This window comes from Corvus hawaiiensis, chromosome 10 (genome assembly GCF_020740725.1).
Source record: "Corvus hawaiiensis isolate bCorHaw1 chromosome 10, bCorHaw1.pri.cur, whole genome shotgun sequence".
NCBI lineage: Eukaryota > Metazoa > Chordata > Aves > Passeriformes > Corvidae > Corvus > Corvus hawaiiensis.
In genome coordinates, this window is record NC_063222.1 from 8,778,807 (window position 1) to 9,067,164 (window position 288,358).

Consider the following 288,358-nt stretch of genomic DNA (forward strand, 5'->3'; position numbering starts at 1 on the left):
ATGCTTCACTTCAGAAACAGCTGTAACTCCAGCACAATGCTGTGATCATAGTTTACATGTGCCACTGTTTAATGGGGACCAGCAAATCTTACGGTAGGAATGTGGGTGATCACTTGTTACTGATGTGTCACATCTGATCAGAGAGCTCCAGCTTGCACACAAGAGCGTAACCAGAATTAAGGGGGATTGCTTGGTGATGAAGCTGTGTGTTCAGTTATGGATACTGAAGTTCATCTTCCTGCTCAGGCAGTCTGCAGCACCTTGCTGGGATGGATTGGTCATGGCAGAGAAACAGGGACTGCCTGGGTAAAAAAGTAAAAATAGCTGTCAGGGCTTATTTACCTTCTCTCTTCCTCTGCTACCCTTCGATTAGTTTATAAATCAATTTACTATGCATTTAACTCAATAAGTAAGAAGCTTTAGGAGGAAAGTGGATGCTCTGAGATGGTTGTGTTTGCTTTTGTAGAGTTCTTAATTTTTTATTAAGGACAAGTGGAGATCATATATATATACACACACATACATGTTTTTTTCTGTGCTGGATTGTTCCCTTGGCATTTAAATGTCCGCTACAGTCATAGGAGACACACAACCCTTTGAAGTAGAGAGAAACAATTATACAGAGTTTGTGTCAGATTATACAGAAGCATGGAAAAGGGAGAAAACACACTGAAAAATTAAAGGTGTGTTGCAACCAAAGGCTGTGTATGTCTTGTCAAAATCACCTGTCCACCAGCAAGAAACTCCCGTGATCCAGCTTAAAGACACCTGTTCATTAGCTAATCACTTATCTGTTGTATCAGATGCTTGAGCTATTCTGTTTTGTTGTTTGCAATTAAATTTATGGTGGCCACTTCCTTTTTATTTCCTACAAATAAAAACACAGCCATCTTTCCTACTGAAAGCCTGAAGACTCCTCATTTAAACAGAAAGTACTGTTAAGTTTTGTTTTTCTGTCTCAGTCCACGAAGTTACCCAGTGCAGGATTTTCAGGCAACCAGGTGCAGTCTTGGCTCACTGGCACATTGTGACCTTGATTGCTTTCTTCTCTGAGCTCTGTGGTTCTGTCCATTAGGGCTGTTTCCCAGCTTTTTTCCTGTTTCAGGAGAAGCAGGAGCAGGAGCTGTGTGGAAGCTCAGTAGTACAAGATGCTGTAATGTCACTTGTTTCTACCCACATGGATTTCATTGTAGTAACTGGTAATTTGATCACTGTAGATATCAAATACTGCTTAGTAATATAGGCATATCAAATTTGAAAAAAAAAGAGAACTTTTGAAAAGCTTTTATATTTAATTAGTTTTCTGTCTCTTTAAAGCCATATGAAAGTAAAGATTCAATGGAAGGTTCCTCAAAATGTGATTTGCTCCTATAATAATATGGAGCTACAAAAAACCCAGACGTGTTCGTTCATTAGGTGTGAGTTAGCTCTGTGTCCAGTCCCGTGACCTCCCTGATGAATTATCCTGGAGTGTTTGTTAAATAATAGGTTCCAAAAGACCTTTGCAAGGGCACCCTGACAGGTGAAGTCTAATTTCATGCATCACCAACTGATTAGTTCAATAGGAGTGGATATTTAGGGTATAGAAAAATCTCGCTCTCCTCCCCAAAAGAAGAGATTACAGCCTTTTTTGGAGGTAAGGCAATTTCCACAATTAGAAACTCCTTATCAGCTTTCATGAAATATGCATTTCTCTTTGCAAATTAAGCTTTCCTCGCAATCAAGCTTTGTCTTAATTGCTCTACAGAAAATAACTGCCAATAAACAAAAAAAAGAATCATATTTAAATACTTCTGTCAATAATGCTTGTTGATCCTTAGAAAAGAGTAAACAGTTCCTTACCAAGAGCTTGGTTTTGCCAGCAGCTGCTCTGTGAGAAGACTAATTGTCGGTTTGGGTTTTTTTTCAAGATACATGATAAAAGTTTCATCTAATTCCATGTACTTTTAGTTGCTTGTTTAATATATAATAAATCAGTTTATTTTTTAACCTTGATTTGGATATGGCCCAGCACATCCATGCCTGCCATAGTGCACTGCTGGCTACAGAAACTTAATGAAGTTAAAAAGGATTGTTCCCAAAAGTGCCTTTTCAAGTCATGAATTATTTCTTTTTTGGGGGGGAAGGAAGGAAAAGGGATTAAATTAGTCTTGATATGACCCAACAAGAAAGTAATACACGGTATTCCTGATGTGTATGCTGCTTAGTTCTGCTGTTTGGAATACCCATGCTGGGTGGCAGCTGGGGGATTGTGGAACTGAGCATGGGAAAGGTTCAGAACTCAAAGAGCCACTGAAATAATTGATGTGTGTGTGAGTTGCAGTCTGAAGTGCCTCTTCTTCGGGCACCTCTGGTAAGCAAATGTGTTCTTGATACGTGGACTGTCTTTCCCTCGAGACACTTCAAAGGAAAAGTGTCCCTCAAGTCACTAATTCAGCCTTTTTTTTGGTACTGATGTGCATTGTTCCTGAAGGTAGGAAAATCCATCAGGATTATTTCCTGGAAGGTGAAGTGCAGCTCAGCTACCAAGGTAAGGATTGCTGCAGGATGTGTGGCTCCAAGTGCTGTTCTGCTTTGTTACAGACAACTCTCCAGAGGCGTGACCTTTGTAGAGGCTTGTGACAGATTTCTGCTGGGAGTCTGTGGCTTTGTGCTCTGAAGGTGGTGGTGACATCCCCCAGGGCACCTGCCTGAGCAGGGACAGGGATGCAGGGGCATTCCAGGGCCTGGCTGGAGGCTGCTCTGCAGCACCTCCTGCCTTGAACTGGGCTGGGAGCTGTATCCTCTGGGAAAAAGGACATTTTTAAGATACAAAATTACTGTGTTCTGCCTTTTCTTAACAGTTTATTCAAAAAGGCAAAATGGAGGTAAGGCAGGGATGAGGAATATGTTCTAGATAGCTGAGTAAAAGGCTTGGCTCAGCTGAGCTGTCCAGATAAACCGTTGTCATGTAATAGTCCTTTCAGTCAGGAGGAAGGTTGTAGGAAAAGTCCTTTGTACTGAGACTTACAATCATCTCAATCTGTTCTTGCATTCTACGGTATAGAAAAATAAGGGGTCACTTGGTTATATAACTGCCAATATAGGGGACAGAGAGAGAGAGATTCATGATAGTTAGCAGCTCTCTAATCTACCAAGAACCCCAGAAGCAGTAATGGGATCCAATTATTCCAATTTGAAGTTGAATTAGAAATTGAAATGAGGGCATATTAGAACCAGTTAATAGAATTAAGTAGGCTCTTTCTACTGCAGTGCTTTTCAGTGGGAGATGCCAAGCCAGCATCCTGTCAGGGTTTATTCATACAAAAATGGGTTTCCTCCCTGGCTGACAGAGCTAGGCAGTCAAGGATTTTAGGTTCCTTTCTACTTTCAGTTTGAAACTCTGAAATTGAAATACTGAAAACAAGTGCAGATTTCAGTTCGATATTGAACAGGCCAAGCTGAACTTTTAATTTTATGGCATTCAGAGCTTTTTGTACTCTCAAAAAAAAGGATATTTCAGTTGTATCTTTGATTGTTCCAGGATGGTAATTGTGAAAATGATGAGTTTTTAACATGAAAAAAGCACAATGAAATTTAGAGGAAGTAGCTAATTCTTCTCTTCTTCTTACACAGTTTATCATTTCAATAGATCAGAAGTCATAGGATAAAAGGGTATATCAGAAAAAGACAAAAGAAAATAGTAATTCTGGCAGCTGGGTAGGAAAATATTGCAAAAGGTCACGGAGTTAAGTGCTTATTTCTTGCAAAAGGTTGAAAAATCCCCTCAGAAAACGCCTTTCCTTCTAAGTGAACAGCTGGATTTTAGCATTGAGTTACCAGTGGTAAATACTGTGTTTGCTGTAAGTACTGTGTTTGCAAGCACATTTTGCTGTTGACTAACAACAGCTGGGCTATGTTATGTTAGACATGAGGTTTTTCATAAATTATGTTTGAAAGTGAAGGTTTCTGGTCTGCGTGGGATGACTACTACATGAATTGAAGCATTTTGTGTGCCTAGATTTAAACGTGCTTGAAAACCCCATATTTTCAAATCTACCTGCCTTGCGAGGCATTAATGCTCTTTCCTTAGCCCTGTAAATCTGTGGAAGGTGCCAATAGTCTATAGGGGAAGATTTCAAATTCATAATGCTAGTTTGTAATTAATACAGGGCATAGTTTAGCACAGGCACCTGGTCTTTAGGATCTGAAAGCAAAACATATTTTATGATCAGCCATCTTATAAATCATCTTCAGTGTTACAAAACATTGCAGTTTTGGAAAGCTCTCTTCCCCTTTTAAGCATCCTCTCCTGTTTTAACAGCAGCAGCAAAAAGCCCCTAAAAAAATCTGAGCAGTATCCCAAGCAATTTTTACTTTTAATGTCTCATTTCTGGTTTTCAGGACTTGCAAACCTGTTAAGGATTTCACAAGTAGAATCTTTCTGTCCCAGCCAGGCTGAAAGGTCTGCCCATCTCTTGTTGCCATTTACATAATACGAGTCAGAATGAGCAACTTCTTGTGTTCCCTGCTATCAAAGCTACTAAACGGCTTTTCATCAACACCTTGCTCCATAGAAGATGGAAGCTGTTGAATAGGTTACTGTGTTTTGTACCTGACTATATTTAGCAAGTAAAATGTGTGCCAAAATGACTCATGTTATTTTCCTATTATTTGTTTTAAGAATCAGGAGAAAATTAGGAATCCTACATCACTTAACAACATTGTTTAGATAATACCAAAGCTATACAAATCAAAATAAGAAATTAAAAGGTGATCTTGGCATAAAAGGGACAACGGAGCAAGGGGCAATGCAGGGTGAGAGACTTTGGCCATTGTGTTCTGGGGTAGATGGATGCCCCTTCGCCCTCTCCTTGTCCTCTCCCAGTTTATCTGGCTCTGCTGAGGAGGGGCTGCCTTGGTCGTGGGTGAGTTTTCTCTGCTGGAGCCATGGCAAAGTGGGCAGGTAGGACAAGCAGGAGTGCAGTGCTGGGAGAGCCTCCTGAATGGAACACTGCCCAAATATTCATCTGTCACTCATGGCTTAATTACCTTCAGTATCTGCCCTTTTCAGCAGTGGGTACTGAGAGAAGAAGCAGCAATTCCTGATATGAAATTAAAACTAAATTTAATATTGAAAAAGAAAATCCAGGAGAATTAAATTAATAAAATGCTATTTCTACCTTGCTGAAATAATTAATCTCTGTTTTGGTTTTATTCTCCACAAAGCTGGTTGTAGGCAATAGCTTGGGGACCATTTGCATGACATGGGCAATCAAAGTTCATATAATCAAACAAGTTTCCTGGTTCCAGCAGTCCTCACTTTGCCACAGAAACATATATAGGGCCAAATTTTATTCTTGATAATTTATGTTGTATGGATTCGCAGCAGGAAAAGTCTTACAATTGATTAATTTGGCTGGTATTTTATGCCTAACATATTCATAACTGAAGGGGCTTGAATGAACTAATGTAGGTTCTTGATAGTAATTTGCATGTAAAAACCTAGGAGTTAAAACAGCTGATACAGAGTGTGCCTTTGACAAAGGCCCCCCCTTTGTTTTGTAACACTTTTATCTCAGGGTTTCTGCGGTGACTTTGCTTATAAAGGTTCCTTTTCTGTCCGCAGCTGATTTCTCACACAGTTAATCCTGGGAAGATCATAATCCTCTGGTGCCTTTGTTAGAGCTGAAGTTCCCCCTCATAGCATTAGGCCAAATGGTTTTTCTTTCTTCTCCCTTGAAGCCTGCTCCCACTCCAAGCCTGGAGCTCAGGAGTGCGTATGAAGGACAACAGCCGGAGCTTCCCTGTTCACCTGAAGCTTCATCTCATTCCTTAGGGGAAATTTCTCGATCTGTTCTGGAATGAGACTTCACAGGGTCACTCCAAAGGCCTGGTGAGGTGGGGGCATGCTTTGGGAAAAAATTTAAATTAAAAAAATGTGATTGTAGACCAATCACTTCCTCTGCTACATCCTTCCAGTTTCCCCTGTCCTGAGAATTGTTATAATGTGTCAGTAAGAAATGAATGCAGTGCAATGAGCAGGAGAAAACCCCCTCCAAATGTTAGGAAAGAGGATTATTGAAAGCACATAATTATTTTTACCCAAATTGATATTGTACATATTGTTTTTGATAGGACAAAAGTTAAAGACATCACATTTTATTCTTAAATAAATCTACTGCACAAACATCTCAGTTCATCTCAGATCTAACTTCACAGATGATTTATTAGAACTTTCCTCCTTTCGGGCAGTGCATTTGTTATCCGTTCATCTGACTGTACATTGAAGTGATGATAAATGTTGGGAAGTTTCATAGGCATTAATTATTCCATGAAAATAGAAATAATTTGCATAGTTTCTAACTAATTCTTGGTGGATTTTTTTGGTTGAACTCAGAATAAATGTAATTATTGTCTACTTGCTGTGTGAAAATAACTTACTTTTTAGGGCTCCATAACCTTTCAGATTCTTTATCATGCTGAGACCTTCATAACTAGTATATTATCAAAGAATATTTGCTTGGCCCCTTGCAAAGATGAACTAAGCAACTTACCTTAGTGCTGAGAGTCTAAAGAGATTGCCAAACACAGACTAAATTGATATTGAGCAAAATTGACTTATTTTTCCACTGATCCAAACTGTAAAGTCTTTATCAAAGAAAAGAACTCCATGATATCTTTCTGACAACCTCTTAATCTCCCTGAGATTCTGGGAGAACTACAATAAACCAGTCTGTCAGTAGCATGGCTTTTATCTAAATATCCTGGAGGTATATTACACATTATCCCTTAAAGGAAATGAAGCTTTCACACCTCTGTGCTTTCCTTGTGCAGGCCAGGATGCTCCTGTAAACTGGAATTCTTGCCAGCTCTCTGCCTTTGTCACTTGGGTTGTTTCAAATTGCCAACAGCCGCAAAGGACAAATGGCTGCAAACTGTACCTGGTTTACAAACCTCAAAGGTTGGTCTTTCCAAAAAGATAATATTCAAAACCAGAACCATGTTAGGTTTCATTCCATGTTTTACTGAAGGAAAGTAGCCCGAGGCAGCTGCTGAGACCTGAGCTGGTTACCTGAGAATCCAGGTGGAAAAAAATCTTTTAAAAGGAGTGCAGGTTTTCAGTTAAATCGTAATGTTCATTTTCCTACACAAGTGGACTTCCCTCTCCAGAAAGTTTAGCAATGTGATGCTCAGACAGTAGGTGCATATCCAATATTTCCAGCTAGTAAACATTATCCTCCTGTGCAGGTAAAAACAAAGCTCTGCGGGACAAAGGACTGGACTGTAAGAGGCCCATTTCCAATGCTTGGTATTTGGGACCGTATGCAATCAATTGATAGAAGTGTTGCTTTAAGGCTACTTGCCTGAGCTGTGAGTATGAAAATGAGCAGCATTTCTCTGGGAGTCTTCAAAATTCAAAGTAATCTTGCATATTTTCCTCGTTAATTAGGTATAGTTTTAAATCTTGAGAAAGGAATGCTTGAGGAGGTTCAGGGCAGGGTTCCTTGCTTGTCCTGAGAGAGGCATATAGAGGGAAAATGCGATTGTTTTATTTAAGTACATAATAATAGCAAACCTTCAGTTTAATATTTTTATTTCCTTGAAATTTGTGTTCTTACTTTCCATAAAATACTATTCTACCATTAGCAGTAATTACAACTTCCAGATGATACCTTGTCATGTGGTGACTCTTACCTGAGAAAGTGGATGTTTATCATTTTGGAATATTATTAAAATTTTCACAGTACAAGTGCATTTTATTACCAACTAAATCATAACACTTTTAAAAAGAATTTTACTATCACAGACAACTTCATATTTTACACTCTAGTAATTCAGGTCAATAAATCCAATTATATAACTGCAGATAGGCAAGATCACACCAGAGAAAGGAAAAGCAAAGATTTGAATCTCTAGTTTGATGTTAAATGCTGAATCTGGTTATGTGCCCTTCATCTCTGTTGTGTAGAAGAGCACTTCAGTTTTTAAATTAAAAACCTAATTTTGGAATTGACTTTTTGGTTCTGTAAAGGAATAATTGTTTTATTAGCTGTATACCTCAAATCAGTGAGACTGTTCACTTACACTGAAAAGGTGTTACATCTTTACAGCCTCTACATTGGAGGTCTTAAAAATAGAAATGGGTCATATAGGTTGTTTTGAAGCACAGTTTGGTTAAGGCATTCTGAGTTAGGTCCTGATGAACTGAATAACAAGACCTCCATGGCATCTGTTCCAAAATGGAGCAGAAGCGACTTCACTTAAATTATTGGGAGCAATGTTACTCATCCACTGGTTCTGCAACTCCTTGTCCTTCGACAGACAACACAAGAGCAGGTTTGAGAGCCCAGCTCAGAACATCTTGCTCCAGGTTCCACTTCACTGTATCACTCTGGCTTGGCCTCGTGATTGCTGCTGGAGTCCTGAGGGCTTGTGGCTTTAATGTGCCCAGTGACTTTAATCAGCTTAATTTGCAAGAAGATGCTTTTGCAGGACTTCTGAGGGCTGCTTGGTGACATGTTTTTATTAATTAATACTAAATCAGTTTTAATTTATATCTGCTTCATGGCTTAACGAGTGTGTTGCTGAACACTCTTGCTGATCACAGCAGTGAGTTCCAGCCAAGGGACTCAGGTTAGGAATTGTGGAGGTGTCTCCTGGGAGTGACCTGCTCTCACCCGATGCTGGCAGCTGCTCTTGTCTGGCTTCAAGGAGCTGTGAGGAGCAGCCAGGCAGCAATGCCTGCACTGGTGCTTTTATTTCTCTAACTACAGCAGAGATAATCCATTGGAAAACTCTGCCTATCCTGGAGGGTCACAGCCCGGTTCCTCCCCAGTCAGAGGGGATGTGACAGGTCACTGTGCACCCTGACAGCTTTTACTCTGTGACCACTTACTCGTTAGAGACTGGCAGTTGGTTGTAATTTCTCTAATTGCTGCAGTAATTGAGGATGAGGCTTCTGTTTTATTAGAAGTTCCTCTCTGCTTCTGCTGGTTTTCCAGCAGCTTGTAAGCAGGTAGAGTAAATCCACTGAAGAAGGAGTAGCAATTTTAAGCTGTAATGTCCACATAAACCCTTCTTTGTTCACATGATTAAAGAGCAGGAAAACTTAATTATTGCTGCATCATAAGCAAAAGTAGCTCAGAAAACATTTTATCCCCTTTTCTACTGCATTGTTCTTTTCCACATTTGGAAATACATGCAAAATCTGTGTGCTTTTTTGGTGAACCTGACAGTATTTGCTTCTCATTCTCTACTGCTAGTCTCAAAATCAGTCTTTTTGCTGCATTTGGTGTCTGAGTCTCTCGAGGCTGTGGGTGTGCTCTCGCTCTTGTTCTCTTCCAATACTTGGCAGCTTCAGTTCTGGAAAACCAGATGACAGATCATAGACAGAGTAAAGTGGTTTGGTGAGGTTTCATGGATGTCTTGTGAGGTGCTAAATGAGGTGATTTCTCACTTCATAAGTTTATTAAGCATCTGGAAGAAGGAATGTGTGTTCACAGTACAAATCTTTAACTGAATGTAAACCAGAAGCTGTATCTGCATTATAGGAGGAGAGATCAAAGTCATTTGCTTCTTGGAAAAATATGAGGGGCGGAAGATTATTATTGGGTAAGAACAAGGACTGAAGGGATACTTGTGTGACCAGGTAAAACAGAAGAAAGGGAAAGGTGGGGATTTCTAAAAAAAACAGACAAGAAACCAGTAGATTCCACCAGTAGAAACCACCATGAGTTTAGTTTACAGGTGAGAATATAGACCGTTCTGATTCCACACAGGGAATGCTACATTCAATTTCAGCAAAAATAAGTGAAACACTACAGAAAATTGAATAAAGGAAGGGATAAATTTTGAGGACTATAAGGAAAGGAACTATGAAAAGCAGAACACGTATAATATCATTAATCATCAACATATTATTTCTATGCAAGCACATACAAAGAACTCAGTTGTTGTTTCATGTTCAGCAGCGAGGAGGGCAGTAAAGGGGTATCGTTTATACAAACACCAAGGGGAAAAAAAAAGTTGTAAATAGATGCTTTTAGTTCTGCTGAGGAGTTTCTCAGGGGAAGTGTTATCACCTGAAACATTCAAACTGAAGTTGGGAAATATGCTGGAAGAAAGGAACCTTTGTTAGTGAGGGGGCAGTAGATGTAGCTGGGACTTTTGAGTCCCACACTGTAATGTGGGATGTCATCTAGACAGAATGGGGAAAGGGGGAAAGGCAATGGGGGACCAAACTGCATTATTTTAGTCTCTGAACAAGCTGTGTCTATTTCAAAGGCTTGCATTAGCCTAAGGCAGAACAGCCTGTCCCAACTGGTGCTCATGGATGTGTCACTGAGTAGCTGCTTCCATGCTTTGCACACTGGAAGTGCAGGATGGCCACTGAAGTGATCTGTTTTTAACTTTGGAAGAACAGAGTGCTTATCGTGAGTGTCCAATACCTGTGGAAACTGAAGGCAGCCTTCCAGGTGACAAAAAGGCATTGAGCTTTCCCACATCTGCTTAGAAGAACAGGCAATACTGTGCTTTTTTTCTATTTCTCTTTCAACATTGAAAAGAGTCTGCTCAGTCTGCATGATATGAATATTTAAAGTTTTCTGTGGGATTAAGTATTTAAAGAAGAAATATGATGGCTGCAGCATGAAGTAACCAGATTATGGTAGAATTGTGTGGGAAGAAACAGGATCAGTACTGGTCTAATTGAAGTCAATGAAGAGCCTGTAATTGAATGAGGGCTTCACTATGAGTTTGGGAATGATGAATTTCAAATTGAAAATCAAATTGGCGGAACGTTCATGTGACATTTCTGCTGTGGACTCTGAATTTAGGGAAGTTACATCCTGCTGTATGATGACAAAAATACTCGCTTCTGTACAGAATATGAAAACAGGAATAGCAGCTCAAAACCAAGACATCACCTTTGGGGTGTGAGGGAGAATATAGACACAGAAGAGCTGACAGGTGGGGGTGTTTGGGGGCTTTGTTTTGGTGTTGGGTTTATGGAGGCTGGATTTTTTTGTGGTTTTTTTTCTTGATCGTTTTTAGGATTGGAAGCGGGGAATTTTTAAAAAAGCCAAACCCAAACCAAAATTAAAAAGACATCAAGCTATAACCTAACTTTTGAAGCAGGAAGAAAGGAAGGTGGTTGAGATGGATGTGAGGGTAGAAATCCATCAGTCACAAACATCCCAAGTTGGAAGAGTGTTGAGTGATCCAATCTCTGTGGGAGCTCAGGGCAGCATCACCCCAAAATGGGATGTAGGAGAACGTGACCCTCATTCCAGAGCAGCCCTTGATGGTGGTGAAGTGATGAATGAAGTGAGAGTGTCTTCAGCATTCCCTGAAAGTACAAGTCCTGTGACCTCCCATGATCTCTGTGGGGGCAGCTAGAGGGTTGTTTTGTACTGTGAGTTTTTAATGTATCATGAGCATTTCCTTAAGACAAATGTAATGAATTGTCAGGTTTTTAGACCTTGAAGGACCATTATTTTTATAATTACAGGTTTTTACTTAAAGATATGAAGATCTGTGCAACACAGATCACTAAAGGGCATCCTTTCTGAGAAAAATATACTGGTTCTGTGGAACCTGGTTACCTAGGCTAAGTACCCTTCATTAATGCTAATAAACCAAGCATCACTTAGAAAAGCAGCAGAGGCCATCATCCTGTTCCTTCCCTAACCGAGTCTGTAATTTGAATGAGAGGAGTTTTTAAGGTCCCTTCTATATTCAGTGGTCTCAGAAAACTTCAAACTTGTTTTACTCAAATCTGTGTAATTGCAGCCAGTCCTGAGACTTTGACTGGAGATGACCAGTGTAGGTAATGTAAGGAAAGTACTGAATGTGCTCAGCCAATACTGCTCCGACCAAGCTTTCAAAATTGCACCAAATCCCATCAAGAAGCTTCACAGCTACAAGTCTGTCAAAACTGTTGTGATTTGGGGCACATCCACAGCAGACCTGAAATTTAAATTGACATGTCTGTGGAATGTAGTAGGTATCCTGTATTAAGTAAAATCTATTCAGGGAGAGATATCTTTGCCCCAGATTCTGAAGGCCGTTGGTTCTCTGGTATATTGAACACTTTCTATGGGAGTGTGACAGTCTCCCACAAAGCTGGCACGATGCCCACAGCAATCAGACCATTGAATAGCTTTGCATACCTTCAGTTGCGTTGCAGGTTCTTATTGTCACAATAAGGAATAAAGCCAGGCTTACACCAGACTCTGAAGCATTCCTGGGAAGGAAAATAAGCCAGTAATTAAATTGTATTTTACTTGTTAGAGCACTCACTCCTTTCCTCCTACTTGTAATTATTGCAAGAATACTGGTCTGTGCACGTGGCACTGATTTCTATAAATTGTTTTTTCCTGTTAATTATTTGCAATTTTTGCCACAAAGGAAAGAAAAAGAATAATATGCTAAGGAAGCTGAGGAACCTCAGACATAGGATAGGAAGTTCAGGAGAAAGTGTAGCACCCACTGTTACTTTCTTCTTCTTTTAAATAGATATTAACCTCTCCATGACCCTTATTAAATTATCTGAAGTTTAGAACTAATTTTCCACCTCAAATTTAGATAACCAATTTGTTGATATTTGGAAATTTGATGTAATACCTAGTTATAAAATAAACTAGAAACACTGTTAATTTGACCTTGATTTTAATTAACCTAAGTGTGTTTTGACATCCAAGCCTCCCAGGGCATCACACAATCTAAAGGACACTGCATAAAAGCTGCTTGCCTTGCATTGCAACTCAGTGCAGATTCTGGAGCTGATCAGTTATTTTTTACCTTAAGGCAACATTGATCTGCTTTGCACAAAGTTAGGAGCAATTGCTTGGTGTGCTGAAATCGTAATGATATGTAAAAGCTAATTAATGATAGAACTTGTACAGGCATGTGCTTCTGTTTACTGTGCTTTTGTGAGAATAGCTGTCCTAAAACAATTTCAGAAACATAAGATTAAAGATAAAGAAATGGAAATGACCTAATTATTCCATAGAGAGGAATCCGGTATTGAGGTGGGTAAACTTCCCCATTCCTGTGAATACCCATATTCCATAAATCCTCCTTCCTTCTGTACTTGGGAGTTACATGCTTGAGATCCCTCATGACATCAGAATGCATTTTCTAATGATAACTCATTAGTGGTGATTGCCCTGTACTAATAACTCTACACAGGCTTCTTTATTCTTGTTATCCTTTTAAACTCTAATCAATATAAAAGGTTCTCTGATCTTATGGTAGCTTTCCTTTCTGCCCACCTCCTCTTTAAATGGAGTAATCATTGCACATGCTGCTTTTTTTTTTTCTATTTTTGAGCTGAGCCTCCTTTGCAAATCACAGACTAATTTTGTGACTGGCACACTCTGCATGTATTGTAACAGATTAGAGATTCCGAAGTGTATTGGACTCCTTGGGAGTGAAAAACACAAAAAGAGAATGGGAGAAGAAACTTTAGTAACTGAGACTTTGAAAAAACTAAAATTTGTGTATTTCAAGTAAACATTAAACTCTAAACATATATTGTAGACCTGTAAATATTAGTGTCTGAAATGAAACCCAGGCAATTTCAAGATAATAGGACATGTGACCTGTTCCCCAGAGGAGCAGGGGACTAAAACTCCTTGGAGGCAGGGGAATATATTTGCAGTTTAACTTCCCAGTTTGGCTCAGCTTGGTTTTATTCCATCTGGGACTGAATTTGGCAGATTTAGGCCAGCACTTTGAGACTTGAGTGCTTTGAAATCATAACCATCTCCTTTTGGTGGATTATCATTACCTGGGGAAGTCAAGGCTTTAGAAGGTGAGTGTGGTCCCTCTGCAGGATTAACTAAAAAAACGCTTGAGGAACAGAAAGAGGCTTTTGAACAAGGACTTGCTGCTGCTCAGCAGTAAACTCGTGCCAACTGCTGAAGAAGGAATAACAGCTTTGCAGAGTGTTTCTGAGGTGATTGCCATTGCCAGGCAAAATTTACAGGAGGCAGAATCTTAGAGTGGCTACTTTTTCCCTAGATGGTTGCAGGGCATGCAAAGGCCAACATCCTTCATTTGATGAGGGTGGGATACATCCCACCTGCCTGGTGTCTTGGGGGAAAAGGCTCCTGAAGTCACATGGCTGGGTAGGGATTTCCCCACTTGTTTTTCCTTCTTATCTTCCCTTCAATGACACTAAAAAGTGAGAGGTGATTGAGAATTGGTTGTTAGTGATTTACATTTGCATTTGTTCTACCTGTTTACTCCTGTACCACATGATTCAAGTTTTTCTGTATTTCTTAGCTTCCTTTGCTGGTTTGGGATTACAGTTGGGGATGAGGTTAATTAATATGGAGAGCTGATGATGCTCTTTTGGAAAACAAAGGTATTTGACAGCCTTAATGTCTTAGTACTTCATTGGTCAGGGCACACAGAATGATGAAATTGATTTTCTTCTCAGCGTAGAATGACTGGGGGTAGTGCAGAAGAAAGAGGAGGACTGGCAAGTACAAATCCACTGTTCTGCATGTATATACTCCTATTTTCAGGGAAAACAAGAATTTTCCCTGAAATACTTGGGTTTTTAACTTATTTTGGCATAGATTTATATACCCATCTTCTCTGAGTAGAAGACTGCAGTACCACCCTGTAAACAGGTAACGCATTCTGGAGTTTTTACAGTTACCATCTGGATCCTTCTCTGATTTTTTGCCTTGTTGCTGGTATTTTGATTAATATGATGTTCCTGCACTGATCAGTGGAGAGACAGCTCATGTATCTTGTGTTCCATGTGACTGCTGCTCCCCCATCCCTGCCTGTGAGCAGTGGGATGTGATTCCTGCATTCTGTTGCCAGAGGAAGCTGTGCTGAGTTTGGAGAAAGCAGTAATGAGGGAGCTCAGCAAGTGCAGTGGTGGTAAAGACTGTTGGAAGTTATCGTCCAAACAGAACTGATTAAAAATGAAAGCTCTTCCTGTTGTTGTACCAGTCATGTTTTCACGGAAACTATGTGGTTTTGAAATGTTTGAACATGCCGGTTTGGATCAAAAGCTCAAGCTTTATACTACTAAAAGCTTTTAGTTGGGCTTTGTAGGCATCCTTGTAGCACACCACAGGATAAAAATCTACTAATGTAGTTCTGTGTTGTTCTCTGTGAACTTCCTGCATGGATTAACTGTAGCAAACAATAAATTATTTACAGATAATTGTGAACGTGATGAAATATTAAAAATTATTTGAATATGCTATTTTATACTGGTAGAGTACAATCTGCTGAGAAATGATGTGCAGAGAGATGATGAACACTTGCTCGTGGTATAAGTTCGTTCAGTGGTGCAGTTGACTCATCTGTACAGTTCTGAAATGGCAAGTGCTGCTCCTTGTGCCTCAGACAAAGCACATCAAGTTACTTTTCCTGACAAATTCAGGCTCATACGCTGGTAAAACCAATATAGGGATGGAAAGAAGTGCATTTTTTTGCATTACCAAAAGTTGACTTATCCAATGTAAAGACAATCCTTGCTTTACTTCATTAAATGCTTAATTTCTTGTTGAACCAATTGTTATTTCTGCTGTTAAAATTTTTCTTTGGAGAAGGCTAAGGAGAAGACTTGAAGGAGTATGAAGGGTTTGTTCTTTTGGCATAGGGAAAATGGGAAGAGTGGTGATGTGGAATCTGCTGGTCCATAGGCTCTCATTCTCTATTGCATTTGCAGAAATAGCAGGCTTAGATTTTTGTATTCCTCTGTGATATCACTTATTGCAAGCTGAAATACAACACACTTTAGAAAGATGATTTAATATAGCAAATAATACATGCAATTCTTTCCTTTCCCAGTTATTAATCATTTATGTATCTATAAAAGTGGCAGGATTGCCCTTGGGTTTTGGTCATAGGTCATTATGATTTGCAATCCAGTAAAGATTCTGTTGTGGCTTGATACAGGGCAGAAAACGAGAGCCTGAGGTATGAATAAATCATTCAGTCCACTGTGGTAATGCACAGCAGTTTGTATGGCCACGGTGCTCTGAAAGGCTCATAGTCTGACTTGTCAGGAGCAGAAGGTTTTAACCCAGCATCCCTGCATTATCTTCTGCAAAATGTAGCAATGATGATTAAATGTCTGAAAGTTCTTTTTACAGATAACAAGAAATTTGAAGTTTGGGGAGCCTTTCAGTAGGGGTTCAGCACATACAAGTCATCAGCCTTTCAGACCATCAGTGAAAACCAGGAACTAAACAACAAACTGGGCATTTTCTCTGATCAGAACAGAGAACCCTTGACAGGCTATATCTAAAATGTCAAGAGTGCTATTTTGTCTACTTTAAAGAAACAAGGGTATGCTTGAAAAAACCCACTATCTTATTTATCAGATAATGAGGAGATACCAGAAAGTTTTGAGTGGCATTTACCCCTCTATGCTGTCTGTTGATACTGCTGAAACTAAGGTGCTCATTGGACTTGCTGACTGGAATTATTTTTGGAAAAAACACTGGGTTGTAAACTACATTTCTCATTTTTTCTAGCAAACTTACATAGTCTATTTTACTTAAATTTTTAACAGTAGAACTGCTGTTACAATATACCCTACTGAAAAATGCTGTTTCATGCCTTGCAAGATTTTAATCTCAAGTTGTCTACTTGTTTAATAGACTGCAACCCCATTAAATTTCCTAACTAGTAAGCCCTTTGGAAAATGGAAGAATGTCAAAATCTGCAAATCTTTTGTTTTAGACTTTTCAGTTTGATCAGGAATGCTAATTGCCTGCTGAGGCTTTCCAAAATGGGAATAAGCCATGCTTGTGCAGCCATGCTGCATCTCTTTGGGTGTGTTGGTGTTGGGCACCTGAAGTGGAGGCAGAGACTTGGGGCTGGTGCTGCTGGGGACTACTGGAGCCAGGAATGGAAAGCCAAGAGTGGGAGCAGAGCTGCTGAGAGGAGCAGGATGCCCGAGGCTGGCAGGGCTGTGCTGCCTTCATGGTGATTGCAATAATGGTATTTACAAAGCGTTTTCCACTCTCCTATGGCTGCTGGGCTTTGCTTAGGCCAGGTTTTGTGTTAATTAACCTATGGAGATTTTTAAAACTCAAGCTATCAAAGCCTCCAAAGCAGAAACTTAGTGTTTCAGACTTGGAGGTGGAGCTTTCAAGGTTGTTTGAAGCAGTGTGGAAGCATCTTTTCTGGTATTTTTCCATTCTCTCCAATATTCAGTTCCTGATCTTATTATTCTGTAAAATGCATGGGAAATATGATTAGTTTTAGTTCAAATACAAAGAAGTAGGTCATGAGCAGACTGTGAAATATGGATAAAATCCTTTAAATTAAATTGTTTTATTGAAGAAAATTATCTCAGTGCCTCTAAGATGGAAAGGCTCAACATGAAAGAGATGTTTACTGAAAAAATGTATTGATAGCAGCTTAGTGTTGTGCTAATGAAAATTATTTCAGTATATTCTTCACTGGCTATTGAAATCACAGCATTACTTTTATTTACACAGAAAAACTGATATAAGACTTAGACCTGTATCCTGAAATCTTTGAAATTATGTCTGCTTTAAAATTAGGTAATTTTTTTGTTAATCAGCATCCTATCATTTTATTCCAATTAATCTCTTTTGTTCTAGATCTTGTCCTTAAAAGGAGGAAAACAAATCATATAAGAAAAATTATCCATTTACTACATCTCAAAGTCTTATCTTGATAACATCAGAGGTAAACCCTTTATCCTCTTTGGTCAGGTCTTTTGGAGTGTGCTCACTTGGTTGTTCAGTGTGCTGTGGGGAAGGCTGATACCCACTGCACATTAGGCAGTTTAGTTTAGCAGAAGAGGACATTGCTGCTGTTTGATAAATGGGGATCAAAACACATTTACATGAGGGACTGAAATGGTGGTTTTCAAAGGATGATAAAGGAAATAGCAATATATCACTGCGTACAGCTAGTCTTGCATGATAGATTTAGTATCCTGTTGAGTTAGGCTGCAGACTTCTTCCAGCGTGTGCACACGAAGCCTTGGCTTATCTGTAACTTTTATTTAGGCTTCAAAGACCGTACAAAGTAAGAAAAGAAATTCAAACTAAGGCTGGAGCACAAAGTCTCTGGAACAGATGCCGCATCCCAAAGCCTGCTGTGCTGATCTGCTGCTTGCCCAGGCCTGTTCGTCTCTGAGTGTCATCTTGGGCATGAAGCCAGGAAGCCCTAAATTCACCCCCAGCATAGTCCTGACCACCCCACTCAAACAGTCAGGTGCACCAGAACTAATTTGTGTCACCAGAGTCGGCTCCTAATTCACATGGCTCTTGAATATGTAATTAGCAGTGTTGACCTTTAATGGGTACACTTGTCACATTTTTTCCGTGTTTAAAATAGCACAGTAAAGCTTACTTAATTTTTTTAATATAATAGGAAGATTAAAAGGTCTGGCCTTGTTATCATTGCCGTGATTCTGTGCAAAAATGTTTTTTTCAGTGGGCAGTAGCAGGACTATGAGATAGAATTTAGTTTTTATTATTTTTCCTGTATCTGGTTCAACAGTGACCTGATTACTGGGCAACCCCCTATTGCACCTATGTGAGATACTGAGATTCTGTTGTCTCTTAAAATGATGTTTCGGGTTACCATTAATATTGTTTTTCAGGGAATTTTAGTTTTTTTAGTTACAAAATTACAATCAAGTAGTTTTCATACACGATGATGAAATTCTTGCGCAGTTGATTCTGAGAAACATAGTATTATTTCTAAGTTATGTTTTTTATTCTGATGAACGATGAAAGCCATTGCAATGTCCTTTTGACTATGTTGAGTTAAACATACAGAAAAAATCATGCTTAAAAACAAAAAGTGGGAGAGTGAAATAATTAGGTGTATCTTTATTGGAAATTACAGTTATACCTGAGTATTTGCTGCCTGTGCTAGTCTTGGTATTAAAATGATGACTTCTTCTGCAGTCTTGATTGAATCAGAACTGGCAAATCCCTGAAACATCCCAGTGCTGTATTCTGCAACAACTGAGTAAAGGGGCTGTTTGAGAGAACCGTGTCTGTCTGTCTGCAAACCGTTCTTGTGCTGTGATGCAATATCCTGATGTATCAAATATGCTATTTGTACTAGGATAGAGTGGTGTGACCCTCATAATTTAAGCTATACTTCTGAATCCAGAGAGGAAAAGGCATGGAACATGAAGTTGGGTGGGATACAGGGGTGGGCTGGCAGAAGGCTATGCTGCTGTTGCTGAGGAGGATGGGGGTGGATTGGGAGCTGCTGAATGGGTTCCTGGGCAGCAGTAAATGTCTCTGGGGCAGTGTCTGGAGTGGAGGGTGATGTGCCTAATTTGGAATGACAATCAGTGCACATTTAAAGTGATTTTTTTTCTCCTTATCCCAAGTCCTGCTTGATGTCGTTTCTATTTTCTCTAGACAAGGAGGCAAGGTATAGCTGATCTAAACGGCTTTGTTCTCCTTCTCCCTCAGTGTGTTACCTTAAACCTGCCCACTGCCTCTGGTAGTGGCCTGGACTTCTCAGCTGTTTGATTCGTCTTTTGCTTCTGGGCTCTTGAGAGGTGCTCTAGGTGTGAGAGTGTGCTGCCAAAATTGATGGTGAATGAATCTGTGTGATTATTGTAACTTTTGTGTATGAATTTTTTTCTTCAGATTGAGTTGACTGCCTAGAGGGCATGAAAATAGCCATTAAGTGAATAAATACTGTAGCATTCCTAATGAAAATTATGCTGAATTTCCCTGTCCTATGAAAAATCACTAATACAGTAGTTAGTGAATAGTATGCAGAGTAGTGGTCTCTAAACAGTTAAGGGATTTTCATTATGAATATCATTACTACTGTTCATTTCTAAATTCAGCACTATTGAGGGAACAAGCAATTACCCACCACTCAAGGTATTCCCTCTTGAACTTTCGTAAGTACATTTTGTAAAGTGATTCACCTTAGTGTTGTGAATCTCGTGTCTCTGTCACCAGCAGTCTCTTTAGATGCGTATGTAAGATATGTGTATATAGAGAGACATTGTATAGAGTTACATTTTTAATCGATTACTATAAATATTTTATTTAAGCGTGAGGGGAATTTACTATTCATAAACTATGATATTGCTTACTGGCATTAGGCCTACTGCAGACAAATGCTTCGCAAGGTCTTTGTGTATTTCCAACAGTTCTTGATGATCTTACCTGCGTCATTTCTTGCTCTATCTATTTCATCTCATCTTTATAAAAGTGATTTTCACTCTGCATCACAAGATGCTTTGTATCATGTGGCTTAGTGATAAAAAGTTGGGGGAAAGCACAGCTGCTGAGTTCTGCCAATTCTTTGGAGTTAACAGAATGATTACCCAAGCTATTGGATTCCTGTGATTGATCTTGTCACACTGAAGTGTTACTGGCATTGGCTTGATTATAGTCTAATATCTGTCTGTATAAAATGTTCTACATATAAAATAGCTTTAAAATGCCAACAGAAGTGCCATTATTGGTAGCAATTCTCTGCATTAATGCAGAGCATTTGGAATTGCTTTTTGTGAGGATATTGTTCCACTGAGGGTTCTTACGTATTTTCCATCGTGTTCTCTTCAGAATGCAACTTTCTTATGGCCTTGGAGTTTCAGCATGGTACAAATGCTGAATTTATATTTGCATCATCCCTCTGATATGAAGAAACACACATTTTCTGATGTGTAGATTCAAATCTGAGGGGGTGATTAGGGTGCCAGTCTAGAGGGTCAAGGAAAAAGAATATCAGAGACTGGTGTCAAAATGTGGTTTGAACCTGAGTATGGCTCTTTTCTGAGAAAAAAAGATGCTTTGGCATAAATTGAGAGACATGAATGCTGTCTGGAATTTTTTGGCTCATGCAAGGAAGAGTAAACTGTAATGTACTGTGTCCCAGCAGTCCCTAATCGGTAGGAGAAAGCTCCTTGCTGTGGTTAGCACCCAGCGGGGCACGTTCCTTCCTTCACCTGGGGATGGGAGCAGGGCTCCTTTAGGGCCAGCTCCCTTCAAAAGTGTGTGCCTGGACTTCCTAACTGTTAATACATTTACAAATCTTGCAGAATTGCCATGCCACTTATCAGACAACAGATGCTATCTTAAGTTCATAATGACACAAAGGCTGGTCAGGTACTTGGTTGGATTTTGTCTGGCAACTCACAGATTTATTGTTAAATTAATTACATGTTTCTGAAAAGCACGACTTTTTGAACAGGTTCCAGTGTTTCGTGTTTTTAAGGTGTTTTTGAAAAACACAGCTGTTTGTTCTAGTCAAATGAAATCTACTCTTTATTTCATTACACTAATACAATACACTGTGATCCAGAGACTGTCCTGCCTTACCGGAAAACTTGTATTATCCTTCCCTACTGCTGCATTTGATAACTGTCTCCACTGATATTGACAAAACTCTCAGGAGAAAAAAGAAAATAAAGGAAAAGGAAAAAATAGTCTATACTAGGTGCAAGGATATTGAATTGCCTGTGAAAGAGGAGAACTCTGTGGGAGACATGAGCAGCAAGTGCCCCTTTCTGAAAAGGTGGAGGTTTGTCCTCTGGAGCTGTGTGCACCATCTGTATTATTCACCTTCTTCACTGGAAATTGAATGTCTGCATTTGACTGGATATGCTTGAAATGACGGCATTTTAATAGACCCAGGTACTTTACATTTAAAATGGAACTGCTGTGCTGCCAAGTGTGGGGTGGATTCCATTCCTCCAGACAGGCTAATTATGGGTGGCAGTAGTTTGAAACCATCTTCTGTCTCGCAAGACTCTGATCAGCTCTTTTTTCCTCCTCCTGCTTTATTTTATTGTTAGCCAGCAAAAGCTTTAATCATCCCTTTCTATCCTTATCTGCCCTGCAAGAGAACAGTTGTGAAAATGACTCTGTGCTTCTAAACTGGTTTGTCATTCAAAGGGACCTAATAGTGGACAGATGGCCAAACCCTGGAAAATAGGAAATGACAGGAAGGAGAAAATTCCCTTTGCCAAATACTACCTCTGCAGCTCATTGGGTGAAGGGAGCAGGGGGGAATATTCTATTCCCATCTCTTAACTTGAACGAATCTGGCAGAATTTAATTTTCTTTGGGTCAGACTCTCTGCTCAGCGTAAGATTTGGAGCATTATCTTCTTTATCTCTTTCATCTCTTGGATTGCTTAGCCAGGCATTTTGATGAAAATATGCCCTAGGTGTTCTTTGAGTTCAAGCTGCAGCCACACGAATGAGAAATGACAGATGGGGCCATTTGAGTGAAATCCATCTGCTATGAGAAGATTCCTAAGGGCAGTCTTTGAAGGCTTGTTGGAAGCTCCCAAGCAGTTCAGAATTCCAGGGGGTTAATGCCTGCACCATTTTCCTGTTAATTCATTTGAGATTTAGAAAACTTCTGAAAGGAAATACCCTCAGCTGAAACTCTTGCAACTCCATGGGGGTGAGACAGCCCTGCTATTTTGTGACTTGAAACACCCAGCAGCATTTATTGGGAGGACTTTTTCTCATTTTTCAAGAGAAGCATTTCAAAAATGTACTGTTTTAAAACAGCCCAAAGCTTCACATTTGTAGAAATTTACCAAAAATATTGGTTGAAATTTTCGTTCATAAACAACTTTGATATCATGTGAGATCATTATGCATGCAGTTGATTTGGATGTCATTTTGAGATACTCTTATGAGATCAGCTGAGATTTTTTTTTTTCCCTCCAGTCTGTCTATAATAATTGAAAGAGAGGGAGGGATTGTGAAACCAAACTTCCAGACTGGTTATAGGTGAGGATGGACTACTGCATGGTTATTGAAGTGTTTAATACCTTGCACCTCTGCAGTACCGAATGCCTTAGCTCAAGTGAAACATTCAGTTGCTGCTGCTTCTTCCATATCCCTTTCTTGGTTTTGCTTGAAGTTCAAATGGGAAGAAATTTCCAGAACTTAATCATTTGAATATTGATGTGTCATTGTCTAGGTTCAAGCATTTCTGTCTTCATTTTGATCCTAGATGATTGATACCTACAAGTAGAACAATTTGTTTCTTAGTGTGATGATGAATAAAGTCTTGGAGTCCAATGAACTTTCTTGTTCTGGTTTGTCTAATGTTTTGATAGTTTATATATACATGTGTGGATGAAACTGGTGGAAAAATGGGTGACAGATCATTGTGGCAATGATGGTAAGAATTTATTTGGGACTTGTGCAGATCCACAGCATGAGTTTACCTGCACCTGCCTTATGGAAGGAGAGCAACACAATTCTTGCATAAGAAATTCTCCTCAAAGTATTTAGCACTGAAATTAACATAAAGTGAGCTGGCTAAAGAGCTATAATTTTGCTTGCAGTTACTCATTAGTCTGTGGTAAATCTTAATTTGATTCTATAAGAAATATTTTTTTTCATTTTAGTGTATTCATTTAGGAAAATCAAGGAGTTACTTAATATGCAGTTTCCATATATTGAAACATTCTTTACATTCCTCTTTGTTCCTTCAACATTTGGTGAAGTGTGTTTCAGCATAATCAGCTTCCCAGTGGATTTTAGCATGAAAACAAATCTCACTTTAATTTCACAAACTTCAGTTTACAAAGCAGTGCAAGGAAATTAAATTACCTGTTTGAAAACACAGCCTCCTTTCTTAGGAAACATTTTTACTATCACTTGAAATTTTCATGTAGCTCTTTCCATTGTTGGTTTTTAACTGTTGTGGTTGGGCCATTAATCAAGAGTGTGGGCAGGCTGGCAATAACTCAGACAGGTTTTACTGCTTTGGGACTTCGTGGTGGCTGTGGTGGATTGTGGGCTTAAGGAAAGGTAGGGATGATGTCAAACCAGAGCTCAGTCACTGTAGGGTACATCTGCCAGAGTGTAGTGGTGACAATGGGGGAGCTATCAGGTTGATTTATACGTTGTTGTGGGCCTGGAAAACCATATTATCTCTATCTGTCATGTGCTTAAATAATTTCATATGTATTTTGAGTTTGACTAGTCAGACCTTTGAGTACATTGTTTCTCAGTTCATGACTGTGCTGGTTATGAAAGCTTAAGCTGCTTTTGTGTTATGGCAGTGGTAGGCACAATACCTTACAGCTTTCTAGCACCTTTCAGCACTGATGAAAACAAAGTTTTTATTAAACTACTCACCCTTTCAGAGCTATCCCATTACTGTAGAAACAAGTTATCCTTTAGAAGGATATAAGAGAAGACGATAATTTTTTCAGCACAGTATGCTTTATCAGAAACACTGATTTATTGACTGTGAAATTTTACAGGGAAATATGACAGCCTTGATGAGCCTTTTGTCGAGTATTTCCTCAGGTCTCTGATGAAAGTGAGAACTTGAAAGAGAAATCCCCAAGAGAAAGCTATAGACTAGAGATTAATATATTAGCCTCATATGTGGGATCTGGAGTCTCTTGTGACTTGTTCATATCCCAACTGATTATTTTGGAGCTGCCTTCATGCTAAAGCTGTCTTGCTGATGTCATCTGCACTGTTGTCTTGCTATCTGGTTTTGTTTGGTTTTGTTGTTTTGGTTTTTTTTAACAAATCTTGAAATGCTTTCATTTTCTAGTGATATAAAATAAAAGATTTTTTTTTTAATATTTTCCTTAATCTGTTAACTATTTATTTGCCATCTTTATATGGCTCTTGTATCATTTGCTGCCTGGATTGTCCTCCTGCCACCAAAGGGAAGGGTCTTGTCTGACTCGCCCATCTCCACACAGGAAACAATCAAACAAGGATGCAAATGAGTCTTCATGGTAAACATGGGAAGCAGTGTCTCAAATACGAAGAGAATAAATCTCTATCCCCTGAGATTAAGTGCTTCTCTGAATGACAGTTCCTCATGGATTTTTCATTGGGATGATGTACAGCATCCATTATTTTGAAGGACTGCTCTTAGATACAGGTAATCCCACAGCACAGACGTTTGTGGCTTTGGCATGTAGGCATTAAGTCTTAGTAATACCAACACAGGCACAGAATTTTTTGGGCTGTAGAGGTGTCTGGGATGGCAAATTACATCTCAGCCAGGCTGAGCCAAGAGAAAGCATCATAGTTGATATTTTATAGAAAATTATTCACTTACAATAAAGGAGTGGGGATTTGAGAGGGAGGTGTTTCCCCTCAGACTGATCAACTGAAGGCATTTTCATTAAGGGCAATTCTTGGAGATAGGTGCATGTACAAGGTACATGTGGTGTGGGAGTCTCCATTTACAGACTTGCATCTCTGGCTCCTTTGAGTAAAAACATCTATGGCATTAGGTTAGTTACGAAATTGTAACTGATCAAGTTTATTATTGCCTCAAACTAATGCATGGGGTGTGTGTTGAAATTAGTAATAGCTGTAATCTCTTTTGGTTCTCTATTCTGAAGCTTATTTGTAACTCTAAATTAGATCTGTATTTGCATTCTTTCTTTTTGAAGGAAGAAGTGAATCATGTCAGCAGCTTTCACCGGGGTGCTGCAATAGGGCTGAAAGAAGGTGAAGACTTCCCTGCTTGTGTTAGTGCAGTGGCTGTGGTCTGGGCTGGGCTGTGAGAGGATGACCTGAGGACTGAGGCCCCTGTGGCACAGAGTCTCTGCAGGTGGTGTGAGGTTAAAAAGCTTCAGGCTGTAGCAATCTGTTACTGTCAGACTGAATATACATGGAGACTTAGGGTGGGGGAAAGGGCACAACAGACACTCTCAAGAAATGATTCTGTAACATGTTTTTATCAGTAGGAAAGCTTAAGAAAGTGTTGTGCATTTCATTCCTGTACTGTCCTTATTTTGCTGTGGGGTTATTGTAACAATGCTGGACTGATTTTGAACTTTTTTCTGCCCACCCAGCTTTGTTTAGTATCCATTTTTCTTGAACTATCTAGTCTGTGTTTCACAAATTCCTTGCATAAAACTGTGCTATGTGATTCCAAAATCCTGTGGGTAAAAAAATAACACTTTTTCTCTCAGTCATCTATCTTTTCCTTTTTTTTTTTTTAATGAAGAATTATTTTGGTCCTGAAGATATTTAAATGATCCTATTACAGTGTGACCTCACAGCATGATGCAATGATGGTTCCCTGTAGGGGTAAGCAAGCAGTGAGTGCCATATGTACCCAGTTATGTCCCTGTGGAAAATATGTATGAATGTGGGGTAGATTTAGTCAAAGTTAACATCCCTCTGCTTGAGGAAAAATAGGAAAGTGTGACTGTGACTAACTGAATAATTGAATGGATAATTGAATTCATTTCTAAAGGTGACTGCTATGAGAGGGGTAGCTTGTTAGTGAAGAGAAAATAACTTCCTTCTTAAAATTAAGTCTTTTCTGTAAACCTACTCAGATAATAGTGCATGGAAATGGATTTTAATGTGGCTGTGGTCATTTTTTGTATTGGTACATCATTAAAATCACATCTAGTATGTTGAGATTAGAGCAGTTACTCTAATGCATTAGAGAGTACTGAAGTAACCAATGCATAGATTGTATTGTGAGTATTAATATCTGGCTATTTTTTTTTGTTTTTATATGCTGTTTGGCCAGCTGCAGGTGTGTGGTGTGACTCTCCATAACTTAGCAGTTAAAGAGGAATTACTGAATTATTTTGATTTTTACAGCATCCTGCCTGCAGCTTAATACGTACTCAGTACCTCTGGATTTTTGTGCATCTCTCTTATCCATTTGAGAAGTTATGCCAGTGTACTCTGTGCAGAGTTTTGGATAAAAACAAACCAAGACACGCTCTAGCACAAAGGGTAGCCACTATGAAGGACTCATTACGAATGACACCTCTGTATCTATTCTTGATGCAAAAAGAGCTGCTTCTGGCAGGCTTCTCTTCTGCATTTGGCACTCGACATGGCAGATAATCTATGCAGATACTGATCCAGCAAATTCATCTGTCTCAATATGCTGAAAATATACAGGTGTATACCCGTAAGTCAATTAACTCATCTTAAAGACTTCAGACTGGAACTTTCACTGCTGAGTGTGTTCTACCCTCTTTGGCCAGCACTATTTAAACATGCATTCCTTTTATTAACTGTATGTAGTCCATATTGGATGAAATCTAGATAAGATCCGATATTCTCTTTATTTTAACTCTGTTGCTGTTTCGTTCATTCAGTTGGGAATGTGTACCAGAGATGGGACTTGTCCTGTTGGCTTACTATTAGTCCGCTTGGCATGGATCTAATTTCCAAAATACTAGTTTTAAGCTAAAAAACACCCCTAAATACTTAACATATCATTGCTTTTAATAATTCGGAATGACTGGGACTGTTACATTTGTTACATTAGTTTCAGTATACAAGGTACATGTGGTGTGGGAGTCTCCATTTACAGACTTGCATCTCTGGCTCCTTTGAGTAAAAACATCTATGGCATTAGGTTAGTTATGAAATTGTAACTGATCAAGTTTATTATTGCCTCAAACTAATGCATGGGGTGTGTGTTGAAATTAGTAATTGCTGTAATCTCTTTTGGTTCTCTATTCTGAAGCTTATTTGTAACTCTAAAGTAGATCGATCGATCGATCTATCTCTCTCTCTCTCTCTCTCTATATATATATATATATGATCCTGTGGTCATCTTTTCCTCTGGCTGAATTGTTTCCTCTGTTATAAAAGGGATGTCAGATCTTTTTGTCAGTTCAACATTTCATTTTACTTCAGTTATACGTCCTAAAGAAAGATGGAGTTTAGAGGCTGATAAGACCTAACACTTACAGACTGCTATCCTTGCCCCTTAATGTCAATTAAAAAGTTCCTGCAAGTGCAAGTTACTGCTTTTATTTGTCATTCACACATTTCAAGAATGTTATTATAACGAGACTAATAGAGATAATAGTACTTGTACACTTGTGGGTTGCATAATCTTGTTAGTTTTGAAAGCAGATTCTTACTGTGAGTACTTTCATGTGACTGTCACTTTGCATATGCAAAACAGTTTAATTCCTCCACCTGAAAACCAGGTGGAAAGAAAGGACTTGCGCTGTCAGCCAGAAATTATTATACCTGAGTCTTTGGTGTGTGGTGCTACCTGCACACATTCTCTTCTTCCAGGGGGAATGTGTCTGGACTTCTCCAGGAGCAAACGTCCGGTGTCTGTCTAGTTCCTCTGTGTTCCCCTGCTACAGAAGAAGTGAAAATAACCCCATCTTTGGTAGTAAATGGCCTGAGAAGCCCAAGGGCAGGTCCTTATCCATAGCAAAATATAAGCAGGTAGGTTCTTTATCTGTTGGCAAAGCAGGGACAGAATGGCCTGATCCTTTCTTGGTTTTGTCTGTTACACATCTCTAGTCTCTGTCTGCCTATGTATGAGATTTTATCCCTCTTCTCCTTTTCATCTCCATGTTCTTTCATTCCATGCTAATTGCTATTCTGTATTTCACTTCTGTGACATGTCTGTGCATTATCTGTCACTTTTTGAGCTTGCACTTGTTCCACATTATTAAGGCAAATTATATCATAACTGACAACTTAATAGATATTTTCCTCACTAGTGACACAACTCTGCTCTTTCATGTTGGTAAAAAAACATACGAGTGGACAAGTCACTATACTTTTAATCTTCCAGATCTCAGAAAAAAAAAATCCATGCCACTGTTACAACAAGTAGTAATAGAATTAGTTTTTCCTACTGCTTAACGTAACAAAGCAGTCAGTTAAAAGAATAATTTATAAACACCATGTATTTCCATAGAATTTAGACTTAAGGGCCTTATGAAACTCACTGGTATTGTACTCCTAATTTTTAAAAACCTCAGTTGTTAACACCTGCAGGCAAATCAAGGAGATGATACTACTTAAAGGAACAGAATTATGGCTACAAATAAAAGCTGTAAAATATATGCCATCTGAATAAAATAATTTTAAAGGAATATTTGAGGGCTACTGAGTGCACGCTTCACCATGTTGCTCAGAATTCTTTTTTCGTTGTTATAAGAGGTGTAAAGAGTGATATTTAAACTACAGGGGGGAGAGGAGATCTGCAAATTTCCGAGGAGAATGGCAGGAACTACAAACAGCCACAAAGCTGTTTGTGCTGTCTTCAAACAGAAGAATAAGGACAATGTGTTTGTATTGAAATAGGATGGCTATACAGAGAAAGAATAATAATAAAAAAATGGATTTATACTCTCAATATGCTTATTTTGAACTGTTTTAAAAAGACAAAACAAAGCTGTTATTATGTCCAGCCCGGGGCAGCCCCACAGCCAAACACTCCTGAAGCCTACCTGTCTTTTTATTGTTAATAGAAAAGGAACATTCAGCTTCTTCAGGCACTAGAATGGATGCACCTGCAAGTCATGTTTGGGAAAACAGAAGTCTACACTGGGAGAGAGAAAAGGAGGAACAGCCTTTCCTCTGGGGACTGTTCAATGCTCTGGGGAAAGAGGAGAGGTTCACTTTATGAAGGAAACAATGAATGAATTGCGATGGATTAATTTTGATTCAATCTTTTTCTTATTATACATTAAAGTGCTGCTGTGGAGGGTATTTCTTTAGAGGTTAAACATCAGCTGAAGACTTGAAAGTGGAGCACGTGGGGCAAGCAAAGAGATTGTAAGGAATGGGTCAGTTCTTGATGTTTGCTTTGTAAATGGAAATTCCAAAGTTTAAGCTCCAGTCACTGTTCAGCCAAAATATTTGTGTCATGCCACTGAAATACAGTTCATACATTTTTCATGCTGCTTTGGAATTTGGAGAGGCGTGGTCTAGGTCTTTGAGAACACCTGTGAGTGATTAAATAGTTTTAAAAACAAGACCGACTCACAAGCAGGCAGTTGGGCACCTGTATGGGTTGTGATGGCCACCTTGGGCTTCTCTCATCTGAGGGCTCTGAGTCTGAGTTTGCTGTTCTTGCAAACTTTTTTGCAAGATTTTACCCATTTGCAAGATTTTACCCATTTGATAACAGAAATAGGTAAAATCTGAGGCCACATTAAGAATTACACTCATGTTTCAGGGCTAGGGTTGGGCTGCCAGATTGTATTCTGTGGTCAGATCCCCACATCAGGCAGTCATTTGATGTGGTCACATTATGCTTGTGTCTGCTGAGTGTAGAGATACTGCCTTGTTCTGCTGGGTTTGAGTCTGTGCTAGTTCTGTCAGCTGCTAGAAGTGGGTCTCTGAAAGCTGGGTTGTGGCTCAGAGACTTCTGCCTTTCACTTGTGGTTGCAGCTTCCCTGCTCAGGCATAAGTGACCCCATGAGTACTCGTGTTTTCATAAAGCTTTGGCTTTGCACTGGAATGGCTTGGAGCATTCACAAATTCACATTCATAAATCATAGCTCAAGTGATTTCTTTAAAACTTTGAGGATTGTGTATTGTACTCCGAAGATTGCAATATATGCTTAATTTTCATAATTTACAAGCTTTTTTATTCATAAATACTTTGTTCACTTCAGCATTGCCATGAGACTGCTTGGAGTGTTAGATCTGCAGTGCAAGCTTGGTGTAATACAGTTGTGGTATTAATCCTGCATTCTGAGAGATGTCCTGAAGGAAATGATGAAGGAAAGACCTGGAAAAAGGTCTGTTCTGTCTGCATGTGGCCCCTTGCAGTAACTGCTGTCTCAGATGAAGATTCATGAAAGATATTTTAAAAGCTTAAAATTGTACTCGTAACTGTTGCCTGTCCATTTTCTTTTTCAGTGGAGCCCTGAATATGCTTTAGCCTCTGAATGTGAACCATTCCTTGGGAAGGAGAAATTTGTATTGATATATTTTGGCCATTATATAAAAGGATGCTAAAACTGAAATAAAAAAAGAAATAACTGAAGCTATTGATGTAAAAAGTAAGAAAGATAAAAGTAAATACACTGTGATCGATACCAGAAACAGCCAAGGATAAGTGAATACAAACACTAACAGATGTACAGGAATAAAGTTCACTGTCTTTACCATCTAAAAGTTTAAGGCAACAGAAAAAAAAATAAACTGAGCAAAAAAGCCCCAACCTGTGAACCTTACTAGATTTTTAACTTGCTGCGGAATTGTTTTGTATAAACACTGGTGAGTAGCAAAGGTGATTGTGGCTGTGCACTGCACACTCAGTCCTGCGAGGCTCATTGTGGCGATGATATTTTCCTGTGTCCTGATCTCTGTGCTGGCAAAGTGTTCTGCTGTAAATGACACTGTGAACACTGGTGATGTTCTTTGGAGCTGAACCCTGTCTCAGCTATGTGCCATCACTCATAATCTCTTGTGTAAAAAGAACTTTCATTTTAACCTTGTTTGGTTCAGAAAGAAACCCAGTTAAACATTTTGGCTAATGTTAATGCTGAGGTTGTCACAGAGGGAGTTTCAAACCACTGCATTTGAAACTGATGATTAGAACTTTTATTTTTCATAATGATCTTTCTATTGCAAACAGTGTAAGATAACTATAGAATAAACCCAGAAGTAGTATCAGAAGCTGGAATAATACACATTGAAAAGTTAATTTATTTTTAGTCTTTGGGTCTTACTGGGATTAATTCAGCAAAAATTCTTCAATCTTATCTCCTAGCTGTGTGCAAACATGACCAAGGCAGGTTATTGGCCTAAAACTGGAATAATCTTGTTGAGGTCTGTGATACTATTTCAGATTTCTAATTCAGATCGCTAACCTATGACACTCTGCTACAGTTGTGATGTGGAATTTTGTGACACTGTTTCTTGCACAGTTTTCTGAATCTACACAATTCACCAGATATTTGTTACATCCTCCAAAAGAAATTGACTTCCCAACAGATGCCTTTGCAAGAGGAGAGTGTGGGGTTGTGGGAGGGTTTCATTGCTGTACATTGTTCTGGGTATCTTTGTCAGGAGGGTGATGCTGGTACGAGATAGTGGCTACAAAAATGCAGGATCCAGTGCAGCTTTTGGAATAGAGCTGACTTACGTTGATTTCAAATGTCCATCAAATTATGACTTGCATAGGTTTAGTCTTCCTGCTTCAGATAAAAAAAAGCTTAGTAATGAACCTGCCCACAGCATTTCCCTATAGAATATGACTGATTTAAAAACACCCAAAACAAATGAAACAACTGCCATGAGTAATTTTTACAGACAAATCCTTCTTCCCCTTCTTAATCCAATGGTTATAATATAATTGATGTGACATTCGTTTTCTTTCTTTAAACTCATTTTTTTGACAGCGTCCTTCATTCAGTGGCAAACACTAGAAGCTAGTGCGGAGATGACCTGCCTTTTCCCTCAGCCCTTTGTTCTCAGATTTTTCAGGTAACTGGCAGAGCTGTGCCCCCAAAAAGGCAGGACCTCTGCACTGTGCTGCCTGCATGATAGAAATGCTGGCATTGCATTATACTGTTACAAAAGGAGAAAACTTTCCTCTGGCAGTGCTTTCCCTGCACAGACTGGAGGCTGCTCAAAGTGCTTCTGCTCTGTTAAGCTCTCTGAACAGGCTCTATTCCTAAATGCAGTGCTTTACAAAATCAACCACTACAGCTTTGATCCATGGAGAAGGAAAAGGAGAAAAAAAAAATCACCATCTCCCTCCACCTTCACTTCAGTCCTAGACTGTAAAATGTTGGTGGGCTCTCGATTGTAGTGATGGGTCGTGGTCCAGGGGAGGAAATGTGTTAAGCAGCTGAGCTGTGACTTTGTAGGGAGATCTCATTGAAATGGATGCACTAAGCTGAAGGTCTGGAGTAGTTCAGGAGCTGATTCCCAGTGGGATGCCAAGTCCCAGCTTTGGGGGAGCAAAGTTATTTGTCAAATCATGGGGCAAAAGGCAGTGCAGAGGGCTTTCAGCCATGCAATTCTACTCTAGCCTTACAGGTATGGCAAACCTTGGAGCTCGTAGTGGCTATATATTTGTTACCTTTAAATCAGTTGCTTAAATTCTTGTTTGACTTATTGCACCAGTGAGAATGTGATCAGCATGATAATCTTAACATTTTCTTTTTTGTTCAGTTTTAATTTTAGGAAGGAACAGTGAAAGGAAGACTTGTTGCTGGTGTGAGATAGGAGAGAGCAGATAAATTATTTGGTTAGCATGGCTCTTATTTGTGGTATTGTTTAACTAACAAGGGCCGTACCAAGAGAATTCAGTGCCTTTTTTCCTGTGTTCCCCCTCACAACGATATAAGCACGAGGCCTGTGTGTTTTCACACTTTGTTATGCAAATGTGCAGTGTAGTATCAATGATAAGACTGATGAAAATATGTGCAGTATTTGTTAGGGCAGCTTGCTTGTCATCATTTCCCTTTGTCATCTGCATCTCGTTAAAATGTATGAACACATTAAATACATGGGGATAATCATGTGTGATGTGTATCTGGGAGAGGCAGTGGCTCCCAGGGCTGTGGTCTGCAGAGCCTTTCAGCTCTCGCACGTGTGGGCCCTGCTGTTTGCCCTCTGTGATCCGAGCGTGCCGCGATCTGGGCTTGGATCAAACCCGGGAGGGACCGGGGACACACAGAACGGCTGCTGCTGGGGGGAGATCCAAGTTGGCATCCTTGATGTAAAGGCACTCAAAGTACTGCTTTGAAAGGGAAGGTACTTTTGAAGGGTTGCCAAGCCCTGCTCGATAACATGCCCCTTCTGACAGCAGGGTTTTTCCTCCTCTGTGTTTGGGGACTACCCACATGTGTGAGTAGTCAAACAGAAGTGGCCCCTTTGGCCTGTGCTTGCTGGACCAGAGCAGTCCTCTGACCCTTGCCAGGCAGGTGACTTTATTTAATTGAGCTTGTAGATTCTATTACTGACACAAATAACATAAAATACATTTTTTTTTCTAAAGGCAAGTTACTCTGGATTTTTAGGTGGTTTTCTTTCCTCCCCTGCCTCTTTAATCTCTGCTGTAACAGTAAAGGTTGATGAGCGGTGTTGAAGATGTGCTGATATAAACATAGCCAATTGCCAAATCCCTGCGTCAGCCTTGTTAAATTCACGGTTACATGATTATGGGGTGTCATTTCTGCATTTGTGTAGCTGCAGGCACTTCCCTGGGCTCCCAAGCGTGATCCAAACATTGAAGGAACTCTGCTGTTTCTTGTTGCATTTTAATATATAACAATTTTAGTGTTTTTAAGTGTGACTGTCAAGTTACTGTGTGAGGATCTTGAATGAATGAAGTTTCAAAGTCACAAAAAAGTTGGAGCTGTGTGGGTTTTTGTTTGGGGTTATTTTGGGTTTTATCCAGGACAGGCTCTGGGCAGTTACAGGTTACAAGCTTTCAGATCAGATAAAACTTGTGAATGTTGTACAGTTCAGCTGAGGACATGGCATGGTCAGACCCTTCTTCTATTGCACGGGGGTAATACATGCAGGGTGAGGTCTTCAGAACTTTTATTTATTTGAAAAATGCAAATAAATAAATAAAGCCTATAACTGTGATTTAATTCATTCCTTCTTTTGTCCTTTCAAGCATTGGTCTCTCCAAATCAGGTTATAAACAACTGTCAGTGTTGACCCCTGAAAAATACATATCTTTTGCCTTACCACTTATGATATGATGTCATTTCTGCATTTAAATAGCTGCAGGCAGTTTCTTCTGCATCCTGGCTGACTTGTTCTGTAGAGATCTTGGCTCCTAACAGGGAAATCTGAGTCGTCTGATGTGCATCCACTATTTTGATTTTGCCACACCCTGCCTGTGCTGCACAAACTGACAGAGAAGGTTCTCACCAGGCTGGGGAGTGAACAGATTGTCTTGTCTTGGTCCCATTTGGTGTTGCCCAGTGTAAATGCTCGGTCATTGATGTGGTTCAGCTGTGGTTATCACAAAGCTTCATTTTGCCCTCTGTTGGCTTGTACTGAGGCATATCTGGTTTGGCATTTCATGTGTGTTTGCTTTCCAGCTGTACTTATTCCTCCCATATATTTTCTATTTAACATGCTATATTTCTTATATTATAACCTCCTCTTTTGGAGTCAGAACCTCTACTTGGGGACGTTAAAAGGAAAAGCAGAACAATTTTCTATTAGCAACCCAGATTTTGTGTAGCTTTGAATGTCCTTTGAATATACCATTGAACATGCAATCAATGGATGAAGAGATTCTGATTATCAGCAATTATTTCTGATGAAAGGAGCCTCAAAAAAAGTGTCCAGAGAGCTCTTACTTAAAATTGGAACATAGAAATTGGCTGGAGTAGTTGCTTTAGGAAGCACAGAAAAAAAGTTCTCCTTTATGTTACACACATTTTCAAGTAATCATTGGCTATCACCAGGGTGACTTTTTCAAATACAAAAAATAATGATTTTTTTGTGAGATCTGAAATACTAGGAAAAATTGAAGTCCAGGTTCATTTCTTGAAAATATATCCAGGAGCTTTAAATTTTCTTCAGATTTCATAGGAATGATTTATATGCTTGTGTATTTTTGTGCCCAAACCTAGTTTTTTTAACTAGATTGTAAAAAATATCAGAAATGTGATTTCAGTCAGCATTTTCTTTGACAGCAGGCCCTAAAGTTAATGTAACAAGATAAGCTGGTAGAGCTCTTTTGAATTTTGGTTTTTAAAATGGAATCTTGGTTGCAATCTCCTTTCAAAATTCTGTTACTTGCTCAAATGCAGATATTATGTGCATAATGAGGGGTAAAACTGACAGGACATGTCTGTCACTGGAGTAATGAATATGAAATGATCAGTTTGAAATGAATGAACTGTGAAATATATAATTATCGTTCAGTGTTCCATACCTTTCACAATAAAAAGCATGAAATGAAATTTGTGATAAAATGTGTCTCATCTGCAATACTGTAGGATAAAAGCCGAGATGTCACGGGTCAAAATCATTCATATTAGCAATTCATAGAGATGGTTGGTAATTAGGGACCAAGTGATGAAGATGGGAAAAATAGTGTTTAATATTTAGCCATGAGATTTAGCCAATTAATTAAAAACAACCCCAAATGGGTAGAAAATGAAATTTCATTTTTATTCCATCCGTCTGTCTTTTGTTTGACAAACTAAGTTTTTGTGCACTGGCTGGAGCCCTGGAAACTCTTTTTACAGCAGACAGCAGTAATTAGGAAATGATCTGTTTAATTATCAGGGAATACTAATAAGGAATGAATGGAAACTTAACTGTTTTTAAGATTAGACAGACAGAAATGAATTAATTTATAGACATAAAGAATCTATCTTATGCAAGTACACATATCAAGCTCATGTTAGCAATTAATTATTCTAGTATTATATAGTACCTGCTTTGGAGGAAAAAGTATTGATTCCATATAGTGTTTCTCAAAATCAGATGTTTTCTCCAAATGTGTATTTTCATTTTTGGAGAAGAAATGCAGCTAAGTTGTTACCTCCCAACCAGTGAGCATTCCTTGGGATTGTGCTGCCCGAGAGTGGGAGCTCCTGTCTGTCTGACCACTGATTATTTCACTGTCGTTTGTGTGCTTGCTAGCCTGTAACACAATAGAATGTTTTACATCAAGTTTTAAACCAGCAGTTTTCCATCATCATTTGATTTTTTTCTTTCATTTGCCTTAGTGCTTTCAGCAGCCCCAGTGGCTGCCCATAACTCATGAGCCACATGTGACTTTTGTGGGGCTCATGGGCCCCCGTTCCCAGGCTGGGAGTGTCACCTGACAGGCAGCAGGGCTGTGCTGGGAAGGGAGGAGGTGGTGGCTCTCTGTGCCTGCTGTTGGAAGAACTGCCAAGTAGGCATCACTGTAGCAGATGTCACTTGCCATGCAAGCGAGTGAAATATCCCATCCCACAGCGGAGCAGAGGAACCTGCTGCCTTGTCATCTCCCACGTGTAACCCAGTTGTAGACTTGGTGTGGTTTTTAATGAGGAGGAGGAGGTTTTAATCATGTGGTTTTATATGGTCAGGAAGATTGGTCAGTCTTGCCACAGTTTTTTGTTTCCTGTGGGATCTCCTGTACAGTGTGCCCCAAGTCTAAAAGCATTTTGGCATTGCCCAAGTAGGGCAGAAACACAGGCAGGAACTAAAAATTTCTGAAGAAACCCCAAAAGAAACCTTGCAGTGATATTTATATCGGCATCTGATGAAAGGCTGTGCAGATCTCAGAACGCTGGCTTCTGTTTTGTGTAATAACAGGGAGGAGAAAAGGTAACCCACACAGGTGATCTCTATGTTTATTTTCCTGTACTTGGATGTCTCCTTCCTCACCTGCTTGTATGATCAGGCTAAAATGAGGGGGGCAGTTATACAGGGAGGTTACTTGGAGTCAAGATTTAAGAGAGCTGGAAAGCTGTCTTAAGTTGTGGAATTTGATAGTTTGTTCTCATTCCTAAAGAGGCTGAAATACAAAAAGCATCTTGGTGCGGTCATTGGAACCATATGGGGACAAGAACCTTGTTGGGGCAATGTCATGGTCCAGCTCTGACTAGAACTGTGGGAACTCTGACTCCTAATGCAGGCAAATTCTGCCACACTTTCACCCCGAGCACCACCTGTATCCAACATTTGTTATTTAAATACATAAATGTGGATATGAGGAAGGAGTACTTGCTAATATAAGAATTGCATTTTAAAACTTGGCTGTTGGCAGTATAATTTCTATGTAAATAGACTGGTATGTTTTGAAACACTCAGCAATTAGGAGACACTTGAGGATGTTGAGGGAAGAAAGAAAAATAAGAGCCTGTTTCCAGGTTGAAATGCCAAAGAAGGAGGTGAGGGAGCTTTGAGGGAAGAATAAACAATTCAGATAGGATCAGTGATAATTTTAGGTTTAAATCTGTAGAAAATGTACTGAGAGAAAAGATTGCCTTGGAAAAAATAAACACTGCATTGATAATGAGGAGGTGCATAAAAATCAATTAAATTAAGCATTGTGTTATAAAGTCAGAGCTGTTTATAATCAGAAACAGCATCAAAACTTAAAAACATATTTCTTTCAGGCAGTTCCTATGTCTAGACTAAGCTGTTAAAAGAAAACAAATGAAGTAGAAAAAACTACATTGTAGCTAGAATATGTCTGAAGAATGCAGTATAGTTATGGAAAGCAGGCTGTCAGTGTGTTCACCATATGGATTACACAGCCCATGTAATTACATGCATTCTCTGTCTTGGAGAGCTGAAACACAGAGGTCTTGACTCTTAAAATGTCTGGAACACCTACATTGCTATTGATTTTTGGGGGGTAGAGAGATCTTTATTTGTTTTGGAGTGTATAGAAGCTTCAGTCAGGACCACAGACTAATAAGAGGCATTGTATTAAAGTGAAAAGAAGCTGGACTCTGTCCCATAAACCTGTTGTTCTTCAGGAGACAATAGAGAGTCTGTAAGAAATGACCAACATGGGTAGAACTGCACTGAATTGTACCAATGCAGAAGACACTCCAGTGTTATCTTTATCCTGCCTGTGTGTTACTCACTGCATTCTTGCTTTCTGCTGTGGCTGAGAAGGGCAGCACCATCAACTGGCATCTGCCTTGTGCATTGATGGTAGTAAAACTTAGGTAATCATTGTTTTATTGATATATGGGACCATGTAATAAATGCCATTTAAAGGCATATTCTGAGAGGTTTGGTGTGAAGATGGAAGGTCAGTTAATGTATTTATTTTGAGGTACGTTTTGACTTAAGAGACATCGGAACACAAAATAAATACTTGAAAATGGGCTTCCTTTTGTTTCTCTGTAGTGCCCTTCTGCCTACATTACTGGTAGCTAGTTTTACATTTCGTAGTTTAATCTGTGGATTTGGTCCATGGCTACTGGACAGGTTGTGATGACCCTGTGACTTGCATGGAACAGAGGTGTGCCATCCTACTTGTGAACAACGTGCAGTGGAACAGGGAATGTGACATGTACAGTCCACATGTAGCTTGCCCATAATCCACAAATGGTGCAAGACAATCAGAGGATATGTACTGCAAAGGGTTCTTATGCTCCCAGCTCTGTATTTTTGTGCATTTTAACATCTCTTCCTTAACCTTTCAGCTTCAGGAGCTTTTGCCCACACAAACGTGCCTAGAATTTATCAGTCTCTCTCAGTTTCTTGCACTCTTCCTATTATTCCCTCTTAAAGAATTTGAGTTTATTGGTTTTCATCGGGGAATAAAGCATCTCTTCTCTAATGCAGTGACAATTTCAGAACCAACATGGTTCATTTAGAAAGAGCGGTGGTCATAAGAAAGAAAAAGATCACGACCTTCTTTCAAGATATGCTGGCTGCCTGTCTCTCTGGATGAAGTAAAGGATAGGTAATTTGAAGCAGTACCTGTCCTATGCAAGATCAGCTTCTCTCTACTGCAATATCCTTCAGCCCCTGCTGTATGGAAAACTAACTTTGAACAAATAATGAAAAGGTGAACATCAATACTTTATAAAAAAAACCAAAAAGGAACTACTTACTCCTTTAAAACCCCATGGCATTAGGATTTATCTAATTTCCCAAGATTTACACATGTGTAGGCTTACATATAGGAGCATAGGATTTCAGTGAGATTAAATTTGTGATAGCACTCGAGTCTGTGCAATCAAAATAGTGTGGCATGAAATTTTATAAAGGCTACAAATTTTTAAGATTCTTTTTTCATTTATTTTAGCCTCATAATCTAATAGGGGTTTTAACTTGGATTTTTTCAAAATACTGTTCTCAGCTGCAGAGTATTGCTGAAACTCTTGAGACGTAATTGCATAAAACCTAAGTTACTTTAATATCCTTTTTTAAAACTTCAACTCAAGGTACTATTTACAAAGAAAAACATGCTAATCTGAATGATAAGGTGCTGAAAAACCTTTGAAAATCTGCTCAGCCAGTGTTAAAATGTCTGGAGTTCTGTAGTAGCTGCAATGTTCACTTTAGAGATGTCATAGTTGAGACATTCATAGGAAGAAATAGCAGCAATTGGAATCCCCCCATTTTGGTATTTCAGGCAGTAAGAGGGGTATTATAGATGCAAATTTGTTTTTTAGTTAAACAGGGCATGCTGCAGGTCTGCAGCTACTCAGTGAGGTCTGTCTTTGGTGCTGTTAGGGATTTCTCTTGCTCTTCTGCATAACCACTGAATTTTATTTTTTTTTCTTCCTGTGAAAACACACTGATAAAAATGTTCACTAGAGATCTGCGTGTTCCTCAGCATTACTTGAAATCTCTGGAGTATTTGCAAGGCGTTGGTACCCAGTCAGTGAAACAGCTGTGCTGGAAGCCCTAGTCAGATCTGACAGAACCCTTCAGAGGACACTCCATTCTTGTTTATTTAAGGAAGAAGGACTAGAGTCAGGTTAATTTAAAATGAATGCTGTTAATGCTCATAATGGAAAAGTAAATCCATGTTCTGAACAGCCTTCAGCCCAAACAAAAGAGATAAAGTGTCTAAGACTGGGGCAGCTTCATATAGTGAGCATGGAGTTTTAAATATTGAAGAAAGTTAAATCAAATGGTAGAAGGGTTAAATATTGGGCATCTCAAGCTTTTATGTATTTTTAAATGACAGTGAAGCTGTTAATGAGAAATTCATGTTGAATTAAAGATCAGCAAGCAAGGTAAGTGAAAAGCTTTTTGAGTTCAAGCAAGTACATAGGAAAACACCTTGTTTGTGACTTTTTTGTGCCCTTGTTACATCAATGAAAACATTTTTAAACCATTAGATACTTTCCCCAAGATTTTTAACTGTATAACTTTCATGTCAGAGTAAGTGCTGGTAAAGTTCCCATGGGTAGCTGTGGGACAGACTCATCCCCTAATTCCAGTTTTGTTCCTTAGATCTGGTACACGTGCAGCTTCCTGGTCTTAATACTGAGGCATGTAAACTATGGTAGTTCAGTACTCAGGTTTGCGTTCTCTGAAGTCTGTTTGTTATGACAACTATCATAGATGAATTTATAAGGACATCTTGATGGAGTTGAAATGTCTTTTGTGTTAGTTAAAATAACTTTTAAGCTTAAAGGCACTTCAAGGCCCAACTACATGGTCCATTACCTAAAAGATAGCAATGAGACATGGTGTAAAGGCTAATTCTTGTATGCTCGTGAAAATTCAAAATGTGCTTTTCAGAAATAAGGATCAGAAGTAAAAAATGCTGCTGAAAGTTTTACGTAGGAGAATTGTAAGTGGAGTTTTACGAAATTTGTAGCTAGACTGTTTTTCCTGAACAGCACAGGTTTGGGTTGAGCAAAGCATTCACGAAGTTTCTGTTAAATGTTTAATATTAATTTGGTCAGTGTTAAGAAGTATCTCTCCCCCACTCACAAAAAAACCCCCCAAACAAACAAACAGATTTAGAAGAGAATTAAGCATATTTATAGCTGCATAAACATTTCAACATGTCAGAATAAGTAGGGAGTATGTTATTTTACTTTAGAAATAACCAACATGGGAGTGATTACTGATATTATCAAGTCTATTAGGCTTGGTGCTTTTGGTCAAATTAGCTTGTAATAAGAATTAGCTACTAACAAAAGAGCCTTCCTTCTCAAATGTTCCCCATTTTTTAATATAAGAACAAATTCTGTTGATGGGAACTGTCATTATTGAAAGACCTTCTCTTGGGGGCCAGAAAATGTGTTAATGGCAGAAAACTTTGTGCAGTGTGTTTGGTGCAGAATAGGTTTTGTTGTGCAGCACAAGCAAAGCAATGCTAGGGTATCCACAGGAGCTCCACTGAGTAACTTAATGTTGCTGAGATGCACTGCCCATAATGTATTGCTCAGTTAAAATGTTCTCCAAAGAGTTCACATCTCATAATCACACATCATAAATCATATAAATTCTGCTTTAACTGATCTTAGTGTCAAAACTCACATTGCCTTAATTGGGGCAGGAGTTTCCCGTTATTATTTTATGTAAAAGCATGTAAAGCATTATGGTTTAAAGTTGTCTATCTAAAAATAAAGCTAGAACATAACTACTGGAATTTCAGTAATTCAGGCAATGGCATCACAGGGAGAATGAAGTGTGTGGGACAGAATAAATTTCTTCTTTACAATTTGTCTTTGGCAAAGCATATAAAATGTGTTTTATATGTGAAAGTTTCTGGAAAATTTTCAGGGTTTTTTGTAGGTGGGGAAACAGTTTCTTGTGATAGAGCTACTCAATGGTTTGGGTTTTTTTTCCTAATGCTGAGAAAGATTTAATCCTGTAAAATGCAAGTGTTTGTTTACTTCTCCTACTTCACAGCAATTTTTAGTTTCCATTTCTTTCTTAGTTTCTTTTTCCTGAAAAATGTATTTATCCATGTCCTTGTTTTCTGTGCTTTCCAGAGAAAGTCTTAAATTCTTTCTCAAGCTCCAATCCTCATTTCTTTAGTGACCTAAGCACCCAAATCTGCCTGTCTTCTGAACGTTTTTGTTCTTAGCTGCTACTTTATGAGATTTGGGATTTTGCTGCTGTCTTTGGTTTCTATTCCCGGCTCATTCTGGAAATCCAGGTTTCTATCTCAAGACATACCTTGGGGGAATTAAGGTCTACTCTGTTATAAAGTTACACGTGCCCAATACAGTCACATGTATGAACCATGTGACGAGGACTTGCTTAGCAAAAACCACAATCTCTGACATATTTCAGTTACCAGAAACTGGAGTTACTGGAGATGCCACCGAATTTCTATTAAGGATATGATTTTTCAAAACTTCTCACTTGTTCATCAGAGAATGAACATGGCACAAGCCACACTTGTGAGTCAAAATCATCTTCTGACCTCACCCTCTTTCAAGCTTCTCCTTCTTGGTTCAGAGCACAGGGCTGTTAAAACTCTCCAGAGAACAGGAATTCAACAAAGGACAAACTGTATTTTCAGTTGCCCTTTGCTTTGAAACACCTGAGAAGTGTGCCAGAGCTCTGGTCTTTGCTGATCCCACAGATTTCACTGTGGCATCTACCCAGGAAAGTATTGCCCCCAGCGGGGAGTGACTGCCAGGTCAATGGTGTCCGGATCTGGAGGCTTTTCCAGCGAGAGGGACCGTGCCTTGCAGCTGTCCCTATGGCAGCTGCATCCCTGTAACAGGGCTCTAGCAGCATCTCTTGTTGCACAAGGCTTGCAGAGTGCACAAGGCAGGAAGTTCAGTCTCTTACATTCTACAGAAGTTAATAGGATTTCCTGTGTGTGTGTAAAAGGCCTCCTGAGCATCCTCAGTTTGTCTGGTTCTGAGGGGAAGGCCTTTGACTCTTATGCAGGATTCCAGCAGGCTGAGCTGAAGAGCAGTGAAGTTAGCAGATGAAAAGACTTAGAGCTAAAAGAGGTGGTAAGAGAGCCTAAATTTTCTGCCAATTTCACTGGAATTGACAACCTCTTTAAGCTAGAGATGAGAGAACATATTATCAACACAATTAAATGGAAAATAAATCCATTGTGCTATTTAGAGGAGACAAAGAAAGAAAACATTTGCATTCATAAAGCAATTCTTAACCATTATAATTTGCTACCTCAGGTTTTAGCTGCCTGAAGTTTAGAAATCAGCAGTTAAATTAACTGACAATATTGAATCTGCCCTAGTGTCAGGAGTTAAACCTTCTAAGAGCCACTTTTCTTTCTTTCATAATTCTTTTATAATGTGTTATTTTTGGATCAGTGACATTTTCTAAATGATTTGAGTCAGAAACCGTCTGAATTTTGCAAATACCATTGTACTGTGTCCCTTGTGCACGTGCTGCTTTCCACCCACTCCCCCTCTCCCCCCGCCCAAGCAAGTGTCTATATTGGCTTAGAGAAAAGATGTCTTTCCTCAGAAGATGATGTCCTCATACATTTCGTCCTTATTGTAGTCCTGTTATAATAATGCTTCTGCACTGACAAATTGCAGTTCTGTTGCTCACAGGCTTTGAGACTTGGAAGATTTAATGCACAGACTGTGATTGCCTTCAGAAAGTGACGTGCATGTCTTGCAGTCTTAAATACAGTGTAGGAGGTCAGCATGTTTTGGGGCTTCTAAACATCATCTGGGCCTTTCTCTGTATTCATTTTGTTTCATTTTGGGGCCTGTCCTTAAACTGACTTTTCACTACAGCAATCCTGGGGGCATGAGGTTTCCTGCCGACTCTTCAGAATGGGGTTGGTTTTCTTTCGCTGTTTTCTGCTCTGGTGCTTTGCGTGCCAAGTGCGTTTGCAGAGGGGGCACAGAGTGGCAGTTTTCTAGCACAGTGGTTTAATTGCATCCAAGGGCTTGTAATCACAACCTTTGATGGGACAGAGGGGGAAAATGCAGTGTAAATGGTGCAGGCAAATTTTAATGGGTTGACCTCGAGCCGTAATAAAGGAAGAAGATTAATTGTCTTATCCTAGATGTTATAAATTATTTATATAACGGGTTTATATGAATGACTAATAAATTATAGGAAGGGAGGCAAGTTTAAAAAGGACAAACAACCCACAGCATGAGTATCTTTATGTCTTAACTAAATATGTTTGAATTCATGAAAGCCTTGTACTAATTCCAGCTTCCACCCAGCTAGACAAATGCAAGGAAAAGGAAGACAATAAATACTTCCAGAGAAGATATTTTGTGAGAAAGACAAAACCTTTTTTTTTTTTTTAATTTTAGAGTTAATATCAATGTGCTGCAACTTAATATGTCTTAAGAGGGAATAGATTTTTTTTTTTTTGTATAACTCTTATCTGCTGATTATCCAGCTTATTTGCTCGTTTGAGCTTAACTGGCTTTGTAGTGGTCTGCTTCCAAAACGGATACATGTTAATCTATAAAATATCCTAATGAGAACTGTATATAATCAGAATTACGGAACTTTTTAAATAATGTGAATTTTGTTTTTCTTTTCCAGTTAAACATACAGTTTCATTTAGCCTGAAATAGACAGCATGGTAAAACTTTTTTGTTCTAGTGTTTAAATAAATGCAGTGTGGCATTATTGTGTTTTTGGAAACCTAAAATCTGACTCAAATATATCCTGAAGTAGAATCAGTAGCTCAAATAAGACAAGACAAAACACTTTTGAATTAATATTGAAATTTCTATACTGCATAGGGATAGGAAAATATCAGAGATTTGAGAGGTGTGTTAACCTGTGGATAAATACTGATTTGAACCAGTCTAACATTTTGTAGTTGTTCTTTTGTTTCAGAGTAAGAAACTTAAAGTATTCATTGATCATGTTATGTATGAAGGTTTTTCATTAGAATCTATTATTTTATGAAAGCCTACAGAGTGGTTTATGCAGTTAGTTCTATGGGAACATTTTACCAGCCTTCAGCAGGGAGAATATAAACACGCCCCCCACTCCCACCACCCTACCGGAACACCAGCTACTCATCTCAGCATAAGAGATTTCTTATTTTAAAGCAAGTACCTGAAAGAGTGTAAAAGGATCAACAATTCTAATGATGTGGAAGTATTTCAAAGTGATAGATCATCTGATATAAAAGAATTGCTTTGTGCTCCCCAAGAGCATGTCTGTTTACCATTATTTGTAAAGTTTCCACACCACGGGTTACACAGAGCACATATAGTCATATGTTTTACATTTGGGGTTATATCTCCAAGATACATCTCCAAGATAAGAGCTTGAAAATAATTTGACATTTTATTTTATTTTGCTTTTGCTTTATTGTTCTTTTCTTCTTCCCAATACCAGTCTCTAAGGTCTTGATCCAAACTGTGGCATTTGTTCGTAACATACTTTTCTTTTCTTCCCCCCAGTATAATTTAGGAATTACGTTGCTGTCACTCATTTGACTGCTGTTATTGCTCATTGGACACCAATTGAAGAGAGCTAAGGCTGGTAGAATTGCAGTCACTGTATCCTGAGAGTTTCTTAAGTGAAAGTGCCATCAAAAGTATTCTGTAGGGATCCACACGAGGAAAGTTTTTGTGGGTTTTTTTTGTTGTTTGCTTGCTTGTTTGGGTTTTTTGTTTGATTGATTGTTTTTTAAGAGCTCAGAAACTTAACAGAATCAGGGGGAATGAAAAAGCATTTGGTACCTGAAATTTTAGTTGCATAAGGAGTTCCCTTTTCATGCGAGTTCCTGTGTACTATTTCATTGTGGCTAAGTTGTATCTGCCTTCAGTCAAGAGATGACCTTTGGCTCAGTGCAGCCTGTGTCAGTCAGAGCCTTTGAGTCATAGCTGAGTGCCAGTGGAGCACATTTGTGTGTCTGGATGTTCAGGCAATTCACGTTTTCAAATAACAAATACAGAATACTTCAGCTACCCTGCAAACCAGAATCCCAAATGCCATAAAAAGCTCTGAAATTGCATCCATCACTTCTCATTTTTCAACATCGACAAGACTTTTGGCCTTCATCTATTACATAAACTCACCAATCTCTCCTCTGGCTGTACAGTCATTACCAGATAAAGAGATTTGAGATCCCTGTTTTCCGTTTCACCTTTCCCTGACACATCCCCACTTTAATCTTCATGTTGCTTAGTTATTGCAAAAATGGGCAAAACCAACTACTGTGAAGATAAGTATGCTTTCCTCTGAAAGAAGATATATTGCAACATAGAAGTGAACTCAAAGCTCCCAGATTAGTGCTAGAATATAAACTAATTCAGCTTTAAAAGGATCAATCTTCCTGAGTCCTCAGTTTCCTAATGGTTAAACAAAGAAGCAAGAAGGAGAAAGAATGAACTTCAATTTGCCACAAATATATTTGTAGGCCTTTTCCAAATAGCCAGTGAAAAAATAATTTGTTCATTGCCCATGTTTACTTGTGGCCAGAGCCCTCTCTGTTGTCTTGGTGATTTTTGCTGCTTTCTTCACAAAGGGAGGGACTTGAATCTCATTGATATCTGGGGGTTTTACAGAAGACAAGGCAGGAAAGAGTTTAGGGTTATATCTGTGGATTTTGCTTAGTTTTTAATTTTTTTAATTTCTTTTTTTAAATCTGATTTCACTCTAAGTGTCAACTCTCCATCTTTGAGGTGATTTCTGTTAATTCACCAGGTATTTTCCTCAGCGTATGGCACACACAGCTAAGTAATAGGTATAGAAATTACCTTGCATCTGAGTTTGCTGCAAATGTGGTAGATATTCCTTGATGCAGTGCTCCCTCTTGCCTGGGGGAGTGCATTCCTCAAATTGAAATTCATTTAGCTATCACCATTGTATTACTTATGTAGGAGTTCCAGTGACATAACATTCAGATTGTGCCTGCAGGAAGAAAGCACAATTTATAAGCAGAGCAAACCTAGGCCTCTTACATTTCCCCCTTCCTTTTTGTTTTGTGTCTTCATACTTTCCAATCAGTAGGAGATGGATTGTGAAAGGGATGTAAATGGTAAGGGTTCAGGAATAAGACAATCTGATGATGTGGTGTATCCTCTCCTTAAAGTGTCTTTTTTGTATGATCTTCCCCTGTGCTTCAAGACCAGATAACCAAATGTTCAACAGCTGGATTTGAAGGACAGTTTTTTCCAGAAAAACATCAAATCCCATTTAAGCATATCTAAAGCTGGTTAAATTGAAAAGAAGTGCAAACTTTTATCAGTGATTAAAATGTAGAAGCTTATGTTTTCTCTATAATGTACAGAACACAAAAGCAATTGTAGGTATTGTCTCGAAAATACAAAGGGAGAAGTTGCCCAAGAGTCAAGTGTTCTCACCCACCCTTCTGCTTGCCTTTGTGTCTTGTCGAGTTGGGTTTCTCTGGATGCCCTTTCTCTTGCACCAGAGCTTTGCAACTGAAAGTAATTCCTTCAGAGGTGTCTGAACCTAATTATGCTGACAGCTGAGAACACATTAAAAATATTTTGCAAATTGCCTTTTTATTTTGGTGTCTTAATTGGAGGGATGGCTGTAAGTGGTGGTTTTCTCATCAGTGCAGTACAATGTGCATATCATTTTTCTTTTATATTTGAATGTTTATTTTAGGGATCTTGTTAGTGGCTTTTGCGTAATACCATTAATACTGGAAGTATGTTAAATAATTTGTCTTTATAGATAAAATGAGCTAAATGGACATGAAACACAAACCAAATTAATTAGGCATGTTTTTTTTTCTTTTCTAGTTAACAAACACAAACCCTGGATTGAGACGTCGTACCATGGAATCATAACTGAAAACAATGACACTGTGATTTTGGATCCTCCCCTGGTTGCTTTGGATAAAGATGCACCTGTTCCCTTTGCAGGTAGGAATGTACATTAGCAGCAGCATTTGAGCCTGTGGATTGCATTTTGAATTTATTAGCATTTGTAAGGAAGGAATTTCCAGTGTAATTTGAAGGATCCATGTAAAGGCTGTGTCTGAGTCCTCAGGACCCGATTACTGGCCCACAGATCTTGAAATGAGGTGTTTCCTCCACTGAATTTGTTGTGAAGCAGAACAGAATAATACAGCAGGCACCCACTAGCAACATATTTTTAGGGAAAACACAATAATTATACAGTTACATTTGAATTTGCTTTTATAGAAACAAATTGTTGCAAATACCTGAAGTAATACATAACTAATTTTTGTTCAGCAGTAAGAGCCCCTGCTTCCTCTCTTCCTCTTCTGCTCCCTGGCTATGGGCAAGCTGTCTGACAAACATTTAAAGTTGCTCAAATCATATCTTACTGTGTAAGTACTTTATAACTGTCAAAACTTGGACAGAAAATTTAATGGAGGTATTGAAAATTTTTGCTCCGGTTGCTGCGTGATAGATGTATGTCATACGCAAGTTTTCATCTGTATTGAGTCTGTTTTTCCTGACACTTTTTCTGTCCTGAGTCCCTTAGGCAGAATATGGGACTTCTGCATGTCAAGCAAGTTTTCTCTTAAATTCCCTCTTTCATTAAAAATACTTTTTGAAGAAAAGGGAGAATAGTAAAGCTTGATAGCTGCTCTGAAGATCCTAAGATGGTGCAGTTGTTAAAAAGATGATATTGTTTAAGAATATTTTCTAAGGAAAGGAACTGCTAGGGGTGAGTATCCTTGTTCTTGTGGGGTAGTCATGTTCAGGAAGCAGAAGTCCAAGTGCTTGTCCCAAACAGCATTTTACAGCTTCCTGAAAGAATTGTTCTGTCACTTTTCCCGAAAGCTTATACTGACATCAATTCCTACCCTGCCAAACAGGGGTTCACAAATGGTTTTTATATATTGAACCCTATTTTAATATCAAGATTTGTTTGTCTCTCATGGTGCCCAGGTATTCTCTGTTGCATGAAGGTCAATTCCTAGTGAAAAGATGCCCTTTTCATTTTTTTCCTTTTTTCTATTTCTCTATTACTGTGGGTGTTCCATCTCATATTCGGTTCTCTTGCTTGCATTCCCCTTGGATCCTTTCAGGGACGTTAGTCACATGCTGTTATCACTGACACTGCAAACTCTGCTGACTGGGAATTTGTTAGCCTAATTATTTTCTTCAGCTTTTACATTGGGAGAATCTACGTGTTTTTCATTAAATAGTGATTTACTTTTCATGTAGAGAATCATCCTTTGAAATACTGAACTTACGCAGACACACTGGCTTTTGTGATAAAGGTTACGTTTGACAGTAGTTTTAATTTAGCTTCTCCATTTATTGTTTTGAATTATTTATATTGTGAGAAGTATCTACTTCTTACAAGGGAAAATACTTTCTGTGTATTCCCTGGTATTAATAGTTCATTTCCTGATAATATTTGGCCTCGTGATCTGCAGTCCAGGCATAATATTATAGTACTGATTGAACCCTTCACTCCCTTGAAGGGCCTGGATTCCCCTTGTTTTTGGAAAAACCTCTATGCATTTTGCAAACTCTTGTCTTTTTAAATTGTTGGAGGAACTTAATATTTTTGTTGTAATTTTTGCTTTAATATCATGTACTTTTATTGGGTTTCATAATATCATTAATTTATTTAAGGTTTTTTATGGAAAATTGAATTTGCGTCATGTATTTAGGAGGAGAAAACTGAAACAGATACAATTACAACATTAATGATATTCAGTAACTGTACTTTTAATAGTGTGGTAATGTGGAATATCCTTTATGGGTATATTTTGCTTAAATGTGGAAATTTAGGTTGTATAATACATCAGGCTTTAATTGTAACAGAGAATCAGAGCTCCAACAGTTCCTTTATCGATAATCAGCCTGTTAATATTTTCAGTATTTTGTGCAACTATTGGAGAAGAAAAAAATTATAATATTTGGAAATTTTTCCATGGTTTGTTGGTTGTTTTTTTAATGGGCCCAGATTCAAGAATATATCAGGGCAGTTTCTGATCTGTGCTGAAATGTCTGCTTAGATCTCCTTGAGCAAACTGTTCCAAGACTAAATTTGTGTGATTTCTTCCTCTGCAACAACCACTGCAATAGTGTACAGGCAGATTGTTGGTTCTTCCATCAGGATTTGTGTTACCTTACAGAAATAAACTTTTTTTCTAGTAGTACCAATGTGACAAAATCTATTGACAAAAGAGCCCCTCCAACAAACCAAAACAAAACCCAAATCTCAACCAAACAAAAAAGACAACAACCCAGCTGCCATATATGCCTTCACTCTGCAGATGGGCATAAGTTCTGTAGGACCAAAACCGAACCAACAACAGAAGGCACAGTGTCGTGTTACCCACCAGGCTGATGGTCTTAGGGCAGGCCTGTATAGAGACGTGGCTGGATGTTATGTGCACAGTGAAATCTTTCTGCTGTTCATAATGTCTTCCCTTTGAAGTGCTCGTCCTCCATCAGTGACAGATTTAGGGAAATTTACAGGATTTGTCACTGTGACAGGCCATGGTAGGGGAAATGCATATTTATTTAATACATTTATCTACTAATTTATACTTATTTATTCCATATTTACTTGTTGCTGGTGAGGACGTAGTTCTTTTGGACATGCTCTTAAGTTGTGGAAGGAAGGGGTTGGTGGTCCTTGAGTTCGTAGCCAAGGTGAAGGGATCTCCAGCCTGAAAGTCACGTCAAAATGAGTGCCCTGGAGACTGGGAACTTCCCTGAGGTTTTCTCTGCAAATCCCTGCTTACTGCTTTGCCAGGCAAAGTCTGGGATATCTGTAGAGGCTGCACGGTGCTCTCCAGGATTGCAGTGATGACAGGATGAGCACTACCAACAGAAGGGAGCAGCTGATAATGGGATCCCACTGCTCTTCCCATGCTGGAAAACACAGCTCTGCTTCTGGAAAGGCTTTCCACTCCCTGAGGAAGATCTGAGTCCAGCGAGAGGAGTCTGGAAGTGGTGCAAGTTTTCCATCTCTGAGCTGTGCATATCAGGATGTTTTGAGCCATGCACAGAGCACTTTGATCCTGCTGCTTGCCCTGGCAGTTTAAGCATTTCATATTTGTCACCCGAGCAAATGGTTTTTCACCAGATAACTGCTTTGTTACTCGGCAGAACTAAGATATTAAGCGGCATTTGCTATTCAATGATTCTTATCTGTCCTTAGTGCTTTGATATGTTTTCTGTACCCATTCCCATGTTCTCATTTTTTAGTTTTAATGTTACTTGTGGCTCAGGTCTGCTCCAAACTGCAAATGGTGTTTTTGTTTTTACTTATGGAAACTTTAACATTTTTCCTAATACCTCTGCCTTTTTTCATCACTGTGGCTACTAAGGTAAGTCTGTCAACCCCTTCTAGGAGTACACACATTATGGTGCATCGAACTTGAGTGATCACAAACTTGAGTGGAGAAAATTACTGTAATCTGCTCTTTTTTTTAACCTCTGTCTAATGTTTACCATCAAGGGTGATGACAGGAGAAAAAGGAATCTTCTGTGCAGTTACCATCTCAACAGGTCTGTGTTTTCAGGAAGGATTAAGCAGAGACTAACAGGACTAAATGTGCCTGTGAAAATGCTGACTGTCAAATGTGATCAGCGTATTTCATAACTGGAGCATGAAGACTTTCACAAGCTTGCAATGAATGGCTTTTGGTGTCTCTTTATCTTATTAATTTATTGTGAATAATTGAAGTGTATGTAAAGTCCTGGTTCTTAAAATTATCTTGGTATAAGCATACCTCACTTTCTCTTTTTTGTGCAATTACATTTTTTTTGTCTCCTAGTTTTGAAGGAAAGCTTGAAAATACCAGTATAAGCTTGTAAGTGTGAGAAGTTTCAGTATCAGCGGTTTTCCATATTACAGTTTTTCAAGTCCTGGCCCAAAAAGGGTTTTCACAGAGTGGTGAAATACAACTGAATTACTAAACTCACCATGGCAGCCTGGAGCCTTTTGCAGGGTATCAGAGACACTCCCTGACCCTCCTCCCATCCCCTTGGCCAAAAAATACTCGCCAAAAAATAAACCTCACAAAACCCACAAAGAAACCATAAGCATTGTATAGATGCAGAGTGGACTTAGCTCATTTAGGGACATCCATGGGAGCAAGCTCTCTTAAAAAAACCTAATAAAATGTACGTGAAAGAAGGAATGTAACTAATTCAGTTTACACTGACTGGCACAGTCAGCCATGCAACAGTCAGCTCCCTTTCTGGTGGGGAGGAGGGTAATCACTTCAAGGATTTGACTTTCAGGCTTAGGGGTAGTTTGGCTAGAAACAAGGTGAGATCTACTGAATCAATTTGACAGGATTCTGTCCCTCACAGAATGCTGTGAGATTATGGAAGGCTTTTGGAAAAGACATCTATCTGCATTCCAATAACAGCAACTATGTTTCATCAGCAATGCTGTGCAAAAATAGATATGAAAGGAACTTTAGGATGTCGTCAGTCCATCCTCCTGCCCAAGGCAGGACCCTTGTCATTCCTGATAAATAGTTTTGTGTCCTAATCTTACAGCTCTGTAGTGACAGAGATGCAACAGCTTCCCTGGGTGATCTATTGCACACTTCACCATACTCCTGGTTTTTTATGAAGCTTGGTCTGAGCTTTCTGTACAGTGATTTTAGTGCATTAGGGTTAGTCCTATCCTAAATGGCTAGGTAGAACAGATTATTCAGACTCTTTTTGTGCAGAAGCCTTTTATGTTACTCCCTAAAAGCACTGTGATCATCTAAAACAGCCTGGGCTGGAGGGTGTTTCTGCTGTTTGTGGTGTTACCTGAAGCAGAGAAACAGGAGGTAACTTTCAGAGCAATGAGATGATGGATGCCCATTCTCACCTTGAAAGAGAAGAGCCACACTTGTCACTGTGTCCCCATTGCTGGGCCGATAAACTCGCATTCGAGTGCCTTGTGTCACAGCAAGGCTGAGCTGGGTAGTTGTACCAGAGTTGGGCCCATTACATCTTCAGCTGCTTTTATGCTCTTGATAAATTTATAGAGAGCCTTTCTTAGAAAGATCAGAGGTCTGGCTGCCCCCAGACAAGTAATCTGTGTCTCAGAAGCAGTTCCAGATCACACCTCCTTGGCAGACGGAGTCCTAGTCTCTGACTATATTTTGGCTGTGCTAAAAGCACCGTAAAGAATAAGGAGACAAAAAAAAACCAGCTAGGAAGGATGCCTGAATATTCACTGAACTACAAGCTGCCACCACAAACTCTCCCAAATCTTCTTTGTTATTCTAGCAGTTCAGAGGAGTGTGTATTCTCAGCTGCACCACAGCAAATCCAGTAGTTGTCAGTCCACTTATACCCAGGGGCTGAACACGAAATCCCATTTCTCTGCTTCAAACTGTGAAGCTGTCCAGCCTCCTTGTTCATTTGTTTGTATTGATAAGCAGTGGCATTAATAGCAGCTACTATCCTTTTGGTACAACATTAAAAGTACAGAAGTTATTTTAAAATTGTCATTCTGAATATTGTCATTTCTACTCACTGTCAGACAGCCTTAGAACACAAGTCAGTTTATGATGCCCAGAATTCATTGGTGTTAAATATTTCTCTGTGAAAATGAGGCATGATCAAAAAATATGAAGTGCAGGCAAAGCCACAGAGTGTTGCAGTTTTTTATAACAATTTTTAAATGATTTTTAACTTCTATCTTTGAGGTTTACATTTATTACTGCAGCTTAATTAGTTAAGACTGTAGCATTCAAAGGCAAAAAACCAGTTTCTTCATGGCAATCTTAATCTAAGGTAAAAGATTGGTAATAGCACAATTAATTCTGGAGATGCTTTTTTTGGCTTAAGGGATGCTGCTCATCATCCAGTAAAGTTAAGAGTGATAAACATGCTCAGGTTTCAGATTTAGAATGCACCAAAAACCCAATCACTCTCACAGGGACCTCTGTTAGTCCCTGAAGCTCAGAGATGAAGGGTCTGAGGGCTTTGGGGTTTGGTTACTTTTTGTTCTTGAAGTTTTTGCCGATTGAGTTTGATTCCATTTCTTAGTCATTTTTAGAGCTGTGCAATAATAATAATAGGTGACATCAATGTGTCCAAGGAAGACTCAAGGGTCAAGGATTCAGGCTGTTCTAATGGAGCTTTTAGTGGCTGCTGAGTGGTCTGTCATTGCAGGAGGAAGAAGAAGAAAATGAGAATTGAATGCGTGAGAGTGAATGCAAGTTCCTTCTGACAGATAAAACCAATAATGAATGGGAATGTTGAGATACTTTATTACACCTAAATATGCTAAATTACTTGAATCTAGAAAGAAGCAAGGTAAATAACCAACTAATTCCAGTCTGATGATAACCACTTGGACTTTTAAAACTATTTATGGAAAATACTGGTTTGAAATAAATTTGGGCTGGTTTTGAGTAGTTTTCTTTATGTATAAGACTTGATCTTTAGAAAAATAGGACAGAATGTTACAGTGGATTGCAACTCTACACAATAGGACAGGGACAGAATCTTATAACCCTGAAGTGTACTAAGTAACCATTTAGGTAAAAAATCGTTTAGTTAAAACAGATTATTGCTGAAGCTGCCAGGAAAATAGTGAGAGTTGTTAAACTTCTGGGCTATTCAGAGCACAAGAGAGAAACCTGAGTGGGGAGTACTTGAATTACTAAGCCTGTAGGTCCAAAAATTTGTAGCTTCTGTTATGCTCGGAGTATGGATGAAGATTTTGTGTTGCACTCCTTTGAAACTAATGAAGCCTTGCTGTGTGAGAGCCTTGCTTATAATTAAAAACTACGCTGTGAACAATGTGCCTGAATCTGCAGCTAAAATACAAAGTCATTTATTTCAATGAACTATATCCATTACGTTTTTATTTTCAAAGTATTTTAAAATCTGCAGAAAGTAATTTATTTTGTTGAGTTAACCAAATAAACTTTAACAAGTTTTTTTTCTGCAATGAAACATTTTAGTGTGAATTAAGACTGTTTTTGAGATGTAATTTTTGCCATGTAGTTAAGCGTGGTTTCTACACTTTTTAGACATGCTCTAAGATCAGAGATGGTTCCTCAAGGATTTCAAATTCTGAAGGTTACAGGAAGGGCAGCATAGGAAGCACATCTGTTTGGGGATAACAAGGATCAAGAATAGTTCTCTTGTTATGGTTTGTGTAACACATGGAGGGTTACTTGAGGTTTGAACAGGCTCATATATTAAAATAAGTGAAAAATGTAAAACTGCTGTAGTTATCCCTCATCATTAAGATTGCAGTAGAAATCATAACTGCTTAAATTTTTACAATTTCAGGTAGAAATGAATGTTTTCCAACTTTTATTGATATAAATGAAATTATTTTAAAAACTCTGCTAGCAAGCATAACTCCAAGACATGAAGATTTACACTGAGCCAATTGAAGCAAACAAGAATGACACCCCCAGGACATTTTCTCTTGTTGTGTAGTTTGATTCTCTTTGCTATTTGATACTCAAGAAGTAGTGAACTTGGCCTGCTCACTTTTGCTCTCCAGTCTGTGTGAACCTGAGAATCCAAAATCTGCACCCATCTTTATTTCCAGTGCTGCAGTAACATGAGGGACTCTGAGGGAAGGCTGAAAGAGTAGTGTGAGAACTCAAATGAAGGAATAAACTGGGTCAAATAATGCAAATTCCACTCTAATATCTCTCTTCACACTTTCATTCCATCTGTGGTCCACCCATTAATTCAATTCCATCTCTCTCCTTTACATAAATATTTCCTTTTATGTGTGAGTTCCTGTGTTGTCATGTTCTTACGTGAATGATGATGAAAATCAAAAAGGTCTGCTTGTAAAAGCATGAAGGATTCGTTATAAAGACTTAGAAAAATAATTTATAATACCAGGAAGTTTTAGTAATGTAACAAGTGGAATTGGAATATTCACCACTTAAAAGTTTACTGCAACAAAATTGGCACTGCAGGATTCCAGCTTGCTTTAAAAATAAAATCAAAAGGCTTTAAAATGTGTTCCTTGGAATGGAACTACTTGAGTTAATGTGAAGCAGCAGGGACATGTCACTTGCTTGTAATGGTTTCTAAATATTAAGAACATTTTAAAAGAATAGCCTGAGTTGGTAATTATTTATTCTTCAGAATTCCTTATGGTTATTGGTCAACAATTCTCTTGTGAGAAGAATAGATAAAAGCCCCCACTTTTCTTTAAACTTGCTTCTTTCTAGTCAGCTGAAAAAAGCTTATTTTTCTGGACAAGAACAAACACTCCCAATAGCCTGAAAGTGGTGTTGATCCCTTTGCTTGCTAGGACCACCTAAAAAATGCACGTGATGCTACTTCTATGAAGCAAAAAGGGAAAGGAGAATATAAAGAATTCAAACTCTGGACAGGTGGTTTAGGTCATCGATTTTCTGCTCAATTCTCCTGTTTCTGACTGTGTGAAATGGATCAAACCAATTTGTTCTCCTGGCCTGTTGTTTCCTCCACTGTCCTTTTTTTCTGTGTTCAGATTATAAAAAAAAAAGAGCTCTCCCAAGTGCTTTTATCTCAATGACTGTGGAGCACTGAGCATCTCTGAGTGCAGCACCAGCACAAGGAGGATTTGCTGTTCTCACCTATTTTCTGTTCCATAACCATTTATGAGATAGGTGTGTTTACAGGGGATGTAACAATGGGATTGTGTGGATGTTGAGAACCTGAGTTAACAATCCTTCTGGAGATACACATCAGTGTGGTTCACAGCTCTGTCTCTGACTGTCACCCCTGCTCCAGACAGAGGCACTGCACAGACACGAAGGAAAAGTATTGGCAAACAGTGGAGTGGAGAAGGGAGAGGGGAAATGGATTGTCTAGGCATTTTTAAGGTTGCTAGTTCTCAAAATGAAAAAATAATTCCTTGAGTGTTTAATCTTGGGGTTGTGCTTTGTGAAGAAGAAACAAAATGTGTCTTGCTTTTTATCAAAAATGTGGAATATACTAAATGTGTTTATCATTGAGTAGATCTGTGTTTGGTTTTGGCCGTTATAGATTTAATATCAAGGAATAAAATATCCAATTATTTAAGATGAAAACACAAGATGTGATGTAAAGAGCCAAGTATTTTCTTAATCATGTTATGTGTGCAGAGAGATGTCACAGGGATGTTGTGGATGGTGCTGATCCCACTGAGATACAGTGAGGCTGCAAGGAGGCTTCCCTGTCCTGTGTAAGCCTTGCTTTTTGTGTGGGAGTGATGCTTTTATTTCAAAATAAATAACTTTTTAAAATTGTAATTTATTTTTTATATAAACTATTCACTCTCAACTACTGTGACTATGTACAATGCACGCAAAAATGGAGGTCTTCAAAATATTAGGTAGGAATAAAAATTCTTAATACCACTGGTTTAACATTACATGACTGCTAGGCCATGAATGTTCTTTATGTGTCTTAGGCTCATATAAAAATCAGAGGAAAGTAGATTGAAGGTATTTGACAGCAGACTGACTCCTGGAGTTCACTCTTCTGGCAAAGTGACCCCCCTGTGTTGAGTGAACACCCTGGCAGGGGCTCATGTCCTCATTGCATTCTCTTGTACAGCAGTTCTGCATTGACCTCATCATGTAACAGGTGTGAAATCCATGTGTCTCCTGTGAACCTTCGCATTTTATATCAAGGAAATGCTCTTTTAGTTGTCATTATCCCCATGTTTCTTTAGATTGTATTAAAAAGAAGTAGACACGGATATCAGACCTCTCAGTAATTGTAAATATGGCAGCTTATGATATGTGTCATTAATACAGTTAAACATGCTAAAATATTTAAACTGCAGTCTTTAAATACATAGTTGAATACTACTTTAAGAGGAATATGTATTGTCTACACTTGATTCATTTGGGGACTTTGTCTATCAGTGGGACTTAATTTTCTGTTTAACCGTGGCTGTGAGCATATTTTTGGAGGAGAGGTTGTGAGAGTGTTGGGGACTCAAACTTGTCATGCTGTTGGACATCTGTCTTTGTTTCAGGTTAATTGCAATATATTAATTAATTCTTGATTTTTTAAGAGCTTTTTAAAAGAAAGATTTTATTACCAGATATAACAGACTTTTTACTGCATGTATTATCCCTTCTGGCCTTTCTATATTCTATTGATCCTGTTGTGGTTTAACCAGCAGGCAGATGAACACCACACAGCTTCTCCTTCACACCCCCACCTCAGTGAGACTGGGAAGAGAGTCAGGGAAAAAAATCTAGAATTTGTAGGTTGAGATAAAGGCAGTTTAAAAAACAGAAAAGAAAGGGGAAGTGATAATGGAATTAGAATATAAGATGATGCACAATGATGTTGCTCACCCCTCCCTGACTAATGCTAGTTCACAGTAGCAGGTGCGGCCACCTTTCCCCCCAGTTTATCCTCTGACATCATGCCCTGTGGAATATCCCTCTGGCCAGTTTGGCTCAGCTGGGGCTGGGTCTCCTCCCAGCTTCTTTATATGCCAGTGATGCGCTGTTCTGAAGAAAGATGAAATATCCCTTTTTTCTTAGCGCCAAGTTAAAGAGGATAAACCTTCCTTTTGAAAGGTGTCGCACTGCAGTGACACCCAAATGTCACCTGAGTGCCCCTTGGTCTGGATTACTGGTTAAAAATGTCATCTAAAATTGTACAAGTAAATTTAACCATAACACTTACGAAACCTTCCTGAGTTATATGTGCCAAAGCTCCAAAGGATGTGAATCTGCATGCTGGCTAGGAGGACCAAATCTACATTATTTTTGGTTGAAAAAACAGTCCCAAGCCAAAAGAATGCTGCAATTAGAAATGTCTAACCTTATTCCAGCTATCTGGAGAATCTCTCAGCATCTTCACTAGTTGGGTTCTTTGCCAGTGACACCAGACTGGCACACAGCAATTTTGTTCAGTGATTTGGAAACAACCTCTCCATTTATAAATGAAGTCCAATGCTTCTGTATTAAATAGACCAAAGATTTATATTATTTTAAATGTTGTCTGATGTCAGGTTGACTCGTTTCTCAGACTGAAAGGCAGTGTAGAAAGACAGTGGAGGCAACACTAGATTTTTTTTGTTTGTTTGTTGCTTCCATCATGGGGGGGAGGAGGTGAACATAAACACAGTGGAGTCCAGAATCTGTGAGAAAACAATATATAATTTGTGTTAGGTTTTTGCAGGATTACACATTCTGCCACCCACAGGCTCGACAGAGCCCTCGTTACCCTCTGCTCCTGCCATGGTGGCAAACACTAGAGCTGCCCAGCTAATTGGCTCAGGCGAGTTTAATTAAGGAGGACATGCTGGTGTGATTAAATGATGGAAAATGGGCACCCAATCCCATCCACACAGCTCCAGTTATCTCCTGGATGCCCTAATCCTTTCCTTGGAGCATTGTGTGGTCTCACTCTCTTGGATCCTTGCTCTCTCCCTCCCCCCTCAATGCCTCGTTTCAGTGTCATGGATTGTCAATCGATTTGTTTGTCACGCCCTTCCATCACCCTGACCTTGACACATTCTCTTCTTACTGAAAACCTATGAGGGCTTAAATAGATAAAATATTGGTAGGTGTGAAGTATAGGTAGGTATGTTATAGGCATTTATGATGCATGCTATTTTAAAACTTCTGTGCTGTTATAGCATCTTTTGGACAGAATTACCAGTGTATGCATTTTGTATCCACACAAACACTTGCCTTACTTCATTACTTTTGTAATAAAGTATTTCGTATCATGAGTCAGTTTCCCTCACTTATAGCATTGTCTCTTGTGTGATGTTTAGAAAATTATACAAAGATTGAGAGAAAAAGAACTAGTTCTTGAAAATGATTGAAACAAACTTACATTACCTTTAAAAATGCAAGTTGAATTTTTAAATTTCTGATTTTTTTCTTGTTTTTTAAAAATCATAATGTACTCTAACTTGCTTGCCCTTTATATAAATTTTAAAATAACAGGAAAATAATTTGGATTAACAAATGAGAGCAATTGCCAACCTTTTACAGGAATTCATCTCCATAAAAAACTGTATTTAAATTTAAGTATTTTCCTTTAAAATCATTTAATTTATTAAATTTGAATTTAGTTCAAGCATTTCAAATTAGCTTATTCCTGTCATATGACAAAGAAATTTAAATAACTGTGATGCTGCAGCAGTGGATATAATAACCACAACATGTCAGGCCTAGTGTGTTTTGTTGTTGCTGAAAAATTTTCAGGTCAGGTGGGTCCCTTTTTAACCAGCTGCTCAAAAAATTTCTGAAAGGCTCATTGGTACTCGATTGATTTGTTAGTGCATGTGACAGATTTAATGGATATTTCTGACAAGACTTCTGCTCCTTACTGATGCCTGCCTTGGAGAGCTTCCAGGTGTGCTAATGAAAACAGTCGTGAATGAAGGCAGCAACAGCGAACGTTGCATTTGATGTGGAATCCAGAGCACAGAAATTAAATTCAATATGACACTGTAATTAATAGGTGTGCTAGAATTGAAAGGATGACAGCAATTTAACATCAGCTTTTAGGTGCTTTTGGACTAGAATACATTATTTAGGACAGCAAAGCTTCTGCATGCCAACTGGCAACTTCCGTGGAGCTGAGAGCTGTGTTTCTGTACAGCCTCTTCTCCCAGGGCTTCACTTCTGCAGTGTTTCACCAAAACTGGACAGAGCAAAGGGAAAAATTCTGCAGCTCTGTTGGCTCAAATGGATATTTGCCCATTTTCTGCTACCTCAGTGCTGTCCGTATTTGTGGGAACTGGCTGTTGTGTGGGAGCAGCATGAAAGGCAACGGAAATCATGTGCAATGAAAGAGAAATCATGTGCAGTGAAAAGCCCCATTCGCTTTGTATAAAATTTTTGATTAAAAAGTCCTTCCTTGAATTGAATTTGCCCCAGCTGTTGCCATCTGTCAGCTTTTCAATGCCCTTTGCAAAACACAACAGTGTTGATCTTGGTCCAATCTCTCTGGGGAGTGCTGCTATAGGATGTGCTACATATGGCAGATTATCAGTGTCACTGGAGGAGCCAAAGGCTGCTGGGTGTGGGGCTGAGCATGCAGCTGGTTGACTGAAAACAAAACAGTCTTATGCTTTAATCTGCAAGATTTAAGTAGCAGGCCCTGCCTACTGTTTACTGGAAAGTGCTTTTCTATGCTGCATGTAAAAGCACAGCAGAAAAACTACTGCTTTCTCCAGCGTCCCCATGTAATTTGTTTGCTTGGTGTGGTTTTACGTACAGATAAAAGTTAATTTGGTTAGAATTTTTCTTGTCAATGACTGTGGCTTTGTTGAGTAGAATTAGATATAGAAATAACCCCCATTGTGCTGATTTATTTTTAATTTTTTTATTTCAATATCATGTTATCTATGTAGAAGAGAGGGAATGAACTGCTTGGGGATGAACACTTCCACGTGTGTCTGCTGTGACTACAGGTGTAGAGGTAGTGGCCTAATTTCCTAAGAGGTGAAAGATAAAAAAAAGGACAGTTTCTCAGAACAGCAAGAGAATTTTTAGAGTAAAAAACCTAAATAACTCTGAAAATGTATTTAAAAGTTGTGAATAAACCCTTAAGTCAGAAAGCTACAGACCATCCTAAAATATGTTGTTAATTCTTTTGAGATGTCTTAAGCTGACTCACCACATGAAGATTTGCCAAGGTTTGAAATAACACTGGAGAAGGGGCATTAGATAAATAGGTGAAGCATCTGGAGCCACGGGCTGTGTGCATTTTGGGGTTTTCAGCAATCACTTTCTGGAAGGACAACACTGCCATGATGCAGCTAAGGTACTGGTTAAATTTGCATTGTAATTAAACTTAATCTGAATTTTCAGTAACATCTTGCCCACAGTGCAATTTCTTTATGAATGGCTCTGTGACCTGGAATAAGGGACTGAAGCACAGCTATTTTGTTTAAATAACATACAACTTCCAAGGAGTTTTTGAAATTGCTTTATTGAACTTAGTTCTTACACTCGGCCTTGAAACTGACTCTTAATTGTAGAAGATACTGACTTATCTTTAGATTGCAAGTTTAAATCATACATAAATAACATCAAATATTTATTAGCTCGTTCTGGGATACTTTTATTATGAAAATAGGAGGTTTTGAACTCTGTTCCTATGATAAAGATGTAAAAATCTAAACATCAGAAGAGAAGTGAATGCAGATTTAAAAAATGAAAGTTCAGCTTTGAATAAAAAAAGAGAAAGCTGAGTCATTGTTTCCTAAAACTAATGGGAAATAATTTAAGGTGCTGAAATAAGCTGTACTGATATTGGCTTATAATTAATTTTTGAGATTGATAAGTTAGTAGATAAACTCTAGGAAACTGAAGCCTGAATACACAGAAGGAGAGGCATGCTGAGCATTTCAGGTAGTTCTGTGAATGCTACAGTCATAATATTTATTCTGAGTTTGTCTTCATCTCGAGAAATGTTCAGACTCAAAAATATTTTGCATATGAAGAATGAACTGCTATCATTCACTATGATTTATTGAAAACTGTTGGGTTTGTGGTATTGCACTGTGGTTTTCTGCTTTCTGAACGCACCAAAGCTGCTTTGATTTTGCTGGCTCTTTAGTTTATACTTGAGTAAAACCAGGCTTTTTAGGATGTTTGCACTGGTCAGAATGGATCAATTTTTTATCAGGCAACCAAAATAAGTAACTTATTACACTTCAGGAGGGTGCACAGAGCACAAAACTAGGGCATAGGAATTAATATTTCAGTATTCTGCACTTAAGCCACTATGTGCTGTTTCGCTGATGACAATGGAAACAACAGAAAAGGAACAAAAGAGAGGAGTCCTCCCTTTCTTCCATTAGTTGTCAACAAATACTTGAATTGACTATGAGCTGTGATCTGATAACTTGTATTTCCACCTCACCTGGCAGCCAGTTTTCCCATACACTCAGTTTATTTTGTTCTTACTTAAGAATTATAAATTCTTATAATTTCTTCTTTGAGCCAGGGTATGTATCTGTAGTTGTTCTTAAAAGGAATTAGATTCCAGAGGACTTCAGAAATCAAAATTTAATTCTTTCATCTGACACAGATGTTGGGCAGTCACTTAAGTGCCCAGGTTGACTACCATTCATCATTTGGTGTCCATCAACATCAATGAAGATCACTGTAGGAATCTATTGAAATAAATGGCCTTATTAATATAATTGCTGCTGTTCATGTTCCTTGTACAAACCTGATGATGGTAATGTATGCAGTCCTTCCTCTTTCATATTCTGGCATGCTTTTGAACTTTCTCTGCCTTGCATTTCCTTTTGGTTTGGAAAGGTGGCTTCTACCATTTTCCAAAAGCCTGCTTGCTTCAGTTTCAGCATCCTGTCCAAACTGGTCAAAGTACAGGATGCATGTCTCTGTATATTCATCTCCTTAAAGGAAAAATTCTTAGCAACTTAAAACCATCAGAGTGTTTAATTTTATTTACTGTGGACATTCAAAAGAGGTAGGTCAGTCCTGAAAGGGAGCTGTTTGCCTCTCATGGCTTATTGCAAATTTTTCAATTGTTTTCACTTGATAAGAATTTGATTTTTGATTTCTTGCCATTTTGTTTATCACAGTCTGTACTTGACATAGAACTTAAAGACATAATTCTCATGTGCTGTTGTCTATCAAATTATTCCAGATAATCAGTCCATTAGGTCAAGAAAATGCAAACTGCAGTGCTCCGTGTGCTGGGTCAGAGCCCTTCCTGCAGGGGACAGAGAATTCTCAGTTATTCAGTTTTGGGGCACTTCAACAGAGATGTCCAAGAGGTTATACACAAAGGCTTTGTCTACTTTTGTCTGTTTCTAAGTGGTCTTAATCATAGGCCATGGAAATACAGTTTTAATTCAATTTTTAGGCTTTTAAAGTTAAATGGAGGTTGCCTTTTCTGTTGTGCCACAAATAAATAGTGTGTCTATTTATGGTCAGGTTCCTGTCTTTTTTATTTTTCTTGCCACACAGTACTGCAATTGTCATAGGATTTCTGATCTAATAATGATCTCATCACTGACATTAGAACCTTTGACTTGCACTGACACACATCTAGAGAGGATTACTCATGTCAGGGTTGCACCTATTGGCAGTTACTGCTTTCTGTTGCTTCCTTGTTCTGAATGTTTTTCGGAAAGGAAAAATAAAAAGCTTTTCATGAAGACACTCTATTTATTCTTGGCACTGGAATAGTCCAGAGGCCATTTAAGCACTTAATAGATTAGCTCTGGTTTATTAAGAAAATGGGCACGATCAGTTTGAAATGATAGTAAGTCAGACTTTCATCTACAAGTAGTTATTAGTGCTCTACTGAAAGACTGAAGGCAATGTGAGTCTGACCCAATAAGACACACATGGGTCTGGCCTAATAATTTTTTCCAGTTTACTCTCCCTTCTAATCAGGAAAGTAGCTTCGTTTAAAAAAAAACCTTTTGAAGGTATTTCTGATAGTCAGAAAATTATTTAATGGTTTCATATTTACTATATAAGTGACAAGAATAATAGGGTATGTTCTGTGATTTCAGTGAATCATTTTTTTCAGAGACAAAGGTAGGAAATGGGTATTTTTAGATTTATTTTTGTTAATAGATCTGAGCGCTTGAAAGAGTGGACAGCTGCAATAGCTCAGTTCTGGGGCTGATTTAAATAATGTGTCTCTTGGTTTCCAAGGGGAAGCAATTGCTTCCTTGATAAATAAAACAGTTTCTATGTTTTAGACACTAATGAGGAAAACCCGGTAATGATAAAATATGTCAGTGTTCATTTTTGGTCTGTGTGAAGTGTGTGACACAAAATAGTGCTGTTTGGGGAAAACTGACTATCCCACCTGCTACTGAGAAATAGAAACAGCCAAAAATTTCATCTGAGCCAAAATTCCCAACCACCTTCCCTCCCTCTCTAGTTTTCTTGGAATAGCACTGCATCTTTTATTTCATGATTATGGCCATGTTATCACAGCAAATAAATGACTGTTAGATCTGCAAATATCAAAAGTGTAATGGATTTAAAATTATACATACAGAATTAAATATTAAAGAGCTGTTTGAACCCACTGCTCTGTTAATGATGACTCAAGTCCTGGATCTAGTTTTCATTTCTTCCAGTGAAATGCTGACAGCAGTTCCTTGGCTTTTTTCCCAGTCTCCCCTGTAAAAATGGTATATTTCTAATGCATAACCTTCCTCTTGTGCTCAGCAAATAGGGACTAACTTTCCTGATGGACCTTATCTTCCTAATTTCTAGCCCTTGAAAAATTGACTATCAAACAAAATCCAGTTACCTATAAAGAAAAATTAATCAACTGCTGCAGAAAAATGGCTAATCTTTATCACTGACAGGAGACCAGGATCTTCAGTGTGGCTGAAAATGAGCAAAAATAATAGTAAAAGAGAAACAACCTTTTTTTTTTTTTTTTTTTTTTTCTCCCCCAGTCTGTGTTTTCTTCTCTGTTAACACCATGACTAATTACTAATTCTAAGTGTGCAACCATCTGCTGAAGCCAGCAGTAATATCCAAGAAAGCCTGAGCTGGGGTTTGCATCAGGATGAATGGCAACTACAAGGCATGGAAATCTTGGACACTGTAAATTAAATAGTTCTCCTGGTTTGGAAGTTCATTGTTCACTACAAACCAGCAATTAAGTGCTTAGCTCAGCCCTCTTATCCTCTGGGGGACACAGGGACAGAGTTCTCAGCTCTTCCCAAAGACTCAATTTGTACAAAAAGTTCATCTGCGCATCAGAGTCCTCAAAGACACCTGGGCCTGAAATTTGAAGAAGGGGTAGATGCCCTTCCCTGCTGCTAAAGATTTACCCCATATGTTGAGGAATTGCTTTGGATATAAGCTCAAGACTACAGTACCAAAGTACCTAAGGGAATGAGAACAAAGATTTATTCCAAGTTATGAAAATTGAGGAGGAACACGAGAAGAAGGTCCTGTAGAGCAGGTGTTTTCCCAGTATTTTGAAGGGGATGAGGTAGTAAAACTGTTGCTTTTTTTTTCCTTTTACCAACATCATCTCATAGACCTATTGAGCCAACTGTGAGGGATTACTCAAGAGTCAAATAGTCCTTTGCATATATCCTGGGATGGTTCTGTGGTAGTTGGACTCATGTTAGGGAATCAGTAGCTGTAAATTTAAGAAGAGTATCTTTATTACATCTGTTGAGAAGCTCTGTGTTTTCACAGTGTGAATGACATGCCAGTCCTGGTTCTTTCTGTTGGATTCTTCTTGGTGCTCACACCAACTGGAATGATGTTTGATTGGGGTTTTTTTGTTGGTGCTGATCCTTCTACCAATCCAATAGGCAGTGATTTTGGAAGTGTTGTCCCTTACAGCTCTCAGGCTGAGAACCCCTTTAGTCCTTGGGTATGAAAGACAAGCAGTATTTTTCTGGAGACCAGTGGTTTGCGCCCAGGGCCACTTGAGGAGGCAGCAATAACCCACATACAGGGAGGGGAATTGTCCTAAGGAAGAACTCTAAACATCATCAGAGCAAAGTGCAGCAGTGTCTGCTGATGGGCGGCTGCTTCTTTCAGCTTTTCCTCTGTTTTCCTCATACCATATTTTTTAATTTCCTTCAACGGTCCTGTAAACTTGGATGTGAATCTGTAATGTACAGGGTGCTTCCTATTCCTCTCACTGCTCCAAATAACCTATTTCTATTAGCTACTGTATCATTTCTGCCTGAACATAAAACCACTTATTTGGTTGGTAATGTTCTTTATCTCCCTTAGTTTTCATAAGTATAAAAATATTTCCCCAAGCATTATGAAATGATTAAAATTCAATTTGAGTGCTGAATTATGTATGGTTTTCAATTTCGCATTACTCTAAGAATTTTTTGTTTCTCAGCTTTTTAGTATTATGAGAAAATATCTACTATCAAATATATTTTTAATAGATATTTCCTGGTATTAGATGACACAGTTGACATTTAATCCATTCTAGGAAGACGTCTAAATATTTAATTTTACAACTCATAGCAGCCAATGCTTTTGATAAATGGAATGCTTCCATTTATGGCTATGATTTGGGGGGAGCAAGCAGATAAACAAAATTACTTCCAGAGAGGAGGAAAATTAGTTCAGTTAATTATTTTACTTAAATGTGCATGGCAATATCTATCAAGCCGCCAACACAGGAAAATAACCATCAGCAGAGTGAAGCCTGAAAAGCATTAATCAAAATTCAGAATGATTAGCATTCTTAGTTTGAATAAGGAGTAGGATCCTGAAGATATTCAGGGCTGCTGAAAGTAAGTGAATAATGGATAATAATAAAAGCCTTAAAACAGAGGAGAAGCTTTAAACATCCAGAGTTTTGCTCTACCATTTTTTTTCTTTTAGTATCTGAGTTGAAATTACAGACATTTTATATCTCAACTTCATTGTAGGTTGGTCTCTCTTTTTTTAATATTCATGTAGATATATAAATGAATGTTCAGAACAGATTGGAATCACTTTGCTGGAATTAAAAAATACCAAAGCTTAAGATGCTGATTTCTTTGCTTTTATGCTTAGATCTTTGTAGTTCTTTACCTGGAGACCTTTCAGGGGTTTGCAAGGTGAGGTTCCTTATTTCTTGAAAGATGCTGAGGAGAATTCTTTAAACATGCTGCTTTTCTTTTTCTTTTGTTTTAAAGTGACATTTTGCAGACAGCCAATAAACTTTGTACCTTTATATAATCTTATCTTGACCTTCTCAGGCGTGCAGAGAATTAAATGAATTTCACTTACTTAAACTTGGTTCTCTAGGTGCTCTCAGCATTAGCTCTTTATATACCTATTTGCTTAAAATGCTTCCAGGAACTATTAGTGTTTAAATGTGTGTATTCATTCTTGCTATAAATTTGACACAGCAGGTTTTATTGACGTTATTGGTTCATAATTTTAGCTCTATGTATTGAATGTATGAAGCAATGGAGATAGATTTACAACCAAACACATTCATCTTCATGAAATGTATAGCTGAGGTGCTTAACTCTAGGATATTTCTGAACATTCACATAAATGCTTTCATTAAGTAATCAATAGCATTGAGTATTTGTACATAAACCATATGGATGAGTGATGTCAAAAAGTAATAGGGATTATAAATCCATTTTGTCAGTTCTCAGAGTATTAAGTGCCTCAATACGAAATAAAGTTATATAACTGTGTATCCTTTTAAGAACTGATGGCTGTGATATTAATACACTCTAGACATGTTTTTGGTAATGTGGAAATAATTTTCTGGTTACTGAGTTTAGTTAGAAACCTGCAGGTTTTTGACCTACTATTGGTGAATTTATATCATACCTGATAAAATACTTTTAATCAATCAACTCTTTTATACTTACACAAAAATCATTTTTTCCTTTAGTATTAAATAAAGGCTTCCTTTTGTAATTGTTTTGTTGTCTAAATGTCTAAAACAGTGAATTAAAATGTTTAGGGTTGTAGTTCAATCAAAAATATGGTGGTTGCAAAGGATTTCATCGTTGGCCACAAATGAGCAGGTTGTAAAATAATCAGTTACAGTAATCTGTGAAAATGGTACTTTGTCGTTATTGGAAAATAAAATCCAATTCCCATTTTTATACAGTTCTTTCAGAGTTAATGTTTTCCCAGCAGCCACATAAATTAGGAATTGCTCAGCTGCTTAAGTTATGAGCAAACGCCAAGGCATAAAAATGCTCCTTTAAACTTGTCTCTGAAATGAATTTGTGGGAGTGGAAAAGTAATGAAGTGAAAAGCAGGTGAGAGGATTGTTATCACTGTAAGGTTTTATTGAAGAATACATCTTCCCACAAATAGTTCTGGAAGTGTAATGAATTGTTCATGGGATAAAATACTCACTAGAAATGGCAAAGCTTCTCCATAGTTGGGCATCTCTTTCGTGGCACTTGGCTGGAATACCAACATGTCCAAAGAAAACAGATTCGAGCACACTCATATTTGTAATCAGGGAAATATTTTTGTAAAGACAAGTAAATATGACCAATCAAGCATTCTTGATTCCATCAATCTCATTTAATTATCAGGCATTTAATTGAGAGGAGTGTACAGAACACGACCTGGAGGTGCAAGCATCCTGTTGAAATTTACACCGGACTTGAATCTCAGGGATAACTTTGCTCCTTCTCTACAGTTAGACAACTCTTGTCTAACTTATATGTGCCTGAAAATTAATTCTGATTTCAAGATCATAAATTATCAAATGCCTGTGCTGCTCATGTAAGCCACTGATTCCACTGGTTGAACCTTCCTTGTCCCCATACTTGCCTGTTGTTAGATGATCTTAGGCCAAGAAAAAGTCCCTTTGCTGCTGTTCAAAGGGTCTTTAAATGAATTAAATGTGGCTTGGCTCATAGGATCAAATCTTCTCACTTTTGACTCTCTTCAAATAATTTTCATAAAGAAGATAAAACATGAAAAGACTGCCTTTAATAATTGGATTGTACAGCTATTATACCTTTCCTTATGTAAGCACAGGGATTCCTGACTTCTTGCTATGCCCATTATTTATTAGCAGCTCTTTCCTTTGTACACAGACACATATTGTCATGCTACACTGTAGGAAGCATTGGCAGAGATCTCAAGAAGGGATCTTAGAAGGAATGTGGGTTATTTGATCTCTTGAAGAGAGGATGGCTGGCACAAAGGAGTTTTCAGGTACATGAAAGGGTTGATAAGAGGAAGGTAGGAATATGCTTCTCTGCTTACCAGGACTAGAACAAAGAGTAGTGCTTTGAAATTACAGCAAGAGAACTTCTGATCCACTGCCATTTTTATTTTATGAAATCCTGTGGTGTGCTAACGATGATTAACTATTAGACTAGAGGAGTTAGGAACTTTTGGCATTTCTATTATTAAAAACTTTTAAGTAGATGTTGAAAAAGGTTTAGGTTAGAAATATATTTCCTTAGAGTTGCAGTTGGAGTAAATAGTTGCTTATTACCCCTTCCAGCCTGCTTCTTGTTATTTTATGAAGGATTTGAAATACACTCTATTAAAGGGTTAAAAGCATATGGCAGGGAGTCTCCATTGCAGTGTCAAGCAATGCAATTTCCATGACAGGAATAGAAATAGCAGTTTGAAGTCTCACTGTTTTAACAAGTTTTTTTCATGGAAAACTGTTAGTACATCGCAAGAAATTAAAAAACATATATATAAATACTGCATCCTTCTCTCAGTTTTGTTTCCAGTTTCCCAGATGACACATGGCCAAAAATGTAAAACATTAAGAGAGACTGTTTGGATATTTTAACATCTAACTGATTGTCTTTAAGATGGATACTACTGTTCTGTTTTAGAAGTTTATATAATGTCATGCACGTCTCCATCTACACTGTTTTTCTTTAGTGGGTAATCTAATTTTAATGTAGCTGTCTTTTGTTTTGTTTGTTGTGTTGGTCCTGTTTTGTCATTCTATAAGAGGAGCTGTTAATCTGTCTTCTTGAAGAGCCCATTTTTTGAAGACAAACTGCCTGGAATACTTTAACCAAATAGAAATGTAAATGGGAAAGAAAATCCACATCAGTCTTTTCTTTGCAACTTAAAAGTTAAAATCTCTTAACCAGCATAAGCATATTCAGTAACACAGTACATACCTGGAACGTTAAGCTTTGTCTAGGCTTTCCAAAAGTAAATATTGTGCTTACAGGTATTTTACTATTAATTCCCTGATGTTAAAACTATGGCTGGTGAGTGCTTTGTGCCCTTTGTGCAAGGGAAAGCCCAAGTGTGCCCCCAAATTCTTGACTGTTGACTGAGATACAGTTTTCTCTGGTAGCTTTGGGTCATTCTCAGGTGTAGTCAGTTAAATCTGTTGAGGTCTTTAAAGATGAGAAAGGTCTGGAATTTATCAGTATTCAGAGAGAGGCTTCTGGCAATAGAAGTCTTTGGCATGGTGTGCTCTTAGAGTCCTGTGTAACTAAGCGCATCAACTTCACTGGGCTTATTTTTCAAGTGTCAGAATCTTTAAATGTCCAGCTTGCTATCCTATTTGAAAAGTGGTGTATTTGCTGCTGGTCCACTGGGTCTCCACATGTTGTTTAGGATGAGTTTTTTCTGAGGGGTAGAATGATACAGTTTTCTGCCAAAGGAGACACTGGGTTATGGCATTGGATGTGAGCACTTCAGGCTGACAAGTCAATTCATGATTGGCATTTATTCTTCAAAGCTTTTTTTTTCCTTTCCTTTTTGTGCAATAAAGAGTGATGCTCCATGTAAATATAAGAATTTCTGTGAATAGCAAAAAACTCAGCCTGACATCAGGGCATTTATATGTCTGCCTGAATTCTGATTTACTCTTACATTTTCTCTCTTAATTTGAGCAGGGATTACAGTACAGCTATCTCTTGCCCTGGTCATCAAAGTGTCCATCATTTGATGACAAAATGGGTTGCATTTGCAGCTCCTGCTCTGAGAAGCAGAATTTTTCAGGAAATGAGCCAGTGGGCAGGGAGATGTAGGAAATGTCTAACCACGTGTACGTGGAAATTTTGATCTTTCTCTACAGTATTAGTTTGCATTTCAATCAGCTCTTTTGAAAAATGGTAGTTGTTGAGAGCTCTGGGTTTTTTTGAAAGACACAAACCAAATTTCTCTGTGTTGTTGAAAATCTGTGCTGTTGAAAATCTCTGCTGCAAAGAGGAGGATGATTCCTTCTGAGTACGTGCTGAGACTTGGTGGGGAACAGAGCAAGGTTCAAACAGATCCTGCCAGAATCACAAGTGGTTAAACTGCGTGGTTTAAGATGGGGAGTAATAAGACAAAAGACTATAGGCTCTGTAACAGGGATGTTGTCCTTAAGATGGCAATTAGTACCTGGCAATTCTGGAATTTCTTACATTTATCTGGACTTTAGAGAATGGGATTTGCATTACTGCATTTGATTAGAATAAGTTTCTGAATTATATGGTGTGTTTACTTTAGATATATACTTCCCTAAGAGCCATAACACATGTAAGTGGGGGTGGCTGACAGAAGAGGAGAAATGCGCAGGTAGAGTGATGAATAAGGGCTGGCTTGATGTTGTACTGAGCTGCTTTTGGAAGCCAAATGCTGAGCAATTAAAAATCTAATGCAGTATGGTAGAAAACTGAGTCATTTTAAAAACAGAGCTCAGTGTAAGGCTTGCAGAGTAAGGACAGCAGTGAATTCCTTGGTGCCACAAGAAGCCCTGTAAACCACTCCTTGGGGCACAAACTTTCAGATTCAGGTGCAGGTTCAGAACCCATTCAGGATATTGTGGTTATTTCCTGACCTTTTCATTTGCTGTTGTTAAATATTAAATAACAAAGCCTCCAGCTTTGTTAGCATGACTTTAATAGGTGAGCTTTATTCAGACATGTAATTACCTCTTAACTGTACCTCAATTTCTTGTGAATAGATTTAAATAATACCTTTCTTTATGTTCTGTTTTCTATTCTTTTATGTATTCTTATACTTCAGATGTATTTTTTTGGTTAACCTTTACAGTTTCTCTTAACTCTTCCTGAAATTAATTGAAACTAGTTGGGGACTTGATTAGATTTTCATTATGATTATGCAAGTGTCTAATCTTTCTGACAGCTGCTAGCCAACCCAGTTGTTTATAAATTATAATACATTATACATCCCTGGCTCAGAAACCTTTACATATTTTATACAAAAAGAGCAGCATTTCTTCTGTAAAGAGTAAATAGCACGGATACTTTCCCCTGAGGGCTCCCACTGATATGATAGTGGTTCGCTGAATGTTCATATCTGATTTAGTAAATTGTTGGATGATAGCAATCAGGACGCTGACTGGTGGAGCAATGAGATTCTGATGACTACCAGCTCCCTGATGAGAAGTGCTTGAGAACCATTAAATGCTGTAAGATTCATAACATTGGAAGAATGTAGTGAGCCCTTAGTATTTAAAAACTGTAGTAATTGTTTTCATAGATTTTTTTTCATTCCCATAAATAAAGCTTATTTGCTTTGTCTGTAGTTTTGCAATTTTTAAACTCCCGAGTTTAAGGATTTCTTTTTTATTTGTGTTCTTCTTATCATTGATAAAAATGTAAGTCATAGGGTTTCTGTATGGATGCAAAGGGATCATGGCAAAAGGGTGTTTGGCCTTGGCAAGCCCTGCAGCAGATACAGGCAGCCCACACATCACAGCAGTATCAGCAGTTCCATACATTGCCTGAGATTTTTGTTTCTCCTAATGACTTTTCTGTAGAGAGTGGGTACGTTAATAGAAACATTTTCATGTAGTCGTATTTTACAATGCTACCAAAATTAAATATTTGATGATGTGTAGCCAGCCCTAGTACTTGATTTAGCTGTTCCTTCTTCATCAAAGCTGTTTACTCAATGAATACTCAGTTTTAAAATACCTTTTAAAAGAATAAATGGCAGAGATTGTTTATCTATAATTTATTTTATCATTAGAACGCTATATTGTAACAACTATTGAGACCTAATTCTTTTTAATCTATTTCTTAGGTTTGCCGCTGAATTTTTTGCTATGTTCTTCATCTCTGCTAAGCCAAATATTTTAATATCATATCTCTTGAATGTCAGGATCCTCCTTAATTTGCTAGACAAACTGTAAGAACAGAAACAAGCTAAGTGAGAGAGTCTACTGGTAGAGAAAATGCTGGCATGATAATTCTGTTTAAATATTAACTTTTGTCATTAAAATTATTTCATGCTTTTTAGTTCTCTGGAATAGAGAGCTTCATGTGGTCTTATGAGGAACAGCTATTGTTTACAAGGACTGTCAGCTGCTTTTATGAATTTTTGAAGCCTTGCTGATGTGGTAGCAGATGAGTTCAGTGGGGTTTAATTAATTTGGAAAAAGAATTAAATTCCTTTTTATGAGATCATTAAATTAATATGAGTATTTAATACATTTCAAATTCAAAAATTAATAAAAATAAAAGTGAGAAGATTGATGGGTTCTGCCATATTTTTAGACTTCATGACTTTTACATTAGGCTGGGCAGTGGACACTGAATGATAGAATAACAATACTTGAAATTAAAGCAGGAAAAAGGATGAACTACTGTCCTTTAGAAAAATTAGGTATATCAGCCTTCCTTTATTGAATGGAGACATTTTAGAGTCCCAGAAATAAGTTGCATCACTTATGTCTCTGGGTTGTATGATATTCCATTTGATGTTAATTATTTTTAAGGTAGCTGAAACTTAGATCAGTTATTGTGTAACTGCCCCCATCTGTTGGGTTTTCAGAGCACCATTAACTAAAGCTTTGTTTCTTTTCCTCTGAGAAAACATTGCATGGGGTTCATCCAGGTACCATTTCCATGAGCTCAGGATTCCATTTATGTCACAACAGAGACTGAAGCTGAAGAAAAAGCCTGAAGCCGGAGGTTCTGTTAGGGCATCCCCTGTGTTGGGGATGATGGTGTTGAACTGAGCATTGCCATGCTTAGGAAGCTCTCCTGCTTGTGTGTCATGAAAAAGGGACTGGAGTGCTGACAGCTTTTTGGGGCTCCTGCACTGGTACCTTGTTGTTTAAGTGAGAGATTTCTGTGTGACCTTAGCAAAATATTGTCCTGTGCTGCAGAGGGAGGAAGAGAAACACTTCCTGAGTTCTTTTCCCAGGGCTCTGATAAATATCACCGTGGGTACAGCTCTGACTATGGTGGTAGTCTGGTGCTAGAGAGGTGAGCTGGAGTTATTAACCTGGTGCTTTTGAGCCTGTGAGATGTACCTCTACACAGTCAAACTTCTTTGGTAGAACTATGAGTTTGTGCTTCAGAGAAATGAAGAAGCAGAACCCAGCATCTTTATGTAGATGCCAATAACTCTACCTGGATGCTCTATTCCTCTCCTTTCTGTGGAGACAAAATTGTCTTTAAAAAAAGCCGCTGATAAACTCTCCAGCTGCTCACACATTCAGTGTTCATTTAGCTGGGTTTACCACATGGATAATCCTTTATTAGGAACTACCAGGAAAATCAAGGGATGAAGGCCAAGCATGTGCTATATGATATCCAGGGATAAAAGTTTTCTGTATGCCACTTAAAGTCCATTGCAGGAGACTTGGAGCTATTGGCTGGTTCAGCTCTGTTTGAAGCATTACAGGAGTTTTCCCCTCAGAGGAACATCTTTCAGAAAGGCTTCTGCTGGTATTTCCCTGTATAATTTGAGAGACTAAGAGACTTCACACTTACGCTTTTCCTGCCCTATTTTTCAATGAATACAGAGGATAGAGTAAAAAAAAAAACAAAACTGTAACAATAAAGAAAACTTGACTTGTTGACTGAAAGTCTCAAGTGTAGCTCAGATTATTTTCTGTCTGAATCCTGGTTTTTAGTGTGTACCCTTTGAGGACACTGTCCTATTTCCAGTTGGTTTTAACCCCATACTAATATTGTCAATTATCACCTGTCATAATTTTTCTAATGTAACATTTGGAGCTCACTAAAACACAGAGAGTGTTCCATACATTTTCTAACAGGCTTTGACATGGCCTATTAGCCTATAATCTTCATGATAAATCATCTGCCTGATATTGTCATTATATTCCTTCCCCTTTTCTTATGATTTCTAATACTAAACCTGCCAGAAGAGAATAGAGAAAGGCAAAGAAATTGTACTTCTGGAATGAAAGATTGTAAATTATAGATGTAGCTGAAAGATAAAACAAAAAATAAATTTAATTAGGAGAAAAAATCATGCAGAAAATAGAAAGATGCAATAAAATGGTGAAGTGAAAATTATAGAGAGAAGAGATACCATTCTAATTAGAGTCGTGAAAACCACCATCTTCCTTTTTTTTTTCCTGTTGATATGAAGTGAAGGATTTTTTCCTTTTGTTTCTATTGATATAGATCTCATTGAGTGTTACACTACTGTGCTCTTGTTCAGGCTGACATTTACAAGAGGACATTAGTTGAAAGCAAAGAAGAATAACAGAAAATGTAGGAACTTCAGCAGTGAGGCCACTTAAGAGGTATTAATACTCTGACAAGTTTTTAGGCTGCTCGAAGGCCTTCAAGGAGACGATGAATTAGGACCTGAATCTAAATTTCCTTTTGTTTTTATGCAGTGGCAGGTTTCAGTGTTCTAGTGGAGGAGCTGGAGTTTTTGTGAAGCAGCCTTTAACCGGCACTAGTACTTGCTTAATCTTTCACATGGAACAGATTTTTAGGATAAGCCATTCAGTGTTTTCTAACATGTTCCACATCCCAGTGAACATGCTTGAAATACACTGTAGGAAACTGGCTGAAGTACCACCCTCCCCCAAATAATAACAATAATAATAATAATAAATTCCTTTGCTATAATAACAAGGAGATGGAATGAGGAAAGGTCTTATAAAATCTGGTAAGACCAACTGTTCCCCTCTCCCCTTTTTCACATGTAAGAAGTCTTTTAACCAAGTATCATAAAGATACTTGGATTAGTCCCCGTGGTCCTACACCTCACTGACAATGCCAGTGTATTGTAAGAATAGTGGATTTAGAAGGCTTAGATATATTTTCTCAAGTTTTGGCTATGCTACTTTTCTTTTAAGACAAACCACAGGAACATCATAATTTCTAGGCTGCATCACTGTCTCCCAGGTAACAACACAGGAAATCACAACATCAGTCACCAAGCCCTCCCTGGCAACTAACAAACAGCCAAATCACCTTAAACACCATCTTTTTCAAAATAGAGCATAATTGATGCACAGGTACAAACCAGGCAGAGTCAGTGGATGATAAAACAGAAGTCCAGGCCTCTCAGACAACATCTTCTGCTTCCTGTAGCATTTTCTTGTAACTCCTGAAGAGATTCATTTCCAATCATCTTTACCCTCTCATTCTGTGCTTACTCTATAGAAGGATCGCTAGCAGTTTTGTATTTGCTTTTATAAAGGTACAGGCCTGGGAAAAGACAAGTTTGCTGCCTAAACAGGCAGTCCAATTAACCAAATTATGGTTTATCTGCCCTTATTTGAGGTACCACTTTGTTAGTCTTTTGATTATTATTTGTATCTTCTAGTGGACCCTTTTGAATTAATTGTGCACTGACACGCAGAACTGAAATGCACATTAGAGTCATTAAAAATGCAGATATCTGCTTTAATTTCCTGAAACTTTCTACTAGAAATAATAATATGAAATATGTATTACGTTTAATGCATGATAAAAAGGTCAATTAATCTACTTAATATATAAGAAGGACTACTAAAGGTTTTTAGTGTTTGTGCCATCTTAGGTTATGTTTCTTGTCATGATTTGTAAACTGAGTACAGAAAAATCAAGTCATTGTTAGTATGCCCATCTTAGGCCAGAAATCACAAAATCTTATAGGTTTAAATGAAATGTCACCATTTTCATTTGAAGGAGTAGTAACACAGCCAGAGAGCGGTTAAGTGCATTAAAATTCATGTTGTCTTCCTGAAAGAATTTTACCCTGAGGGACATTAAGTAGCTTTAAAATATTCAGTCCAGGTTTCTGTATGGCTTTGGAAATTTCAGCCTTTGTGTTTCTACCAAAACCATGCTTGACAGGTATCAAACTGAAAAGTTCCTCTAATTGGTCATAGGAATGAATCCAAGTTTAACAAATGCTACAAAAGATGGACTGGGCCACTTTTGAAGTGACTTTGTTGCATCTCTACCATCTCTTTAGGAAACAGATTTGAAGAATGGGTTGGTTTTTTTCTCACATCCCTTTTACAGTTTAAAGGTATGAGTTTGGTTGCTTCCATGAAATTAAAATAATGACACTGTTTATTTTAAGTTATAAGTGCATGAAAAGGCAGGAGTCTTTAGGTACAGAGGGATCCTACATCACATAGTGCCCCACGATACCTGTGTATTCTTTCCTCTACAAAACATAGGAGAAGGGAGAAAGCTCTTAAGCAAAGGGCTGTGGAAAATCTTAAACGAGTGAAGTGTATTTGCATGGCCTGATCTAAGCTGTGCAGCTGCCACAGTGCCCAGGACATTAATTTAGACAGGTAGAACCTAGAAAGGCAAAGCTTGGGGCATGTGTTCAGCACAGCATTATTTCTCATTAATGAGTTGGAGCAAGGGTAAAAATAAAATCTGTACTTTCTCCTGTCAGCTTTTCCACTTGCATTGGGAGTCTGTGTATGTTTTATTAGATCAAGGTAGGGATACAACCCTGATTCAGAGTTGGACTGAGCGATGTAGTCACAAAAGCACAGTGTTAACAGCTCAGAATTGATGCATTGCTGTCAGATGATTCTGGCGATTTCCTCTTCAGAAGTTTGGTCAGAGCCCTGCCACAGCCACACTCTGGTGATCCTCCAAATGCAAATGTGCCTCAGGGAAGCAAAGCTCAGGGCCTTCTGTGTGGAGGAGAGCACGGTGTCCTGTGATACACAGCTCCTGGAATGCTGCCACAAGGCCAGAAAAATACAGAAGGAGTAGGAGCAATTATTTATTCCAGCTAGGAATTGGAGCATTCTGTATCTTCCACAACATAGGGAAATAATGATTGTCAGCAAAGAATTGCTTAACTGTCAATGTTAGATGGCCAGGTTAAACTCCAGCACTCAAGTTCTGCTGGAGCACTCTCTCCTGTGTGCCAAGGAGTTACTGGTGTGGGAGGAAAGCTCTTCATCTTGCCCTAACCCTGAACACCTGACAATCACTGATGAAATCACTGATGTAGCAAGTAATGTTTTAAAGAGACGTTCACAGTCTTGTCAGATATTCTGTGATTTCTGTGATTCCATGTCTGAATTAAGGCAGGTGCAAAAGTGAGAACTTTTTCCATCTTGTGAGAAGGCACCTGCCCTTTTATGCTACATAGAAAAGAGCTGTCTAGTCTTTGCATAAGGAATTGTGAGGAAGGACTATCTGTATATACAGGATACTCTGGTGTTTTCAGATGCCAAAAGGCATGTTGGTTTTTTTTTCCTTAACAGAACATTTCTGAGCGTGGGATAAATCATTCCTATGAAATTGAGTTAGCAGTAAGCAAAAGCAAATTAAGCTCCATCAAAGACCGAGGCCTGTTCCTTCATACGTGCCAGAACTGTCTGCTTTATAGGCAATTCACTGGAAACTGCTGCCTTTCTACACTGCTTTATTTGTCATCTGAAGGACACCATGTATATTTTAGAGGTAGTTTTTTTAACTTGGTATTCAAGCTAAATTCATTTAGCCAGTGTACACAATGAATGAAAAGGCAAGCATTTACCCACCTTCCTTGAAACCATCATTAAAGGTAGAGCTGCAGTGAGAGGCAGACATTGTTTCTGTACAAAATTGCTCTCTGTATAAAACCACGGATTTGTAAAGCAAGAGTGAGTATGTTTTAGGGCTGTGATACAAAAAAGTTAGAACTTTCTTTCCTGATTTTTCCTTGGCTGCATTCAGACTGACACAATAAGGAAGGGGTGTGCAAGTGTGAACAAATCTGTAGGCATTGCTTTAACCACTAAAGAGCCTTTCCAACAAATTCTCCTTTGCTGCCTACAGATAACCCTATGTATGTATTTGAGATTCCCTCCAGCCTGCTCACAGAGGTGATTATAACTGTATGGAAGCTGGGGAGTGCTGTGAGGAATGTGTTGTGGAAGCACTGCAGAACCTGTCCTGTGCCCAAACACAGGAACAAAATTGCACTTAGTCTGTGTGCAAAAGGGCAGGCACTCAGGAAGAATAAATGAAAAAAAGAATAACAGCTACACCTTTAGGATCATTTATGTAGTAACAGCACTGCCTTGGCCAGCCAGCCATCTGACCCCCCTTAAAAGTGCCCCACTGCTCACCAGTTTCAGTTGCATTTAACAAAGTGTTGCTGTGACCATGTGAAATTATTCCAGCTGTGATCACCTTGTGGGGTTTTCTCCTCTCACGCAACAAATTTCACTGAGGTGTAAGCGTTTAAAAATAATAAACCCATGAAGACTATTTAGTATATCCAGGCTTCTTTTCAAAGAAACCTGAATTAGGTAATTTATTTCCTCACTGCAGTTCTAAAAATGAAATAAATATGCCAGTGTACGTCCTATCTGGAAGCTGTAAAGTATACTTGGCTCTTTTCAGAGTAGACCAAAGGTATGTGACATATGGATATTTGAGGAGTAAGAAATTAATTTAATCTTCCAGGGAGCTGTTAAGTATTTGTAGCAATACATAAAATCATTCTGACTTAAGAGTTGGAGAACCTCAACATTCACAAACTATGTTGACCTCCCTATTGCAAAATCACTTTGTTCCAGAGGGCTCAAGCCATGTCTTTAGTTCTGATTTAATTCTGAAGCGAATGGGACCATTCTGCTTGGTTCATCCAAGCAGAAATGTAAATCAGATAAAGAATCTTTATCTTGTATTTCCATGACAGCACTTGGGATCTTTTCAGAAGCTGGTGCATCCCTGAGTGCCCACAGCAGGTTGGCTGTGGGGACAGAGTCAGCATGGTGCTGTTGGAATTGGGCATGTACTGCAGTGCTTACATCGTGCACAGCCCACAGCAGTTACATAAGGCACTTCTAGCCTCCCATTTCATGCTATCAAATCATGTTCTAGAAATGATGGATATTGCAAAATGTACATGCTGAATTCTTAGTTCCTATTCATTTGGGAAAAAAAAAAGATTTTAACCCCCTGCCCACTTGGAAATGACAACTAGGTTCATCTCTGTTGTCTGAACAACCATCTTTAGCTTTGCTGTGAAGCCCTGATGTTAGCAAATGAAGCAAACAGAACTTTTATGCTAGTTGAATTGACTTGCTTTCTTAGTATTTCTTCTCAGCTGTTTTCTGGGATGGACTGTTATTAAGTGTTCTAGTATTCACAGGTGTTTGCAGTGGAAATAATTGTGCCACAATTGTTCGGGAGGGTTTGCAGGCAGTGGTATAGGTGTAAATGGGCAGTGCCAGCTGGTGGCAATTACCCAATTACCCACAGATGGGGCTCCTGTCCTTGGGTGGGGCAGAGTTTCCTTGTCCTGTAGCGTGAGGAACCTCAGGAACCTGGTCTTCTCTGCAGCATCTTGGGTGTAGGTGAGTCCTCATGTTTATTTTCTAGACTTTTTCTTCCTTTGGGGAGTAGCAGCCGAAGACAGGGTGTGGGGCAAAGAGTTGGCCACACCACAGGGCCCCTGGGGCTTACTGGCTCCTGTTTCTGCCAGCAGCCCCCCAGTTCAGCTAGGCTGGAGGAATGCTGGGGAAGCTGGGCTGGGGGAAAGGGCGGGTTAGGTTGTGGGGAACCCCCAGACTTCATCAATTTTGTGTGCAGGTAAAGCTCGGGAGGAGTGTTTGTCCTCAGCATTCCTCTTGAACCTTTCTTTCAATCTGCTCTCTTAGTAGGTTGTTTCTCCACTAAGAAGTAGGGGAAAATCAGACCTAATATATTTTAGCTGTGCTATGAATGTAAAAGAAAAGCTATCACTGTGTTTTGGGGAGCTTTAAATTTCACATAATTCTTAGATGGTCATTTTAAAGACAAGAGAATGCTGTTCTTAGAAAGTAGTCAGTAGTATGTTGAGTACAAAGGGAGTCAAAGGGTAAAAGTGAGGGAAATTTAATGTGTCAGTTTTGTATTTTCTTTTTCATCCTTATTCTTGGTTTTATTTAGGTTGTTGAAAAGGGGGAAGGGAGTGGTTCTTGGAAAAAGCAGCACAGCTGTTTCATAGTAATGTTTTGTAGGTTATGAGAGAGTTCAATTTTAAAAGTTCCACAGGATTTTTTTACTTCAATTTCCTAAAGCTGTTATTAAAATGGATTAAGTGCTATATTTGAGCTTTTAAATGGCTTCACAGGGAAATGTGTCATAACTTTACACTTTCTGCGGGCTTTTCTTCATCTTGCCAGCCCTAGGTTATAGATGAACATAGTTTAAGGAGAAGAGCTGTGTGGTAGATTTTAAATACTTTCATCTTCAATGGAAGGAGGAAGGAGAACTGTTTAAAATGATCATAAAATTTTGAATGCTATTTGCAGACCATTTAGTATGTAGATTTAGCCAACAACAGAAGCAGAGAGTCAGCTTTGTAGGGGTGCTAAGAGACTGGAGTTTCCATACTGGCATGCTGAACCTTTTGTGCATGCTGGAAAATTTGGCTTTTACATCTACCATGAGAAATTCTGTCTGTGGTTTCACGTGACCCTGATTTTGGTGCTCTTGCAATACTAATAATGTGTAACAAAATTAATGGTAAAATAATTATATTGTACTAGATGAGAAGGTACCCTAGAGTGCTCTGTGCTAATTGTTGTGCATATAGTGGATATATGTGTTGGCTTCATGGGATGCTGAAATTGTGAAGAATTGATTGACAGCTTTGGGCCTTGTTAGCGTATGTTTCTCACCGATGAAATTCAAAGCTGGGAAGTTCATGTATGTGAAACATTCTCTTTGTTAAGCATTCTTTGATCAACACTTAACCGAAGTTCAGGTGAATACATTTCACAGTCTGAATGCTTAAATATCTGCTGGGGTGGTGGGTTTCTGGTTTTTTGGTTTTTTTTAGAATAAACCTGTAACCACCTGCAGTGATAAGCATGAGTAAATACCAATATTTAATGTAAAAGTAGAAAGTAGATGGAGATTTAATATTTCAGTCAGCAGTCTTTGTCTCTCTGCTAACTGCAGTGTTTGTTGGCCATCTTACATTCCCAGATCCATAGCTTGGTTTACATGACTGCATCTGGCATTTCCCCTTCTGTCTCTCATCTCTCTGCTTCAGTGATGAAAACTGATAACTTTAGAAGAGCAAGCTCTTGCTGCTTTGCTCTTTGATGTTCCTTTTGACTATTTGTTTCAATCTTGTTTGTACTGAGATATTTTTGCTGCAATGTGATGGCCTGCTATGTGTGTGGAGGTTTATGCAGAATAAATATAAAAGATATGCTCCGCTACATCCTCTGAATAATCTGACAACTGCTTCTAGGTTTTTTCGAACGTTAGGAATTTTTCAGCCCGTAGTGTTGAACAGAAAAATGTACGTGTTAATTTAAATGGAGTGTATCCAGTACAGCGTTTCCCTTTAGAATCTGCAGTTGAGCAGTCCCACAGTAGCTTATTGGTTTTTTTCAAGATGTAGCATGCCTGAAGTTAGAGCCATCCCAGGATCCTTTAAAAATGTCACAAATGTCACAAAATTGAATTTTGCAGCCATTATTTCCTGGATAAGGACATTCCTTAAATAGAAGGAGCTGAGAGTCAGGAACATGGGACAGTTTGACATGTTGTTGTGCCACTGCCCAGGACAGCGTAGTCTGTGTCTGAGGTGCAGGATCCCAAACACTCACCATCTCCTTGTGCAGACTCCTCTTCCACCTAGGAGCCTGAGATCTGGGAACTCTGGCATGGGCTGAGCAATCTCTGCTCAGCAGTGCTTCGTTTTGCCTGTGCCGTAAGCTTTCTGTGGTTAAAATTAACAAAGTGTGCCTTAGAAACTTTTGTAAACGTGACTAAACCTGGCAGAGATCACCTTGGGCTCACGCTGCTATTCCCTGGCAGAATCCCGTCTGTGTGGGCATTTGAGAGACGAGCTGGAGGAGGACTTGGAAGAGACTTCTCCCCCAGTCACAGCAGCAGTGAGGCTGGTGAAGGAACATAGGAAGAAAATATTTGCATGTTTTCAGTTGGCAATTAGGGAGATTTACAGCTTCAGCAGTACTTCAAGGGATGATATTTCCAACGAAGCCCAAAGGCTTCCTCTAAGAAACCTGAGTACAAACAGCTCAGCATGTGGCTCATCAAGTGACTAAATGCCTAAAAACCCCTCCAGGCGTTTGGCTGTGGGCAGCAGGTGAGGAGCTGCTTTGCTTCCCTGCCCATGAGCTGGGTGTCGGGGTAGGCAGAATATCCCGGTGAGAGAGGAGTGGGGGGAGCTCTCCAGGTGCAGGCACAAATACAGTAAATTTCCCCTACTGAGGAAGTGCCTGCCTGGAGTGTGAGGTAAAGCTCAATAAAAGGCAGTGAAAGAAAAACATACTCAGATTGCTACAAGCAAATACATAATTTGAGCTAGGGAAGAATAAAAGCTGGAATCTTTAGGACGAGAAGAAGAAAAACAACAAAATATATGAGGTTGCCGAGTTTTTAGAACATAGTGGCAATTTTTTACTTTTATAATGTGCGAAAATGGTAGTTATGATTGTGATGGCAGGAGCTGCGGAGAATTTGAGCACAACAGGTGTGGCAGCAAATGTTTGGGGTTTTTTAGGGGATGACTATCTTCCTCTAAGTCCTGTTCTGTAAATTAACCCTGGCACTACTTTAAGAAAACACTCACCTTGAAAAATAGGAAGGTTAACACAGAATGGAGTTTTAGGTTTCGTTCAGCTGTACATGAGTGTGCTTTATGTAGTCCTAATGGAACATGTAACTGAACAATTAAGATGATTCATTTTAATTATTTTATTTGTAACCTACCCCTTTTAATACACTTCTCTGCTAAAAGTACAGTGCTAATATCAGGAAGCCATGTAAGAGGTATTATTTATCTATACTTTTTTAATCCCATTGATTTTAATGCTTTACTATTAATCACACAGAGAATATATGTTGGACATGAAAATTAAAATGCTCCTATTGAAGTTCAGAATAAATTTCATTTAAAAGAAAATACATCTGTATGGGCAAATTATACATATCTTAGCCCACTTTAGGTTATTTTCCAAATAATTGATAATCAATTATTAATTTTGTACTTGTGAGAGCTGTTACAAATGTTAAATATATAACAAAACAATTAACAAGGATCCCAGAAATATAATAGTTTGTCTATTTTATGTTTAAATTAGGTGCAAAGGCAGTTCCTTAATAGTAAAAGTAGGTTCCCTGAAGTCTCTTTATGGGTTTAGTTATTCAAGCCTTATTGATCTGAACAGAATTATGTAAACACTTTGTCTATTCTCCTTGAGCTATAGCACAGATTTACCCATATAATTCATAGTGCTGCTACACGGTGCTTTAAAATTAGGGAGGAACATTTACAAATTATCTTATAATTTGCATTCATTGAATTGCTAATGAAGTTTTATATAAATATTTAGTGTGGTGGTGTGCCATGAGTTGGGTGCTGGTGCTTTCCCAGCGGAACAGACGGGAATGCGGTTACCTGGGCTATCTTTGGGGTTTTTGCTTGCTTTTAGGGTAATAATACAGGGGTCATACAATACCCCTTTCCAGCCCTAGTATTTCTGCACATACCTCTACACTTGTGTACCCTGGACATGCTTCACATATCTGATAAAGACAATGATAGACTCATTCTGTTTCAAAGTCCTGGGGCGAAGTTTCACCAGGCAAACCATACACTGGCTGATAATATTATCATCCCCTCATGGGGTGGGAATTGGAACATGCTGACAGCTGGAGGTAGTCAGGGGTTGCAATCCTTTCTGGTTTCAGAGATGTTCATGTCCACGTGGTTTATGACACAACCACAACTGAACTCCATCACTTGGTTCATTTCTGCTGTCCCAGGAATCTGCCCTCTAAACACAAATTTATCGCACTTTATCAGTGCTGAGGCTTGCAAGGATGTAGATGGTAGGCCAATTAAGCTCAGTGTGCTGCTGTGTCACTGCAATTTTGGAAACTTCTTTTAACTACTTTGCAAAGGATGTACTCTTTAAATTGATGTTTGTGTTTATCCCAGAGGTGGCTGCATTTCAGTGAAATGTAGCATGATGCTGACATAATCCTTAATGATCTCTTAGAAGTACTTTGCTGCACAGTCTTAACTTGTTTCAGATGATGTGAAAGGTGCCTCAGGTTAAAGCATCCTGTTGTCCTAACTTGTATTTACTTACTGTGTCCTTCTGCATCTTAGTTTTACTGTTTTAAATTCTAAAGCTTAGTTCCTAAAAAAAACCCAAAAAAACCCCTAACAAAAAAACCAACAAAAACCCCTCAAGTATGTAAGCTTGGGTTTCTGTATTCCTTTTAAAAATGTGTTACTGTTTTCTTCAAAGATGCTTTACTGCACGTGTGATGCTATAACTTTACAGGAGTTGTGGCTGTATGTTGTCAAAATTGCTAGGAAATTAAATATATACTGTTAATGTCAGGGAAAATAAACAAGTGTTATGGACAGATCTGACTGCTAAAGTACAAAGCACCTGAATGCTGTCCATCTTGCAAATACAAGGTATCAGTGGTGAGGTTTTTAAAATTCTTTATAGTATTTCTTGTAGATCTCTTCAGGCATAGACTTACCTGTGGGTCAAGCATCAGTAAACAAAGTTGAAATGACTGTTAGTACTGTGAGTTTAGAAACACAACAGAAATCCTGAGGAAAAAAGCAGTTGTTTATAACTGTTTTGTAAATCTTATAAAGGACGTTTGTGCAGAAGAGCAGTTTTTGAAATGTCAGAATCTCCAGTGATTTTCTAGTGACATGGATGCTGCATATTTCAGTCCACGGAGCACAAGATGTGGCCTCTCCTCTCCAGCTGGCTTGTCAGGTAGCACTTGAAAAATCAGTTTGATGTTGGTGTTTTATGCATCAGCCCGTTTTCTTGGTTTAGGTTCTTCTTTTCTTTTTGACTGCTTTGGGTGAAGTTTACTTATTTTTGCGAAAATATAGTTCTTGAGGACTTCCCCTGCCAAATGCAGAAAGAGGGGTATAAACATTTTCCTGTGTGTGCAGAAACCTAGAAATGGTTCCAACTTTTATATTAACTTTAAAGAGATTCTGTGGAACAGAATATACTTCCATGCACTCATCAAATGAAATGCATATATTTAAAATACTTCTAGGTCAGGAAAAAACCTTGATATTGCTTTCAGTGGCAGCATGTTTCCTGGTTTTATTCTGGTTTTCCTGTTTTGTTTTGTTTGGTTTTTTCCCACTGGGCTTATGTAAGAATATGAAAATTCACATTATTATTTTATTTTTAATTGGAAACTATGTTCATGTTGACCATATTTAAAATTTATGAAATTAAATGATCGGAAGCATCTGGAGACTGAAACTCCTCTGAAGTAGGAACTGCTAGTGAATGTTAGTTAAACCTTAGAAATGAAATCATCACTGTGGGTGTAGGTGTATTGTGGAATGCTTTGGCAACCAAATTTTTCAACTAAGGGAGCTTCAACCCCAAAGTAGCACCAATCAGAGAAAAAAGGCTCAAAGTGGGCTTGAGAGGTTGTTTTCAGCTAAACCTAAAAAGAGAAGATACCTATTCTACATTTCCATGATACTGGATGTGAAAGAGTAGAATTTATAATGCAGGAAAGAGTAGGGAAAATGCTCTGAGGTTCAAAACATTGGGAGGTGAAGATATTGTTCTTAGTATTCTCTGTTAGCATTTGATTTTAATGTTTCTAAATAGATGTAGACTCCTGTGTTTTCATTTTACTAGTGTCTTAGCTGGCACCCTCATTTGTGTTTACTGTTTTCAAGTTCTTCATGAGTAAATTGATCTGCATGTCTTCTGTGATGAGAAAAACATGCAAAGGCCGTGCATACCTAGGTACATGTTGCCATGTCCTTTGTGTGACAAAAGCCATCCACTTTTATCCATTCCTGATGCTATTTGGTAATAAGCCCTACAACAGAATCGACAGACTTCCTTCAAGAAGATGTATCATATTTTTCTTACAGTATCTGGTGGAATAAAGGTTTTCTTTACTTTCTGTCAATTGTATCAACATGACCCTGATCCTGCAGACAGTCTGAACAGGTGGGGTTAGAAGAACGTTTAGGCCAATTTCTCAGAATCTGAAAGTGACAGGTATGAAAGGGAAGGTCAGAGGCCTTTGTGAAGCTGAAATGGTGATGTTATTGTACACCCTGAGCATACTTTCAGTGTTTAGGGCTTAGTTATATTCTGTATCAGGAAAGCTTTCATCTAAATGCTTCACCCTACAAAAGGCTTGCATTTTTGCTCATATCTCTGCAGGTGGGAGCGCAATTTTAAGTTCACAGAATGGCTTTCTGAGTTGAAATAACTCTGCAGCACTAAAATTAATAAACGAATTTTTATATTCATGACCTTTAAGTAAGCACACCCATAAGCCTTCAAAAATCAAATTTACCAAACTGATTAAAAATTTGGCATTGGCCCTTATTTGAGTCAAACATTAAAAACATAAGCGTGTCGCATTTTTTTTTGCACGTTTGGTATTGGCTAAGGACAGAAGGCCATGAAATGGTGAAACCTTTTTCATGGTAACATGTTCTTTAAAGGGCTCCATCATCTTCCAGGATTGATCCCAGTGTACACAGTACACATACTGGAAGATGAAGCTTTGTAGATCAGGGATGTTGATAATAGACCTTGGATTATTTAAGAGAGACTATCAGAACAGAACATTGCCATGGGATAATGTCCTCCCACTGCTGGATGAATGTCTCAGCATCCCCTTGGCACTCATAGGAAATAAACATTGAGGTGAAGCAGGTACATTTATTTTCAAAGTGAGAGTCATTTATCCTTCTAGTACATTGTATTTCAGGGACTCAGTTTCCATTATAACAAACAATTGATGATGGAAGATGTTGTCATTTGATGGATGTTGATACTGTAGAATGACAGGTGAACTTCATGTGACTTTTATGCAAAATACATATAGGTGGTTAGAATAAGAGAAATGTTTCCTAATTGTCTTGGATGACATTCCAAGGGACCTTATCATAATACAGACCATTTAAATTTTATATACTTGTCACACTGATTGAAGTATAGTTACAGGAATCAACATTTTGTCATTTAGCTAACAAAAATATTTAATATAGCTGGAGCAGGTAATAGAGATGTCCTATTAGAGCTGCAGTAGCAGCTTTCAGTAGTTTACAAATGGCTTGAGCATTTACTTGATCCAAAATAGAACTTTAGCCTTTGTGAGTTTTGAATCCGATTTCAGAGCTGCACAGGCCACATTCAGCTATATTATATATAATATATATACTATTAAATGATCTCCTAGGGAAAGTGTGGTCTTAAGTGCTGTTGTATTGAGGTAAGAGAAGGTAACTCACTGTAGGGTCTGTCCCAGGTCAAATCATAAGCTGAGTCCTCTCAGAACAGCATTTCTGGGCACTTGAAAGAGAAGAGGTGACTGTACACAGTCAGCGTGGATTTACCAAGACTAACTCCTGCCTCACCAACCTCCCTGGTGTAAAATAACTTGGTTTGTGGGCAGGCAGAGAGCAGTGGCTGCCATTTACCTGGCCTTTGGCAGGGTGTGCCCCAGCCTTTCTCAAACAGACTTGTGTCCAGGTTAGTGCTGCAGGCTGGATGAGTTAAGTGGGTATGGCCAGGCATGGCACACTGACCAGGTTGGGGGTGTAGTGCCAGGGTGTGACCTGAGACGTGTCCCCTAACACCAGAGCAGTGTGGGGCAGACACTGAGTGCACTCACACGGAGCTTGCAGAGGAACTCAAACTGGAGGAAGCACTCGTCGTGCTCAGGGCAGGGCTGTGTTTCAGAGTGACCAAGGCAGGCTAGGTTTTCCTACAGTTTGTTTTTCATGTCAAGATTTCAATACTGATTAAATACTGAGCCTGTGAAAATTCTTCTTTACATTTTAAAAAGCTTAAAATATTGCGTAAGTTTGATAGCATGCAAGTTACTTTAGAAAGGCTACTTTTCCACATTGTGTGTAATATACTGAAGGCAAGATAACTTCACAAAATAATTTTTCACTGAAAGCATATGGTCCTGCTTACCTTATAATGTTCTCCTAATTAACATGACCATAAAAAGATGACTGTTGAAATTTAGATAGTAACTCTGATTGTTAAAATCATAATTACAGTTCTGTTAACAACTGTAGTGTGGGTAATACTCTTTATTATTAGTTCCACATCTGAGGATCAGTTCATTCACTTTGAAACCATTTACACATTAATTTCCATGCACTTTTTTGGAAATGAATGTGTGTATTGACTAATGAGCCTGCTAAAGCTTTTATGTGAGATAACCTGATATTGGAGTATTTGTTTCTGCTTTCAGTCTGTGGAATATGGTGAGATTAGGAAAATAAACCAGGTTACCTGGTTTAAATGTGTAGATGTTGAAAATTAACTTAAACTGTGTTGCATTAGAGAAACAGCATTGTTTAGGAATGAGAGACACTGAGTACAAATACAGTTACAGAGCAAGACAGTTGCAGGTAGTCTGTGCCACTGGCCAGCTGAGCATGGCTTGCAGTTTGAAGTGTACAGTGGCCAGTTTAATCCCAAGGCTAGTGTATGATTGCAGGTATTTTAAATGAATTCCAAAGATACAAGAGAAAAAAGGAATTGCTGTTTGTAACAACAACTGACACAATCTATTTTGAGATAATAAAAAATGTTCCTTGTAGGGATGGTTGGCTGAGGGAGAGTTAATAGAGACAGTTATTTGAGAAGGGCTGGAGCTATTACTGGAGTCAAGCCTACTTCTTTTATGTGGAAAGAAGACAAATGCAGGAAAGAGGAGAGGAAACCTATAATAAAAGTGAAAAAAAAAAAATCCTGTTTGTTTGTTTGTTTTTCATTCAGCCTTTTGCTGTAGTACTGCCTCTGCAGAAACATGGGCTCAGCTCAAAGTCTTACCAGGAATTTTGTGACCTGACAAACTTGAATTAACGTCAAACTCTTTAGGTCAATGCTCTTGACTGCCTCATTGGTCACAGGCTCAGTGAAAAATGGTCCTGTCTGGATAAACCTGATACTAGCTAAGTAAAAGGCAACTAAAGGATAAAAGGAAAGAGAATAGGTAGAGAAAGAGAATGAACAAAAAAGGGAAGGTAAACCAAACCAATATTTTTAGGTCTGACTTAAAATTGTGATGAATATCTAATCTATTCACACAAGCGGTTTTGATCAGGGAAATATAAATTCAGGGGTGTTACGAAGAACCCAACAAGACTAAGGGACTGGCATCTGTGCTGATAAGGCTTTCCAAATGATGCAAGAAAGAATAATGTGTAAATTGCTATGTGCCATCTTTGCAGATTGTGGTCCACTGTCAGACCTGAATCCTAGATGCCAATTTCAGATTTCCTGCTCTTTTGTTTAACATTGCTTTTGGGGCTTCATCTCTGCAATACGTTTGTTGCTTCCATTTAACACAATAACTTACATGAATCTTGATCATTTTGAATATGTTTTTGTGGTAATTATTGTGGTAAAGATTCCATAGCATAAGATACCAGAAGGAAACATGAGTGAGTTGGTTGAAATAAAAATATCAGTTTGTTTGTTTGGGGTTTTTTTAAATTTAAAATTAAGCTACAGGTACATAGTGATGCTAGTGGAGGACAGCTGGCAGCAAAGATTAATTTTGTTTGGAGTTTTGGGTCATAAATTCCTATATTGTGTAAGGATTTGCATCACTGGGATAGCACCTGGGTACTCAGTGGGTATAATCAGTAATATGGCATTAATAAAGAGGATGTCCCTTTTGTAAATATATTCAGTGCCCCCTCCTGAGCAGAAACTGTTCCTTTCTCTTCGTCTTCTCAATCTCAGTGATTTTCGTTTTGTGAGATCCTTTATTCTGGGCTCCAGTGCCACTGAAAAGCAGACAGTGTTTAATGACCTTCTGCATCAGTGGTTTCATCTCCTGAAAAATTAGAATTGACTTGTCTTTGATATTGAAAATCTAAAGCAGACCTTTTCTTCCTAACTTGTGTAGTAGCAGCAACTGTATTCAGGAAAGATTGGGGAAGAGGACAAAACTCACAGAAGATACATTGCAGAATTAAGACTACTTTAAAATAAACTTTAACTAACATGGTCAAAAAAAAAAAAAAAAGGCTTGTCACTAGGCAGTTTAAAATGTGTCCCTGAGAAGAATGAATGCTTTGCATCATCTCTGTATTATTACAGGGAGTTCTGTCTGTGTCATGCAAAAAAAAAAAAAAAGGTTTAACATGACTAATTGTTTCCCTGTGTATTCCATAGGGCCTTATTCCTATTTATTCTTCTCATCCTATCTTGGAAAGCTGCCCAGGTTAACCTATATATGGTATAAGAAACGCTATAGTCTCCTTTAAAGGATAACTTAGTGTTTGACCTCAAACACCTTGCTGTTTTCTGTGATAGACTGTGAGATTTAGTTTATTATTTTAACAGATCAATAGGTACATTAATTCTAACAGGAAGCTCAGACTCTCTGCCTGAAGTTAAATTTGCCGGGTTTTTTAATTAGTTTTATTCTCCCATAAGGTTGAAATTTCTTTAGGACAATCGAAGACAGGAAAGTAATTCACTGGAGAAATAGCAAATGATGCAGAAAATGCCAATATCAATTTCCTAAACAAGTCATAACTGGAATGCCAGGAATCTTGTTTCCGGCTCTAACTCTAATCGTATGAGTAATCTAAGGCCCTGATCGGAAGGCACATTTTACAAACCCATGATTTAACTTGAAAAGATGACTGAGAAAAATTAAACCCTGCTGAACTGTGTGAGATAATGCCTTGAAGAGAACCCTAGAGGACCTAATGTTTGTTGTAGCATGATTTATATTTTAAAGGCATTATCAACAACGTAGATGGCCAAGTGCTAAAAATTTGTTTAGGGACATTCCCAGTTGTATTTCTGTACTGCGTAGTGTATTTGAAATTGGATGGAATCTGAAAACAGGCCTTTAAAGGGAAGAAACCAGTAAAATAAAAAATTCCTTTGTGTCTTTGACCTCAACCACTTCGTACATTTTTCACCTTAGAAGCGCAGTCCATTGCGTTTTGTGGATCTGTGGAAATTGGGTTGCTGTAATAACTTGTGGCTCAGTGCTAGAAGGCGGAGTGTAAAAATACTGAAGTTATTGTTGATTTCCTCAAAGACAGGTGGGGACAGTACATGAAGACAAATGTAAGGTTTCAGGTTAGCCTAAGCCAATTTTTTTGTCTGCCTATCTTCCACACCCTTCACTTTTCTGTACCTTAGGAAACATGGGAAATTAAACTTGTGTTGGTGGCTAATCTTGTGGAAAAGTGCATCTGCAGTCCTTTGCCCAGACTGACTAAAGCTCAGAATGAGCAGGGCCATCTTCTGAGGCTCCTTGACAAGACTGGGATGTGTAATGTTCTGCTGGTGCTCCTAAAAGGGGTGAAATGGCTTTGAGGAAGATTAAGATACCAAGAGAAACAAATTGATGATGTAATTAATGAAAAGGAGGAATTTCAGTGTCAAAGTGTCAAAAGCAGTGGGGAGAAAGTGATTCTCTTTCTGTGTGTTGGCATTTTGGAGCTTTAGTGCATTATCAAGCACGGATAAAACTTCCAACGAGACAACCTATGTGCAGTACCTGCTTTTCCCCCACGCTGGATTCCTGCACTGTTCAGTCCCACCTACAGCTTCACAGGCTTTAGCTGAAATCCAGGACATGAGAAACATGGCAAACTGAAAGGTTGTTTCTCATTTTAATTTTTTGATCACCCCCTTCCACAAAGTGCAGTTTTACTTCTTGTGTGTGGACAATCTTGAAGGGAAGAAAGTCAGATGATTCTGATCCAGCAGTCCAATTCTGATCCATACTGGTATTAGGAACTATGCTAAAGACAGATATATACCGAATTACAAATTCTAAGCTTTTTTGGTTGCTAGAATGTATTATCCTGGTCTGCTCCTTCAGTTTGGGCTGTATTTTGGCCAGAGTAGCTGCCTGGCTTCCTACCAGTTCTTAGGCTAGAGCAGACTACACCAGCGCTAGGAGAATAAACCTTTATTCCCTAAGACACATGGACATTGTGCAGTGCAAATGTTTCATATTAGCAAAGCTTGTTGAGATCTTACGGTGAGATGTGCTGAAGAATGGTAGATAATATTTTTTGTGCTTCATGTTTTACGAGTGCGCAACAGGCATAGTAGAATGTGTAGATCAGCCTTTTCTGGATTAGCCATCCAGATGTTGCCTTCATTTCTCATTCAAAACACCCAGAACAGAATTTAGGAGACTCAGCTTACATTTGTAGTATTTCAGACTCAAGGGATTCTTCTGTGTTCTAGAAATGTAGACTTGCTATCAAAGGCTTGCTGTTTAGGTAATATTTTTCTAGGGTTGTTTTCCAATCAGTTTTTGTTTTCAATGCCTTCTTGATAGTTTTTCTCTCTCTAGCAGAGGGCCATCGTATTCTATAACACAAGCACATGTTTAAAGTCTTCTGCTTTTAGAATACTTGTGTATTTCTATGCAGAGGACCTTTATTCTCTCATAAAAGTGGCAAAGTCCTTTTTGGGTTATGTTAATCCTTATGAGTGAGAGAAACAATCCTTTGCTAAGAGAATGTTATATTTTTCAGTCATGTCCTCCTCTGGACACTCTTACAGTTTTTTGTCTTTTTGGCTCCCAAAACTGCTCACAGCACTTGAGGTGTGGCTGCACCAGTGCAGTGTGTGACAGTCGTGTCCCCTGACCAGCTGGCAGTGCAGTGCTTGATGCTCCGTTTTGCCCAACTGCGTCAGGGTCCACTGGTGACTTGTGTTCAACAGATTTTTACATGGCACTGCTCTCCAGCCTCTTGTTCCCCACTTTGTACCTATAATTAGGATTACCCCATCCCAGGCAGGGAGTTCTGCACTTGTTCTTGTTAAATTTAATATGGTTGGTGATTGCCTAGCTCTGATCTACCCAGATATGTGTCCATCAGTAATTTGCAGATTAATATTCTCCCCTTCTTCTATTTACCACAGTTCTAATGGCACTGAATCAGTGCAATTACAGATGACAGTTGCTGTATGCTGAGGAATATTCAGCGCAGTATTTAGAAGTACCCAGCAGCCCTTTTAGGCGTTTATCATAACTTTGTGAGGCACTGGATGCAGGCTTGTCATGCTTTATTGTTGGAGACCTGATATAAAGGGCTGACAGCTGATTTCCACATAGTGAACTTCCTTATTTTTCACTGAAGAGAGTATGAAGCAGCACTCAAGTGCTGCTTGTTTTCTTTTCAAATCTTCCACTTACTTTTGAAGCATCTCATATAATTTATCAGAGGGAAACCTAAGTCCATTATAGCCTTTTTTTTTTTCCTTCAAGTTTGTGAATGCTTCTGCTGTCCCCTCTGAGCTCAGTGTACAAACAAAACAGCAAAATCCTGACCCTGTATGATTTTGCACCTGGAAATTCATCTCTTTCTTGATCAAATATGGGCATTACTACAATTTTTACCTATACAAATACTATGCACAGGTAAATGTCTTGGAGCCAGGTTCAGCTGTGCTTGTACAAGGCAGTATTTAACATGGTATCACAATGCTCCCCATCTAATGCAGTGAGCCCAGAGCAAAACTAATGCCCAATAAAGTAGCCTAAAAATACTTCTCCAGTCTTTTCTTTTATACTTCCTTTCTGCTGGAAAATAATGCTTTTGATAGGCTTGCTCTCCCTTCAGTGAATCCTGTCTTCTTTAGCACCATTCCATAAAAAGATGTCTTCTCAGAAGGACCCATAGCTAAAGCTGGAAAATGGAAGAAGGAAATGGGTCCAGTGTGTTTATATTTACAGGCAAAGATATTTTACAAATTATTTTGTATGTCTTGTGCCATTGCAAGGTCTAAAATGAGTGAAAAAAAATCTGAGAAATCTAAAACCAAAAAGCCGCTTTTTTTTTTTTTACCAGCTTATAAATTTTGCCTTCAGACTTCTAGATGTTTGCATTAAGGAAAATCGAAACTGCTTTTTTTCTGTTTGCAGTTTTGAACTGTGTTTTAAAATTTAATCATATTTCAATTTTAAAATGTATTGTCTTCACATATTATTTTGAAGAGTCTATATGTTGGACCATTACTTTGAAGAGGAAAACATTTATAGATAGCTTCATTATTTTACCATCCAAGCAAAATGCCTGTAGGTTTCTAATGATAACTATTTATTTTTTTGTTACATTCTAATTATTGCAAATTAAGTTTTATTACAAAATAGTGTTCAAGATACTAATTGCTTAACGTTGTAAGGGCAGCCATCCTAGTGGAAATAGATGTGATTTATAAAAAGAAAACATTAATAGGCTTTTGGAAAATAATCCTGGTTATTTATGTGCAGCAACAAATAAAGTTCAGGACTGTAAGTATTCATCCCACAGGAATAGATCAGGACAAAAGGCAGCTAATTGGAAGAATTTCTAAGGTGTGCTAGTGGAAATGAATTTCCATTGCTTTATAGCTGAAATTCAAATCCTGTTGACAGAAACTTCAGTTATTGATTTGCAGCTAATTAGCAGCTAGCAGACTAGACAATTAGCTGGAACAGAATGGAGTTGAGAAACAAAATTTAAAAGTTTGTAGCACTCATTAAAAACAAGTTTCAGTTTCTAGAAATACACCAGCTTAATTGCCAGCGTGATGGGAGTGCCTCTAGTCTGAAGTCTTTTTTATTTACATGTATAGAATATACGTATGCAAGATATATATGTATATAGTATATATGTAGCATATGCCTATTTAATGAGAGATTTTCAATGAGAAAGTGTTGATTTTTTTTTTTCCCCTTAATGTTATGATTATTTCCTATCCCTGCTTCCCTCCATGACTACAGCTTTAATTGAAAATTAAACTCTTGAATCAGGAAATTTAAAAACTTAGGGATTCAGAGCAATGGAGAAAGGGTTTTTCTCATTCTAAAAGTCAGGGAAATTGGATGGCAAGTAATCTATGCAGAGCATGGGAAGGTGCCCTGAAGTGGCTCAGGACATCTGGGTGATTCTCAGGAATGCCCCTCTCAAAGTGTGAGTGTTGTGCCTTGTGCAGGAGGCCAAGGAACTAAGCATTGCCTAAGAAATCTATTTCTTTTGATTCCTCAGATTTAGTTACCTTCAGGCTAGAAGCTGTGTATGATCACAGGAGCTCTGCTGTCCTGCTGTTCTTTTCTCTCTCTTTTCCTGGTTAGATCACAAGGTGGATCTGCAATGGTACTTATTTCCCATTGCTTGATTTCAAGGCATGTTTGATGATGTTTCATTTTCCCCCTGTATTTCAACCTGTGGTGCAGCTAAGATTTACAATGCCTGCAACGCTCCTTCTGCACATGCAGCAGAAAAAGTTAGAAGTAACAGAAGTATTCTTTGGGAGGCAAGAATGCAGGCAGTGTCAGAAAGGATTAGCCTGGTTAGGACAGATGTGATAACTCTTAATTAGGACAAAGCCAATTAGTAATATTTTTCCAAGGACGTTGTGATTGTGTCCAGTGTGTATAATGGTATATATGAAATGTTAGAGATTGTAGGAGAACTATTTTGTCATTTTTCTTAATGTTAAGCATGTTTAGAGTAAAGTTCAGAAAATACTGTATTGACGTGTATATTTTAAGTCATGGTGTTATGAAAGCTCTCTTTCCAGGTTCTGATAAAGGCTTCAAGTCTGCCTGCTTGCAGTGAGAAACAATTTTTTTCCAGTTTTATTATACTTGGACACAAAGCATGTTGTTTTGTTACACTTGTAGCTTCCTGGAGTTACAAAACAAACACTTTAAAAGCTACATTTCTCAGAGAGCTGCTACCAGAACTGTGCATTAATAAGCATCTAAATTACATCTCTTGCCATGTAGAACAAATTAGATTTCTTTTCATTAATATCAAGGAAGCAGAAAACAAGCTGAATCCCAAGTGAATTAAATGAATATAATTATTTGCCATTTCTTTTTCTACTATAAACCAGTCTTTATTCAATTAAACAACTCGTAATCATGTTCCCGCTATTTCAGTGGAGCTCAAAACAGCTGGTGTCAAAATTAAGTAGTTTCCTTATATATTGTATACAGGACTTTGAACTCTCTGTACCCTATTCATGGCAAGTGTTCTGGTGCTTTTCTTTAAGCTAAACAAACCAAAATGCTGGTGGCTCTGCAGAGTTTTTCTCCTACAGAGGTTTTGGAAATGCTGTGGTAAAAGTCTTTAAAACATGAATGTTTCTATGTTTTGTTGAACTCGATTCCAGTTCTAGATTAGGCTGCAAGGAAATAATCTTAAATTATTTTTAACTGAAAGGAATGTGGAGAATATGTTTTTGTGTGTGTGTTTTTGTTTGAGGAGCTTGATGGCAGGAAAAATCTCATAACCCCCAAAATCCTTAATTACTAACCGTGCCACTGTTTCATTCAGAGCTGTATTACTTCTATGGTGTCTTTATTGGTCTAATCAGTGCTGAAATTGAGATATTTTATAAAATGCAGAGCAGAAACTCTAATATTTAATCCTCAAAGGTGTTTTTTCCCCTCTACTTCCAATGATATGTTTCTAAATGAGGAAAGTTCTATGTTATGGGAGACCAGAAAAAACCTCTCGTTTTTGCTGCTCCAATCAACATAAATGGATTTGTTAATTTTTTTGAGACTGTTCTCCCAGAACTTCTCATTTCTGCCTCATACCTAAATGTTTCTAGCTGGTAGTTAATTGTTCGTTCCTTTTAGTATCACTCCAGAGATCCTCAATGGATTAGAACTTCAGTGCAAAACATTAACATAATAAGATAATTCTCATAATGATACAAAAGAAAGTGCCCTGAAGTGATGAAAGTAGTTTTCCCTTAATGTTGTTATATGCAGAGACAATTTGTGTTATAGCTTTTTAAAAACATACTCCGCTACCTGTGCTGCAGAATCAGAGTTAATTTTAAAAGAGCAGACACAGCGTTAGGTGAGAATGAAAGCTTGAGCCACAAGGTGCAAGAGATGAGAAATCTTCCCAAGCCTCCTAACATCTGAGGCTGCAGTACAGCTGTGCCCTGGAAAACATAGGGAGATAAAAGAAATACTGCCATTCTCTATAGGAGTAAATGGAAGGCTCCTCATTCTGAATGCTCAGAAGGGAGAGAGGAAAAGTGGCCCAATCTTCTTAAATCAGATCAAATCCTGAACATTGAAGCATTTGGATGGAATATAATTTCTTTTTCTTTCCACAGACAGTTGGTATAAAATATTATTGCTGTTGAGATGATGTTCATTGTTCTTTGAGGCTAGGTTATTGCCTCCACAACTGATTTAATGGAATAATTCAAGTAAGTTTGTTTGGATATTCTTAGACTCCTGTACAGACCAGTGGTCTTTGTTTTATTTTTTTTTTCCCTTTTGAAACAGTTTTTTATTTAAGAGTAGCTGCATGGCAATGACTATGGTGAAATATACTCCAGTGATGGTGACCTGGAAAGGACACTTGGAACGATATGGATTATATCTGTACAAATACTAGTTCATTAAAATCCAAACTTGAGCGAGTTTAGGTTCTGGAATAAAGCCAGACACTGATCTAGATTTTAACTTTTCAGTTCACATAATCTGCTTTGTTGTCATCTGTTCTCTTTCCTAAATTCTTACTTTTTTGGATTTTTTTTCCACTGCTCTGGCTTCCAGTTAGGTTCAGAAACAAAACAACATCTTTGGGCATGTGCCATCATCAATTTTTACCACCTCCTATAAATTACCTCTCTCTGAGATTTAGTATAGTGTCATATAATGAAGATTCTTTTTATGTGTGAAAGGATAATTAACTCTTGACTGGAGCTGTTTTCTTACATGGACAGAAATAGAATACAAAAGCCATCACTGTAGACCAGTTGTCTGCTTTTGAGTTCTGCTTTTCCCGTAAGGGAAATGTATTTTGTTTTTTAGGGTGAAAGATAAAATAACCTGAAACTGAGTGTGCAGAATTACAGCATTTGGTGTGTGTTGCAGACAAGTGTTCTGGGATACACTGGTTTAATTTACAAATAAAGCACCTCAGGATTTCTTGTTATTGTTGTTTTAGTGCTACAAGCTCAGCGTGAGATGTAAATCAAGCTGTGTTCATCCCGGTTCATGCACCATTGCCAATAAATTGGTTTTGGAAGTGAAACTTAGCTGGCACATCCTGGTTATTTGGAGATGGAATCCAACTTGCATTTCCATAATAGTCCTGATTCTTCAGAGTTATTGCAATACGTAGTAAAGATACTTTTTTGCTGTTGGTCCTCTTTTGAGGACTTGGGGAGGACTCAGGCTGACTGTCTCAAATCAGTATTTTCAAGATCACAAACAGCAAACATGCACACACATGAAACCACACAACAATGGGGGTTTTAATAAAAGAATAATTTTATGAAATAAAACTACTAATTTTATTAAAATAATAAATACAATTAATAGATGGTTATATGAAAGTGTTTTAGCAGGTATGTTTTTCATTAGCCAGAATAAACTAGTTTCGCATTCCAGTGCCTTTGGGAAATTCTCAAATGAACACTGTGTAGGATCCTCAGCATTAAACAGCCTTTTGGTTTAATGCTTTTTAAAATACCCATAATTTTATCTTTTGTGATTGTTCATAAATTCAAAACTGTTTTAACATCAGTTTAAATCCTTGCATAAAGCTAAACACAAGTTTCTTGTAAGCTCATATCTGTGTTGGATGAAAGAATATGGCACTGTACTGTTTTTCTGTGCTTGGGAATAATTTTCTTCTATTTAAATTTACTTCAGTGGCACCACAGACTTTATTGTATGAAATTAAAGTGCCACTCAACCATCATCTCAGAGTGCCTTTTCATTAAGTGATGCTATAAATCAACATCATCAATGTTTTATAATAACAGGAAAACAGAACCATTCTTATATGTACACAGTTAATTTATATAGAATACAGAGACATTGGATTGAAATACTCAGATGAAAATAGAATAAAGTTAACAGGGAGTAATGGGAGGGGGAATGGAAATTTTTTTCTCCTCTAAATAGAACTTAGAGTAATTGAAGCCTTGAATATTCCTGTTCAAGTTTTTCTTATACTTTCATGCTCAAAGGGCATAGAAGGCAAAAAGTCCATCCCCCTAATGGGACAGAGATCTCATGTTCTGTACAAATTAGGATGAATTCTCTTAGCACTCAAGAGAAAAAGTATTGGTGCAGCAGGACATGATCTTTTGCAAATTGATGGATGTCAGTGGTATTTTGTTAGTTGATGTGCTTACTTTAATTAATAGGGATATTTGAGTGTATTTAGGGATATTTGAATGAACTTCAGTATTTTGGGATATTCAAATGAACAGTTCTTCTTTCGGTAGTAGACTGTGACTTTGCTGAACTCCACTAATTTGAAGTCCGTGGAGTAAATCAAGGTCATCCCTCAAGTGAATGAAACTTTGCAGGGCTGTTGCATTGATTGTCCTAAGCTGTACCTGCCTCTGTTCAAATGCAGACAGGCTGATAAATGCCCTCTCTGACCAAACTGCAGCTGTATCCAAACATGGTTCACTTGTGGTTGCAGAATCAACTCCTAAATAATAGCCTGTCAGAAGAGGTTAATTTTCAGATCTGATACTCATGACTAGACTGTAAAGCATCAATTTAAATGTCCAAACATGTAAAATAGTTTGCCCTAGAAATTAAAATTAGCATGTAAGCTGACAGAATGTGTGCTGACATCTAATTATGGTGCATAATAGGGTTTTGTTCTACTGTACTAACACCTCTCTATTTTTATTTTTTTCTAATCTTATTAATCTGGACACATAGGCTCTTTTTCTCTTTTGGGCTCACATTTGCTAAGATTCTAATTCTGCTTCAAAATCCTGTTATGGTTGATTAGCAATTTTTGCTGAAAACAGTTTTCTAGTAGATTAAGCAAGAATGTTATTCAGATTCTGTCTTGTCTTCATTTAAACATCAAAGCCTAAGAGGAATCTTGAAGCCAAGCCTCTCTGCCATATCCTGTACCGTGCCTCTTTGGCTGCTTTACTCTCTGTTATAATATGCTTTCCATAATAAGAACCTTATGGTGTCATCTTTTGGTTCTGTTCTTTTCTGTATTTCTGATTGATGGCATTTGTGGGAGTATTGATTGCATTTAGCAAGACATCTGCAGTGATGCTGCCCTGCTGGGGGTGTGGGAGTGTGCGGTGGAGTCTCATTTTCAGCTGGGGAGTGTCTGAGCCCTGGTGCAGAGGTGACATGTCCAGGAGAGCCTGAGCTCCCAGGGAGCTGTAAAGCAGGGAGATGCTGGGGAGTGCTTTCGATTGGAGAGAAGGGTTGCTGTGAGCTTGAGGGTATCCTAAAGGTCTGTGCCAATGCATTTGTTTGCTTTTTACTGTGCTCGGCTAAAAGAAACATTGTTGGGCACATGCATATAACCACACCCATCATAATTCTCAGGACAGAGCAGGGGCATGTCGGTGTGTTGGAAGGTGAACACCACGGCTTCTGCTGAAATCTTCACGGACTTTCCTTAGTGACTTCAAAGGAAGTAGAGTTTAATGCCCAGTGCAATATATCACTTGGTATTTCACTTGGTGTGCGTGGCTTGAGCACTGAAGGAGCTTGAACTGAGGGACAAGCAACACCACACAGTTTGGGAATAAAATCTCAGGGAAGCAACATGGACAAGAACGTCTCTGATAGTTGAATTTTATAAATTAAACAACAACAACAAACCAAAAAAAACCCCAACCAAACAAAAAAGAAAACAAAAGAAAGACCAATTCAGATATGGAAAATTAAATTGGCAGTTCGAAAGTGACTCCAAGGAAATTAAGTGGAATTGGGTAGTGTTGGCCAACTAGGACAGATTGTATTTGGCCTGCACTTGGAAATGGACACAAGTTTCAGGTGTGGTTTGCTCTGTGTTCAAAGATGAGTAAAGAGGGTGTTTCCAAATGTAGTTCAGGAGTTGCAGTATCTGTGATTACTGACAGAAATGCAGTTTTACCAAACTGATTTGAACATTAATGTTTACATGGAAACCTACAACAACATTTACTTATAAAGTTCACAGACATTATAATTTAATTAGTGCATTTACTGTGGTCTACAACAGCAAATTGAATTTCCATGTTTTCTGTTGACTTTAAGTAAAAGTGGGCTGACTTGTCATCATTTTGGCTGAAATACTTTCAGTAAATATATGCCATACTGTTATCCAGTTCCTGGGGCAAAAGAAGTTAGAAAATAGTAAAGAAAAAAAAACCCCAACCAGTGTTTCAAAGACTATTAAGTTACTTTAGAAGGAACTTCTTATTCTTCTACATATTATCCACGAAAAAGAATATATTGCTATAGGGCCATATTTTTAAAAGTGTCTCCTGAAACTTATGAACTTGCGAAGTCCTAAATGCTTGTATTAGAGATGCTCCCATTGTGTTGGATGTTTCTAGATGTCATTGAATACCAGCCACTCTGTCGCTGAGACCTTGTAAGGTAATTCAAGGTGTTAAATGTTTCTGAGGAACTGCACCCAATTACATTGAGTAAGAATTTATGCTGGTTATTTGATAGTTGGAGTGAATCTTCTGCAGCCACCATCTTCCAAATGACTGTTTATGGCTTTCATTTTTTGTTGGGATATAATCCAGCAAACTGCCATGCAACACTACCAGCTAGAGAAATCCTCATCTTCTTTGGCATGATGCTGTGACTTATCAATACAGCTTCCCATGCTGGGTCCTAAAAATTGCATTCATTGAACCACAAGTTTATTTTGACCTTGGCGATTCTGTTGTTTATTTCTATTTTTGTTCAGTTTCTCCTACGAAAATGTTATTAACAGCTCATCCTTTTTTTTCCTGTTCTGTTGTTTCCCAGGGTTGTGTCTTAAATACAGATTAAATGACAATATTTACAGTGTCTGATGAGGGTTGTAAAGCTGAGGTTTATCATCTTTTATTAAGACTTCTGTTTATCTGTAAAACTGGGAAGAAAAGGGGAGAAATAGCAAAAGAAAACCATCTTCCCAGAATCCCACTTGGGGTCTCGGAATTCGGTTTCCTTTACACTATTTTTAGCTGCTAACATTTACGCTTTTAACTCCCTTGAAAAACACTGTTTCTCATGAATTTCTAGACCATGCTTTGAAACAGAAAAAATGGTCTGTCTTCTGTAGAAAGACTGTTATTAGGTTTACTTGGTTTTCTGTTAAAAAAAAAAAAAAATTATAGGGAGACTAATGGTGGTCTAGATCTTTTTTGTGGATACAGAATTTTCTCATAATCCTTAGAAAAATGAATGTATAGACCTGACTGTTAATTGAAAATGAATATACATGTCCAAATACTCTTGTATATATCCACATATTCTCTTATTTTCTTGATTTAATAGGTTTAGATATTTTTCTGTTTTATGTAATACACTGCAATTTTTCCTCTAATCTGTTTCATTTACAAAGGAAGCACAGCACAGAGGTGACTTGGAAGTATATAAAAGAGTATTTATAAATTGGCAGAATAAAAGAATGTTACCTTCTCTTTTTCGAGGTGCCTGGAAAGCAGGCTCAGTGCAAGGAAGTGTTTGCATGGCAAAGTTCTGCTGTAATTATCCTTAATCTTCACTGGGTGGCCTTTTCCTATTCAGAACTGTTCCCTGACAGAGCTGACAACTCCAATTTTTATCTATTTTTTATTTTCTTTGTTTTGGGTACTTTATATTCTCAAGGCATTTTACCTTTTTTTTTTTTTTTGCCAAATGCTTAATGTTCATTAACATTTGGTTGTTTACCAGATGTTAATTAAATGGACAGAAACAATGCTTTTTTTTTTTAATTATCCTGTTCTGCCTACCTCTAGAAATAGTTTAGAGCAAACAGTCTAAGGCTGTTGTAATTCAGTATTTAGATATAATTTGAGAATAGATGATGGTGTATCCTCTATTTAGAATTTTTTACACATGGGAAAACAACAACAAAATAATTAGAATATTTTTTCAGTACCTGTGAAAGCAGGTGCATTCTGCACTACGGATAAGAGGGGAAAAATAGCCTGTAGCTCTCTTATCAATCAGATTTAGATTGATGTAGTTGATGTAGAGGCAAATCAATGTAGTTTATTGAATTCTGCGGAGTTTTCCAGACTGTGGGATGAGTTCAAAGTCTAACCCATATGTATCTAATTATTCAGTAGCTCTAGATTATTTTATGTAGATTCATTCTGTAATGGCAATTTTGCAGCAGTTCCATCAATCTTGAGTTGTCCTTCCTGGTCACAAGAGGACAAAGCTGTGACATGAAGGACAGTGCAGGGATGAAGGACAGAGTCCGGGGTGTGGGCAGGCAGGAGGATCAGGATCAGGAAACTTCCTTGTTAGGGAGGACTCAGGTGAGGTCTTCAGTATCCAAAACAAGCACACTGCTCAAGAAGATGGTTTTTTTTATCACTTTCTTCCCGTGCTGTATTTTGTAGAAATATTGAAATAGTTGTTTGGATGGGAAATTGAATCCTTCTTTTCCTCTGTCCCAAGCAAGTGCCTTCACTAGTGGACTGTAAAGAGTGTTTATCTTTCTGTTTCTCCTCCGAATCAGCCAAATAAAACCAACTTTAGCAGAAGAATTTGTAAGAAAAAGATAATTGCATTGAGAGATTTCACTTGGAGTGCAGGAGACAGTTCCAAGATTTTCATCTGAGTGAGAGGCGAAATATGAGACTGAGTTATTTATGCCCACAATTAATATGATGGTTTTTTACTCCTTCCCCTATCTCTGTCTTTTTTTTTTTTTTTTTTTTCTTTTCTTTTCCCAAAGCATCTTTGTGGTCATCATTTCATCCCTTTGCAAGATAAGGAAAAGTTTGTAATGTCCAAGACTCCTTCCTCCTATAGCCCCCTCTCACAGGTTAGTAGTTATTTTAATAGGCAGCACACAGTAATACGACAGAGTTTTAGGTATATACAAATTTTCCAGAGGAAAAACTAAAATATAGGAAGTGGTTTTACAGCATCAGCTTGCTAGAATTTATTTAATTGCACCTGCTCAAATATGGTTATTTTTAGATATAGCTGTGAGTGATACATGATGATTGTGTCTTCATGAGATCTTTTAATTCCTGAGAACCTCAGCAGCTGGGAAGGTGGAAACTGGAGCACAGTTAATATTCCTTGTCATTACATCCATTTGGAAATAGAGAACTATGAGTAAAAAACATCCTGTATGTATGATGTCATTGTTCAGGTCTCAAAATAGTGTGAGAATATACTTTTATTTCTAAAACAACAGAGTTCATAGGATCTTTATTCAGATTTTTCAGTCTGATTTGAAGAATTAAATGAAAGATGATAAGAGAGTAAGTTAATATTTTAAAAAGTAGTTGTTTCTTAGAGGAGTGTTTTCATTTCTGGATGGAGTTCAGTAGACTATTTCATAGAACTTCACTTTGGGACAACCTTTATACCATGTTACTTAGTTTTTATTATTTTTTTCTGGTCCCTTTGCAAGAAGAAAATTTTCATTTTGAATCTCTAAAACCTAGGGAGTGCTACTTTAATGGCAAAAATGGTAATAAAGACCTGAAAAATCTGAACTGAGGTCTCACTGATGTACTAAATATAAATTTTTGGAATGAGGCTTATGTCAAAGTAGAATGCACAGTCTCTAGAAATAACCATTTTCTCTGTTCTCAAAGAATCCCTTGGAGAGCTCATCCACAAGGAATTTACTGTAAGACTGTGATCTCCATCTGTTCCTGATGGATATAACCACCTTCCTTCTCTCCTGTGCTATCAAAGCTGTGATACTGAATTGGAAGAGTATTCTAGAGCAGTGTTTCCAGGCTTTATTCTTGCAGTCAGCTTTGAATTGAGTAAAGAGATGCCACAATTTTTTGGAAATGAATGCTTTGTCTAGACAACTTTTTAACCAGCTATGATTACGAATGTCCCAGGAAATTAATAATTCCAGTAGTAAAGAGAATTGGTATATTGTGGAAAATCCTTGTGCTGCGTAATAGATTGTTTATTAAGCCATCTGTTCTTCCTTTGATATGAGCACATTTTGGATGGGGGCACTTTACTAGTCATTCCAGCATCCCTCACTGTGGCTGATCTACTGCACTAATTAAAGATCAGCTTTATAAAATAAAAATATCTAACATACAAATCCGGAGCCCAACTCTCCCTTTGGCATGAAGGACCACATGGCAGGAATTTTTTTCATGGATTTCAGTGCAGACTTTCCTTCCCACTTGTTCTTTAATGTGAGGGTGATTTAAGGCAATAGCACATGCAGTACCGTCAGCAATCTGTTCTCTGATTATTTAATGCAGGCCAGGGCACACACATTTCTGTGCAGCAGTAGCTTGGAGTGCAATCTGTGCTTCTCAGTGGGTGAGCTGAGAGCACCTGGGATTGTGGCATTCCAACCTACTGGATGCTGTGGCTGAGCTCCGCCTCCATCAGAGCCACTCCTTGAGGCCTCATGTGTTGTTTGTACCACAGCAGCTCCTAACACTGATTTAAAAATTTGATGAGTTTTAGTCCCATTTTGGAGGTGTTTGGATTTCTGAACTCGCTTGTTCAGTGACTACAGAGCTCATGCATTTGGGGAATATGAACTGCTACAGAGGATCCACATCCTTAAGAAAGGAGAGGAGACCCTTTCTTAGTGGAGATGGGGAAGAATCCTTCAGCACCACCTTTTCACATCCAACAGGGCAGATTCTCATTAGGGTCCCCTTTCTGCTTCAGGAGCTTCCAGCTCTTCTGCCCTGGGGACTGTGGAGGGCTGCTGTTTTCTTCCCTGGGGCACTGGGTGCTGGCTGTGGTGATCTCCCTTTAGGTGCCTTTGCTGTTCTGAACAGTGTTCCTCCCCCAACAGATCCGTGCTGGATTCCTTTTCCTCTCCTGCAGTGGCATCACTGGCTTTGGCATGCCGGCCTTACTCAGAATGAGAGGGGAAGGACTGCAGTGGGCTGAAATGGCCTGGTTAGAGGGGCTCAGAAAACATCCACTGAGCCAGCAAGTTCCACAAGGATAATCTTTCCTTATGTTGAAGTGCATTGATTCTGATGATACTTTTTGAATGTGGGAAGAGCCTTGTTGAGTTTGATAGTTAGTTGAAAGGCTGACCATCTTGTAAGTGTATAAAGTATTTTAATGCTGGGAAATCACAGGGCTTGTAAAACAAGTTTAGCAATTTTTACATACAAAGAGACCAGGTGATGTTGATTCCTTTCATTGCCTCACCTTTGCACTGTGATTGAAGGACCTGTGCCTCTCTGCAGAGGTGGAACCACTGTTTCAGCATACCATGAATGCACTTGAGGAAACAACCATGATTAAATGTTTTCCTGAATCAGAACCTTACTGAAATAATTACAAATTTTGCCTTACTCGAGGATAAATGATTTCCTATTATCTCTTCTCTGTTCCTTGAAGCCTGCCTCTTACCTCTAAATCTTGCCATCTGCCTTGGGTGTTTTGCCACATTATGGTCATATCATCATCTTTGATTTGCTCTTTGGGGCTAAACAAAGCAAAGCAGGGCAAATTGTATTGCTGCCTATGTGCTTTAATGAGTGTTTTTGTTCACGTCCTCCAGCTCGTGAGGGACTGCAGTGGCTACAGATGGGCAGAGAATGGACCATTTTTTGTGGTACAGATTTTGTGTTCAGCCGTCCTTGGGATGTCCTGTGTAGGGTGAGATCTTTAGCACAGAACTGCCTAGAAAATGTTAAGCCTTCCTCCTGAGACTACACATGTTAGGATTAAAGGGTGAGTGCTCTGGCATTCAGATATAGACCAGCTTTTCTTTTGAAGCAATGTGTTTTTAAAACCCACCATGTTTTAGTAGTAGAACAGTAATTGCAGTGATTTTATTCTTTCCTCCCAGTCCTTCTCATTAAAATAAATTAATAAATTAGAAAAAGTAGATTGTAATGGAAAGAAGAAATGGCTTTAAAATGAAGATCATTTTTCTTGGAATGACAGTTTAGTTTTGTATCCTTTGAGATTACAGTAGTGAAAAATGGGTCACCTGAGCTATCCCTGTTCTGCAGCTTTCTGGAATTAGAAGTGGTTCTGGACCTCATGCTGTGCACATTTGTAGGGCAGGCCTGAGCCTCCATTGCTGCAGGTCTTTACTTGCTGGTAAAGGAAACAAACTACAAAAGAATTAATGTGAGACAAGTCACAGAGGAAATGACAAAGTGATTTTGAGGCGTGGCAAGTGGCAGTATGGAACACAACTTGGCTTTTGGCACCAGGTTGGAACCTGCTGTGTGATGGGAACTGAAGCATAGGGAAGATGGGGGCACTGGGAAATTCCTTTCTAACACAGGCTCCTGATGGCAAATGAAATGCTGATATGAAACTAAATTGTACATTTTTAAAAATAATTCGTGTAGCATTTCTCTTTCTGGAATGTGCCAGGAAATTTATTAAGGGATTTTGGTTTTTTTTTTTTATGCTCTTAGGGTACATTTTCACCTAGTAAGCTTCTCAAATACAGTTGATGAATTGATACTAAATCTTGCTAAAAGCCAAGATTTATGCTTGTTTCCTGCTAATTTCAAGGTAGTTGAAAAGAGGCAGCTAAGTAGCTAAAGGTGACAAACATTTTTTTCTCTAGTATTCTGTGAAAATGACATGATAAAACCAAGCTTTTCATTGTTGTGGGGACTCTTCATATGGTGTGTTTGAGATATATATTTTTTTTCTTTTGAAATTTAAACAAAATTTATTAACTTAACTGTGAAAGGCTTTGATGAAAAAAAAAATCTCATTTTGATACCAGCAAAGTTATATGGAAGTATTGAAGAAATGCTACCATCAGAATGTTCATTGCATTAAAGAAAATTGGTCAAATATAGTGTAAATCCCATCCTTTGGCAGCTATTATATTTTACTGGCTCAGTGACCCCAAAGAATTTTTATTGCTTAAGTACTCTTTTGCTGCCACTCTTGTTCCTTCTGTTATTCTTCCATATTGCTGGGGGAGAGAAACCCCACAGAACTCGAACTGTTATCATGGTGCAGCAAAGACAGTTTCATGGCAGCATTGAAATGAATTCTATTCCTATTAATGAATGCTGTTTAAACCATTTTACTCAGTAATCATTAGGACTCACAATGACATCTTTCCAGTGTGGCAAAACTTGAAGGGGCTCACTGGTAAATGCAGTAATGTACCAGACATAAAAACAAATAAAAGCTTGTGCAGGGACCTTCCAGGGAGGTTGTACAGTTCCCATTGGATGTTGCCTGGCAGGATTTTAAAATACTATGGAGAGGTTTTAGGTGTGACATGCAAGGATGATGTATGGTGACTCAGTGCTTACAGGAGCTACTGGTGGGAGAGAAGCATTTGCTTTGAGCGAAGGTGTTCGCTGGGAGCACTGCTCCAGCAGTGATATTCCATATTCCCCTGGAAGCTGGACAGAGTTACTGGAAAACTTTGCAGCACAAGGACAAACATCCAGTGACACAGACCTGTGTGGTACTTTGTCACCTTTTGAACTTAAGAAGCAGAGTACTGGCTGCAAAGAAACCTTGCGCTCCTGGCACCTTGCTCTGATACTCCATCCAGGAATGCAGAGTGGTGGAGACAAAAGGAAGTCTCTCTTTCTCTGAACATCACAAGAGTCCTGTGTTGTCACCTTTTCTTCCTGACCCAGAAGTGTTCAGTGATGCAAAAGTACCCTCTAGTACAACTTGATCATTAGCAGTCATGGGAACCAGCCACTGAAGAGGGCCCAATACTTGGGTATTCAGAAGGTACTGCTCACCTGTCATTGCACTACCACAAAACCAGTTTAATTAGTGAGGATAATACAAGAAACTCAAATGAAGAGGCAGAGCTAAGTGGAATACAGAGCAGCCTTAAATCGATAGCAGTCAGGTTGCATTATGAAGGAGTTGTGAGGTGCTGTTGTTCAAGGTCTGTCAAAGTTTCCTTAGTAAAGTTCTGTTTTCAAGGATTTAAAACTAAGTATAATACCAGCTTTGAAACTTGCAGCTTGAATATGGAGATTTAACATACCGTATGTGGGAAAATACAAGGATATACAGGGAAGCAAGCATTTTTTGAGATTTCATTTTATTTCGAGCCTGCCTCATTGTCTCTAGCCTTGATTTTGTAGGCAATGTAAGCCAACCAAGACCTAAAACTGAGACCTAATACTTCATAGTCTAAGATTTTTAGGATCAGATTTTGCAGCTGGCATGCCTTATACAAGTCTGTGAGAATTTGCCTAAATGGGAATATTTAATCTTAATTTAAGGGGCAAATAATTTTAAATACTTTATTACCAGCTTTTAAATGTCAGATTTTATAAGACCCCACAGGCATAAGGGCATGTACTCAGATATTTCTAGATAATTTGAAATATTGAAACAATAAATCAGAGCACTTATTTTAAAAGATGGAGGGAAAGAAAAAAGAAACCCACCTGTTTTCGGTGGGGGTGTTTCGGTTTTGTTTTTTGTTTAAGAAAAAATACATAATTTTTTGTTGAATTCATTAAATGGAAGCTTGAATTTCAGTTCAATTACTTATGCTTAGATTTGCATAAGTAATATTAATATTGGTCTTAGCATAAAACACACACTAGCACAAGATTTTCGGTGGTGCCTATGTCACATACAGGAAATGTGTGCATGTTAAGGTTGTCTGAAGGGAGTGATGTCTGGAACTGCTTCTCTAATGAAATACATAATGCTGTTTCAATACTGATGTAACAATTTTAGGATCACCTTAACAGCTGGAATTCTGATGACCTGGAGTACAAGTCGAGTCCTTATGTGCTCTGAGTCCCCAGCTTTTGCCTTTACGGTAAGGGAGAGCTAAAAGAAATTAACAAGCACTGATACTAAAGTCAAGTTTAAAGGACAGATTCCTTCATACTCTGTCTGTTTTACCACAGTAAACCCTGCTTTTCTTGTTGGCTGCCTAGGTATCAAGGTATTTATTTTAATACCACTAAATAAAAAATGACAAAGGCTTATTTGTTCTATTAACACTGGTAGAGCTTCAAAAGTCTAACTGCTGTGAAAGAGCATGTTCCTGAGAGCAGTGCTGCTTATGTTATGTATTGGTGAACTTCATGAATAAGTCTGGCTTCAGACAGATCCCATGGTGCAAAGGAGATCTGTTCTGGGTGGAGAAGAGTATCAGATTAAACATAAGGTGGCTTTGTGATTTGCTTGAGCAAACCAGGTGACTCAGTCTTTGATGCACAGAGGAAATTAAAAGTTCATTCATGTTTTCCCACCTGAAAGGAAGGTGATTGGGACAGAACATTTCTCTTGTGCTTTCTTTGAGAAGCCTTTTCCACTGCCTGGAAGCCAGTGTCATACATTTCCCCTTGGAACGGCACATTGGAATACACTGACACAGTAAGATGTTCATAAAGCAATATAAAGTTCTGAGCTTAGTAAAGATCTCTAATCACTTGTGGGTTTGGGGGATTTTTTGATACTTATACTAAAAAATGAAGAGAAAAAAATATGTATTTGTTTTGTGGACTTACTAGGAACTTTCTGACTTACTGGGCCAGGGAACAGCTCCCTAAATCTGCATCATGTCTGTCCAGCCACAGTCTTGTGTCAGCCTGTAATCTGAAGGTCATGTGTACGTTTCCCACTGGCCAGCAGATCTGGCAAAAATAATTCAGAGGCTTTTTGCAAGATTACTGCTTCAGGGTATAGAGAAATTGTACTAATCTGTCAGAACATTTCTGCTTATATAATTGCTGTTTTTCTTTCCCCTTCTGAATTTGTCCCAGTAGAGAGCATGTGCCTTGGTCCCCTCTTGATTTTTCTTTTTACAGAAACAAATGTCAGCAGGACACCATTTGCAATTCCCCTTGGTAGCAAAGACGACTTCTGGGCACCAAAGTCATTTTCTTACACATGGATTAACATGACATTGTGTTTCTGATGCATTTGCAATAGATTTTAATGTGTAGTTGCTCTTTGTGTTGAGATGGTTGTCTCTTCACATTTGAGTGTCTAACTGTGACCTCAGTGACAGCTCCTGAGTCCCCTGCTGTGATAAATACTGGATCACAGAATGGACACAGCTTCCAATTTCCTGCATTCCGGATATTACCCTTGAAATTTCTAACAACTTTCAGATAAACAATGAATTAATTATTATACTGATCTAGTTCTCTGCTCTCAAGTATAACACATCTATTTGAACACTCCTCTGAACTTGAAAGGCAGCCAGCAGTTCTGTTTTCTGTCTCAGCTCATTAGTGACCTTGCTTGTTTACAGTTGCAGTTTAATTCCCCCAGAACTGATTTAGGGTGCAGCCTGCTGTTAGTGCCCCTGTAGTTACTGGAGTTTGAAGTGTGTGAGAGATGTGGTATTTAGGATTTAACACCATGATATATAAATATATAGAATAGATTTCCTTAAGGCAAATGATTGGAGGTCTGCCCTTGCTGCACTGAGAATGACTGGAAGAATGTTGATTGGGTTTATTAGAGGAAAATTAAATGTTTCAAACTCTAAGAGGGCACCGGGCATGCTACAGAGCCTTTAGTGTCTGAGATCTGTTAGAACAAGAGAGGATTACATTCTTTGTACCTCTACAAATTGATGGGACCTGGATAACCTAGATAAGATGTTCACCTTTTACTTTGGCTGAAAAGGATGATTTAGTTTGCATTTCTAGCTCCAGATTTTAAATCTGTATCTCCTTATTGATATAATACAGAAGACTGAAGCAAACATATTTTTAATGGACTACATCCATAAGCTGCTTACTGCTACATGCTACAGAGATAAGCAAAGTGCAGTGAATGACTGCAAGATGATATTACATGAGAAATAATCCAAGTATACCTCATTCTTCCCTGATGAGGGATGCACCATTGAAGCAATTGCAATGCAATTTGGTTAAGTGTGGTCAATTCCATGTTTGTACTAAGGTGCCTAAGAAAAATTAGGCCTGACCTTTATTAATGGCAAACATTTTCTTTTATAAACGTTCTAAATTAAGTGGGCCTTGTTGTGAAATTCAAGTTCTCTGTAAGCAGAATGTATAAGCAGAGCAAAAAGAGACATCATAGAAACTGCTAAGCAACCTTTTCCATCTTGTATCAATGAGTGCTCTTATGCATGAATATTCTCTTTTTATTGTAGTAATGACTTATTGAACAAAACCCCTTTTTTCACAGGATCACTTCTTTCTGCATTTTTCTAAATTTTGGTCTGTTTGCCACTAGTAATTTGTGAGGCACAGCTTTGGGAAGAAATGGTACTCATCAGTTGGATTTTTTTCAAAGTTCAAAACTGAAATGTACAAAGCAACTCCTTAGAATTACAACGAAGAAAAATCCCTTATTTTTCCCTGCCATATGTGGCAGGCTTTAACAGTTACTTTAAGTGTAAGGATACGCAATATTTTCTCTAGAAGAGCTTGCTTATCCTGTTGTCTTTGACTGTGGAAAGTTGCCTTTCCGATAAATAAATAAAATAATAAACTGAGACACAGCAAATTAACTTCTGGAAGCTAAAAGTCTATGTATTATAACAGTGGTAGAGGAAAAAGGTAAAAGCAAAATTTTTACCAAGGGGATTTTGTGTACAACTAGTGGAGCCTCTGTTTGTGAGTTTTTATAATCAGCACTGCTTGGTGACTCCATGTATTCAGAAGAGCAGAATCACAAAGAAGAAACCCCACCACCAAACAGTACTTTGTTACATCATTGTGATCGTTTATCTCTGTGAAGTCTCAGAACGTGACAGAATAAATGGATTTCAGATAACCCAGGAAGCCTGCAGCATCCCAGGACAGCGGGCTAATTAGTTCATGTGGGAGAACCCAAACTGACCAGATAAAAATGTTTGTGGTTCATTCCTTTTTTTGTAACTTTGTTATGTTTTGTCAACCTGGCGTAACACCATAGCACTGGTGAATTGCAGCTCAGCCCGGGAAAGGAGCTTGTTTGTTTTGTCCTCAAGCAGAGAAATCCCTACTTTAATCATTCCAGAATTTGATGGCATTTCAGATGGCTGTGAGAAGGGGATGATGAGAGCCTGACAGAAGTATGTGGAGCATTCAGTTGTACAACACTCAATGGCAGGATGCATAAACAACAGACAGAAAATGGTTTGGGAGAGTAAAATTCCCCGGAGGATTCTGTCCAAAACATATTGCTTTATTCCAGCTCTCTTAGGGTTTGGCTTTTTTTCCTATCCAAATACATGTGCAAAATATCTAAAGCTTAGCTTCTGTTCTTCCTTCCTGTTCTTAGCATGTGCTACACAGCACAGAGAGGGGCAGGCTGGTGAACAGCAGCAGTACGTGTTCCGTGACAAAAGTGGAGAACACATCTCATTGTTCTGGGCTCACTCAGTCATGAGAGGAACCATTGTCCCAGGAAGCCCAGATACATTAGGCATAGATGCAATGTGGGAAGTCCAGAAAGTAGAATTGGGAGTATTGTTGTCGTGGTACTTATATTCTTTAATTTCTAATATGAATCATTAACCTTAGGAATTGTACAAAATGGCAGAGGGATAGAAGGTTGATAAGGGCTGTGTCTGTTCTTGGATTGCATTTTTAATATCTTCAGATAAATGGCCCTGGTCAGTAGGAGATAAAGTACAGACTAATGCTGGACACTTTTGTAAACACTGAGGGCTTCAAGGGAATTGTCTTTCTTTGTGGTACCAAGTATTGTCTGCTAAACTCTGCTACTGAGAGTGTACCTGCCTGGATAAGAGGGAAAAATTCTCCTCCAGACTGTCTTTTCCTTTTCAGATGCAGTAACTATTAGAATTCTGGTGGGGCTGGAACAAACTAATTAATTTGGGTGTTCAGATGCCAGTTTGAGAGAGATCCTTCCATTTTTGAACCCCTTTATTCTCTGTGTTCCATGCAGCTGATGGCTTTGCTCTGGAAAATCCCTTTGTCAGCACTGTAGAGCATCCTCTGAGGAATGTCTGTCATTCCTGCAGCTCGTTGAATGCTTTACTCTGTAGTAACCCCAGCCTGGTCCAGATACCAAAATTTGACCGAGTTGTCATTGTAATCCAGATAAATTCCTTGCACTACTGATAAACAGAGCCCCAAGTGTACAAAACTTGCATACAAAATGTGGTCTTCTGCCTCTGTAGCTATGGCACCCATCTAGCAGGATTTTCCTGCATGAGTTAGGGCAGAAAAGGAACCCTGAAGTATTTAATGAAGTATTTAATGAAGAATTTACACTTTGGGGGGAAAAAAAAGCAAAGTAAATACACTTATAGCTGAGTGAGCTACCATACACCTGCTTGATAAAAAAATTATGTCTAGTCTGGAAATTAAATATGCTTGAATCTCCCTTGTTTGTGGAAAATATCTGGCCTTATTTAAGAACTTTTCTCAACTGTTGCTGCTTCTAATCTGTAATATTAGACCCTCTAATAGCCAGTCACCCTCTCTCTGCAAGGTGGAATTCTGGCAGTATTAGCTCCAGCCTGTGAATATTCTGTACACTGAATTCCTGTGCCTGAAGGAACAGAAGTATTGTCTTGCCATTTTCAAACTTTTTGCTGCATTTCTTATTATTTGTTTTTCTCATGGACATGTTGCAAACTTCCCCTTGTAAACAGTAATTTGCAAACTGCTTTGTTTTCTTTTAAGTGGGTTTGTGTGACCGCTACTGTGCCCAAAGGCTTGGAGGGCTTGGGATTCTTCTAATGTAATTTTTAAAAATGAAAATGCTTCAGTCTTTATTCAATTAGCACAGATTGGCTAAGACAGTTAAACCTTTTTTTTTTTAAATTGAAAAGCTCTCATTTTGTTGAAGAGTTTAAAAAAGAAGTTCTGTTGTATCTGCTGTGATTTACATTAAGTTTATTCAGGCTGTAAAATACGTCTTTCTGTTCCCTCTATTGCTGATGCTTTTTCTTCCCCTTAATGCAAGCTAAAAATTCTATTACTTTTCTCCTTGCCTATAAAACTCATAATCTGTGTAACCTTTTTTGTCTTTTACCATGTCACTCACGGCTCTTCCCCTCGTTTTGTTGTGGATTGCTTTTAGTCAAGGAAATGTCCTTTCTAAAATGGCCCTGGATTAAACCAGGCTTTCGTCATCCTAAAATGTAAAGGAAAAGATGGTTTTTATTCCCAGGAGCTTTTCAGCAGACCTGTATTTCTACATTGCATGATGCTAAAGACTGAAGGAAAATCTCCTTTGGAATTAAGGGTTATCTGTTATTCTCACACTGTTGCCAGAATTTCCAAATGGTCCAAAGATTACTAGGAAGCTCTAGCTGAGCATGGCTCTGTTGAGGTATTTTCTTTAAGTAATCTTGGTATCAAAGAAACAAGATATATTTTGAGTCTCTAAATTCTCTGTTATCATCCTGGTTTTCTTTTCCCCTGAAATGCTGCCACCTTCTGTTTTGTGGTTTTGGGGTGAGTGTGTGAATAAATCAGACAAGATCCCTCACTACTTCAGGCCATAAATGAAAAGCAAAAATCTAAATGTACACCTGCCCAAATGTAGTCTAATTTTCTCCATTTGAATTCCATTCATCTAGCTTGACATGATTAAAATGGAAAACCTTTTAGAACGTGGAAATTTCAAATGTTGAGGTTGTCTTTTCTTTCTGCAGTATATAATGAATTAAGGAATTGCATTTTGACAACCTATTTCCAAAGCATACATCTGTAGTCAGAATGAAAAGAAAAAAATGTTACAAAGGTTAATGAAAGGGAAAACACTGAAGGCTTTGTCTTTGGTATCAGGGATGAATAAGCTGCCTTTGAGGGAATACAGGTGGATGCTGTGAGGATCTTTTTGATGCTGATGATAACATTTATTTATTCATTTTATTGCTACAAATTGTACCCTGGATGTTTTTTCTTTACTAGTTTGAGATTTGTTCCAACCTCCTCCCACTCTGCACCTTAAAGCCCTCGCAATCCAGTCTCACACAGTCTGAGCTTGCTTTCTTTCACTTTTTTACTTCCTTCCTAATCACATCTGCCTGGAGAAATAATTCTCTCTGCCTGTCAAAGCTCATTGTTCGTATTGCAGACTATGGGATGATATAGTATTTTTCTAGATTCCCCTTTCTATAAAATAGATTTTGTTTACTTTGTGTGAAATTGGGCATTCTATTTGATTGTGCTCAGAGAGTTTGTTCCTGGTGGTCCTCCTTAGGAAGGATCCATTTAGGATATGCCAAGATCCCTGTGTGGGAACCAGTGACAAACCAGAAGTAAATCCTGGACGATGCTTTGTAAAAGTGAAGAAAATAAAGAAAAAAATTAGTTCTAGAAGTCCTTTTCTATCACTTAAAATCCAAATGTCTGAATTTGCTTCAGAGGGGTAAATAATGTAATTCTTTGCTTACTTAGCATGTAATAGAAATATGCGTGCAGTTGTCAAAGCTTTGTGTGTATTGCAGGTGTAGTTCCTGTGTCATTCATGAATTCCTGCAACAAGCAGAGTGCTGATGTGCCTGGAGTCACAAGTCGAATAAAATTACATATTCTTGATTCCTTTAATTGATAGTAAAGTTGATTTTATGCATATACTTAAGAGGGTTTATGACATTTCAAAATAATATTTTAAATAATCATGATCTCTGCAAGTTTGATTTCTAGATATAAAACTGTGTATTACAGTGGTACTGTTCAAAACAATTTAGTTAAGAAGCTTTTGAAAGAAACATGACAGCACACTTGTAAACTAAATGTCAAAGCTCTTTCTAGGTAAGCTTTTATTACACAAGATCTATGGATTTTAATCTTCACAGCAATTTAAATGTAATGTAACTGTTTTCATCTTTAGTAAAAAAAAAAAATCCAAACCAACAAGAACCAAACTATTGCCAATTCTTCCACTTGGCCACCTGCAACTCTGCCTATGAAACACCACCTTTTCAGACCTAAAAACTGCAGATAAATTACTCCAAGGCTGTGAGATAGGGAAATGTGCTTGTGGAACTACTTCTTTCAATGCAAGTGAGCAAAGTCTTGTCCAGTCTCTACCAGATCTGTGTAAATCTGGTTTACTCCCAGGGGAGTTGATTAATGCAGCTTCATGGGATGATTTGCTGGCCTATGTCACTGGGATTAGATTTAAATTAAGTGGGAGATTTCTGCTTTTGCCCCATGGGAGGTGTGTGTAAACACACAAATATCTGTAGGAAATATCTGTAAACACACAAATATCTGTGTGATTTGCTGAAGGGACAGAATTGGTGAGCTTTGACTGGAACAGGAATGAACAGAAGAATTTAAATTGTTGGAACACAAACTCACAGACTAAGGACCTCTCTTTAATTCATCTTCATTTAGAAGCTTATAGGAGACATTGGTCTCAGGCAGGCAAAGAGAAGATGGAGAATGTTCTCCTCGTGACCTGGGGCAAAGCAGGGCACATGGCCATGCATCTTCCCTTCTCTCTTGGTGCACAGCTCCCTGTGAGACTCTAACTTGCTTTATTATCAGTGCTTTTCAAAAGGATGTCTGGTTGTCTCTTTATTTTTGTCTTTTCCTGACAATTATGCCTCTCCCTTTAGGCAAGAGAAAGAAGTATTGTCTTTTAGCCTGAACCAAACCTCTAGACTTAGTTTTCTTGCCTCAGTTTAGTAATTATAACAAATGACTATAATTGTTCTTCTGGTCAGTCTTGACCTGGCCAGTTCCTGCTAGAAAGCAGAAAAAATTCTATGCATTCCAATCAGGGTAATAGGCAGAACAAATAAACTGTAGAAATTGCTATCAGATGGTATCTTGGGCTCAATTTTCACCAGACTACTTAAAAATTTGCCTAACTTGATTTTTATTAGACTTGCAGCATTTATATGTCCTGGGTTTTTTTCAAATATGTAGGACTTAAAAGCCTGATGAAAAAGCAGGTTGTGTAAATCCATATTACCTACAATATCATTATTGCCTACATAAAGCTTAAATATTTGACTTTTGAAACTGATTTTTGTAGACAAAGCAAAGAGCTGCTGGACAAAGTTTGGATCTGGGATAGCCTGCACACTGAAACATGCTTTGTTGTGGCCTGACTCTTTTCCTGCAGGAAGGCTGTGCAGTTCCCTCACTGGATGTTTCCAGAGCTGCCCGAGAGGGTGACACCAGATTTCCTGGGATGGGAGCTCTGAGCTGCCCAGCTCTCTACACTTTAGATCCCTTTCTGTTAAGCCCCTTCAGAGCCCTCACAGTGTGTAAGGTGTCTCTGAGGTGGCTTTTTATTAGAGCAGAATCTTGAAAAGAAATAGCTGTAGGGAAAAAAATTAATTCCCAGTCCTAACTAGCCAGTCATCCTTCTCATCTTCTAGTATCCACATGGAAAAAGATGAAGGGGGAGTTTGGTTCCAGGGATCCGAGGAGTTTACAGCCTGTATGTGCAGGAAGCTGGAAGAGCATTCCCAGCAGCATGGCATGTTGTGTTTAATGCTGTTACGGAGATTTTGTTAATGGGATTTTGTGAAAAATGCTGTGGTCCACTGAGACACATTAGAACAATAATCGGAGTTTGCTCAGATTTGCTTTTCAGGCTAAGTTTGTGAATTCCATGCTACTTTTGGTTTTCAGACACTTTTTAGTGTGTACACATACATAGACTTTATAAAATAAATGTTTCACTGGGAGAGTACAGCTTAAGGTCACTTCTCTGATAGTTTAAATAATTGAAGAGTTTCATGGTCTTTGTGAATTGGTCTGTAAAAATCCATTCTTTTCTCACTAGTTATAGTGAGGATGGTTAAAAACAATATGAAGGCAGTAGTGGTGGAATAGGAAAGTCCAGCTTTTGTCCATATAAACATCTAGTAAGAAAGAAAAAATACTTCCAGAGTGGTTTTATTAATTGCTATAGCAGCATGCAATGGAAGAGTTAGTGTATTTATATGTAGGATTATATTCATAACTTCTAAGCTTGGGTGCATCCCTAATTTTGCTGCAGATCATTTTCTGTTTGTCCCGTGCTGCGCACATCACATTCAGCAGCCTTTGCTCATCCCTGGTCACAAGCAGCTCAGTGGACAGTACGTACAATTTGGACATATTTGGGGGTGTCTGAGGGGATTCTTTGCCTGTCATTGCTGTTCTCTGAAGTATATGGTAGCAGTAGGGTTCCTGCATGAAGCCTCCCTGTCCAAAGCAGAATTTGCATCATTTGAAGCTCAGGGAAGCTGGCTGTGTATTTACTCACTCACGTGCAGAATGGGCTTGTGCTCTAACAAGCATCAGCCAGGGAGTTGGATGCTGTCGACTGTACCCTGCTGTGTTTGATTCACCTCCCCACATCCTGGGCATGGATAGATTTACCATCAGTTTATCTTCAGAATTTAATAGAGAGTAATTATTCCCTTCCTGGAACCATCAGCTGTGTGTCCCTCAGCACAAAGGCGTCCCAGTGTTGGGGACTCTGCTTCTTAACTCCTGCTCAGATGTTTGGATGTGTCCTTTTCTTTTACAGGAGTGTGTTAGGGGGTCAGTTAAACTGTCTAAAAGTTGGCTTAATTGGTCCTTTGACACTGATGGAAGCATTTGAATTACTGATGAACTGAAGTGGAACATAAATGTAGCAACACTCAGTTATGTTTTCATCATCTTGGATATGGCACATTGTTTTGATGAGGATATATCCTTTTGGAGTAGTTCACTTTGTGTATTTCTTCTGCTTATTTCAGGGAATTTACGTATCTGATACATTTTCTTTAACTATATTTCATTCTTTTCATTTACATAGAAAACTTGCCTTATTTTCAGACCTAGTTTTAGCCTTGCAAAAGGTACAATATCCAAGATTTCAAACCTTAACTTTTTTTTAATAAGTTTATCTGTTGTACCAAGGAGATTAGTAGTTTTACTTTAAATAGCACATGAGAAATAGCTGGAAATAATATTTATATATGCTTGGAAATTGTGACAGTGTTCCTTTGTATAGAGAAATAGGATGAGATTCTGTTTCATTTAAATGTTTAAAATAACATATTTATAAAGGAAGAAAATCTAGTACTGTTTTCATTCTCTTTTCAAAGAAATGACAGCTATGGGATTACTTACATACATGGGCTAAAACCTGTGTCAAAATCTTTGATCAGAGTCTGAAAATGCAGCTTTTATGGAAGAACCTGTACCATTGCAGGATAAATTTTGCAGCATAATAGGTACTAAGCTTTGTAAGTGTGTCTCCCCAACAGTCACTATTCACAACAAAACCACTCTCCAGGTACTGTATCCATTTCAGTCTTCCTGACCTTAAATATAGCTGTTACTGCCACTCCAGTGTGAAGAATTACTTGTATTATCTTTCTAATCCTAATTTGTCACCTTCTGAGTAACCCTGACTGCAGCTCTCATCCTCAGGTTTAGAAATAAATGTTGAGCTGCAATTATGTACAGGAGGCTTGTTCTTTCCTGGAGTTTTTGAGGTCTCTAAAACTCCTGGAATACCAAAGGAATGCTCGTGTGTTTATTCTAATAGTTTTTGATAGGTTTTTGTCAGTGTAATGTGTCTTGGTCAGGCTTTATTTTGTGTACAATGTCTGTCTTCGGAGTTTCAGCTTTCAAAGTACTAATCTAGAGTGTTTCCACTCTGTTTTTAACCAAATGCCACAAGTGCTGTCTCCCCCAAATAACTGATAAGGTCATTTAGAGATGTGTAGAGGTGTGTTTGTTGGTCTGTCTGGTGCATTCACCTACAGAGTACAAGTAGGTGGTTGAACACACCACACAGTCCTAAAGCTCCTCTCTTGCTTCCATTGTTTCCTCTCTGTTTTGGCCTCATGGCCTCTCTTTATTTCACGGGCAGGAGGCCTCTGCCCCAGCAGAACCATCCACTTTAGGATGTCAGGGAAAGGTACTCGGAATGGAGTGAGTGTGGAGAAAGAGCATAGCATAAAAACCCAGAAGCTTGTTACCTCTGGGCTTAACCTGTGCGCAGGCTGTTCCTGGGCCCTCCCTGAGCAAGATCAAGGACCCCTGCCTGCTGAGGACAGTCTACTGCACTTCCAGGAAAATACTGCACAAGGAGGAAACATGTCTAAAATAGTGAAATGCTATTTAAAGCCATGGTGGATATGAAAGAAGCTGTGTTTGTAAACACAGTTTAGTTCATCTTTTAGTTTGTCTGCCACTGCTGTCAGGAAAAAAAAAAAAAAAAAAAAAAAAAAATTCCATTTTTACCTCTCTTCTGAGTCCCTGAAGAGCACTTTAATGATAGTTGGGTTGTTCAGAAAATAACCACAGCAATAACCAACACCATGTGTTGGTGGCACCACAGCTGGATTCATTATCCCTTCAGACTCTCCACTGTTTTGCTAACATAGTTTTTACTCATTACCCTATTGAGATTATGGCCTCTGAGGTCAGCTATCAGTACATGCCTTTTTCCCCCCTTTCAGTCACTCATCTGTCCTGGAACATCCTGTTTCCTGTGTGTGAGAATGTTATCTTCCCACTCTGGTTTCAAGTAGGGTCTCTTTGAGTGTGTCAAAGCAAGATGCTGCTGTCTCTCAATCACTGCACTCCACTACCTAAACATTTTATGGATTCATAAAGAATGAAGTTCCATTCAGAAAGATTTTATGCTCATCACTTTTTGGATATACTTTTGATTCTTGGTTAAGATAAAAATTTTTTGTAAGTCCGTTAATGCAGATAGCTGACAGATTTTGCCATAGTTTGTAAAGGCATACAAAAGCATTTATTTGACACTGGGCATTTGTAGGGAGATGGACCCAAGCATTTAAAATGGTGTTTGTCTAAATATCTCAGTTCTTAGACCTGGAAAATGCAAGATGTAGCTCTTAAACATTTGATAGGAGAAAGTTACTACTCTTCCTTTAATGTTGCACAGGGCTTGCAAAACTCAAAACACCTTTTCTCCATAACGTTTTGAGCTGGACGAGGAATTGGAATGTGACCACATTAAAGTTTATGGAGAAGGGACTTGACTTTGAACTCTGTACTGCTGATAGGAGTCCTGGGAGCAAGAGATTACATCCTGCCTCAGATCAGTGTTTCAGATACAGAATTTATAGTTCCCTTTGTTTTTTAGTAAATAAAATCAGGGATTTGTTTGCTTTATTTACTCAACGGTAAACTGGCTTACTCCCTCCTCAGTTGTTATTGCTGTCATTTATTGTGGATGGTTCTCCAGTGCTAAATGAAGTGTAAGCGTAGAAAGTCTTCACAAAATCTGGTTTATTTTCTCCTTCATCGACCAAACACAAGTGTCGAGGACTGCTTTTGTTACTGCTTGATATGCTTTTTTCTTCAGTAGGTAATTACTTATATTCAAGTAGGCTTTTGTTTTTCCTTTGATAGTGTAATTTCCTCTTTTTGCATAGAGAGGCCATTAAAAAGATAATTAAATTAAATAATGGGTGAACACGCAGAATACAGTGATTGACTGCAGGTGGTAGTGAGCAGAGATGTACTTTAGATATTCATGTGCTGAAGCAGGATCCAAAATGCCATGTTCCTATAAGAATGTATTGGACCAGAGGAGAGGAGGAGAGATCCTGAGTTATGGACTCTCATTAGCAGTTATTTGTAACTTTAATCTTGTTGACTGAAGAGCAGTTTGTATGGTTATTTACTACAGGATTGTCTTCTGTGGTATTTGCTTCAGATAACTCTTGATGAATCAGCCTTACTTGCTTGAAAAGTGTTCTTGTCTAATAAAACAATACTTAAGTAACAGGATGGTAGGATTGCAACACAAGATGTTTTGCTGGCAGCAGATATGAGAGGACAACTTTTCCTGAGAGTGCTAAATTTAATCTGAGTAGCACTTGATCCATATTCCTGACAGGTAAAGCTGAATGGTGTCAAAGCAACATAGAGACTTTTTTGTGCATGAGAAAGGCAGATACACCTTGTGTTCACCCTGCACTGGAAAGGAGGCACGGGTAGTAAGGGCACAGTTGGACCCACCACGTGGCAGGGCTTCTAATCCAGCAAGCAGACCAGCACTCTTGAGTTAGTTACTTCTGTTTCTGGAGCTGAGTCTCTCTTCTCAAGAGCAATAAGAAAAAACCTGGAATTCTGGAAGTGACGGAAAACATTTATCAAGTTATTTATGAGCACGAGGGAAAGCTGCCTTGTTGCTGCTGCCTCCCCATTTGCCAGTGTCATTTTTGGAAGTGCTCTAGGCCTTTGCAGCTCCCTGGCTCAGAAGTGTATTTATAAATTGGAGAGAAGCACAGCATGGAGGGCTCTCCCTGTGTGTGAGAAGCTGCATCTCTTGGAAAGACTATATTTCAATATAATAAATTGCTGGATTACGTTTGCGGAGCGTTTGGTACCCTGTATACACTAACTGTGCATTGCAAAACAGTGTCTGAGCTGACAGACTTACAGCCTAACAAACATACTCGTGTTTAAGGGTAGACAGAAACAAGACACCTCTTTGGTGGCTGAAAGCATGAAGGCTCTTCTCCATTTCCAAGCTTTCTCGAGAGGAAAAGAGCAAGCCCATGTGTACACACCCATGTCATAAAAAGTGTTCATTGCTGGCTCTGTGCCTTGTAGGGTAGGAGATTAAAAATGCATCAGCATCACTGTTTTACTGGAGATAGCACACAATAAAAGGTCAGAATAAAGCTGGGACCTTCCAGCAGCCAGTTGATTTTCCTGCACCCTAAAGTATATGCATACTGTCAAATACTATATGAAGTGACAAAGCTTAGCAACAAGGTGAAGAAATTATTAAGATGTACGTAACACCATAGTAGAAACGTGTAATTTTTTATAGTAGTTTTCATGGTATATGTTAATTGTTTAGCAGAATGAATTTCCTGCCTAACAGAAATGCTTCATTAAAGAGATGCCAAAGACAAAGAAAGAAGCACAGCAGTATCTTCAAAATATACTCTTGCAAAATGTGTTCTAAGCAATTTTTTATAGAAAAAAGTAAAAGCAGGCCCTGTGTTTTTCCTAGAGCATGTTTGAAAAAAACCACATAACCTATATTTTAACCTCTCTGCAGAGATCCAGGAGAGACAATTGCCAAGTTGCTACAGACAATGTCTTGTTCCACACACATAGTTCTTCACCAGGACTGAACAAAGTGCTTTGAAATCCGTCATTAGAGGGGTGCCTCTGTTGTTTCTCAGTCTGATATCTACTTGTTTTACACAGGCTTTTTCGGTGTCATTCCAAATGACTTCTGAGTCCCCAAAGCAGGTTCTTCAATACCCCTCCTTCTGGAAAATGCATGCTCTCCTTCCTCAGAGAGCAGTAACAAAGAGACAATAACGTGCTTTCATCCGGGTTTTTGATTACTCTGTCCTGTAGTGTCTGCCTTCATTTTCTTTCATTATGGTATTCATCAGAGCTCTGTGAAACTACTCAGAATGTTTCTCTGAGGTTTTTTTCCCCACAAAACTGTTTGCTATTTCATGCAATTTTACCTCCCCTCAGATCAACTTTTCCATAAGATTTGACAAAATTGCCTTCTTATTTTTTATGTCAGAAACAGGAAAATGGCAAAATCAGATTCTTTCTCTTGGTTTGGAATGAATAGATGTTGGTCTAATTCTACTGGAAAGTAATCGTTCTACTGTAATGTAACAATTTACATATATAAAACCCCATAAAAATTCTTAATAACCTGGAGATCCTTTGTCCTCTTGTACATCCTTTAAAATAGTAAATGTTTTTTGCCTCTTTAGGAAGATATTTTTTGTGTTTTAAGAGATTTTAAATCACACTGTGGTCCCACTTCTTGCTCAGTTTCAGAATATCTAGTTCCACGTATTTTGTACAAGATATAAGTTGCAATACAGCCTGGCATATTCCAAATCCAAGAAGGCACGTTGCATATTTCCAACTAAAATGCCTTTCCAAGGAATTATGCTAGTGAATAATGAACATGCACACATCACACCTTGCTGCAGAGCACTGCAATATTTATTTTCTCTGAATCCTTTGCTCAGTTCTGCATTATTCTCTCCTAGTTTTCTGTTAATTATTTTATTTCTACCTTGATAGTGAGATGAGTCTTGTCAACACACCTGAAAATTTGATTATCTTCCAGTTCTTACTGTCTGTAAAGTGCCTTAATATTCCTCTTCTAAGTTGGGATGTTTCCTCCCAGTGATGTAAAATGTCAGCCAGATGTGCATGCTGGATGCATCCCAGGTTTAAAGTGACCACTTTAATTATTTACGTGTCAGTTGCTCTAATCTTAAGTTTTAATAGACCTCACTGTCTACTTACCTGGGCTGAACTTCCTCAGTTTGTCAGTGAGGATGTTATGGACACAGTGTGGAAAACCTTCCTGAAGTCAAGATGAACAATGTCCTCCGCTCTCCTTTTGCCTGCACGTAGGAAAGGAGAGAGGCGACCTTGCAGAGAAATCTCAAATGCTTTTTGTGACCTAGGAAATACCTCAAATCTTGAATATTGCTTGGAATGTTCATCAGTCTTTCCTTTTTTCCTTGAATCAATTGCATCTGGCTAATGAATGGTGGTGGTGTTTGTTTATTGAAATTAGTTCATTTTCCCCATGCAATATTGATAGTTTAAACCAAGGACCGACACTTAAAAGTCTGGCTTTAAGCCAGCCCTAAATATTTTTATAGTGTAACCACTGTGTGTACAATCTGTGCGAAAACTTGAGGCTTTTTTTAAAAAAATTGAAAAGGGGGGCTAAGAGAACCACATTTGGTTCATAATTCGAGTAAAGTTCTGTGTAGTAAGTAGGATGAAAGGCCAGATGAAAGTCTAAGGGCTGCTTTCTATACTGCAGAACCACACTCATGTGCCAAACTTTGGTCTGCATTTCTGTTAGCTTTTCCTTTTTCTCTCCATCTGTATTTTCTGTTCAGTTACACAGGGTGCAGTGTGACTGTGGCAGTCTTTTCTGTTTCATTTACCCCTGGACACTTGCATCCTGTATGATCAGTAGGGGCAAGTTTTCTGCTCCACAGTCACAGTACATCCTAACATTAAATTTTGTGTCTTGCTGGGGTTACCAATACTGCATTTCCTGGTGTACAGACTGCATGTTTGTCTCTTGGAAAAGGATGAGGCTGTGTGCAGGTGAGCCTGCACCCCCTCTAGTCCCACGGTGCCACTGGTGGTGTTGGGAGAGCAGCAGGAGCAGTGGCAGGGCTGTGATTAACAAAGCCCTGGAGCTTCACACAGAAGCAAGAGGTGCATTTATAGACTTAAGAAGTCTCACCTGTTTCCAGGCTGGCTCCAAAGTAGGCTGAGAATTGAATTGTCTTGCTTTCCCCCCACAAATGCTACTTCAATTTACAGGTGTGATGGTGGGGGAGGATGGGGAGAAGCACAATGTACAGCATGAAGAATGTGCTGGAGGCACTGGCAGCCCGTTTGTGCCGTGGAGCTGGAACGCTGTCTGGAACAATGCAGTGCATGTGACAAGCCCCTTTAATGCACAGCCACTTCAGTTGTTATTATTGAGTCCCTTCAGAATTTTCATGCTACTTGCCTCAAAAAAGTAAAGTTTAATTTTCAGCTGAACCAGAAAGATTTTTCAGCCTTCAGACATGACAAAAACGTGAAAATAATGCCTCCTACATGCTTTTTATAATGTTAGAGCAAATATATTTATTTTCATAAGAAAGTACGAAAACTGAAAAGAATTTTATAAGGTACTTGCAAATACTGTCTCTCTTGATCATATCCCAGGCCCTGTGACACCCAACATAAAAGTGTCCATTAGCTGAAAATTTGCCTTCTGCTGTTTTATCTTTAGTCTCACATAACAATCAGTAGGGTACTATGAAATAATACCTAAAACTAAGCTGGGACCAAAAAGCTCACACTCAGTTTGTATTTAACTCTTAGGTGTACAAATACAGAGCTAATATGTTCAGTAGTCTTTGCATTGTGTAAAATATGGTTGAGGTTATTGATAATTATTTCAATGTTGCTTAATGAATTGTTAAAATTAAAAGAAAATGAAATAAAATTTCATATAATATTTGGTGGTTTTTAATGCCAAGTCAGATGCTTATCTGAAGTTTTTTGGCCAGCTGTAAAAAAGTTAGTAGGGGAGTAATGTCTCAAACCCAGGAAATGTTACAAGTTTATGAAATCTGAATGTGTTGTAGTGTAAAATCTGCAGTAGTCTTTAGAGTTGAAAGCTTGAAGAATCTCAAACATGCATTGCACGAAGGCTTGAGACCAAACCCTTCCAATGGACAGGGATGTGTTGACTTTGGGAGATCCCAGTAAATTCTGGGGGTAGATGGGGTGGAATTTTTTAAAAAGACTTTAGGCTTTAAGAAACAACATATGGAATCATCAGAGCTGCCGAGTAGCCAGGGAAATGTATGGATAGGTAAGTGATGGAGAGGTTGTGGATTGGTTTTGTTTGGTTGGATCCTTTATAAGGCAAGGAAGAGTAATATGTACTTACCCTGCGAGAGGAAAGATGGAGACTCCTCAGGCTGAGCAGGCAATTTGCATCAAAGGACTCCATGGGATTTGTTACCCAGGCTGATAAAAGTAGTAGATAAGAAACATATCTTTGCTTTGTGATCTGTCCTTTTGGGACAAGGACAGAAAATAGCAGGGTAAAAAAAGCCTGTGAGATTCTCCTGATAATACAGGAGATGGAAGGGAATATGTTGTTAGGTATTGTCAGGGTGTCAAAGGTGAGTCACAAAATTGGGGCATTTGTCACAGAACTAACTGGTGTGGAAAAGGAGAATGGCACAAAGTACTTTTTAAATGGAGCGGTGCATGTCCATTTTGCTGGTTGAATTGAGAAGACTTACCCTTGATTTTTTTCTCTATCACACCTTGGGGAGCTAATACATTAATATTGGGTTCTAAGTACTTAGGGTTAGAAAGACAATGCAAGACCAAGTGATTGTAATATGACTTCCGTTAGGAAGACACAACAGGAAAAAACATATTTATAAAGAGCATAATATCTCTGCTTCAAAATATTACTGAAGTTTTTCACTAAGGAAATGTTGGGTGACTTAACATTTAAAATCAAAACTATGTTAAGCTTTTAGCCTCTGCTTGCCTTTAGGGCCCCTGTTACTTACTTAGTCCCAAAATTACCCATGATTGACACAAACTTGGCATGCTGTCATTCTACAGTTCAAAATTGCAGGTGCTGGAAATAAGGGCTATATGCACAGAGGAAGTGAATTGCCCATAATTTTGCAATTTCCTGCTTGGATATTACGAGCTTTGTCACAGATTGTGTCCCATATCTGTGCCTTGGCAGGTAGGAGTGTGAGGTTGGAATAACTCTGGTTGCTAGGAGCTGATGTTATAAAAGTGGTTGAAAGGATTTCTTATTCCATCATCACAACCCAATTAAGCTTTTTAATACTTCTGAGAAATCATCCTTGGATTCTTTGTATGTAAAATAAATCTTTGGCCTTTAGACAAGCCCTACTTTCACTTGTAGAATCACTACGATTAAATGTTGCTTTTACCTGTGAGAGACAGAAAATGCACACAGATACATTTTTGCATCTAGCTCCCACTGCTTTTCTGTGGAGCCCATTGCTCTCTTAAATACTCTGTGTCTCTACAAACACATACAAAAAAAAAAAAAAAGGATAAAAAATAAAAGTAATGGAGACAGTCTTTTGGGTTGATTGGGGTTTGCAAAGCTAGAGGGAAGTGCTGGAGCAGTGCACAGCTGGCATAGGTACCTAATACTGTGTCACAAGGTCTCCCAAACCACACGGCTCAGGATGAGCAAGGACCTGTTGGACTTAACACCAGCTCTCTGTAGCAGTGCACACAGGGTGCCTCACAGCATCATACTCTTCCTCTTTACCCATCCCCTGTTGTTGTTCCTGAGGAAATAGTTCTTGAATTACAATTCGTGGCTGATTTAAATCTGAGGGCAGTTAGAAAATAGCAACAAACAACGTGCTAAAGCTTTGTGTGTGCGCTGTTGCTATTTCATGCTTGGTTTTATTTTTGGTGATTCTCTATTTCTTTGAATGTTTTTAATGTTCTACACATGAATAACAGGACAAATCCTTGCCAAGCAGTATAACTTGTGTCATAGAGGGGGCATTATTTTAAGTGCTGTGAGGGGACTCAGCTGAGGGAGCTGGGCTGCTCTAGCCTGGATGCGCCCAAGTAAACACTGTTGTTTGAGAATAGCAATATTTTCTGACTTAGGTTTTGTCTGCCAATCTCATTTTACGTGTGTGAATCCAGGTTATCTTGAGCTACACTAGCTGCCTGCTCCAAGTAGTGCTTTTCCTTCATGGATTATATTTCAGCTTATTTTTTCCCACTGTAATTGACTGTAGAGTTTCTTGCTCTCTTCACCTGACTCTGCTCCCTAAAGAAGGGCTGAAGGATACTCTGCCTTTAGACCACCATTATAAGAAAAGCAGGAGAAAAAATTCTCACCATCCCTTCAACAAGAGGGAGAAAGGGAGAAGATACATTTTACATTTTTTGGCTCAAAATGATGTGACCATTGAGTTGAAGTATCCAGTTTTTCTCTCATGGGGAAGAGTGTTTAGAGCACAATTTTTTCTGAAAAAAGGAGCTGTGTTCCACAGGCACCAACAGAAAATCTCAATTCATACCAAAAAAAATGAGGAAACTGCCTTCCAAATAAAAAGGCATCAAAAAACTCCTAAACTCTTCTATCTAGGCCTGGAAACTGAAAGTCAGTCTATGTTAGCTCTGAGACATGGCACTGATGATTTTCTGCCTTTAGTTATACATAGATTTAATCTCAGAATTTTCAGTGAGATTACAAACCTAAGTTATAGCTCTTTGTCTATGAAGCAGAAGCACAGATGAGTGTAAGAATAAAAGGCAAAGCCTGGCCAGTATTTGCTTTTGCTTTGGTGGGTTGGTTATGGATGTGAAAACAGCCATAGAAAGGTTTTTCCAAGCCCCTGAGGGTTATGTCAAAATGTGAAGACTTGGCATTGCCTTTAAGAGTTATTTTTAACCTGGCTCAGTTCACAATCTGTTTCACAACACATGCCCATGAGTATTTTTCTGTGAACAACTGAGGAAGAGGCACGGTTAGCATGGGGTGAGAGTGAGCAGTGAGAATTGGGGCTGTGTGTTGGTGTCATCTCAGAGCCTTCCCACCTCACCGGGGCACTTTAGGGAGAAATTCTGGCTCTTAAAATTTATTTGTCACAAATAAGATGGTGAAATGAGGGGTTGGCTTCACCGATTGCATTGTGCTTTCAAATCTGATCAGATGTGCTGGAGCAAGAAATACAGTACCATTAAAGAAATGCCAATATATTTGCATGTTGATTTAGATGCAGGAGAAGGAAAGGTAAAAACCAATAAAGGTAGTTCAGTTGGATAATCCTGCACACGTGGAACACATTTGAGAGATAAAGAAATAATGTTATTGATAATTGTACATTTGTTTTCACACAGTGTTTTGTGAGAGTGTTTTACAGATCTTTTCGACTGGTTCAAAAGATTTCTTTCATCCTCTTTTTTAATTAAAAGAATGCTTGCTTTGATTCTCTGCTGTAATAAAATCATGGAAAATTTTTATGGGCAAGGGAAGATTGCTACTAATGCTGGTTTTTGCTTACGCATTTAGCTGACCGTATAATGAAAGAAGAGAATGCTTCTTCCTTATCTGCCCCTTTTTATCAATCAGAAAATAGGAACTAAAACCTGAAATCCATCTCAGAATAATTTTTATGATTTCCTGGTATTTAAACAAAAGCATAATATTACTATGCTAGTAAATTGCAAGTTGCCTGTGTACTATATGTTTTTGAGTAGTAAACAGATAAATATTTCAGGAGGTTTTTGTGAAATCCATATATCATAAATTTCAAGGAATTATTTCAGTTTTTATTTGTGAATTTTAGAAGGCATTTGGAGGAGAATACTGCTGGTGCAAAATGTTCAACTTACTGGCATTAAATAATTTTTCCTATTTATTTTTCATGTTTAATCTCAGACAGTAACACAAAAGCCAATTAAAGTGTTCATGGTTTATTTCTGCAGATTTTGCTTTAAGGAACTGGAGAGAGATGTAAATTATTACATGAGTACTGTGTGTCAGGAGCTAATGAATTCCAGATGAAAAATATTTCCCCATAATGTGTGGCTGTATCTTAACATTTTTTTTTCCAACAATCATACACTTTTTATTTCTGGGCATTGGGCACGCTCTTTTTGTTCACTGATTTTCAGAGACTCCAGCAATATTAAAATAACCCTTATTTCCCACAGAGTTTTATTCAAGACAAATGACCTCTTGATAATATATTTCAACATAGAGGGAATATATCAGATTTGTCAGGGTTTAAAAACAAATTATATTTCAATATGATTCATTATGTCGAGCTACTGAAAAAAAACCAAACCCTTTTACCATGAGTAGCAGGTGTTTTCTGGCATTACACAGACACCTAGAAGTTCTCCTAGTAAGGTTAACATATGCATATACTCTGTTACTCAGTTAAAAATACAGGGCTGATTCGTAAGATCAACTCCTATCAGTGATTATCTGGTTTGTAATGGCAGTTGAAAAAGGCTGACAGCTTGGGCCCTGTGTATTGCCATACCTGGGGAATTTTGGAGAAACATTTGTGGACTTGCCTTGTCTTAGTCACACAGCTGTTCCAATTTTGGCCTAAAATACCACCAGGAAACTAAAGAAATGCTGGCAAACAGAAACTGGTTTGCATTTCCTCCCAGCAGGAGCAGAGTGTGGACGAGGTCTTGCTACTCACTTCAGTTAATTTTTCTTTGGAACTACTTTTGTGCTGCAGGGAACTGTACCCTAGAGCCACACAGAGCCCATGGCATTGCTCAGGGATCAAATCAGCTTCCTGCTTGGCACTGGTTCACAGGTTGTGCTGGAGTTCTTAACCTGTGCACAGGGACATCAAATCACTGCAGGAGAAACGTCCATGAACCAAGCCACCAGGGTGGCTGGCTTTTGGTTTTTTTCTGGTCTGTGGGAGTCTGTATCAGGGGATTCTAACATATTCTGTTGAAGAGCACTGATGTAGTGTGAGTTTATAAAAGGTGAAGGGTGATACCCAGACTCTGATAGACTCTAATTAAAATTCATGGATGATTTCTGTACTTTCAAACTACTTTTTCAGTAGTACAATGGTTAGAAATGGATTATATTAATAAATGAATATTCCATTTATGAATACTTAATTCACAAATGAAATATCTTTCTTTCTGGCATTTGAAGTTAATGTTCTCACATGGAAAGGAGGCTGGCTTTGTCTGTGGGAGTGCAGCCATATTATACTGCTTTTTTCCATGCAAACAAAAGTGGCTGGGGAAGTTGCGTGAGGTTGGGTTTTTTATTTTGCTGGGGTTTTTTTACCCTTGGTCAACTGGACCCTCCAGCAAATGACTTTGCTGTAGGAAATTGTGACTGATCCTCCTCCTTTTGCCTGGCCAGGTCTCTGAGGTCCAGGATAGATAGAATCCTGTGTTTTCACAGATCCTGTGTGAACTGTGCCATTTTAGAGGAGTCCCTGTTTACAGAGCTGTCACTCCAGGTGTCTGGTTGGTGGATGGCAGAAATCACTGTTGGTCCTACATTTAATGGCATGAGATGCCTAAATTTGGTTTTGCATTTCTCATTTCATAGGTGGGAGTTGGCTGTGGCAGAAAGAGTTTGAGCTGTGCCTTTAGGGACTCTGCCCCCGAAGTCACCAAGTGACTGTGTTTGGTATCCCGCAGGGTGTTGGGCAGTGGAAGTTCATACAGAGTGGCTCAAACAAAAACTACTGAAAAGATTTTTCAGTGTTAGTGAAATGCAGTGATTTATTCCCAGGTGCCATCTACCAAGGCACAGTTGTGGTAGAACTGTGGAGTGGAGTTATCAGCAAAACCAGTTGTTTGCAAATACTGACTGATTTTCTGCACCATCATTTGGTTTTAAGTGTCCATGTACTTCTGCTGCTCAACTGTTTCCTGCCTAATAGAAAACACCTCAAAACCACTCTCCCTATATTAAAACCAGCCTGTCAAGTAAATGAATACATTAATGGACACAAAAGCAGGGTCTGTCAATTACTAGGAGCATTAATTATTACATTAATAATGACGTTGTTTAAATTGTTTTAAAGGCATATTGGACATTGCAATTCATTAGTTTCACTTGAGGTTTCAGCCATGTGTGCTAATTGAATTAGATCTATTTTGGCACAGCAGAATTCCCATTATGTTTCCATTCCATCTAGTTCTCATCTGTCTTTCCTGAAAAAACTGAAATGCTGCCATTAAGGACACTCCTTTGAAGCTGGATATTAAAATATGTATTACAGTGCAGACTGAACTGTGTAGTGATGGCAAAAATCTAATTTTTCCATATTGTAATTTTGAAACTGTGCATAGTTTACCCTAATGCACTGAATATTCCATCTCTTTTTTTTTTTCCCCCCCATTATGGAGTATATAATTAAATAATATATTAATTAAAATACATTATTATTTCTCTTTTCCTTTTTTTCTTCCTACCTTTAATTTTCATAACTTCCTCCTTGGAAATTTCGCTTCCTTTTTAAAATAATTTCTTTTAAATAGCACCCTTAAGTGTGCACTATATGGTCCATATATATAAAGGAGGCCACTCAGATTACAGAAATTTTGTGTTATGTATTAGGCCTATAAATACATTTTTCCCTCAGTTAATGAACTGGGCAATTGGGAGAAGAGGTTTAAAATGCATTTTAACTTTCAATAAATGAAAACAACTCCTAATCTGAAAAAGTACTTTTTTTTAATCAAAGATTGTTTGACAAAGAATTCTTTACCATCCCTATTTCCCATTTTTTCTAAATACATCTTAAACACCAAGAAGCATTTAAAAGTTAAACCACCTGCTAGACTTTCCATTCAACATCCCATGAGGGGTCTAAGGAAGCCTGGTCATTAGGAAATATTGTAACTTTCTCAGATGCTTTCTCTGACCAGAGATTTTCATAGCACAGCAGGTGAGACCAGGAGGGTTTTTTTGTGTTTTTGTTTTGTTTTGTTTTTTTTTTTGTTTTGTTTTGTTTTGTTTTGTTTTCCTCCTTAAAAAGCATTTTTTCTGAAATAGCAAATATCCAACACCTTTAAAATGCAGTTGTGGTGTCAGTGATTTGGGTAAAATTCTCTGTTTCTCTTGTGGCTTCATTTAATTTCAAGTCATTGCTGCTGTGTTTTACTTCCTATTCTGCAAGATATTGCTGACAGTCTTTTATGGGGAATTGTTTGGGTAAATGGATTCAAAACTGCAAACTGTTTGCTAGGAGAACTTACAGAGAACCAAAAAATAAGTATCTCTCTAAGCAGAAATCTATTCTGAAAAATGAATCCAGAGTAGCTGGACTGATAAGATGCATTTACTGCTACTTTAACTGTATTTAGAGGAAAAAATTGAATCATTCTTTGAAGAAGATGATTCTCTTCTATCTGAAGAAAAACTCTCAATATATTTTATGCTGCCTTGGGTAATATTGAAGAGAACATTAAATCCATACTGGTTGGAAGCTGAAAGTTGGTTAAAAAGAAACATTTAGAGAAATTTCTTTCCTCGAGATGTGATTTGTTTTTTTTTTCTTGGAAGATCTACACCTACATACAGTCAAGAATTTTTGTGTGCTACACAGAAAAATGAGGTTTTTAATGACATTCCTACCTTAGGACCTGTTTGGTGGCTGCTCTGAGATGGAAAGCTTGGTTGGCAAGTTTCCTATAAAGCAGTTTTCATGAGTCATTAAAACGCATTCTTGGAAGAATCCTTTGAAAAAGGGAAGCCTTTCTTGGGTCTGCAGATCTGTAATGCCCAGAGGTGGGAAGTTGGTCCAAAGCAGATGTGTTGGTGTCCACCCAGCCTGTGAATTCAGTGGTGGCCTGTTAGACATAATGCAAATTCATAGCAAGTATTTAAAAATATCTGAAATATTTTTTAAGCCATGACAAGTGTTAAAAAATAAAAGAGGAGGGTAAAGGAACAGCACAAAAATTACTTTCTAAAAGAAAGTGTCATATCATTTATTTATCATTTTATATAAACTTCTTATCTCCACAGATAGATTTTGACTGTGAATGTTATGTATGCTTTCATTTTTTTTTAATTCTACATTCACATTTCCTTTCCTTTCCTTTTTTTTTTTTTGTTTTGTTTTGTGTTTGTTTTTTTTTGGTTTTCTGGGGTTTTTTTTAGGAGAGAAAAAATAACTGGTGTTTTTATTTTCAGAGCCATAATGTGCTTGAATTCTTATTCTGAGCAGGCTAGATTTGTTGAAGGAGAAAATGAGTAATTCGAGTCTTTGAGCTGTGACTGCTTTATATCCCATGTGTTTTTTCACCCATTTTTGCTTCTTTTATTAGCACCTTTCCCTGTTGTCAGCTCGAACAGATTGAAAAGTAATGGCGAGGTCCAGCTGTTAAGTTAATGGTGACAGAGAACAAAATCATTTTGGAGAGGCAACTAAATTCCTCTGCAATCTGATTCAGCCTTCTGGCATGGGGGACATTGTTTCTATTCAATTCAGGCTGAACTCTGTGTTTTGAATATGAAATACTGTAACAAGTCAGGCTTTGAAGAACCAGCTCACTCCTCAATTAAACTACATTGCCCCATTATTTGTATTTACGGCTTTTAAATCAGCTCCCACAAAAACTGTTGTGGAAAGAAAGCTTCACAAGGTTATAAACAACAGCAGAGGGACTTGAATAATTTAAGCAAGCTGCATGGAATAATTGGATGCCGTGCACTGTGTATGATCAGCCACTCCAGTTCTTTTCCTTGTTGCCAGTCTTTTGATTCTTTGCCTGACATCAGACAAAGGAGTAACAGATACAGAAGACTAGATAGCTGTAGTAGAGAGGAATGAGCTGACAAATCAAACACCATATCAAGCAAACGACCAAAAAACCAACAAATCAACATGTGACTGCTTAATCTATTGAACAGAGAATAGACTGAATTGGTCCAGTGGGAATGGTTTGTCTTTTCCTTCCTCTGTACTTTTAAACTATTTTTCTGATCCTTTTTCTCATTTGAAGGGATTTTGTTTTGTTTCTAAGGAAGAAAGGGCACTCCTCATTAAAACTTCACTTGCTAACAGGGAGTGAGGTTGCCAGGTCACTGTGATTGTCCCTCACCCAGAGGAGAGAATAATGTCTGTATCGTTCTTATCCTCTGCAAGACTGTAAGAAAGAGCAATCTTTTATGTGCTCCCATAGTTGCCATAGGACAACATATCCTTTTATGAGAGCCCTTAAAAAGGTAGCTCTGTGTAAGGACTTGGGGATTACTTCTGGCTCCTTACTTTTAGATCTTGGCTCTGACTGTAGCCATTGCATAAATGACATGAAAAGTGCTGTGTTCTGCTAACAACATGAGTGAATGTGTCCAGCAGAAGGCATTAGCTTAGATATTTTCACAATGCTCTGCTTTATGCAAAGTCATTTAAAGAAATTTAAACATGTCAGAATTAGAAAATGTCGTGTAGGGAAGCACTGCACTGTATTTCATTTCTCTGGTCTAGGATGACCATAAGGAATTCTTCAGACAAGCTAAGAAATTCCACAGAGCTACATAATTCATTTCACCTTTAATCGTCCTCTTGTGACTGCAAGTTTAAACATCCAACAAAAACAACTGTTTAAGAAATATAATGGCTATAACACAGCTTTTTATGATCAACCTAGATACTTCTTCAAGAGTATTTTAAAGGAAAGCCATTGTGTGAATAATGATGATGTAAAACTGGAGACATAGCTCTAATGTTTATTGTGCCTCAGCAATTTCCATTTTGAATATGCTGAAGTTTTCAGGAAAAAAAGCTTCTTTTCCTGAAGGTAAAACATGTAAAATTTGGGTGTCTCTTCTGTGGACAGAGTTGCTACCCTGACAGGTTTTTGCAGACCAGATGCTGATGTCAGTAATACCTGCACAGTACTTTTGTCTATAAAATTTTTTTCAGAGTGTCCTGAGATCTCATGTCAAGAGACTCGTGGTGCTACCTGAGGGGACAGAGAGTTCTGGGTGGTGTGGGTTCTGAACAGGCCCTACAGCAAACCTGTACCTCATGCAGGACAAGGTCTTGCAATCTGCCCCTCAGGTAACCTCTCGATGGGGGTGGTGGCAAATGGCCACCTTGTATTCAGAATGTACAAGATCTTTTGATGTGCCTCACATACCCCTAGGGCTGCTAAAATTATGATAGTTAAGAGAAAATATGTATGTATATCTAGGAACTTCTAGTTCCAAATATATGTGTCTGTATTCAGGAAATCAAGATGGGCATAGAATAAACTGTGCAATTCCTGCAATGCTGTATTTCTGATAGCTTTGCTGGCTCTGACTCTTGAAAATCTGGCCTGCTTTGTTTTCCTTAAAACGGTGTGATGGCTCAGAGCTAAGCTGGATCCATGCCTTGTTCCCCAGTTCCTCTGCCAAAGATGCTTTCCAAGTGACAGGTCTCTCTAACAGCATTTAAATCTGGTGTTTAACCTAGGTGAGGTAGGACTGGGACCATAAACTGCAGGTTTCTTTAATTCCATGAGGTTTTGACAAGTCTGCATTAGTCACTGCCCTCTCTTTGCTACCAGTCTCTTACAGCATCCTGCTGGAGTCAACCCTGACTCTACCTGACCCTCTTAAGCCTGGCTTGGTGTGGAATTACACAGATTAATTATTCTTAAATTACAAAAATAATTCTAGATTAGAATAATAATCTTTCTGGTCTCTGGTCATGCTGGGTCTGTCTGTAACCTGTGGCAGGGACACCCCTTCCTGCTGCCTCCTGCCCTGCTCTCCATCAACCACCTGTTGGCAACTGACCCCTCTGTTCTGGGGACAGGGACTTCTCTGTCACCTGGGGTTTAGTTCTCAGCCTGGGAGTTACAGGTTCATTAACCCTGTCTGAGAGCAGCAGATTCATTGATAACCTATTCACCGCTCATTCACAGACCACTCAGCTATTTCTTTGGAAGGTTTGCTTTCATCATTATTTAGTTTCTTGGTTTGCCTCATCCAGTACTGTTATTTCTGATGCAAGTCTATGTTTCATAGAATGATTTTAAAAGAGATGGAGGGAGGAACTTGTATCATTCACTTGAAATAAGTCCCTGTTTTCTGGCATCAGTAGCATTTTCAGTATAGAAACCAGAAAGCCACACTGAGTTGTAGAATATATTTATTTATATATATTTTTACAGAACAGAGTTGAAAACACAGGGAGTAGCTCAGAATAATTGTTGCCAGAATATTGTCCACCTTAAGCCTGGTTTGTCATTCTGCCAATGGTGCCATTCAGCAGCAGAAATCAAACGTGTGAGGGTCATTGCAACTAAATATTTTTGATCCATAGGCTGCCTGGTGGGCAGTGACCTCTTCAGAGCTTCTGCTCTGGACAGCAAGGAATTAATGGAATAATTAATATTGATTTTTCTGGCTCTACCTGTGTTTTATATGTCTGTCATCAGTTTTGTGGAAACTTTGTTGTTGTGATTTCGAATTGGTGCTTTCACTGTTTCAAATCCAGTATTACCTAAAGAATTTCTGATTCGTTTTGTTTTGGTTTTGTTTGTTTGTTTGTTTTTTTCCTTGTGATCAAAGCAGAGAGATCTCTCATTCCTGGGTAGCACAATCTGTCAAACATCCTTCCAAAGCTCCTATCAGAGTAGCACTGTGGTCGTGTTTTCATATAATCCTTTCCACATCCATATTTTACTTCCATTTGCAGTCTAAGAGAATATAATTCAGGGCAGATGCTGCTGATACTGTGTAAAAACACCTGTTTATTCCTCTGTCATGGCCAACAGAATCACTTTTTGCATGTGGTTGTATCCATGTATCCTTGATTTATAGGTCACAGTACTAGTGACTAGTAACAGTAAAAATAACTTTTAAATTATGCTTTTGAGATCTCCAGTGAATTTACACAGACTCTTGCACAGTTTTTTACACTTACAGTGGATGTGCACTATTGAAACAATAAATGTTGGTGTGTTATTCACAGTGGAAAAAGGGATTAATGCTCTGGAATTCCCCCCCAAAATGCCTCATTTGCAGCTGTCACTGGGCATTATTGTGCTTATTTGGTTCACTTCCGGCTGTAAAAACAGAGAACAATTTCCTGAGGCCAGTGGAACAATGCTATGAATAAACTGATATGAGAGAGATCTAGTTCATCATCTAGTTCATCACTAAACCCACAAAAAAGTCATTATCAGTTCTTTTACCTGATTGCCTTCTACCCAGAATGTAAAACTGTGAAAGAGAAACACTGATTGTTTAATAAAACACTTGATTCTTCTTCTTCCCCCACCACCTTCTGCTGCCCTGTCCCATAAAACAAAAAACCAAAAAAATCCCCAAACAAACAAAAATCCAAACCAGACCAAAAAAAACCCCCTACAAAAAGAAAAAAGAGGGGGAAGGGATTCTCTGAAATCACTGTCTAGTGCCGAGGGCAGTGGTGTAAGCAGCTCGGATACCTAAAGGTTTACACATCTATTCCACTGTGGAAAGGAAACCAGAAGAAACCATTTCAAAAGACCAAGCAAGCCTGGCACATGATTAAAGTTGTATTCACTCCGTGGTGACTACACTTTCCTTTCCTGATGTTCAGGGTTCGTCTCCTTTCGAGCCAGGAGGTTTTTGTATGTTTGGGTTTCATTAGTATTTTCCCACCTGCTCTCTGCAGTGCACGCATACTCACACACACGCTCTTCTGAGAATTCCCAGAATTCTGGAGAAGAGAGGAGAAGGAGCTGCTGCTCTGCCTGAAATGGGCCAAATGTGTTCCTTTCAGACTTCATCGCACACTTGTGCCAGTGCCACAACTGGGAAGCTTTTTTTACCCCATTTGCAGAATGTGGTTTGTAGATGTAAAAGTTGGCACACTGGGTAATTTGAAAATCACAACTTGTGAAAAACATTATCATCTAATTCATCAGACCTGTAATACTCAAAATTCTTCAAGGGTTACTCAGCTGCATATCCCTGTACTATTATGGCTCTTTAAGCCATAATGGTACATAATCTGCTAAGTGAGCTGTCATTGCTTAAGTAATTTTGACAGCCATAATGTTGTGATTTTGGAGCAGCACTGGGAGGATGATGAGGGTGGTTGCTGGGGTTTTTGCCAGCTGAGGCTGCTTATTTTTCATTAACCACAGAACTGGTGTTAATGCATTTTTGGAGTGTTTGAAGAACTTCACTCAGATGAGACTTACCTGCTTGAGAGCACCCTGTTTCTCTGGGTTCCTTCTGGTCCCCAGGAGAGCACCCTGCCCAGAGAGCCATGCCAGGGAAACAAGTGCATGTGCAGGTGGCCTATTATGGTTCTGAATCCCAGTTGTTCCCAGGTGTTTGCTAGGTTTTGTGAGATGGCCCCATTGTCTCATGGTGTGCAGCTCTGCCCTGCAGACAAGAGCCCTGGCACAAGCATGGCTAATTTCCTGTATTACTTCATTCCTAGGAGTTCTTAAAGCACTATTTTGTTTGTCACTCTGTTTCATTATTTTCTTTTGTGCTCAGTTTGCAACAAATCACAAGCTTTTTTAAACTGTTACATGTGTAAGTTCAGCCCAGTCTTCTAAGTATTTAATGAGAATAAAGATTCCTTGGGCTCTCGCTGACAACTGTTCGATCCCTCTGTGTTCAGATTATGCCCTTAAAGACACTTGTACAGTTATGTTATTTAGCTCAAATACGATCATGACAGCCTCGTCTTTAGTCTTTGTAACCACCTGCAATTTCCAGTGAATTCCTGAGGAGCAGCATTTACTCAATACATCTGGAAATGAGTTTTTCAGTAAACAAGGCTGCTAATGATGTGTCAGGAGAAGCGTGATCCTGGTCACTCGGTGCGAGTTGTGTGCTGCAGGGCTAAGAGGAGAGGAGACTCTCAGTGGCATTTGTGCCCTCAGAGCAAGCTGGGGTGACCTGGAGTGAAATAATCCAATCAGTACAGATAGCACAGCCATTATTGATCATCCTAGAAGACAGCTTTGCACCATATTCACTGAGAGAAAATACCACTTTTTAAATGAAATCAGAATGTTCAAAAATATATGGAATAAAAACTAATAGAGAAGCTGCTTTCAACCTTGACAAGCAGTTACTCAGTTCCTCCTTCCAAAAACACATTTGTTACCCAAAAATTCAGGTCTGTAAATGGCTGTTCTAAAAACTTTGTCGACACAGTGCTTGCTTCCCAGGGCTCGAGCTGAGCATTCACAAAGGAGTTCTGCCATAGCCAAATGCTGTTTGACCACTTGTGAAAGTATAAATGCAAATGCCATAAACGTTGTTGAGTGGTAACCACAAAACTGGCTTTGAATTAACTTTACATCTTGATAAAATACTTTGTGTTTCCAGTAGATATATTCAAATTAATATTATAATTTACTTCAGAAACTGCAAATATAATTTGTTTCTTTACACTGCTGCGGAACAGTTAAATAGAAACTACAGAGATATTTATTTGCGCTTTCCAAATCACTGGAATGATTTATTATTGTGGAATTTACATGGTGTTACTTTTTTATTGCTTTATATTGCACATGTTTGGTTTTAATAGTTGCATCCTTCATTCCATTAATTTCAGATTAAAAATTAAATTGCAACTGAAGTTCAGCCATAGCTCCTAAAGCATAAAAAATAAGCTTTGGTCTTCACTTTCTAGAATGAAAGTGGGGGTGGAATACAGACTAAGTAGAAAAAAAATCTCTTAGCAAGAACTGTGATGTTACTCATAACAGCTGCTGGTAACTGTGAGATCTGTGTTCATTTCTGTACTACAACCTTTAGTTTTATTACACTTTGGTTTCCCAAGGTTAATTTAGCCTTTAGCAATTACGGATTTTAGCAGCACTCAGCAAGGGATTCCTTTTGCCATTGATATCAATGCAAAATTTGTAAATAATCTGTAAGACCCAGGCTGTACTTTTAACTTCAGCTCTGTTTTCAGATAGTCTTTTTTTTTTTTTTTAATGTGGTATCTCATTTGCTCAAAAAACTGATACAGAACTGTTCAGAACTTGGGAGTTCAAATTTTAAAACATTAAAAGGGTTTGCTATGCAAAGACTTATGTCTATACTTAAATCCAGACCTCTCAAAACTCCCACAGAAGTCTTAACTCTTAGGGATGCAAAATATGCCAAAAGAAAGAAAGATTTTAAGTAATTTAAAGGAATAGGTCATAAATTTGCAGATATTTCAATGTAGAGATGAAACTGAAATATGTATCCACAACATGGTTTGTGTCATGTCCACTTCAGTCCACTTCTAGAGTTTTTGTCATTCCCTCAGGACTTCAGTTTTGCACTTGCAGCAGGGACTTACTCAAAGGCTGAACTGAGGCAGGTGATGAGGGAGCAATGATCCTGTTACATCCCCTGACACTGAAATGTTTGCAAGACCACACATGCTTTGAGGACAACAAATCCAGGGATTAGAAATTCCTAGAAAGTCCAAATTCACATAAAGTAGGAACTAAATCTGATGCTGAACTCCCAGGCCCACTGCAGCCTGTGACAAGTGCTACGTGTTTTCAGGACTGGCACCCCCAGTTTCTGACATGTGAGGAAACAAAGAAGAGTAATTTTTCTAAAAGTCACAAGCACCTTTCAGACTAACACAGCCAGAAGTGGGCAGCAGACGTGGAGTAGAAGTCAAAGAGAAAGAGCAAAGTCATTAAATATTTGTAGTGGAGCTGGCAAAAATATGGTTTATCAAAAATATAATTGTACTGAAGTAGAAGCATTTTGTGGATTTTTTGATATTACTGCCATTTCTGCAGTGGTGAGGGGGTTTTTGAGAGGACTGAACTTTCTCTAAAAACAACTATTTTGACACATCTCAGTTTCATGAAAAGTTTCAAATAGTTTTTAATTTCACATTGGGGGAAAAAAAGCTAACACCATCTTCAAAGCTGCTGAACAACACCATTTCTGTCGTCTGTGGAGCTACTGCTCAAGAGGGCAAGAAATAGGATAACATCTAAGAGATATAGCAAATAAATAGGGTTTTTCAGTGGGTTAGATGATGAAAAGCACAAAAAAAAAAGCATGTTGAGATCACTGTGGCTTTGAATTTACAGTTTAGAAAGCAAAGCTCTTTGCATTGCTGAATAATTAATATGAGTAAGATATCCCAGTGTAAAATCTTAGAAGGGACAGAGCCCCTGTTTTTACAATGGAGTTCTTAATGGCTGTCCTGTATCTTTAGTCTGAATACAGCTGCAGTTCATATATCCATTAGAGTTATTTTCATGTCAGTGAGAGTATAAAAACCTTAATCTAAGTTTCCATATAGGAAAAGTTACTTTGTGCTAGTACTGACCATACCATTCCATGAAAGAGCTGTGTCTTTGCTCAGTCAGAGGTTTCCTGGAGCACAATCCCCCTGCCATTATAAGTACTGTGCCATGGGTCTGTGCTTCTGGAATTGCTTTGGTGGCTGGAGTCCCATCTGAATCATGGAATGTATCAGGACCTGTTAAGGTTGGCAGTCCTGCACTGAGAAACAAGGATCTTACTAAACTCTGAGTAGGAGTTCGTCACAGTCTCAGAAAAATCTGGGGTTTTGCAGTTCTTAAGCATTTGTGCTGCTATTAGGAGAATGAAAAGCTGGGAATAAGGAGCGAAATAGCAAGTAGGAGTTGCCCAAGGGCAGCTGGAAGTACTGAGGTAGTCAGCTCACACAGCTCAGGTTCTCACACCTCTCATGTGTCAAATACTAAGCCTGAGCAGGTGAAGGCAGCTCAACACAAAGTTGTGCTGGGGAGTCTTGGATTGCTGTGTCTGAAAGCAGGCGTTCTCCTAAACTGCCTGTGAGTGACACAGCACTGCAAGCCTTTTCTGCATAAAAACACAGACATTTGCTGTCTGCCTGAGCTCTGGTCAGTGGCTGGAGCTGTCTTGTGGGTTGTTGGGCTGGTGAGGAGCAACCTTGGGCTTAAGACCAGCACAATATAAAAAGGCACTGACATTTCTCTTTATAAAGGTGTGGTAGGAAATATTAAACTAAACAGAACAAAAGAGGAGGAGACTGTGAGGCTCAGAGGAATAGGATGAACAGAATATATTTTTTTAGAAATAGAAAAAGCAATTCTAAGTGTCCAAACAAATTGGAGTACAGCTGATCTTTTAGGGAGATGTGCATTTACTTTTCCTTTTGATGAATTTTGTTATCTTTGCTATGTGATTTCCATTCTGATAAAAAGCCAGATGCTGTAATTTTGACTGTTTCTTTTCATTTGAGAGGATGCTTTGTAGCAGAAGCATTTGTGTCCAAAGTAACTCATCCTGTCTAGAGATCCAGTCCAAATTATGACTTTACATCAGGAGCTGAGTATTTCAGATTGTTTAAAGACAGGCAAGTGGAAGTAAAAACAAATGAAAAAAAGCCATGATCAGGAGGAACCATGTGGTACTCTTGTAACAATTAAACTCAGTGCTCTACTTTGCTGCGTGTCTGCAGGATGCACAGACTAATCCCTTGTGTCCAGGCTCCATGCCAAGATTAATGTTCCTAAATTTTTTATTTAATCCACTTCTGTAAGAAGAGGCCACAGCAGAGTAAATAGCTGAGTGAAAACTTGAGGATGTGTGAGCACTTTATCCCTTTCCTAACCTCTCACTCAAAGCCTTGCCTCTCACGTGTGTTCTTCTGGGCAAAAGGTGGAAGAGTTCTGAGACACCTAATGCATCTCTGACATTTTACTGTGTGTGTAAGCAAGACTTTAGGAGCCGCTGAAAAGTGCCAAACTGCATACTCTCCCTTTGAACTCATTTCATGGGCTGCTAATGCCATGGAAGCTCCACAATTATTCAAAGGCATAATATTGGAACTATTTTATGGTTGTTATTTTTGCAGGACATCCCTAGCTCCTAATACTTTCCTCTCTGGTTTGCATGGTTGAGTCTGCTGTTTAAATTATGTGCTAGCCAGTCCAAAGTTCCTGGTTTAGCTCTCAAGTTAGAGCTAGTTCATGCCTTTGATTCAAAAGAAACAGAAAAACTGATTGATCATTCACTGTGTGCTTTGAATTAGCTAACTATGCCCCAAAACAATGCCTTTAAAATTATTCAGGGAAATAATCATTTTAATAAATTCAACATTTTCCAAGCTGCCTTCTCAGAAATTGTCTGCCTTGATATAGGGCTCAAGGGAAAGTAGTTTAATTAAAAAGTAAGGTTTTCTGTCAGTCTGCCGAGTCCTCTGCAGACTAAACAGCTGCTGATTTTCTACTCTGAGTGTGACATGGTGATGTTCATTTTCTTATTTATCTCTGTGTATCTCACAAGGGAGCCAAATCTAGCAGGTCGTGTTGGAGCACGTATCCTGCTGCAGGAAATATTTTTGTTAGGTTTGCTTGCAGGACTGAAGGAACTCTGTAAGCAATATATATTTGCTAGCCAACATTCGTAATTCTAGGTCTCTATTTCATTTGAAGATCTTAGGAACATTATACATCATTAGCTACTTTCACATATTTTATTAGCATTTGTTCTTTAACTGCTCAGTAATACTTAGTGGCAGGAAATTATTGCAAGCATAGTAATAACCTTTTTAATTTTATGTGCAGACCTAGGTCACTCTTTTAGAAATAGGTCCACTTTTTTTTTTAAAGGATATACACAGTAAATTGGGTCAGGGCCTCATAAGGCAAGTTATCTCCTGTTTGTCTCAGTGTAGACCTCACTAATCTAGAGGTGAAATAGCTTCGTGACCCATCTCTCAGACACGAACATGGAATTAGGGCAGTTGGGAGCATCTGGGCCTCTGTATTTCCTGGAAGAGAAGTGTCTGAAGCAAAGTGTGGTGTTTGATCTGCTGCAGCAGCAGGAAAGCTGCAGTTAAAATAGCAAACATTGCAGCCTCAAGTGAGCACTACCCAAAGAATGCAGGCTATGTGTGAAGAAAACGACCCAGAGGTGTTTGTGATTGTTATTGACACCTGTGAAAAAGTAGAGCAGAAAATGACCCAGTTGGGAGCTGTGTCATTATGCTTCACTTGGCTCCTGGAGGATAAAGTTCCTTTTATTAATGTGCTTTTTCCACAGGCTTAATTACATGGTTGCAGGATTAATTTTTCAAATAGTTTATTATAATGTGGTATTCTAAAAAATGCCAAGGCAAATATTTCTTAGGGATACTCATGTAACTCTTGAAGAGACTGTACTGTGCCCTACAGCACTGTAACTAAATGGAACAGCTGTTCCTGTGTGCTGAGTGCATGGTTGTGTGACACCGGATGCACTCCTGAATCCATGGGATACTTCCAAACACGACACTTGAGGCTGACAAAAGCCTTCCATTGGTGCAGGTGGGCGTGGAGCTCCACACATTGATTATAAAACTATACTTTTTTGGTACTGTTCTTAAAATCACACTTTCTTGCTTTTTTTTTCTCTTGAATCTTGCAGATTTCAGAAAGAATAAAAGATTAAGAAGTGTTTGAAATTATTTGCAATAGAGTGTTAATTTGGTAAGGGTTTGATTGCTGGGAGGAAGGAATAACAATATTTTATATTTCTATAGAAGGTGTTTGCGAAAGGCACAGTCAGTAGTTAATTAAGCACATCTTTATGTGCACAAACATTTATCTCCTTGTTACTTATTTTTCTAATCCACCTCAGTGTTTATTGCAGTTTTCAGATAAACATCTATCAGTTCTCCCTCATTTGAGGTGGAGTGCAGACCTGAGTGGGACGTGTTGTGCATCTCAGCAATGGGGGATTCCAACAGAGCAGTGTGGTCAGATATCTCACTAGAATCACAGTTTGTCCAGAAAAATCACACTTTTTAAGCAAGATTTACGTAAACAAAATTGTAGAGTAGGGAAACTTATTGTGGAGCCAGGAGGAAACCCAGATATCACTGCTGCTTTTATGCTGCCCACAGAAGTATCTTTTTATCCTGAGCAATTGGTCCCTTCTTCAGTGGAAGGATGAAGCCTGGTTCATTTGATGTGAGCTTATGGCAACAATGAATTACTTGAAGTGCAAGTGCAGTTTCCCCCTCTTCCAGTTTCAAATCCATGGAACAGGAAGGGTAGCAGTGGATTTATGCTCTTGCTTTGCAGAGCGTGTTGCCCATAAAACTAGATATGAGGAAATAATAAATTTTGGTGTTATGTTAAGGCATGAATACCTCCCTCTGTTCATGATTTCAGTATTGCTTCCTGGAATTTAGTATTTCAGTATGAGTTTAATAGCATGGACTTAACTGAGCTGGAAAAGCATATGCAGTAGTTACTACCTTATTTTTTTTCCCTATCCTTACAGATATTTTACATTTCTAATTATTATTTTGCCTCCCTTTCCCAAAAAACTGCCCTTTCCTCCTTCAAAACATAACCTTCTGCATTCTGTAATTATTTAAACAGTAGCTACAGCCTGTGATAGAAAAACTCGTCAAAGCTGTAAACCTTCCCAGTGAGAGTCACTCAAAAGGTCACCAGCTCTGCACTGTAGGAGGTATTTGCAGGATTCCAGCAGAGAAACTTGTATACAGCTGTTATTGTGGAAGGCTGGATTAAAAAAAACCCAGAGAAACAGCAACCCCTAAAAAAGTTATTGGTAAATCTGACATTGACAGCATGCCGTGGTTCAGTGCTGTGTTTCTGAGAAAACAGCAAATTGAGCAGTGTCCCAGCTGTGGTGCTTATTTTCAGGTGTCCATCCAACTGCCAGGAGAGATCTTTGCTGATAAATTTTCCAAGAACAGCGTGCCTTTGTTTGGATTTCCATCCACATGTAAAGCCTTAAAGATTCAAATTTGATTCATACTGACAGTACTTCAATTTTGTTGACAAACTTTTAGTTAGAACAAGAGGAAAGTCATGCCACAAGCAAATCCACATGTTACATAAAATTCTTGGAAGCCTACTGGTGCCATGTAGTACACGAAGAAGATTCATTAGTGTGGTGGCTGTCAGATACCTCTGACTTGATGGATCCATGGAGCTGAATTAAGTTCTTGAAAGACACGCCTAAGGAAAAAGCAGTGTTACTGTCATTCGTGTGCAAAGCTTTAGAGGTCACTGTAACACCTTGATCGTGGCATTTCTGTCTGTCCTTTGAATCAAAACTTGATACGCATCTGTCCTGAGCAGGGGTTTTGCCTCCTTCAAGGTGGGACTGGATTTGCCATGTGGTCCTGGGGCTTTGATTCTTAGGCACTTTGGGATCTTCCAGGGACTCTGTGCTTACCTCAGGAAGTATAAAACGGCAACCTTAATTTTAAATGAAGGATTATCTATGTTGATTTGCATGTCAGAGAAAAACACACATGGAAGTGTAATAAAAGGCTAGAGAGTAATAAAATTAGAACAGGATAGGAGTGTAAAGGAGTGATTTTGTCAGCAGCAAACTAATGAAGCCTGCTTTCCTAGACGTTTGAGCTTCACGTTTGATTTACTGCTACTGAAAAGGTACAAGATAGAATTGCAGCTTTTCTTCTTGTTGAGCTTTTAGAACACTTTCGTGTGTTCTGTTTGCTGTTCAGTGAGATGTGACCTCTTTGTCACCTCTATGCTTTTTCTGTAGCATCTCTGTATTGTGGAGCTGCATCATTTCATAGCACTTGAGGGAAACAATTCATCTCTTTAAAATGTAGTTGAAGTTAACGAATGGTTTCAGGAACGAATGCATGTGAGTACATCACCACCCAGATGTGTTCTGGACACGACATTGTAAGCTCTGTTCCGTAAGGAATCATGGGATTGCCTAAGCATGCAATTATCACTAAGGTTGGAACGACCTTGAAAATCATTGAGCCCAGCATTAACCCAGCACTTCCAAGCCCATCACTAACCCACATCCCTGAGTGCCATGTTTCCATGTCTTTTGAATACCTCCAGGGATGGTGATGCCACCACTGGCCTGGGCAGCCTGTGCCAGTGCCTGACCCACACTTCTGGTGGGAACATTTTTCCTAACATCCAATCTAAACCTGCCCTGGTGCAACTTGAGGCCGTTTACTTTGCCCTATCACTTTTTACCTTGGAGAAGAGACTGACTGCCATCCCACTACAGCCTCCTCTCAGGGAGAATTAGAGAGCAATGAGGTCTCCCGTGATCCTCCTTTTCTGCAGGCTGAGCCCCCCCAGCTCTGTCAGCTGCTCCTCATCAGACTCGTGCTCCGGACCCTTCCCCAGCTCCACTCCCCTCTCTGGGGAATGTCTTTCTTGCAGTGGGGGACCCAGAACTGGGCACAGTATTTGATGTGTGGCCTCACCAGTGCTGAGTACAGGGGGACGATCACTGCCCTGGTCCTATTGGCCACACCATTGCTGACACAAGCCAAGTGCCACTGGCCTTTTGGGCCACCTGGGCACAGCCGGGTCCTGTTTAGCCACTGTTGACTGGCACCCCCAGGTCCTTTTCTGCTGGGCACTTTCCGGCCACTCTGCCCCAGCTTGGAGCACTGCAGGGTTGTGGTGGCCCAGCACTTGACCTTGCTGAACCTCAGCCAACCAAGTGAAACAGCATTTGGTGATTCCTGATTCACATACAACTGCTGCCTTTTTTTAACTATTGATGACGGTGATGAAATATTAGAGATCCCAGCTTTCCATCTGAAGTCTTCAGTATTCTTGGTGTAGTGAGGGCTGAGGAAGTAGCAAAGGGAGCTGTGAAAGGCCAAATAAGCATGCAGTGTTTTCTAATAACGTCTGAAATTGATTTCAAGTGAGTGAGGCTGTGTAGTTATTAAAGAAGTAACATTAAGGATTATTATTTCTATGAATTTGGTGTTTCATATAAAAGGCAGTAATTTGTAATACAGTTTTATTGATTAAGGATTATAATCACCAAATTTTGCATGTAAATGTAACTGAATGTGAAACATTGTCTTTATCAATTTCCAAACAGTGGATAAATTTGTTGGTTATGTTTCAGAAATTATGAACCATCAGTAGCTTTTTTTCAGGCTATTGCAATTTTTATAGAGAAAATTATATCCTTATTATCCCTGCAGTAGTAACATATGGATCTCTACCAAGGCTTTCAAAATTACAAGAATGTAAACTTCAAAATTAATAGGTGCTTATGGCTAATGCTAGTCTGAATGATTTGAAGAAAAAACGTGTCCAGAGTTTAGTTAAAATATGCATTAAAGTGAAACTCTCAGCAGAGTTCAACTGGAAGCCTGCAGGATGTGCATCCTGGCCTGGGAGAAGAGATATTTTCCCCTCTGCCCTGGAAGTTGCTATAGCATCTCATGAATGTGCTTCTACCTTTGCATGGTGTCACCATCTTATCCTTTTTTTAGCAATTCAGTGCTACTACTGCTTCCATGGTCACAAAATCCTATATCCACCTGCTCCCCAACCCATTCAAATGAAATGAAGAAAAAAGCACAGAATTTTGCTGGGTTGTCTGTTGGGAGAAAAACAATGTCCCGATTTGTACTCTCATCATTTCAGCCTTGCAAAGGAGAAGGGGGGAAGGTGGTGCCAAGGTCCTGCAGCTTCAGTGGTGAGTCTGAGCAGGAGAGAAACTCTGTCTCCTTTTCCTCCAATGAGTTACAAAACCATACTTACCTAAGCTTGGCACAATTCCCATTGGCATCATGTAGGTCTGAGGTTAGCTCAGCTGGGTTGAAATAAAGTCCTGTAGCTCTATTTATTAATGAGAAATAGTATCTGTTACATTTTAAAGACACTATTTGTAATGGTTAGTAATAGTCGTTCCATATATCTGTCAATGGGTGTGTGTCTGGCAGTGGACCTTACTTAATTTTCTGCTTTGTTACAGCTCTTACAACTCTGTTATCATTTCCACTTGCAATACAGCTCTTAAGACACCTTTTAAAAAACATCATGATACTATACATTTTAATTTTCCACAGTGTTAACTAATTTCTTTGGAAACAGCAGTAGAGCCCTTTTTTTGAAAAAAATTCTTATCCAGTTTTTAAAAACATTTGCAGTTGTTTTCATATAAGTAGGTTTCTGTAGCCACATTCTGGAAGTCAGTGTGGGTTTTTTTGGTGTGTGTTTACAAATATCTCACCGTATCCAGGCAGCTGTCATTATTTTATCTTTGGCAAATGGGAATATGGAGACAAAATTAGAGTTATATTCAAAGCTGGAGCATCTCGCATAGGAGCGGGATATAGAGACTTCTAAAATATGTGATGAGAACTAATTGGAACATGTGCTGCTTCTATGATTGCTTTGCATTAGGGCTCTGCCTTTGGAGAGGAAAAAATGATAAATATTTAGATAAGGGCTGAGAGAACTTTTTTCTGCCCAGAGCTATTTCTGTTTTTTAAGAACGGTAGCTTGGATGTCTGCAAATGCTGTATGGTTTGCAATCAAACAGTGGATCAATAAAATAATAAACACAAACCACAGAAGTTAGGATTTCTGTTGATGGATTGTGCATCTCAGGAAACCTTCATTAAGAAACTATGAAGGCCAGTCTTCACAGAACATAACAAACAGTATTTTCCATTAGACTTCCCATGTTTGCACTGGCTTATTTTTTATTCAATTAAAATAACACTGAAATCCACAATATCATTTTAGATGAATGTTTTGTTTTGTTTTGAAGTTACAAGGAAATTAGAATAATTTTTATCAAAGGTTGTGTTTGACAGCAGTGGGATACAAACTCAGTGAACAGTGCCCATGGTTAAAGCTGAACAAGCTGCTTCACTTCAGCCTTCTCTTAATCTCATGCTTTGATCCCTGTGCACAGTTCATTACCATTGTGCAGCCTGCTTTTATGGATGTGCAAAGTGTTAGTCTTTTTCAAAATCTGATTCTCGGGGTAAAGTCCATTGCTTCTTCTGTAGCCCAAATATCTGAGTTCATTGAGGGTGAACAGCGGAGTGATTGGAAAAGAGCACAGCTTTGTCCTGGGAAACTCCATGGCCCTTTCACACCCCTGGAGGGAGGGGGTGCAGCAGGAAAATGTCCAAGCAAATGCTTTTTGGACGTTTTCAGAGCCTCATAATTACCAAAACAACTGTGTGCTGATCCTATAAAGACATTTGTAGGATTGATTGCAATTTTCAAGTGTGGGATTTGTCTGCCTAAATGCCAGTGGATGTAGCTGAGCAAAGCTTCGGCTCCTGTGGTCATGAAGGGAAGCCTGTGTGATGATAGTTGAGGGAATATTCTAAAAATCCTGTGTTTCTACCTCAGTGTACCTAATCCCCACCCTCCCTGCACATGCACCGTTGCCATTTTTTATTTTTCACACATAATAGGAATTATGAGCCTCAGCACTTTTTATAAACTCGCTGTCTGCTCTCTTTTGCAAAAATAAACAATATGTTGTAATAGAGAAAGAGGAGCCAGGCCTGAATTAGAGGTCATAGATTCAGAGTTAATTTAGAATTTGGCACTCGGCTCAGCTATGATTGGCAAGGAGATTTCCAAAAGGCTGCAACTGTAAATTGGAAATAAATGGAAAAGGATTATGTGAGTGGGAGACCGCTTTGAATCTATAATGCATGTCCCGAGACTGACTTGCTCATAAAAGAGCATGTGTTTAATGTGTCATAAAAATATTTAAGTCACATTGGTCTTTGTATAAATATTTCATTTTTAAAGTTGGATTCTGGAATGGTTAAAAATGAGCTCGGTGTGCATCCTTGCTATCAGTATGATGGATAAAAAAAGGAACACCAGAAACTGTGTCTTTTTTCCCTTTCCAGACTCATATTCTTACAAGATTCTTTATGTTGTCTTTTGTGACCAAATCAATTTTTTTTAGTTCTTGCTATATCATCTGTTTTGGTCTATAGTACTCCTCTGAGAGATGCTATGGATCTATTATATTAGGAAACAGTTTGGAGGCAGAGTGAGCTACTGCCAAGAAGGCATTCATGTATGAGAGTGTGAATGTGGGTGGGTGACTGAGATGTCCAAAAGGGACACTCGTCTGTGTTCCTTCAACTACTTCTGTTCCAAAGATGATGTATGTCTGTAAATAAAGCAGGATGTATTTTGAATGTGCCCATGTTCTGCACCATTAGATTTTCCACTGTTGGGAAACTAAACTGCAAGAATCTGCACATCTGCTACCACCTGGCAGCTCAAGTGGCTCAAGGAACAACAGTAGTTAAAAAAAGACCACCTCTGAAGTATTATCTATTTTTCTTTTTGCTATTTTCTTTAAATAAATACAGTCTCTTAATTCAGCTCAAAAATAACTTAGTATAGCATTGCTGTTGGTACCATATGGGATGGCCTCTGGGGCTTTCAGAAACCATTTAGTACTGACAGAGGAAGAGGGAGGTGTGTGCCTGGAGCTGCACTCAGCGCATCCCACTGCACAAGCACCTGCTTAATGGCCCTTTTGGATGCTGCCTGAGTCTGTATGTCCCCCCTCTGTAACAGCAGGTGAAATACAAATGAACTTTGTAGGTGTCACTCCAGTGCATAAGACTTAGACCCCCCCAGTTATGATTGCTTTGTGCTGTTCCTCACAGGTGAAATATGTGCTTTTAAAATCCATGGGCAAGAAATGCCCTTCGAGGCTGTTGTGCTGAACAAGACATCTGGAGAAGGTCTGCTTCGAGCAAAGAGCCCGATTGACTGTGAACTGCAGAAGGAATACACATTCATCATCCAGGCCTATGACTGTGGATCGGGACCAGGTGGAACAAACTGGAAGAAATCTCACAAGTAGGTGAAAATGAGGAGAAATATTTTTTTGCTTTGGCATACATTCACTCTACATTATATTATTGTCAGGTAGAAAGCAAATAAGATGAACCATTGTTGCAATATTCTACCCATTTTTTCATTCCTTTTTCCTATTAGAAAATATATTCCTTTTTGTTTGCTTCAGTTAAAGCTTTTGACAGGATCCCTGTTCAACTGGGTAAATGGATCTCAGTTTTGGTTTATATTTTCCATTCTTGCTTTCACGTTGAATACATCCAGGTCATAGAAGCTGGCTTTCAATTGATAGTCACAATTTTTAAATAGGTTTTCTCTCTGTTCATCTCATTTCAAATGGTAAGAAAAGAGGAATCATCCCATTTTTTAGTATATTTATGTCACATGCTGAGTAGTGTCACGTTTGAACAGAGAGTCTCTGACCTCAGCTTTTGGACAGCGAGTCTCAGAGGAACTAAAATCCTCTGAAGAGGAGTCTATTGAAGGTCAGAAGGTGGTACTTTTTACCATGGAGCCAATTCTATGCATAAGCTTAGATGGTACAGTGCCTTTTTTCCCTTTAAATTCATGAAACTAAGCTCCAGACTATTTGTCATTAAAGATGAATTTAACTCGCGTAGATGTGTAAGTGCTCTACAAATTGTTCGTTTTGCTGAGAGCCATTATAAGAAATGATTTATAGTAATCATTCTTCCTTTTGCTCACCCAGGACACATGACAATTAAAGATTTAATTAGGTCTATAATGCATGCTTGAAGTTTTCAGGATATTTAAAAAGAATACAGATTTAGGAGGAAGCCTGCAATAGCAGATAACCATCAAATCACAGAAACAGGTTTTGCTTCACAATACCAAATTTTAGTACGTTCCCCCCTCTCCTGTCAGTAACAATCTGGTAGAAATCCACTTGTGGAAAATTTTAGTTTAATCTTGACTAAATGAAATGTGGCCCACTGCCACCAGACTTTGTCTGGTAGCACACACACACAGAGCCACGCTGTCTGGGGTCCCAACGTTTACTGTGGCTCTGCCATTGCTCTAGAACATCCCTTCTGTGTCCCTCTGTTCCCCTGCCTATCAAATCAAACAGCAAACAAATCCTTCCAACAGCAAGGCCTTTAGAGTTTGCTCACTAAGGGCCTTGATGGGTTGTATGTACAGTGTTGTAACTAATTGAAGGATTAGATAATTATCATCAGCAGAAGGTGAGAGCCTTATGTAATATGGAAGAATGTTTGTAAACTGATCATTTTTAGGTGCATATGTAAGACTACTGTGATTTTTTTTCCTCTCTCTTTGCTTATTTTACCCTGTAATGATATCATTGGCTTTCTGCTGGGGTTCAGTTTTAGGGGCAGATTTTAAAAGGGAGCACTGTGAAACCCTCTCCCTATAAGCCAGGGTAATAGACTTTTACCTAGTGCCACATTAAGATACTAAATTAGGCAAATTAAACATAAAAACTCAGTAATATCTCATTTTAATAGGGGCTTATATAGTCTTCTAGATATGTTTTGTTAGTCTTTTCAAGTGTTTTAAAAAGAAACTGTTAGTGAGGTGTCACGATAAACTAATTTTTCTTTTTGATCTTTTGTGTGCCTATTTTAGGGCAGTGGTCCATATCCAGGTAAAGGATGTCAATGAGTTCTCCCCAGCATTCAAGGAGAGCGTGTACAAGGCCACTGTGACAGAGGGGAAGATCTACGACAGCATCCTGCAGGTGGAAGCCATAGACGAGGACTGCTCCCCCCAGTACAGCCAGATCTGCAATTACGAGATTGTCACAGCAGATGTGCCCTTTGCCATCGACAGGAACGGTGAGTGCTGGCACAGCAGGGCTGTCTGCAGGGGTGTCAGTGCCTGTTGGGACGAGCTGATCACCTGGCTGGAAAGTGAACTCCAGAGAGAAATCCTGTTCTCATCTCTGAGAACGGAGGAATCCTTATACTGAGGAATTCCATCCCTTTTGTCTTAGACTGGGGCAGACAGCGATGCAGTAATTTCCTGTGGAAATTAAGGCACCAGATCAGGTGACATGATTCTTGGTCACTCAGTCCATTCTCCTAATTGTCTCAGATCCTGTTTCCCATCCAAGTGATGGCATTCCCCAATGCAGCATGTATTCCCTAATGCAGGGTTTATTCACTGGATTACAGCTGGTCCCATTCCCCTGAACTTCCTGAAGCAGAGCCTGAATATACAATATTCTGCATATGTGTATTGATAAAACTTTTAGGATCACAGGTCCACAGACCTGCCCACTTGTGGTGCTTCCTGAAGTGGATCCATTATTCTGCAGCATGGAAGAAAATGTGCTTTGGAGAATTAGTAGAATTTTAAAATTTGTTTGTTGTTTTTAGATGTCTTTCTAAGGTATATAATTTATATTTTAGGGAAAATAATAAACCATATTAATTTTTCCATATGCAGTGGTTTTTGACCTTGGTAGCCCTGTATGTCAGCTTCCTGGAACAGCATAGAACATGAAACTGAGTTTGGGAATGGTGGCTGAGCTGCATGAAAAGTGTGCGGAAGATCCTTTCTCCCATTCTCTGCTTGCTTCCGACAATACAAAATACTTTCCCCAGAAGAAACACCCTGTGTACATAGCCAGCAGTGCTCTGATTTATCTCCCCTAGCAGAAGCATTTAATCCATGCTGTTTGTAGGAGGAGAGTTCAGTTTGGAAGTTAAATCTGGTTTTTGGCCAAACTGTAAATTGAAAGCATGCATGGAGCTACAGTTTTCTCTGAGCAGTCATTTTCATGTTGGGATGTTTTATAAAATCTCTTTACCCCGTTCAAAAGTTATTCATCTGTATTTGTGCAGCTCTTGCACAATGCACAGGTGAGCATCAGAAGACAATAACCTGTTACATCAATAAATTGTACTGACTTTGGGGAAAAATCCATCTCGTTATCACTCGCTGGGAAGCAAAGGTATGGTATAGGAAGTGCAATCATGAGGAATATGTTTGTGTTTGGGTAAATGAGCAGCTGGCACAGTAATCCTGAGGATTCTTGAGAATCCAGACAACTGCACAAAGGATTTTTTACAGCAAGTGGGCATTTGGAAGTAGATATTTGGAAGCAGTTCTCTAGAAGCTTTTCCTCTCTGTGGGTTTTTATTAACTGTGAGATTTCCCATGTTGTCATAAGAGAAAGTTCTCTACATCTCTGAATCAATTTTTTTCCATAGGTCCACGTGACTTGCCTGTATGGAGGGGTGGGTACTTATAGAATTCACAGGTTATTTCATAATTTCCTGCCAGGTTTGTGGCAGATATAAGCGACAGAGAATACCCTGAAATTGGTGTGATACAGAGGAGTCATTTTTACTGCTTGTGCCTTTTCAGCTCCTATCACACAGAGCAGCTGCCTCAGGAGTGATCGTGTCTTTTTGCAGTCAAAACATGATCAAAAGCATGGGAAATGTCAGGAATCCTTGGTTATATCTTTGTCCTCATGTGCCTGGGATCTGCTTTTCAGCAAAGGCAATGAGAAAATCATTGATTTAAACATGACTTTAAAGCCTGCAGTGAATAATTGGTATAAGGTTGTAATACTTGCAGTTTCTTGGTCATGAATTCAATTAATATTTTTGATCTATTTGTTCACTAAAAGAGCAGTGCTGCCACAACCAACAGTAATTGCAGTCTAATTTGCAATTTTTAAAGATAACGGTAATTGCTTAAACCCACTGGGATTAGAGACAGAGTTAGAATAGATGGCTACACTTTTATTTTGTGACAGAAATATGTTGTTTAGTTCCAACACATTTCACTGCTGAGAATGTCTCTCTGTGGCAGCTGATATAAACTTTCTCTGGTGCAAATTCTTTGGAAACATGCCCATTTTTGTTCCCTATAGGGTGGTTAAAATAGATGTATGAGATGCCTGGGACTGTCTGTTAATACTGTGCTAATGAGGATTTTGTTAACAGGTTTTTTTAGCCATTGTGAAATACAAATCTAGGTTCTTGCGTCTTCTGCAGGTTGTGATTTTTTTATGCTTTTCAGTCACCTACACGTGGAGCTTCATTGCTCAGAAAGAGGATAAGCAGATACCTTAAAATCAAATCTAAATACTGCAGGGGCCCCAAAAGATGGAAGTGGGGGTGAATTGTGAGAAAATACGCCATTGTCTGCCCCAGATGGTGGATTTTTTCATGACCAACATACGAAACTAACCCCAAACATAGGTCTGTAAAAAGATGAAGCTATTCTACCAGCTCTATTTCTTTTGGCAGGTCATTGTCTTGTTAGGTAAAACTTATTTCTTGTCCCTAGATCCATGCATGGAGCATTTTTTGGCCTTGAAAAATTGTATTATGCATTGGGGAACATTTGCAGAAAGGCAGAGAGAGCCCTGCAGGCTGTGTTGGTGTACAGACTGCCTCATCCCCACTCCATGGCAGGCAGGAGTGGGTGGGCACAGGAAGCAGCATCAGCTCAGGTGTATTTCCTACAGGTCCTTGTAATGTAGGCACTTTGGGCAGGTAATATAAAACTTCACAGTTACATTTGGGAGCTCTGGGCCTTGGTATGTAATTTCTTTGTGAATAAAATTACTTTGTGTTCTGAAACTATAGCACTAATAAAATTTACTCTTGTATATGATGAGCCCAACTTGGAGGGTAATGAACTCTTAGTCATAAAATACAGTCAAGTAAAGGCAAAAGACAAATTTATGCTTTGCTGTGCAAAGAACTGTGATTAAATGTATAAGGCAAAATATGTTTTAAAAGTACTATTGCATTCAGATTAGTCTCATTTTCTCCTTAGCAGAGAATCCAAATCAAGTCAGTTACTGTATCAATATTGTGTTGGCTTTTTTGGTGACAGAAAAATTAAACCACAATGCACAGATCTGTTGTAATGCCAGCAAAACCCACTTCTATTGACATATCTTGTGCTGTATTTGTCAGGGATTATGGTCAGATGATCAGAGAGCTCAGGTATAGATACAAATTCTGTCACGGCTCTGACCTACTCTCACCTAAAATGGGGATGACTCTTATTTACCACCCACCTCTGGGGAGCACTTCACAAATACGTGTTCAGACTGGTCAATGTGAAGATGAGATAGGGGCCGGTAGGTTTCATCCTGGATAGGACAGGACCTCACAAGGTCCCCCTTTACAGCACTGAGAGCTGCGGTAGGAGCTGTGCAAACTTCATGTTGCCAGAAAAGTAAAGCCAAACTTTATAGCTGAGCGTCTGCATTTGATATTTATATATTTATTAAGTGACAGATACTTTCCATTATCATTTAAAAATGAATCTTTTTTACAAGAAGAAATTCTAACCCTTCAATGGACTTAGTAACTGTGGAATTTAGGAGGGAATTACCATATAAAATCAGTCAAGTCTTTCCCCATTCTCGTGACTGCTCCAAAGTAAGGTGAAAGAGCCATAAAAGAGGGATGTCTATATCCATCTATCCCTAAAACTGACCTTGAAGAAACAGAGATGTAAATGTCTGTGTCCTCAGGAAGGAGTTTTTATATTCCTGTAGTCACTTATCTGCTTTTTGTTTGAAAATTTGTTATAGCTCTGGGTATTTCCAGGAAAAGGCAGATATTTGGAAGACTGAAAAAAAAATTACGGCCTAATTTTGAACTGCGTAGAAATGTGCTTACTTCTCCCATTAAAATTTTCTCTTTTTAATGTTGTTAGTTACTTTTTTGTCTATGGGTGAGATGTAAACAGAAACTTTCAGACTATCATCTCTAAAAATTTAATTAGTCTGTGTTTATAGTGCTTTCCTTCTGTGTCTACTTTTTAATCGCATTGATTAAATTATAAAACCCAAAGAATCATAAAGTGTCAGAGATAAGAGAAAAAAATTACTAGGAAATCAATAAGCTATTGGGTAACATCTGCAAGTCATCCAAATGACCTTCCAGAATAACACCTAAGAGTTAAAATCTTTGTAGTCCAAATCTGAAATGGCCATAATGAAATGCAGATCTTGGAGGATAGATTTAATGAAATATAAATGTGTTGTAATGATTTATAAATCTTGTAGGACAGTTAATTTGCCACACAAATTCTAGCAATCTGCTAACAAAGATTTGGACAATTTTTGGTTTCTTGAGAATTTTTTTTGCCAATCACAGACTAAAATAATACCAAGGAGAACCAAATAGGGAAATATAAAGATTAATTTAAGACATAATATAATGCAGAAAGGACAGAAGAACTGAGCAGACATAAAATCAGTACTGAAGTATATACAGTGGCAGTTTTTCATGAAATCTCTTAGGCAGCCACTAATCAGGCAACTCAAGATAGTAAAATGGGTGATTAGATTGTTTTGTCAATTACTAACTCAAAACCCAATGAAGTAGTTGGTGTGGTTGTTGCAGTTGCTTGTGGGGAGGAAAGAGCTGTGTCCATGGCAGGCCTGAAAATGCCTGGCAAGATGAGGTACCCTGGAGAGAGAACCCCAGAGGCTGCAGGACACTGTCCTGTTTCCATATTAGCCTTCAGCAGCTCGTTTTGTTTCTCCTTTTGAGACATAAAAATGTCAGAAGGGCTTGTGCTCCTCTGTGCCTGGCTCAGAAAGGGAGGGAGAGAGACTCAGAGTCAACAGTAAATGGGGTATTGGGCCTGACTTATAACTGCAGATGTAAGAGTCTATTTAAGCTACAAATTTTGAGCCTGAAGATGGTGATAAATGCAAAAAGCAGCCTTTCTTCAGGCCTGACCTGGAAAGTTTTGCATCTGTTTCACTTAAACTCCTAAAGTTGGCTTTAATGTAGTAGTAGTAGAAAGAGAAGTGGTGGGCTCTGACAAGATAAGGAGTGTGCAGCAGAGAGACACCTGCTAAAAGTCTTCACTTGTCAAATTAATGGAGCTTTAGTGAAAGACTTCTTTTAAAAAGTTGCATTTGTCTGCTTTCTCCTGTCTCTCACTCATTTAAGCAAAAAGAAAAAAGAAAATGAAATCCAAATGCCCAAACAAAGCCTAGCGTTTTGTGCCTGACAAAACAGACTTTGGCCAGTATCTGTGGGGATCAGTTGACTGCATTTGACTAAATTCTAGGATTTGGGGGCTGCCCATTTCAAATTTAGCACAATCAACTGGATTTTGCTGATCTTTGTTAGAAAGTAGTTATGTGGAGCATTGCTGCAGAGTACGTCTGTTTCTTGAATTCTAGAACAAAAATCCTCATTCAAAGAGATGATAAAACAAACAGCCCTGAGCAAAAGCATGAAATGGATTAAACAGAATGAAGTTTCAGCTTGTGCAAGAAGTAAATTTCAGTGGAAATGGACAGAATTAAAATGCTGAAATTGTTAATAGCAAACCCATACATTTTGCACAGTGCTCTCCTAGTCCTGCAGGAACTGCTCTGAGAAAGATCTTTCCCTTTCCTTCTGAAAGTTCTGATGTCTTTGTTCTTGAAGCAGGTAATTTGTCACCTTTATATGTGTGTCAGGTTCAGCAGATAAACCCTGTTGTTGCTGGGTTTTATTTTCCATGTGATAACTCTGCTGCCGTATCAAATACTGCTAAGCACTGTAATGCAGGAGGTGATTCTGGGGCTTTTCCTATTTATAAAATGTCTCTTATCTAAAGGGTAATAGCTTTTGGGAAAACAGGAAGATACTTAGATTCAGTAGTGGATCTCAGGCACGTGGCTTTTAAAGCAGTGTATCGTGGAAAATATGAAAATGAGGGTACTCATACCTCACATGTCAAGATGTAACTGCTAATTACTTTTACCATTTTACTTTAGAAAGTGTTGTTGAGCAGATGTTTTCTCATATAGCTATGCCCACATTATATCCCTCCCATCTTATATTTGCCTACAGTCTTCTTATTTCTCTGCTGGATTGAAAGAAAATCCTTCCTATTCCTCAGAACTGTCCTGCCTGTGGATGTCTGATGTGCTTTAAAGAGCCCAAAGTCACAAAGCACTTGATGAACCAGGACCCAAATGTTGCAGTCTGTGTATGCTTAGCCAAGAATGAATCTCTGAATGTTTTCTTGTGTTGAATCTCTAGGTAACATCAGGAACACTGAGAAACTGAGCTATGATAAACAGCACCAGTATGAGATAATGGTGACAGCTTTTGACTGTGGGCAGAAACATGCAACAGAAGATGTCTTGGTACGAGTTAATGTCAAACCAGTGTGCAAACCAGGCTGGCAAGGTAAGGTTTAATAGCTTATCTATTTTAATTTTTTATTTAAATCTCTTTTCTTTGGTGTTTTCTCTCTACCTCGCAGTAAGAAAAGTAGGGTGCTTATTGCATGGGTGTGGAAAACTGCTGCTATTTCTTATACCTCATTCCAAGCCTGCTAACAAAGTGGATGATAATCCCACATTTGTTTCCATTTGCCATGTTTCTTCTCTAGGCAGAACAAAGAGCAGACCAGACAAAAAGAAATAAGACAAATTTCAATTCTAGTAAGTTATTTTATGAGTCAGAGTGAACATACTGGAAGGATAAAAAAAATGCTGCTGATTTGCCACTCTCCTACTATTCCCTTAAAGAACACTTTTGAAGCCACCATAGCAAGGTACTTTTGCCATGTGAGCTGGAGTTGTTCAGGTTATCTTGTTCCAGGTTCAGGATTGGCTTTCATGGCATGCAGGAGCCAAGGCACCCTCACTGGGAGTGATAAGCATTTTTAGAGTTGATTCCTGTCTTTATATTGAGACATTTCAGTAGGAATTGATTTTCTAAAAAGGCTGTAAGGATCTACACTCTGTCTGGAATGGAGTAAACCCTAGCTGACAATGTACTGGGAAGATAGATATGCCATTAATTATTAGGAATTAAGATGAAAATTTGGGCTGGATTATATACAAACCAACTGGATGTGACCACATTATGCAGGTGTCATTCAGGACTAACTTGACCTTCATAACTGTAATTTTTAAACATAATGATTGAGAAAGAAAAAAATCAGTTTGGCTGTTGTACTTAAAGGTAAATTTGCAGGTTGGCATTTAGAAGAAAAAAAGGTTTTCTTTGTAAAATGAGAAGCCCTGGTCTAGAGGAGTTTGTAATGAAATGTCTGCAATAGCAGGATTCCATTTCCACAGGCCTCACTTGGAGCAGAGCCACATTTCAGTTTTTTGGGATGTACTAGTACCCAAGTACTTTGAATACCATTTTTGTTAAAAAAAGTACACAATACCTGTGAACTATTTCCACATTTTCTAACTGATCTTACTGTTCAAGTGATTTATTCTATAAAACTAATTATGGTCTCTTTACACTGGAAAAATGTTCTGTTTCCATTTTATGGAGTTATCTCAGATAAATTAAGTACCCCCAAATTAGCTTGGGATTGGTATTAAGATGGGTGCAATTGTTGATTATATTTTTTCATTGCTATAATTTTTTGATTTAGGTATTTTATTGATTGAATAAGTTTTGCAAAGGTGGTAATGGTGTGTTTGTATTTCCCACTATTGTCATAGTTACTTTGTAGTTCAAACTGTTATAGGAGAGATGGTTATTACTGGTCCTATCAGGTGGGTTTAGACACTTGGTAACCAATAAAAGTAATTGAAAAAACCTCACATCAGGTTTGGTTGGGGTTTGAGGGGGTTTTTTATGCTTTGTTCATGTTATTTGTATGTTCCATCTGTCAAACACGTGACTGCTTCACCTCACTGGCACATGCCCAGGTCAAGGAGCACAAAGTGCAAGGGGATGTCTCCTACTCAGGGTTAGAAGGTCTTTAGGCAAATAGCTGGGTAGACAGGGCTTCAGTTCTTAATTGCTAAGTCATTAATTGTAATTTGAAAATGTGCTGCAACACAATACTTCCAGAAATTTATACATTTCTCTTAATGAGACTTTTTTTATGCCTATTTATTTTTAAAGGTGGAGAAATTCATGTAGGTGATGCTGTTTTCCAGTTTGAGCCAGTATCTGTAAAAATAACCTGTTTCTAGGGAAAAAAATAAGATCAAATAAGCAAAACTTTCCAAGAGTATTTCTAGTAGTTAAAGAGGAATTCCGGAGACTAAGAATAGAAGATATTTAGAGTGTTCTTTCTTCCCTGTGTCTGTTGCTCTGTGACCTCCCCACAAAGGGGCAGCCAGCAGGTTTGCTCCATCTTCTTTGAAATAATGCTATATTTGTAAAGATTGGATGACTACAGGAAGTAAAATAATGGGAGGTTTTTGACAGAAGAGAGGAATATTCTGAGTCTTTGGTTATAATAGAGATGTTGCTAAAATACATGATTTTTTTTTCTTGTTCTTCGGTGTTATCTTGAACAAACAAATACTTGGAATTTCAATTTATGGTATTGGCACTTAGTTCCTAAAAGTTAATGGCTTTTGTAATTTGAAATATTGTGCACTTGTTTATGTAACTATCATGAATAGAGATAGTAGTAGTCTAACACAAATTCAGTATTAAAATTTTTAGCGCAGCAAAATTCAGTGTAGATGCCCTTCAAACAACCTCCACTCTGCAGGGCTTGGGACTGGGAAGAACAGGCTTATGTAAAACAATTCAAGATTATTCCTGTTTCTTGAGGCCAGCGGCACGTGACTGACATGTGACAGAGCAAATAAGGCTGCACAAGCCAAGGTGCTTTCCTTTAATCAATATTCCCTTGGGCTGAGAGAATTGAAGACTTCATTAAATCTAGGAGCTGCTTCCCTGCTCTCTGATGATGGACATTAATACACAAGCAGCCAGACCCCCACACAGACATTTTCAGCAAACAAGCCTCCTCTCTATTAAGAGGCTACTTTAGAAACAAACTTGACCCGAGCTGACATCAAACTATTCTGAACAGACCACTCTGGAGTGTTACTTGTGTCCTGAGCAAGCTAAAAATGTAAATCAATGAGCTGAATTAATTCCTAATCAGTTATTTTAATTGGAAATTCTCATTATGGAGTTTTGTCAAATGACTTCTATAGCTGTGCTACAAAATCTCTTCATGCCAGCTGTGTTTTCATGTCCCTGATTTCCAAACAATGGTGTGACCATGTCCTGCTAGGTAGGTAAAGGACTACATTACCAAGAAAAGCTGGATGATGATGGTACTCCTGACATCATTATGGCTCGATCTGCAGTTGAAGATATTTTGATTTTTGGTTTAAAACATTTTAAACACAATTAAGGGGTTTCCATCCTAAGCAAAAACCTGTTATCTTCAACACCTTCCCCAGGTTCTGTCCCTCCCTCCAGGGCTCTGCCTGATTTCAGCTCTGCGGACACAAAGTGCACACTACACTTTTTCCTGGGGATTCATTTGCAGTGTGGTTCATTTCACTGCAGTTGTTTTAATGTCACAAATACTGATTTCTGTAAAGTTGCATCTTCCTTATTCAAAGCAGGGTGGGCAGACTTGTGGCAACACAGTACTAAATATCCATAAAATATTTTCATTAAACAGCATGAGGTGAAATGTCCTGCAATCTAAACCAGGTTTCCTTTAGTTCATTTATGATCTTGTAATCTCCTTTTGTCACATTTCTGCTACTTCCAGGAACAGTTTTCACAAAACTGTTACTGTTCCCCCATAGTGGGATAACAAATGGAAATGAAATATATAATAATGTGCTGAAAGATGCAAGATAGCAGAAAATTGAAAACAATTATTCCTGTACCAGGCTCTCTCGTGAGTGATGTACTGTGTGGGGAGAAAAAGAGTTTAGCCTCAAAAAAGAAAGGGCAGAATCATGAACCCACAAACTTAAAAAATATGTTTTGAGACTGTTAGAGGTCTGCTCAATTTTTGGCAATTAAACCACAAGTGAGGTTGCTCCCTAAAATGTAGTTGATTTCAGACAGAAAATCATTATTAAAAGAAAAAAGCTTCTCTAAAGCAACTGGCTGAATACCCCAGGAAAATTTCAGAGAACTCTGCTCTCCTTAAACCAACAGGGGAGGCTGGCTGTGCTTCTGGGGAGATGAGTGTGGAGCAAAGACAACAGTCCAAAACTCAAAAGTTACTTTGTCTCCCCTCATGAAAGAAGACTTTTTTTCTATGCCAAGTTTCATATGCCCTTGCATAAGCAATGGTGACTAACCTGCAGTTTAACAGACGATTAGGACTCTGAATAGAAAACAGGATTTCACAGCATCCAGCCTCAAGTGTTTTACCAATCTGAAAAGATTTCTTACATTTATCTTCCACGGTCTGTGAACCCATATGCATCCACACCCAACTACCCAAGAAAGAGAATGAGGTTGAAGTTCTTTAAAAATTCATCTTAAAAGAGATAGTCCTGAAAAATTCAATTGCTTTCATATAGTTTTGGCTTAAAAATAGTTCTGAAATACAAGCTTCTCTTTGTTTATTCACCTAATAGAGTATAAAAACATTTAATAAAGGTAGTTAATGTATCAAAGATATTGCATATAATTTCTTTTCTAAGGCGTGTAGGGCTCACTAAGGTGACCTGGGCCCTTGCTACCACCAAAAGGCACATGCCTACCACCTTTTTAAGGTTGAATAGTCATTCAGAGGCTGTGTGCAGTCACATCACCCTGCTCTTCCTGCTGAAATAAAATCCTTCTTTTGTGCAGAGAAGGGCAGGACCTGCTATTTCAGCAGCAGAGTGATCTTACATCGCTTCTGAGTCAACATTCCTCAGAGATGCTGTTTGCAGTAGCTGCTGAGTGCTTCAGAATGGTTTTCATGGGGGCTTTCTACTAAGATCCAATTACTGAGGAAAACCAAAACCATACTGGCTTTCATTCTGCCAGTGCTTTTAACAAGGAGGAATATGAGTACTAAGGCAATTGATTATTTGGAAGAGGGTGGTCAAGTGCAGAAACCTTGCTGATGAGAATAATATTCCCAGTCTTCCGAAGCAATTTTAAAAGGCCAAATCTTTTCTGCACTAAACATAAATCAACTTGTATTTCACTTGTGCATATACCTAGCAGCTCAAAACACCATCCTTGTGTTGTCTTAGCTGTAAGATATTCACCCATATTTTTATAAATGAAATTTATTGTGAAGCAGGGAGTCTTTATGCCAGTCTAGACTTGGCACTGCTGTGCATGCATTAGCCATACATCCTTCAACCAGGGTAATCAGAATGAAATACTTACTTATTCAGCTGTTAACTTGAATGGCACCGTTTTAGTAGAAAACCCACTTTAAATAACCACTCCAGACATTTGAAAATTAACTGAACTCCTGAGCACTATGGAGTTTTGAGCTTAAAATTTACATAAGTCCATATTTGTTTTTGTACTTGTATCAACATTTTTTTTACTTTTCTTTGACTACCAGACATATTCAGAGAAAGCAGTCATGCCTGTTGCAATCTAATTTTTAAGATATGCCCTCAGTAAGTTCTGTGTCTGCATTATAGCTATATACTTCTTCCGTGCGCACTCCAGGTCCTTTCATGTCTCTTTTTACCATGGCCTCTTACTGAAAACACAGTGCTTTATACATTCCAAGACTGCCTTTCTTTTGCCTGGCTGTATCAGACTGGTGGCTCGTGGAAATGCTGTTCTTGTCTTAATGGAAATCAGCTCTTTTTTCCGTTTGTCGTTTTTCACTGATTTCTCAGCAGTTTGCTGAAGTTCCTGAAATTCTATCATTACTGCTAAACACTATTTCTGTAACACCAGTTCTCAAGGTCACCTTATTCTATGCTTAGGCTATCCTCTTTCTAGATTGACTTCTAGTGTGGCACTGCTTTCTTTTCCCTTCACTGGCAGCAGTAACTAACGTGGTCCTGGTCTTGTGCCAAGACTGCAAATGGAAATATCAAATAACACTCCCAAGGCAGACTCACAGGGATCATTACCAGTTAGTTCCCTGTGTACCACGAACTTCACATTTTCAGAGTAACCCATTATTGTCCTCTCTGCAGGCTGTTCTGCTTATCTGTGAGGACTGAAATACTGAAGTCAGTCTTTTCCATTCTTAAGTGATAGAAAACCCCCATTCATTTTAGACTTATGTAACTAGATTCTTATTTCCATAGACCTCTGTGGAAGATAACTCCTTTGTTCATATTTCTGCATTTTCAACGACAAAAATAATCTTTTCTTTTTTGAATTTTCACTGCAAGATCCTCTTGAGCTTTACTGGGGAAATTATAATTTCATTGAGAAGTTTCTTATCTCTGAGATGCAGCTGACAGCATCTTTCCATTAACATTTCCTCTGCCCAAAATTTAAAGCACTACAGGATATCCAGTTAGGTTTGAAGCTTTTCTTTATGATTTTTTTTTTCTTTGCATGTAAAAAGTTCCACATATTCTTAGACCTTGGGCTGAGAAATTGAAGACTTTCCACACGAGTTATGACACGGTCAATTCATTGATTTGGATAACTACTCCATGCAGTGTTTCAGAGTCTGTCTTTTAGAATCTGAGAAGCACTTTGCAGACTCTCCAGTAGAGACATTAGAAGTCTGTGACCAACCCAAACCTGGCAACAAGGTTATTTCCTGAAGGAAAGCAAGTAAAGAGCCAGTTGTAGTAACAGAGCCGGCAGAGCCTTCATCACCCAGGGCCAACCCCTCACCCTGCTGAGGGGAGCAGAGCAGACCCAGAGAAGGGGGCCAGGCTCAGCCAAGATGCCAGATCACCCCTCATGGTGAGGAGGTCCCAGGAAGTGGATCCGTGGATGAGGGTTGGGGTCAGGTCACTGGGCAGGTCCACAGTGATGAGGCTCTGTCAGGCCAGAGCAGCAAGTCACTGGGCTGGCTCCTGGATCAAGGAAACCTGTGGCTGAGCCAGACCAGCACCTGCAGCCCAGCCTGATGGGGCTGAGCTTAAACAGAGCTCCAGGCCCGTGGGGGCAGATGGAGGCCCCAGGTGAAGCTTCTGGAGGTTCATTAGGGCTTATTGGTGCCCTTGGGGCTCTGACACTGTGAGAAATACATTATTGAAATGCAATCTCACAACAAACAGTAGCTTAACTGTGCTGTTGTTTCATGGTTTTAAGATTCTTATATGTTTATTTCAAATAATTAGGCACCATTAGAGCTGGGAACTTTATCACTTGATGGAATATTCAGTGTCAGTAGGTCAGGCACAACAGTTATTCCATTAGGGTTCACCAGCTCCTGTAGCAGCAGCCCTTCCACTGTCCTGTACTGAGCACAAATTTTTGTCTCCTTTTTGTTTGTCTTTTTAAAACTACCAACATGCTGCAGAAGGAAAAGGAGTATATGAATGTTTGTTTATGCTTTGAGATACACACTCCAATCTCTTAGCAAACCATGGTATTGTAGCAGAGCTTTGGACATTAGTTTGAGTTTTCTCTTCGCTGTGGAAACCCTGTAACTGAGTCAGACCTGATTCTCATTTCCTTAACAAGTCACTCATCTTATTTCACATAAAAAAGGCACCAGAGTAACCTTTAGCCAAGTCTCCAGCCTACATAAACAGCACAGGTGTGAGGATGCTGCAGAGGAAACAGAAGAGATACCAATTACACTGCTCTGGGAACCTTCCGTTCCAGCAATTACGTAGGGATGCTGCAGAGGCTCACTAACAGCACCACATAAATTTTATCTTGCATTTAGCTGCCAAGATGCACATCTTCAGTGCAACAGGAGAGAAGTTTTGCATTTCATTGTGTTACGATTATCTTTAATTACATTGCTGTTGTTTTTAACCATGAGATGGAATCAAAGTTTACGGCCACACACATGTAGGAGACATGAATCAGATCATACCTTCTCTGCATGATCTCTTTCAAGGGAAAAAATCAGATTAAATCCTTGTTAGTGTCATCTAGCATTAGAAATTAATTAAAGTATAAAACATGGATCACAAAGACAGTACAGAAACCCTTAAGTTTAGAGATCAAGAAAAGTCTTTACATTATCCTGCTGTTAAAAGGAAAATTTGTTTAGTGCATTGGGATTTACTTTTAAAGGCTCAAACTGTTACTGAAGTTTGATCCATTTTGATCTTGTGATAGTTTGAGGGTCTCAGAAACCAAGATCCAGGTTTACATAGCTGCTTTATAATTGATGAAATCTGAACCACAAGCTTGATATGGTGATATTTGCACTCTAGTGTTGTATTGTAGGGATAACCTAGCTAGGGCTGTCTTGCAATGTCTGGAGTAGCTTTATGCCACAAATGACAAGCAAAAGCCCGTTGAATTATAAAATCCAAACAGAGGCTGCAGGACTAAACAATGCTAGTTTTATCCAGACTTTCCCCTTGGGATTAGTCTTCTACCCTGACAGTGTTTACTTTCCTAAGTTTACAGTGTAACGTGGTGCTGTAGCAGGACTTGTGTCAGGTTTGTGTCAAAGGAGGAGCTATGTTGGTTGGGTTTAGCTAATCTAAGTGCAACCTGCCAGTTCAGGTGGGATTATATATCTAAATAAATATGGAAAATATTTAAATTCAGAGGCTTTTGCAGACTCAGGTTACATAAGACTTTTCCTCTGAGTCACTTCCAGAGGAAATGAAAAAGTGCCATCACATTCCTGAAGGAAGGTGCTGATCTTTTGAGGAAGTCCAATATGGGATGTTATTCTGGGAGAAAGCAAAATAATGATATTCATCCCATTCAAAATTAATTTGAAGACTTGGGTTACTCTCACAATAATTTCTTCACGCTGTGACTACCACTTATTGTTGCTTTTTCCAACTCTGTGCACTTCCCAGTGTTGCTGCCTGTACTGGTGGTGAGATCCAGAGGGTGCTGGCCTCAGCACAGCTCTGGGATGCTGAAGTGCTTGGGGGGCAGGTACTATAGAAATAAGCCAGTTGTTTCTTATCAGAGCTGTCGCTGCCTTTAGGGACTGTTCTGTCATCATAGGATTGTAACCTACTCCAATATTGCCTCACGCCTGCCTGGGAATGCCTCTGGCATGGAGAGGGACATCTTGGTGGAATTCCTAAATCTGCACTAAGTCAGTGAAGGCAGTGGTGGTAGGATGAGGATTGGTCTGTGATGGTGCAGTGGACTAAAGTACAAAAACACTGGTTCAAGTCTAGTTGATGTTTTACAATTTAGGGCTGAGATTAATGTGAGTGATTTAGGGGGGTGCAGGGTTTATGATCTCTGGGTAAAAATTCCCACTTCTGCTAAGCTGAAAGGTAATACTGTGAAACAAAATACCTCTTCCAGTTCTTGTGGCAGAAACAGGGGGCTCCCATTATTCTTCCTAGTGAACAGTGGCATTTTATATGGTGTGGGTTTTGTAGGACATTCCTCGTAGAGCTGGAGGTGAGCGTGCAGCTGCAGATACCTTGTAGTTTGTAATTTAGTCACATCTCTCATCCACTAATGAATATTTTGTATGAGTGCTGGTTCATTTGGTATAACTGAGAAGTGAAAATGTGGCTGAAAGCTGCTGAAATATCAGAAAGTCTTCAGATATATATATATATAAGACTTAATTTTTTCCCCTTTTGGATAGAGGAATATAATGCCTGAACTGGTGAATAAGAGATGATAAACATTAGTAATTCATATGTTACTAGTTTTTATAAAACTATTTTATTTTTACGTGAAGTACTTTGGAAGAATTTGCTGCTGTTGTTCTATTGGAAATGTGTTAACCTCAAATTTCTGCAATGGAGAGGGAACAGAAACCTATTATTGTAATGCTGTCCCATATATGATACTTGAAATTCTAATGGAACTGTTTGAGCTGACAATTGCAGAGAAATATGCAATACTGTAGATCAAATCTAACTTAATATGGAACAAATGGAGTGAATTACCTGAAAATTACAACTGAAATAGCAACTCAGTTATGTGTGCACAGGCAGTCATGTACTCATGGTTGTCTTAGTCACGACGTACAAGTCCTAAAGATTTTAGTAAAAAAAGATGCTAAGCATACTTTCAGAATGTTCCAGAAAGTCTCATCTTCCTCTTGATAACAAAATGCTGCACGATTACCAGTTGGGTTATGTCAGGAAGAAGATCTGAGAATTTTGAAATGCAGACCAGTGATTGTAGCATCTTTGCCAGGATGCTGGACTGATGACTACCTTACACTTCAGAGTGTTCACATTGGATGTTCCGATTTTTTTGTAAATGTTTAATACAGTTTAAGACAGTGGGAGAGAGCACCATTTTTCAAGCTTTCTGAAAATGAGATCTACTGGAAAACACCAAGCTCCTTCACCTACTAAAACCATATTTATATTTGTATCTACTCTTAGTTTTCCTTCCACTGATATTTAGAAAGAATGTCTCTGTCCATTTGCTTCCAGAGATTTTGTTGACTGCTAGGACCTAGAACTTTTCCATTTATGAAGTCTTCTTTTACCTAGAAAGATTTGAACTTGTTAGAGCAATGAGGGGAAGGGCCATAAACATGGCCAGAAGGCTGGAGCATCTCTCATTTAAGATCAGACAGAGAGTTGGGGTTGTTCAGTGTGGAGAAGGTTTCAGGGAGATTTTGCTGAGGCCTTTCTTTAGTGCTTAAAGGGGGCTTATAAGCAAGACAAAAACATTTTACTGAGATCTGTAGTGACAGGACAAGAGGCAACAGCTTTAAGTTGGATTTAGATCAGATATAAGAAAGAATTTTTTTTTTCCTAGAAGGATGCTGAGGCACAGCACAGGTTGCCCAGAGAAGCTGTGGATGCCCCATCCCTCAAGCTGTCTGAGATCAGACTGGATGGGACTTTGAGCAACCTGGTTTAGTGGAAGGTGTCCCTGCCCATGGCAGGGGGATGGACTAAGAGAGCTTTGAGGATCCCTTGCAACTCCAGCCATTCTGTGACTCGATGAAAACACGAGCTGTAAAGACAGCTAAAATACACGTTTGTAATTACTGCTGCTTGTTTGGGTTTTCTCTGAAGCGTGTTGCAAACACCATAATTAATTGGATTTCAAACATTAAATGCTTCAGTTGAGCAGCACAGGGGTATGTGTGGCACAAACAGGTGGCTGCCTAAGGCAGGGGATTGTTTAAATGCTGTGGGCTGTGAGGCGTCTGCATAAGCACGGATTAGTCAGATCTGGCTGGAAGCACAAGTCGTCCTTTCAGCTGGAACTTCCTGTCATTAATGCTTCACAAAATTAGGAAGATGTTCAAAGACAAGTGGCACTACAGAGGTGTTACATTAGACTGACGTGTGTAGCCTGGTTCTTGGAGGTATTTGTTCTTACCACAACACTGTGAAATCTGACCAAATTGGGTACAGCAGACACCTCCTCCGTGTAGAGCTGGCTTGTAGTCTGTCACGGGAACATGGACACCGGAGCTCCAGACTGACACCAATTAGCACTTCTTGTCAGGAGATGTGTGTAGCCCATGCTTGTGTGACTCAACCAGCAGCAGTGTTACTTAGTTGAGCCTGACTATCTTAGAAAAACAGGGCCAAAATCCAATTTTTTTAGGACAGTAGCTTATTGCTACCAACTTCAGGAACTCTTATTTTTGCCTTAGACAGTGACCTTTGAGAACAGTATGTCATTTAAAATTATATAACTCCCTTCCCTTTTTTTACTCACTATTGGATCTTGTTGTTTTTATTTGTTTCTTTTTCCAGACTGGAACAAACGGATTGAATACAGGCCTGGCTCTGGCAGCATACCCTTGTTTCCCAGCATCCATCTAGAAACGTGTGATGGACCAGTGTCCTCAATCCACACCACCATTGAACTGCAGACCAATTACATTGGAAAGGGCTGTGATCGTGAAACCTACTCAGAAAAATCTCTGCAGAAATTATGTGGTATGAATATGGTTTTCAGTTGACATAATAATGGGGGTTTTTTTCCAGACAAAGTTCCAGTTCCAGCATTCAGCACTTGGATTTAGCTCAGATGGTTCACCTTGGATTGTAGCAATGAAAATGGAGAGAGTGGTGGTATTTGACAGCTGCTTCATTCTTCTTTTCCATTTTTTTTCTCTATTTCATACTTTCTCCCTGCCTTCCTTTATTTTTTTTCTCTCCTGATCTTGTTCCCTTCCCTATTTTTCCTTCTTCCTCATTCCACATCTTTCTGCTTCTTTCTTCCCTCTGCTACAAATACTGGTGTGACAGTGTAGTGAGATTTCCAGTGTAGATTTGCCATCACAGGAATACCATAGGATTTGAAGGGAATCTCCCTGTTGTGTTTGTCCTCCTGACTCAGCTTTCTGTTTTGCTGCTCAGTGCTGTGCCAGAGGACAAACAACCAAAAAGTGGAAGAGTATTTTGGGAAATCATTTGAGCAAAAATATTTAAGAAACATGAATTTCAGATAAGCGCTGACCTCATGAAGAAATATTTCCTAATTATTTTCCTCCCTTTTTGTGCTTTTTGATAACTTGGTGTAAAAGGCACAAATCAATTTGGAAAGGCAGATTAAATACTTGAAGATACTGCTGCATTTTTTTGAGACGTCAAGATTCTGCATCTGGCAAAGCAATGGCCACACAATAACGCCTTTATCTTTTGAGATCAGCTATCTGTCCTGCTCCTCTAATATCCTGTCTTTAGAGTCCTCCTCTGAAGCCTTGATGGTGTGGACATTGATTCTATCTTCTCCAAAATGTCTCTTTGCCTGGCCCCTGTCTCAGCTACAGTAGCAAGTGTGTAATTTTTTTCCCATTTAAATGCATGGATTTTGGTTTGGGGTGCTCTGGTGTAGGGCTTACCTTTGCTCTGATAACCACACAGTAGTGCTGCAGATACATTAAGATCAATACACTAACCTTTAAGAAATAACTTTTGTAAATGAAAAATTTTAGCCAGTGTTACTAAATTATTAAAAATGGAGAAGCAGTCTCCAGGGGAAAATAGTTGGCAGTTTAAATTATCAGTTATCAGTGGAGATGGAGAAAGGGAGGTAAAGGCGAGTGGGAGTAGTAGCATTGTCATAAAATCTGAATGTTTTCAACTTGCAAATTGCTTAGTTAAGATCGCAGAAACAATCATGACTTTGTGTGTCTTTATCCAACTGCCTGGGCTCTAGAAGAGCAGATGAAAACCCATCTGCCCCAATATGCATCTTAATCGTGTTAATGACATTAAATCTGAGAGGCTGAGCAAGGCTTGATTTCATAAAGTACTAGAATTTTAATAAAAATAAATATGCTATAGCCAAAGTTAAATACTTTTGCCTCCTCTAAGAACCTGCACTGGCAGCCAAAAGAACATTGCTTTGTGCTGTTACAGACCTGAACTCCAAATGGCACAGTCACTTAGTGCAGATCACTACAAACAAGACCTAAACCACGAAATTATTACCTTGAAATCAAACACTGGTAGCAGCTGTATCCAACATTATCATTTCAAAGTGTAGGGCTGAAAGGACTTACCTTCAGCTGGTATAAAATTCCTCAGTTGAGGAAGGTTGTGCAAACTCTAAGGGGTTCAGTTTGCAGAGTGTGGCTTGACTGCCTCACCTGCTGACACTTGAGTAGAAAAGAGAATTACAAGAGTTTCTCAGGTCTGTCAGGGCCATTGTGGTGGCTGCAGGCAGCTCTGGGCGGTGGACAGATGTCACTGCTGAACTTCAGCTTTTGCTCAGCACATCTGTGAAGGAACAGAATGCAAAGCACTTGAGAAAATAGATAGGAGTGTAAGAGTGTATGTAAATAGGGGGAAAATTCTCACTGCGGAAAGAATTTGGTTTTTTTGTCCAAGTTTTCTGTATCTTCATAGAGAGCAGACATAGTAGAAACTTGTAACAGGACTTTGATAAAAGGGTTGTAAGTGACAATGTGCTTTACATGAGAATTGCTTTTAGCCTGGCCTGTACTTTGCTATTTAGTATTTATTACCATCCTTAATGTAGAGGGAACTCTTATGAAAGCAGGTTAAATTATTTCTGGAAATCAGTTTTCTCCCAGAAATTACCTTATTGTAATTAATGGCTGGATGATAATATCCTTTGAAAAGGAAGAAAACCCTGAATTTTTTGTCCAGTGAAGCACTGTGTGATTGCAGAGAGTGCAGAACTGAGCACTCACAGACAGCTCTGCACCATGTAGAATGCAAGGCTCTCTGTGTGTAATTAAAGATCCCATTTATAAATCCTGTGCTCATTTCTTCATTTATCTGTTGGAAATCTGGAGAAGGCAGATGCTAAGGAGGGTGAATTAAAATTCATTTTTTATATGACAGAAAGTTTAAGTTTGCTTTTCTTAACCCAGAGATCGGCACTCCCTTGGACGGTCAAGGTGGGCGGCTTAAATGATTAAATTGCACTTGAGTCATTTTAAAGTCAAGGAATTATTAGTGTTGTGCCTCAAAGCATTTTAGTAAGCATTCTTTCACCTTGTCACATGACAATAATAAAAAGTACAGACTGTCTAAAAGATGCCATTTGGACTACAAAAACATAGAATAAACCACGCTAAAAGAAATATAGGTTAAGGAGCCTAAAATATAGTGGAAAGATGGCTCTGGTGCTGTCTCCTTTCCCTCTAAATGTAGGTAAAACAGAAAATAATGGGATTGCTAATTCTCATGTGTGGCCAATGGGAAACTGAGTCAGGGCAACACTGAGTATCAGACTCAAGGCCCTGCTCCAGCTAAAATCCTGCCCTCTCTCTGTTATCCTGGGTGGTGCAGCATTGCAAGAAGCTCAAAGAAAGCTGCTGATCTGATCAAGAAGTACAATTAGGGCTGAGTGTTATTTGGATGATTTGGTTCCAGCTAAGACAGCAGCCTGGTCCCTCAGCAAGCAGCATCACTGTGTGCTTATCCTGGCACAAAGTTTGGAGCCCAAATGTGCAGGATTGGGAGAGGAGGTGGGGCCAACTGCATAAATCACTTGTGAAAATAAACACTTTTATATGCAAGAGGTGCCTCAGGGATCTCAGCCCAAAACTGAGCTTCATGCAGCAGTTCCTGCATTGTTCTGGAAGCATTTTTGGGAGAAAAGGGCATCAGGCACTACATTTTGGAAGAGCACTGATGCAATGATAAGGCTGTTCTGGGAACACCTCCAGACAGATCCTGTTTGCATTGTTCCAGGTCTGTCTCTGTACACGGCTGAGCAGCCTGGGACTCTGGCTGGATTTATTAGGATAGAAAAAGCATGATTTAGTCCAGCCAAGTCTTCCAAGCACATAATCCAATGGTTTTTCTCAGGGCAGGATTAAAACACACTAACAGGATGAGATTCCAAACTTAGCCATAAATCTCCATACAAATATGGGCAGATAAAGTGGAACCTGTTGAGCTTGGTGCTGGTTACACAAATGCTCTTGCACAAGCCTGACCTTAAGTTGGGTAAATGAGGTAATTTACCTGAGCACTCTGCTGAGTTTAACTAGCAATATGGAAGTGTTCAAGGCCAGGCTGGATGGGGCTTGAAGGTGCCCCACGTATGGCAGGAGCATTGGAACTGACTGATCCTTGAGGACCCTTCCACCCCAAACCATTCTATGATACTCTGATCATGAGAAAATTGCATTTTGGAGTGTATCCTTGGATTAATTCTAATAGAAAAAATAGATATTTCCAAATGTTTGTGGCCAGAGTAGATAGTGAGGGGTGAAGCTTCTCTGAGCTCCTAATTTAACTAATACAACCATGTGCCCATTCAAAAATGTATTTTCTTTGATATAAACCGTGGTACAAGGTATTTCTGTTCCTTCTGGAAATTTAAAAAACTGAATATAAAAATTAGTTCAGAAGGAAAATGAGTAAGAAAATAATGATTTTGCTTGTGTCCTGTGCAAATAATTTTATTTTTAGTGATTGAGTTAAAGAAGAAAAAAAAGTTGATCCCAAATTGTGCCATCTGGATAAATTGAGTTTGATGTATTCCTGTTGGTAACATCTCTGTATTAAGCAATGCAGTGTCGTGTATTATTCAGAATTTACAGTTTGTGAAATAAATAAACTTTGTCTCTGTGCTCAAACTATAAACCTGTAGGTGTTAGGTTTGGTATTTAAAATATCACTTCAAAATAGCCTCATTTTACAGTAATAAATTTTAGAGGAGAATCCAAGACATTCACTTACAGAATAATGTGAATGTTTCCAAATCATTACTATAATACTTTTTGTTTAAAGTCCATATGATACAATTCTACACACTCTTGGTTTAAAATTCTGCATACCTGCAGAGATTTGGGATCTTTTATCTCTTCTTGGATGGTGAAGGCAGAATATCTTAGCAGGGGATTTTTTATGCTGTCACGGTTTGCTCACAATATTGTTACTTGGCAAAGCAGCAACAGGAACACAAAGATTCTTGGAATTGTGTTTCCTTAATGCTAAATGCTGTCTTTCACCAGTAGGTAAATGCTCTGGGTAGCTCCTTACATGTTTTTAATAGTGCCTGGCAGCTGTTAAGCTGTAAGGAAACATAGAGCTGTGAAGAACTGTGCTATTTTATCAGACCTTGGCACCACGGTGTTTTCCATCTCGGTCTATCATTAAAGAACACGTGGAGTTACAACCATCAAATATGTACCAGAAACCAGCACTGAAATGATATTACCTGGTCAGGGTGAATCCCCCCTGTGAATTGACATTCCTACCAGAGTTATTGTGGATATCCGTGTCTGTCTGCTGGACACTGTGTGGCCTGTCCTGCACTCATCCCCACCATGCTGTATTTTACCGCACGTCATCCCCACCTATCTTCATGCTGTCAGGGAGGGAAGATAAATGCAGAAAATTTGTTTTGACTCTTAGCAGATCTTGAAACAGCTGAAGAAATGTCATTAATGAATTTCAGAAAATAATGAACATTTCTGAGAAAGGTAACTTTACATTATTTTTTATAGTTTCCTGTGCACTACATTTAATCTAGAAAACTCTTTCTGGTTTACGATGGTTGGTATTTTATAACATTTCAGTGATTTGGCTTTGAGGCTGGTAGGGCCACTTGCGTAGTAAAATAGTCTAAAGAGTGTGAATCAGAACCCTGGCCTATATTAATATAATCTTCACAGCTTTTTCATTGGTCTCTCATCGTGTTATTCATGATATGTGATTTGCAGGAGCTTCCTCAGGTGCCATTGACCTATTACCATCTCCCAGTACAACAACCAACTGGACAGCTGGGCTGCTCATGGATAGCAATGACATCATTTTTAAATTTGATGGAAAGCAAGGAGCCAAAATCCCAGATGGAATAGTCCCGAAAAATTTAACTGATCAATTCACCATCACTCTGTGGATGAAACATGGACCTAGTCCTGGGTTAAGAGCTGAGAAGGAGACTATTCTCTGCAACTCTGACAAGACAGGTGAGTCTGTGTATGGAAAAGATGTTATGCAAAGGGAATATCAACAGCGGTAGAGTGTTGCCATCTCTCCTCATTTTGTTTGGTCTGAGAAAAAACTAATCTCAGATGGTGCCACTCTAAACATTGCTGACTTGAGAGCTTATTGAGGGGACTGATGACTGCCTAAATTTCAAACACAGCTGGGACAACATAGCTAGAGAGATTTCACAGAAATTAATTAATAAAATAATGAAATTATGTTTAATTTTTTTCATTATTTAGATTGGGAGAAACAGTTCTAATTCTTCACTGAAACTAGTTATATGAAATATGCATTTGGATTTGATTTATTAGCTGGGATAGGATGATTCTATAAACAAAGCTGATACGGCATAATTCAAAAATATGCTCCCGGCAAGAACCATAATGATCCATGAGAAGACTCAGTTCTTTGGGGTTTCTCATATTTGGCTGGGTGTTGTCTGTGTATGAGACTTCCAGACACAGCCAGAAGTGCTGCTGTGTGTGGGGTGGCTGAGCTGGGTGTGTCCCTCCCCGCAGAGATGAACCGGCACCACTACGCGCTGTACGTGCACAACTGCCGGCTCGTGTTCCTGCTGCGCAAGGACTTCGACCAGGCCGACACCTTCCGCCCCGCCGAGTTCCACTGGAAATTGGACCAGGTACTCTCTGCTTCCTCTTATCCAGGACCCTCCCTCCTCCTCATCCCCTTTAGAGAGCACAGGGAACGACCCAGATCCCAGAGCAACTGTTCTGAAGTCTGTCCGGGGTCTGTCTGGAGTCTTCTGCACTTTCACTGCAACTTCCAGCTGTTTTAACTCTCATTAGGGTCCACATAAAAAGAGAGAAATGAGTTAACTTTGTTGAGTCATTTTATGCAGGAGTTTTTTTTTTTTTAATTGAGCCACTTTAAACGGTAAGTAGAGGTTTATATCCTTTGGCAGTGGAGGGAGATGTGACATTGCATATAGCTCCCTAAAAGTTTTCCATTTACCATTTTTAAAAAATCTGCTTTATCAGCACAATGGAAGTGATGGAAACCTTTTCAGTAAAGAGTATGCTGACACAGAAGGGCTCTTCTGTTATATTGTAAATCCAGTCTGCAGACCTTTTCTTTCATCTGCTGTGCTGTATGTAATTTCTCCTTATTATTAAGAGTATATTGCGAGAAAATTATTATTAAAGAGATAAGAGTTGCCTTTCATAGATTTATTAATTCTAGGCAGGATAAGGATCATTTGGATGAAAGAAGACAGACTTCAGCAAAGTACTGTTTTTTCAAAGCAAGTTTCTTCTTATCTTTGAGTCCAAACTATGCTATTGAAGATGAGCTATAGGATGTTTACTTTTCTAATTCACCTTCTAAATGCATATAAAAATGAGATCTCCATCGTGTTTATCAGATGAAAGCCTGTGGTGATCATAGCACTTGCTTTGCATGCACGTTAACCAGTCTGGAATCACTTTCTGCTGTACTTGATATGAAATCTTACAGTGCCTAAAACAAATTTAAATTAAATCATATTGAAGATTGCAAGTCCAGAGTAACTGACATCACCTCAGATAAGGCTGTTCTGAATGTTGAAGATGTATTTGTATTTCTAACTTTGTAGTAAGCATCTAAATTAATGATAATGCAAAGTTTGTGGGAAGTATTTCAATTCTGAAAATTGAGTGCAGCCAGCTTCTGTGTCCTTACAATAAGAGAAGAGCCAGTGTCCTCTCAATAAAAGAAATTTGTGTGTGTAACTCTTGTAACTTGGCCATAAACCTTCCTAACTACTACTGAAAACTCCTACATGATGGAAACCGGAGACAGAAAATATTTTTTTTAGGTTACTTGATTAATTTCCTTTCATTCGGCTGCTGTCAATTGATTTCCACAGTATATTTCCAGCTGTTGTTTATAGCTGAAAAAGAAAGTAAGATTAAAGTATAAATAAAGTTTGTTATGGGTTGTGTGCCCAGACTTCCATGAAGATAAATTTATATTGTCATGGTGATACTGTTGTAAGTTTTGTCATGAAGGGACCTCATAAAAATTGCTGCTTTATCTCTTCTTCATGCTCCATCTGGCCTATATGGTAGAGTAAATTAAAAGAAACTGAAAATAAAATATATGTGAATAATGGCTGGGAAGGAACTTGCATGGTTTTGAAGACAAGGCAGTGAGAAATTTTCACTATAATGTAGTAAAATGATGCCTTCTTCTAACTGTATACCCAGAGTGGTCCACCTTAGAAAGCACAGGATATTTTAAAACCACATCATAAAACAAATTAGGATCCTACTCAATATGAAAAGAACCTGGGCTAGACTTTCAAGAGAAGATTAAGTTGATTATTTGCATATTTAGACACTGAAGTACCTCTGGAAATCTCACCTCCAGAGAGTTCATTCTGTAGTGGCATACTCTCTGCTTTCTTGTTTTTGTTATGTTAAGAAAAGCCTGGGAAGTGAGCTGTGCCCAGCTGCTGTCCGTGTGCCCCCATCTGCACTGTGGGACAGGACTCTGCAGACAGGACAGTGCAGAGATGACTCTGCAAGACCCTCTAGGGCTTGGTCCCAAGCACAGCCAGAGCAGCGTAAAATGTGGCAGAGCACTTTATTGCTGAGCTCACTTTATGAGTGCAACAATGCAGAGATTGTTTTTGCTGAGAGGAATCCAGTGACCTTGGAAGAGGGTGAAGCTTGAACTGGTGAAATCATTTATCATTCTCACTGTGGAACAGTAAAATTTATGATACCAGCTGCTCTGGGCTCTATCTACTCCACAAGACTCCTCATTCTTTCAAGTCACTGACCAGGAATGTGAGCTTATTGTCATTCCAGGTCTAATTGAATTTTCTAGATCTCATTTCTGTGGTGGGTGAGTATGGCACACAGCTGCAGGCTCTATCCTTTTCTGGATACAGGGATCCACGGAACATTTTATACAGCTGCACCTGAGTGCATCTGAAGCCTCTTGGCACCGTAACAGCCTTGTGTAAGAAGTGTCTGGAACCTCCACATGACCGTGTCTGCCAAGTTAGCTCTGGGAAGATTTGTGTCTTTAAGTCAGTTCATAAACCTAAGGATTTATTTCCAGTATGGCTTTGAGTTTATTGAGCCCTATTTGTTACATTAATGGCCTTTCCTAGGTGAATTTTTAACTTCCTGTACTGATCCATGACCTGAGAGTGCCACAGCCCTGGGCAGACGTGCCTTTACCAGTGACCTGCTAGGTCCTCTGCAGAAGGTGCTAATGATCAAGGGTAACAGTCTACACTGAAGGTATCCTTGTTGTTTATGAGGAACATGGGAAAAAAAGAAATGTAGATAGTTTGGGATTTTCCCCACTTTCATCCTTTTGCAAAGTGTCTTAGTTGTGAGAGAATCCATTAGCAGTAATTTGGAAGTAAAGGAATAAAAAAAGCAATGTTAAAGAAAATCAGTGTCAAGTTTGTAATGCTGGGAAATAAAAACTGCAATAGATGCCCAGGTAGAGGAGGTTCCTTCCTTTTACTTATTCTCATTTCCTTGTAAGCCCAGGTGTTTCCTTTGTTTCAGAATCATGATCTTTTTTCTGAGTTTCCCATTTAAAAGTTTCAATTGAGTATCACCATGTGTTTGTCAGCTTTTTTGTCATTTCTTTTCTCATACTTTAACTATTAGACACTTTTTAAACCCTATTACAAGAAGTTTTGTTGCCAAAGACAGTAAAACGCAACTAAATCATCATCTATTTGTCTCAAATGGATAGGAACATAGGTGTGATTTTAAGTAAATTAGTTAGCCAAATATGTATTTGGGCCATTTAAGAATAGTCTTTGACTTTCTTAGAAAGCTGCAAACCAAACCAAAATTGTAGTTTGAATGATGAACCATGGCATTCAAGCCTTTGGTGGCAGTGGAATACATAACATTAAATAGGACAGTGTGTTGTGCATTCTGTCCAGCATAGGTATTACACTTGCCACACAAATATGAGGACAGTCAAGCCAAAAGGTGTTTTTCCTTCTCCTAAATCAATAGGATAGGAGCACTTTTTTTAGAGGGAAAAGGTCTCTGAGCCAGGGATGAACAATTTTTTCATGTACTTTATTCACAGCGCAACATTATTTTCAGGATGTTATCATTCTGCAAACAGTCTTCACGCCATGGGCAAAATTGATATTGATCCCATTAAAAACAGGGAATGCACTGCATGATCTGGAGTCATTCTAAGTCAGCAAAACCAGATAAATACGCAGAAAGTTACTGTTTCTTCACTAAGATGAGATAAATTGCTTTGAATAATGCACAACTAACCTGCAGTGCTTTTCATTGTGGAAAAGCCCCAGACAATTCCTTTTCTAACAGGAACTAGAGGTAAAGGTAGTGCATCTAAATCTAAGTGTGCATTTTGTCTGTGTGGGCACTGAACTGGAACTGCTGAAGGATCAAGGCAAGGCCTTGGTTTGCATTTCACCCTTTCACTGGCCACACACATGCACCAGGGGCTTCCCCCTGGAGAAAGCAGTTGTGGCCAGTCAAGCACTTCACTCCCAGCTCCTTTTTTAAAATAAGGTACTGCACAAGGACATGGTAGAGCAGGAACTGACTTTTGAAGGAATTTATGTTACATGATTAGAGGGTAAAGTGAAATTGATTTGGTATCTGGACTCTTTTTTTTTATGGTTAAATTAGGTATTTCCATTAAATAGCAGGATTTATGCTTGGAAGTTGTTCTTTTATGCTGGGTTTTTAGACATTGTTTAGAATTGTTATGTGCGTGCATTCAGTTTTGAGAAGAGCACCCTTCATGTAATGAAAACTGTGAGTGGCCTCCCTCTTGAGAGATTCCGAGAGAGAGAAAACTAGCGAATACTTACGGAAAGTACACAATGACCTCAGTCCTAGAGGGTTAAGGGTACACAGAGAGACAGGATGCTGCAAGTTTCCATCATCTCTGTGCGTGAAATTTCTCCTCTAGGTAAAAGTCCTCAGGCTTGCCAGTCCCATCCTTTTAAACATGATGCTCTATTTGAAGTTAACTTTTTTTTTTAATGATGGAGTTTAGTTGTTTATTACTTGAAGCTCAAAAGAGTTTCTTATGCTCTTAAACACTTAGTTTAGAATTTGGTATGCAGGCCTGCACTGTGTTGTGCATACATCTCTAATAAAACTGCAAAAAGAAATCAGTGAGGTGTTTTCCTACAGAGCCAGTAAGAGTTAAATGATAAATGAATCTCACTGATTCTGCAACAGAGATGAAATAATTCTAGGACTTAAAAAGTCTTGGCAGTATCCCTGGCACCTCAAGTGCCTTCCATTACAGCCCTGTCTATTCTGATACACTTCATTGCCACTTTCCATCTTTAAATGCTATTTTGACAAATATTTATTCAGTGTCTTGCTTCAAAACAGTTTTTGGTAGCACAAGGATGAGTAACCAGTGATGATAAATGCCAAAAATATTCTTTGAGATCCCAACTGAAAGAAGCTTGTTTAATAGAAGTTTTTAATGCAACTGCTCTATCACTGATAACAAAATCTTGACAAACCAATCACGATGGCTGTCCAGAACTTGCTTTATGACATACAGAAGTTCCCTTGGGCCACCTCTGAAGTATTCCCTACAATCTGGTGTGGGTTTGTGCATTTCTGATTTCTGCAGTACAGCTTGGTGTGAAACACAGTAACTGCTCTGTGCTCCCGTAAAACTTCGATGACCTTAAGGAGCAACCAAGCTCAGTATTTTATAATTTCTCCATTTGCATTTGCTTGAAATTATTTGGACATTTTTCTGCATATTTCTGCTCTACATTTTGCAATTTTGTGACCTGTTTTATTACAGCTTTATTACACTGGTATGGAATTTTCACACCTGTTCATGATCAGCTACTGTTCCCAAAGACTTTGAATGAGCTGGGTTGACCCTTCTTAAATGATCCCTAATATGTGTTGTCCTTTGGGTCTTACATGGGCAACTGTTTTTCCCATATGTGGTTACGATCATTCCCAAGGCAAGTTAGAACTGTTGCAAACACCAAGCCCTTTAGCCCCTAAGACACCCATTTCTCAATCAAAGCAGGAAAAAGAAAAAGAAGGAAATTCTGCATAGAATAAGAGGGATTTAAAACTGTCTATAGCACTATGAAATAATAAAAACTCTAACCTTCTTTAAGCATACTGTGGGAAGGCCCTCAAAATAATTTCATTTCTTAGAGAATATCTTGATATGGAGTTATTAATACACCTAAACAAGCTGGATTAAAGTGTCTGTTAATGCCCTGGTTCTACAGTACTCTGGGAACTCGGGAAATTTAAAGCCTAGAACCCAAAATCCCAATCAAAGTATGATTTGAAGGTTAACAGTCACATTTACTTTATTTGTCAGCTATTTCTAATATTTCTATTTTACACTGTATGATTGATCACTTATGCCACCAGAATTTGTACAGCACACGCACAAACTGTTTTGGAAATGTTCAAGATCTTGGGCAATTTCCTGAGTCCCCTCTGTTGTTTATCTTACAAGAAAAGCAGGTTGGCTTTGGAGCATTCAGGTGTTGTCTGAACAACACCTAAAGGTAGGACTGACATCTTTATCCTTCCAATGGTAGATTAGGAGACAAAGAGGTTGTGTTATTAATAAATATAATTTATCCATGTGCATGAACTGTTTATTCTGGCCTTGGAGCCAGGGTTTCTGGACGTCTGCAGTTCAGGAAGAAAGTATGGTGGTGTTTTTCCACTGATTTACTTTAACATCTGGGTAGTCTCTTGACAATGTCAAAGCCTAGAAAAGCATATGTTCAAGCACATGACGAAAAATTATATAAAAATGCAAAACCGAGCAGTTTTCTAGTTCTGCAGTTAAAAACTAAACACAGGTTGCTGCCTAACTGCAGTCATCAAGTGTTACTGAACTGACATATTTGCTTGATGCAATTTAGCAACAAGAAAGGTGGATTATAATAGAATCATTTCATCATGAATGAACTACTGATCTAATTTACTAAGACACCTGGAAGTTACAGCATGACAGCACAAAGACATGCTGCAGCTACACTACATGATCAGGCTTTTCAGGTGCTTTATCTGTCAGCATGATTAAGCAATTTCATTATTTAAAGTTGTAATTAAGCCATCCGTATTTTTGAAACCCATTGTGAAAATCAGTATTACACATTATGAGTTTCAAGGCTACAAAAGCAGCTCACAGCTTGCATGAAAATCAGTTTGCAAACTCTTCCTGCCTCTGCAGTGAAGTGTCCTGTGTCACTGCCACAAGTGAATGTACCTTAAATAGAATGATTCTTATTTGAAAGCTGCATTTTCTAATGCAGTTGTTTACTTGCACCAAATAAGAACTTGATCTCCTAATCTTCCCTTTCTATACTTTACCCAGTACATTTTATTTTCTTGTATTTATTATTGAAATTGTAGTGGGGGTACATGCACAACCTTGGCACAGAGATACACTTTATATATCCCCTTAAATTTCCTTCCAGCTTTACCTATTATTCTCTAAGTAATGTCTAATATTCTAAAAATATATTATTATGGCTGCTAGTGGTTTAATAAAACTTATATCAGTCATTTGTCATGTGAAAGTAGCCGTATAAACAACTCCCCACCTAAGACTGTAGGAGTCATTTAGCTGTACTATGGATTTGTCAGTTCTCAATGTACCACCTCCCTAGGTCATCAAAATCAATATTCTTATTTACAGAGCTCCTGGGATGTATTAGGAATGACTGTGGTGGAGAAACCAAATGCGTGATTTACATGAATTAGAAGAAAGATCAATTTCACTTTTCATAAAGAGCGCTACATTTTTAAAGATATTGACTATCTTAAGACATAGATTAAAAAAACAATTTTTGCATTCACCAGGCTTTCAGAAGAATTGATATCTATTGGCCATATTGAACTTTTATGTTATTAGTGTGTTTATGTGCTGCAGAAAGTAAAAAATTCCTAAGGACTGCATTAGGCATCTGCAGAGCTGATGAGCCAGTGCTTCCACTGGTGTGAATCTGCACTGGCTGAGATTCCAAACCTTTGCTTCCTTACCAAATGGATATTCACTGTGTAAGAATAAAGGAGAATCAGCAGCTGTTAAATAAGATCAGGGTAACCGTGCAGGTTTTCAGTTCAATGCCACCAATTAAAAATGTAGTCTTGAAGCTGTTCTTGGATCCGTGAGCTTTGCCAGAGCATGGCATAGCCAGGATAACTTCAAAATTTAACATTAACCATTCTCTCATTAGTAATTATCGCCTGATTAGGTTACAAATAATTGTGAATCCATTTATAGTTTGTAGCAGTACTAGTGCTGGCTAGGAAAATGGAAATCCTTATGAATAATTTCATGTCTTGAAAGCGTTTTTTACTTCAGGCTTGCATATTCTTTATAAGCAGGCAATGAACCCTACAGAAACTTCCTAGGCAGGCAAAAGCAGTCTCCTCACTTAAATTTTCCATGAGCAGAAGTTGTTTTCAAATGAAATTCTAAGTGCAACTTTAATGTTAGAAATTCCAAGTTTATTGAATCATAATTTCGGGAAAGTTCCTGGCATTCTCTGGTATTATTGATAGCTGTGATGCTTTTTAGTATTAGGGGTTTTTTAAGTAATTGCATATTAAAGTCATAACAAACCTTCATCAGCAAGCAAATTTCCCAAAAGAAGCATCACTAGGCCATAGAAGTTGCACAGAGTTCTAGTAGAGTATTATAACAAACCTTCCAATTTTAAAATATCCTCACAGCAGCCAGTTAAGTTCTTATTTCTAATTTACTCACAACTGCTTGAAAACAGACAAAAAGCTGCAGACTGATAGTGCACAGATCTTCCTCTCCCTGCTCTGGTGTTCTTCCAAATGGACAATTAATGGCATTGCAGACACTCCAGAATTTTACTGCATTTTTTCCAAGCAGTTACTCAGAGTCCAGGGTCTGACTAAGTTATTTTCCAATCTTGCAGTGATTCTTTTATTACTGATTCAGTCTTATCCCTTCTAGTTTGTTTACTCCAATTAACCTGTGGACTCAAACCTGTTCAGAGTAATTTACTGTTGCTGTAATTGCATGCATGGCCTGCATGGCATTTTTTATTCTTTGCGAAGCGGCCTCATGCCCTCTCTCCCTGAGGCACCTCTGCCAACATCCCTGGATTTGGATGCGCTCCTGAGTGAGGGTTTGCTGTAATTCTATGGCCAGCACAGAGACCCTGATTTCAAATTCAGCCTTCGTTTTCCGTATGATGAATATTTAACCAAATGTGGCTGATTTAATGAAAATTCTTGCAGTAACTGATCACACAGTGCTCAGCTATAGTAAATAGAACTGGGATCACAGTTAAGTGTATTACAATTCAAACATAAAATCATGTTATTAATCTGACTCCTGAGTGTGCAATAGGAGACCATAGTCCTGTGCGTGCAGAGGTGACAGGAAATGTCCAGTTTCTTTCAGGTAATGAGACATTGCTGAATGTCATACTTGGATTCCTTCCAGAACTGCTCTTGCTTTCCTTGACTGCCACTTTCTAGCCCAAATGGACTAATTGTGTTTGAATTTCAGAAATGCACAGCTCTCAGCTGGCAGACAATTCACCTGTTACCTTTATTTCTGCAGTTACAGTTGTTTCATGTCATGTAAGACTTCCATATGAATTGGTCTGGGTCTGTTATTACATACTTTAGGGGAGCATATTAGGATTTTTGTCCTTAATATTCAGATTCTTTTTCTTTAAGTTATTTACAGTTTTGAAAGCAAGCAAACACCTGACCTATTTGGCAAAACTACAAAGGCATATTTTTCAGTGTTTTTTTTTTTCCCTGAAGAACTTGTTGTCTTATTTCTAACAGTAGTAGTTTCAGCACCCATTTACCAATCAACAAAACAGTGTTTCACTGGGAAAATTCCAGGCAGCTCAATTGTGAATAAATGTTTGAGCCTTTAAACAATTACTTTAATGAGATCCATAAAACTTTAAGGGCTTTTGCAACACTGATATCAAAAATGTCTTGCCACAGTCTATTTGTTTCATGTCCCTAACATCAGCCCAGAACTATTCTGGGATGAAGACCCTCAATGCTGACTTGTTTCCTCCCATAAAAGCACTAAGAACATGATCATGATTAGTGCTAAAAGCAAGCTGCATATTGACTAGATAACAGCATTCTCTGGCAAAGTCACAAATACAGCTGATAACTAATTACCTTACTATAGCATATAACATATAATCAGCCCGTCTGCAAAATGCCAGCTCTGTAATTAAAGTCCCAGCAGTCCCCATTTCACTAAAGAGACTATGCATAATATTTGGGTTGTTTAATTTCCTGACTTATCTCTATGTATAAATACAGAAGCACGGACATACAACCGTTCTTCACTTTACAGAAATTATTAAGGTAGCCAAGTATGACTCATTGCCACCTTTTAGCTGCATTAAAAACAAAATAGCATTTGCTTTTCCCTGCATTATGTCCTAATTGCCTGCTGGAACCGAAGTAAATCCAAGACTAATCTGTATGGGGAAGGAACACCAATTTTTGCTGTGCCTTTGTGCTGCTGTAGCTGCCTCCAGCTCAGACTGCTGCAGTATCCAGACCTGCCAGAGTAGTGGGCTCTGGGCTGCACGTGATTCACCCCGTGGTTCCCTGGAGAGATCCTCTCAGTTCAGTGTGAGAGTTGTGTAAGAGCAGGGATTCTTTCATCCCCGATTTGCACTGTGCACTTTGAACAGAGCATATAATCTTTCAAGTAAATCGCCTCTCCCAAAACGTGGAAATTGTGAAAGGTGTTTAACACCCGTGTCAGCTCTATCTGCCTTTGCTGAGCACGTTTAAAGCAACCCTTGCAAGCAGTCTCAGCACTTCCTTCAGAGATCAGAGCCTTTGAAAAGGGATTTGCCAGGTGATGGGAACCCTTCAAAGAGCCAGCAAAGGACAGGTCTGCAGCCCCAGGCAGTATCCAGGTGGGCTTTCTTCTGTGTGCAGACTGAGAATCCCAGTGTTTCCCAGATGGTAGCTGAGAGCTGAGGCATCAAGTCTGGATGTTTATTTAATGAATTAATGCCAGCACATAACACTTCCTGTGGAATGTGAATCGATAAGGGAGTGTAGTCCTTTGGTGTGACAGAAGTGGGTGATGTGAGTAGGTGGGACTGTGTGAGAGGGAGAAGACAGGACTTCTCTTCAGGAGATGTTTTCAGAGCTGAGCACAAGTGTTTGCCCTCCAAAGCAAACAAGCCCCAGCTACCCTGTTTTCTTTGTCTCTGGGGTCTAGTTTGCATTAATCACAGTCTTTGTACCTGTATAACATTCTAAAAGCTGCCTGAATCAAGTGTTGTATTTGTTCAGACACCAGCAGCAAGGGAAGGATGTATCATCCTGCTTTTAACAGTGACAGCCTCCTTTTTCTTCATGCAACCTCCTTATGCTCAGAGAGAAAAAAAATCCTCAGTTACTGAGTACCCTTCCGGAGTGTGGCCAGAACTCCCAGTTGCCTCAGTCCTTGGAGCAGCAGTCAGTCAAGATGCCTGACTCAAATGTAACCTTTAACATTTGAGTATTAGCATTTCAGCCAGGTTTCCAGAAAGCAAACTGAATAAAACCCTGAATATTAATATTTGAGTGGTAATGGCAAACAATAGCAGGGCTTGTTTTGTATTAACACTCATAGTCTTTTTTTTTTTTTTTTATTAAGTCTGTGTTTTGATTAAGTCTTATTAATAAACTGAAAAGTATTTGCTTGGTTTTCTAGAAAATAATGTGTGTTTCAGGAGGTGTGTTAACTGGGCATTTCATTTAGTTTATGACCACAATTCCATTTGCAGACAGAGCCCTCCAAAGAGTGAAAAATAAGTTTGTTGCCGATCTCTTAACAGAAATATCTAATAGGTAGAATCCCTGCATGTGTCACCTAACAAGAAGGCAGATCCTGGAGATGAGAGAAAGTGATTTAAATTCCAGATAAGATTCAAAGATGAATGATGAGGCCTCATGAGTATGAATTCTATGTGTGCTGTCTTGAGGAGGGAACAAACTCACAGACCAAAAGCTCATTTCAGCTCTCTTTGAAGTCAGGTTGTTCGAAAGCCCACACCTTTTCAGTTTTGGAAAGGACATTAATAATGCAAGAAAACAAGGCTAACATAATTTGGGCCTCAGTGTACATGAAAACATCCCTAATCTCTGTGCTCCCTTCCCAGTGATGTCCTCAGGAACATAAAGGGTGCCATTTGGAAATAAAACAGTTTTATGCTTTATAAATGCACTGATAGCTGAAATTCTAAAAATTAATTGAACACTTCAATAGATAATGTCAATCAGGTATCAGGTCTCAGATTAGGAAATAAAGGAGGTATTTGGGCTGTTTCAGTTAGGTAGGAGCTCAAAGGATCGGGTGGGTTTCGTAGTTCTCCTTAATATTATTCTGATTTGCTAAGTGGTAAACGTGTTCTGTTTGTGAATAATTCCCAAAGATATGATCTCCCCAGGTCTTTGCATTTTTTCATCTCTGATCATATACATATACATTTGGGTATATAACATTTATAGTAGCTTTTGGAGTTTAAAGAGATATTTAGCAGAAAATTTATACTGACAAATCACAGATCAGTATCTGGCATATAAATAAAATAATCATAGAAGCCCTTTAAATTAGGAGGCAGGAAATTAAACTTGTAGTGTTTATTCTGGCTAAGACTTTGGCTGATCTCTTTATTCCTCAGATTCAGTTGATTCAAGTTGATCTAAAAAAAGTCCCCATGTTTCATTATAAGGGAGAAAGTGCATTCATCTCGGAGTATTGATCATTCTTTCCATTTAGATAGGAGCAGTTTTCCACCCTGGTAGGAGCAAGGCAATATTTTACTGAGCCTGACAAGCTGCAGCATCCGTAGTGGGAGGTACAGTGCCTCTCTCTTCCCTTGCTTTTCCTGCTCTCCTCAGCCTTAGAATTTCAAGGGCAAATCCAAGCTGGCAGTGGCCATGCTGCATCTCTGAAGCAAAGTTCTTTGCATTATCCTTAATTGTTTTATTTTTATTCTCTGACATCAGGGGACTTTCTGCCTTTTGTTAATTTGTGATTGATTGGTGTTAATTAATAGAAAAATAAAGGGAATTTTTAAAAAAGGAAAAAAGGGAAATAATACTACCAGGATGAGTTACTGTTCAGTAAAGCTTCCTGTTACAGGTAGTAAAATATTGTAAGAAAAAAGAGCAGATAAAATAGCAATTACTTGGTTTGTTACTTATTTTTTTAAACAATAGTAGAGAAACCTGGAAAACTTTTTAAGTGGTCTGTTCTCCTCCTGGCTGTCTCACTTCTGCTGGCAGTAGTGCTGCTCCCTTCATTGGGTATCTGACAGCTTCAGAAGGGAATATTGCTTCTGAAACAGGAGGCCACTGCCCTGCTCCCATTATAACTGTCCTTTGCAAACCAGCTCTCAGCCTAGAAAGCCTGGAAAGAGGCATGGCCCAGTCCAGAGCACCACATTCAAATAATGTTAACTGGGCTTATTCACATGAAGCAGAGAGAGGATGAGAGATTAATGGCCAACAAAAATGTCCTTACTGGTGAAGAATAACCAACATCCATCCTAAGCCCATGAAAATTTCTTTATGGGACCATTATAACAGTTTATATAAATTATTTTCCCTTTTATTACCTACGAAGAGTTTGTTATTTGGTAGCTGAAGGAATATCAATAGTAACTTTAATAGTGGAGTTAACAGGTGTCAGTTTTCATTAGCTGTGTATCACTTCAATAGTTTAGTTTCAATTTCAGTTCAACTCAATTATTAAATACTTAGTTTCTGAAAATGTTTTTTATCTTTGTATGCTCTGATAATGTCTCTTTCTTTAACAGTTTTTAAATCAATTTATTCTGATAGGAGCTGTTGAATGTACCGTGAAGTCTTTACAACTAGAACATTTACGACTGGTAGAATAGTACTAATTGGTCTAAGAAAATATTCACATCGATATGAGCTGTTTGGAGTTTATTCATTTCAGTGATTATACCATGTTGACTTTCTAAAAACAGTGTTCCCTTTTTACTTTAAAGCTTTAGAAATACGTAACTGTTCCACAACCCTGTTTCCAAATGTTTCACTCTAGGTTGTTGTTGGGATTTCGGGGATTGTCCCGGGATGACTGAGAGATGTCACAGAGATGATCTATTGCAGAATCAGTCTCATGTTTATTGAAGGCTGAGGCAGGAGAGATATTGTGAACAGCATCTCTAATATCAAGAGCAGCAGTTTCAGTAGCAAAAGCGGCGGCAGCTGCAGCAGGCACAGGTGCCAAGGTAGCAGCAGCTGCAGCAGGTCCAAAAGCTGAGGTAGCTAAAAGCAGCTTTTTTCTACAAGGCCTTATATACTTTTTTAAGCCAGTAAGCAAATGCCACAAAGCTTGCTAACGCATTTGTACCGATCATCACTGTACATGATTTTGCCGCAGTGCGTGTTTTCTTATCCAGTCAACATTTTGCTATTAGGGCCTGTTGCACAGGCTTATATTACTACATCTTAACCTTCTAAAAAACTCTATTATAAAATTTATTGTTAAACTGAAAAGTCTTTACTCTTTTACTTATCACTATTATTTCTTGCATAAAACATGTTTTTACTTCTTAAAAATACATTTCTACTCTTATAAGGCATACTTATTTCAAAACTACAAAACTACTTTCTTGCTTTAAGCTGCAAAAGCTCATTGTTTTAACTCAGGCAGCCTTTGCCAAGGTCTCAGATCGAAACATGTATCCATTTCTGTCTGTTCAAGCACAATGCTGTTTCTGTACCCTGTCAGCACCTGCGGGTTTTTTGTAACTTCATTTCCCACAGGTTGTAATTAAAAAAACGCAAAGTTTGTGTCTATATATGCATATGCGTATCTATATATCTCATACATTCATATGTATCTATGTGCCACTAAAATCTGTAAAGGACTGCATCAGTGAATTGGTTTTACCATCTCTCCATCTTACAGTAACGTAAAAGTCTTCAGGTATGGGACAGAGTTGTCAAGTCTCTTCTAATAGTAAGACAGAAGAATCTGTGCAGGTGAACAGCCAGATAAATTTCAAATGAGAGTGGTTTCTGATGGAAAAGGGCCAGCACTGTGGTCATGCAAGATCTTATCAGGGGGCTGCAGAATAAGAAGCTAAGAGATGTCTTTGATTATTATTTCATTCCCTGTCCTTTCTTTTTCTACAGTTAATGAATAGAGGTTTGCCCTGAGATTTCTTAAATCCTTTCTGTTTTTACACACTGAAGGTTCATTTGCAGATGACTCCAAGTGTTGTATGTGGCTGGAATGAAGTCGGCTTCATTAAATGCTGGAGTGATAGAGTGGATATTATGATTCCAAAAGGGGCAGGGGATGCTGAGATGCAAGGCAGTGATCTGCTCTGCCTGGCAGAACGCCTGCAGCACAGGGAGGGGAGGATACTCTGGCTAACAGGGAGGTCAGCGTCACAATTAACATCCTCTCTCCAGGATATGGGGCAGGGAGCTTGGACAAAACCAGATAAAAAATCTTGGGAAACTCACAATCAGATTTGTATACTTCACTCTTTTAAACTGAGGACAAAGTACTGGAATTGTCTGCCCGCCCAGGGAGGTGGTGGAATCACCATCCCTGGATGTGTTTGAAAAAAGATTGGATATGGCACTTGGTGCCATGGTTTAGTTGAGGTGTCAGGGCATGGGTTGGAGTCAGTGATCTTAGAGGTCTCTTCCAACCTGGTGATTCTGTGTGATTCTGTGATTCTATGATACACAAACCAGAATAAAACTAACCCACAGTAATGAGAAATTTGCCCCCGTTGCCACAGGGTGACTTGCAGTGTCTGTGTTCACCTTCTTTTTTGAGATGAAAGACATTGGCTGTGTCAGTCAATCTCCAAATAAAACACACTGCTGAGTTCTGCAAGATTCAGGTTTTTAATCTTGGGAAAATCAAAGATCAAAACATGTCTTACATCTGTAAGTCTGGTACTAAATACAGACTCACCTGTTTTAGGTGCTTGCTCTTCCTTCTGCATTCTTTTGAATGGATGTGGAGGGGAAATGGCTGAGGAGGGAAAAAATAATTACTTTTATTTGTCACTACAAAGTAAAGAAGAATTTCTGATAAAATGCAACAAGGCATTTCCTATGGGAACATCAGTAGCTATAAAGGAAAATACTTGGCAAACATGCTGTATAAATGTATTTCAGGAATTAGTTTGGATGAATTGGTATTGTTGGGGTATTTCTCAAGAGAAAAAAAAAAGGTTAAAAAATGGAACTTTCCTCACCAAATTTTCTGAGTGATTTAATGGACATTACAGTTCTGTTTAACATGGTAAATAAACCATATTGCATAATATATTGCAGGGCTCAAGGTATTCTAACAAAATATTCTATCCATATTTTCTTAAAAATATCAAATCTTAGGGATGTTTCCTGAACAGTCTCTGAAAATCTGGTTTTTTTAGTGAATGTCTAAGTCATATAAACGTTAAGCAGAAGAACAAAATATGTACTAGACAGTGAGTAAATAGTTGAAAATGTCAGTTTGGAAAGACTGTGATTAGATATGTGCTTTTTTGTGTAAAGCATTTACTTGAGCAGGTACACAAGAAATTCCAGCAGGTTTTTCTAATGGACAGTTTTCTAAACTATCCAACCAAATAGTTCATTTTTATAAGGTACACAAACTCTAATTTGAAATCAATCAGCATGAAGCTGCATTATCCTTTCAATTAGTGAGATTATAAGGGCAAGGAAGTGCTTCCCAGTCTTTCACCTCCAGTTTGTTTCAAAATACACAGTTGTGGAAAACCCCTTCTGTTTTGCTCAGCTTTCTCAACAAGATGTCAGTGCAGGGACACCTGAAGGGAGCTGGCTGGGTTTCACAGTGTAATGTCACTGGTGCCTCATTCAGGAGCTGGGGCATGAGCCACTGCCAGCAGAGCCTTGAGAATGACATCCCTGTGGCTCTACCCACCTCAGGATAATCACAATTCTCTTCCTTTCATCCATGCAGCCAGGGTAGGAAACACAAACTGTTTCCAGATTCCTCACCCAAAGTCCTGTGAGGAAGCAATAACTTCCTTGAGACTTCCATGAGGAGCAGGGAAGTCTGTTCTGCTCCCTTCTCTGGGTAATGTTCTTTTGATACTTAGCTGAGGTTCCAGAAAGAAGGGATTAATTTGCGCAGTGCTCATCTCCTTTTTTCTAGGACTGATCACACACAGTCCTTTACAAATGCAGTTGTAGGAGAATGGTTATTTAATTTTCCAAATTAACTCCCTGTACGAAAGCTGTAACGTCACATCAGCATCTGTACTAGAGACATCCAAGTTCTGATATAGCTCTGATAGCTGTGGAAAAGCTTCCTCACCAAGGAGTACAAATTACTCCATCCTACAGCCACTACTGCTGACACTTGGAAGAGTGGTGATGCTCCAGTCTCAAAAGCAGAAAAGCTGGTCCAGAGCAAAGCAGTCTGGCTGGTTGGGGTTTTTCCTTCACTGCCACCACCAGCTGTCAGAATTCAGGAGCTTGCTCAGGGAGACTCTGTGATCACTTTTGAGCAGGGCTGTGCAGGCTGAGGTTCAAGCTACAAGATTTATGTGTAGGTTATGTGTGCAGCAGTATTCTTATATAAAAACACTGCTTTGGTAGATTGTGACAGTGTATCACCTGTAAATTTAACTGTGGGAGTGTGGATCAGTGCCTCCTTTTCCTATATGCAGTACATTTTCCTTCCATCCTGCCTTAATTACTATTTCCATACTGTATCTATTGGCACTGCAGAGACAGGGTATATTGATTTTACAGACGGGGGGGGAAAGTGCCGTGTGAAGAAGCTGCTGAAGGAGAAATGTAGAACACAAAACACAAAGAGAGTATTTAAAAAAAAACCCCTGGTACATAATCTGAATATTTTAGAGCTTTATTTAAAGTTTTCTGAAGAGGTTGTGGAGATACTGGAGACCTATTTGCAATCTGCGCACCTTCACTTAGTGGTCAAGACTATCCAAACCCTTTCCCAGAGATGTTTTAATCATTTCCAGTGAAGCAATAGGTTGAGTAAAGCCAACACATGAGGACAAATAGGTCCTCATGCAGAGCCTGTTACTGAGATAGAATAAAAAATGCTGTAAGATACAGCAATTAATGTGACTGAATGGATTTGATTAGTCAGTGTTTGCATTTTGCTTTTGTTTATTTCCAAAAGCTCTTCTCCAAAATGAATATGCTGACAGACTGTACTGTAGCACAAAGCCAGTTTCAAGTGACTATCTGTTGATTCCCACAAAAGCACACTTTTACCATAAAACCACATATTCACAGCAGAAACAGATTTTTCTTCATTGTATTAGACAACAGAAAGCACCAGGTAACTCAGATACCCAGTGAAGCAATGCCATCCTTCACACTGAATATCTGCATACTGAATTACGCACTTGAGATCTCCACCAGGACATTTTTAGCAGTGTTATCTTCTGTTCCTGGTGGTGTAGGGATAATAAAATAATTTTTAAAAGAAGTGCTTATAGACAATGAGAAAAAGAGCTCAAAAAGTCAGCTGTGTAACTTATTTTTTTATACCACTTAGTCAGCTTTTGCAGGTAGCTCAGCTACTGAAATTTGAGGCAAAGATTTATTAGAAGAAATCAAAAGGAAGCTGCAGTTATAGCAACAGCAATGCCCCAAGGTATCTCCTTTTCTTCTTTTAAACTAACGTGCCTTAATTGCAGACAACTGACATTAGGAAAACGATTAAGATAATAAATGAGTTTCTAAAGTAACAGATTAAAGCTAATTCAGTGTCTTTAAAGATCCCATTTCAGAGACAAACCTGTTAAACCCGAAGGCTCTCTGTGCTCACCTATGAATTGCCTTCATGCAAACTCACCAATCTCCGGCAGAATGACTCAACAAATGCCTAAAATGCTTAATTTTTTTTTTTAATTTACATATGTAAATATATGACATTTTTCTTTGAAAAATTGCAAATATATGTAAATTTTTCAAATTTATATGAAATCCACTGCCAACCAATTCCAAATTAATATCTTTTTGAGGCTTTCTTGTGGCAGTGGCACTATTCCTTAGGTCCTGATTTAAAGTGTAATGAAACAGTCTTTCAGAACCTTCCTTTTAGCTCCTGTTTGTAAGCAGTGCAGTGCTTTCTCTCAGTGCTATAAAAATATGTCCAAAATGCATAATAAAAATATTTTGTTGTCTCAAAATATATAAAAAATCTATCAAAATTATTGGAATCAACAGAAAAAGAACAATGCAAAACTTTGTAAATTTTTAAAAAGCTCTTTCAGAAGGATTTTTTTAGAGATGGAGAGAAAAAGGTGGTATTTTTTTAAACTCAAAGCAATACCCCTCTCCCCATCCAATTTTCATTTCTTTTCAGTCTTCTGAACCAGGGTAGTGGGGGCCAGGTTTTGAAGCAGAGCCACAAAGCATTTGGCTGCTTTCAGAAAAAGGCCAAGAGGGTTGTCCTGGGGATTGTGGCTGAGTGAATAATGCTAATGCCACTAAGTATAATATTCCCTGCCTTCTTTAGTGAGGCGATATAAAAATGCAGAGTTGTCCACTTTGAAAAGCCTGTCTGTGGTCACTTCTGCCTTGGCACTGCGGGGCTGCTGTTCTTCCCTAGCGCTGCCTCCCCTCAGGCTGAACAATCCCCGTTCCTTCAGCCTCTCCTCATGTGGCCAGAGCTGGCCCTTCTGATGATTCTCCACTGAATTCACTCCAGTTTATCTAAATATTCCTTGTACTTAGGGGCCCAAAGCAGGCACAGTGTTTTAGATGTGCTGTAATAAATGATGACTAAGGATGGGGGTGATGGATTCAGAGCATGTTAAGATGCTACAAAAGGCATTGAGAAGTGAATACAGTGACATGCTCTGTGCTTTAAATTTGGATTAAGATGCTTTCTTCAAACGAGTGGTTGTCAGACCACTTTTGCCAACTGAACGAGTGGTTCAGACCACTCAGGCAGAAGGATTTTTGTCTCATAGCTGCAGTAAGTGGTGCTTTGTGCAGTGAGCAGAGAGCTTTCTTTGCTTTCCTTTTCTTCCTCCTGCTTTTGTTGAGGATGTTTGAATGTGTCCTGACAGCACTTCCTCAGCAAAGTCACACAAAGCAGAAGATGGAAGCCACACGTGCCTTTCTCAGCCCTAAGGGTGTGCCCTGAGCAGCACTGAGGGGATGTGCAGAGCTGTTGGCCTGCTCGGGCTCCCGGCGCTGCGGAACAGCACTAGAGGGACACGCAGGAAGCTCAGCAGAGGCTCGTGGTTGAACATGGATGGCTCTTCACTGGGACACTTCTGGGAGCACAGGCTGCCCTCGTGTGTGCAGCCAAGCAGGTGCATGGCCCCCATTCCAGGAGTGTCCCCAGCTGACCCGAGGGAGCTCAAGGAGCTGGAAATGGCAAATTCTCACAGGTGCATGCCAGGCCTGTATGGACAAAGCTGAAAAATGGGGCATTTTTCAGACCACCAAAGTCTGGTTCTAAGCACCACATGCTTCTCAGACCAAGAACTTTGGTTTCAGTCTTTTCCTGAGCATTCTAATATAAAGCACAAAAATTGACGTTTTTCATTAGAAGGTGCCAAGAGCTTGGGACACAAACTCTGTAAGATTTATATGGAGGCTGTTTTCAGCTATTTCATAAAAGCATATTCCAATGCAATGGCTTGTAATCAGCACTAGGATTTCAGGCTGTTTAATTCGCTGTGATTTGATTAATACTTTCTAGAGGCAGTCTGATGTGATAGAGTGATTAGACCAAGCCCTCCAGCAGGTTTGGAAAGCCCAGCTTACTCATCTGTACTTTTATCTCATTAGAATAGCTTTATAAATGAGATTTTTAAAATAAATTTCCAACTTGAGATTATTAAAATTTCTTTATTTTCCAGTGTAGTATATTTTATAATTTTCTTTTCCTGGCTTCACTGCTTCATATTGCATTCCATTGCCACTGTGGAATACATGCAAGGAAAAACTGGCTTCCCATGTTAAGAAGGCAAAGAAGGCGTCTGAAATGACAGCATAACAAATTACACACCACAATTATTTATTTCATTATTTTGTTGCTTGTGAAATGGTCAGCCACGTAGTATTGCCTGCTGCTGAATGACTGGGATGTATTCCAGAGTTTGGAAGTAACTTTTGCTTCCCTGTAGAATATTTGTTTTTACACTGAAAGATCATTTGGAGGAATAGACACATGTCTGTATCCCTAAGTTTGATTGAAATCGTGTGACAATTAAGATGACCAACACGTGCTGTTGAAATCTCAGGAACAGCTGAGCTGGGACTTTAAGTGTGTAAATTCCCTTCAAAACAAAGCTTTTTGTGTTTATGTGTTGAAATTTAAGGAAATGCATGTAAGTGATGGTTCGAGGACTTCACCAAGCTGCATTATCTTTATGTTCAAGAATGTGTAAGAAAAATTAAAGCTACTAAGTACTTTGTGTGGATGTCCACAGTTGGACATCTGCATTTTTCTTGGAAGCACTTGAGCCCAGCTGCAGGAGACTTAAATTGCGGGATTTATGAAATGTGTTTCCAGGAAGCGTTTTCTTTGAAAAATGTAACTGCCTAATGGAGTAATTACACTGGCTACACATTATTGTGCTCTTTGTATATGAAATGACCCAAAATGTTTGGGTTTGCTCTGTCAAAGTACTCTTGCTTTAGTTAAACATGAGGATTGCTCACTTACTGGGGTGCACCTGGGGCATCCCGAGTGATGCAGTTTAGGGTGGCAAAACAGAAATAGTGTGGAACATTTCTCCATAAAATGCCAGGACTAATCCTGTAGGTTTGGCCATGCAAGGTCTCTCAGAAACAGGTTTTGTTTTCTATAAAATGTCAGCTGCATGTGGCTGTGATGCATCACATGCTAATGAGCCCGTCAGGGGCTTGGCAAGCTGCTTTTCCTTGGAAGGCAGGGCTGCATAATACTATTGGTGGTTGCTGTTTGTTCAGTAAAGTTTTCAGTCTTCCAATTTATTTACTTTGAATTTTGGTTTCAGTTCATTTAACCTTCAGAAAACATTTGTGCTGTCTGCTGCTAACAAAAGAAAGGCTTCCTCCAGTAGTCCCTTTCTGCATTTATCTCTTGCTGTGGAGCTATGATGTCTGCAGTAATAAATGTATCCGTTTGAAATGGAAGTGATTAAGGGCTTGTTGAAATGTCTGCTGGAACAAAACATTAGCTTTTGCTTTCAAAGGGCAGATATTGTACCAGATAGCACTTAACCTGGCCAAGGACAAAGTGTTATGTTTAAACATCACTTTCTGCTTGCCACTTGCTTCTGTGAAACAGCACAGATATCTGAGGATATCTGCATTCAAGCATTTCCAGTTTTTAATACATCAAAACAAGAATCTCTCCAGACTTGAAAGTACCATTGTTGTAACTATTGTTTTGTTTTTAAAACAGCCCACCCATCCTACCAGTTTGCTGTGATTTATTCCTTTGAACTTTTAAATCGTAAAGATACAACAACAGAAAAAAATAATTGGGCAGACATTGATATTTGTACACCAGACTTCTTTCTCAAGAGGCACGGGTTCATCCAGCTGTACATTTCTGAACTAAAGCTGAATTTGGCCATCCTGCAGTAATCCCTGGTTATCCAGCTCAGAAATTTATGTGTGATTTGACACTAAAGTTGTCATCCTGAAAGTATGGTGTAACTGTGGCCGTTGCTTTTCAAAGCTGGCGGGTATCAGGGAAACCATAAAGATCCTAAATTTTCCCACCATCTGGGAAAAAGCTCAAGGCCAAAAGATGAAGGGTGGAGAAGATGTGAGTTCAAATCCCAAATCAGTGGGACACAGACTGCTGGTCTCTCTGTGTTACATAGAGCATGGCCCAGGTTCCTTTCAGCACTGTAGAGGTCCTGGCAGGTTGCACAGGACTTTCTAAGTAGTGATGTGGTAAGTTAATAATGGCAATCATTGGTAATAAGTCAACAATCTAGTGACTAAGGGCTGTATATTTTCTTAATCTGAACCTAATAGGGATCCCCAGTAACTATTCCAGTACATGCCAAGTATGTGTCTCTTACATGAAATTTTGTATTCTCAACACTAGATATAAATATTGAGAAGCTAATATTGTGTATTAGCAAATGTGAAAATACAGAGAAAATACCAAATTGTCTGATTTTTCTATTTTCTATCCATGTCTTGTTTTCAAAAAGTGTTTTAAGAACCCTCTATTTATCACATGTATTTTGCAAATATGCCAAGAGTATTTATCAACATTGTTTTAGCTTTCATTAATGTTAGAGATGTAGAAATTGCAACAACATTATTAGTTTCTATGAGTGGAATCTGGAAACAACACAATTTAAAAAACCATGTGGGATATAAAAATCAGTCACTGTAAGAGCTAACTATTATTTTGCTGTGTCTCCCAGATTTGTGACAAGGAGTGGCACTACTACGTTGTCAATGTGGAGTTCCCCGTGGTGACGCTGTACATGGACGGGACGACGTACGAGCCGTACCTGGTGACCAACGACTGGCCCATCCACCCCTCCCACATCGCCATGCAGCTCACAGTGGGGGCTTGCTGGCAAGGTAAAATCACAGCAGTTAACACAGCACAATCAGGAGTTCAGGCCAGAAAAGAATCTTACTTGTCTCTCTGATTGCATAGGAAATAAACTGCTAAAAGATTGATGGTATAAAATCAGATGTAAATCCAGAGTTGTTGATGAATCCAGTCCAAGGATAAAATGGACAGGACATTAACAAGCGTGGATTTTCATCATCTAAAGAAATATTGGATACAGTCTGTGTATTCAGTGTGAAAGATAGTAATCTTTTGTCTTCACTTAGTTGTTTCCCTTTTCTCCAACCTTAAGCAAACTATCTGGATATTAAAGAACTCCAGCTATCTCTTTTCAGTCCCTGCCCCATATTTCTTTTGCAACTCATGGCCCAATCCTGTGCTCTTCACATTGGATGTATCTCACCAGCAATTCCAGTAATTTACTTGATTCACCCAGCTATACACCAGAGGCAAAAGTGAGAGTAAAATAAATCCAGAAGTCCAAACCCCTGAGCCGTGCCTGTATGGGCCTTTGCTTAGATACTACCTTTTTCTGTTCTCTGCCCTTCATAATCCCATTCTTCTCATTTTTTTTCCTGGTCCTTACACCACTTGCTTTCTCTGTTCTCTGCCTTACACCTGAAGTGCTCCTCTTTCTCTGCTTGTCTGTTTTGGTAAAGTTGTCTCCATTACTCCTCCATGTTGATTTTCTATTTACACTATGTCTTGTTTCCACTTAAAGTATGAAGTGAAGGAAGCTATAATCAGGAAAAAATGCTTTAACATAGATTGTGTTTCTTCCCCACTCTTTCATGTGGTCTCACCTTCTCCATTATCACCTTGTTTGCCAATTTGATCTCTGCTTATTTGCAAAATTTGGACATCTTATGCATGGCAGGGCTGTTCAGTATAAATAGTACTCAAAGCAAATCCAGCTGTTAGATTATGAGTGGGGTAAAGATCCAATCTTTACTTTAATGACAACATGCAGAATGAAGCCTTGCTAATCCTAAAAACAAGATTTGCTAAGTTTACCATATTGATCACTATGGTATGATAAGCTGGTCAGCATTGCACTAATCCCATATATTTGGAAAAGTACAGACTGTTTCTTGTCTAGCTGGTATTTGCATGGGTTGATTTTTTTGTTATGTAGCATTGGTGCAGTACTTTTAGATCAAAGTTCCAGAGCTAGCAAATGCAAATGTCATTTGTAAATTTAGTTCTTTCCAAACATGAGCAAATGCCATAGAGGCTGTGAATAATTATGGAGTATTGCCTTCTGAAAAACCACCATTTTTCAGTAGCTGTGCTAAAAAAAATTTATTTTAATCCCTCACTTCGTATTTATACGAGGTTCTTCTGCATAGGTCAACGTAAATGTTTTTGTGCGTTACTTGTATTACTTCTTCCCCTTATCTTCTCTCATTCACACTTAGTGTTTTTGTTACTCTCTAAAAGCAGTCTTTAGTGGTTTGGCTTTTTTTTCCTAAAAGTCTTGGTATTGGTGGGAATCCACTCCCCTCAGCCTCACATGAACCTCATGTTAATCATGCTGCAGATGCCACGTCTGGGGGACTTGGAGCAGTTCTGGTATCTGTGGAACAGGCCCTGCCTAAGCAAAAACTGTCCCAGCTTTGCCACAGCTCTGCATCCGTGGGGTTCATCAGCCTCCAAGGCAGCTGAGAACAGCAACAATAATCTTGTTCCCTTTGCACCTCTGTCTCTGTATCTGAAATTGGGAAGAGAAGGAATTAAGGCCAAACTCCTCACATGGGCCCACAATACATTCAGACCACGGACTACATTTAGTATTTAAGCTGTTAAACAAATAGAAAGTTGCAATTGTTTTCAAACATTTTTATCTTTGCCTGGGATAATTTGATGGCATAATTAATAACCATTCAGGATAAGATTCTTCTTCCTTTTTGCTGAAACACATGATTTAAACTACTGAAATCATACCTATTGCTGCTGTTAATATTTACTGCAATATTATGTTATTGCTCTTTTAGTTGTGATAGAATTGGAGCTCGTCAAAAGTAGAAACAAATTTTCCACCTCATGAAAATGTTAAGATTTAGTAAGACAGTGTGCTAAAGATTCTGATAAACCATCATGTGTCAGGCAAAAAGATAAACCTTTAATGGTTATGTGAAACAAGATTTCAAGCTTTTGCTTTTGACCAAGCTTATCTTTTGATACATTTGTTTTGATCACCTCAAACTATTTTAAATGGATGGTGTGGAAAGTCACTTTGTTAATAAGATTCCATGCTGCATTTCAGCCTGTGAAATAGTAATCATTCAACATATAAAACCAATCTATTCTAGTCAAAACATTAATTTTCAAAATTTGTATATTTCAAGAAAAAGCGGCTCTATCAAATAAATATTTTAACTATAAATACTGTCTGTGAAACTGTTAACAAGGTCTACTTAGACTACTACATTTTGGCTAGTAACAATAGTCTAAACCTCTACATTTTCAAAGCATTAGAAAGCTGCTTTACAACAGTCTGTGATTTATTTCAGTAAAATATGCAGTGATTTTGGTGTCATAAGCCATTCAGGAGTGTCTGTGTTAAGAGGCTATGAGGAGTTTCCAGCTCTGGTGTGCTAAGACTACTTCCTTCCTTTTCATCAAAGCACTGGCAGAAAGGAACACTGCTCTAACCTCCTCCTTCAGAAAGGGCAAGACCTTCTTTTCTAAGGTCTTTACTAAACCATTTTACAGTTCTGAGTACACAGCATCCGTTTGTCAAAGTCAAATTATTTGAAAAACAGTCTCAACTCAGACAAGTAAATGAATCAGAAGAAATAACATTCCTTTTTTCTTCCCACACTGATTCTGATTTGCTGACAGCCAAAAGTCATTGTGGCTGTGGGGCAGCTGAAGAACTGGCAGGGAGCAGGAAGAGTGTATTTAGAGGACAGTGAAAAATCAAGAACAAGAATTGCAATTTGCTCTGTTAGCACTAATAGGAAAGTCTGATACTGCTATGAGGGATTTACCCTCTCAGATATGAAAATGTTCAGTTCTAGTCTGGAAACTGGGAATTGTTCTGCTGCTTCTTTAGGAGCCTGAGTGTCCTCTGTGATACAAGTGACTCTTTGAGCCCTGATCTTTCCATCACTTACACTGATCCTCATCCTGGGGTTATGCAGCAAGCATCATGCCTGCACCTCCTCCTTGTCTTTCTCAGAGTTATATCATGCAGGAATCTTGGACATGGAAAATTCTTTTCTTTAAGATTATTATTTCCTATTATTAATATTTCAATGCCTGAGTAACTGTTTTCTGACTTTTATAGCCTTGTTTGTAGCATCCATTATGAAAAGTTAGGTTGGGTTTTATTTCTACTTTCAGCTGCTCAAGTGAAATATAAGAGCAGTTTAAGATCAGTGCTGTTCTCCTGACCATAGCATGAAAACAAACTAAATGTGTAATTTCTCAGGCTTATGTGACAAATTTAAACTTTAGCCTATGATGTGCTCACTGTGCCTTGGTTTGTCTGTGGAATAAGCAAATCTCTCCCACATCTTTACCCTTTCCCTGGCAGTGTAAAAATCTTGCCTGATTTCTTTGTTCCTAGTGCTAGGACTCTACAAAAAGGAGGGGAAATTAGCCTTTTCCTAAAGGGCAGATTCTTGGAGACAAGCAGGGAGTGAATATCATTAAAAGAGCGGAAAGCCAGGCTTTAAAAGTGATCGAAGAGACCCTTCCCAGGGTCTGTCAGGCACAGGGTCAGATTTACTGCAGCCCAGGAAGTGGCCCAATTACTTATAATCGAGCCTGGGGAACAGTTCCCAGCTCTGGTGACACACTGGGCATGAGGAAAGTTGCATGATTTGTTCTGGCATAATCAATATGAACCTTATCTACTTAAAATTAGGTAGTCTGTATGTTACTGTGGTATAATTTTCCTTTTTTAACATAAAAACCTTGGTTCTTTCTTCAGGGAGCTTATTAAAAGGAGGATCTAAGCAGAGCTACCTCATTGATTTAGGGTCCTTCACAATGGTTAGCCCAGAGTGAACTATTTTTTGTGTAGTTGATGTTCAGTACTGCTGTACTTGAGTGGGGGTGGTTTATTTGAGGGTGGGAGTTTAGGCTAAACTGTTGATGTTGGTTTGGTTACCTGTGACCCAGGAGCAGTGACAGGTAGAACCTAAACTCCAACACAGTGCCAGCCTTCATGCATGGCAAATCCCAATTTACTCCTTACCTGTGATTTCAGTGATGTGAGGCCTGGGAAAAGGTAATACTGACCACAGAGCTAAACAAACTGGGCTCTGAGTGAACTAACTGACGGCAGAAATAAACACCTGGTACAGCTGTTCTTGGAATTAGCCCTTTCTGTATCCTGGTGAAGTTTGACAGCTTTCTCTGCAGGTAGATAGGGTTAATTATATAACTTAATCTTAGCATCTTTAAAATTTTGTTCACATCACTGGTCTCACTGATGATTGTTAAGGCTGTGATTTTGATGTAGGTCAGGTTATTTAAGGCCAAAGTGCTGCTCTGTCTCTAACGGTGAAAGAAATTTTCAGGCCAAATTACTCTCTCAGGGTATCTAAAGGACAAAATTGACTTGCTTGCACGTCTGCCTCCTAGAACAAAAGACACCAAAGAGAACAGCAGAGAAAAGGCCCTGTCTCTGAACCCCTTCTTCTCTGAATGGATATTAAAAGCAAACATGGTCTATTGGGATAGGAGAGAACTCCCCAAGGCTCAGCTTTGGTTCTCATTACTACTCTTTTTCTTCTTTAGCATAAAAATGCTTTTAGATTTGTCCTTTTACCTTAAGAGTCTCAAGATCTTTTTAAATAATGAAGAGGTCACACAATTGTGCAGCAAGGCGGGAGAGTCACCTGTACTCTGTGGGGATAAAGTGCAGTATCCAGAGGGTAGATGATTTTTCCTCAGGTCACTTAAATCTGCATCAAAGCAAGAATAGAATCAGACTTCATGATCTTATGTTCTTATTCTCCCTTTTAGGTTTTAACATCCTGTTTCATTCTCCTGAGCAATGCAAACAAATCGTTAGCTTGTCCTGGAGTGCACTTTACAAGAGCTTACCCCAGGAAGTTCTCCTCTGAGTTCATTATTTCTGATTCAGTTTATCTGAGGACATAGCAAATGGACCCTTTTACAGAGTGAGAAACTTCTTCCATTAGACCAAGGTTTATAGGTTCCCCCTCTGATCCCTTTATTGCTATACATTCAGTGGCAAAAGCCAAGGAAGGGAGCGAGTTATGTGATTTGGTAGTCTAATAAATTTTTTTGTACCAGAGGCAGAAGACAGACTTCCTCATGGTTTCTCTGAAAAGATAAGGTCTTGAGTTCATACAAGGCATTTTGGGAGGGAAGGAATTTGTGTCTCGCTCCTAAAGCACTGTCAGGAAAGTAGTGACACAAGTTAATGACTTGTCACAAGGTTATGCTGTAGCTTACTGTGACTGTAAGTCACTGTTTCTAATAGTGCCACCCCTTCAGCAGTGCTGGAGCCTCACAGTGCAGTTATGCTGGACACTGCACAGAGAGGGTCTTTAGGAGAAGCCTGTCAACAGCAACTTTATTATCATGGACACAGCAGAAGGCTATTGTAGTTCCTGTTTTCTAAGGAACTGCTGTTTTCTATTCTATTTTTCTTTTTTATTCTCCTGTCATTTTCCTCTTTCCTTAGCCTATGCTGGAGAGATCAGGTTTTCTTTAAAAGTCCTTCTGTGGAATATCCTTATTATTCTCACATGCCAGCCCTCCTCTGACACAGAAATCACCCAGTGCAGTCAGAGAACTGACTGATGATTCAAGGCAAGAAGAACTGTAAGAGTTAAAAGTTGGAGAGGGGTCAGAGAAAGGAGAGACAGTGGGGGCAGTGTAGCAGCAGCCTGCATCACTCAACCTTGTACTTCCTCCAGAAATGAAGGTATCCAACAGATAAAGATTGCCCTTACTGTGCATCCAGCACCACTGGATCATGCCAAGGGGGCTGACATAGCTTGCACAAACCTGAGACCTCAGAGGAGTGGTACAAACACACCTTAATGCGAGAGCACTGGGGCAATTTCAGCACAATGTGATGCTGAATATCTGTGTCCTGATGCCTCCATGGGTACAGCACTGCTCTTGCTACACTGTCCTTCTCATCAAGAGAAAGATGGGGCAGATTTCAGTGCACTTCACAGATCTTTGCTGAATTTTAGCTGTAGTAGAAACACAAACACGTGTGGAAGGTTTAGTTTAGGGGGGTGTTTTCTTGGAGAGCTGAATTTGCATTCAAATCTGTCACCCATTCAGCCTAGATATATATCCCATTTTTAATCGAATTTCTGCAGGGACCACTGTGCACCAGCACAAAAATATTTTTTGGAGAATAGGGATATAGGGGGTTTTTAAGCAACATTTATGTAATGGCTTAATTGTGAAAAATTATAGTGTTTTTATTATCCTGAGAACCTTACCTTCAATAGTGTTAAGTTATACCCACGTTTGGTTTAAGGATGCATTGCACAGAGATCGTTGGCATTTGGACACGTAAGAGCAGGGAGCCCATAGTGTTCTCTGAGTTTGTCATATTTCAGATAAAGCTTGAAAGCCTAAAGCTGTCTGTGTGAGGTTGTTGGGTTATGATATCTACCCAGAGCAGGGGCAGGCTTAACATGGGCCATGTTTGATGACCAGTTTCTGATTAATTTTTATCTGAATGATATAAAAAACCCCACTAAAACTTTTCTGTGCTGAGAAGCTCTGGGAGTATAAAATGTCAAGTCACTAATTGGGGCTACTCCTGAAATCTGTGTTAAGTTTCATCCTTTTTAACAGCCAATCTACTTGTCAGGGAATTAAGCCCAGCTCCCTAAACTGCCATAATAAAATGATGGGATAAATTTGGAGGCTTGGACCTGAGGACTTCAGAGCCAGAATGTCTTGTGTCTCCTCCCAGATTCATTCAATCATTATGTTGGGACCCTGAATAATCAATTTTTACCTAATTATCTGGCTTAGTATAACCAGAGTCTAGAATATCTTAAAAGAATCGCGTCTCAGTTGGAAATTCTCTTGATTTCACCATTTCCCATGAAAACCTCATTGTGCTTTGACTGCCTCGATAATTGCTTGCTCATTATTAGGATAGGGCAAAAAGTCTGCAAAATCTGTGAGCTCAGTAAAGTCACTTGTTTTGACGTGCCTGATTGTTCTTTGGAGATTGGTAAGGAATGCAAACAGCACTTTACATCTGTGTAGTCAAACCAACAACTGTAAAATTCAATGCTAATCAAATTCTGTCACACTTTTATCAACTCAATGCAAAACTAAAAGCAAAACAAAAGTGTCATGGAAACAGGCTCTGCTTCTTTAATGAATGCATTTTAACCCCATGAAGTCCAAACCCTGAGACTCTCCAATGTTATATCTAACAGATATAACATGTTGTATCTAGTGGAACCTCTTCATGGCTGCAATCAGAGGTGATTGCCAGGTAACAGCTCTTAACCCCCTTAAATTGTTGTTCATCTGGCAGTCTTCAGCTGTTTATAACAAAACATTTGTTTTCCTCCACATGTATCATCCCCACTGAGCTGCCCCCAAGACAGACACACATCTGCAACATACTCAGCTAAAATTAAGTAGGTTTCTCTTCTCCATTTGATCTGGTATGTTTGAAATTTCAGGCAGTAGCTGTAACTGTCCCTTGTGACTCTTTAGGTCTATGCCAAGCACTGATATTGGAAAGTCTTGCTTTCATTGGCAGCCTGATTGCTCCCCACTGAGGGGTCTGTGGGTGCAGCCTCCTGCATGTCCTGCTGGGTGAGTCCTTCCCTGGCTGTGCTCCCTGGTGGGCTCACTGTGAGCTCAGGCACCAGCTGTGAATGGCACAGGAGGGAACTAACTCACAAGGGGTCAGAGGCTTGTAGGGCTTTTGTGGGAGAGGAATACCCTGGCCCCAGTGCAGGAGGTGCCTCTAGGCTGCAGCTAATATCATGGGACACTACCCTTCAGCATGCCCTGATAGTTCTAGTTATCTAGATAATTCCAGCAGCAAAAGAGATCAGAACCAGCACAGAAGAATCTCAGTCCAGAAAACAGTTATTATTTTAGCAAGTGAAAGATGTGATGAATGCTACTTTGACAATGACTAAGGAGTGAACAGCATTATAGTGAATAATTATGAATGTCATGGCTCCTCTGGATGCCTCCACAGTCTGTTGACACGATCTTCCCTTTACAAGGTTTGAATTAATGCTGAAAGCCACCATCCATCCTCCTGTATCTGCCAGACTTTGGGAGCATTGGTGTGTGCTGGGTCAGGTGTGAAAAGCAATGCACAGTTTTATCAGGAAGACCTGAACAACCCTGTGGCCTGTATTCCTTCACAGCTGTGACGGTGACCACAACATTTACATTTAAGGAAGAGAAAAAAATCAGTAGCTTCAAAAATTTTTCATGGAAGGAATTGTAGTAATAATAGCTGGTGACTAAACCATAGTGTAGTAGATACTAACTTAATTCCCTGACAGCAGGGAAAAGGTTCTGTTTTCCTCTCTTGGCCTCTCATTCATCAGCCGTAAGTACTTAACTGTCCCCCGAGAATTAGCACTCACAGCATATTAATCCATAGCAATCAATAAACATAGTGCTGAGTGAAACACAAGATACAACACAGTTGAGGAATAGGTTTTCTCATTCTCTCAGAATTTACCAGCATCTTCATGGAGATGAGCTCTATCTCAGCAGTAGTTCACTCATAGGAAAGTGCAAAAAGACCCTGACAGCAGAGAAATCCCGTGAACCTTGTTGAGGCAGTCTAGGTTAACTGGATGTGCTGAGCTCTGGGGAGAAACTGGAGATGCTGTGATACAGAACCATTACAAGTTTTAGTATACTTGGATTACCTCAAGACCATTGTCACTGGAGCTCCACTTTGTGTAATCTATTTAGGTCTTCTTCATATCCCAAAAATGTTGTTGCTTAGGCTCAGTTTGGTGTCAGAACCAAGAGCTCAAAGTCCCTTAAAGCAGTAAGGGCTGTTGGGAGCAGCTCGTGTCTTTTCTCAGCTGTTTCTTAGCAGGTTGTAACATCAGTGCTGAGTCAAATCCAGGCAGTGGAACTGAGCATCCTCCTGCCCAGCAAAGCCACTGACTGAGCTGCCTATTAGCTACGTGAGGAACATGAAATGAATCATGCTCAGGGTCAAAGAATCTCTATTTGAAAAATCAGTATTTAGAAGAATTTGGATAATATTCTGTAAAATGTTACTATCAGTATTAGGTACAGTTATCCATTGTGCTTAAACATGCAACAGAATTATCACGTTCATGCTGGATTAAATATATTTATACTCATCTAGTCTTGGGAGCTCAGAATTTTAGAGTGACTAGGATTTGGAGATTGGCCATCCTGGGCTAAATTTCCACCCACTGAGAAGCTGAAGTCAAACACTCAAAGAACATCAGATTGCAGAAGCAGAAGGAAAGACAGCTTTCAAACACACTAATACAGCAGAAACAAGTATGAATAAAACATTTTAACCAAGCTAGAAAGCAGGATTGTAGGAAACTGGCTTTAGGCCATTCCTTTAATTTTAGTGAGAGTTTTGGGTTTTGCTTTCCAGTTTTATTGCATTTGATTTTGTCCATTTGCAATCTAATAATTACTGGTGATGGGAGCATCAGCAGCTAACATACCCCACTGAGCTGAGAAGATTCTAAAATGCTGAGACAGAAGAATATCAAAATGTCAGCATGCTGCAGTTACAAGCAGCTGTAAGAAGAGTCAGATATAATGACTTCTGTTCACCTTCAAGTTCAGAACTGGCAGGTATATAATTTTGTCTTTAACACTGGTAAAAGGTGCTTATGGAAGGCTTATTTAGCAATCTGGTATAAGATGGTATTTTCTCTGTAGGTGTTCTTGTTTTTCATGTGATTAAAAGCTGGTGTTCTCACTGCCCTGGATGAACAGGCACATCCTGTTTTACACATACATGACAAGAACACTACATTAGGGTTAGTTCTTCAGTAAGATAAGTTCCAGGAAGAGCAACAGGGATGTTCATAGCATACAGTGTTAGGTGGAAGATGTAAAGAGAAGTCCTCGTGTAGCCTGGCAAAGAAAAACCATACAACTGTATTTTGACAGCTCACATTCCCTGTTGGGAATAAATGTCCACCTCAAGGGTCAGTGGTTGATGGAGTGGAGTACTTGGGGAGCCTCTGTCTTCAGAAGAGTTTAGGAAGCTCAGGAAATATTATCAAGAATAGATTAAGTACAGCTGTTCTTGTCTTGAGGCTGGGGACAGACTGCCTCATCCCTCAGTGCCCTGCAGGCTCTGCTCTCAGTTGTTCACGTGCATTGTCCCAGCCTGGATCGCCCTGGCATCACCATGGCCATGGTTCTGCAGCTTTTCTCTACTCACACAGTGTGACACTGGCTACTCCCAGCTATTTTTCACTCACATTTTCTTGAAATACTTGGGTTTTTTTGTGTACATAACAGTTGATAGCCTCTCCCAAACAAAGATTACATCACCTCCTTGACAGTCCAGTCTCGATCGATGCACCTGCACAAACCCCATCTTTATACCTGTGAACAGGGTGTGTAAGCCTTGATCTTTAAATGCTCAAAGCTTTTGTAGTGCCTGTATTTTCAGAGTATCTTAAAAGCTTATTCCTGGAAACACTCATATTCTCTTCCATGCTTTTATGTTGGTGACAGGACGGAAGACTTTAAATTATACATCTCCAAGATGGCAATACCTCCTTGTGCACCAGCATTTTTTAAAAGTGTGGCTTGGGCACAGTGAATATCCTGCATATTTAATGATTTATGGGCAATTACTGTATCACTGCTAATGACTTAGAAATTGTAAGTGCTTTGTGAAGAATACCAGAGAAGAACTAGTCCAAAGTGCAAGAACAACCCGTGTGTGTTCATGCATGCTTTGGTTTATCCTGCTTGTTTCTGTCAGGCAAAGCCACAGCACTGAGTTCTTCGTTCTGGCTTCTTGTCTGGTCTTTTATATACATTTTAATGAGTGTATTTCACATTTAAATATATCACTGATCTGAGCCTGCTTCTTATTTTGCATCTCCTCGGAACTACTAAGACCTACTGGCAGACTCACTATAGGTTTCTAACTTTCAAAGCTCCAGGATTAGTGTTGGTATTTTAGCCCTGGAACTTGCTGTCTTCACAATTCTGTAGTGATATGAGAACGTGAAGCTTCAAACAAAATGCGATTCCTTCTTCTTCTGTAAGCTCTTAATTGGTATTCTCTCTTTGCCTCCTTTTTAAGGAGATGTTTGCTTTTTTTTTTTTTTTAATTTGACTTACCTTTTTCTGTCCAGATACATTACTGCTCTATTAGTGGCAATATGTACTTTGAAAGACAGTGTAAGCAGATAAATATAACAGCATTTTGGCTGAAAAGCCAACGTCCCCATAATGCACTATCGATTTACCAAATAATTACCAAATAATTGTCTTGGTAAGTATCAGAAAGGCTGAACTTTAGCTGTTGTGTATGTGAAAGTTTCTATGAAATCTCAACAAACTTCTGCCTAGAGGAAATTTTCTGTGTAATGGACAAATGAATGAGAGTGGAGAAGAATAAACTCCCCTTGGGAACCTTGCTTTGGGGTAAAAAAAAGAGAGGCAGTTTATGCTGTAATGTTAAGATAAAAAGAACAAAACCTACCTACTTCTCTGATGAAACAGCCTGCTTGGACACCTCTTTCCTGTCAGTACACCAGTGTGTATTTTCTTCACTGTATAAAATAGCTCGAGTCTTCTTGATAATGCTCATCCTGCAGAGACTGGAAGTAAGCTTTTTCAGGCTCCTAGGTAACAAAAGCAGCCTAAAAAAAATTTGCCACCTCATCCCTATCCAGCTCTGATCCACACACAGATCTTCAAGTTAAAGTTCAAGCTTGAGCTATCTTGCCTGGCAAAAACAAGTTGTTTGACACTAAAGCTACAAACACCGTAGAGATGAGTTATCTACCAATTACAACATCTTATCAACAGCTTATCAACTGCTAATCCAATTAGTCTGCATGGCTCACTGCTGTGTGGCTCCTTTAGTCCTCCCAGGCTTGAGGTAGGCAGTAATTCACATGCACTGCAAGAGATAACACTTGCAGGAAAGACAAGCTCTAAAAATTCTCCTAAAGGAGGATGAGTAAATCACTAACTGTCCCAAGAGTAATTGAGATGCCATGATCACTGGAGCAGGCAGTCTGTAATCACGTTTTATTGACAGCTCCTAAAGATCAGTCTTCCTTGGGAGCTGCCTGGAGTGAAACCAAACTGAGCATGTCTAGAGGGCCTGGTGCAATACAGAGTGACAGGACCAGACCTGGCACCAAGTGATCCACTTTGGGTGAGGGACAGCACTCCCAGCCTTTCAGGGTAGTGCTGTGCACGGGTCCCTGTTCACTGCGGGAGTTCACAGCATAGCTCAGATGCAGCTCTTCACAGGGAGTGTGGCAGTTCATGTACACAGAGCCACGACTCAGCTCATCTGGTACTGTGTTCTTTGGAGGAGAAAGGCAGAGGTAGCTGATCTTGTTGTGGAACACTTGCAAATACAGTTTCCCTATAAATAAATATTGGACTTAAACATTTCTTAAATTGGCGTTTGGGTATTTAAGGTCATTTTTAAAAATCACATGCTTCCTTTTATACATTTGGGAATCCATGTTAGCACTGGGTTTGCTATCACAGCTTTATGAACACCTGAATACAATCCTGGAAAAACAAGAATCTTAAAGACAGCCTGCTACCAGGTCCCACCCAACAACCCACAAAGACATTCCACTGCACCACAATAAACGGGATCTCAAATACACTTGGCTAAGACGGATAGAAACTCTTTAAATGTGTTAAAACCTAAAGTGATATATTAGATGTGTGGTTTTTGTGTTGGTACCAATAACCATTTTGCATTCTCTTTCTTGTAGGAGGTGAAGTCACCAAGCCCAGATTTGCTCAGTATTTCCACGGCAGCCTGGCCAGTCTGACAATCCGGCCAGGGAAAATTGAGAGTCAGAAAGTGATTTCCTGTTTGCAGGCCTGCAAGGAAGGTCTCGATATTAATTCTCTTGAGAGTCTTGGCCAAGGAATAAAGGTGAGGGATGAACTGACATCATCTTTGATAAAAATTTAGATCTGATTTATGAAGTGGAGAGCCCAAGGTAGAGTACACACAGTACAAATGTACTCCCAGAAGCAATGTAATTTCCCATAAAATCATGCAAAGAAAAAACAGAACAGTAGAAGAGCTGTGACACTGCAAAGAAAAATGTTTCTATTATTGCAGAGCTAGATGATCAGAAAGTAAGGCACTGCTGATATTTTAGAATTGCCAGGCTGTGTTTTCATGCTTGTTACTTCTACAGAAATAGATGTGATTGCAAAGATTTATTGAATTTTGATCTCAAGTAGTTTTAAAGCAGTGGAACACAAAAGTCCTAATGCAATAGCATTCTAAAATTCAGTGTGTTCAAAGAGGAAAACTTTATGGTACATGAAAATTGAACAAGGAAAACCCTAAAGTCAAGAAATTAAATTTTTAGATTTGAATATAAGTCATTATCCATCTTCATTATGTATATGATTACTGGTAATGTAGAGCTTTTTCTAAAGTTGGTGAACAACAGACAGGGAAATCCTGTTTCAGTTGACCTGGTAGCCAGATTGTTTCGCATCCATTCAGACAAGTTCTATTCTTTGGATACATATGTAGGATCTTGGCTATTCCAGTGAGTTGTACTGTCAGTTTTCCTTTACTGACACCATTATTTGGTGACAGTATTCTCTTGCTTAATGTAAATGCACTATGAAGCTGTTTCCTAGCACACAAATACCACTTCCAAAGGAGCTGAGCTTCAATTCCAACCCAGGAAGTTCCTTTGGGTGCAGACAATGCGTCCTGAGAAACTGCACAGGGGTGTTTTAGTGTGGAGTTTTCAGGGGCCAGGAGGATGGTGCTGTAACATTTCACCTGGAACATCCAGGGGGAATGCCATGGACTACATTTTATTAGCTAAACCTTTCCATTGTACAGGCTGACCTGAAATGTGCCCAAATGTCTGTCCAGGTGATGATGGGTTGCAGTGGTGTAGTATAACTGACACATTTTCTGAAAGCAAAGGTAAAAATGAAAATTGAAAGTGTAAAGATAAGGAGGAATTTTGCTAGCTCTAACTTTTACATATGAGGAAAGACCCCAAAGAATTCTTTTATTATTGTACCGATGACATCATTAAGTATCTCACATTGCTGCTTCTCACAGCAACATGTCACAGGGGTGATATGTTAGATAGATAAAAGCTGTTTTTAAAAGGCAGTGCATACAAGGAGCAGGTAGGGATTTCTGGAACCCATGTGTGTATGCCTAATAGTAAATTCTTTGCTGGGACTTTGCATGAATTAAAGCACTGTACACTTGGTCTGTGGTGCTTAAAAGCATAGTAATTCCTCCCCTGTTGTTACCCTCTGAAACCTGACAATACTTGAGTCACCCCAGTTTCATGGGCTTGGGAAAATCCCTGTTCTACCACCCACTGCTGCTCCAGCGTGCATGACTGGCTTCCTTACTGTGCTGGCAGTGCAGAGGGAAAACGGAAGACAAGGGATTGTTTTCTGCCTTTTTATGCTTTTTCAAACCTTGAAAACATCTTCATTTTCTGAAATACAGATGAGGCATAGTGGGTTTTTTTAAGTTAGTGATGTTGCTTTTACTGCCTCAGCAGGCCAGCAGTGAGTGCAACAGCAGGAGGCAAAAATGAAAGGAGCAGCCAGAGAGAGATTGTGGAAGTGCTTCTTTAAGGGGCTGACGGAAGGAAGCTCAGCTGAAAGCAGAACAGTTGCCTGACCTTGAACAGAAAATGAGAGAGAAGGGTGTTGTGGTGTCAAGAAACAAGCACACCTGATCCCAGACAGGCACGTGTGACAGCTGCACAGACAGTGGGTTCTGTGGGACTGTGTACGTGGTGCTTTGCAGATTCAGTGTTGGCAAACTGATGCTGGAAGGTGTTTCTGGGCACTTTGGACCATGGAGATTTCACCCTTTAACCACCTAAGAAAGAGCAGTTTTTGACACGATAGTGTTGGACATTTTTGGGCTGCAGCCTAATTTTCAACTATCTGTAACAGCTCTCTGAGACACTGTCTAAACTGTTGCTATTTTTAGCTTTTTTTAATGAGAAAGACAAAAATGGCTCAGACTGGGGCTTTCTCCGGTCCCTTTGGCAGAATTCCAGCTGTTTTGGCAGCTGAGCTATTAACTGGCTAGCTACAGTCTCCTTTTGCTAATTTTATTCTCTACTGCTGCTAGCTTAAAGACAGAAAAAAGAAGTGTATGCAGGCTGGGACTCGTGTTATTCCTTCTCTTTGTTAAAAAATACCCTTCAGTGTTGTTATGACCTTCCTGCACAAGCTTTAAACCCAGTCCTCCATGTTGTGTTTGACAGAGAACCCTGCGCTTCCTCCTGTTCTTCAGTCTGTTTGATGTGTTTTGCTTTTAACCTTTCTGGCTGCAAGGAAATGTAGACAGAACATCTTCACATAATCAATGCCCAGCTTTGAGGAGGGACTACATGGGAGAGAGAGGTGCATTTGCCTTCTGTGCTGACAACAGTAGAGTACAACATCATGGGGGTTATGCTGGTTTCCTCTGCAATGCAGATGGTTTACTGAACCAATTAACAGACAAAACATGGAATTAGGATTAATTATGATGAAGGTAAAAATCAGTCATTGGTTATGTCACAACACTGACAAAGTTTCTTGGTCAGCAAGACTGATTTGTGTTCAGTGCAATGGATTAGAGAAGGCTCGGGGCTACAAGAGCAGGCATTGACTTTGCAGGGTTTGCTGGCCCAAGTGAGCAGCTTTGTGCAAGGAGCAACTCCATCTTAAATCATGACACCCTTATTGATCATGAGACAGGATGGAGAGCCCCCTTTAGTGTGTCTGACGTTAATGAAGATGTAGGAGGCAAATGTTGTAATTGTTTTGTTCGTTCATGTTGAAATATATCTCAGAAAGGTAGCCCAAGATAAAACCACACAGAAAGCAGCCAAAATATGCTTCTGCATGCTAGGCTGGCTCAAGGCAATGCTTTTATATGAGGAATGTGTTTAACCTAAAAAGATTACATAGGAATAATAATCATGGTGGTAAGTTAAGGTTTTGAACTCTACAGAGTTCAAAAATAAATAGCATTGGAAATTGCTGCAGAAATAGTATCAGCAAGGTTGATAAGGCTAGGCAAAGAACAGCAAATTGGGATTAATTTACTACAAAATTAATTACAACAGTAGTTATTTAGGTGACTGGTACAAGTACATGTTTTAGAGAACAACATGTGGATTCAGCCAGTGATAAGCTACTAAAATTTTTTTTTTTCTTAAATCCTTAAATTTTTAACTTATGTCTGTGCAACATTCCTTAAAAAATACATTATTTTGTACTCTGTATCTGGTCCCTTAAATACTAATTATTTGCATTTCTCCTAGTATCACTTCAACCCTTCCCAGTCAGTCCTTGTCATGGAAGGAGATGACATTGAGAATATAAATCAAGCCCTGCGAAAGGTCTCATACATCAATTCCAGACAGTTTCCTACTGCAGGCATACGACGTCTCAAAGTCTCATCTAAAGTCCAGTAAGTTATACTTCAGCTGAATTGAACAGATTAGTAACATTTTTAATGAATTGCTTTTTTCTTTGGCCATGTAAAAAGAATAATTTTGGCTAAATTAAATTGATAAATCATACTGCTTTGTTATTGAACCTAAAGGATTAATTTAATTTACTTTTATGCTAATTTACATGGTGGTTTTCTTTTGATATTATCTTCTTAAGAAACCTTTCTTGTTAATGTAATGTACTTGCATTCCCTTTATAGTTTGGGGCATACTGTCTGGACTGAATCTTATTTACTTTTAATTTTAAACATTTATAGTTCCTTTTGAGGATAGCCAGAGCCGTGACTTTTTAATGCAGGCGTGTTCCATCTAACAGAGGACATATCTGCAAGAACACTAGTTGTAGGTGTGCTTGAAATAGCCTCTGTGTGTCTGTCCCCTCACACATCTGTGCTGTCACCGAAGCACTGGTGGAGGGTGTTAAGCAGGAGTCTGTGTCCTTCCCCTTCCGTGCAGCAGCAGTGACAGAAGCTGCACAATGACGACGTTTACAGCTGGCCACAGCCTCTGCTGGGCTCCCCTGGGGCACGGCTCCGTCCAGAGCAGGGAAAGCAGGGCTTTAGAGGGAAGACAAACACCGGTTCTGCCGACTCTCACCTGCTGTGGGCACAGTTCTTCTGAAGTGCCAGGCTCAGGGCAGTGCTGTGGGCTGACCTCCCTGTTTGGAGAGCAGTCTCACTGGATGCAGTCCAGTTTGCACACTCCAGGGCTGGCCCAGGTCCTGTGCCAAGATGAAATGAGGGAGAGTTTGTCAGGAGATTCACTTCCATAGCACAGTGCTGATTCAGATGAAAGTGGAAGTACAGGCACCTTTTGACCCCTGCAAATACTGGAGGGTGCCAAAAAGAGTTTATGATGGGACCAATTTAAATGGCTAATTAGGCCCTTTTAATCACACATGACAAGATAACCATGTTGTATTCATTAGCTGTCACTTTCTGAATTTAATGTTAGGTTTACTAAAGTTAGTTGTTACCTAGTTAACTTTTTTAACCATTTACTGCTCTGTTAAATGTCACTTAAACATTAAAATATTATTCTGATAGTGACCTTAGGAAAGACTGACTTTGTCCCTCAGTGTGAGCAGCTGTGAAGGTGGAAAGGGATGAGAGGGACAGAGCTTGCCTGTGTACACAGTGGTACAGGAATATGTCCCTATGTGTGTCGGTGTCCAAGGATGAACTAGACTGATCTGAGAGCCGTGAGCTGGGTTTGGGGCAGTGCCAGTGCCACACACCTCTGATGTGCAATGTGTTACATGCATTAGTTAATGACTAATGTGTTTTTTCAGATGTTTTGGTGAAGATGTCTGCATTAGTATCCCAGATATAGATGCCTATGTAATGGTGTTTCAGGCCAATGAGCCCAAGATTACAATAACTGGCATGGACCACTTTGCTAGACCAGCTGCACAGTTTGAAAGTGAAAGAGGTGTTATTTTGTTACCTGACATCAGGATTGTCAGCACAGTCACTAAAATGGAGCATCCAGTGGACTTAAGAGAACATGACAGAGGTTTGTGTCTTTCTTTTTAAATATTATTACTTATTTTTAATGTCTCCTCATGTTCTTTAAAGGATGGTGCAAACAAGTAATGCAAAGGAAGTCACTTCACCCGGATTAATTAGGCCACAGTAATGCTGCACTGAAGAAATTCAATTCAACACATTGAAAAATGTGCTGAATGGGTCAGAATGTGCTTCAAAAAAAGCAGATTTTCCATGTAGTGCCCATTTGGTATAATTCAGAATAATTCCTTCCTACTCGTCCTTTCATATTCTGTTACATAGGGTATTTTCATGAGAATGTCTCTACTTGTAACAGAATTTTGTTAATTGTGCTGATAAAGTGAAAAGCAGTAATTGAACAAAAGTTGAAGTTTTAGTCTGCTCTTATGTTTCCAGCTCTGATACTAGCGTGTGAGTGGTACTTGAGAAAGTAATCTTGTGCCTCAGTTTCCCACCTATAAAATGTATGCATAATCATTTTAAAATATTTCTCTTCAATGATGACAGTTTATTCTAATGCTGAGCAATGTGTGTATTATTATTACTCAACACTGGATGAATGTTCCAAAGTATAAATCAAATTTAAAATCATTGTCTATAAAGGAATATTCTTTTTGGATGTTTGTGTGCAAGGCAGATGAAATATCTCATAATTTAAGGAATCATTCTAAACACTGTTTGTTGGACTAGAAAGAGCAGTAACTAGGTGTAGAAGAGAGAAAATGGGTAATAATATGCACGTTTAGGGGCATGGATTCCCTGAGGCCTACAAATTTGACTTGGTCTATATTTTTGGATATGTTACAGCTGTACCTATCGTTTAGGTACCCAAATTCACTGCAGCAGGAGTTGGGAATCTAGGGCATAAGGCTTTCCTGTCTGTGCCCTCCTTCCCAATACACCCTCTAACATCAAATTCACAAAATGGGCAGGAAGTTCCAGGCTTGCTGTGTCTGTGCCCTCAGGGAGCTGCTTAAGCAGTTCTGCCACACACACTCTGCTAAGTTGATCAGAGAGTTTAAATATTAATTTGATATGCTACTCTTTTTCCAGTGATAGAATTATTTTTTTACTTGTACATATTGAAGGACAATCAGTTTATAACTTAATTTCTTTGAGTCATACAGCATAGGATCTTGCTATTTATGATAATGCCCTGCTCTTGGATAGATGGCCAGGTCTTTGTAATGCAAATTGTTTATGGGGCATAGAGTAACTGAGAGAATCATCCAAGCATAGATATGTTGGTTGTGTATTTTTCCAGTTTGATTTTCCTTGAGGAACCTGGTATTGATACAGCATTGAAACACGGAATTTTTACATGAATTTATTTCCTAGATCAAATTTCAGTTTTCTACTTCCAGTAGTGTTCTTGGATGCCTTTTATTACAGAGCAATATATTTTCTATCTATCCCACTGGGTGTTTGTAGGCCTTCATCATCACGGCACCAGAACAGACAGGATACTCCTCTTGATTTGCTTCAAGTGTGCTGGATTTAATATCAGCAAAAACAGTTCAGCCATCTTGGCAAAAATTGAAAGCCCTGATGCAAAGCACATAAAATGACTGAGCTGGTTTGTGATCATTTATCTTAATTTCCTTCTTTTTTTTCATGATCTATGCCATGGGTTCACAGCCAATAAGCAAGTGGTAGTAGAGGAAATGCTCCACAACTTGGATTTCTGTGATGTTTTGGTCATTGGTGCAGAACTAGACCCTGAACAAGAGTGTTTAGAACTTGATCATGGGGAGCTGCAAGGAAAACATCTAGATGCCACAAATTCCACTGCAGGATATTCAATCTACGGTAAGTTCATGAAATTTATTTTCCCTTATTTTGTCACACTGGTTATATATTGGAATGAAAGCTCTAATATGTTAGAAATTAGACAGAAATCTGTGATTTACTACACATAAATATCCCAAGAGTGACTGTATCTTAAAAAACACAATTGCTTCTTGATCTTTGGATGTGCCTTGGTTTGCCCTTTGGATTCTCAGCATCCCTCCTGCTACTCCCCAAGTAAGGAAAATGGTATCCCTGTTTTCTTTAAATGTGGGGTTCTTGTGGACCATCACAGTGGAATGTGGGAGTGAGGGGATTCCTCAGTGTTCCTGTACAATGCTGGTACATTGGCCATCTTTTTTCTGATCGCTAAGTAATTTATTCTGTACCTTTGTTGTTGTATTCATCCCTCTCCATTAGGGAGCTACATTCAATTCCGAAAGCTGTTCTCCCATGATCGAGTATCAGGGAATATTTGATGCCCTGTCATTTGCAGACTATTCTGCCAAGTTCCATGTTTTCTGTGAGCAGTTGATTGGTTCTGTATTGCTCAGAGCAGCATTCCCTTGCCTGTCCCTGAGCTGTCCCTGCCCTCCCACCCTGCAGGTGTGGACAGCATGTTCAGCTATGAGCAGGTGCTGCGGCAGCTCCGCTACCGCAACTGGGCCACCTCGGCCACCTCCGACAGGAAGTTCAGGGTCAAGTGCTCGGAGCTCAATGGGCGTTACACCAGCAATGAATTCAACCTGGAGGTGAGCAATGAATTCAGCTTGGAGTTGTGTTTTCTGACCTAGCACCGAGGCCTAGAGCCCAGGTAACAACTACAAGAAATTGCAGGACCTACTTAGCAATATGGTCAAAATTAATAATTGTTTATAAAAACTACTAACAGCTTAGTAATTGTTAATAAAATTAACAGTTATTTCATAATGCTTAGATAACACCTAAAAGCTGATTCATATAGCGAGAAGAAAAAGTCACTAAACAGGTAAATCAAAAGAGTCCTGTTCTGTGCCACTTCAGAGTCAACAGCCAGAAAGGTTAGAATGCATTTTTCATGCTAGAAGTTAGAAATATATTAAGCTGTATGTTTTCCACTGGCATAAAAAAAGAAGTTAATTTGGCCTTTAGGATCTATGTAATAGTGTTCCTATCTGCTGATGAGCTTCATAGTCCAATGTAATATATGGAGCCAGTGGGCTTGGAGTATAAAACACTTTTTAGTATCTGGTCTCTTATTTTTCTCTTCTCCCAGGTTAATATCCTACACAGTTCCAACTCCAACTTCATGGACCATGTAAATCACATGATAGTCCAACCCCAATTTCTCCAATCTGTTCAGCACCCTGAGGGGAGTGTAAGTGCAGTTCACAACTCAGGTATGTGGCACCTTCACAGAGACTGCTCACAATGATGCTGGTGTGTCAGTGCTTCCCTTGGGGTCAGCCTGCTCAACAGACTAAAGCCCTGAGGTCCATTGTTTCAGCTTCTAAAACCTCTCAGAGATCATTGCACAGGTGTGAAAGAAGGTAACACTGAATTCTATTCTGTCCAACAATGTACTTTGTAATTGAAACCTGGTATCCTTTTTTAAAGTCTTCATTCATGGTTTTGTACTCTGACCCCCACAGTTAAAAAATGTCTTGTTTCTAGTATTGAATGGCATGAAGGGTAATGTTTATGCTCATATTGCCCTTGTGCATTTGTATTTCTGTAGCATATTAATTTCTACCCACTCCTTTCTAAACAAAAGGAAGAAATTGCATTATTTTTTAAATGTATAATTGCTGCAGTGCCTCTGTTAGCTGCTGTCAAGGCCTCAGTCTGGGCTCTCCGGAGATAAGATAGATTCATCTATGTGCAGCAGGAATTAGGATATATTTTAATTTAATTTTTAGGCTATATGAGTTAAAATATATACCCAAATCTGAAACCTTTTCAGTGAAGTTAAATCCAGGGCAAAGATACCTGTTTAAAAGTTGGATTCTGAAATCCTTTTAGCTGAATGATACATATGTAAAGAAGTAAAGCTGATCTAAAGTGTGGTCAGTTGTAAGTAGCTATATACAGACATGCTTAGAAAATTACTGTATTTTTCTTTACATTCTATAGACAGTTCACTAAAATGAAACTGGATGTTTAGTGGATAAACTATTGCAAACTAGGTTTTTTTGTTCCTAAATATTGTTTTGATTTCAGACTTCCAGAGCAAGGTCATAAAATGGGCTATGGACTGGGTTATGCTATAGCTCCTGGAACTGCAGTACCTCGAGGTACATAGAGAGTGGCAGCAGTTCTCCACTAACCTAATTATGGAACTCATTACATGCAGTAGTTCAGAGAGATTTCTGCCTGTGACTCAGTGGAGACAGGGGCTTCTCAGAGTGCAACCAAACAGTGAGGAAAAATGTCTTTAGTCCTCGAGAGTCTCCCAGGAAGGTTGTAACACAGGCAAATAGGGTGGCAATGCATTATTTTATTTCTGGGAGCTTGACATTCAAATCACAAGTGTTTGAAACCTTTATAATATAAGCTTTGAGATATACATTTTGTCTCAAGTGAAGTTAAGGCCTCAGCTGTAACCAGAAGGGGTCAACATGCAGGTGAGATAACAGAATTTTACTGCACAAACACTTGTTCTAAACTAATTGATTCTGCACTTCTTAACTATTCGTCTTCTGTAGTTAAGTGGCTCAAAGAGCAAAGGTGGGCCTGTTCACTTTTTAGTTTATCATAGGATAAGAAATATGTGAACACCATTTGTGTTTGCTCCACCTTAGTGGGTGGGCACTGGTCAGCACCTTCTGTCATCCCAGGCACTTGGCAGGTGTCTGTCCTGATTCTCAGTCCCAAGGAGGGAGTGCTGTGGGTTAAAAACTAACGAGGTATTTAGTGGGGTTTAGGCAATGTTTTCCACAGGTATAACTCCATTCCCTTTCCCACCCTTTGTTCCAGTTGTTCCCAGTGTGGCCACAATCGTTATTGTCATCTGTGTGAGCATCCTCGTGTTCGTCATAACCCTGGGTGTGTACCGGATCCGCACAGCCCATCAGCACAGCTCCGCGGAGCGCGAGGGAGCCAAGGAAAACGAGATGGACTGGGATGACTCTGCTCTCACCATCACTGTCAACCCCATGGAGGTACTTTTAACTGAGGCACAGCATTGTGTCCTGGCACTGCCAGGAGTCACTGGCTGGGCTGGCAGCAGGGTTTGAGCCTCTTTCAGGGTGCAGTTGTTCAGTTGTACGTATGTAAACTGAGGACCCCATCCCAGTTCTCAACTCTGCACACCTTGCTAAGATGTAATTGAGAACTTCAGAGTTGTTGTCATATATAATTACCAAAGAAGATGGTGTCAGGTACACCATCACTTCCATTCCATCCATGTCTGTTTGTAGGTACCCAAGATGATATAGTTTTTTTGGTTTTAACCTTTTAATGTAAGCACTTATGCACTAAAGGGAGGGGAAATCATCAGTAGTTTAAAGAAGCTGATTTTGAAGGTTTAAATTTTGGCAGTGTGGCTACCAAAGATATTGGTTATTGACATTCCATTCTTCTTACAGTAGTTTTTGAATGTTTGCTACCAGCTTGTATGAGATTTGATGCCTAATAATCACATAATGATGGAAAGCAGATTTCCCCAGCATGTTAGCATTTCTAAATGCTCATTTGAGACAGCCACTGGCTGCTAAGAAGGCACCTTTCTGCTACTGTCTCTCTTCCATTTCTTTACATGTATTGTAGAAATATGAAAAGCCACACCAGATAGAAGAGGAGAGTGAGGAGGAAGACATAGATGATGAAGAAGAAGACACAACCAGTGCTGAATCAGATGACAGTGAAGAGGAAGAAGAGGAGGAAGAGGAAGTGATTGTCCAAAAGGGAGACAAACAGAATGCCACCAGGCAAGAGCAGTTGGAGTGGGATGATTCAACACTCCCGTACTAACAAACAGCCTGCAGCCACAGCTCTTTTGTAACAACCAATACAGTGTTTTTTCAGTCTTTGAATTAATTGACAGGATTGGAACTTCTGCTTGCCTGTAACTGTTTCGCCTAAAATGATCTTGTTGTAGTAATTGATAATGACAGAACTGATCCTTTTCTTACAAAGCCGGGGGAAAATGTGGTACAAACCTCCTGGCACACACAGTAATAAAGTAATCCAGAGCTTGATCTGTTAGCAAGCATAGTTCTCAATTTCCTGTTTCTACCTGCAGGTGTGTGACAAAAGTCCTGTCACTCTATCCATAGAGGTTTTTGCCTTTACTACTTTTTTCACATGGGAGAGATTTCAGCTTGTTATGAAGAATTACTTCTGTGGGTCCAAATACCAGTTGCCATCTAACTTCACATTCTTATAGGTGTAAAAAACATAATCCTCCTCGGGACTGGCTTTAGTGCTAGAGGGCACAGATGCTGAATTCCATCTGTGGTCTCATCCTGCCTTTTGGATGTTAACTGTGTTATAGGAATACCTAGGACCTGACAGGGGATGCATGTGTGCCTATGTAGATGTGGACAGTGTATTTTTTCAGGCATGCTGTCAGACCCTCAAGAGAGGGATTTTTATCCAACCTACTGATAGAAATTAAAACAAGTTTTAGAAAAACAGCAACAAGAAGGGGCTGCTGAAGGTTATTAAAAAAAACCCCAGCTTGTTCTGTGTCCAGAGATTGAGTAATATGATCTTATGCAAACTGTAAATTATAATGGGATTGATTCACTGAAAATCTGTAGAGCTGCTCATTAGTTATGGATTGAGCAATTTGCAGCAAATCAATGCTTTAAACCGTCTGTCTCATGGAATCATTAGCTTGCTGCAGCATCTTACTGAACTAGTGGAAAATAAGTGACCCCATTATTCCATAGCTATGTATGGCTGGGATTTAAACAATTATTTTAGATGAGGAAAATGTTCCCTTTTGCTTAGTGAATGCCAGCTGGAATTCCTGTCTGACTGTATTCTATAAAAACATTATTTCTTCTGTACCCCTGCCTGCCTGTAGTGCACAAGAGAAAGGAACAACACTGTGAGCTCTCTTCTGTGCTCATAATTCTCCCTTATTTCTTCTTCCTGAAGCCATTAATGTTGAGAGAAGGTTTTATAAAGTAGACAAGGAAAAATAAAACCTGTGTGGAACCAAAATAGCTGAAAATGAAAACTAAACTCTGAAGAGGTTGAGAGATTATTTTAGTTTATTATGGTAACACAGCATATTTTTCTTAAACACTGTTTAAAAAGAAAAAAAAAAAAAGGAAAAAGCAGAGCTACATATACAATGTGTTGGTAAGTCTGTGTGGTGTGGTTTTTGTCCCCCTTCCTTAAATACCTTTGCATCTTCAACTGCTCTGCTTACCAAATGCTGCAGCACTTGCTAGGGGAGCTGCTCTAACGCATAGAAACAAAATGGCATGGAAGTGAATGCTGCTTGGTGGTTCGTCTGGGTTATTTTCCTGAGTACTTTGTTTTCTTTGCAACTTCATCTTTGACTTTTGCTTTCGTAATTTGCTGTTTAAAATGAGCTGCTTCCTCTTCTCCCCTCTCCCAGTCAGTCTAGCCACAACAGGACCTTGCTGAGCGCCCTGAATGGTGGTTGATGTTGCAAAGGGTACTTGGAGAAATCCTGAGGGTATCCACCTCCCTCAATACTAGGTTACTAACAGCTCCTGAATGTCGTGGGATATAGGGAGAATATATATAGTGTATTTGGGAGTTCTTGTAATTCCAGTTTCTGCATTTGATAGCTGAAGGGAAATACTGACAGCAACTAGGCCTTGCAGTTAAATAACTAGAAAGTAAATGAAAGAAAAATCTATATTAATTTTAAAATTAGAGATATTCATGCTTGTATTTGTTGTGCCAGCAATCATGTTGTCACATGGTTGTTAAGACTGGCAATACAGCAGTTTTCTTTTGTTATCAATCCTGTTTCATTTTATTCTCTCACACGTATTAAACTTAGAAGAATATTTGCAGAATCAAGGCCACATAAGTACATTTTATCTGCAGGAATAACAACTGTAAAAATGTCCACAATTTCTGTGTAATACAAAATTAATATTTCTGAATATCTTGAACAAAAATGTTATGTTAGATCATTTCTTACCATCCTAGTATCCTAGATAATTTCCTAGTTTTAATTTTTTTAGTGATATGAAGCAGGCTCTTCATGATGCTTGTTATCAGCACATATCAGCAAATCTTTTTGCTCAAAAAAAAAAAAAAAAAAAAAAGATTTAAAAGCAAATGTACATATTTAAAAGTCAATTTCAGATTTAAAACTAGACAAATTATTTTAAAGTTTCTGTTATTCCTGATTATTATTGTTGTTGTAGCAAGCATTAGGGCAACATGAAAACAGCAATTTACAACCTTATTGACAGCCTTTAATTCTTTTATATGTTTGTGAATTCATCAGTGTGTTTCTCCATCTAATATATTGACTTTTATCTTTTTGTTACTGGAAGCAGATCTTTTCAGGTTGTACTCGTACATTACACAAGAAGCAAACAAAGTATTTTCTCTACTGTAAATAAACCTACCTTTTTAAACCTAAGCAAAGTAATACAGGCATGTGTGTTGTCACTAAAACTTGGTTTGCAGTAAGATATTCAGCAAACTAAAATGTATCACTGTACGTACTTTAGATTACTCATTGGAGTGCATTATGCAGCATTTTTCATTTAAATAAATAGAAACATCCTTTTCACAAAATGGCAATGAGAATGAGAGACTTCTTCACAAAATGGGCCCTAGAATACTTGTGTAGCACTGAGAGCAGTGGCTTCCTGAGTGAAACTACTAACAGAAAATGAAAGAAATACCACTTTTTCTAAAACAATTCTAACAATATTTCCTCCTCTCCAGCAATTATTTTTTTATATAACCTACTTGCTTAAAAATCAACCAGAACACATACACACATATGTGCATAAAGACACACGTGTGGGGGTTTTTTGCCCCTAATCAAAAGCCAAAATTCTCTCCTTTCCTCCCTGAAAAAAAGTGTTTAGAACTGTAAAACCATTCAGGTTGGAAAAGATCGCTTAAGATCATTGAGCACTGCAAAAACCACGCTAACATGGCCCCAAGTTTCCCATTCATGTGTCTTGAAATTCCCCCAGGGATGGTGACTCCATACTGCCCTGGATGGCCTCTTCCAGTGCCTGACCATCCTTTCAATGAGGAAATTTTCCCCAATATTCGATCTAAACCTCCCCAGCACAACTCGAGGCTGTTTCCCCTTGCCTTATCACTTGTTACTTGAGAAGAGAAACCAACCCCCAACCTGGCTACAGCCTCCTGTTAGGGAGTTGGAGAGAGTGAAAAGGCCCTCCTGAGCCTCCTTTTCTCCAGGCTGAGTGCCCCCCAGCTCTGTCAGCTGCTCCTCATCAGCCTTGTGCTCCTGACCATCAATGTCTGTCTTGTGGTGAGGTGGCTTTTTTACAGTAGCAATAAACAAGTGTATCCAAAGAAAGCACTTCTGAAGAGGTACCCACAATGCATGGCATCAGGAATCCAGAGGTGACAACAGAGGTCTAAAATGATATCACATCAGTGATGCCTTTAAATTTTTGAAGTTCTAATCTAAGGCTGGAAAAAGCTGCAAAACCTACAAATGCAAATTGAAGATGTTATCTGAATTAATATAACTACCTAAGTGGCTATTTGTGATTAATAGTGCTCATTTCTCTTTCACTTCTACCCCCTCCACAGGTGTTTTATCTTTGCAACTAAACCTTAAAATGCACAGTTGACATTAATCTCAATATTTACTGCATTGGCTGACACCAGTTCAAATTAGAAATAGAGATGAAGGCTTCGTGACATCTTTAATACTAATTAATATAAACTGTTGCTATTTGTTCATTCCAGCAGGTAATACCTTGCAGTGGTGGTGGGACTGCTTTTTACCCAATGATAGCTCTCACCAGAGGCTAGTGGGAGGGAGCAGTTTATTTTCCTGTCTGGCATGTGGTGGTGCTGAGCTTGCTGAGCACCTGTGCACCATCCTTACTCCATTCAGGAACAAAATGAGGCTCAGAAAGGATCAGAAGGCTACAAAGTTCCTCTTGTAGGGATGAAGTCCACTGTCTCCATTGCAGCAGCTGTCCCTGCCTGACCCTAAACTGAAAATAATGCCACAGGAGCTCAGCAGCCCTAGGTGAAGGATGGTCAGAGGGTAATGCAGTAGCAGCCCTTACTTCACTGAGGCAAAGCTTTTTGAGCCCTGCACCTAATTTGTGTCTCAGCTGTCTCTTTCCACAGCTGTAACCTCAGAGGCAGCTTTAATCTTTTCCCTGGCCAGGGTCCCAGTGCACTGGGACACAACACTGGCTCTTCTCAAAGTTTTGGTGCCAGCACACACAGCACTCCATATCCACAGAACAGCACAAGGAAAGACTTTACTGGGGTGACAGCAGCTAAAGATCTGGTGAGATGGAGCTGCTCCTGGAATATAAATTTTAATACCAGAATTAAGGATGTTTGCAAAAACCTATGGATACTGAGAGAGGAAGAGGAATTAAACTGTGTGTACATCTCCTCTAAGGGGCTTCCTCTTCCCTGAATTCACACATGCTGAACAGAATAAGTATCTCAAAACAAGGATATCCCCAGTCTCAGGGGGGATACCAGGTTTTATCAGGTTCTGCCCCGATAAAATTACTGAATAAAAATAATGGAAATGCTGAGAGGAACCTGGATGATGCAGTAGCCTTATCTAGGCTTTCAGCAACAGGTCTGAGATTAATGCCCCTCTGGGGTGATCCCTGTAGCTGCTGACCTTTACAGAGCAACTGTTTAAAGTAGTTCTACACCAAGTGAGGAAATCTAAGGAGATAGGAGAAAAAAAACCCCAAATGACAAAACATAAACATCAAAAAGATTGTTAAAGAAATCAAGCCACCTTCTAAGTCACTAAATTTATTCCTGTTGATGGCACATAATTCTGTGCTGTACAAATATAATCTTCCTCATGCTTCAACCAGTATCACCAACCACAGAATGGCATTAGGTTTCTCCCTCTCAGGCACAGCTGAGGAAGCTTCCAGGCCTTGTTCCTGCACAGCCTCATTGCCCCCAGAGCCTGCAAAGCTCACAGCATTCCAGTGCCACTGCAAACAGCCACAGGAATAGCGGCCATCCCATCCCTCAAAGATCTTGGTGTTCCCAAAGGAACCAACACTCGCATGCACCAAACCTTGCAACACTTTGTAACATAAGTACTCTTTACAGCACCCACAATCTGTGATCCTGTTCAGTCTTTGTACATTTGGATCAAATGGAGTTTTTTTTTGAAATAAAGAAAGTCATAACAAGCAATGTGAGGGGAGATGTAAACTGAAATTCATCAGGTTCCCTAAAGCTACATGTCTCAGACTGTGTATCCAATGATCAGACATCTGGTTGCTGGACTTGCCTGGAATCCAACTTCATTTTTGTTAGCATGGAAAGGAAAGACACAAAGAATAGAGATAACCACTAAAGCTACAGCAGAGAAAAATTCATACTCTCTTAACACCCCCAATCTCAAGAAGTATTTCTGCACAATATATTGGGAAAATTGCTCCAGTGATATCTCAGAAAGTAATTATAATTCATAACCTTTGTAGAATGGGCAAGGTTCAAGCCTGGTGTGTTTTTTCTGGTTTTGTTTTTCTCTAAAGAAGACATGACCATAAATTAAAAATACACGACACTTGAACAGTGCAAAAATGAAAGGGGAGCAAGGGCTTTAATTTCATAAGCCTCTGTCTAACATAGGGGTTTAAAATAATAAACAGTTGTAGCCCTTATTTTTGAAACTTAACAGAATAAAATGAATCCAGGAGGTTTTGTATGTTCATAACTTCATTCCTGGTGATGAAAAGGCAGGCACCAGAGCAGGTAACCTTTTTCCCTAGAGGTGTTTTGCTGCCTTTGGAGTAGGTATTGCCAGTGGTTTGCTCGTTATGGTGTCCCTGTCTCTGCTGGCAATAGGAACAGTGCTGCTGGCATCCTTTGGAAAGCTGTGAGTGCTGTTGATGAACAGCCCTGTGAAAGAGCTTGGTGGTGCTGTGGTTCAATAATTCTCCTGCAGCTCTGCTCAGAGCCCTCCCTTGTGGTGCACTCCAAACATGTGCAGAGGGAATGACACAATGGTTACAGTGGAGAGCTTTGGGCTGGTGCTTCATTAGTTATTGTCTATAAAGAAACACTCTGCGTGAAGCACTGCAGACATGTGAAACAGAGTTCAGGAAAAGCCCTCATTCTTATTTTCAGTACTAAGTCATAGGGAAATTGTGCATTCATCAGCTGTTGAAGCTCCATGGCCGTGTATTGTCACTATTTATGTCTGTGCTGAGAACAAAGAAGCAGCAGAATTTTTTTCCCAGTTAAGCACATTGTACAATAAAAGAGTTCAGCTTTCCCTGGGCAAGGTGCACAAAGCTTGCCAAACGCAAAGAGAAGCTGCCTCCAAATAGGGAACAAAGATTTTACAATGGTATTCCATCCTCATGCTTTAGAAACCTAGAAAATTTAATGGGAGTAAAATGCTTTACTGCAGCCCTTCCTATTCCTTTTGTAAAAATCTGGATAGTCATGGGTTTTCAGAGGTGTTGAACTTCCCAGCTGGGTATAAAGTTCTTTCAGGTGTCTTTTGGTGTAATAACCCATAAAACTATTTCTGACTAAAGGTTTCAGGATATACTAAGGGGGAAAAAATGGCAAAAAGTTATTAAAATTACAATGTCTTTTTTTTTCTACTCCTGCCTCCCCTAAATATACAGATACAAAAGACTTGATCAGACAATCCTGACCAAGTCTGTGACTACAATGACATTTCAAACCAGTACTGAAATTGGCAGTAAATCCTTGTCTACAAACTGCTTAATGTACAGTAGATGAAAAGGTGGATGGCTGTTTTAACTAGGCATGCTCTTTGGAATGTGGAATGGATCAACTACAGTCAGTTCCTTTAGGAAACCAAATTATTATTTAAGGAAGAGTGAACAGGAAGGTAGAAGAGAGTACTGCATGAATAACAGAAAGAGTTAAGATTTACAGTGATGTGAAAAAAGTTGAAATTTATACCTGTAGAAAAGAAAGACACATAAAAGCTCGAGTGTCAAATAGTAAGAAAATGGAAACATTTTCTGTTTTCATGCCAGAACTGACACTGTCATGATGAACAAGAAAAAGAATGAATATAGGATGTCGAAGGGTTCCGAGGTGACCAGACACGTACGTGTACACGCATATGTGTGTATACAAGAAAATCACATAACAGTTCCCATGGGGAAGTGGGGGCTCTGGTGATGAAGGAGACCCTGTAGGTTTTTAGCCTTGTTGGTGCTGAAGTTGCCTCCTTTAGTTCAAGTTACAGCACCTCCAGCAGAGCTGGGAAGGCAGCAGGGCCATGAGAGGTACTGCTATACTGGGCGTGCACTAAGTAGAAAAATTTAGAGCCAAGGCCAGCCCACGGGGACTTGGGGCAAACATTGTGTCTTCTGTAACTTGAGTTTGAGGGTTCAGTTACCACACAGTTTAATTTGAGGTAAGAAATGGAACTTTTGCCCCCTGACAGCTGTGTTGATTAGTTTTGGAGATCCATAGGTTGATGAGGAGCTGGAGACACCCAAGGCAGACTATACTCCACATTGAAAAGGCCCCCAAGCAAACTTTTTGAAGTGATACAATCTCCTAAGTGGCCACATAGTTAGGACTCCTGATTTTTGAAAATATACGTAATAGAAAACTTTTCAAGGATAATGACCATTCCTGAATGAATCTGAGAGCTGAAGTTACTGCCTCCATTCTCAGAATCAACTATTGGCACGTTTATTGTTGGCCTCTCCCCAGACTGATGTAAAAGTGTGAGGTACATCTGAAAAGAGATGGGGTTTTTATATATATTCTGTTACAAATACTGCACCACCAGTTGAGTAAATTTTTGATTGTGGTTAACAGGCAGTTCTGTTCAAAGGGTCATCATGACAGGGATGGGAAGATACACCAGAGTGGATTATTGCTTTGCAGGGTAATTCACACTATGGGTAGGCTTCCTAAGAACTGTTTCATCTCAATTTCAGTGTGTTTAGAAGTTCATACTAGACTTGCCAAATCCTAGAAATAAAGATTAGTAGAAAAAAGGAAAATGTAGTGCGAGTATTATGCTAACAGTGCAGAATTCTTTACTAGAATATAATTTTTAGTGTTAGGGATGGGGGTGCTTCAACCTACTTAAATGTTTCTAAGCCTGGGGCTTCTACTGCTTCCCCTGGGAGATTGTTCTAGAGTCTATTAGAATTCACCATTAGAAAGCTTTTCCTGAAAATGAATTTAAATAATCCTTTTTGTAATTTTTATCTCAGTCCCAATTATACCCTTTTGCACCACTCTAAATAGTTCCTCTAACCATGATTTATATCCTTTGAATATTTTTAGATAGTTATCAAATTCATTGCCTTTGGTCATTTACTAGAGAAGCTGTGAATCCCTCCTCATCCCAATTCATTCCTTCAGTCTTGTATTTCTTACCTTTTCATGAAATGTCTTTAATACACAAAATAAATCCCCTGGTATTTCCTTAAATATGTCACGATCAGTTCACTCTGTTAAGGTGCTCGTGTTGGTGTGTGTCACTGCATAAGTTGTCAAAGGTTAAACAATAAATTTAAATTGAAACTTGATTTTTAAAAAAATCTTTTCTGTAATCAGTGGATAAGTGCTCATACGATATGAATTTAGCAGTGTCTTTTACGTGGAAATGATTTAACAAAGCCAACCAATAAACACTGGAGCCAGCCAAACAATTAGACAAAGCATAATTTGTTAGAAATTAGATTATTGTCATTAATGTGAAAACAGACACTGTCATTCATGTGCCCATGTTTTTAAGTGTCCCTATACTAAACAGCAACTACTAGTACTTTCATTTAGGACAGATAATGTTGCTTCTCCTCAAATGTCAGTAGAATGCACCTACTTTCTAAAACAAATGCTCAAGATTTCCAGCCAGGCACTAACTGCTGCAAAGAAATAGAATTGTGCCAACTCTTCTGATTACTTCCATGCCTACCTTTATATTGCAAATTTGTGATACATTTCTGGTCTCTGCTGGCATGATGACTCTGGGGTTTGTTTTCAAGCCTGTGTTCTCCGGCTCAGAAGCCACACAGGCAAACAGGGAGAATGTACAAAGTCAGCTTGGGTCTTTTCATTGATGTGTTTCCTTCATCTGCTCCTGCCTCCTGTACCTGAACACCAAACCAGAACTGAAATCCTTGTGCTTGAAGAGCCACTGCATCACTAAGACCCAAGTGAAATAGAATTTCATTTCTTCTTCATTTGCTCTGTCTGCAAGGATTGGTGTAAAGGGGAGAGCAGGAACACTGAGGGCTCCAGTGGTGACTTTAGGGAACTCTCTGCTTCCCTCAGCACATCTCAGTCCCTAGTGGGTGTAAATTGTGCAAACCATATTGTAGGAAATTATGAATTGCCAGGAGTGGGTTTAGGTCACAGGAGCAAACAATGACTGCCTTGGCATTGGCTGTTTCCTGTCACTTCTCTGCCCACCTTCCCAAAATGAGCCATTGGATGAGGAATACCCGAGGTCTGACAGACAGGGGAAGATGAATGAACCTTGCAAGCTGAGGTTGCAACACAAAGGAGAGGAAAAGGAAGAGGAATTCCTGAGTAAGGAACTGTAAAACATGACTTGTGATGAGCAGCAGAGCAGGAATCAGACATGCACCCTGAATATTGTTGCAGTTTAGTGGAAGGGGTTGTTCTAGTTAGAATTAACTATGTAGTTATTAAATATTTTATATGTTACTGAGAGTGTAGGATTTCAAAGAGCTGAGAAATAATCTCATCATGCCAAATGTAACAGCTGTGCTCTAATTGGCTGGGACAATTCTATTTCATATTTCATCATCTCTTGACAGTAAAAATGATATTTCATCTGCCTGCAAAAATGTAGAATTTTTCACACACAGTTTGCCATTTCCCAGATTGCTTCCATGTTAGTGCATTGGTTTTTGTTGAGGAGCAGTAACTGCAGTTGGTAGCATGTATTTTGTAGCTTGGGATTGCTTCCTAGCTGTCCAAATTCTGTGTAGTTGTGGCCACTTTTATGGATAATAAAACATATACCAGAGAAGGGATTAAGTAAACATATGCTGTATGGTTGTACATACAACGGTTGTACTCCGTAAACGTGTCTCAAACCAACAGACTGTTCAGCCCAGGAAAGATGCTCTTACGTGAAATATCTTATTGTGGATGTGAAACAACCATAAACCGTGTCTTGAAATGTCTTGTTGCAGATGCTAAATGCATTTCTGAAAGCATGAATCTATACAATTTATGCAGTACGATGAATTAAATGACTATATGCAATTAAAGAGATGAATATGACATGATTTTTGAATAGATATGAATCAGCTGTTAAGAAAAAAAAAAAATCAAACAAACCAAACCAACCCTTTCTTAAAGAAAATGTACAGCAAATTTTGACAGACAGTACAGTACACAAACCCTAACTTTACATGGAGTAAGGAGTTGTACAAAACCCCCTCCATGGCATAGTGGTGTATTTCATAAAAGCTATGCCAATATGCACAGTCATTTATGAATTTGACATTGTTAGTATCCATGTTTTCCACAGGACTGATTAAATGCATATTTGAAATAGATCTGTTATTTTAAAATTTGTTCTGTACATCTGTACATGTATAAAAGCCAGAGTCATTTTTGTGGTCACTACGGCACTTTCTGTGAATTGGCCAATAAATATAATTTTAGAATTTCACATAAAAGGTAATGTTCTGTCATCTTTATTTCACTGATTATTGGGCTGTTCTCATTTACTGTACCATAACCTTTAAACACTAACACACCTCTGGTGGCAAAGGTTAAATATCTGGCCCATGTCTGCCATCTCTCTTGCTAATTCCTAGGAAGGAATATGCCACATGTCAAAAGACTTTTCCAGTCCAGTTTTAGAGCATCTACACAACTTTTCATCCTGCTGCTGAGAAAGGGAAGCAAGGGAAAGGGAACTTTTCAAAGAGCTGTTGGTATTTACATTTAATAGCCATCTATTTTCCCCTTTCATTTTGGTGTGATAAAAGATGATAAAATATTAAAGAGAAGGATGAATATACCACATATTACACACATAAAATGTGAAATAGTACGAGGGGAAAAACCTAATGCTGAATCACCAGCCTATGAATTGCATTAGCACATGTAAGTGATGTATGGGATCTCATCACACACAGCAATGTACCTGACTTCTTTTTGCCTTCTGCTCTGTCTGGAGCTCCCCTCCTTGTCAGCTCCTCAGGCTCAATCTCATTCTTTTACAAGATGTTCCACTGATTACCTCAGGTCTGATCTGCACATCACAAACTCCCCATGCACACTTCTTTAGCCACACAAGTACCCAACATCAGCGGTCTAAGATGCAATTCAGTCCTTTCCAATTTTCAGAAGGGTTCATCTCCTACTTCACAAGTCTAAGTGACAAGCAAAAAAACGTGAACGTCCAAATCTCTGCCTCCAGCCCTTGCTGTGCCAGGCTGAACACAGCAAGTACTGAAGGTGACATCAGACTTCACACCCCTATTTCAGTGGCACAGCATCCCCTGGCTGGCTGGAGTTTGGGAAAATCAGGGAAAATACATATCCTACACAGGGACAGTGAGCCTGGTCTTGAGTCATCACAGGTACAGACTGGTGTTAGAGTTCACAGATTCCAAAGAGAAGTCCTTGTTTCCTGCATGTCACATCCAGAGTGGGGCAGCCTTAGCAATTCCCTTTGGTATAACGGGATTAGATATGGCCGCTTCCACTTTTTCATAATAAAGCTTCCTGAGGGTCTGAAATATTAGTTAAGAGTAGCTGTGCTGAGTGTGCCCACAGCAAGGCTGGGCCCATCATCAGCCTGCATGGCTGCAAGGCCTGTTTTCTTAATAGAAAAAAGGCTTCTAAACCTAATTACCCTTGCCTCCTTAGAGAGCAATTCCTGACTGCCTTTCCTCTCCTCCATCCCTCCATGCAATCTAGATTTTTTACTTTTTGTGTGTCATTAGTTAACAAAATAAAAGAGGAAGGAAAGAAAATTGTATTCCACGTTAGTCCCAACCAGAGTAACCATGAAGTCCTGGCACTCTCTCTTAACAGCAAATATACATCTCCTGTGCAGTGACCTGAGAAGACACACAAGTCACTGCAGGCTCGGACTGTGCATTTTCTTTCTAGCAATTTAAATAGCCTATAGAACCTATTCGGAATTTAGGATGGGCCTTCCACAAGTCGTGAGTCTAAACCTAATGACTTATAGTGAAATTGCAGTGATTCAAAGAAACAAAACAAGTTACAAGTTGTCTAGAAAAAGAGTCTAAAGTTTTCCACCCTGTAATTTTCTTCTTTTTGTGACAATTCATAAATATATACAAGAAAACAATTTTGGCTAATAACTCAGTCATAATGTGATCATATATTTAATTTAGAGATTCCTTGAAGAGCTCCTGAAAAATCAGAAATACAAGCTAAGGCATCTTTAAGATTTCTGCAACCCTCTGCAAAGAATTATGTCTTGTCACAGAAAAGACAACAATATTTACTTACTATTTTACGAATAAAAATAATTTCTATTTATAACTTAATTCTATTCATAATTCCAAACCTTTGTTACCTTTGCAGGTTTTTTAATAACCTCCATGATCTTTGTTCCTGAATTTAGAAAACCTACAACAAATCATGGTGGCTTAGTCTAGTTAAAAATATGTCTCAAGTAGTCAAACATTCTGCTACGCCTTCCCTGATTTAGGACACTGAAAGCCTCCTAACACAGATGCACAAAACTTAAGGGTTTTTTTCTTAGTTACACACAAGATCCACTAGGAATAAAAAATTGAAAATTAAAGCTTAACTGATACAAATGGCTTTTTCACTTATTTGCAAGTTATTGCTTGTGCTATGACAACCTTTAAACATCAGTCCTCTACCACACTGAAAAAGAAAACAAGCAGCTGATGCTAGTCCCAAAATCAAGTGCAAGGAAAGATATTCCAGCCAGGAAGAGAAAGTAGGATTTAGTTCTTACCTGCCATATAGCTTCAAACTATAAGAGTGTAGGTTTAGATTAGACACTGGGAAAAAAATCTTTACTGTGAGGGTGGGGAGGCCCTGGCACAGGGTCCCCAGAGAAGCTGTGGCTGCCCCTGGATCCCTGGAAGTGTTCAAGGCCAGTCTGGATGGGTCTCGGAGCACCCTGGGATAATGAAAGGTGTCCCTGCCCATGACAGGGGTGGAACAAGGTGGTCTTTAAGGTCCCTTCCACCCCAAACCATTCCATGATTCTATGATATATTGATGGATCATATATAGACAAATACTCATAGATATCAGTGTTTTAAAAAGTTGTAGCTGATCTAATGATTACATATATGAGATGCAAAGACACAAGCAGAACAGATCCAGCAACAACAGATTCATATCTGCCTTCCTTATGTGATGAAGATTTTTCTGCAGAGGAGCCAGCAAATGGCTCACTGGTCTAGAAATTCTGATTTCTAGTTATTCCAGTTTGACTCCAACAAATTCACTGACTGTAGCCTGGCAGCAGAGATTGGAGCCTGTGAGATTTACTGCCTTCACCACACACACTTGCTGTGGCAGTGACCAAATATTTCCTCCTGGCTTCAGCACCGCACCCTGACTACATCAGGAGCTGTCCCTCACAGCCCTCCTGCCTCTTCTCTCACTCTCCCTGAGTTAGAAGTTACAGTTTGATGTTTCTCAACAAAAATGGGACAGACTAGTAAATAAGACCACAGGCAGTTTTTAAATTTCCCTGGCTGCTTCTGCATGAAAGGGCTTAGAGGAAAGCTCACCGAGGGAATCAGTGTGCCTTGCAGCAGGAAAGCTCCTTAGACAGCGAATTTTTCAGTGTGACTTCTGCAAATCCCACTAACTACTCAATCAGAAACGTCTGCTCAAATGAAAACACCACTGAAAAAGGATTCATGAATGTATATGAAGGAGAAAAATTGCTGCAGGGGCTCAGAAAGAAAAATAAATCTGTGTAAAAGGTTTTGGTAAAATAAAATTAACACACAGCTGTCTCCAAATTTCCCAAGACCTTGTAAGGTACCATGTGCTGTAGAGTTAAAGGTGTTACAAAGAGACATTGACAGAGATGTGTATTCGACACAAAAATCACGAGAGACCTTACAATGAGGAAAACCAGTAGTTTTTTTCTTGTGCTTTAAATTAGAGGGTTTGAAATGTATTTCTATTCTGATCTTAAAAAAAGAAAAACTATAACTTCCCAGAACATAATCATAGATACAGGGAGGAAGAAATTATTTAGGCATATTATTGCAAACATCATCCTTAAAACAGGGTTCACACAGAAATATAAGCAAAACCTTTAGAAATTTAGCATTTAGTGGAAGAGTTCAGCTGTGTCTCTGAGATTAATAAAACTTTGTAAGCAGGGCTTTATTTTTAACCCTTTCTAGCTCTGCCAGCTGCTTTTTCAAAGGAAAAGGAAGGATTCTGTCTGCTCTTGCTGTCTTTCAGTGCAGTGGTCAAGGAAGAGAGAAAAAACTGGATTTGTTTGTGAAGTTCATGTCTTCACAGAAGATAGGCAGGAATGAGATGTGAGTTTTGGAGTGATGACTCAAGCTCAGTTATATCTTTAGAACAAGCGAAGTATTTTTGTGTTGAAGAGATGGTTGATTTAGCTTATGGAGAGGATTGGTTGTGCTTCTTCATTTTACCTCCATTCTTGTATCTGAGAGCTTTCTACATTTAACTGCAGTACATTTGTCTCATCCCTTCAAGCAGATATTTATGACAGAAGGAATGACCATCTAAATTAGTTATCCTATTAGCAACTCCAGCAAGAACCAAATAATTAATCTCCCTGTAGATGAAACACTTGAAAGAGCCCTCAGTAGTGACATCTACAGTCTGTCTGCCTTTCTGTGGGTATAAGAACCCCTCCAATTTCTGAATTTTTCTTCTGCGCCACTCATGAGTAAAAATATTATTCAAGATAGAAACAGCCACTAGGGAATAACAGTTCCAAAAAGGCATTGCTTCTTATCAGGCTGCTCAGCTTTGTCTCATTGCTTTCCCCTGTCTGAGCTTTAGCTGTTTGTTGTGGCCTGTTAAAACTTACCTTGTAAGGTTTTGGGAATAGTCTTTTCTACTGCACGTTTTATAGGGTGTAGCATGGAGGACTCTTGGGTTTATTCACATGAATGATACCACACAGACTGGGTTACACTAATAAAAATATTAATGTTATACCTGGAATGTGAAAGGGCAGAACAGGTAGAGAAGAGCCTCAAATATGCCAACCTAGACTCTATTTGCTGCCCATTTTGCTTGTCATCTTCATAAGATTCTGCCTCCTCCTTTGTATTTCAGTTTTTCCACCTATGAAGTGGAGCTAAAAAAACTTTTCTGGTTGTCTTTTCTCATGTATGGTGTGAACGCTGCCTGTACCCCATTCAACATAACACCTTATATAGCAAGATGACTAACCAAATACAATTACTGCAGATCATAAATATTGCCATTGCAAGCAAATCTTGCTCTCCTACAGCTCCTTTACAGACTGAATCAAATGGTGACATCCAGCTGCCTAAGAGTGAAGGGCTCTGTCCAGGGAAAGGAGATAATTGCAACAGCGACAATCAAGTCCTAATGAAATTCATTACTTATACTGAGTATCATTTTCTCCTTAAATAAATGACAAATTTACATAAAGATATGGCCATGTCTACTTATTAGAGAAAGTTTAATATTAAAAAATATTGTTTATCTAAGGCTATAGAAATCTTTGATTTTATAAATATTAGGACCAGCTCTACAGTGGTCTGGGAGACCTTTAGAAATTCATTAGAATAAACAATTACACAGTTGTTGAATATTAACATAAGTATTAATAAAGTGATTCAGACATGGAAGATTTTTTTCATATTAAGGAGCACAACATCAAAAAATACTTAAGGAACAAGAAATACCTTCTACCTTATTATCTATGAAGTCTTATGGTCCAAAATTCCACAATATATACTGGAAATCTGTTTTACACAAGCAAGACTTGGAAAGTACATAATGCTGGTGAGGGATGTCTCCTAATATGACAAAATAAAGCCTACTAAGAAGCAGTGAGCTGCAGGCAGGACAGGAAGAGGAGTTCTGAAATTCACAGCTCTCAGGGTTTCTTCTTCTAGCACATTATGTTTTAAAAAGCAAAATCTAAATGCTGATGCCTGCTTTGACTCTGACAGGTGATCCTCCTACAAGGGCAATCCAACAATGAGATAATGCCTCATTCCAGGGATTACTAGAATGCAATATTTTTATTTACTTTTTAAAACTTACAATACTTCTGAGGCAGTTAAAGGTAAGAACTAGAGTTTATATCTAAGGATAAAACTCAGTCACCAGTATTGCATTCCTATAGAGATACGTTTAGCAGACAAGAATAACCACAGAGCTGGTGAGAGACTTGAAATTGGGAAGGTAGCGTTGAAATTCTGAAATTAGCATGCCCAGAAGTTTGAGTTCAAAGCCTGTACCCCATATACTTCTTCAGTTTAATGGCAGCATTGTCATTTTTAGGTTTCCTTTTACAATAACTAAGTGCCATTTTTCCCAAAGTGCTGGTTCCAGTCCCATTGAGGATAGCTAAGAGAGCCCGTTCAGAGACTCAGCATTGTTGCAGAATACATTCCTATGCTGTTTAAGTAAATGCCAAGGCAAAGCTGAGGCATTTAGTCAAAATAATTGTTGAGGCAAAAAGCCTATTAAAGTGGGAAGCATCAATTTTATTTATGCTGTCTTAAAAGTCTAGAGTACACACGAGTTGTTTTGCTTGCTGATTTTCACTGAAGACAGATTTTTTGGTACTATTTTGTAAATACCTCCATTCTAAGTGGAATAATTATCCAGGGAAAATTAATCTTAACTACCATCTTCATGTAAGACAGAGCAAGAAATTAGCTAGGATCTTGTACCGTGTCTACTCAGACTGGAAGTGGTTGTGTTTTGGGGCACTTCAGTGTGGGTTGATTTTCACATGATATTGAACAATCACCCTCTGAAAATATTTTGGCCATAACTGTCTCATCCAGAAACATTATCCTTGTTCCCCAGCTACTTCAGAGATGCTGTGTGATGAAAACCAATTCCCACTGGACAGGCACACACCCAGGCCCGTGAACTGACAGAAAACCTGACCTTGGAAAGCTCCCTAATACTAGAGGTGAAAAAAATAACACTCAGACAGCTTCACCACAGCCATCCCAGCACCGGCAGCAGTATGAGTCAAGGATTAAAGTTCAGGACCAGTGAACCCATGACTGCAATATAGAGATGGATAAAGGAGAACTTAAGGAAGAAACAAAAAATGAGTCAGTCAGAGTCTTAAGGGGGAAGGAGAAGGAATTAATCACTGGAGTGCTACTGAACAAGATTCAGCCTTGCTTTGGACACGGGACATGACTATTAATGAAGGTTTTAAAAACAATAAAGGTTAAAGAGTAACTTGCTAGCTGGTATCTGTATTGGGAAATTCTCCAATTCTCTGGCCCATGTGGAATATTAAGAGATTCCTTAAGAGAAAAAAGCTCTTAAATACAGAAACTGCTGCATTCTTTTGTACTTATTTTTGTGGAGATCAGGTTACAATAACAAACAGCTTTCTACCGTTTAAAATACAATTATTCAGCATTCAGTCCTCAGATGTAATGTTGAAGTAAACAGGTTTTCCTCATATGCACAGTCAAGGCAATTACACTGGGAGAATTGGTACTTGCAGTGCAAATCTATACATGGAGCAACAGACATGGTTGGTTTAGGTTAGTGCAGCAACACTAAAGCCACAAGTGTGGCAATTGACACCACTTTATGTGACGTTTATACACAGAAAAGCATTATATTCATCACAGATTATTTTTTTACAACACTGGTTTTTTTCCTTTAAAAAAAAAAAAATGCCAGGGTGGGTTCTTTGGGAGAAGCAGATTTTGAGATTTCTTAAAGGCAACGTTTAATCTGCAATATTATATATGAGACATGTGAGAGCATCAGTGGAGATCAGGAATCCTCTTGATCACTGTTTAAAATAGTTTATAATCCAAGGAAGCCTGAAAATCGCAGCCCAAACTACACCAGGAGATTCATGGCATAGCTGGGAATTTGTATAACATGCAGAGATTCCTCAAGACCCACAGTGATTACTACTTACTACCTCAGGTAAGACACTGCAGTCTGAAAGCTGAATCTTTTTACTGTTGGCCTGGTACTGTGGAGGTGATGACGTGTCACAGAATCACAGAACCACTGAGTCTGGAAAGGACCACTGGGGGTCAGTTTGACCAACCCCCTGCTCAAGCAGGGTCCCTACACTTCCAGCAGGCTGCCCAGAGCCACGTTCAGATGGTTTGGATACCTCCAAGGATACAGACTCCACAACCTCTCTGGGTAGCCTTTGCCAACTGTTCAACACCCTCACAGTAAAAAAGTGTTTCCTGAAGTTCAGAGGGATCCTCCTGTGTTTCACATTGTACTCCTTGTCTTTTGTCCTGTCACTGCGCACCATTGCAAAGACCCAGCACTCCTTTATACCATCTCTTGAGATATTTATACACTTCGATAAGATCCCTCATGAACCTCTTGAATGACAGAACTCACGCTGTTTACCTAGTGTCTAAATTTCACCTATTAAAACCTGGAGGATCCAAATTGGGCACTGTATCAGATTTACCTACCTTAGTAGAACTTACATCTCTTTATATACTATTTGTCCCTTTTTATCCCATTGTTCTCAGTAATATCTAGTCTTAAACTTAGGCTCTCATTCAGTCAACAAGCAAAGATCAATAACTAGATGAAACAAAACACATGTTGCTTGTCTAATGCACTTCATATATTGATTAGTTAACTCTGTAAAGTGTTTTAGTTCTTCTAGAACAGAGGATGAGATGGGAATGTAAGGCACTCAACCTGTTTGATTGACAAGCACAATCAACTCAGATTAACACTTTAGCAGTTTATCTGTGAATAAACAGCACCACAGGTGAAGCAGCTCCCAAGATACAAAGGAAGATGGACGGGGAAGGGCTGAGTACCTCGGGTGTGCTGCCAAAGAAATGCAGGTGCACTGCCTCCCTGCTCTGCCAGGAAACCCAGCAGATGTGTTGTGGAGCACAGAACAGGCTGGTCAAGGCTACTGAGCCTGAGCTGCTGTAGATGTCAAGTCAGGCTGGGCATCTCTGTCCAATGCTCCAACTGGTCACCTTGTATTTTACACAGCTTATTAGCTTAGGCTCACTGCTGCCTACTAAAAGCCCCTGGGTATCCAAGACACCAAAAGTCCCTCTAATATCTTCACAAAGGAAGAGTTGACTATTAAAAATATCCTCCTAGCTTTCCAAAGCTCTCAGGCTGACTTTTAATACTGGATTTTTTTTTTTCAATTTTCTGTAGCATGCTTTTCTGAAAAGTATTTGTGCATTGTGCCTCACTGATACTGGTTAGACATCCTTTGGCTCATGTAAAGCGGTTTTCTTATCCAGAAACAGGCTTTTGTTTACATGGGCAGTGATTCATGGGCAGTGTCATTAGGATGTGAATTGAAATCTCTGGGGTACATCACAACTGGGCTTTGCCAGTCTTTGCTGCTTGAGTCAGATTCTGTGTCCAGCTGAAATTTCTATTACACTATCTAGATTTCATAGCTGCTATTAATACAAGTTACACTTCATTAAGCATGAATTCAAAGTGAACTGGGCTCTGAAGTTCAATAAAGTGCTGAAGGACAAACAGAACAAATATTTTTATTCTTAGAAGTGTCAGCAAGACAGAGAAGAACATTTGTTTCCACTGTATATCCAACCTCAGAACCAGGTGGCTCTTTTAGAATGATAATTCCCTCCCAGATTTGATTTTTTTCCCTTTAAATAAAACTTATCTTGCTTCAGGCTTAGACAAAAGGTAGATGAATACTATGAAATACACATTTATTCTCAGACTCAATTTTTTTTTTTACAAGTCCACAACATACAACTTGCCGGTTAAAAGAAGTTCTTCCAACCTGCCCTGCACTGCCAGGTGTGGCTGAAGTATCTTCACTACAGTGGGGCAGCTTTGCCCATTGCCAAATGCTCCATGCTCTCCTGCAATCTGTTAAGATTCCTAGTGTCAGCCAGACACACCAGAAGAGCTCTGTGTCCTGCCCAAGCAGCCCACAGCTGCAAGCAGCTGTGCTGCCACATTCCCTGGCCACGTGCATGCACAGCCATGGGTCAGCGAGCAGGCTGCACATTGGCCTGGCCTGTTCTCTCAAGGACACTACAGGTGTCACATCCTCTCACAAATATGCTCATTGCAAAGGCTACAAATTGACAAGCAATTAAGTTACACATGGGGAGGCAGCTCTGGTTCATCAGGTCCTTAATAGTGATTGCTTTTGTACAGCAAAGAGGTTTGGCTGAAACTGAGCAGCCGTGTGCTTGTCACAGTGGTAAGGTCCACAGGAAGACCCAGGACAAAGTGTGAGCCTTGATTTTGGCTTCACATCTCCCCTTATTCCAAAGCAAAACCACATGGGGTCAGATCTAGGTCTCTATAAGGGTATGAGATGTGCTCAAAAGTGCCACTCTTTGGAAGTTACCACAGAATGGCTCCTTGCCTTGGAGTGATTTGGTTCTGAGCTCACAGGTCCAGTAGGACAAGGGGAATACTTCCCTCCAGCATTACCCTGGATCCATAAGAGCATACAAAGAACGAGGTTTTAGAGAAAAGGTGGCAGTTTACAGAATGACAGAGATCTGAGCCAAAAGCAGTTCGGATACTGAGGGAAAGGAGAGAGAGGGAAAAGCTGGGTAAAAGGAGATTATGCAAGCAGGGTCTGTGAGGCCGGTGGTAAGGACTGGGTGTGTAACTATAGTAATTAGAGCAGGGTAAGACTCTAATCGATGGGGCTTGATTAGGGTTGGCAGGCACCAGAAACTGTTCAAGTGCATTCATTTTGTCCAACTCCAGCTTACAGGAGCTGTGTCTGACTTTTTAGGAGTTACAAGAAGAGGCTATTCAAATGCCAGATCTGCTTCCAGTTACTCAGCTCTCACAAATGTGAGAAAACTGTGTCTCTGAGTCATACTTAGCTTTGTCCTTCTTGCAAGCCAAGAAAAGATTTATTTTCTATTTTAATAGAATACTTACAGCATTCCTACTTTATTCTGTCTGTAAAGGGATTGTTGGTCCTTAATGCCTCAAAGCCCAGCATCCCCTGACTCACTCTGTGGGTACTTTGCTTCCAAATAGCTCCTTTGTCATGTACCAGATCCTAACACCTGAGGCTAATTTTGCCTCCCTTCTATCACACATTTGTTATGATCGTGACTGCTTAAATTCTTCATTTCTCATTAGAAAAATGCCACCTGTATCTCCAGTCACACTCCTTGGCTACATAAATACTTTTAAGAAGAGGCAGCCTACTCTGCCCATTGTACAGCAGAAAAGCAGGTAGTCCAGAAATATTTTAAGTTTCAATTGTTTGAGTCTTGTAATAGTATTTTATTCATCCCAGAACCTCCTCATTCTATTAAGTCTTTCATTCAGCTACTCTTTTATAGAGACCTCCAATGTTAAATCCACAGTTACCTAGGTTTTCCAAATAAGTAACCTGAAACAGAACATGACAATAAATGTTGTCCAAAGTCCCAGTTACTCTGTGGTAAAGCCTGACTGAAGTCCCCTAATAGCGTATTTTATCCAAATCAGGTTATATCAAGAACAGATTTTACAAGAAACATGGCAATTATTATTATTATTAACGGACAGCAACTAGAACTCATAAGCTGCAAACACTAAAAGATCTATAGAATATAAAGAAATAGAATCAGTTGGGAAAATATGCAGGAACTGATGGTAGGAGAGACCCTGTCCTCCTAAAGGACAGCTTGCCTCAGGAAAGCCCCCTTTCTCCTCCCCAGGGAGCTACTAGTACTTAAACAGATAGAATGCAAGATGTCAGGCAGAGGTTGCAACTGCTGAATTTCCAGATAAGAACTATTAACCTTCAGAAAAAACAACGAATCCTATTGCCCTATAAAACCTTTTTTTCATGAGGAACACAGAATCATTAGACATAGCACAGGGACATTTTTCTGTATAGTTTAAAGACAAAATATTCTTAAAATGTAGCTATTCATCTTACTGGGTCTGGCCTCCACTCTACCCTCTGACACTATTTTAGAAGAAGCAGGTGCCATTAGTTATCAGCCAAGTCCATGCTGCCCACATGTGTTGGCCCATGGAAATCAATCCATGACTGAGCTCCCTGGCTGTGTCTCCATGGCACAGCACGGCGAGGAGCTAGAGAAACAAACGGGGTTACCTCCACAACACTTCCAGCACAGGGCTAATTAACACATCTCTCTTACTTGTGCACAGATTTGAACTGTACTGGGCAAAATTCTGATAAAAGAGCAGACAGAGAACACTGGTTATATCAGAAAACTAAGCAGGACAACTATGAACAACTTTTGGGATATTCTAAATATTCTTAGCAATTGAAAAATTGTAACCCATCACCATCGTGGCTATTATCAGGAAATTCTTTGGGTACATTATAGTAGAGGGGATTTTTCAAGTGTAGACATTAAGGGGATTTCTGAAGGAACCAAAATGGCTCTTCTACCTCAAGGTTTGGTGAGCCTCTGTGAAAATACTCAATCCTCAGTAGTATCACAAAAGAAATGAGTAATTGTCCTAAAGAATATGATCATACTGAACAAAACAATAAATTCCTCTGGGAAATTCTTGTGCATTTTTAAAACCAGCCTCTGAGATTTGCTAGCAGAGGTATAATTATTCATGATCTTCTGAAGGATGATTAAAAAAAGAAAACCCTACAAAAAGAGCAATTGCTCTTTATTACACACAGTATCTCTTTGAAACAAATTCAATAGAATCCTCATGGGTTTATTCTTAATTGGTTTCATAGGATGCTCCCTTAAGGGAAACATTTTTGAACAGAATTCCACCAGGATCTTTTCATCATCTTTGCATAATTCTGATCATATATCATTACTGAAAGCCTATTATATTTCTAGCCCCAAGTTTAATGTAAAGCATTTTTTCTTCTGACATTTCTTATGTTAAACCTCCAATGCAGAAAAGACCACAAGCAGCTTGTGGGCACATTATGTATGGTATTTGATAAGCTACTTGTGCTTGAATAAGAGAATATTTAACAAACATCCTGTGATTTATAAGTGCAAGAATGAAATCATGAGAGAAACAAATTTACAGGCAAAGCATATCCTTACTAATTCAGCAGTGCTCTCATCACTTTCACAGCTCACACTCATATTTATTATGCATTACTTGGAGCTACTTATTTTGAGAGGGAAAATTGCACCTTGCAGACAACTTCACTGTATTACTAAGTACCAAGATCATATTTTTCCTTCCTACTTATCTCTGGTATGAAAATGAAATACTTATCTTTTTTTTTGCATTTTCCCATGACAACCAAACATTGAGATTGGTCAGTAGTTGTTTGAAGACACTGCAGCTAATCCACACTATTTAATTCACATGGCAGACACTCTCAGTTAGCAGATCCCTGAAGCTTGGCATGGTCCATAAAAGGACAGGATTCTCCTAAAAGGGCTTTAAAGTTCTGGATCTAAATAAATATTCCAGCTGCCAGCTGGAATATTTCCTGGTAATAAGTCCTGGTACAGAAACATGTTAAGAAACAAACAAGAGATACGAAGCTACATTTCATGGGTCAATAACACAGTTTGTTGGTGGAGATCTAGACAAATCTGCAAATCTCAATTCAAAAGGTACCCAATTCCTCCTGCTTTCTTGAATGTTCTAAAGCTTTCATAAACATGGTGATTAATACTCAGCTGTAAAAGTCTTTTCTTAGGGTTGAGCCAGTGATGCAAAGTGACAGAACAAGCAGTAAATTGCTGCTTGTCATCTGCAGAATAAAATAATCAGAATGCTAGAGCTAAAAACATGCACACAGACATGGTAACGTGCCTTATAGAACACATGAGGACTTTTTAAAGCCATGATGATTGAATTGCCTGTTCAGACCCTAATACTGAAATTAATATTTGCTTCAGATTGTGAGGAGAAGGAGTAAACAAATGAACAAAAACAAAACATCAAGAATGTCCCTTCAGAGACATTCTCATGGAGAGCTGGCAATTACACTGTCCTCAAATTGATCAAAAATGGAAATGCAATGTGGACCAACTGGAACCAGTGGACGAAGTGGCTTGATCAGGAATAACCCTTCAATTCAAATGACACCACTTGACATGATGGTGTCATCAGCAGAGCTAAAAAACTGAAAGATCAGACATTAAACCAAAAGACCCTCCTCAGTAATGGGAGCCTAATAGCACATTGACCCAAAGGGATGCCAACAGTGTGAGAGCATCACTCTTTAGCTGCTAATACAAAATTGGTACAAAGGGCAGAGAATCAGGAGCAGTATACCCAAACCATATCTGGAACAATCACTTCCCATGCAGAATACTAAAACTGCATACCTTGTGTGTGCATGACCACCCCCAGAAAAATCCAACCTATTCACTGTTTCTTAATTCAAGAAAATAAACCTGCTTGCAACTTACCACATTGTTTAAGGCATGATTTAAAAAACAAAAAGAATGAATGTATTACAAGATCACACAGTGTAAAGTGCAGAGAAGCACATGATCATCTTTATTCTGTATTTGAGCTTCATTTTTCTAATCCCTAATGCACTTCTAAAATATTTTCTAATAGAAAAAGTTTTGTCCTCTGGGGTACAAGTTTTCAATTGCTATGAATTTTCTCTCACTACCTCAAGGATAATTATCTTCTCTAACCACTGATACGCCATCTGCTTTGAATCTTCCACTTCTTTGACCAAGGAGTTCAATTTAATAGAAAAAGTTTAATCTTCCCTTCCAGGGAGTTTCAATAATGTTTTAATTTCATTTGTCTAGAAGGTGATCAAGTCTAGCACTTTTATAGGATCTGCTTTCAGTGGCTGCCACAAAGATCAGCCTGTGGGAGATTATCGCTGACCATGGTGTGGGACAGGGGGCTGTGAAGGCTGACAGGAGCTGCACAAACTTGTGGCAAGCAAAAAGAAAACATCCATCAAGAATCATTAAGCAAAAAAGTATTGTCTCCAGTTCAAGAATTCCTACATTTGCACGTTTCTGCAGGGTGGAAGAGTATTCAGATGAACGGATACCTTTGCATTGTTCCCGTTTTCGTCCCTAGGGCTACGGTGCTGTCTAATGTCACCCAGCACGGGACCAGGCCTTCGCCTCACACCACAACTCTTTATGAGCTTACAAGTGCTTATTGGAGCACTCATTTCTTGCTAACTTTAGCAATGCCATTAAGCATTTATCTCATGAAGGAGAGAAGGTTGCTGGAATCACCATCCCAACCTCAGAGCTCAAAGGGAGTTAAGCCTTCCTTTGTCCCCCAGCCACGGCTTTGCCCACAAATGTGTGCTGCAGCCTGAAGCCTGCCTGGCATCCACAGGGGCTGCTGGAGCTCTATGGATCAGGTCAATTCTAACCCAGTTTTTCACTACTGTAGCTAAACCAACTTGAACAAGTTTAAAAGGAAAAAGAGACTCTGCGAAGTCTCGGTATACTGCCCAGGTGAACACCACAGCTGAACTGATGAAGCAGGACCCCTTGGGGATTTGGAGTCCCAGGGTGCTGTTATGGATTTGCCTTTTCTCCTTTTCACTCTCACTGTATTTTTTGTGCCATCTAAATTGCATAAGTTCTGTGATTCAAATCAGCCAAACCTTTCTTGGTTTCATCAAACTTTACAAATTGGCATGTAAAAGGCTTGTCTGTTGACTTTAATGAACACAGATGATGTGTTCTTTAAAGATGATGAAGAAAGAAAATTAAGAAGGTTAATAAAATATTACAATTATAACCATATCTTAGTACCTGAACTGCTTGATAATCCATGTTCCTTTTGTGCTCATTCATTTTGTTTTCTCCTGAGCTCCAGTCTATTTTACTGCACTATTTCCAACTGGTTTTGAAAATTTCCAGCCTAAGGCAGTCAGACAGTCTCTGCAGGGACTCCTTGTACAAGGAGTCTTGATCATCTCTTGATGACACATAGTCTAATTAGGAAATCAGGTAAGGGTAGGCAAGACAGCAGGGGCAAAACCCATTAAAAGCAACCAGGACTTAATTAATTTTCTTGGGAAAATAAAAATTAACTTTATTACTATTTTTTTCTTTTCACAAAGAGTCTGCTTTATCAGGAGTCTTGTGCCCTGAACCGTTAATTAATTAAACTTACAGTTTCAACCAGCTCTCAGAGTAACCTGCTTAATTTCATCCTGGCTGAGAGGAAACTCCCCAGCAATTTTGTACTTCCTTGACTTTCAGCTATGCAACTGCTTTAAAATCAGGAGCTTTGGAATCTAATTGTGCAATAGTATGGTTGTTAGGATTATTGTTACTAACAATATTCCTGTGTTATGCACTAAGACAGACTATTTATCATATTTTATTTTAGAAATTAATTTTCTCACTCTCCTCTTGTATTCAAAATAGAATTTCCCTGAAGTCAAACAGAATGAAATCTCATTGGTATGAACGATCACAGAACCCAAAGTTTACACTTGCACGTGCATAGATTTGCTCTAGGAATGCTTTCATCCTATGAATCAAAAATGCATTCTCAAAGAAAAACACAAGAAAAAAAAAGCTTTAGCATCGAGATTGCTTAAAATAACTCAGTAGTAAAGGAGAAGGGCAGAACTCTAAGCCCAGAAGACTAAAAGTGTTTAACAAAATCATGGAGCAAACAGGTTCAAGGGAATTGAGGCTACTGAAAGGTAGTGCTTATGTACAGTAAAATAGGCTGTGTGGACTTTGTCAATCCCTTTAGCACTTTATTCCCTAAAGCTTGGTGACAACATGCTTATGTGTTTCCTTGCATGGCTGCTTTGGATGACCAATGACCTCTCGGGAAGGTTTTAGCAAGGGTTGAATAATTACTCTTGATATTTTGCATCATGTTGTCATGAATGAAGACAAACCTCTACTAGAAAATGAGAAAACCCTGTAAATATAATTCTATGTAAATGTATTTTAAAAAAAAGCTGACAAAGCAAGTTAGCTCAGTAGTGGATCCATCTCCAGGCACCATGGTCCTAATTTTTGTATACACTCAAGAACAAAAATTCAACAACATAAAGTAACACAAATTAAGTATAATCAGTATTTCTTGCCCAAGAAATTTTTGCATGAACACAAGCAAGTTTAGGAAAAGCTGTATTGCAATGGATAGCTGAACAAGATCCATATTAAAAACCAGGAAATACTGATATTACCTGTCTCCAAGAGGAGAAAACTCTATGTAAGATGAGATCCTGCAGAGTATGTGGGCCAGATAAGAACAGAAACAGAAAAGTCCTTCTCTACAGAGCATCATTTTAATGCCACTTCTCTTTGCATGGGCCTGGGAAAGTGGTGGGGTGCAGCCAGGGACACAAGCCTATTTCAAAGCTATTAGAATTGTTAAGCTGTAATTAATTAGATTCCTGAGAAGGTGTGAGGGATGCCTGTTTGTGGACTCACAAGCTCCTTTGAGTAAAGATCTGGCTCACAGCCTTCTACCCTGGAGCACAGGCAAAGCTGGATCATCTCAAGTTGTGCCCTGGCGAGTACTGGAGAGGCCCAGGCTGTGCTCCTTGATGCCAGAGGTTTTGAGCACTTTGCTCTGAAGAAAGAGGATGAGAACTTGCATAAACAGAAAGAGTTGAATATCAACAGAGCTGTCAGGTGAAGCAGGTAAGAAGATAAGACATGTGGCAAAGCTGGAATGATAATGTCACAGGAGGAAATTCAGAAGTCACATGCCCAACAAGGTAAGCTGCAGCTGTCCTCAGCTGGCTTAACTGCTTGGGCATCCTTGGAACCAGGGAGCTACTGCCCCTCACAGAGAGGGGGAAAAGAGCTGCTGGAGCAGACACCCCTCAGTGCTGCAGTCCTGTGTTCTGTGTGTGTTCCATGCCTGAAAGCTGGAGGAACAACAGGTCAACAGACATCTTTAAAGAATTAGAAAAAAACCAAAAAAACCCAAAAAACAAAAAAACAAAAAAAACCCAAACCAAACCAAACCTAAAAAACCAAAAAAAAAATTACTGAAAGAATTAGATTTGGTCAGCTCAGCCAGTAGAAGCAATACGGCATTTCCTTCTCTTTTTCCAGTCTTGAGCTTCTAAAAAGCAAAGACAATGTTCTGCTGATTTATTTCCCCAGAGACAGGGAGCTAAAATTGTCAGAGAGAAAAGGAAATAAAAGTTATGCCTGCATATGACAACTATTGCTGGAAAAAGCAATAATAAAGAAATGAATGTTTCTTGTATATACTTGTTCAATTCAATTAGAACACAAGATGTTTGTTTCTTGTAAAGTTAAATTCTGCTCCATATAACAGACACATAAAGGTACAATAACCCTGTTTACACCAGACCAAAACCCACAATAATGTCCTATAAAATTAATTTCCAGCTTCTTATGAAAACAAGTCACTTTTTAATAATATGTCATGGCATTATTTGCTATAATTTTAATAACAAATGAATTTTGAAAATAAAGTATATATTTGAAGAAAGGGTACAGTCTCATTTTTTGAATGACATTTGCAAGAATGACTTCATGCAGTTCTTTATGTGACACACTTTTCAGTTACTATGCAGATTTTTTGCCTTTTATTGCTATGAACCTGACAGGTCCCTTCCAACTCAGCACATTCTATGAAAAGATAAAAAAACATCAGAGAGAATGCTCTCCTCCCTTGGCGGAAGGGGAGAGAAATTTTGAAAATTTTATTTGCATTGCGTGTATGTTACTCATCACATCTAATCAAGAGGCATCTCAACATTTCCGCTGACAGTGGAACCCTGTTAAAGGTAGTCCTGCCACAAGGACTAATTCAAAATCTGGGTTAAAAAACCATCATTAACCTTATCAGGCAGAATTAAAGCCCAAAGGTTTATAGGGCCAAACTTGGAGGAGTTCTGCACTCACAAAGCAGCTCTAAATTTAGGGGTCGTAAATTTTCAGTGGTAAGCCTGCCTACACGGCACACTGAGGCTGGGCTGTGCCAATATAGAATTTTGCCAGTGGATTGTGCCGAAGGAGGATGTGCCAATGGACTGTGCCAATGGAGGACTGTGCCAATGGGTTGTGTTGTGTGGCTGTGGGTGCTGCACCTGTCTGTGTGTGAGAGGGTGACAGTGAACAGACACAGACAGACAGAAGGCATTGGCAGGCACAGACTGTGGAGAACGGGGTTTTCTACGTAATTGCTGCCACACACTGGAATTACCCCTGTCTTACATCTCAGTATCCTGACACTACTGCCCATGCAGGCTCAGTTTCATTATCCAGTCATTCCCTCATTTCACTTTGTCAGTGTATCTTTTGCAAACTCCAAGTTTCCAGAAGCCCCAAAGGCATTATCTGAAGCTTCCTTTCTCAGCTGCAAAACCAGATATGTCAAAATAAAGAAACTGTTAAACCATAGAGGAACAAACTGCTCCTCTCTGCTTCTGCAGTAGAAGACTTAGAATTATTGCATGTATAATACAACTCAGTAAAGTTTAACGAGTTTCTGAAAAAGTAGTCTTGCTTTATTATCCCAAATTTGTAGGCTAGACCAATATATAAGTGATTTAATAACAGCACACACAGCTTCACTAACACTTTTATGGACAGTTCAATGAGAAAAGGAGACAAAACTTATTTCTAAGATCCATTTTAATATATTTCTTCTGACTTTATGGCATGCAGGCAAAAAGTGTAAGCTTAACAAGAGATGTAAGCTTAACAAGAGATGGACAGAAGAGAGTTGACACATTTTCTTCACTGCCAAAGAAAAAAATACATGGAAATATTGCCTCTGCAACTACAATTGAATTTTGGGTTCTAGATGAGAAATTGTTGATCTACTTACGTGATACCAAAATTGTTGCCAACCCCAATAACTGTAAGCAGACATCCCCCAGAAGCCTTCCCTCTTTGAGGTTTCCCAGTCATTCTTGCAGAGGCCAAAAGACCTTGGTAATTTGAACTTTTGAACTTCAGGCAGTACGTGCAACTTCTCACAACTAGAGCAAACAGAACATTGTGGTGCAGACAAAATTGTTTATCTAAATAACAAATAAAATATCCATTATTCATGAATAACCCAGCACTGAAGGATGAGTAAGGTACTGCACCAGTACTGAAATCAAACTTGTGGATTTTGTGCATGAGCATCCCTTGTGTGCTGTATTTTAATTGGAGCTGCATAAAACCTGGCAGCATTGATTCCCAAGGGCATGAACAAATATTTTATTTGGTTCAGATTCAAACATTTTCTCACACAATGCAGGATTTGCTGCAATTTCTTTTAACAAGAAGTTGACATAGGACTGTATTTTGAAGATGTCTCCCTGTGTCCTTCGCAATTTTTAATGCTTGTTACAGTTAATGAGATTGGTGTATAGATATTGATTTTGTTCCAATAAGAGCCCACCCTCTTGATACCTGCAGAAAAAATGTAAAAAACCCTCCCTCATACCTCTGAGAGTTGTTTTCTACTACAGAGCAAAAACTCAGACTGGAGATAATAGATGACAAAATAGCCAGAATTTCAGGGCTATTTAGAAAATCTCTGACTACATGTCAAGATTGAGGCTCCTTTTTCATTTTACAGACTGAGAACCAAATGGACAGAAGCTGATAACAGGACATCAAAAGTGGGATGAGAACACAGACCTTCCATCTGTCAAACAAGAACAACGTAGGATCATAGCAAGCACATCTTGTACACGTCCTCATGTGGATTTCCACAGCAGACAAGCCGTGTATGAGAAATTCACAAAAATCTGACTATAACAGGGGTACAAAAGAAATTCTGACCCAAATTTATCCCATCATCCAGTTATTCATATGTTCAGTTACACCACCATTGTTTTAGTATGTCCTCACCTTGGAATTCCTGAGACAAAGAAAGTTCTGAGTGTAGCAGAGTATAACTAAGCTGTTCACAGGGACACCTCTGAGAGTAGCCCATGAGCAGTCCTTGCCATGCACACAGCCCATTTCCCAGGTTCTTTCAGATAGCCAAAACACAGAGCACTCATCAAAGTAGCCACTGAAACCCATTCCTGACTTTGGCTCTTGCAGCTAATTTAAAGATGCACATTAAAAGCTACCGTTGAGGACTATATGTATGGTCCTATAACTCCTTTGGAGTCACCTTACAGATATACCAACAACCTTATTATATTCCTCCAACTACAGAGATTTTATGTATTTCTCTCTGAGTAATAAAGTATAGTTTCCTTCTTTTCTCCTTTGCGAAGGAACATATTCAAACAGTAATTGCTTGCACAAAGTGCAAGAAAATTTTGAAATAATTTGCACTGTGTGACACTTCCCTTATGAAGTGAGAGACATGTAATATTCTGGGTGGTATTTTTTAATTAAAGCCAAAGAGCAATCTGGATAGATTTTTTTTTTTCTTCCAATAATATACAAGTCATCCCCAGCAACACAATGCTATGAACTATTTACCTCTTACACAACAAGGAACTGCAAACCATGAACACATTATGCACTTCTTCACTGCAAAACATGAATAGAATATGATTGACGGAAATACCTTTTAAAACAAATTATTTTATTTTCCTTTTTTCTTTTTTTTTTACCTATCTTTGAAGTTATGCTGCTGAAAGTCTACTATGTGAAGCAAATATTACTTAGGGGTTCCTGTACTGCGTGTACTGTGCACAGAATGAAAACCCTACACAAGGAGGTTTATCACTGTAAAGTTCTGCTTGGCTTTTTAGCACTGCTCTTATCATAGTCCTGGATAAAAGGAACAAGGAACTCTGTTGTGGTTAGTTAGGAAAAGTCACTATAGAGAAATAAAAGATCCAATTACCTTAACCCATGTTTCCACATGGTTTGGACTACAAAACTTTCCAGCATGGATAAGAACACACCAGAATCACATCAGCACATGAATTTTGCTAAAATGAAAGTTGGGCCACTTCTAACAGCTTTGATGGATTGAAAACAGTTATATAGGATTTAGTTAAACAGTGAACCCTTTTCTTTCATTTTGACTTCCGGATACCATTTGAGTTGTAAATCAGAATGCACATGGATACAAAGCAAAAATAGCTCACTGGCTTTGTGACCTTTTTTTTTCCCCTCTGTGGAGCTACTCCAGAGCTTTGACTGTGTATATACTTTAGGACATACATAATCAGGACAACAAGGAAGTCTGTATAAAGTCTCAGAAAGCAAATGTAATAGGAAGAGAATTTCTGGCAGACTTTCATTAGGATCTGAGTAGATACTGAGCTAAGTCTCGATTTTTTCTAAGCTTTCCCTTACAGAATTTCCCCTCAGCTAAGAGGAATTCTGTTTGGAAACTGGACCCAGAAGACAGTAACAGACACAGTGAGAGCACTGCCTGATTTTTATTGGTTGAAGGCAATATCTTATCCTTGAAGCCAAAGTCAAGGTACCTATGCTGCTGTGAACCTGCTGAATCCTTTTTCTCATCAACTTGCAACCTAGAATATCACACCAAAGACTGATACCTCCTGTGATGTCAAAGGCGGCAAGTTGGGAAAAATGCCTTATTTGATCGCATGGCCAAGAAATACCCAAGGGACATCCTGATGAGCCAATGCTACCGTTTGCTGGAATTTGATAATGAAAATGCTGCTGCCAAGCACTGATAAACAGCCACTGAAATGAAAGGTAAAAGCAGTCATTCTACAGAAAGTCTTTTATATACAGGAAAAGGGATCATCAATAGCTTTGATTCTTTTCTTTTAAGGTTTTACTTTAATAATTAGTGTGTTTAGGACCTGTACTTCTCCCTGGATTTTTAATTCCAGGCAGTAACTTCTTTCATGTGCCTCAATGTAAAATGACAAAAGTCAGGTGCAGGTTTTGTGACTGAGAAAAACCATTTCCTGTTTTAATAACTATGACTTATATCACTGGAGGATTTTACACAAATAGAACTGAGACCAGGTTTCAGTCCTATATCTTTCAAATGCTCTTTTTGGGCATCATATATAATAGTGCTCATCTACTACCAGGATTTCAGCCAATTGCTGTTATCTAGTGAGTTAAAAGAACTGCACATTATTTGCATTATCAGAAAGCCAGGCAGCCACCAACACAGAGCCCTGCTGGTGATGCTTTAGCTCTAAGGAGGTGGGAACAGAACCTGCAGCCAAGGTCTGTACACCACACTATCACTAACTTGCTCTGGGATGCAAAGATTGTCAGTTCATCCTGCTGGACTGAGGTGTTGTTTGTTTATGTTGTCTCCTCAAATGGCAAGAACCACGTGTCATTTCTATTCCCTGCATTCATAGTAGCCCCTGTTGCATAGGAGGCGTCACCACAGCCTGGGATAACACCAAATGGCCAAGACCTCACCCCCTACTACAACGGAAATCCATGGATTTCTCACTTGTTCACTTTTAATAGATAAATGTCTCCCATGTCTTTAACAATAGAGGTATTTAAAAGCACTAAACAATCCAACACAAACATACAATTTCAGTATCTGCCTTCTTCGGATTGAGGAGACCTCAGTGTATGTGATCAGTCATTAAACTCCTCTGGGTTCTCAGTTCAGTGTTCTTGTTCTCATGTCCCAGATTCCATGCATAGACGCAGACAGAAATTATGAATTTTTCCCAATGGAAATCTCTCACATTCCATATACAGACAAAATCAGCAAAACAATAAGACATACAACAGAACTTATTTCCACCTTAGCTACAAGGAATATATACCAGGAATATATATTTTTGTAGCACAGCACACACTGTTGTAGTTTCTGCACACTTTATAGCAATCTGACAAGTTACAAACCCATGAATGTTCCTAATCTACCCATAGTAAATTTTTATTTTTCACGAACCTGATATATCATCACAGGCTTTCCATACATCCTGATGACACCTGCCACTTTCCCCCTTGCAAGTAAGAAGAGGTTTTTACAATAGAGAAATATTAATATCCTTCTTTTGATCACCACCTTGTTTAAAAAGCCACAAAACCAGATGTTCTATTACAGTCTCTACCACACTGATGACTTTCCACAAGTTTGTTGTGGCAGACATCATATAGATACTGCCCAATTGCCACCTGAGTTAGACTTGAAAATTTCCTTCCCTGCTAAGACTGTCTGCTGCTTTAGGTCTTTTTTTCCCAAATTTCTTCAAAAGCTCTAGTGCCTGCAGAGCTTTCCTCAGTTTTGAGCACATTCTGCAGGACCAGGTCACAACCCAGACCCTTTCAGCAATACCCACACAGGCCTAACAAACACACAGTCCCAGCAGAGCAGAGTTTCCACAGATTTCCTGTGTTTCAGAGTCAGTAATTTCAGCAAAGACCCACCAGGAATGTGTTTGTCTTCACCAGAGAGCAGTGACTGATTCCTGGCAAGTGGAATATCCCACCTGCCAGCTCTATGCCCACAATGCCCCCACTGGAGAGGATGTCACTCTGATTATGTTTTACAGGCACTTTTCTCCAGTATCTCACAAACCTTCAAATTCATCTTGAAACGTGCATGCCAATTTGTCTTTTTGTTTACGTTTTAATCTTCCTGTTGTTCTTTACGTAGCTCTTGTAACAGACTTTGATTTGAAGTGGTAATTTTTCTGAGTTTTACGAATTATCACACTCTGCTTTATCTCCAAACACATGAGAACTATCTGCAGATTCCAGGTGCTTCCAGCACTGAACAGCAGCTAAGGGAAGACATAAAATGTCTGTTTACTGCATCGGACTGTCACCATGCAGCACAGGAAGTTTTTCACCTTGTTCTCTAGGCTGTCCTGCTGATTGAAGCCAACAAAAGGTGACAATTCTTGCAACTACAGCTGTAGGGGTTTTATGTCTTTTTATGTCTAACTTCCTCTGAATTGGCTGCCCTGGGGATTTGAGACCTGTACACAGCCCTCTGACTACCAAAGCAGAAAAAAAGCCCTACATGTAAATAGTTATAAATAGTTTATCAGTTATTATGCTTGAAAGGTTCTTTTGACCATCATGCCAGAAGAAAACATTTGGAACAGTTTTCCTCCAGGCACTTGAATGATAAAAAGAAGGTAAAGAGTAACAGAGGAAAAAATCTCATTACTATAAGCAAATCACTAGAACTTGGGTATATTTCCTGAAATCAAAGTAACTGTGTTTTCTTTATACGTTAGAAAAAAAATTGTTGGAAAATTACCATAAACATGATGCTGTACATGGAATAATTGGAGCAATACTGCAAACACATTTTTCAGTTAAACTTTCCTTAAAATCTGGAGTCCAGCTAATGAAGTGAAAGACAGCAGTGGACACTGACAGTAACATGGGAAAAACACTTGTTCCCCAATAAAAAAAAAAAAAAAAAAAAAAAAAAAAAAAAAAAAAAAAAAAAAAAAAAAAAGAGAAGAAGAAGAAACAATCCCTGCACAGATTTTGGGTACGGGTGGTGACTACAGCATAATGTTTATCTTATCCATAGTTATGTTAACTGCAGCTTCAAATTACTCAAGACTGCAGAGGCATATTTGCATTTGTAATTGTTTGTACACAGTATTGAAAATCTGGATGCATAAATGCCTGTCCTTTTTAAGAGTAATGGAAAGACCCTTTACCTTTACCTTGTTAACATTTCACAACAAAGAAAGCTTAGACAGCAAAGAAAGCTTTGCAGCTTAGACAGCAAAAACCTTGGTAAATGATAGAATAAGTAATGACACCTCACTTCAGGGGAAAATGAGCCAGAGAGAATTCTATTTGATTTCTGTTTCATTTTGGTTTTTCATTTCATTTTAATTTCCAACTTTAAAAATTGAATATGGACAATGTTTGATTTTAATGATTATTACAAAAAAAAAAAAAGCAAAGCATGAGAAAAACTAAAAAAAATATTTCCAGTGTTTAATTTCTTAAGTTCTCAATTTGAAGTACATGAAGTAGAGGGGAAAACAAATTTTAAAAAATTACATACAAGTCACTGGAAATTTGTTTCTTAGAGGCTAACTGTTCAATACTCCTAGGAATCAGACATTGGATGCTTAAGTATGACACCTGAAATCAGCAAATTTGAAACTCTGGACTTGTGTGTTTATTCTAGAAAATTCCTGCTTTCCAATGATATCAAAAAATGTATTATGCCTAAGGCAGAAAATCTCCAAATCCTCTATATTATAAAATACACAGTAATAGATCTTATAACAGAGCTTATTACAAACACAGGAAACTTCAGAAAGATGATGGATAGGAAATGGATAAATATTGCAACAGTAATTATAATTAATTAGAACACAAGCAAGACTATTACTTTTCTACATAATAAGCAATACTCCCATTTGCAGAAATTCTAAGAATTTGATAACACTGGGAACCTTTTTATATGAAATTGATTTTGTAAACAAGGAAAGAATTAAAAGACAACTTTGGAAGGAAAAACTTTTAGCTGTGTTGCTATTCAACCACATGTCCAGTAAGAGAGAATTACAGGCAAAAGTGAATTAGAGATTATACACAAGAAAAGAAGTTAAATCTCCAAGTTTTCAGGAATTTTATTGGTCATCAACAAAGAGTCATCATGCCCATCCATATCCCCAAGAGCATTTACAGACTGGTAAGGAGTTTGAACTTGGTGACTCTTCAACATCTATTCAGGAAATAGAATAATCTATATTTTTTTAAGGCTCACATCACAAAGAGAACAAAGATATCTAATACTTAGCCTCTGACATAGAATGAATCAGAGACAAGGCAGCAAAAATGTGTTTAGGGGAAGAAAAAGGCTTCTGATAAACACAGAGCTAGATAAATAATCCATGCTCCAGTCTGGTTCTTAGCTCTGCTCAAGGAGCCTTTTCCTTTCTGCAGCCAGAAGGTAGAATTGAATCTGATCCTAGGGCTGGTATCACCTACTCTGACAGCACATGGGGGCAAAGTCACACAGCCTCCTTTTGGAAAAATCGGTGGAGAGTCAGGAGTGGAAGCATAATGTGTTTGTAAAAAAAAACACCAAAAAACAAAAAACAAAACAAAACAAAAAAAAACCAAAAAAAACCAACCTCAAACTGCCTGAGAGGTCATTTGCCCCCAAACCTGTAACACTGAGAAAAGGACAATAATCAGCCTCATTAAACTGTAACAAAGCCACTTTTGAGATAAATTAGAAGCCAGATTAAAAGAACCATAAAAAAAGCAAGGAAATATTTATCAGTGGGGAAAAAGACAAAGCAAGAGAGCAGCATTAAACCTTGGTCTGAAAACACCAGCAGTTTTTCTGCTGGCATTTGCACTTCTACAGATTGCTTGGATTAGTAATAGAAGGAGAAATTTGTATTTGTGAACATTCTGTAAACATTTAGCATTATGGTTTATTAGGCTGTATTGCTGATAGTGATCCTGCATATACACTTCATTGACTGCCGGTTAATGATTGTCATTAATAAATCCAATAACTACTTTGATCCTGGTATGATTAAAACTGTGCCAACTGAGCCATTTTCTTCTATGAATGGCCCTGGTAAAATGCAGTGCAGCTCCAAATCTGATTACTTTTCTTCCCACTCTATATGGATGCCCAAAACTGCCCATCTACAGATAAGCATTGGTAACAATTCCAGCTTTCCAGCTCTGCTACCGTACTTCTAAGGAATTCATTATGACAGCTTTGTAAGAAAAGGGCATCATAATGGGTGTACATAAGACAGGTCAGGGTACATTTGATAATGGTTTATATTTGACAGATTAGGGACAGAAGCCCTTGGTAGAAATGGCTTTGCATCTTTCTAGAAATACTCTAACAAACCAGCCTGATTTTCAGGGAGTGAAGCAAATTACTCTTTACGTGTCATTGGATTTGTTAACCTAGGGAACTCTCTTGATTATTGGGTATTGTCTAGAACATGTTTTCTGTAAATTCAAATTATCAGATTCTTCTCAACTCACATCACTGAGCAGCAGACTGAGGACTATAACATCACAAAAGTCTCATTCCCCACTCATTCTCTTTTCATAAAACAAGTTTTTTAAGCATTGTAAGAGCACATTATGTCCCTGATATTCTGTAGTCCACTAGAAAAAAATCCCTCTTTTTGACACTTCATTATTGGCAGTGTGACAACCTTCACTTGCTCTTTCCATGCACCCTGATAAAGACTGATTGTTTGCCTTCAATAAATCATGCCCACTGACAAAGCTGATGCTGATTGTCACCTGTGATCCAGCAGTTCACTATCACAGGACTATCGTCTTCTAATCCCTCCCTCCAAAATGTACCAATAAAATTACAGAACAGACCAAAAATTAAAAAGCTTACTGCCCTCTAGTAATATTTTGTCTAATAAATAATTTAGCCTTTTCTTTTTCCAAGTGTAGGTAGTTCTGGGTTAGAGCAGACTGATGGCACAACAATATTTGCTATTCTGGGTCTATTATAAACCATATCCCATAATACCATTAGAGGTTTTTTCTGTACAGCAATGGGATTTGCTTACAGATAACAGAGGCCTTTTAGAAATGCAGTTATCCTATTTCAAAGGACACTGAAAGCTTGCTTCATACAGAAATATAATTTTGGTGTTTATTCAATGGGTCAGCAGTGTGTTCAAAAAAAAAAAAAGATAATTTCTCTTGCTGCATCAGCATCTGCTTTTTCTATGCCAGCTATTTGTGTATGTAGTTTCTTCTTTCAGTCATTTTACTGACATCTGGACAACTTTATCAACTCATGTTTTTGACCTGGTTACAAATGTCTCTGCTGAACATTTGAATAAACTGAATTGTTTGCAAGAAAACAACAAATGTGAAGTTTTATTGTACTAAGGCACAGATATATTTTAGAATATCAACACTTGAAAAAAAGAGAGGGGGGGAGAGAGAGAGAGAGAGAGAAAGACGTATGGTGCTCTAAGAACTACTAAAACTGTAACAATTGAAGAACTAATCAAGGATGATAACAAATTATTCTACTAGACAAATGAAAAATCACCCAGTATCCCATGCAAAATTGTTGAATAAAGACTGAAAACTTATCTCTGTTGCATCATTGGGTGAGTTTACATTTCAAGTAACAGCTGCAGTTAAGAACTCCGTGGTACAGAAAGCACTTTTGGGTAAATGTTTAATAGCAGGCTGATCTGTCAATGGGAATAAGCAAGTATGGCCTTACTGACAAAAAACCCCACAAAGTCTAAGTTACTGGGTGAGACATTTTGTGCAAGTCACGGAAAAAATATGAATTGTGCTGCTTTACAGCACAAGCTGGGAATAACTGTTTCAATTTTTTCTTACAGGTTTCCCTTCCAGTGACTTCTATCCAGAAACCTATGTGCTTCAGCAGACACATCAGACGTGTTACTTTGGTCAGTACTGATGGCTGAAGTTCTCAGGTGCAGAGAGAGGAAGAAAGGACTATCCAGAGCCCAGCACAAGGAATGGGAGCACTGGAACAGAGGTGTCTCTCAGTGTTATGTTTTATCTGCTTGCACAAATTAAGGAGACAAGTGCTAAAATCTACCACGGCAGCAGTAGCTGCTGTAGCTGCCTGCTTGCACCAGGAAACTTCTGATCTCTTATAACCTCTAACATCTTATTTGACTTCTTCTAACAACCTTTTCCATAGCCTGATGTGAATTTTCTAAAAGCCATTTGACTCTCTGCTTGCTCCATAGGCAGGCTACAAAAGCCACAGGAGGCAGTTTGCCCAAATGCAATGTTCAGCCATGCTCATTTTATGGATGTTGCTGCATAGAACCCACTGGTTTACAAGAGTCTCTCACAGTTTACAGGTTGTACTGGAACCCCTTCAGAACCTGGAAAGGGCATTCTAGCAGAAATATAGGTTGTAAAAATCAAGTAGAATTGCTTTTAATAATTCTTGAAGCCTTGCTAGTGGAACAGAGCTACACTGTATAGACATTTTCAAGAGCTATTAAAACTTCTAAAAGTGAAATCTGGAGCTACTTCTTCACCAGACAACAACAAAGCTATGTAACAAATGCCTTAAAACTCCAGTTTTGGACTGGATGTTTTGGGCTTATTCGCAATGAAAATAACTTTATCTTACAGCTTAATTTATCACAGAAATTCTTGGTTAAGCATGTGAACACAGGTAACAAAGGAACATCAGTAAAATGGGTACAAATTAAATAGACAGAATGTCAGCTCAGAGGAGGTAAAGTACAATTATCAAAATAAAAGTACAGAGATAAGGGGAATAAATCTCAGAACCAGAAGACAAAATGAAAACCAAAAGCATCCCTGCTTCTCAACAAAAACACCCCAAAATTACAGCACACCTGCTGTGAAGTCGAGTATGAAGTTATGTAAATACAGAAGCACAAGAAGGGAGTATTTTAATGTGAATGAGCTGAATAAAATGAAATTTGGAAGACAGAGTGGGAATTTTTAAATCATTCCATAGGTAACAGTTATCTGCTTTTCTCAGGTGCAAAGGACATGCATCTCTCTCCTGGGCCGTGCATACATCTTTATTTCATGCACCTGGATGTATGTATAAGAACGATGCAGCTTCTGCTACTTAAAATTGAATTACACACCACAGTATCTGCCTGATGGAAGAATGGCAGTAGGGGACAGGGCAAGGAGAGATAGAGAGGATTCAAGTCCTCTGGCAGCACTTTGTTAAACATCTTTCTGCCTTTTTTCAAAGGGGGAACATAAGGTATCTTCTCAGAAATTCCGCCTGAGGCACTGGGAAAGGGAAGTATACTTTCTAGTGGGGAAGGTTAATATGAACCTGTCTGAGGATGAAAAGTGACAGGTGCAATCACTCAGTGTCCACACACGGCCACGCAGAACCTTGCATGGAATTTTCTGCAGCAGCCCACACGCGCCCAGCGCGCTGCACGTGAGGAATACAGAAACCAGGGCAGCTCAAGAGCAAATGTTTCTCCCTCCTTCTGCCACCATGTGGCAGAGCACAGCTGCTCACACACTGCCCACTGACTGGGTATTAAACTGCCAGTGCTCCTAATTGAATTACTGCATTCCCTGTCACACTGAAGTGCTGCTGCCAGAGCCGGAACAGTCTCTCCTTCTTACGGTCTAACGTGGCTTTGGCTGCGTGGCTGCAAAATGAAATTCTATTCTTTAGGAATGGGAAATGTGTAATGAGAAGAGGAAGAGTCCTCCTGCCTGTGTTTAAGAATTGCGGGTATGAATGTACACATAATTATACGATCACACTCTGTTCCTAATCAGGACTGCCTCTATCTGCAGTTCCACCGCTGAGTATCCTACTGCACCTGAGATGATTCGAGCCTGTGGGGGGATTGGAGGTGAAAGACCCTGCTCCTGCAAAGCGCAGAAACAACTTTAATCCTTCCAATTCACAAGTCTGTCACATTTCTCGGAAACAATAGGCAGAAAATGCTGTTGCCTTAATATTTTTTCAGTTTTAAAAAATATGAAAACAACATTTAAGTCGTCAACTATCACTGAAATGTACTTTTGTCTGAAGAGACTTGTGGATTTCCTCCCTAATGTCCTCAGTCCAAACCAGAAACTGGGTGGTGATCATGGATCCCTCATGGCCATTCCCTGGGGAAACTAGGACATGCTCAGGAGATGATGCCTTCATGTGGCAGGACCAGCCTCAAAATACAGCACAGAGGGCATTATGTCTTCAAGTTTCGTAGTAGGTAAGAGATCCAACTATTTTTCCCAAGATGACGTGCCAGATGCAATATAAATTATTATGGAATATCTATGCCTTCAGCCCAGAACCATGACTTGTTTATGAGTGGGATGCTTTGCAAAACATTCTTGAAAAATAGGTTTGCCTATTCTGCCTCCCTTTCCCTACATTTTCACAATATTTCTTCTCCATATCTTTCTAATCTATTTTTCTCACCTTCACCTGAAAGGTGACTTTTTTGGAAAGATGAATGATGAGATCTCTGCAGTGTCTGAGGACAATTCTGGATGAAAGATGCTGCAGGAATGCAAGTCATTACCAGTACTGTATTTCTCTGTATTATGGTGGGTTTAGCCTTATTGTATTCTCTGCTTTTTTCTTTGCCAGCTATTTGCACATGTGAGCTCTTCTTTCAGTCCTATCCCTCCTCTCTGATTGTGTTTACCCTGTGATCTTTTCAATCAATCAATCAATCACTCAATCTCTTCACTATTCATTACCTACTTAAAAATGCACTGTGTTTCATGGTGATTTAAAGTCTCATTAGTAAGGACAAATCTCTGTGGGCTACAAGAGAAAATCCTTTGGTATTTATCTACATGTGGAATCCAGAGATTGGTTACAGCAAAGAAGAGTTAAATATGTCAGCATCAAACATATGGAATGAGGATGCCACCTACAACCAGAATCTCCACACTAATAATTGGCTTTCTTTTAAAATTTTCCAGCTGACTAAAGATCATTATTGCTGTTGAAGCTCCAGTTCTGTACCCAACACAAAAAGCTTGTTCGAGATGTAATGGGCAGCATGCAGAGCAACCCAATTTCTAATGAGCCTCATTTGAAAAGGAGGAGGCTTGGTTAGTTCTCACATAACAGCTAGAACTATTTCTGCATCCTAATCCAGTGATGGATATGTGTTAGCACCAGAACCAATAAATTCACTATTAATTACTACTACTATTCAGTTTAAAACAAGATCCATGGTAGTCACCAAACCCAAACTCTACTCCTTCCCAGAAGGATTTATTGAACACTTTTTTTCCTGTCTCCCACATCCACAAATCAGTCTTGTGAGATTTTTCCTTGAAAAATGTGCTGTTTTTTCCTGTGTTGGCATTTAGGCTCAATGCAGAGAGCCTAATTACCTTCCATCAATAGTTTGCTTAGTATTCTAAAAACTTGTAAATATGGTAATGAAGGCTTGGAGTGGAGGGAAGAAATAAAAAATATGTAAGAGAGATATATTTTTCTTCAACTCTAAGTGTTTTGCCATCATCAACTTACATAGTGCAGCACTGTTGATGGAAAGCCTCTGAATTACTCTGCTGGCTCTGCATCACAAGATGTGTTTAGTATTTATGGCTAGACACAGCCCCTAAATTTGCCCTAGATTTGGGCAAATCATCAAGCATTCCTGAAGATACCTCCCTTTGGAAATGTGGGGGAAGCAAAAACTAAGTTTGCCTTTAAACAACACTGAAGCACACACACATTGACCAGCTGTGGAGGAGGGGAGCTGGAAGGGGTAGGCTGGAAGGCAGGAGGTAGAAGCAGCATACAGACATTTTCTTGTGCTGAACAAGAAAAATAGTTTTTCCTACACTAGATTAGATGTACTTTTTAATGCAGTTGGATACCTTTCCCCCCTTGCCTTCTTATTAAGTAGTCTCTTTAGTTTCTGGTGAATTTTCAAAGGGGAACACTTAAAATGCTGTCACAAACAGATGATGGCTTTGGAGCTTTCTTTCAATCCATTTCATCCAGACAAAAGCAAAATGAAAGCAGGAGGGAGAAGAAGCCACTTTGCTCACTTTCCTCAGGATCAGTGTTCCCCACTCTGGCCTCCTCACAGGTTTTCCTGGCCTTTTCCAGAGTGTTTGACACTGGCCACTGCTGGCAAGGTTGTGCTGCAGCAGACAAATGACTGGTTTGATGCACTATGGCAGCTCCCATGCTCCCAAGTGATACAGTCAAAAAGGAGCAGGAACTCTTGCACTCACAAATAAGACTTTAGACCAATAAAACATTCATTTTAATCCCACTGCCCATTTCTCCTTGCTAAAAAACACCTCTTCCCCTCAACCTTCCCTGAAAAGTTACACATTTATCAAGATTTTAATAATTCTTTCAGTATTAAAAAGCTCCATTTGTACTAGATGACCTTAAATGGAGCAGTGTGCCTCTTAAATTAACAAATACTGCTGTGAAAAGAGGGATGAACCCTACAAATAATCCCAGCCTCACTAAATCCCAGTGTGCCGTAAAATTCACAGTTTCCATGTAGCTGCATACAGGTGTGCTCCCTCAGTCCTGCTGAACACTGCAGCTCCTGTGAGAGTGCACAAATCACTCTCCTGAATCCTACTCCACACAATCCCTCCCCTGCAGATCACCACAGGCTCAGCTTCATTCATGCATGGCAGGGCTTCATCCAGCACCAGAAATACATCCCTGCTTCACACAGGAAGGAGAGAGCAGGGATGGAGGTAAGCCAGGAGAAGAGAGCACACAGGAAGATGGAGCAGCAGCTGAGCTCTAGATGCAAGATAGCTTATCTGGAAAAGCACAGGAGAACCCCTTGATACTCCACTGTACTGTGCTGCTGTCACCTGGAACCAGCATTTCCTGATCTGCCAAGTGCCTGCTGTAAGATGGAAATTTTATCCCAGTATTCACTGCAATTACACCAAAGCATCCTTGACAGAGGAATGTGTGTGGTTTATGAAACACTCTGACTAGGACTTGGTTTTAACTGTCCAAAACAATACAGAGCTTATCAAAACAACAAAAACACAGTCCTGCAAACCTCTCATCTGAAAGATTTCATTCTAATAGTTACAATTGGAGCTAATGCTTAACTAAGGATGATTTTGGCAGGACTTTGCTTTTCTGCACTCTCTGCAGGAAATCAATTAGAGGTTTTATCTTCCTTTTGAAAGAATAAAAATTCAAAGAATAAGTAATCTCTGTTTTAGTCAATACTGCCATTCTGAGAGAGATTTGTAACACAGATAAAAATAGATCCAGAAGCCACTGACATAGGAATAAAACACCACAACAACTGTTTCCTTTCAAAATACTGAGTAAACCTTGTATTACCTCTACATAACAGTCCTCAAAGTTAGGACAGTGCTTAACTATTGCTTTTACACTTAATTTAACTGAGTAATAAACCTTTCTCCCCTTCATTTCTTGCTTAGGTTATGAACTCCTCAGAACTGGCCCAGGCTGCACATTTGTGCATGTGGACATTTTCCTCTCATAACTTTGGGAGCAGCAACCAAGTACAGGAGGACAATTCCAAAGAATCTAAATAGCCATGTATCTACCTTCTGTTAAATGGATTTTGTTTTTTCTCACTTTCTTGTGGCTCCTTTTGAGCACAGCAGCTGCAGAAAATGTCACTGTTGACTGAGAATGAAACAGGAGTGGTCAGGCAGTAGGACAAGATGATTGTGTAAGTTCTACCCAATTGAACTGCTCTAGTCAATCGACCGGAATAATAAATGGGAATAAAATTTCTTATGAGCAGGTAGGATACCAGAGTACCAAAACATTTGTATTGGAAAAAACAATGTACTAGTTTGTTGTTTCAGACAGGTAATGTAAACAAAGGCACACACATAGAAAGATAAAAAAGCTCAAAATATTACTTTACTTTTGTATTGCAGTTCTGTTTTCCAACAGAGAACACATGGAAATGGATTTACAAAGCTCCTAGGAAATACGTCTAAAACACACACATACAGGATATTTAGATTTTGATGCACATATATAGTTATAATGTATATACATACTGCATCTGCTATAAAAAACACCTTTTTTCTGGTTTGACTGCAGCATCATCATATTTTGCCAAAAAGTGAAATACCGTCATTCTTTCATTTCTATGTCATTGATCAAATAAATGAAGATGCTCACTGATCCTTTTGAAGAACAGTAATAGTGACCACAGTAATATTTCCAGAGGCTTTGAACAAAAGTGGACAGATCTGGGGCTTTGAAAGACATTCACTTCATGTGCCTCAGTCCCCCTGCCATGAAGTATGATACAGGTGCTTTTAAAAAGACTTAATTTACTATCCACAAACAAATGACATATATGAACAACTAGCTCTTTCTGGAGAGTTCTTGTAATTAACTTCCAAGTCTCATCTACTACTGATTTTTTTTTTACTCTTTTAGTTCATCTTTTTTACTACATCAGTAAAAAACTAATTGAATGGCATTTTGCTCCTGAAGTGTCCTTCCTACACCACTTCTTCCTAAGACCCTATTTTTCAATTCGGTTTCATCTTCTCTTCCTCCTGATGTGTTCCTATGGATTCAAAAAGCAAACTATCAGCCATAGCTGATACCTAAACCTCAGGATCTCAATGTCCCTCTCAACTCGAGTGCCTGTGAGCTGTCCTCCTTCAAATGCAACACAGGAGGTGTGAAAGAAATATCCCACTCCATTGGAACAGCATGCCAGGAAAAAACCAAACATCAAACTGATTCAGTGCTGTGAGAATCTCTAGACTGAAAATCAGTCAATCTCATGATAGGAGTGCAATGACATATTAATGGACCAGTAGGACAAAATAATCTCCAGAAATCAAACAAATTCAGGAATAAGTTGGGAGCTACCAGGAACTTCACTGCCTCCCCAGTAGGAGATCACTGCCAGTCTCTAGCCAGCATGAATTCACATGTGTGTGCTAGACATGGGGAAGTGCAGTTAAAAAAATGATTAAAATATTTTAAAAATAAAACAAAGAAAAAAACATGCATAAATACTCCTGCCCCCCCCCCCCCCCCCCCAAGCTACACAGTATCCTAACTGGGTCATCTGTGGTACCTTAGTGCTACAAAACCACTTGACAAATACCCTTCTTAAAAACCTGGAAGCTACATTTCATTCCCTTCAAGAAAATGATAGAACTGGACAGAAAGCTGTAAAGCTCCATAATGCAGCTGAACAGATATACCATAGGAATACAGAGAGAATAAAAGCTTTACACATTTTACTTTTTTTTTTCCTAGTGAGCTATGACACCTACTGTTTCTCACCCATCTTTCCTCTTACCCAGAAAATTACTCACTATGTAGACACACACATGCAATCACAGTAATTATCTTCAAAAACTGAATAATGTCCTTGAAATTGAGAGCTTTCATCTTTGTTTCATTAAACTAGGACTTAGACAAGCAACTTCAGATACCTTTAAATTTTCTTTAGGCAAACTCCATTCCTTTGCAAGGCTTTTCTATAGACAACAAAGCTGTGAGGAAGCAGGCAACGAATTATGAGTGACTTTTACTTTCTGATCTTTTGTGTTATTTTGAAAAGCCTCAGAGGCATTTCTGGGAAGGAAGGAGATAGCAAACAACAACAATAAAAATTATAATATCATTAAGGATGCCTGAAATGACACTGTCAATGTTAAGGAAATGTCTGTGTTTGTAACATCTCATAATTTAAGACTGCCACTGACAAATTGCCATAACTAAATGGCACTGCAGATGCAGCACTTGCCAGCTACTCTGTGCACAAACTTTGACCCAATCGAATTGGTTTGGATACCATAGATTTAATTAGGCAGACAGAAACTATTGTGTACCCATGAATAAATCTTTGTAATAGCAACTTCACATTGATCTTTTTTACACAGGCAAGAATGCAAGTTATGCTACATTGTTATAAATCAAATTATAGCGAATGTCTTGGAGAATTTATCAATGGATATGATTGATTTTTTTAAGAAGTACATCTCTGAGGTGCATGTTCGTGCATCATAGTCCAAACCAGTCATCAAATAGCATGTTAGAAATCATTCTGATTTCTTTCTTTGCATTTTGCTCTACATACAAAGAAATTAGAGAATTCATGGAGCCCTACATCAAGAATACTGTGATGTCAGAGCAGAATTCCAAACATTTTGCATTTGCTCTTCTAGAGCATCTGGTTGTATCAGTGCCTAATGTTTTATGTCACCTCCATTTTGCATTTCTCCTGCAAAATATCTATTTAAATCTTGCAGCCCTTCACCTTGCAAGGAAAGAAAACAGATTAGCAGATGTAGAGTGCCCCCCAATTCACAAAACTCTGTAGATGTACATTACTGTTAATAAAATCCTTATTGTTGTGTTGCCACTACAGGAAATAAGGAGGGGCACAGGGCAGCAAAAGGCAGCACAAGGGTTAGAAATACACTGCAAGAGATAAAAGGACACAATTTTCTTGGAGAATAAAAGGTGCATCTCTGTGTGATCTATCAGTCCCTCCTGCTGTCACCACAAGCTGACCCCTGCGCTTTCTTTTCATAGTGAATATGCCCCAGTTAGGTCAACGTAATACTTCCTTCTGTCTGCAGGGCTCCACTGAAAATTAGCTACCAAAGACAACTCAATACAGCAGAAATATTTTCAGAAACAGCTGAGACAAAATCTGAGTTAGGAAGCAGACAACCCAGTTTTCAGCTAGATACAGATTACAGAGGGTTGAAAGTTGTCAACAACTATTTTCATCCTTTTTGAGGTTAAAATTTTTTGTTACTATTTATTAATTCTAAGGTGAGGGGAAAAAATAAAACACCCAAACCCTTCTCATTTCTGTGCTATACAAATGTTGTGGGGAATTTGCTGCTGAGAGAAGAAAGCTGAGGGCTAGGCAGAATGCACTGTGGGCAGCCATAGCCTGCACAGCCTACATCCAGAGAAGTCAATATTTCAGGTTTTTTATCTCATTCTTGCTACTCTTCATAGAAAAAGAAAATGCTCAAGCAGTATCTCAGACCATGTGTTACAGCTCCAGGTAATCTGTTTGCCTTTGCTATCTCCAGGCTATTTGTCTCTGCCTTCAGCAGATACCTTGACAGTCTCTGGTAGTTTTTTAATAAGAGAAGAGAACTTGAGCGCTTCTTGTTAAGCCTGAGAAAGCGCACTTGGCAAGACCATGGATTTTAACGGAGCATGTCTTCCCTACCCTCCATTCCTACTTGTTTGGCAAACACGGTCATTGTTCAGCATAAAAGCAGTATTTACCCTGTGCCAAAACAAAATTAAGTGGTACCCTGTGATCTCAGCCAGGGTGAGGGATTTATGGTACCAGGCATTGTGCAAAAACAGAATTAATGACAAGACTGGAAAATTTACAAAGCAAAGAGATGGGATAAGCTAAGAAACGAGGGAAAAGAGAGAATGTGTTGGAAAAGATTCAAGGGTCTGCTATGGGATACTGAAATTGAATCAGCAATGTCTTTACTGTATTTCTAATTTTGCTGTCTTGGACATTAGCAAAACTGTTCCTTCTCCACATTCTTCTATTCTTTATCCATACCCCTAAAGGCGATAATGATTATTTAGCTATGAGGATAAGGCACTTTGCTAAGAAGCTCAGACCTTTACGCTTATCTCTGCACTATCTTATTCAAAATAAAATACATTCTTCAGGTTAGGTGTTTTACATGTCCAACATTCGGCAGCACCACTCTGAAAAACTGTACATGGTCGTCATCATCACATGAGGGAGGGAAAGAGATCTGATAGTTGGATCTTGACTCCTTCTGAAACTCTTTTCACATGGGTGAGATAAGATTCACAGAAAAGATGCTTGTTACAGTAATGACATTGAAGAAAAATACAGAGAGTTTTCCAAACTAGTGTTGCGCTCCAACCTCTCTGACTCATACAGTGACAGTTTTTTCATGCACTGTATGCTGCACTAACTTTGTTGTCACAGAGATGAGCAATAATCCAGTGAAGGAACTGTTCACAGCCTGTTTAAACTCCACATTATGAGTTCTCATGACTCCAGACGTATGTCACAGATTATGGACAAGGACAGGATTATGTGAATGTTTCCCACTTTGGGTTTAAAATTAATCAAATTAAAAATAACCTGAACTTCATAATTTACTGACAAGTAGAGTATTTAAGATAAAATATCATGTTTCACATCACCTCCATTTAAGACACTTATTCAAGCCTTATACTTTTCTTACAGACATGCTTCTTTCTCTTGCGTACAAAACAATGGTTATAAACAGCAAAGGCAATAAAAATGTCATCTTCTGTAAAAAGTTACAACTCTCCTACTACTCCAAATACCAGCAGTTGCAATTTTCACAGTCACCAAATTCCATAAATGCTTTATAAGTTCTGTTACGTATTTCTCAGACACATGGTGTATATGAAGTTTGTCACACTAACAGCTCTGAAGACTGGAATCTTCTATCCATGTCTTCTTTTTCTTCTCTCCCACCCCATGATGTAGTTTTAAATGTTTAAAATAATTAGACTTTCAAAAATGTATTTCCCTTAAACATATATGCATGCTTGTTGGTATATGTGTGCATACACATACAAATAATTAATGTCAAAGCTAGAAACAGTTCCACTGTTTTGTTTTCTTTAAAAGATAAATTTACAAGCTTGCTATCTTAATAGTTGCAGTGAAAAGAAACATGATACATTATTTCTTTTCCATTGACTGTACCTTACTACAAGTCTGCCAGGTGTCTCTGGTCATCTGAGTGAGGGAACAAGAAATTGAAGTATGGTTTCTTCCTTCCAGTCCTTTGAGATATTTCACTGTCAGGTTCTTATTTCTGAACAGAATTGTCCTGGTTTTGCTCTAGTTTGATGGCTAAGAATTGCAGGTGTATGGATTGTACATTCCCTAAAAAACACAGTATGATCTTTAAGTCAGATATTCAGGGTAACAAAAGGGTAAACCTGGAAATTATTGGGTTTGCAGTCAGAACATGAGAAGTGTGTATATTGATATTTTAGAATGATGCCTACCGACAGGAATAAAGATTCCTCATTTACTTTGCTGAGCAATGTCATGTTGGTCTACCAGCATGATCTTTCCCAGACTCACTGGTCAGTGCTAAAAGTGGTTTGAAACTGGGTAAGAGAGGGATGGGAAAAGTGCGGTCCATGACCCGGGTCAGTAGGAGACAGCTCTCCCCTCTGGCGGCTGGGCAGCAGCTGTTCCAGCCTGGAGGGGACAAGATGAGCTGTTCTGTGTGTGATTATTGATGTTCCTAAGAATAACAGTACAAGAAACATACACTCAAAACAAGAATTCATTAGGAGAAAGCATGTTCATAAGGGAAGAGCTTTACAAGGAAAGGTTTTGCTAAAGCTAACACTGCAGTCCCAGGCAGACCTGACAGTGTCACTGTCAGCAGAGCAGTTAAATCCCTGCTCATGGCACAGAGACTGCAGTTACTCTGCAGACATTAAACCTGAATGTAAAAACTTTACTTATGTAGCTGTTTCTTTGCAAGAGATTACAAGCCAGACTTTGGATAATACAGCAGCACAGAGACTTCATCCCATAGACTACCATCCCTCCTTTCCCCACCACCCAAGACCTGCATTCCAATGTACAGTTCTCCACGTTTTACTAGACAAATACAGCTACAGCCACTATGCAAGGAAAGTTAATATCCTGAAATTAGTAATCACTCCAAGATTCAGTGTCTATCTTTACAAAAAAAGCCATTTTTTCCTGACACATATTGGCAATGCTATTCCCAGATATTAAGGCCTCACTTTTTCCCTAAAATTTGTAGGATGGGTTTCACACTCCATACAGACAACTTATTGTCTAACGACTGCCTAAATGCAGTGAAGATGAAGAATCCAGTTTAGGCAGCATGGAACCAGGGACTATGCTTACATTTTATAAACCATTATGAACTGCAGTTCACATACTTCTCTCTATCATATTTAGGAGCCAAGGAATCAGAGGTGTCAGAAATATGAAGTTGATTAATCACTGAAATAGCTTTCTCAAGGTCCACTGCATTTGCCTACCACCTACAGTGTTTATTCAGTCGCACACTATAAGTCCTTTGAAAAAGTTACTATCTTCCCCTCAGCAGAAAAACTGGGAAAATGGTCCAGCCTAGATTCACGAAAAGAGACTGTTCAGTTTGCTTCTTGGCATGAAAAGCCTTCACAGTAACTTTCTCTGCATCTTGCTAAGAAAAACTGAGAAAAGTAAGTTTCAGCCAAAATAAGTCAAAACATTCTTGTAAACAAAGTAGACTTTCCTTCTAAACTAATTTTCTTGCATTGTAATGTTAAAAGTGTAGGGACAGCATTTGAGGGAAGTTATTTTTGGTTTTACACCAGCAGGTATTTATCAATCACGTGCTGTATTCCCAAATTTCAGAAATTCAGCATAACTTCTGAATGAAAGGGGTTGCACTGATTTGCCAAGAACGAACACAAATCACGACACCCGACACGTGCTGAAGTCCACTACCACCCATTCTATTTGCCAGACCTTCAGAACGTTGGTTTTGTTAGTTCATTATCGAGCCAAATTCTCTTACTATCAGTGAAGAATTAGCTCCAGGTTCATGCAATGTCCTCATCTGTGCCTGGGCTCCCCACACACCCTTGTAGTACAAGCAATTACTCATAAAAGCTCCTTAGCAAAACAAATTGTTTTGTGCTTCACAGTTGCTTGTACTGCCTCAGAGAGCACATCCTGCTGCAAGGGGGGCTGAGTGCTCAGCTGTCTGACACAGGCAGCACTTGGTGTCTTTAGAGGAAAGGTCAGTTTGCTCTTACTTGGAATAAAGTAATATCAGATCTTGTAATAATGCATTAACGGAAACACTGCCACAAAAAAGAGGAGCTCAGAGGGAAACCAATCTGCAGACAGAAGCTGAGAAAGCATGAGGGACCTGCAACTCATTTGCTAAATGTAATGATTCATTGTTATAAAATGACAAAATGAGAAAACATGTAGGAGAAAGGACACTGTATGTGGAAGTTGAGAAGAAAAAAACCACTGCTATCCCAGTTAGAAGATGAAACAATTACAGGGAGAAATACAATTTCTAAATAATCAAAACACTGCCAAGACAAGCACAGTTTCTTTGTTTACTCTTACAGCAAATAGATTTAACTGTCCCATCAACATTGTCAACTACTAAAGCAAATGTTCCTGGCAAGAATCTGAGATACAAAGAACTCTAAAGATCATATTTTTATTCTGAGTTGAGGTCTAATCATAGCAGCTTCATGAGAAGTTTTTTGCACAAATTAGCTCCTGGCAAACAGATTTGCTTTCATCAAATAATAATTCACTGATGTTTCTGGCATAGAGCTTTTATGCACACCAGGATTCTTGGATTCTCACGTGAAAGAAAAGGGAAACCATATACTTTTATTCACCTTCAGTTCTTTCTGCCCTACGATCTTGTATTCTAGTGACAAAATACTGTTAATGAACAGAATGTGTTGAAATCTATTTCCAAAAATGGGTAAAAAGTAAAATACTAAACCCGTTTTAAGACTAAAGATCTGTATTAATAAAAACACTACAGTTTTATATAACTTAATAAATTTTCTTTTATTCCATAACCTAGTTTTCCATAAAGATACTTCAGGCTCCAAGAACTGATTTTGCTTTCTTGTTAGGCAAATTTAAAGAGACATCAAATGAAAAAGAACCCCACATTTTGAGGATGTCAGAAACTTATTTTAAATGCTGATATACCAATAGCTTACTTTTTTAGAGAGCCTAGAAAAAGTTTCTTTTTACAATTAATAAAATATTAGCTTTTCAAAGACCTAACTCCTTTTTTGCAAGTAGTAGGTGAGCTTGCCCCCTAATTTCATTTTTTTCTTCTTTATCAGAAAGTTGAAAGATAAATGTTAGACTTTATCAAAGACATAAATTGGGAGCTCCTAGAGCCTTCTGAAGTAGAGCATAAAATGAGACTATATTCTTAAATTCTAATGCCACAGAAATCAGCATCTATATACTGTACCAAGAAAAAAATCAGTCTACCTTTCCTGAGTAACATATACATTTCTGTAAGAGTTGCAGTTAAACCTCTGGCTACTCTGTATAAGAAAATTAAATAGCACCACGATTATTTCATATTTTTCACATTGCACCAGTACAATAGAAAATGGATTTGCTAGTGGCTGCCCATCTTGATGGCTTTTAGTTTATGCTATTTCTAGTCTCAGTTTGAAAGAATTTGCTCTTAATAAATCATAGCCATCTTCAAACTGTTGTTTGAACTTGGTTGGAGGTGGCTTTTTTGGTTAGTTTTTTTTCCAAGTGAAATGACACAACGAGCAAAATAATATATAATTGCCTATGTAATTCTAGTCTTCAAAAGCATTCTTTCTGACTGCTTCTTTACAACTTCTCTACTGCTTCTCTGCAACACAGTTTTCATTCCACTGCACAATCAAACATTTTACCCAAAAAAAGTGTTGAACTGCAAAATGTACCCCAAACTACTGCAGTTTGAGTGGATCAGCCTTTTGACACCTTGATTTACAGTGACAGTTGTGTTGGGAGTAGACAGACAAAGGCTGGAACATCAAGTGCAGCACAGCAGCTGTGCCACTCCAGCTCAGGTTTGAACTTGCAGCTCACTTCAGTGGAAATTCAGAGACCTGAGCCTTCACTCCCCAACACAGACATGACAGAATCCCACAGCTGTTTGGTTAGGATGCACTGATTCCTCCTCGTTTTCATGCAAACTTGTAGAGCATAACAAGCTTGGACAAACAGCAGGTAAGACTCTTTGCTCTAAATAATGCTTCTTTTATCAAATAAACTTAAGGGAAACACTTTAGTAATAAACATATGCAGATGCCATTGAAATCATTAATTTCTGTTCAAAGTTACCCAAGAAACAGGTCTGCAGAATAGAAGCAAAGCTGGTATTAACTTGTCAGTTTTATTCAAGGTACGTTAAAAATAAAAGAATCATCCCATTTACCCATTTGTAAGTTCAATGATAATCACAGTCTGAAGTCTCCAACAGATTTCTCAAGGAAAAAAGATGATTGCAAACACTGCCTGGTGTCTGAGTTATTTCTTTAAGACCTGATTGATTTTCTGAGTGTGGTAGCAAAAACTTTGCTTTCTAACTCTCAAGAGAAAACATAGCAGAAAATGAAAGCAAGCAGAAGGAAAAATCTATTACAACAAAATGAAGATAGGTTAATGTGATGGACACTGGCCTGAGTTTTCATCTGCTGCTATTTAGGTAAAGGAATACTCTCTTCTGTTCCTCCTTGTAAGAAAGACTCAAAGTATTGACATTTTTATGTGGAAAGGCAACCTTTTCCTTCACAAAGCTCAAGATACTTAAAAAAAAAAAAAAAGTCTGGTTAGGACAAAGGCAGAATTATGATAATTCCTTTCAAGGGATAAATAAACACTAATAAATGAGAATTAAGACAAAACCCTGATCTAACATCTGCTAATCAGTCAAGCTCCAGTACCACACAAATTGCAACTCTGGGGCAGTAACTTGCCTTTTTCAGCATCACATTTTCTCAATATCACATGTGAATAGCAAATCAAGCACTCCCTTAGCAGAGAAAGAAATGTCTCCTTGACAGTATCCAGGCTTACACTCTGCACAAAAAGAGCTCACAAATTTACCAGCTTTAAAGCCAAAACTATTCTTGTCCCACTGAACACAAAGAACACCCTTGGTGTTCCTCCCACTTTCTGGGGAGTTTGCTGGGACTCATTTATAACAAAAAGGAATTTATTTCCACAAGGTATAACAACTTTTATTCTCTCTAAGGCAAAAGCATTGTACCTAATAAAAGTAAAGCTAGACAAGGAAAGAAGGAGGATTTCAATAAAACAAAACTGGCTACAATAACCCAGAGTAAATTTTGAGCAGTAAACACCTCCAGTGCTAAAGAGTCCCAGATATCACAGAGTAGGGAGGAAAGAATCCAGCCTAAAATGCAGAAGGAAGATTATCTTCTACTGGCTAGGACTAACTGTGCTAGAGACAAAACTATCAAAACATGTTCTACTATCTGTATCCTGCACAAAAGGTCTGAATATCCAGTTTTATATCAGCTGGATTTAGTCCCACCCCTCTCTGGGGTCATCCAAACAGTTTTTCACCTGTCTAAGCCATGAGCTGCCAGGTTCTCCAGAAGAATGCTGGGGGAAACAGTGTCAAATTCATGGTAATCATTGTCATTCATCATCATGGATCAGGAAGAGCAAGATATTTTCCTTGTCCATTGCATTCTGCAGCATCCAGAAACTTTGTGCTGTTAATCCCCCTCTGCCTGGATTCCACTCATTCATTATTAGTTGATGGAATTTTTCAGATCAGCCAATGAACATAAAAAAGTTGACCACCAACTACTTTGTGTGAGAACATAGAAGGAGTCTCACACGCAGCAGGAAACAATGAGCTTTTTTTTTTCCTATTTGAAAGAAAATTATTTATATCAGCCTTCATAATTTAGTCCTTTGACATTCCAGTCATCAGCCATATTCTTTATTAGAATTGTATGACAAGATAAAAATTGGTTGAAAGAAACACCAGCTGAATGAAAACAAGCGTAAAAGAAAGGGAGAACGATCATTGCTGGAACTGAGATACAAGATACATATCACCGAATGAAATTTAGCTCCTTAGCTCACAGAGGTTTGGCTTATGTGGAGGGGTTTTCCTTATTTAATAGTGGGATTATGTAAAAAATTTGAAAGATTACAGAGAAAAAACCTGTGATGTTACATAGTTTACATGACATTTCAAGAGCATGAAGTATATGAAACACTGCAGTATGATATTGAGCCACATTTCCATATCTAATAAAAAAATCAGGTGTAGCCTTCTACGAGGCTGATTGCTAACTTAAAAAAGGAGAACATCAAGCTATCCAAGCAATATCCAACATACACCCAGTTTATATTGAAAGACCTAGATTTGTGACACCTTAAACTTTCAGTCTACTGCTTCAAGCAAAGCACCCCACCTTGCACTGTCAGTATTCTATTTCTGGCTGCTTCAGTGCCACTGAAACCACTGCTACCTCCTGCAGGGATCCCCTGGAAAACAGCAAGTACATCTCAGGAGGTGAGATCACTGCCTGACATCCTAATTAAATGGAACAGCTTCTAGTATTTACTGTTTAAAGGGGGAAAAAAAAAAAAGTAGTATTCAACATAAGGCAATCTCATGACTTCATTTACTCAAACAACCCTTTGCATACATATAGCCTTCTTAGGCACATGAATCTTGAAGAGGTTAAAGTATTAAAAATTAAGACTTTCAACCTATATCCTAAAACCAGTTATGTAGCAAATCTGTAGCACAGCAAGGTTAAGTTATTTGCTGAGGGCTGGAGGTCAAACTGCAGTTTTTTTCCCTGTTGCTCTGTTATCTATAAAAGGATAGAGGAATTATTGACCACTGTTTAACATTTTGTTCTTTTATAATCCACTTGTTATTGGAGTAAGCTTTCTTCACATGCCTCAGCTATACACTGTTATTTCTACTCCCAAAGCTTTATAACGGCTTAGTCTCTCTGACTGTATGATACACTTATTTTTAACCTAAAAAGCATGTCATCCCGTCATATGGTTCCCTCTGTCAGTTCTTCCAGCTCAGTGTAGGAATCACACTTTGGAGAGGACTGCTCTCATAGTAAAATACTGTAGACAGTACTGAGATCAAATGAAACCCAAACTATCCCGTTGTTATAATCTAAATAAGCCAATACATTTAAGAACCTGTATCTTTTAGCATTGCTACTTCAGTGGCAACGAGGAAAACTGTGATCATGGATGGATCTTCAAGAACCAAGAGCAGAGCCAAATGCAACTTCCCTCTACATACTGTTACTATCACTCAGCACAGTGCTTGTGCTTTAACTGCTGTTCTAGAAATACCTCCTTCTGTATCAGAAAAGATCCCTGTGGAAACCAGACTATGCTACTGATCACTTTCATTTTATTTACAAATTTGCAAATTCATTTTCCTACATGGAAATTTTTATTATTCAGACAGAGAAGAGAGGAGGGAAAAGAGGTGTGACTTAAGTGACTCCTGTTCTCCCAGCAAGCAGTACCTGCTGCAAATGAACTGCTTGTAGGTATAATATACACTGGAGCTTGCAGTACAAGCTTTTTGGCCAACTCATATTAATTAATTGGAAGAAAAGAGGATTCATTCCATAAAGCTTCTTAAATGGAAAGCATACTACATCTATTTGCACCAAGTAATGTGTAACTAGTAAAGTCCACAATGTCTGTGCATCAGGAATTGAGGCAGACATGGAACACATTAGATAATAATTGCACAGTATTTTCTGCAGCCAACAGTGAACAGCAAATTCAGTTAATTATAATCACCATTATTATCACCTCTAAATGTAAGCCAAATGATTACAAATGCTGCATCATTTTTCACTTACAACAGCACTGATGTATTTTGGTGCCCTACTGTAATACAGTAATGAAAGTACTTTAGGGGAAAAATAATTAAAATAGTTGGTATAGCAACCTAAGCCTTTAGGCAGAAGCACTCTCTAAATCCCTGTTAAGTAATTGAATGAAAAACTGCCTACAATGGAAACTTTGTTGACTCCTGCTGTGCAATGTTAAGCGAGACAGATGATATTTAAAGAGAACCCTCTGCCTTTCCAAAACACCAGACAAGAGACATGTCCAAAAGTTAAATAGAGAACAGAAGAAACAGCAATAAAATAATAAAGGACAGTCTGTTATGGTATAGAAAGTGGGATTTCCAGTGAGAAATGCTATCCATCAGACTCGAGCATCCTTTACCTTACTGCTGATGGGAAGTCTGGTAGAGATGAGCCTCATGCAATTACACAAATATTTCTCTGATATTCTCATACAAGAGATGTGGCAAGGTTTTGGTGGCAGGGGAGCTACAGGTGGCTTCTGTTAAGCAGCTTCCCTGTGTCCAGTGGAGGCAGTGCCAGCTGGCTCCAGGACCGACCTGCCCCTGTCCAAGGCCAAGTGATGGTGGGAGTGCCTCTGGGAGAACATAATCAAGGAGGAGGAAAAAAACCTGCTGGGAAAGAGCAGCTGGGGAGAGGAGGGAAAACATGTGAGTGAAGCACCAGGGTCAATGAAGAGGAAGGGGGAGGAGCTGCTCCAGAAGTGAGAGCAGATTCCATTGCAGCTGGTGGTGCAGACAGGGAGGAGCAGAGATCCACCTGCAACCTGTAGAGAACCTGGAGAAGGTGGATGTCTGCATTCCTGGAGGAGTTCAAGGCCAGGCTGGATGGGGCTCTGAGCAGCCTGGCCTAGTGGAAGGTGTCCCTGTACATGGAAGGGGTTTGGAATGAGATGATTTTTAAGGTCACTTTCAACCCAAGACATTCTATGGTCCTCCTCGAAGGAGGCTGTGACCTCCACAGGAAGCCTGCACAGAGGCGGGATCCTGTTGGGACCAGCGGACCTGTGGAGAGAGGGACCCGCAGTGGGAAAGGGGAAGAGTGTGAGAAGAATGGAGTGACAGAGGTGTGTGATAAACTGACTGCAACCGAAATTGAAAGTGAAAAAGAATTGGGAGTAAAGCTGAGCCCATGAAGAAGGGAGAGGTGAGAGGAAGGTCTTTGAATTTCTGAGTGACATCTCCTTGTCCTTATCTCAGCCCATGAGCCTTTCTTATTTTTTGTCCCTCTGTCCACCTGAGGAGGGGAGTGATAGAGAGGTTGGTGGGCACCTTTAGCCTAGTCAGGGTGTACACACCACAAGAGGTAAGCACACAGCAAGCACAGGGGCATGAACAGGAGAAAAAACCCCAGAGCTGCAAAACTGAAAGTAAAATTGAAAGTTTACTGTTTGTGACACAACAGTTCCAGCCCTAATTCAAGTGCAAACTTAGACTCACAGCAAACAACTGCTCAAGAAGCTTTTTCACCTGTGCAGTGCATGCAGGCAGGTATACTCCCCAGCCTATCCACAGGGGAGCAGCAAGTATCATCTTCAGATTTTAATTACAGATGAAGTGTTTACACTTGTTGATTTCCTTGCTGGGAGCTCTTTTTTCCCCTCTTCACAAGTTCTTCTAAAACCAACTTATTTTATTTTTCTTTTACATATTCTATAAACCTTCTCAGCTGGTGAGAAGGAGGAACTTCTAGGGTGAAGGAAAATCTTCACTTCCCTGATCACAGGGAGCTTCTGCTTACCACAGCTTTAATTCCTTGTGCTTACCACTGCTTCTTCCATAAAGCCTTTACTCTCACCTCCACCCACTTCATTTGTATTTTCCTCTCATCCCCTAGGCAGTGTAAGTGATAAAATGAGTTTTTCTTTTTTTTTTTTTCTTTTTAGTAGAGCCAAGTTATTAGCGCATATTTCACTTCTCAGCTGGGTCTCCTAATAAGCTCGTTACTGCTTACAGCCAGACTAATCAGGAGAGGAGTCAGGATGTCCAGCAGAGAACCAACACAAAAATGAAAAACAGACTAAAAAGTGAGGCTGGAGCTCGATCCTAGGGTTGGGAAAGCAGGTACACCAATGGAGCAGTCCGAAGGTGAGCAAGTGCCTCATCACTGCTGACCACAACAAACATTTGGCTTTAACAAGCACAGTTCTATTAATGTCCAATTTTATAATAGAATTTTGGTTGGTTTGTAGCCACAGACAGTTTAACATGCAGTACAGCACCTTTTAACTCAGCACAGCCCTAAATTTTCAAAGTGTTGGTTTTCAGCTGCTACATTTGTTCCAGCTAACACTGCTGTAGTGTTTGCTTTGAGCTGAAGCTTCTTCTGTGTAGTCTGAATAGCAGCACAGACATGCCTCACCTTGAGGAGATGAAGACCCTTACTCTGGGAATAAGCAAGTTCAAAAAGAGTCCAAGGGAATCCAAAAGGGAGCCCACCCAGCAACCAAAACACATCAGGCAAAAGGAAATGTGTGTGACCACCCGGATAAGGACAAAGTGCACAAGGGCCGCAGGGAAATCAGGGAGAGACAGATAATACACAGCCAATACATCCAGTCATTCTTTAAATAGTTTTCATAACTTTTTTCATAACTTTTATAGGTTCCAAAGAATAACAGGACTCACCTTGTA

At 38.9% G+C, this 288,358-nt stretch overlaps 1 protein-coding gene across 1 annotated transcript; it reads left to right on the forward strand.

Annotated features, from left to right (window-relative positions):
- Window positions 1-24,808: 24,808 nt before the first annotated feature.
- CLSTN2 (calsyntenin 2) lies at window positions 24,809-238,492 on the forward strand. Its single transcript, XM_048314740.1, has 17 exons — window positions 24,809-24,866; window positions 47,791-47,913; window positions 154,806-155,001; window positions 156,607-156,815; window positions 163,011-163,160; window positions 174,443-174,628; window positions 179,845-180,093; window positions 180,634-180,755; window positions 203,529-203,691; window positions 216,634-216,800; window positions 220,195-220,343; window positions 221,678-221,901; window positions 223,533-223,703; window positions 224,289-224,434; window positions 224,938-225,061; window positions 226,638-226,822; window positions 227,430-238,492. Exons 1-17 carry the CDS (start codon window positions 24,821-24,823, stop codon window positions 227,631-227,633), a joined length of 2,814 nt encoding a protein of 937 aa, XP_048170697.1. The 5' UTR covers window positions 24,809-24,820; the 3' UTR covers window positions 227,634-238,492.
- The last annotated feature ends 49,866 nt before the right edge of the window (window positions 238,493-288,358 follow it).

Bases quoted from the DNA above. Each gene is read 5' to 3' on its own strand.
- CLSTN2 (XM_048314740.1), top strand. From the start codon at position 24,821: ATGATGTACAGCATCCATTATTTTGAAGGACTGCTCTTAGATACAG. The intron at 174,629-179,844 runs GTATGAATATGG...TGTGATTTGCAG, and splicing joins ATCTCTGCAGAAATTATGTG to GAGCTTCCTCAGGTGCCATT. The intron at 220,344-221,677 runs GTAAGTTATACT...GTGTTTTTTCAG, and splicing joins AAAGTCTCATCTAAAGTCCA to ATGTTTTGGTGAAGATGTCT.